The sequence below is a fragment of the Schistocerca gregaria genome, chromosome X (genome assembly GCF_023897955.1).
Source record: "Schistocerca gregaria isolate iqSchGreg1 chromosome X, iqSchGreg1.2, whole genome shotgun sequence".
Lineage (NCBI taxonomy): Eukaryota > Metazoa > Arthropoda > Insecta > Orthoptera > Acrididae > Schistocerca > Schistocerca gregaria.
Window position 1 is genome coordinate 639,964,095 of NC_064931.1, and position 276,651 is coordinate 640,240,745.

At 39.5% G+C, this 276,651-nt stretch overlaps 2 protein-coding genes across 4 annotated transcripts; both read right to left on the reverse strand.

Moving 5' to 3' along the window:
• Positions 1–13,260: 13,260 nt before the first annotated feature.
• On the reverse strand, positions 13,261–14,000 carry LOC126298249 (tigger transposable element-derived protein 6-like). Its single transcript, XM_049989553.1, has 2 exons — positions 13,540–14,000; positions 13,261–13,396 (listed from the first exon to the last, which is right to left on the reverse strand). Exons 1-2 carry the CDS (start codon positions 13,998–14,000, stop codon positions 13,261–13,263), a joined length of 597 nt encoding a protein of 198 aa, XP_049845510.1.
• A 46,443-nt stretch (positions 14,001–60,443) lies between these two features.
• LOC126298228 (lysine-specific demethylase 7B-like) lies at positions 60,444–242,580 on the reverse strand. 3 transcript variants are annotated; one of them, XM_049989533.1, is made up of 17 exons: positions 241,760–242,579; positions 229,498–229,583; positions 217,179–217,296; positions 207,777–207,931; positions 206,839–206,980; positions 190,543–190,729; positions 173,468–173,572; positions 153,234–153,379; positions 141,918–142,119; positions 116,567–116,773; positions 116,041–116,426; positions 104,814–105,043; positions 103,503–103,671; positions 93,860–94,044; positions 69,161–69,375; positions 65,159–65,282; positions 60,444–62,115 (listed from the first exon to the last, which is right to left on the reverse strand). In XM_049989533.1, the coding sequence occupies exons 1-17, from the start codon at positions 241,858–241,860 to the stop codon at positions 62,036–62,038; spliced, it is 2,838 nt and encodes a 945-aa protein (XP_049845490.1). In that variant the 5' UTR covers positions 241,861–242,579; the 3' UTR covers positions 60,444–62,035. The 3 variants fall into 3 exon arrangements, with proteins under 3 accessions (XP_049845490.1, XP_049845492.1, XP_049845491.1); XM_049989535.1 differs by having other exon boundaries at positions 61,768–62,115; positions 103,503–103,653; positions 241,760–242,580; XM_049989534.1 differs by having other exon boundaries at positions 61,768–62,115; positions 69,173–69,375; positions 241,760–242,580.
• Positions 242,581–276,651: the final 34,071 nt, after the last annotated feature.

The following is a 276,651-nucleotide window of genomic DNA, read 5'->3' on the forward strand; positions in this document are numbered from 1 at the left end:
ACAGTAGAAGAACAGTTCAGAGACGATGATTGTATCAGCATGACGAATCACCCTGTCATAAATCAGAATCTGTGAGGTAATTCTTTGTGGTCAACAAATTCCTGACACGAACTGGCCTGACCAAGGGTCACGACCTGAACCGAATGGGATGTCTTTGGTTTGTGTTAGGACGTCGAGTTCGCTCCAGACCCCATCGTCCGACATCATTACCGTCTGTGGTTTCGACTCTTGAGGCAGACTGGGCTGCCATGTCTCCACAGACATTCAGACACCGCGTTTAAAGTGCCATCAGCGGTCCAAGCCGCCATAAAATTAACCTTGAAGCTAGCTGTAAGTTGATAGTCCATGCAGTTGCCGGTAGTTTCACCCTGGAGCAGCTAGCGCACTCATTCATCTGGCTTTTTCCACAATTGCTAGAACACGTATGAGCACTACCGCACTGGCACCTACATGTAAGAGAGTTACTTAACATTAAGCTCCTTCAACGATGTATCGCACGCCTCTGAACAGCAGTGAATGCATTAATGCCAGACAAGCACACAAAATTATAGGATTAGTTTGACAAGCATATTGATATTTTTAGTGCGTTCGGTAGACAGCCCATTGAACATTTATGAAAGGTAAATAAAACTTTGTTCCTAAACGTATTTGTAAAAATTACCTAAGGTAATACGTGCATAAGTGTTAAAGATATACCATCGCTGAAGCTGGTGGTTCGTCTGAAAATAAAACTTCATAGTTCTATACATTAAGTTAAAATTTACCCCTGATTCCTGTCTTCATTCATGCGAAACTATCTTGAAACACTGCACACTCAGTTCGGTTCAAAATGGTTCAAATGGCTTTGAGCACTATGGGACTTAACTTCTAAGGTCATCAGTCCCCTAGAACTTAGAACTACTTAAACCTAACTAACCTAAGGACATTACACACATCCATGCCCGAGGAAGGATTCGAACCTGCGACAGTAGCGATCGCGCGGTTCCAGACTGTAGCGCCTATAACCGCTCGGTCACGTCGGCCGGCCTTAATTCGGTCTTCTATGATTATTTCATTGCTGAAGATTGTAATACAGTAGTAGGGGGCAACCAACGTAAGGTCCCACTGACATCATCCAATATGGCGGCCGTGACGTCAGTTGATGACGTGAGTACGTGACGTCACGTGACGTCAGCTGATGACGCGATTGACGTCATTCGAGATGGCTGCCATGACGTCAACTGATGACGCGAGCACCGTTACCAAAGATGGTGAGAAAGTGCCATGCACCCCCTGGTGGAAGTTTGAATTTTTGGAGGGAAGATGCGTCAGTTCGGCTAATTCTACTATCCTAAACAAAAGGTGGGAAAGAAAGGCCACTTGGGCTACCTCCACTAACCTAAATCACCCAACCGCCACCTCTTCCTAGGAGCTGGGGGGAAAAGGACTCGGCCTGTGCTGGACATAAGTCTTTATTTGCAGTCTTTATTTAAACAATTAGAGGCAGTATCACCATCAAGTGCGTTCGCCATGGGGTCCTGGCACGTCATTCTCTTGAAAAATGGGCAGGAATTTCGAATTTACTCCTGCAGCTGAGAGGTGTTGTGGTGTTTCCCCAACTAGAGGCTGGTCATTACGTCATTCAATTCGAATATAATTTGTTTAAATTTGTATAAATTTGTCGAAATTTATCATCCACCTACAGCATTAGTGTTGTGTTACCGCCACAATAGGCTGAGATATCAGTTGTCGGTGTGGAACGAGCATGATACTGGCAGGGAGTATTTTAATAGCTGTATTACATGCACTCAATCAGCTGAGGAATGGAAAGAGCATTAATGCTTGAACATATGAAGAGGAAGAATACAGTCCTGCAAATAAATGCTTTGCATTAAAGATGCATTTCACAACGCATGGAAACATCTGTCTTTGCTGGAATTGTCTGTCATTTCTAAAACCTACTTATAAGGTCCCACCACACAAGAGACAACAGCCTCGAGTCCACCAGACCAAAGAATTGAGGTAGTTGGCGAATTCACCGCTAGAGAGCACTGCGATAGGTGATGTGATCGTGCAGTTCAGTCCACAGGAGCACGGCATCATGATGACGTCACGTGTTTTTCTCAGCTGCATGTCTGCCCCAGCTTCCCCATCCCCCCGGCAGTCTGGAGGGGAAAACTGGCTGGAAATGGAATCAGCCTGTCCTGGGCTGCTGGAGAGAGGAATGGGTGTACTTTATTTATTTCTTGAACAATTTATTTAGGGGCGGATTTCACTTAGTTTATTTATTACGCTGATGCAAAACACTCACCCTGGCGTGCTTGGGGGTCACAATATACAGTTTACAAACCTAGAAACTACTCGTAAATAATATATTACCCTGATGTGCAGAGGCGCAAACAACATGTAAATTACCGAAATCATCCAGTACACAGTATACAGACGCTCAAACTACTCGTAGATCACCGAAATAACACATGCAAACATGCTCACAACGCTTAAACACCTGGAAGTAATTCAGTGCACAAACACTCAGTGCACGTAAAAACCGCAACTTGTCAGCAAGTCGAACTTTGATTCTACTGGATGGAAAGCCTAAGTGCATCCCCCTAATACATGGAAACTGTCCAGATGCGGGAGAGGAAGGCTAGGTTAGTGTACTTTATTTATTTTGCTCGGGAAACTGTCGCAAATATCCATCCTAATCGGGATAAAAATCTCGCAGTACCACTCGAAACCAGTGACAGAAACATTCAAACTCTACCCTACACCTACAAGCTAGGCGGGGAGGGGGTGGGGGGGGCAGGAAAGGGTGGGGTATAAGATACAATCTTTGTTCTTTTTGGTGGGAAATACGTTCAACTGACTGGATTCAGGTGTTGGACAGAGAGGAGTTTGAAACACAGTATTACCTCCAAGCACATAGCATCTTTCACCGTTTGACGTCAGTGTTCACTGCACACGCCTACTAAAAATCAGGCTACAGCCCAGCTAACCGAAGCCAATACACGCTATCACAGCTGACGGAATAAAATGCGTCACAGTTATAATTACACTTCGAAATTGTTGCGAAAAAAAAACAGTACTCATAGTGAACTGGTCATGTACAAGCACAAACTACCAAAAATTATCCTAGGGGACGGAGCTACTCAGCCGACAGCCTTGCAGCCCATGCCGGCCACCGCCTGCATCGATACGATAGCGCTTCGCCAACACAAAAGCAAGTATAAACTAGGAGATAAAAGGGCGGCTTTCCCCAAATACATCTTGGTCATCTAAAGTATAGTGGCGCAGCCATCCCTATTGGCTAGGAGGCGGCGCTGTCACAGACAAGACAGGTCCCCAACACCTCTCGTTCTGGAGTGGAAAACACTTTTGTTTAACGTCACGCAGGACACTCCATCAGGGACCGGACGAGAGCCATAGTATCGTAGAGAACTCACCTGCCATTCTCCAAGGGATTATTTAACATCATCTCGACTCATATAATAAAGGAACTATTAAAAAAAACATTCGCAACAATAACAAATGTCCTCTTTCCACAAAGATAGACAAAGTCCAGCTTCATTTAGTTTTATGAGCAAAATCGGTATAGTTATTTTTACGTTTGGCTGAGAAACGTATCACGTCTCCGAAGACATTTACGGCAAAACTCGAAAAAGAAAATAGAGGAAATCGATATCTGCACGCGCGAATACCAACATCAGTGATGTAGAAGATTCCAAATCATTCCTATAATTTACAAAGTCAAATAAGGTGTTTCTCATATCTAGAGAACCAGCAAACGTGTTTTCCACCTTCTAGATGCACACACCACAATCTCTCAACCAAGTAAAGATGTGAAATGCAAAGAAATGGTCGAGGCAACAATTTACATGGGAGGGAATAATGGCCCAGCGCAAACACACATCCATACTGAATCTTCTCAAATTTCCACTTGATTTTTAAAGCTGTCCAACACATATTAAGTATTAGTTCGCTATGCGGCCGTCTGGAGAACTACATGGTTAAGTCAACTACATTCGGCCGGCCGCGGTGGTCTAGCGGTTCTAGCTACTCAGTCCGGAACCGCGGGACTGCTACGGTCGCAGGTTCGAATCCTGCCTCGGGCATGGATGTTTGTGATGTCCTTAGGTTAGTTAGATTTAAGTAGTTCTAAGTTCTAGGGGACTGATGACCACAGATGTTAAGTCCCATAGCGCTCAGAGCCATTTGAACCATTTGAACCAACTACATTCCTGCATTGCAACAGCCCTCTTCATTCGGAAGGCCCCTACCGTAAGCAGGAAACGTGAATCATTTCCGCCACAGGCCATACATAGACAGAATCATCCTACGAAATCGGTCACATATATATTTGATCGCTATACTTACAATTAAATGTTACGGTTGCGGTTTCAGTTGAATGACATTCGAGAATGAGCGAAGTATCGGAAACACACCCTGTTGATGGCTCTGGAAATAGAAATACCAGTACCATTCTTATGACTTGACATAAGCTTCCCTTTGCTATCACAGTATTCCGTGTCAAATCCATACCTTCATTACGAATGGACATAGTCATCTTCTTTGCACATGTCGGAACTCAAACACATAATTTATAAACCTGATGCTCATGGCGAATATATCACACATCCCCTACTACTAAGTGTAATACGACGTCAATAACTGATTGCTGGCGATACGAAATAATATTGACCGAAAATCAACGATTGGTTGGCATGTTTCATAAGTTTTTTCTTTCAAGTGGTACCACTGTGTCTTAGAAAGAGAGGCATAATCGTCTTACAAACCGTCAATGTTAAAAAGCGGTCTTGGTTTTACAGGTGCATACAAGAATCCATGTTAAAAGCTATACTGGCTTTATAAATCGAGGTATGACATTGCCTCTCAATGACGTGGCTTTATGTCCAGACAAATACCGTGACATTGAATATAGACGGTGATTGCTGGAGTATATAGTATCAGACCAATAGTGCAGTTACACGCCACCGACGGTGCAACCTCGTAGTAAAATTCCCCAATTTATTTGCAACTCCCTCACTCCGCCGCCGCTAGATATTTCTCCAATATTTGTAACGCATTCTATCTCGATGTCATGCCAGAGGTGATATATTCCTGGAAATGGAAAAAAGAACACATTGACACAGGTGTGTCAGACCCACCATAATTGCTCCGGACACTGCGAGAGGGCTGTACAAGCAATGATCACACGCACGGCACAGCGGACACACCAGGAACCGCGGTGTTGGCCGTCGAATGGCGCTAGCTGCGCAGCATTTGTGCACCGCCGCCGTCAGTGTCAGCCAGTTTGCCGTGGCATACGAAGCTCCATGGCAGTCTTTAACACTGGTAGCATGCCGCGACAGCGTGGACGTGAACCATATGTGCAGTTGACGGACTTTGAGCGAGGGCGTATAGTGGGCATGCGGGAGGCCGGATGGACGTACCGCCGAATTGCTCTACACGTGGGGCGTGAGGTCTCCACAGTACATCGATGTTGTCGCCAGTGGTCGGCGGAAGGTGCACGTGCCCGTCGACCTGGGACCGGACCGCAGCGACGCACGGATGCACGCCAAGACCGTAAGATCCTACGCAGTGCCGTAGGGGACCGCACCGCCACTTCCCAGCGAATTAGGGACACTGTTGCTCCTGGGGTATCGGCGAGGACCATTCGCAACCGTCTCCATGAAGATGGGCTACGGTCCCGCACACCGTTAGGCCGTCTTCCGCTCACGCCCCAACTGACGGCGGCGGTGCACAAATGCTGCGCAGCTAGCGCCATTCGACGGCCAACACCGCGGTTCCTGGTGTGTCCGCTGTGCCGTGCGTGTGATCATTGCTTGTACAGCCCTCTCGCAGTGTCCGGAGCAAGTATGGTGGGTCTGACACACCGGTGTCAATGTGTTCTTTTTTCCATTTCCAGGATTGTATGTTCAAGGATTAATGCTCACTTCCATACGTCAGTTTAATGAGTGCATGTAATACAGCTATTAAAACACCCCCTGCCAGCATCATGCTCGTACCACACCAACAACTGATATGTCAGCCTATTGTGGCGGTAACACAACACTAATGCTGAAGGTAGATAACAAATTTAAACAAATTTCAAAAAATTTAAACAAATTCAATGACATCATGAGCAGCCTCTAGTGGGGGCTATACCGTACTAACTACCTTCAGCTACAGGAGTAATCTCTTAAAGAAAAATTTGAAATTTCGGCCCATTTTCCAAGAGGATGACGTGCCAGGGCCCCATGACGAACACACTTGATGATGGTACTGCCTCTAGTTGTTTAAATAAAGACTGAAAATAAAGACTTATGTCCAGCACAGACCGAGTCCTTTTCCCCCAGCTCCTAGGAAGAGGTGGCGGTCCGGTGATTTAGGTTAGTGGACGTAGCCCAAATGTCCTTTTTTCCCACCATTTTCTTAGGTTAGTAGAGGTAGCCCAATTGATGTATCTTCCCTCTAAAAATTCAAACTTTCCACCAGGGCGAGCATGGCACTTTCGCACCATCTTGGGTAACGGTACTCGCGTCATCAGCTGACGTCATGGCAGCCATCTTGAATGACGATAATGCGTCATCAGTTGACGTCATGTACTCGCGTCATCAGCTGACGCCACGGCCGCCATCTTGGATGACGTCAGTGGGGCCATACATAGGTTGTCGCCCTACTTATGGTTCCTTTAAATCATCGCAACAGCGCCGAAATCGTAGATACTTACATGAATTAGCGTGAAATAAAAAACCAGTTAAAATCGCTGGAATGAGTAATGGCAGCTTAGTTTAAGGGAGTACCTGGACAGTTTTAATATATTATACGAAATAACTTGCAGCCATATAGCGGATTTTTTTCAAAGGTTACTGAAGAAAGGAGGTTTCCAACACCAGCAAATGTAGCAAAATGAAGGAAGACCAGCAGGCGATCGATGCTTCGTATAGGAACTGGCAGTTGACCCTAGAAGTACACGAATCAAAAAAAGTTTAGCATCACCTTGGTTCCGAGAGTTCCGGAAACAGTACAGAAAACTGGAATTGAGGTCAATATAAACATAATTTCCGCCCTTTTTATTGCTCATCAAAACCATACATTGCATATTGTACCACCATACAGCGAGGTAGTGGTCCAGATTTTTGTACACACTGGTACCTCTAATACCCCGTAGCACATCCTCTTGCACTGATGCATGCCTTTATTCGTCGTGGCATACTATCCACAAGTTCATCAAGGTCCAGATTGTCCCACTCCTCAACGGCGATTCGGCGCAGATCCCTGAGACTGGTTGGTGGCTCACGTTGTCCACAAACAGCCGTTTTCAATCTTTACCAGGCATGTCGGACAGGGTTCATGTCTGGAGAACATGCTGGCCTCTGTAGTCGAGCGATGTCGTTATCCTGAAGGGAGTCATTCACAAGATGTGCACGATGAGAGTGCGAATTGTCGTCCATGAAGACAAATGCCTCGCCAATATTCTGCCGATATGGTTGCACTATCGGTCGGATGATGGCATACACGTATTGTACATAAATTAAGGCGCCTTCCATGACCACCAGCGGCGTACGTCGGCTCCACATAATGCCACCTGAAAACAGAAGGGAACCTCCACCTTGTTGCACTCGTTTGACAGTGTGTCTAATGTGTTCAGCCTGACTGGGTTGTCTCCAAACACTTCTCCGACGATTGTCTGGTGTGTTATATTAATAAAAAAAGGAATATGGGAATGGAAAAAAATTAAAGGATGCTACAAGTGCACTTAGGCTATTCTGACTTATTCTCTTACATTTCAATAGTAGATGCAGGCATCCGACTTCAAGGACACCAACACGTGCCAAAAAATGAAGAAAATCCTCCTTACTTGGCTCCACTTCACTTCAATAAAAATATTTAATACTGATATCAAATCTTCTCTTATTCCGGAACATATATGACACAAAACACTCGTAGCCCGTCATACTTCAAGCAGCACATCTTAACAGAACTTCTACATACGAGAGAGTGAAAAAACAAAATCATGTACAAAGGAAAATGAATGATGGTTTATTTTTCATTTGCCTGCGGCTTACCGCGCATTCATAATTAATGTCTTTGTCGACACTTATGGTTGATCACTGTTTCATTCATTTTTTAAAGTAATTTTAACCTTACCATTTCCGGGGGATCTTTCACCATGTACCTACACAATTGTCCCCACAATGTACGTTGACACGGTATGGAGACTTAGTGTTTTTTACACGTACCTATTTACATTTAGATTTGCCGATAGGGGTCGATGCCCTTTATTTGTCGGCTTCTCTTTTATTTAATGGTATGGATATGCCAGCTTATCCTATGTATGTTAAAGTTCTACAAGAAATTGAAAGATTATAAACATAATATTGTAAGTAGGCTGTTTAGGTTTTTTATGTTGGTAAGGCCACATAGCGCTGTGCATGAAAATCACTGACAGTGCTGTGTGCAGTCTGTAGCTGGTTGGCATTGTTGGAATATTCTCTATTGTAGTGTTGGGCAGTTGGATGTGAACAGCGCATAGCGTTGTGCAGTTGGAGGTGAGCCGCCAGCAGTGGTGGATGTGGGGGAGAGAGATGGCAGAGTTTTGAGATGTTAATATGATCAGACGGGCTGGACGTGTGTCCGTCAGAAAAAGGAAATTTGCCAAACTGGATGTCACAAATTATACAAATATACGAGGTGCATTCAAGTTCTAAGGCCTCCGATTTTTTTTTCTAATTAACTACTCACCCAAAATCGATGAAAGTGGCGGTACTTTTCGACGTAATCGCCCTGCAGACGTACACATTTTTCACAACGCTGACGCCATGATTCAATGGCAGCGGCGAAGGCTTCTTTAGGAGTCTGTTTTGACCACTGGAAAATCGCTGAGGCAATAGCAGCACGGGTGGTGAATGTGCGGCCTCGGAGAGTGTCTTTCATTGTTGGAAAAAGCCAAAAGTCACTAGGAGCCAGGTCAGGTGAGTAGGGAGCATGAGGAATCATTTCAAAGTTGTTATCACGAAGAAACTGTTGCGTAACGTTAGCTCGATGTGCGGGTGCGTTGTCTTGGTGAAACAGCACACGTGCAGTCCTTCCTGGACGTTTTTGTTGCAGTGCAGGAAGGAATTTGTTCTTCAAACCATTTTCGTAGGATCACCTGTTACCGTAGTGCCCTTTGGAACGCAATGGGTAAGGATTACGCCCTCGCTGTCCCAGAACATGGACACCATCATTTTTTCAGCACTGGCGGTTACCCGAAACTTTTTAGGTGGTGGTGAATCTGTGTGCTTCCATTGAGCTCACTGGCGCTTTGTTTCTGGATTGAAAAATGGCATCAACGTCTCATCCATTGCCACAACTGACGAAAAGAAAGTCCCATTCATGCTGTCGTTGCGTGTCAACATTGCTTGGCAACATGCCACACGGGCAGCCCTGTGGTCGTCCGTCAGCATTCGTGGCACCCACCTGGATGACACTTTTCGCATTTTCAGGTCGTCATGCAGGATTGTGTGCACAGAACCCACAGAAATGCCAACTCTGGAGGCGATCTGTTCAACAGTCATTCGGCGATCCCCCAAAACAATTCTCTCCACTTTCTCGATCATGTCGTGAGACCGGCTTGTGCGAGCCCGAGGTTGTTTCGGTTTGTTGTCACACGATGTTCTGCCTTCATTAAACTGTCGCACTCACGAACGCACTTTCGACACATCCATAACTCCATCACCACATGTCTCTTTCAACTGTCGATGAATTTCAATTGGTTTCACACCACGCAAATTCAGAAAACGAATGATTGCACGCTGATCAAATAAGGAAAACGTCGCCATTTTAAGTATTTAAACAGTTCTCATTCTCGCCGCTGGCGGTAAAATTCCATCTGCCGTACTGTGCTGCGATCTCTGGGACGTATTGACAATGAACGCGGCCTCACTTTAAGCCAATGAGCATATTTCTATCTCTTTCCAGTCTGAAGGAAAAAAAATCAGAGGCCTTAGAACTTGAATGCACCTCATATTGTGACTTTTGATCACTATTAAGGTAAATACATTGTTCTCTATCAAAATCTTTCATTTGCTAACTATGCCCATCAGTAGTTAGTGCCTTCAGTAGTTAGAATCTTTCATTTAGCTGGCAGTATTGGCGCTCGCTGTATTGCAGTAGTTCGAGTAACGAAGATTTTTGTAAAATAAGTGATTCATGAAAGGTATACGCTATTGTTAGTCAGGGCCATTCTTTTGTAGGGATTAGGGGATTATTGAAGGTCAGATTGCGTTGCGGTATAAATATTGTGTGTCAGTTTAGTGTTGATCAGAATAAGTAAAGAGAGAAACGTCTGAGTACGTTCAGTTTTGCCCAGCTGTTTGAAAATCAAATAACGTAAGAGGTTTACCAGCACAGTAATTCATAATTTTTCTAAGGGGACGTTACAATGTGATAGTTCATTACATATTTGAATTCAGCGCGCTGACAACAATGTTCAGATGCTTCGACCTCTCTGCCGGGTTTCGCACTTGCACACTGTCGGGTTTGGCGGCTATGCACTATTTGTTAACGGTCAACATGCTAGTTACTACCATCGCACGCGCGTGCACTCGTTTTCTTAGTGTCGCTTTCACAGTGAGTGTCACACTTTCACCTGAGTATCACATATTGAAGAACTGCCGTGGCGCTTGTCTTCATTCTGGGTGCAGTGCGTGTGTGCTTATTCTTCAAAATCCGACACTGTGGCAGAAGATCTACATTTTTACGGCCCGGGCGTCATTAGTCCCCTTCGTACTCGCATTTTCGGCGGAGAGATCTTGGCCAACAGCATCCGTCGACGAGGTAAGTACTGGCTCGAACAACTATAGTTCACTTATTACTGAATCAAGTGTCGTGAGCCACGAAACTCAGAAATTATTTCGTTGCACGCGTATGTTAATGTCACCACACTTGACCATCCACTTATTGAAAGACACGTATAGCCGTCCAAAAACATTGTATAAATTGCTTGACTTTAAAGTCCATTCCTTCACATGGAGTTTGGTTTCCAAAGAAAATTCGTATAATTATTGAGTTACAACAATGTACATAACATTTTCGCTTACACCTATGGCTGACATTCCATCCATTGCTTATATTACTAACATAAATTTCTTACTTAGGTAGAGGAGGGAGAAAAGAATTTGAAATAGGACTAAAACATTACGCATTGCTGGCCTAACTACGCTTGGCGCCGCCTCCTATGTTTGGGAGGGAAGAAAGGAAATACTCATCTACTGGTTCAAGGATTTATGAGGAAATTTTACTCGTACAATGATGGACTAGTTGCCAAGGAACTTATATTTCATGGAAATAATGTGTACTAACTAATCATTCACATAGTATCATGTTGTTTCTTCATGCGCTAGAGCTGTTTACTTCAATTCACGTGTAGCTTAGTGTGAAATATGAAGAAGTTTCAACCATCGTACACTTATCTTTCTCGATTACCTGGAAAAGTCATTATTTAAGGTTTTCTGTGGCACGAAAAAAACAATTGGCTTTGTAAAATCACATGCTTAAATGTTTATGTGTACCCTGCAGCGAATAGGTACTGGCAAATGTCACGGAGATATATTGCGTCGATGGATATTTTCATTTTTCATTTGCCTTATGACAATTGTATAAATATCCTTATAACTAAATACCCTTATAGCTCGAAGTGCGACCCGTTTCATTATTTGGTACCTGCTACTCTCGACGTAATTCTCTTCTTCTGCGCCGTGACGATACACCGATCGCTAAAAGAAAAAAAAAAAAAAAACTTAAAACTAACTGTATTACGTACTTCGGTGGCCACTGATACATTTGGTGATTACATCCGTCCGCAGATATTTCCATACAATGGGTCATTAGATCCGTCCGCAGATATTTCCATACTTTCTTTAAATTCATAGACATTCGTTTATTCTGTTACCCATTATGATCATTTTCCCGACAAAGAAAATTAATTTTCATTTCTAATGGTATTTTGTCGTTTCTTCTTAATTCACACGTCTCGTCTATTTTTTCATAATGCTTCCTTTTGCTTGTAAATATGTTGTATATAGCTTAGTATTTAATGAAATCTCTGTATACATATATCAGTAGTTTCCTTACTTCTTAGATAGGAGATGCAATTGCTTAGTATTTCCGTTTATTTTGTATTTAACTTAGGTACATGTACATAACGTATTACCATTTGGTTGCGCCTTCTGCCAGTCTGTCGCGCATGCGAAAAGGTCAGTGCCCCATCTCCTACCACTGACGTCAGCGCGTATTGTTAAGAGCGGACTGCTGAGCCATAAGCTAATTTTGTTTATACAGTAAAACTTCGTTAACACGAATCCGAAGGAACCGAAAAATCAGGAGTTAGAGTTAAAAAAATTCATGTTAAGTGAAAAACACAGATTTTAATAAGTATACACTTACATTAGTACACTAATGTGTAATACACTGCACTATCAATCACGTTATTGTAAACTTACAACACTATAAAGTGATTGTAAAATTACAAGTACTCACAAATTATGTACGTTACTTTCTTGGAAAAAATTCGGTCATGGTTCGCTGACGTTCATGGGAACGATAATATTTTGTAATTTCACAACCAATTGTAATGATAGCGTCCGTAAACCCAGCAGTGACGTCGGATGTTGAAGCGAACCGTCCTAAACAGTCCAAGGCTGTAAACATCTCCTGACGGGTACGTGGAATGGTATCTATATTCTCCTCCCCTTTCACTTGCTTCTGATGGCCCTTCTTGCACCTCGTTCACAGCTTTCGGCACATCCGATTCCACAGAAGCACATACGACAATATCGTCATCTACACTAATGAATTCTTCGAAACTAATCCCAGGGTTCGCAACGTCCTGCAGAACTGTCCATTCATCAGGTGAAGTGGCGTCTTCTAACTCGTGGACATCTTCAGTGTTGCTATGTCTCCAAGCTCTGTTAAAGCACTTCCCTGTATGATGTGGCGATACTGAGTTCCAGGCTGTCCGATGGCTTTTATTGCGTCAAGCAGATTCCAATTTGGGGTTGCACTATTGTTTTCAGCAGCACGAATTGCAGCTCTTACAAGTCGCTTACGATAAGCTCTCTTTATGAGAGAGATTATGCCTTGGTCCAAAGGCTGAAGGCGGCTTGTGGCGTTGGTTGGAAAAAACTGAACCTTTATGTTGGATAGGTTCAGATCATGAACGTTATGGGCAGTACATTTGTCCAATATAAGAAGAATATGTCTATTTTGAGCAACCATTCGACTGTTGAAACGAAGAAGTTACTTGCGAAATGATGTGTCATCGATCCAAGCTTTCTTGTGGTGAGAGTAGATGCAAGGTAAAGTGTCCATATTTATGTTTTTAAAACAACGTCGTTTCTCGGATTTACCGATAACCCAGGGACGAAACTTCTCACTGCCGTCACCATTACAGCACAGTACAACAGTCACACATTGTTTGCTTCGTGCTCCACCGTGACACTTATCACCATTTATTCCCAGGGTGTAATTTGGAAAAATCCAGTTTCATCCAAGTTAAACACATCACACGAGGCATACTTTTCCCTCAACCAGCTGTTCGCACTTTCTTCATCAACTCTATTTGCTTCACCACAAATTTGTACAGATGAAATTGAAAGTCTTTTTTGGAACCGATACAACCAACCAGCTGAACAACGGAAGTCTTCGATGCCCATATCTTTAGCAATATCATTTGCTTTTGACTGAATCACAGAGCCAGTTAAAGATATGTTAGATGCATGCATATGATTGGACCATACTAACAGTAATGTCTCGATGTCTTCATACTCGGCGGTTGTACGAAGTCGTTTAGATTTGTTTCCAGAACCTGATGCGACAGCATTAATAATTTTTTCTCCATTCTTAATAATCGTAGATAAAGTAGATTTAGGTATTCCAAACTGCTCTGCAATTGCTGTTTTCTTGGTACCACGGTCCACTTCATCTAGAATCTTAAGCTTTAACTGTACATTTAGAGCTGTCTGTATCCTCTTTGCCATTTTCGCGTACTACTGTACCAGTCGTAACTATAGTTTTTATTCAGTATTCCAACTCGATACAGCTACGACTAACAGAAAACCTGTCAAATCTGGTACTGAGTACGTTCCTAAATGTTGCTGCACACATTATTGAATATCTTACAATGTACAGCATACGCTGATTGTTGAGGTGATAATCGCGGCTACCGACCTACAATACGTTAAAAACGAATCAACAGTAAGTATAATTAGCTTTGTAGCTACATTCCCTACATTCATTTCGTAAAAAAAAATTATGCTTTAGAATACTCTAAGGTCGGAAGTTTGTGTTACAGTGAAATTTAATTACTCTAGGAACTGAAACAGAGTTCGCAATTCGCCTTAACCGAAATTCGTGTTAACCGATAAAACATATCATAAGAACTAATGTATTCCTGGTGGGAACAACATTTTTTTCGCGTTAAACGCGAGTTCGTCTTATGGGAGTTCGCGCTAACGAGGTTATACTGTACTTTCATTTCGCATGAAGCGGTGTACTACTTTTCATTGCTGATGATTTTATGCTTAGGTGTACAAATCGAAAGACTTACTTATGACTATACACATTACTTTATCTTAAAATATACTCCAGAAGAAACATTACAATTAGAGTTATGTACACTATGTACAGTTATCTTGGGATAGAAAGAAAAAATGCTACCTAGCTTCATTATTCTATAAAAGCTTTTATATATTTTATATCCTTGTCTCTCGCTGTTTTCTCGTAGGATAATCTGTACTTCCCAGGTTATGGCATTATGGAAATTACATGTATATGGTCCTGAATAGAGTAATTGCCACTTATTATTCAGTTTGCCAAATTATTTTCAATTTGGGGTGCGTCCATAAGAGGACTCACTGCCCTTCAAAAAATTGTGTAACTCGTTTCAGTTTCTTATTATAAATTTTCTCTCTGTATGTGGAAGGTTATTGACAACTTGCATGAAAGGAGTTACGTATTAAACCCATCGTGTGTGTTTGTGAGGTCTGTATGTCCTAATAAACCGGTTAAATTCTTTAAAGACTCATTCTACTGGGCTTGCTTCTGGGTGAAAAAAGCTTACTAATACATGTATTATGCCCTGTGAGGTCATAAATTGTTTCCACTTTTGCCCAACGAAATTTGAAGCATTACCAGTTAGTAGTACCTTTCGTTTACCTACTCTTTTCAAATAGTCTCCCTCAGTTCATTTTCTGATATTTCTGGCTGTTGCATTTTTAATGGTATACATCTACATCCATACTCAGCAAGCCACCTGACAGTGTGTGGCGGAGGGTACCTTGAGTACCTCTGTCGTTTCTTCCTTCTATTCCAGTCTCGTATTGTTCGTGGAAAGAAGGATTGTCAGTATGCCTCTGTGTGGGCTCTAATCTCTCTGATTTTGTCCTCATGGTCTCTTCGCGAGATATACCTAGGAGGGAGCAATGTACTGCTTGACTCTTCGGTGAAGGTATGTTCTCGAAACTTCAACAAAAGCCTGTACCGAGCTACTGAGCGTCTCTCCTGCAGAGTCTTCCACTGGAGTTTATCTATCATCTCCGTAGCGCTTTCGCGATTACTAAATGACCCTGTAACGAAGCACGCTGCTCTCCGTTGGATCTTCTCTATCTCTTCTATCACCCCTATGTGATACGGATCCCACACTGCTGAGCAGTATTCAAGCAGCGGGCGAACAAGCGTACTGTAACCTACTTCCTTTGTTTTCGGATTGCATTTTCTTAGGATTCTTCCAGTGAATCTCAGCCTGGCATCTGCTTTACCGACGATCAACTTTATATGATCATCCCATTTTAAATCACTCCTAATGCGTACTCCCAGATAATTTATGGAATTAACTGCTTCCAGTTGCTGACCTGCTATATTGTAGCTAAATGATAAATGCTCTTTCTTTCTATGTATTACACTTGTCTACATTGAGATTCAATTACCATTCCCTGCGCCATGCGTCAATTCCTCTTGCATACATTTTGATATGTTTCGAGAAAATATCGTATAGTGCTACAACATATCTTACGCATCCTTTAATTCTTGCATACGGACCAGCTATGTCCAGGGATACTATATCTAGAATGTTTTTTGTGAGTATTGAGTGTAGCTCAGTATATTTTGACGCATTGGACTGTTTTTATTTTTGACATATTGCACACTTTCTTAATACCTGCAGGACTCGCCTTCTCAAATTGGAAAAATAACAAAGTGTTGCAATTTTTTTCAGTGCACTTTCCTACTCCATAATGTCCCTATATGTGAAGTGTGTGTCTTATAAATTCGTCGATATAATCTTCAGGAATACACAAACACCACTGATCAGATTTTTCATTTTTCCTATGAAAGAAAACGCCCTTGCATTAATAACGTTTTGATTTCTGCATCTTGCTCTGTTAATTCACTAAATTCCTCTAAACCTTGTGGTAACCTAGACAAGGCATCGGCAATAACATTCTGACTTCCTTTAATATAAATGATTTCGAAATTAAATTCTTGTAAATGTAGACACCATCTACATCTACATCTACGTGATTACTCTGCTATTCACAATAAAGTGCCTGGCAGAGGGTTCAATGAACCGCCTTCAAGCTGTCTCTCTACCGCTCCACTCTAGAACGTCATGCAGGAAAAGCGAGCACCTAAACTTTACTGTGCGAGCCCTGATTTCTCTTATTTTATGGTGATGATCATTTCTCCCTATGTAGGTGGGTGCCAACAGAATGTTTTCGCAATCGGAGAAGAAAACTGGTGATTAAAATTTCATGAGAAGATCCCGTCGCTACGAAAAACCCATTTGTTTTAATGATTGCCACTCCAATTCACGTATCATGTCTGTCACACTATCTCCCCTATTTCGCGATAATACGAAACCAGCTGTCCTTCTTTGTACTTTTTCGATGTCATCCGTCAGTTTCGCCTGATGCGGATCCCACACCGCACAGCAATACTCCAGAATAGGGCGGACAAGCGTGGTTTAAGCAGTCTCTTTAGTAGACCTGTTGCACCTTCAAAGTGTTCTGCCAATGAATCGCAGTCTTTGGTTTGCTCTACCCACAATATTTTCTGTGGTCGTTCCAATTTAGGTTATTTGTAATTGTAATCCCTAAGTATTTACTGAATTTACAGCCTTCAGATTTGTGTGACTTATCGAGTAATCGAAATTTAGCTGATTTCTTTTAGTACACATGTGAATAATTTCACATTTTTATTTATTCAGGGTCAATTGCCACTTTTCGCACCATATAGATATCTTATCTAAATCATTTTTCAAGTCGTTTTGATCATCTGATGACTTTACAAGACGGTAAATGACAGCATCATCTGCAAACAATCTAAGACGGCTACTCAGATTGTCTCATATTCGTTAATATAGATCAGGAAAATAGAGGGCCTATAACACTTTCTTGGGGAGCGCCGGATATTACTTTTGTTTCACTCGATGACTTTCTGTCTATTACTACGAACTGTGACCTTTCTGACAGGAAATCCGAATCCAGTCGCACAACTGAGGCGATACTCTGTAGGCACCCAGTTAAGTTAGAAGACGCTTGTGACGAACGGTGGCGAAAGCCTTCTGGAAATCTAAAAATATGGAATCAATTTGACATCCCTTGTCGATAGCACTTATTACTTCATGAGTATAAAGATCTAGTTGTGTTTCACAAGAACTATGTTTTCTGAATGCGTGCTGACTATGTGTCAATAACTCGTTTTCTTCGAGGTACTTCATAATGTTCGAATAAAGTATATGTTCCAAAACCCTACTGCAAATCGGCGTTAGTGATATGGCCTGTAATTCAGTGGATCACTCCTACTTCCCTTTTTGGGTATTGGTGTGACTTGAGCAACTTTTCAGCTTTTAGGTACAGATCTTTCTGTGAGCGAGTGGTTGTATATAATTGCTAAATATGGAGCTATTTTATCAGCAACTCTGAGAGGAACCTGACTGGTATAGAATCTGGACCGGAGGCCTTGCCTTTATTAAGTGATTGAAGCTGGTTTGTTACACCGAGGATATCTACTTCTTTGTTTCTCATCTTGGCAGTTGATCTTGATCGGAATTCAGGAATATTTACTTCGTCTTCTTTGGTGAAGGAGTTTCGGAAAACCGTGTTTAATAACTCTGCTTTGTGGCACTGTCATCAGTAGCTTTACCGTTGTTACCGCACATTGAAGGTATTGATTGCGTCTTGCCACTGGTGTGCTTTAAGCTAATCTACGGTGCAATCGCTTACATGTTAAATGAAACGACAGTGACTGATGGTCACAGCAAACTTTGGTATTCTTACCCCACAAATATATTGAAACTTTTTAAACGCCCATATTACAGGTAAACTTTCCAATTCTGACACAGAGTAAGATCTTTCTACTTCTGATAATGTGCGACTAGCAAACCTGATGACCTTGAGTACTTCTTTACCTTCTTCTCGCATCAATAGCCTGGGGCTTAACTACGACCGGTTGGTATTTTCCGATGGCGTACTGTGACTTAATTCATAACCCGGAGTAATTTCAGTTAGTCGCACTGTGTGGGTACATCGCCAGTTTGTGTCGATGGCTGCTTTGCCGTTATTTTTCCGCCCAAGGGTCGACTGCGGTACAGCGTAAGGCATGGCAATGTTGCCGCGCGTCGGACACTGCTGCGGCTGACTGTTTCTGTTCATGTACGATATAGGGCCTTATGATGGTGGATTGTAATTCGCTCGTGCATTGAAATTACTCCTGCTGTTTTGAAAAATTCTTTTAAATCGTTTGTTTTTTCCGTTCCCGTTACCGTACTCGTTACCTCTGGGTATGTAACTTTGCTGTTGTGTGTACCATCCTTGATGTGTGTTTAGATCATGTTTTACTGACTGATGTACATAACTATGTCGTTGTTGTGCCTGATTTTCTGTTGCTCTATTGGGTGCAGGTCGTTCCTCATAAATTAAGTCGATGGAATGAAGCACTGACAGAAAGTATTCAGTGTCGTGCTCCGTCGTTATGACTAATTTTTCTCTAATGTGCGATGGTAAACGACTTTTCAAAATTTTTTGACACGTCTACTTGTGATATTGGTTTCATCCAGTAGCGAGTCTTGTTCAGGTATTTTTCAAAGTATCCACGTATACTACCATATTTGCTATTAAATGGTGCGGGATTGAAAACCTCGCGTCTGAGTCTTCCTTGCACTGCCTTAGACCAGTATTTGTCGAGGAAATCTGCTGCAACGTTCGGCCACTTCAGTTTCCCTAAAAGAACGTCACCTTGCGTATATCCCACGACAAATTTGATTTTCTGTGCTTCCGTCCAGTTGCGTGGAAATACATGACGAAAAGCACTGAAAGATACTAGTGGATTCATTCTTTAACCTTCGGCAGTGCATTAAGGAAACCGTCGATGTCTCAGCAAACCTTCGTCTGCAAAAATATTTGATAGACACGTGACATTTTCAGTCGTATTTATGTTGTTATTGTAGTTACCTGTAATTCCGGTTGGTAATTCAAAAATGGTTCAAATGGCTCTGAGCACTATGGGACTTAACAGCTGTGGTCATCAGCGCCCTAGAACTTAGAACTACTTAAACCTATCTAACCTAAGGGCATCACACACATCCATGCCCGAGGGAGGATTCGAACCTGCGACCGTAGCAGTCGCACGGTTCCGGACTGCGCGCCTAGAACCGCGAGACCACCGCGGCCGGTGGTTGGTAATTGCTCAGGTATTTGAGTTGTGTGTATGTTTACATTTTGCACTCTACAACTGTCACTGGTACTTGCTGTGGGACTCGTAACAACTTGTGGATACATACCAACGGGTTGTGGTTTGTTGACTGTAGCCTATGTATTATTTACGTGCATATTTCAAGATCCGGTAATATTTTCTTCTAAAAGATTGGGGATCCCTTTTTTCTGTGGATTGTAGTTTAATCTTTACCTTGTTCACTTTTTCATTTTTTTCTGAATAACCATTTCTACTACATCTGTGTATAACTTACAATCTGTTACTAACTTCTCTGCAATGGTAGTAGGCCTACCCTTATCTAACGTACCTGCTTCAGCTTGACTAATGATATCACTCAGATTTTCATTAATATTCTCTCTTTCCTTCTTAGCACGTGCTGAGTCAACTTCTAATGTTACTACCCTTAAAGTAAGCTCTTCTACAGCTAGAGGTACACCTTCATAGTCTTTATTTAATTTGTTAACGACAGTGGTTACCTCTTTTACTGTCGAACACAACTGGTTTTGTGTGGCTTCAATATTTGTGTTTGTGTCTGTGATTATCTTTATCTATTGCTCTACTAGACCATGGTGGTCGTTAAAAGAATCTACTTTCTGCTTAACTCTGTCATGTTACTGTTAACTTCAGAAAGTACTTCATGCTTTACTTGTTTTTTCAAATCATTCAATTTTTCGTCGATTCCACCGCGAAAATTTTGGGCTAAGTCATTGAACTTCTGTGACACCGTGTCTTGCAAATCCTTGAATACTTGTTTTTGTTCTTGCTTCACTGCATTAAGATATTGTGTCACAGTGTTCATATCTTGTTGCATATCACTGAAATTGGTGTTGATACTACATAATTTCGTGTTTATGTTAGATAATAAATGACATAGTGGTGCGTCAGTTGTACTAATATGGTTGCTGTCAGATGTACTTTCCAAGTTAGTGTTTGCGTTGACAAGTCGTGCTTGTAACGTGTTCTCAGAATTGATATATGTTTCATTCATGAGCATTATATCACTCTGGGAGATGCCTGACATTGTCTCATCAATTGTAAACATTGTGTCGTCAAGGTTATTCTGCTGTGGAGCGTCACTATCATTTGTCACACTTGCGACACTCATTTCTTACCTGCTTAAATCTTCTGCAGTAGGCATGCATGGCGCATCAACTTCAGTTGTTCGATTGCGCAATTCTACGCTATCTTGGCTGATTGCGTTTTCGCTATTCTTATCAAAAATGGACATATATTTTTTTGCCATGTTATATGAATATGCGCAAATAAAAATTTCAACAAAATGTTAACATTTCATGCACTAATTATTACACTTTATAATTGTAATGTACGTGGTGTCAAACCCCTTTTTCGTCTATTATGATACGCAAACTATCGTGTGACAATTCTTTATGTTTTACTGACAACGCGTATCACAGTGAAAATTTCCTGTACATTTTCCACCATAAAATTCAAGGAAGAGAAAAATGAGGAAAAGGTTTTTATCTACATCAAAAGAGACGCTACCAAGCGTAACCATGCAAGGAACTTGCGTAGCCGTCCTACCTTTTCTGCGCCGAATAAAACAGCTTACTATGGAAAATTTTACGTAAACTGGGACCAATTCTTATTCCTTTCCAAAATGTTCTCCTCAATTTTTGCCTTTTTGCTTTACATGCTCCCAGTTGTGATTCATGCAAACAGAAAATACAGACAATTAGTTTTTATGACTAATAAAAACGTCATAAAAATTTCTTACTATATCAATAGTTAACAAACCCCGCTTACAACTACTGCCCTGAAGTCGTGGCACTCAGCTCGCCAGTTGTCTTATATTAATAGAAAAAAAGGAATATACATATGTGAATGGAAAAAAGTTTAAAGGATGCTACAAGTGCACTATTAGAAATGTTCTGCTTGTACGAATCTGGGCTATTTGGACTTCCTCTCTTACATTTCAATTGTAGATGCAAGCAGCCGACTTCAAGGACACCAATAGGTTTCAAAAAATGAAGAAAATCTTCCTTAATTGGCTCCGCTTCAGTTCAATAAAAATACTTAATACTGATATCAAGTCTTCCCTTACTCCGGAACATAGATGATAGAAAACACTCGTAGCCTGTCATATTCCAAGCAGCATATCTTAAGAGAACTTCTACATAAGACAGAGTGAAAAAACAAAATCATGTACAAAGAAAATTGAATGATGGTTTCTTTTCCATTTGTCTGCGCCTTACAGCGCATTCATAATTAATGTCTTTGCCAACGCTTATGGTCAAACGCTGTTTCATTCTTTCTTTTAAAAAAAATCAATTTCAACCTTACCACATCCAGGGGTCTTTCGCCATGCTCCTACACACTGGTTGAAGGCATATGCGAAACTCATCGGTGAAGAGAATGTGATACCAATCCTGAGCGGTTCATTCGGCATGTTGTTGGGCCCATCTGTACCGCACTGCATGGTGTCGTGGTTGCAAAGATGGACCTCGTCATGGACGTCGAGAGTGAAGTATGCAGCCTATTGCGCGCAGTTTGAGTCGTAACGCGACGTCCTGTGGTTGCACGAAAAGCATTATTCAACATGGTGGCGTTGCTGTCGGGGTTTCTCCGAACCATAATCCGTAGGTATCGGACATCCAGGCGCTTGGGCGGCCTGAGCGAGGTGTCATGGACATTTCCTGTCTGTCTCTGTATCTCCTCCTTGTCCGAACACGATCGCTTTGGTTCACTCCGAGACGCCTGGACATTTCTCGTGTTGAGAGCCCTTCTTAGCACAAAGTAACAATGCGGACGCAATAGAGCCGCGGTATTAAGTGTCTGGCCATGGTTGAACTACAGACAACACGAGCCGTGTACCTCCCTCCTGGTGTAATAACTGAAACTGATCGCCTGTTGGACCCCCTCGGTCTAATACGCGCTGCTCATGCATAGTTGTTTACATCTTTGGGCGGGTTTAGTGACTTCTCTGAACAGTCAAAGGCACTGTGTATGTGATACAATACCCACAGTCAACGTCTATCTTCAGAAGTTTTGGGAACCGGGGTGATGCAAAACTTTTTTTTATGTATGTATATCGAAGTTGCGTATTGCGCATAAACGGACGGTAGGATCCATTATTGGTCGTTTACACGGTTGGTAAAAAAATGTCGTGTGACTAGGGCTTCCAACCGGGTAGACCGTTCGCTGGGTGCAAGTCTTTCCATTTGAGGCCTCTTCGGTAACTTGCGCGTCGATGGGGATGAAATGATGATGATTGGGACAACACAACACCCAATCCCAGAGCTGAGAAAATCACCAACCCAACCGGGAATCGAACCCGGGCCCTTGGGATAGACATTCTGTGGCGCTGACCACTCAGCTACCCGGGGCTGACTACACGATTGGTGGTCTAACATTGTGAACAGTAACTGCTACGTAATATCTAGAATTAAATGTCCGCGGCTATTAAAAGAGGAACCACCAAGAAAAAACAAGCTATAGTTACAGAAGATGACATACTAAAGAGTAATAGGAAAAATCCCAAAGAAATTATGTCACCCAAGAGAAGTTAGCTTATAAAATCGTCTTTGGACCGACTTCTGAGTGCTAGTAGTCAGCCTGGGACTCCTACGACGCAGTATGGATAGATGATACAGAGAATATTGAAATAAAGGAGGCGTGTTTCGTTTACTAAGCGCGAGAGTCTTACGGAGATGCTTATCAAGGTCCATCGCGGCAAGGTACAAGAACGGAGTTGTACATAACAGAAAGACTCACCCATATTTTGATATCGTACGTTCCAAGAAGAGTCAGGCAATATATGCAGCCCGTCCAAAATATTTCGAGACTGATTTTGTTCCTGAGTATAAACGACGTCAGCACAGTAGGCGTGGTAACACCTTGAACTAACAACCGTACACAACAAATGTGCTTTCGACCAGTCAGCTGTGGACAGGCAGTGTTATGAAGCTAATGTACGGCCGTCGTGATGAAGAAAAAAGTGTCTGCAAAGTTTCTTCCATAACAGACGAACAAAATCAACAACGTCTGGACGTCTACCGCGACTTGACTGAAACGGAAACGTGGAAAGTTCTTTCCTGAGAAAAGTCATCACAGGTGACGAGATTTGGTGTTATCGATACGAATCTACCACAACAGACTAAGTGCAAAAATTCACATGAAGGGTCAACGCTTTGACGACAAATGTGTAACCGCCATGTAAGCCAATGTGACGCACGACTTGAGCAACGTCCAAAAGAAGTCATTTCCTGACAGTTTCACACTGTTGTATGAACGTTCTGTGCGCTGTTCTCATGTAGGAGTGGACTATGTAGAACATCCGAAGCATTAAAGCCACCATCTTAGCTTTTCTGTATTTTTTTTTTTTTATTAATTCGGTCTAGAAACGTTTTGGACTGACGGCGTATACTTTCTGTCACATGCAGTAGGTGGACAAAAATATTGAAACACTGCCAGAAATGCATGCTTGAACATACGTACAAATGCTAGCCAAGCATGCAGGTTGCGCTGTTGTATTTGACCACGAACGGCGCATGTGCAATGTCCTCAATAGATTGTAAATGTCAGTTTTGGTCTCAACAGTGTTGTGTGTGGTTTCGAGTGCAGTATGCCGTATTTCAGTTCATTCGAACGTGGGTAAATTGTTGATACTCGACGTAAGATGCTTCTGTATCCAAGGTAGCCGAACTTTTTGGTGTTTCAACAGGAACCGTATAGAAGAATTATACCATGTACAGGGAAAATAGAGAAACATCATCCGATAAGTCTCAACGCAGAAGAAATGTATATTGAGTGCTCGCGACATATGGTCATCGAAGTGGTTTGTAATGAAAAGTAAAATGACAAAAGCTACAAACGTCACTGTAGAATTTAATGTCACACTCGCTAACCCTGTCACCATTAGCACAACACAGAGGGAGAACCATAAGGAGCGAATTGCAGGGCGAACTGGAATTCCAAAACCACTCATCAGTGATGCAAATGCCCATAACAGGAAAACATGGTGCCGAAGCAATAAAACTTGGAAAACTGGTTAAAATGGCTCTAAGCACTATGGGACGTAACATCTAAGGTCATCAGTCCCCAAGACTTAGAACTAATTAAACCTAACTAACCTCCTTGCATCACATGCCCGAGGTAGGATTCGAAACTGCCACCGTAGCAGTCGAGCGGTTCCGGACTGAAGCGCCTAGAACCGGTCGGCCACAGCAGCCTGCAATAAAACTTGGAAAATGACACAATGGAAGAAACTCATTTGATTGTATGAGTCATGTTTCACACTCTTTCCAACTTCTAACCGAAATGGTTCAAATCGTGCTGAGCACTATGGGACTTAACATCTGAGGTCATCAGTCCCCTAGAGTTTAGAACTACTTAAACCTAAATAACCTAGGGACATAACACACATCCATCCCCGAGGCAGGATTCGAACCTGCGACCGTAGCGGTCCAGCGGTTCCAGACTGAAGCGCATAGAACCGCTCAGTCACACCGGCCGGCAATAAAACTTGGAAAATGACGTAATGGAAGAAATTTATTTGATCGAATGAGTCATGTTTCACACTGTTTCCAACTTCTAACCGAGTGTTCGTCCCAAGGCTGAAACATGGCGGGTGTTCGGTGACGATTGGAGACGCATATTGTGGTATTCCGTGGGCCCCATTGTTGCTCTGCTAGAGTGCGCTGCTGTCAAAGATTTCGCGACCATTTTGGCTGATAAGCTCCAGCCCATAGGATAATGTTTTTCCCCAGCTGTGATGGTGTGTTCCAAGATGACAGGGCCCCTGTTCACACAATTTGCATCGTCCAGAACTGGTTTTGTGAGTGTGAGAATGAGTTTACACATCTGTCCGGCCACCGCAGTCAATAGATCTCAGTATTATTTAGCCTCTGTAGTCTACTTTAGAGAAGGTGTGTGATCGCTATCCACATCCATCGTCGTTACCTTAAGCTGCAGGAAGAATGGTGTAAGATTTCCTTGAAAACCGTGCAAGGCCTGTATTTATCCATTCCGAGACGACTGGAAGTTATTTTGAAGGCCAAAGGGTTTTCTACGCCTTATTAGCCATGATAATGTGTTGTGTTTTTGATGTTCCCATATTTTTGTCCAGCCTCTGTAGATGTACACTACTGGTCATTCTTTGCCAGTAATCATACAGAAAACATGCGTCAACTATCCAGTAAATCTGATTTACATTCAGTCCGGCGTCTCCCTTTCTCTCATATTTATCCACTGGGGTGCTACCCAACACAGTAAGATGATTTATTCTACAACAACATAACACAAACATTTGCTGTTAGCTGCCACTACCACAGAGAACAGTTTCGTATAAATGCCAATTTCATCAATATCACTTGATGAGAGTTATTATCAACATAAATCATTAAATTATTGCAACAACGAAACAATTGACTGGCTCCGACAAGCAGTCCCTCAAACTGCGTGCGTTAAGCATCTCGATTTGCCTATACCCATCGACCACTTAATATGCGTTTGGCGCCTCCACATTTTTTATTTGATATGAACTTCGAGATCTGTGTCTTGGCAACATAACTTTTGTGGGCCTACACAAACACGTGGTGTTCTACATAAAATTAGAATCCTATTACTAGCTTATTCTTTTCCTTTTCTGCTTATTTTATTGAATTTTTCAACCATATATCACGGATGCTCTCAGTTATTTACAACTGCTGTTCTTCATTCCCCAGAAGTCCTGACGATTTTCTCTGATATTTGTTTTCTCACATAGTAGATGCACCAAACGATACCAGAGTTACAGCATTCTCCCTTAATTCTTCTAACACGACATAACAATACGTTTTTATGTTGCAAAATAAATCTTTCCAACACTCATATCTTCTGCTGTTCCAGCGATCCGTTTCTGTGAATAGCTTTCTTCGAAACTGTGACGACATTTGTACATCATCTTCACATGAAACTGTGCCCATCATTTCCGCTGCCATGGTCTAGATGATCTGAGTACCTCTCTTCTAAAACCAACGATTCCCGTGAATTATCAGTATCCCTTACATTTGCTTGCTCGTCTCCTAGTATCAACATTTCTCCTCGGGTTTCTGTATCATTCCCGTATCTCTCTGCAGCACTTCATCTCCTGTTCAATTATACCGATATTACTAATCTTTATGCTCGCACCTTCAACTACTAAGGTAATTACCTCATTAAATAAATATGTGGTCGTTCTCCACTCAACTGCTTTCCTCAATCATATTGGAACCCTATAGAAGCATCATCAAAGCTAATACCTCATTTTTTCGTTGGCTGTTGTCAAACATTATGAAAGTTTGCCTTTCCGATTTTCATCCTTTTATTCTTGGTACTGGAAGCAAAATGAACTCCTCGTATCAAATAATTTTTAGTTCCCTGTGAAAAGCGTCAGTCCATTTCGACTGGTCACTTTTCAGACAGCTTGGCATGTAGATTTGATTTAACTTAATTAAACTTATGCAGATCGTGTAAAAACATTTTTTCGTGTTGGACAAAACTATAACAGTGGTTGTAAGGAGCGATTTCAGTTCCTTTTCTTTACTATAACCTACTGCGTACTGTTATAACTGTTTCTGTGGGCGAACCTTCAAGCTGTGGCTTGCTGCAGTTCGTGGGAGAGGACATTCGGAGTGAAACAAAAGCCAAAGGGAGCCCCGCAGATAACGGACATGGTGTTCCGAGAGTTGGCCAGTGGTCGACACAGGTAAAGGCGTCTGGACCGTACGCATTGTCTGTGTGAAAGTGGAACACCAGACGCAGGCCCAGCGGTACCAGAGTGGCAGAGCCAGTGACTTTTCATCAATATGAGCCAATGTGGCGGCCACATTAAAAATACAACGTCCAGCGAGAGGACTATGCTTTTTATGGCCTGCACCCTGTTAGCGAGAGGTTCCCTGGAAGATTTAGTTTTGCAGCAAACAATTTGAGAAGGAGAGGGTTGCAGTCGGGCCTGTCTGAAGCAAATATTCTGCTGGATAGATCTCTCTGAATCATCATAAAATACATTGAGAGATGTCTGTCGCCAGGGAACGAAGTTACTTTTTTCTCTTAATTCTTTTCCTATGGCTTGAAGAAACTGTACGAGTGGCTAAAGGAGACCAATGATTGGTGGCTGTAGTGTGACTTGAGTCTGACATAGCGTTTGAGTTAATTTTTTTGCGAGAATAGTAGGTCGGAAAGCGAGCTTATTGGATTTGACGTTTTGGCAGTTACTGGTGGAAATTTTTAACATTAAAACAGCTGCGTCAATGGCGGAGAAAATGTAACTTTTTGAGGCTTGGTAGGCGAAAAGAGTTGGACATCTGTCACAAAAGGAGATGGAACTTTGGCTTCTGACGAGGTACAAAATAGATGGCCTCTGCAGCGGACAATGAGGGAGTCCAATGTTCGAGCTCACAGCAGAGCACTTCTAGGTGCGCGTTTGATGCCAGCCAGCCATGCTATCAGCGGTCTGCTCACATTACGTCAACGAATATGGTGAGAGTAGTTTGTAGCACCGGCACGTTAGGACGAACGGAACTTAAGTATTCAACATCATCTTCTGTTTGGCCGGCCGGAGTGGCCGTGCGGTTCTAGACGCTTCAGTCTGGAACCGCTCGACCGCTACAGTCGCAGATTCGAATCCTGCCTCTGGCATGGATGTGTGTGATGTCCTTAGGTTAGTTAGGTTTAAGTAGTTCTAAGTTCTAGGGGACTGATGACCTCAGATATTAAGTCCCATAGTGCTCAGAGCCATTTTCTTCGGTTTGGGCTTTCCATGTTCGACAGTACTGTCACAGTTGCATGGATAACTTCAGTTTGTCTTGAGCCACACAATCACTGTTATGAATGTATAGGCAGTTGGTGATAAATTCATTGGGAAAGGGAAGTGGTGTTTAGCCATCCTTTAACGCAGATCCATGTCAATTTAGAGACAGGTGGTCCTCTTCTCGAGGAAAGCATCCAAGACAACAGTCAACTTTTATGTATCCCCATTATCTCAACAGACATACAGCAGAATGTTGTTAAAAACCATGCAGCAACTGTTAGCTAACGTCACATGGTTGTGATTGGTAGAGAGTACAGAGAAACATAAACAGTCTTGCACATGGTCAAACATGCGATCCATTCGGTAGTTGTATATTGCAGCCCCCAAACTGGTAATACAATGTCGTTTAGCTAAGGACACTTAATGAAAATCTATAAGATGGTTGCCTATAAATTGGGAGTCACACCTGGGCTTGTGATCTGACATACACAAATTTATTACTCCACATTTGGTGGTCATCCACGTTAAACAATCTACTGCAGCTGTCTTCCTGCAGTCCACGAAAAATTAATATTTCCTTGGTCCCTAGTGCACCCACGTTGGCTTTTACTTGTATTCCTCTTGCTGTCACACACTCTTTCCTATGTACAAGAATTTTCCTGCACGAAGCAGACATATAAAAGTACTCCCTCATTCTCCCTCAATTTTCCCGCATTTTGTCGTATTTTCCCTTCGCTTATACGTATTCTTCGTCAATTTTCGTAATTTTATCGACTTTATGTCACTTCTGCTCATGTGATCATGACATCACTTCTGGTTATATATTCTAAATTTTTTTGTAAATATAGTACATCTCTCAACATCTAGCACAACTGTGTTATTTTTCTGTATGTGTATGTGCCTGTAATGGTTTCACGTGGGGGATACCCATGGCAGAGGGTAGATTGCAAGAACCTCCCACTCGTACTGAACCTCCAAAAATGTCTCAGTTCATCCGGTAAGTTCGTAAATGGAGGTATATGGGGCGTACAATATGACTGGCTACGATTTCCCACCCACGTTTTGCAATAATTAAGCCAGTTCGTCCTTGAACTGACTTAGTGAGCCTCCATGTAGGAATTCTTCCTACCTGTTTATGTGGAGATGCTCTTGTAGTGTTATGCCCCCTGTAGAGCTGTAACAGCGCCGTCGGATCGTGAAAGTGCAATACTACTGTCTGTGTGGTACGTAATGAAGCAGGAAGAAGCTTTTATGCAAATAATTTTTACACAGGATGCCATTATGGTTCGTTTATTTAAGAAACATAAAAAATTAAGTTGGTCACACTGGTTATAAGCTAACTATTAACAGTACGGGAGCGTGGTCTGCCACATGACTAGATCAAAAAGCGCCCTACCGGCGACTGCTGACTATGGCGCACAGTCTGTAACTTGAACATACAATCAGAATAGTTTGTATACGAGCTGTTCATTTATGACAAAGCTATTTATTCACATATCAATTTCAACGTTTCCTGGCATTGTAAAATTACTGAAAGATAGTATCCATAACCCGTAGACTCGTCCTAATATCTGAGTGTCAAAAGGCAACTTTTGTTAGCAAATACTTATTAATAACAATTACTTGATTCACGCCAGATTAAATGCTTTTCTGACATTACTAGCGATTTCTGCATCAGCTATAACATAATGGATATGCAGAATGTCCTCCCATCGTCTCTGCTAAGCATATTCTCACATGTTCTTTGTCGCACTATCGACTGCAATGTTTATTACATTACACCAACCCATATGTCTTCCCAGTCCTTTCATCCACAGGGGTTCTGTTGGTGGTTATCACATAGTCCTAGATGCCTGTCCTTTACAACACTTTTTGAAAGAGTCTTGATGGGATACAGCACCTTCGAGAAGTGCTGATTGAAAATACTTGCAGTCTCTTCTAAAATCTGATTGGCTGGAAGATCAAATTGTTAAATAAGTTCCTAGAACTGAGGAGAATCGAAGCACCTTCCCAGTATGTGTGTGTGCGTTTCCGTGTACGCTCGCGCACTTGTGTGTGTGTGTGTGTGTGTGTGTGTGTGTGTGTGTGTGTGTGTGTGTGTGTAGATATTCCATAATTTTTTCGGACGCATATAAATGATAATCACATTGGTTCTCTGAAACGTGTATGTGTTGGGGTGAAAAGGTACTATGGTCGTTTGGTCAGTGTTTCAACATGTGCAAAGAAAATTATGTGGGTGGGACTACTTCCATTCATAGGGGAGATATATATTTGAAGTGGAAAATTGCGATTTCAGTGTGTCAATAGCTGTAAGGGGTATGAAAGATTTTACATAGAAAATCATGTTCAGTCATGAGGAGGATACAGATTTATGAGGGATAGTGATACTTCCTGAGCTGCAATAGTCATGAGGAGGTACTTCAGATACTTCGCTCATTTTCTAATGTCACCAAATTGGTGCTGCAATCGTGATATTTAGTTGTTATTAAACTGATAACTATGTGGCTGGTTTCCTAGGACGACACCGCTCGACGTGCGAGTGGAGGTAGCTGGTGGCCAGAAAAGATGGGGATTTCCAGCTTAAAGTGCTAGCCGTCGCTGAGCCTCCCAAATTGGTCAGGTAGGGTATAGGGATGCAGACATAGTGTGATCGCTGAGACATGCGTCCTTGGTGGCAACCAGTGCTGCACGACCTCTGGCCTGGAGCACGGCATGTCAACACTGGGACATGAGGGTGCATGATGTACGAGTGTTTCAGTGAACTCTGACATTTAACTGTAGCAGCTGCTATTACAGAATGGAATATGATTTAAGTGTGTGATGTTTACTGCTTCTCAATACAGATCAGTGAACTCTACCTTGCAGTAGAAAGGCGGGAGTGGTATTTGTTCTTGTTAGTATCCTATCATGTGGTAGATCCTCCCTCCTCCTCCTCCTCCTCCTCCTCCTCCTCCTCCTTCTCCTCTTCGTTCTTCGTCCTAGTGAGGCTGAGAGAACCAACTTAGGGATTATAAAGTGCTTTAGAAACCAATAGCAAAGTCAAATTTCTGACTGATGATTTATTGTATCCAATTGTGGTACTGTGAGTAGACATATCAGTCCAACCCCATGCCATGTCTCCCGCAAATTGTTTAAGGATATTGCATGGAACTGCACTGAAATTTGAAATTTTCAACTACCTCCAACGTAATGGGCTTTCGGACAAAAGAGCTACCTGCACCAGTATCCACCAACTGGATGCAAGGAAGAAATCCAGAAAGGGGACGAGTAGGTTTTGGAAACCAGACGGTTGCAAGATCGAATCCTGGAACGTCCAATCCAAGTAGGGGTGGGGAAGTTGTTTCTAACAGCGTCCCCTGCTGGTGGTATTGTGAACTATCTCAGTCAGTAGCCGCACAGCAGGGCGAGCACATAGGACAGCCGCTTCAACTGACCTGGTATGGGACATGGATATTTGGGAGCAAAACAGGAAGTCACTCTGGCACCTGATAGTTTGTTCGGGGATTAAGTAGCAGGCAGTCTCTGGCTGCTACTGATGGTGGCCTGCCAATTTCGCAGTTACTGACCGGTGTTTAACATACATGCGGCTGCGACCCCAACATTGCCTGGTAGTCTGCGGGCGGCATGTGCGAAGAAGAAAGTGTGTGCAATCGGAATTTTTTTCACCAGATATGTTTAGCACGATCTGTCATAGTGTAATTATGTGCAGTGAGTGTTTTTTGCCGATTTCATGATGCTATTCCTTGTACTACCGAGAAAAAACCGATCTACTTGGGTATTTAATTACATTTCTTATGTACACTCCTGGAAATTGAAATAAGAACACCGTGAATTCATTGTCCCAGGAAGGGGAAACTTGATTGACACATTCCTGGGGTCAGATACATCACATGATCACACTGACAGAACCACAGGCACATAGACACAAGCAACAGAGCATGCACAATGTCGGCACTAGTACAGTGTATATCCACCTTTCGCAGCAATGCAGGCTGCTATTCTCCCATGGAGACGATCGTAGAGATGCTGGATGTAGTCCTGTGGAACGGCTTGCCATGCCATTTCCACCTGGCGCCTCAGTTGGACCAGCGTTCGTGCTGGACGTGCAGACCGTGTGAGACGACGCTTCATCCAGTCACAAACATGCTCAATGGGGGACAGATCCGGAGATCTTGCAGGCCAGGGTAGTTGACTTCCACCTTCTAGAGCACGTTGGGTGGCACGGGATACATGCGGACGTGCATTGTCCTGTTGGAACAGCAAGTTCCCTTGCCGGTCTAGGAATGGTAGAACGATGGGTTCGATGACGGTTTGGATGTACCGTGCACTATTCAGTGTCCCCTCGACGATCACCAGAGGTGTACGGCCAGTGTAGGAGATCGCTCCCCACACCATGATGCCGGGTGTTGGCCCTGTGTGCCTAGGTCGTATGCAGTCCTGATTGTGGCGCTCACCTGCACGGCGCCAAAGACGCATACGACCATCATTGGCACCAAGGCAGAAGCGACTCTCATCGCTGAAGACGACACGTCTCCATTCATCCCTCCATTCACGCCTGTCGCGACACCACTGGAGGTGGGCTGCACGATGTTGGGGCGTGAGCGGAAGACGGCCTAACGGTGTGCGGGACCGTAGCCCAGCTTCATGGAGACGGTTGCGAATGGTCGTCGCCGATACCCCAGGAGCAACAGTGTCCCTAATTTGCTGGGAAGTGGCGGTGCGGTCCCCTACCGCACTGCGTAGGATCCTACGGTCTTGGCTTGCATCCGTGCGTCGCTGCGGTCCGGTCCCAGGTCGACGGGCACGTGCACCTTCCGCCGACCACTGGCGACAATATCGATGTACTATGGATACCTCACACCCCACGTGTTGAGCAATTCGGCGGTACGTCCACCCGGCCTCCCGCATGCCCACTATACGCCCTCGCTCAAAGTCCGTCAACTGCACATACGGTTTACGTCCACGCTGTCGCGGCATGCTACCAGTGTTAAAGACTGCGATGGAGCTCCGTATGCCACGGCAAACTGGCTGACACTGACGGTGGCGGTGCACAAATGCTGCGCAGCTAGCGCCATTCGACGGCCAACACCGCGGTTCCTGGTGTGTCCACTGTGCCGTGCGTGTGATCATTGCTTGTACAGCCCTCTCGCAGTGTCCGGAGCAAGTATGGTGGGTCTGACACACCGGTGTCAATGTGTTCTTTTTTCCATTTCCAGGAGTGTATTTTACAAGATCTTCATAATCCAGAATTAAGTAAACAGCAGAGAATGATGTGCTTTTCCCACCAAATAAAGAGATCCAACCCCTGGATATTGGTATGCAAATTTAATTTTATAAACAAACAATATGTTATTATGCCCTCTGCATTGTAGTTGAATTTATGATCGTGGGATCCTTCCTCTCCTGCACAGAATGAGTCTTTTTCCACCAATTTCCAGGTGGAGGACGTGAAAGGTGAAGTAGGAGAGGGAAGGGGATGGCTGGGGACTCTCATATGGGAAGGGATTAATTAATTGATCGATTTAGTTAATTAGTCAAATAATTTTGTATGAAAAGTGTGTTTCTATCAGTGAGGGTGAGGGGTTGGAGATTTTCAAGAGGGTTGGTGCAGCTGGAGGGAGAGAGTGGGAGGTGGTTGATTTCTCAGAAGGATAGTTTATCCCCACGGGGCCTTGAATCAACCCGCAGGGTGTCATAAATCAATTAGCACAAAAATAGCGTGACCAGATACAATAGTTTAGAAAGGAGGACAAACAGCTTCAAAAAAGAGGACAAAATAAGAAAAAAGGGAAACATCAAATGGGTCAACTGCAGATGTGGATACCACCTGTCAGTTTTGATATAAATGTTTTCATTCTCAAATTATTAATTAACTCATGTAATCATGTACTTAATTATCTTCTGATTAGAAAAATTAATTGTTACTCTCAATAAATTCGTGTATGAAAGTATATCCCAAAATAGTTAATCTTTAGTTACACTTTCTACACTAATTAAATTAGTCTTTTAATAGGAATGATTTTCAGAGTATCATTATTTTGCACTTTTATGTTGTTGGTAGTCTTTTGTTAACCTTTATTTCTGCTAGAATACTTCATAACAGTCTACTATTTCTTAGTAGCCATGTTTGAATCACAAAATTTTATACTGCTGTTAAGCTACTATTGGCATATTTCCATCCATTAAATTCAACACTATATTTCTCAGGAGAAGTTAAATTGCTATACTATTACTATCAGTGCACTGCCGACCTTTCAATTCCATGAAACACTTGCATCATCAGATGCCTCCATCACACCATTCCTTACACTTACACTTTTCCTCACTATTATGTCAGCACCATGCTCTTCTGTACTTATTTATTTTCGAATGTGTCATAATGATGTCCACCCCAAGTGGTTACAAATTAAACAAACACAAGACCTATACATTTCAGAAGTACATGGAGACAGAAGATTATTGTACTCACACCTTTTACCAGGACATACACAGGCAGCACACAACAGAAACACATAGTGATGATTTTGCTGTCCATGATGTAGTCTTGCATTGCAAAACTCCAGACTTTCTCAATTGGTGTTGAGTTCAACAACTGTCTGCCCATTCTCCCATTTCCACCCTCAAGGTACAGCTCCAGTCCAGTTCCATGTAACAATAAAAAATGCTTTAAATTAGTTTCCTGATAAGTTTAAACAAATTTTAAATAGACATATTTTCATACACTATTACAATATAAACATATAATCTTCCATTTTGATTTGGCTAATCATAAACAACGACACTGTCTACACCCTACAACAACAGTGGTTTATCATTGTTTTTGTTTTCGTCATAGCTGTATCCACTGTTTACTTACATCTAGGGCATTTCCCTTCACATTCTTAAGAGCTTGGTGCTTGCTTGCACTATCTATTACTACTGATCCACTTCGTTAATGACTTATGCCACTACCCAGCATCTCTTGCTGGGCTCTGTAAATCTTACAGCTGGAAGCTTACAAATGCAACTGAGTGTCATTGTTGCTACAGATTGTACTAGTGGAGCTGTATATATGTATTGACTTGTATTTCCTACTAATTTTCATATACAACGTGTTTCAAAAATGACAGGTATATTTGAAACGGCAATAAAAACTAAACGAGCAGCGATAGAAATACACCGTTTGTTGCAATATGCTTGGGACAACAGTACATTTTCAGGCGGACAAACGTTCGAAATTACAGTAATTACAATTTTCAACAACAGATGGCTCTGCAAGTGATGTGAAAGATATAGAAGACAACGCAGTCTGTGGGTGCGCTATTCTGTACGTCGTCTTTCTGCTATAAACGTGTGCTGTTCACAACGTGCAAGTGTACTGTGTACAACATGGTTTATTCCTTAGAACAGAGGATTTTTCTGGTGTTGGAATTCCACCGCATAGAACACAGTGTTGTTGCAACAAGGCGAAGTTTTCAATGGAGGTTTAATGTAACCAAAGGACCGAAAAGCGATACAATAAAGGATCTGTTTGAAAAATTTCAACGGACTGGGAACGTGATGGATGAACGTGCTGGAAAGGTAGGGCGACCGCGTATGGCAACCACAGAGGGCAATGCGCAGCTAGTGCAGCAGGTGATCCAACAGCGGCCTCGGGTTTCCGTTCGCCGTGTTGCAGCTGCGGTCCAAATGACGCCAACGTCCATGTATCGTCTCATGCGCCAGAGTTTACACCTCTATTCATACAAAATTCAAATGCGGCAACCCCTCAGCGCCGCTACCATTGCTGCACAAGAGACATTCACTAACGATATAGTGCACAGGATTGATGACGGCGATATGCATGTGGGCAGCATTTGGTTTACTGACGAAGCTTATTTTTACCTGGACGGCTTCTTAAATAAACAGAACTGGCGCATATGGGGAACTGAAAAGCCCCATGTTGCAGTCCCATCGTCCCTGCATCCTCAAAAATTACTGGTCTGGGCCGCCATTTCTTCCAAAGGAATCATTGGCCCATTTTTCAGATCCGAAACGATTACTGCATCACGCTATCTGGACATTCTTCGTGAATTTGTGGCGGTACAAACTGCCTTAGGCGACACTGCAAACACCTCGTGGATTATGCAAGATGGTGCCCGGCCACATCGCACGGCCGACGTCTTTAATTTCATGAGTGAATATTTCAATGATCGTGTGATTGCTTTGGGCTATCTGAAACATACAGGAGGCGGCGTGGATTGTCCTCCCTATTCGCCAGACATGAACCCCTGTGACTTCTTTCTGGGGGGATACTTGAAAGACCAGGTGTACCGCCAGAATCCAGAAACAATTGAACAGCTCAAGCAGTACATCTCATCTGCATGTGAAGCCATTTCGCCAGACACGTTGTCAAAGGTTTCGGGTAATTTCATTCAGAGACTACGCCATATTATTGCTACGCATGGTGGATATGTGGAAAATATCGTACTATAGAGTTTCCCAGACCACAGCGCCATCTGTTGTTGACAATTGTAACTACTGTAATTTCGAAAGTTTGTCTGCCTGAAAATGTACTGTTGTCCCAAGCATATTGCACAAACGGTGTATTTCTATCGCTGCTCGTTTAGTTTGTATTGCCGTTTCAAATATACCGGTCATTTTTGAAACACCCTGTACAAGCAATATCTGACTTCGTAATATGCAACAGCTAATTGCCTTACTATAGCTAGACCTTTATTCCACGTTCTTTTCATATTTAAAACCAGTGTGTGTCATTCACTATACTTCACATTACGTGGTCCTCTATTTAAACCTACGTTTATGTCTTTTGTAAGATTCCATGTCAGTGTTGTGTCTTATGTCAACAATATGTCTGCTAACTTGTACTTCATACAATAATTGTCAGAAGCGACTTCATCCATAAATGCTACTTAACACTCGGATGTGCAGACTTTGCCTGCCCTCGAACCCCCAGAGGGGTGATTTTGACCCCTACCATTAAAAAAAATACTGAACTATTATTTCGATATTTTAAGGATTTATTATATTTTAGTGTTTACAAGATTTATAGCCATTTTAGATACAGAGTTTTGAATAAAAGGAACAGACACAAATTATATTATCTATTGACATATAAGCAAAATTCACTGAACATGGTAACACCCAAACAAGTGTAAGCAAGTGACAGGCTTTTCTTTGTTCTAAATTCATAAAAGATTAAACTTTTCATGTGTACAAAAATTTCAGCCACTTCATTGTTTTACACAATTGACACATTTGTATTCAGTTTCCTTTGTACATTTTTCACAAACCATCTTCTTACAAACACTGCACTTCGAAATAATTTTATTACATTTGCAGAATTTGAGAACTTGACATTTACGGCAGTTTTGTGGCATTTCGTCTCCATATGCATTTTGATTCTTTTCATACTTATCTGTGGACATACAAGGAAAGCGACTCGTCACATACTCAGAGCGTAGTTCATCTGCAAGCTGCTGAATAAAATGTCTTTTTTTTTACCTTTTCCCAGTAACAGCTCTAAATACTACATATGCATTTATTTCTGCTATGTCACGGATATTGTAGAAAGAGTGCACTGGCCAGGCCATCTTCTTGAGGAAGACTTCACTGAATACTGCCTCGCCATTTTGTCTACTATGTCAACCCCAAATTTTGTTATGTTGTAATAACTCACTGCTTGTGGAGTTTTTTCTCATTTGTATTTATGGAAACGTTTGGATGAAGAGAAGACATTACTAGCACATTTTTTTTCATTCTTCCCTTGATATACTGTCAAAGATATATCATCATGTTTTAAAACTTTTGTGGAATACTGAGGACTCCTCAAGGACGTCAGAGCATGTGGTATTTCTCTTCTTGCTCTATTTACTGTTCCTACAACGGAGGTTGATTTTTCTTTCAGTTTTTCGGCTAGTTTGAGTGAAGTGAAGTACTTGCCTGTAGTGACATTTCTGCCTTTTCCCATAAATGGTTCCATAAGACACGTCACTACATAATCTGACACCCTTTCGTCTTGGGATTGTGCAGTATCCTTACCAAGATAAGTGAACCCTCTGAGTATATACTTACTTTCAACGTGCAGTATTTTTGCCCATACTTGTCAGGCTTTGAAGCCATGAATTGTGTGAATGGGCATCAAGTTTTACTTGGGAAGAGCTGTTCATCTATTGTTACGTCACTTCCAGGTCTGTAACACATTGTACAGTTTTCTGTGAATTTGGTCCAGACAGCAGAAATCAATCCAAACTTATCATTTTGGAATCGTACAGGGTGTGTAGACTTCTCGTTGAACCTCATGAATCTATTTCCACTCATTATTTCCATACAAAATGGTAGGCCCCAGGAATCTGACCATAAGCTGTGAAGGTTTGTACTTCAGCAAGCACTCACACCACGAGCGTAAATAATTACAATAAATGCTTCTAGTCCTTCTGTAGTCACTGATTGAACAGCTGTCATTTCCTAGTACTCTTCGTGCCTCTATTATAGTACATTTCAAGATGTGTTTGATTATACAATTGTCTATGAACAAGTGCCAAGCACTTGATACAAGGTCATCACTGACATTTGTTTTACATGTGGTGTAGGTCCAGGAGATTCTCTCAAAATATTGTGATTTGTAAGACGTCCACCTTGTGAATTAGGCACTGCTTCTAACCAGACTGTTCCATTAGGAACAACTTCTTTATGTCTTTCATCAGACAATGAAGAAGCAGTCACTTGTTCTACACTCCAACGAATAGGATTATCTCCTCTTCTCTTACATAATTCTTCTCGATCTATAGAGCATGAAAAATAGAAGAAATGTAAGAAAGCCACCATAAAATCTAAATTCCGTACAGTAACAATATATGTGCCCACCCAGCAAGCTGCGCAGTCAAACGCGCTGCTTCCTGAGAGGGAAGGCGTGCCGGCCCTCAGCACGAATACACACGGTGGAGTTGTATCGAGGTCCGGTGTGCTGGCTAGCCTGTGGATCTTTTCTAATGGGGTTTTCCATCTGCGTCGGTGAATGTGGGTCGGTTCCCCTTATTCCATCTCAAAACTATGTTGGTGACTGCTGTGCAAACACTGTCTCCACATATGTGTACACCATAATATTACTCTACCACGCAAACATTTGGGGTTACACTCATCTTGTATGAGACGTTCCTGGGGGTGTCTTCTGAGGGCCGAACTGCACAATAGCCCTGGGTTCAGTGTGGGGACTGCTGTGGCCTGTTGTGGAGTTGTGGACCACTGAGGGCTATGATGGGATGAAGCCTCTCCGTTATTTCTAAGTCCCTGGTTCAATACACAATACACAACATTATATGGAGATAAGGATAGGATGATTATAAATTAGCAGCAATAATAATAATATACTTACTAGACTGTAAACTTCCATATTATGTATCTGAAGAATCAGAATCATTAGTATTAGATGATTCATCTTCTCTCAATGTCTGTGGTAAAAACTCTTCCTCTGATTTATCAGAAAAAAGTTCGCCACCATCTGAATCACATTCCATAACTCTTTGTAACTCTGCAATAATCTCTTAATCTCCTAAATAGGCTTTTCTATTCATTTCAATCTTCAGCTCACAATCACAATGACGAACAATGGTGAACCAAGTCCGTCGTTGTCATTTCATATGGCAATAATATAAATGAAAGCAAATTATTGCACTTCAGTGTAAGGTGACAAATGTATGGCATAACTATAAACAAAATTTTAGCATTTTTCTAAAGGGGTCAATATGTCTCCTCTGGGGGTTAAAGGCAAAACTGGAAGAAAGTGATAATCAATTAGGCAAAATGTATTGTTTTTTAATATAATGAAAATGCAGCCAAATAAATAAATGTCGCAAAATTAAATGTCGCTTGAATCATTCTTCAAAACATAGCTAGCACTAAAAAACCCCTCTGGGCGTTCGAGTGTTAATGGAAGACTTACACATCATCTTTTGCCTTTACTCCTTCACTCTTCATGAATGACTGACTGGCCTTCCTGTCGCCTAATAACCATACCTCTCCTTTCTCTCACTATGTAAATAATTGGCTGACTTTTTTGTCGCCTAATCTATAACTCTCTTCATAAAAAATTGGCTAACTTCTATGTCGCCTAATAACCATAACACTCCATTTACGATAAATCTCTTTGACATGACTATTCCTAGCCTATGAGAATACCATAATTAATTACAGCAAAAACCACTTTACCATTTCAGTTCATACTAAAGACTAACGATATGTCTATTTTGACACAATCTGAACATCATCTCAAGACATCATTTAGTTATTTTTATTACTTTTGGCATCAGAATTTCTTCTGCTGTACATTGTCATATTCACTTACCTGGTTTAGCATCGTCCTCTCCTTCTGCAACCTTCAGCCTATTTTTATGCAATATTTCTTATGTGTTATATATAATAGCTCTCATCTTGCTTTCCGATCCTTAAAATATTTTCAAACATAAAGGTTTATTTATCGTTGTTGTAAATATATAGAAACTGTCCACTACCTACTTTGTAATATTTTTGTTATATGCATTAATATGGTACTGATGTCTTGTAACTGTATACTGTGTTCTCTTGCTGGTGTATCTGTAATCCCATACTTCATATATTCTGGCCTGTTCACATATATTTCGTTAAATGTCTGTTTTTCACCTGTGCTACGCGGATGTTTATTCTACTGGGTTACTTTGTTTTTGTCATAATTTGTTTCTTAGCTGTCGCATTGAGAGTAAGAAAATATTCACATCTTAACCATGATAGTGAAGAATGTTGAAGAAGACAGGTATAGTTCTGAATGAGAGAAGTGGAAGAACTAATGCAAAGAAAAGAAAATGAGATATGCTGTCGGTTAACTCGGGAATCGTCAGTTACCTAACAAAACAAAGAATGTTATTTCCCCTAAGGTTTAGTACTCATAACATTTTTTCATGTCATTGATTGACATTTCTCCTAATAACTATTGTGCCAGTATTTCTGTGGTAGAATGAGGCACTTCATTCACGACCTTCTCAAATTCAACCACCTAATTTATGCCCGTGTGGTGCTTCTTAGAAGTGAGCTGATGGCTTTGTCTCCCGTAGATGAATTCAAAATATATTTAACCATTTTGTGCTAGTGGCCTCTGACAGAAGCTATCTGTCACTTCTGTGTTACCAGTAATTTAACTTTGGTACAGGACCTTCTAATACCTTACTCCTATCCAGTTGTTGTTGTATAATGACTTTTTCACCATCAACTCTCCTGTCCACAAATACTTCACATCTCGCTCTGTTTTGTCTTATGTGAGACCAGTATTGATTCAAGAAAGCTTAAACAAATTCTTCATATGTTTTACATGTGTTACTGACCCCAGTTCTCCATATTAGTTCTCCTTCTAATCTCCTGGTCATGAATTTGATTTTTTGTTCTGCTACATTTTCAGGAATGACGCTCTCAAACATTTTCAGGAATGACGCCCTCAAACTGTATAATAAAGGCTACTGTGTGTATAGTTCACTTACTACCGCAAAGTACTTTTTGATAAACAGGTGGAAATCTATTTTGCCCAGAAATGATGGAATTTATGTGCATTAGCATGATTTACTACATCACTTACATGAACGATACCTTTCTTTCTTCTTTACACCGAATTTCAACTTTTTGCTTAACTTCAGTTTCGATTTTGTCTTGCATCTCAAGAAGTACTTTCTGCTGTATTTCTCTTAGTTTACCCTGAATCGCACTTGTGTTGCCTTTAGAAGAGGAAATATTACAACTAAGTACTTCATGGTCATTTTTGATCCTCTGTTAATTAGTCCATTGTATTTTATGTTTATCATTACATGTTTTGATAATTTTGCTTTGCTCTTGCATTACATTACTTGTTTTATTAATTGTTGTTTGTATTACCCCATTTTGATCTTCCAAATCCTTATTTAACTTTTTGATTTCATGGTCAAACTTTTCATATATTTCTGACTTACAAACTTTTAATTTTTAACCCCCATTATTTTGTTTCATATTCTATTTTCTTGCAACATTCCTCACTTTTACCTTCAAGATTTCTAACCTTTTGTTTCAAAGCCTTGAACTTGTTTTTAAGTTGAGCTATTCCTATCTTAACTTCTTTTAACACTACTTATTTTCTTTTCTTGCTACTTTTTGTTCAGGTTAAATTAATTTTAGCATAGACCTTATATGTTGATCATCCTGAGTTGGCAAAGTGTCAGCTGACACTGTACCATGACTTAATGTATGTAACTCATCTGTTAGATTATTAGAAATGTCAATGTCAGAGCCATTTTCTCTGGTATCATCATTCCAATCAATCACTTCGTTTTGACAGGGTACTGCACATCCCTTGTTACCTTATCATTTTTGTCATTAGATCTACATTTGACTGCCTTCATTATTAGTTAACTCTACATTCCCAGTGGAATCATTCATGGGTACTTTAGAATTCTCAATGAGATCATCGATTATTGAATGTACTATTTCGGGTTAATCACCAAAGTTTGAATCTACGTTTTCATTTGAATTATTTTTTACTAAGTTTGACATCTCATTAAACCAATATCTGACTTCACCACCATTTATTTGTATCTGATCCACGGATCGTCACTACTACTGTGAGACTGAACACCTTCTCTGGTTCTAACAGCGTCTCTCACCTCTTTTTCTCCTGACATTATACTAATACTAATGTTCCAATTACAAACCTTAGACTGGAATATGCAAGTGCGACATTTACACTGCTTTTCTTTCTAAACGTACTGTCGCTGATTATCGTGTGGGCCACGCCGCTGGCTGCAGCACTGCTGTCGTGGTGTGCTGAAGATGGCGCTCTGTACTGCTAACCTCACTGCACCTGTTGTCCTTGGCTGTATCGCGTTACTCTGCACGCTGCGCCGTCTCGTACCATGGAGAATCTTGAAGTGATCATTTACAACGTAATATCATGGGCAGTGCACACAACTTTAATTTCAGCACTTCCTATTCCTGGTTTACACCAATAATACTTCTATGACAACAAAAAATTTGATTTTGCGGCATCAGTTCATTCAAGTTCAAAAACAGATCTAACACAGTTCCAAACCTACGTATCACAGTTTTAATGCAGCTCTATAGTAATTTACGGTTACCACGAGTCACAGTCCTTACACAGTTCGCTGGTAGGCTACAGTTCACAGTTCTCGCTAATAAAATCTCGCCTCATAATTCCAAAGCACTTCGACTTCAAAGATAATTATCCCCACCAGGAATACCACATATAGCAAATGGAAGAGAGAGAGAGTGGGAGGGAAGGAGGTATAACGAGAGAGAGATTTACATTTGTATGATAAATCCCTTCCCTCGAAAATTTCATCCTTTCATACCTCCTCACAGATGACATGTCACTGAACTCATTTCGTTTGTAGTAAGATTGCAGTACACGTCAGGTGCCTAGCTGCTTCCACCGCCTTGAGTGGAACGTATATGTTCTGAAAAATGTTCACCAACCTCCAGTCTTCTGTAGTTGTTGACCTCTATACTGAAAAGACCACGTAGCTCGTGAATCCGTTATCTTGAGACATTGTAAAAAAAAAAAAAAAAAAAAAAAAAAAAAAAAAAAAAAAAAATTATGAATTGTTTTTTTTTTTCAAAGGGATACCACTCGCTTTTTATTAATAGAATGTGAAAAACTTTTTGAATCATAAATAATTTCCATTCTTCACACTTTCACAGAGAATAAACAAAATAATGAACTGCGTTTTTGCGTAATTACTATCAAACTGGTTCTCAATTTCATATCCAAAAACCACAGCTTATTAATTAAGTTCTTATCCTATACCGACTGTGGCAGGCAACATGTCAGTCCACCCAGACTGTCGAACCGGCTCTGATCTTACAGCCGAATCACCTCGCCCGCTAACCAAGTTAGGAGCGATCAGAAGATCACCCCGCTTACCAATTGTTTTTTATTCTGCTGGTAATTAATACCTTTGAAATAATGGAATGATTGCCTGCTATGAGAGATGCTTTATATGAAATGCAAGTAAATTCACTGTTTAGTTTTTTTCTAATGTTAATAACAGAAGTTTATCATTTTGGTGCGCTACTTTCGAACACAGCAGCCAATCGCGGAGAAGGACAATAATTTAGGCGGTATTTCCCACGATACACAAACAGAATAAACCATCCGCCATCGGTACCTCACACCACATTACGTTATCTTCCCACTGCTCCCTTCTCAACTTCTCTAAGAAGAGCTTCTTGTGGCCAAACGTGATGGCTTTAAAACCAAAAATATCAATGCTCTCTCTGCAATAACTGGACACCAGTGTGGAGCGCCGAAATGATAGCCATCTGCGCTACGATCAACTCAGGGAAGGAACAAAGCTATCTGTTTAAGACTATGCATGTTCTGATATGATGTCATCCTTTCCGTCACTACGGATACTACATTGCTAACAGCGGCAGGTCAGTAGTTTTAGTTGAAAGTGCTCGTAAAGTATTGTGAAAGCAACATGGCGAATTCTGTAGATGATGTATAATAGAGGACCTTTTGCAGTAGATCTTTGGATGAGAAAGTGAGAGTTAAAGAGGTAGATAGACCCACTCCAAATGTAAATATAATAAGGGGAAGGTGTGGAGCAGGGCTCACCGATTTGGTACAAACTATGTGAGTAGAAACAGGTAGATGCCCCTTTCAACTTTCTAGAATATTCCTACAAAACATTCAGCAGCTCAGACGGCAAAAAAATATTTCTTTATGTAAGACAACCGGTTTAGACAGTCTTTACGGTCATCTTCAGGTCTTAAAAATCTTTTTGTTGTGAAACGTGTTCATTTTACGTTGAATCTCACGCCAGGTTCTCAGTTGGATAAAAATCAGCACATTACAAAAGGCTTGTGAAAAGGGCCATGTCTGTAAAGAGATCTATCACAAATGCTTATGATTTAACAAGCCACGACGGCGCATGCAGTATTCACGAAAAAACAAGCAGACAGAATGCAGTTCCTTATGGTCTTGAAGAAAGAACATAAGAGTGCCAAATAAGGGACTTCACGGCCTGTTCGAGAGGAGTTTAGTTTTTTAGACGCTCCAGAACTTTCTGCAGATCCCTGGATGCCGTCTTCAGTGACGTCTTCCGTAACTAGTTACCGTCGCCACCCACACACCGATCCACAATGTTGTTGTTGTGGTCTTCAGTCCTGAGACTGGTTTGATGCAGCTCTCCATGCTACTCTATCCTGTGCAAGATTCTTCATCTCCCAGTACCGACTGCAGCCTACATCCTTCTGAATCTGCTTAGTGTATTCATCTCTTCGTCTCCCTCTACGATTTTTACCCTCCACGCTGCCCTCCAATACTATATTGGTGATCCCTCGGTGTCTCAGAACATATCCTACCAACCGATCCCTTCTTCTAGTCAAGTTGTGCCACAAGCTCCTCTTCTTCCCAATTCTATTGAAATATCTTCTCATTAGTTATGTGATCTACCCACATAATCTTCAGCATTCTTCTGTAGCACCAGATTTCGAAAGCTTCTATTCTCTTCTTGTCTAAACTATTTATCGTTCACGTTTCACTTCCATACATGGCTACACTCCACACAAATACTTTCAGAAACGACTTCCTGGCATTTAAATCTATACTCGATGTTAACAAATTTTTCTTCTTCAGAAACGCTTTCCTTGCCACTGCCAGTCTACATGTTATATCCTCTCTACTTCGACCATCATCAGTTCTTTTGCTCCCCAAATAACAAAGCTCCTTTACTACTTTAAGTGTCTCATTTCCTAATTTAATTCCCTCAGCATCACCCGACTTAATTCGACTACATTCCATTATCCTCATTTTGCTTTTGTTGATGTTCATCTTATACCCTCCTTTCAAGACACTGTCTATTCCGTTCAACTTCTCTTCCAACTCCTTTGCTGTCTCTGACAGAATAACAATGCCATGGATTTTAATACCTACTCCCAAATTTTCGTTTGTTTCTTTTATTGCTTGCTCAATATACAGATTGAATAACATCAGGGATAGGCTACAACACTGTCTCACTCCCTTCCCAACCACTGCTTCCCTTTCATACCCCTTGACTCTGCCGTCTGCTTTCTGTACAAATTGTAAATAGCCTTTCACTTCCTGTATTTTACCCCTGCCACCTTCAGAATTTGAAAGAGAGTATTTCAGTCAACATTGTCAAACCTTTCTCTAAGTCTACAAATGCTAGAAACGTAGGTTTGCCTTTTCCTAATCTTTCTTCTAAGATAAGTCGTAAGGTCAGTATTGCCTCACGTGTTACAACATTTCTACGGAATCCAAACTGATCATCCCCGAGGCCGGCTTCTATCAGTTTTTCCATTCGTCTGTAAAGAATTCGCATAAGTATTTTGCAGCTGTTACTTATTAAACGGATAGTTTTGTAATTTTCATATGTGCCAACACCTGCTTTCTTTGGGATTGGAATTATTATATTCTTCTTGAAGTCTGAGGGTATTTCACCTGTCTCATACATCTTCCTCGCCAGATGGTAGAGTTTTGTCAGGACTGGCTCTCCCAAGGCTGTCAGTAGTTCTAGTGGAATGTTGTCTACTCCGGGTGCCTTGTTTCGACTCAGGTCTTTCAGTGCTCTGTCAAACTCTTGACTCAGTATCATATCTCCCATTTCATCTTCATCTACATCCTCTTCCATTTCCATAATATTGTCCTCAAGTACATCGCCCTTGCATAGACCCTCTATATACTCCTTCCACCTTTCTGCTTTCCCTTCTTTGCTTAGAACTGGGTTTTCATCAAAGCTCTTGATATTCCTGCAAGTGGTTCTCCTTTCTCCAAAAGTCTCTTTAATTTTCCTGTAGGCAGTACCTATCTTACCCCTAGTGAGATAAGCCTCTACATCTTTACATTTGTCCTCTAGCCATCCCTGCTTTAACCATTTTGCACTTCCTGTCGATATTATTTTTGAGACGTTTGTATTCCTTTTTGCCTGCTTCATTTACTGCATTTTTGTATTTTCTTCTTTCATCAATTAAATTCAATATTTCTTCTGTTACCCAAGGGTTTCTACTAGCCCTCGTCTTTTTACCTATTTGATCCTCTGCTGCCTTCACTATTTCTTTCCCCCATTCCTGTCAATTGTTCCCTTACGTTCTCCCTGAAACTCTGTACAACCTCTGGTTTAGTCAGTTTATCCAGGACCCATCTCCTTAAATTCCCACCTTTTTGCAGTTTCTTCATCAGTTTTAAACTACAGTTCATAACCAATGTGGTCAGAGTTCACATCTGACCCTGGAAATGTCTTACAATTTAAAACCTGGTTCCTAAATCTCTGTCTTACCATTATATAATCTATCTGATACCTTTTAGTATCTCCCGGATTCTGCCATGTATACAACCTTCTTTCATGATTCTTAAACCAAGTGTTAGCTATGATTAAGTTATGCTCTGTGCAAAATTCTGCCAGCCGGCTTCCTCTTTCATTTCTTAGCCCCAATCCATATTCACCTACTATGTTTCCTTCTCTCCCTTTTCCTACACATGACTATTAAATTTTCGTCTCCCTTCACTATCTGAATAATTTCTTTTATCTCATCATACATTTCATCAATTTCTTCATCTGCAGAGCTGGTTGGCATATAAACTTGTACTACTGCACTAGGCATGGGCTTCGTGTCTATCTTGACCACAATAATGCGTTCACTATGCTGTTTGTAGTAGCTTACCCATACTCCTATTTTTTTATTCATTATTAAACCTACTCCTGCATTACCCCTATTTGATTTTGAATTTATAACCCTGTATTCACCTGACCAAAAATCTTGTTCCTACTGCCACCGAACTTCACTAATTCCCAGTATATATAACTTTAACCTATCCATTTCCCTTTATAAATTTTCTAACCCACCTGCCCGATTAAGGGATCTGACATTCCACACTCCTCCTGATAATAACGTCCTCTTGAGTAGTCCCCGCCCGGAGACCCGAATGGGGGACTATTTTACCTCTGGAATATTTTACCCAAGACGACGCCATCATCACTTAATCATACAATAAAGCTGCATGCCCTTGGGAAAAATTACGCCTGTAGTTTCCCCTTGCTTTCAGCTATTCGCAGTACCAGAACAGCACGGCCATTTTGGTTAGTGTCACAAGGCCAGATCAGTCAATCATCCAGACTGTTGCCCCTGCAACTACTGAAAAGCCTGCTGCCCCTCTTCAGGAACCATACATTTGTCTGGCCTCTCAATAGATGCCCCTCCGTTGTGGTTGCACATACAGTACGGCTATCTGTATCATTGAGGCACGCAAGCCTCCCCACCAACGGCAAGGTCCATGGTTCATGGGGGAAGGCACCCTTACCGTCGCTGCCATCGTTGCCCCCGGCCCCCACAACCCACAAAAACCAAGCCCAGTGACATGTTTCAAAGTGTCACAAAGGAAAAAGAGAAAAGTGTTTTAGTGTCTTATTCTCAAAGTGTATCTTGTATTTTCCAAGCATTAATATTATTGTCGGTTTTTCTTTTTTAGTTTGCAAACAAAACGGGAGCCAAACAACGATTATTTTGCCAACAGTACAGCTTAGTGATGTAATCAGTTAGCGTTAACACTTTTAAATATGCTCTCTCTCTCTCTCTCTCTCTCTCTCTCTCTCTCTCTCTCTCTCTCTCTCTCCCGCTTCCCCACCGCTCACTTTTTTTTTTATTGAATGTAAAATTTTCCCTTTGTTGAAATTTTGTGTGTTTCTTTATCTTTCATTTTTGTACTTCTAAATATATGGTGTTTTCATGTATAATGTACTGCATTAAATTGTCAAACTAACGCTGCCGCATCATACCACAATGAAAATATGATACCTCCAACGCTAATGATACTAGTGCTCGTAACATTAATTCGTCGGGCCCTGCTAGACTTAATCATGAGTGTCCATAAATGGGTGGGTTAACGCACCTACGATTTTTTTTCTTTCTATTCACAACAAATTTAATGTACTAAACCATTGATAGAAGTTTTAACGAACTCAGTTTGAGGGACACATATGGAAAGAACAATTGCAAAACACTCACTGATAAAAAATTATCTGGACTCGACGCCTAAGACGATAATCTGTTTTCTGGAATGTAATTATATTGCGCGAATGTAATTATTAGTCTGTAAATAAAAATATACACACGACATAAAAACAAAATAAAATTTAATAGAAACCTAGCACTTCGTTGGCTCTGGTCCGACTTCCACTGCGACCATCGGTTTTTCCATTTTATTTTATTCTTCTTATAAAATTTAAATATATTTAATCAGTTCACTTTATATACGTAAAATAAAAATATTCAACTTAGTTAAAATTACTGCCGTTGTATTTCAAAATGCTGCAGATGGTGATTAAAAAGAAGCGGGAATATGAGGAAATTTAGTATGAAAGGGTATGAAAAAGTGTTGTGTCTGTGGGTGTAACGTTTGCAATGCACTAACATGCTTTTCATGTTTGTTGCTCGCGATCAGTGGTGCGTGGGGTGCAGGGGGAGTGAAAGCTCTAGGACACATTAATGCATTAATAAAAACAGATAATGGAAATCATAAACATATAAAGAAATGCTGGATCTTAGTGCATTAAGTAAAGCTAATATTGCAACGCTATTGAGTCGCGTCCGTCCTGATGACACAGTGAAACACAATGTGTTTATTTTTGTAATACTTTAGCACAATGGTACATTTTTGCACTACCCGCCACAATCTACAGTACCGGTAGTGGGATGCCCTGGTGATCATCATAAACTAAAGGCTTTGCCTTGTCGATTTAGCCACATCCCTCTTTCCATAGTCATCCTCTTCAATTCTTCATACGATTTTATGCCCATATCTTCTTTGATGTTATTGAAAGACATTGCTCTTGGCCTGCCTCTTGGTTTTTTCCCTAAAACTTTTCCTTCAAATACATTCTTTAGGAACTGGTTGTGTCTCATTATGTGCCCTATCATTTTTGATTTTCTTCTTCCTATATAATTTAGCAGCATTCTGTTCTCATTCACTTCTTTTAAGACATGTTCATGACTTTTTCTATCTACCGAACTTGTTTTCGTAATTCTTCTCCATAACCACATGCACTGGTAGAATGTAAAAATTCATTTTGTGCAATGGACAAAGCAAAAGCCGAATCAATACAGGATTTGAAAGTTGTAGAACGTAATGTAAACATCAGTACTTGTTTCAAATTGCCTGGGTGGTGGAATTCCTACTTCAATTATATTAAGAGCATTTTCTCTAGTGGGACAATTGTAGATGCACGTAAAAGTTTTTAAGGGAAAGTTAATTCTCTTGCATTTTCAGAAAACTCGTATGAGCTCTTCCTATAGAATGGGATTTTATAGCCTGATGTTCCACACTGGATAAATCAAAAGATTTTTTACATATGTTGTAGTACACTTGTTAACTGATAGGTTCTTTCCTCCATCAACCAAAAAACTGATGACTGATTTCAAAGCCTAACAACTGTTACTTGAAAACAGTTTTCTTTGAGACATAATATACCTATGGAAAAAAAGTTACAAGGAACAGTAACTTAGCTTCCATCGTCTATGAAAATGGGGCCTAATATGTAGTCTGACATGACACTGGTTAAAGGCTTCTTTCCAGCTATTTCTACATCAATTTGGTGTGACAATAGGAGGCAGTAAACGGAAAGATGAAGATTTAAATATCACATTAAAAAAAAAAAAATCATTCATGCTGGTGGACCAAATAGACATACCATCACTTGACTGTCAAACAGCCTCACATATGGAAGACATGCACACATAGAGATGCAACTGAAAGAGTTGAAAATAAATAAATTGCCCAGTCTGGATGGAACCCCAAGTTGTTTCTACAGAGATTACTCTACAGCATGGGCCCCTTACTTAGCTTCCATCTAGCACAAATCCCTCGCCCATTGCAAAGTTCAAAGTGACTGGAAAAAAGCACAAATGACTCTTGTATATAAGAAAGGTAAAAGAATGTATCTACAAAATAAGAGACCAATATCCTTAACATCAGTTTGCTCCAGAATTCTTGAGCATATTCTAAGTTGGAATGTAATAAATTTCCTTGAGACAGAAAAGTTTCTGTCCACATATCAGCACAGATTTCAAGATCATCGCTCATACGTAACTCAGTTTGCCCTTTTCTTAATCCTTCAGATTTCTGGTTATGGAGATCGAGAAGCCAGTTGTGTTTGCATGGGTTTGAGATTACTCGAGGTGGATGGCTGGGTGATGTGTAAGGATCAGTAGTAAAACCAACGAGCACCTACTGTAGCAGTAATTCAGACAAATGGCTATCATAAGATGCAATTCCATATCTCAGCAAGAGTTTGTTTCTGAACATTTGTTTGTGGGTTTTTGTTTCAGACTTTTGACAACCACCTGTAAGAACATGGTACACTTCTTTAAACACCCTCTAGATGCATAAAGGCAACCTATGAAGGAACATAAGTTAAGAGGCTGCTAGGAGAAAGTCCTGATTGAGGAGGGACACAGGAAAAGTGGGAAGGAGAGAGGGAAAGAGGGGCAGAAGGAGGTATGCATAGGAGCTGACGGCAGGAATAAATGTGGTGAATGGTTGAAATGGGTGCGCTAGGGTGTAGTAGATAAACAACAGTGGGAGCGAGAGGCTTGCACGGGCATTCAAGAGGAACAGAAAGGTTAGTGTTTTAACATACCATAAACAACAAAGTCATTATAAAATCATTGGGAAAATGTCAAGAGAAGGAAATCAGTTATTTCCTTTTTAAAGGAACCATCACAGCATTCTCATTACGCAATTTGGAGAAACTGTGGAAAACCTAAATCTGGAAGGCTGAACAGGGATTTGAACTGCTGCCCTTCTGAATGCAAATCCAGTGTCTAAACCATTGTTCCACTTCTCTCAGAGGGACGGACCAGGGTGAGAAAAGGAGAAGGGGTAGAGGACAGAGACTAGCAGTGTCAGAATTGCAGAAATCAAAGATATGCTGCAGGACAGTTTCTTATCTAAGCAATGCACAAGAGTTGGTGTTGTGGGAGGTGGAATGCCTTCGGGAAGGGTTGTTAAGCTGCTCCTGAAGTCAACCATATTATGTTAAGCAGCACGCTTCAAAACTGGATGGTCTAGCTGGGACTTCATCACAATTTTGGGAGTGTTCATTCACTTGAGTGGATTATTCGTAGTCATGCCCACAAGAGAGACAATACAGTAGAGGCAAAGTTTGAATTTAATGTGTCCACCTCCAGAGCTGAGTGGTCAGTGCGGCTAACTGCCATGCAGATGGTTGGATTCGATGTTTGGGATTTTTCCTTCATGGGAAGCCTGGAATGGGCTGCACTCACAAGGGAATGGTCCAATCCATGTTGAAACATGCCCTGAAATTTTTATACAGGAAGAATACATGAAAAGAAAGACCCAGTCAAAATTTTAGCTGCCAAGAAGCACTGCAGGCATTTTTTTTTTAAATTTTAAAAATTGCCAAATCTTTAGGTTGCCAAGCAGCTGGAGATAAGTACACCACTACCAGAGCTGTAGCGGACTACGCATGTGCAACGTGGCAGCTTCGTATCCTTCGTTGACAGCACATTGGTACACAGGCAAAACGACGTGGCATGATCATAATTTGTAAAATTAATTTCAGTTCTTGTTGATAGTTTCTCTGAAATGATTGCCTGTAGTTACTGTTCACTCAAATTTGCGACTCATTTAACTTCCAAAATAATTACCTTTGAAGTTAACAATGGAGATAAAACTGAATAAATACTCACCATGTTTAATGCTTAATAGTGTTAAACAGTGTGCAAATGTGCTTTTGCTTCATACAATCTAACTGTGAACTGCATAAATCAAATAAAGACTTAAATGAAGTAACAAATACACGCCAAAATATGAGAGAAAAACTATCCAAAAAATTTTGCTATACAGGATACTCACAAAATCCAATCTCCCCCCCCCCCCCCCCCCAATTAATAACCAATGTAAACCCCTAAACTTAAAGAAATAGTATGAACCATGTACAGCTGCTCATGAGAGGCAATGTACCATTACCAATGGAGATGTATGAGACTAGACCCTCCAAATCACAGCTAAGATGAACACTGCTGATTTCAAGACTTCTTTGACCTGTTTGAGCAGATACAAGAAAACATACAGTACAGGAATTTGCAAAATAAAAATGTTTACTTCAAGTAAAAGTGTAAAGGAGATGTCATTAATTCGTAGCTGACATGAAGACAAAGCTTTCTGATATCCCCACACCTGGTATGCCTAATGTTGATTAGTTAGGTCTCTGATTTTGAGGTGGGGGGGGGGGGGGGCAATCACAGTTGGTTGCGCACTTGATTAATCTTATGACACATTCAAATACCATGACAGTTATAGGTATAGTTACATTTATAGGACCTCCAGGCATACTTGGCAAAAACCGTATAACTGACCTATCAAAATGTGGAAAAAAATGGGAAAGAACAATTTTTAACATTTCATTTGAAATGGTTTCTAATTATTTGTAGAAATTAGTTCATTGCTTTTGTTGGACTCTTTGCCTGGACATAACTGTACCTATGTCTATCAGGAGGACAATGGAACAACTGTTGATGTAATTCAGATTCCACCCAGAACAACCAATGTGACTCCCGATAAAGAATTTTTTCGATTGTAGAAGATATTTGAAAGGAAATTGTCAGACAAAATAAGTTTCAATAGCTCCATGCCACTTGAGGTTTCCCAGGTTCAGTTTTCCTAAACTGCAGTCATTTGTGCATCATCAGTTTGCATCGGCACATTTTACAAATTCCTTACAGTATGCCCGGTGTAGCACAAGAAGCAGAGCAATGGCTTGGAATATTTCTTATGCCACCTCAATTCTGTTAAAATAAAACTATTAATTACTGTGGAGTGCCTGAAAGCATTCATTTTTCTTTCATCAGGTGTGCCTGCTGTAAGGAAAATATTACCTTTTTTTTCGTCATTCAAATCACTTTACTTTATTGGGATGACTATGGGTCAAAAACAAGGAACTCATTGTTACCAAAGTATGCATTATTCAAGTAGTATAATAAGAACTGTTCTACAAGAATTGTTATAAAATGATGTATGTGTAAGAAATATTTCATTTCAATGAATGAAAGTCAAGATTGATGGAAGTCATCTGTAATGCAACATCAAACACTGATTTGATTTATTTTCCTGTCCTAGTCACCTTTGTAAGAGTTACATATGCCACAGTCAAGCGTTCGATATGAACTACCTCTTATAAAAAACATTAATGATATGTGACCTTTTTTGTGTGGTTTATGTGCTTCAGTTTCACATGTCACTCCGGATATTTGCATTATGCAGCACTACACACTGGTCAGGCTAATCGCATGTTAAGTCAAGAAGAAGGGCTGTACAAACTGCTGTCATAAGTAGTTTGTCATGTGATAAGAACGAGTAACTTCAACAATTATTAAATAAATACTTGGAGTGCATCATGGCAGCTAAATTTTTGACAGTGCATTTCTTTCATTGGAATTCTTCCTGCATATAAAATTTCGAAGTGGGTTTCAACACATCGGATTGGACCTCTCCCTTACAAGTTTCATGATGCTACTGCACTGAGTAGCAGTGGCTCCAGGCGTCGAAAACTGACAACGCCAGGGGAGCAGTCTGCTAACCCCACACCCCTCCACGCAGCATCCAATGCTGCCAATGGCGGAGCATTACATGGCAATTGTTCAGAACCAGTTGGCTTGCCACGGCCTGTGGATGGAATTTATATCTTTTTGAGTGTACGGTGGCAGTGTAAAACCAACCTGTACTTAGAATAAAGTCAAGAAGGGTGTACACGAAGGGTGTACAAGAAATTACATGAATGCATGGCTTAACATCATGATTTATTATAAATTATTATACAATCTACAAGTGATACAGGTACTGACATAGCATATCAATTTATCGCACTTATTCAAAACACACGATTTACATGATGGCAGCATACAGAACTGCCCCATCTTATAACTATTAACTCACAACAAAACAGAGAAGCAACAATCACAGATGGCAGTGAATATATTTATTATTATAAAGGCATTTCGTTTTATAAATCACAGCAGACAGTAGAGCCAAAATTTACAAATTCCAAAAGGGATAAAACAAATCTGTATATCTCTTCAGTCTTAAGTGCACATGCAGTGGAGTGTTTTATAAAAATTTAAACAAACAATTTCAAAAGTACAACATACCAAAATATATGTTTCATTTACATTTACCGCATGTTTTGCATGTGCTTATAATGTCTGCTGAGCTACTGCTATAATATGAGATATGCCTTTTCACAACAGTAAAATGGGACTTAACACGAATACACTGATTGAGCCCTGTTGACATTATCTGCTACTGCTTTCTGTTTTGCCAATATTTAAAAGTTTCCTCTTTAGACTGGTGGGATTTAAGTTGCTATCACAAAATACTGTTACACTTCATCTTTACTACAGCATATCATTAAATATAAAAATTGCACAACTTTATTTACAGCTCAAAATCCAATAAAATCATTCATATGTGAACAGGCAGAAAGGTTCACGTATTTTTCACAATACAAATTTCAAGCCACTCCACAAACTTTTTGCTGTGCCTGTTCGTACTATAATTGCTTTCCTACACTGTTATTTTAAATGTAAATGTCATTTTAAGAGAAAGGAACTTCTGTGAAATGGGAAATAATTAAGCCCCTCGCAGTCACACTTAACACATTAAGACTGTACACATCTTTCTTCAGTTTATTGCTGGCAATATTTGATGTTCATCCTTGCAAAGGCACATGTTATGGAAGTGACAAAACACATACAAAAGGCAACAATGTTTTAGTGTCAATTGATACTCATAGCAAATGCTATACTAATGTACACATCTATGTTATTGACAGCAATATACTCCAGTGTAACTATCTGTGGGTTTGTAAAATTAATAAAACAGATGTCATTGTTGTTACATATACAGCCAATGACAGAAAGATAACAAACATGGTGAGCATTTTTTTCCTTTCACTTTATGCATTTAAAGAAATTCTAAAACACATTAAGATCTCTACTTACTAATACAGGGATTTGTGCAAATAAGAGAGGATAAGGAGACATCTAACTCATTTATTGTCACAACCCTGCAATTATCACTGGTCAAGATGGGTAATCTTTCCTTTTCCTTTCAACCCCCCTTTTTTTTTACTTAAAAAAAGTAAATGATTAGTTTACGATGTACTTTGCTCTCAAATGAAATATGGAATTGCAATTTTCCCCCATAAGACATAGTTAATATTTACTTTCTGAAACTTAATTGTTGTATCCTGTGCTGCTTGTAATGACGTGTTACTTCAGCCTAGTAGTTTTTGTTCATGAGAGCAAAATTTTCATTTTCTGGCCTGTTTACAAAGTGACAGTGTTCTGTAAAGAGCTAGCAAGGAATGAACAGTTAATGACTAACACAATAATGGACTTACACTTCCGTTGGGTTCTATTGTTTCCACCAACCTGACAATTTCAGTACATGAAGGAAAAGTCTCTAGAACAAAATTCCAACTGAGATACATAAATGTAATATGATCACTTGTGGTTAAGCTGCCAACATCAACACAACTAGACCAAAGATATATGCTGTTTTCCATGTTTTAAACTTATCACTGCCTAGAAACAGGGTTCATTATGACTGCTTACAACATGAAGTCAATCATATCTAAGATTAATGGTATATAGTCAAGCATTTGCCATCCATAACACCACCACTCTTTTTTTCCCTACAGTCCAGAATTCCTGGTACTGATTGAACTGAAAGTGTTGCCTGTTTGTTATTAAACATAAGATAGCTCAACATCTATCTTAGAAGTTGTTCTATTTCTGAGGCAAGTTGTTGATATGATCTTTACTTTTAATTACTTTCCTTCAGAGTTAAAACAGTTGGAACAACCAACTGGAATTTAACACTGAAGCTGTGCAACATTATTCAGGAGTATATAACATATTGCCACCAAAGTGATTTTAGAAAGTCAACTTTTAAAAAAGAATGTTTTCATTTAGAATACTGGTTTTGTTAAGGGGGTTGATGTATATTGAAATGGAAAATACAGATGGCAACCGAAGGAGAATCAGTAAAAGCTACGTGAAGGGATACACTTATGTAAAGTGACACTGTTACAATTATCAGCTGTAGAGTATGTAACTGAAGTAAAGGGAAAATAAAAATACAAAATTGCAACTGAGAAAAAAATCAAACATGGAAGCTTTACATGTAATATCTGTGGCAGCTTGAATGTTTCTGCATTACTAATTGGATAGCAAACTGTATTCATTTGGGTCTACAATTGTTTCTCTAAGAAGAATCACAGGGACACAAAATCATATTTATCAGAAAACTATGGGCAAACTGTAAATTTAATGCATAGGCAGAAAAACCCACCCAGATAGCCTCGTGCATTGTCACTTGCAGGATTTGGGAGGCATGCCAGCCCTGATTCGAATCTGCCCAGTGATTTAATGACGAATTCTGGTGTACCAGCCAGCCTGGATGGGTTTTTTAGGCAGTTTTACACATCACACTAGGTGAATACTGGGTTAGTATCCACATCCTGCCTCAGTTACATGATTTTGAAACATCCTTGCAAAGGTTCTAATGGAGGTGGTTTCCTTTTATTTTCATCTGACTTCATAATAAAATGTGCCAGTTGTACAACTATACTCTGTCTATGACTTCAAGTGCGCATGGAATACATTTTACTATAATAAAATTAAAAGTTATAAAAACAGTGGAGTCCAGAGTTAGACTATAGCCTGCTGCTTATGAAGGGAAAAAAACTCCTTTAAGTCTACTAAATATGATGTATGGACTACCATGCTACGATATCGCACAACAGTGAACAACCTGAAAATCAGGAACTGTACAGTCACTGACACCTATCAACTTCTTACGATCTAAATTCCAGTTATCAAGTTGATTCTAGCTTTTAGGCTCAAACTGGTTACCCTTTGTGTAAGAATGATCATGATTTAGTGACCTCTATCATGAAGCCATGTCTGCATTTATATTTTAAAATTGAGTAAGTGATGTGACATTAAAGAACCATTTCTAAGGTGGCACAAATAAGATGATTAATACATAATGAACAGTTTAAGGAGTTTTAAATAAAAACTGTCACAACAAATGCAGATAATTGTAATAACTACTTTTTTCTGGACATCAGAAAACTGTGATAGCACGAAGACTAATCTTGTAATCACAATTAAGCTATATGTGGTTTGCAACATATTTTAAATACTACTTCTTTGGGCTCCCACCACAACATTTTCTCAGGAAAATGTGGGGCTGTCAACAATAAGAATGATGTAAGTGTTTCTATTGGCTGATTTTTGTAATATAAAACAAATAAATTAATCCAGATTTAACTTCATTTTTATTTTGTTAAGGTGCCAATAATGTATTTATTCAGTCATTGTTGTTCTTTCAAACACTAGGCCAAAAACAACAATACTGATAGGACAGACAGATGGACTCCTAGTGCAATATCTGGCTGCTGATTGATAAACAACATAAATCCTCTACATCAAAAAGCTCAAAATAATTTTAAAAAAATGCTTCACTCTTACAAGCTGCATTCTTTTAAGCTTGTAACATCATATTTTTAAAACTGTGCCTGACATAAATCAAACATAGTCATAGAATATATATATATATAATCACTTCCATACACGATTCATTTTCTTTTCCTGAAAGAAATAATTCCAGTTTGTGTAGCCCAGAGATTCCATTAGCACTGACCCTAAGAAAAACATTTGACATCTAAGCAGTGGTTATATATATATACACACACACACACACACATATTATGTACAAATGGAAACAAAACATTCTACATTTGAGAAGATACATTTAAATTACAGTCTATGTGGCCAAACTTCAATCACCTTCCCCTCCAATGGCAGATTGTGAGAGTGCAAAGTCACGAAACATCTATTAATAAAAGTTATGATAATGTAATCTGCTCAAATATGCTAAATTAATATGATATATTTATAAATTAGTCATGTCTCTCCTGAATAATTTAAGTTCCTTCAGGTTCATTCAGTTTTAGAAGCTATTCTTGGCTTATCAGAAGGGGAAAATTACTTGAAATAGTAAAGATAGAAAGTTGTTGAAAAGATCATTTGAAAATGCGACATAGTACAAATTCTCAAGGCAGTAAAAATAACAAACACATTTTAATTACTGTAACTTTATTTTACTACTAGAGGAAATTTAAAATATTTTTATGCATTTTTCTGTGAAAAGAACTTTAAATATTAGAGAATTTAGAAAATTTAATCTCTGGTGAGCAATGAAGTGAGATCAGTACTTAGGAATTTGCAGCAGTCTTGTATCATTAATTTCTTCGTGTGTGTGTGTGGGGGGGGGGGGGGGAGGGGGGGGGGGTCACAATAAGGCGTTCAGTGACATCTGTGACTAAAATCAGTGATAGCAATCTTGGCTGTATATACATGGAAAAAGCTTTGGTAGTTACACAAACGAGACTGCACTACTAGTGCATTACATTTCATCTAAAGCAATGTCAACAAGGTTACACCTGCATCTTTGTCTCCTATCATTACTACTTCAACCAGTTTGAAACAATGCAATTAAAACAACTCTTAACACAATTTCAATTTTACACTGGAGACAATTCACAACCAATACTGATCAAATGTCAATTATCGTTATAAAATTTCTGAGAAACGTGTCAAAAATAGAAAACTGAAGTTGAACATCACTGCATTAAAACTACATATGGAAATGAAATTTCAAGCTCTGTTTTCAGTTCAGATGCTGTATGATTACACATTACAAGCCCATAATGAAGTAAACATTTGAATTTACATAGTAATGCAACTGTTTAAAGCACAAGAACTTGGAAAAAGAAGTTTTGAGGAAGTAAAAAGAAATAAAAGTGCGATACAAAGCTATGCTCACAGAAAAAAAAAGAAATAAAATGAAATGATATGACACAATATGGTACTGATAGAACCACTCAAGTTACTTGAAATGATTTATTGATCACTCAAAATCTGTTTTAATTAAAACACTACAAGAGTATATAGACTAAAAAAGCAACAGATTGTAACAAACAACCCCAAAGGCATGCAGTACAGCCAAACATACTGCTAAAGTGCACACATACATTACAGCAGGAGAAACATATGTAATTGTGGCACAAGCAGTAACTGTTTATATGGTTTGGTGTCTGAAAAATGAGGAAGACGGAAAAGAGCCACAATAGGGTAATTTGTGAGTGTCTCATGAAGGAAACAAGTATCAAATGACTTTCTCCTACAAGCACTTTAGTCTTTCTTTCCCATGTTTAACTTTTATCAAATAATGTCTTCTAGTCAGAAACACCTTTTTGCTATTATACGCTACATGAAACCACTGTATTAGTATGGAATGCAAGTCATCTGATACATAGCATCTGTAACTACTGCTTTCATCTCAATTTCATATTTTTACATTATCATGCTTTCTGATGACACATGTAGAAGTGATCACTCCTTTGCGACACTCTAATGTCTGGCACAGTCACAGACTCTGGACCATATAAGCAGTTGCTGTCCACAACATAATCAGTTATGCTTACAATCACAGTGCTGTATGTGTGTAACATATCTTTATGTTAGGCACTAATTTTATGGTTAGGAATGTAGTCATGTTTTTTCAAGTACAGAAGGAAGGAAGGGAAAATATTTGGATTTAACAGTCATTAGAGACGGAGCACATGCTCGAAATACATCAAGGATGGGGAAGCAAATTGGCCATTTCCTATCAGGGCAACTGTCGCTTACCAGGAGCAATTTTGGTAATTGAGCAAAACCAAAATCTGGATGGCCAGATGTGGATTTGAACTGTCCAGTGTGCTACACCAAAATCTGGATGGCCAGATGTGGATTTGAACTGTCCAGTGTGCTACCCACTGCACCACCTCACTCAATATATTGTTTAAAAGCTGTTGCTTTTTGATCTGTACATTCTCATACTGCTAATATTGATTATAAATGCATTTTAAGGTATGTACAAAGTCAGTCCATCTGAAAGGTTATTTGTGTTCAAATTGAAGCCACTCAGAAATGGTTTATTAATCATTTCAAGCAACTGGAGGACTAGCATAAAATTTGACAGTTGTCAAGCCATTCCATAGCCATGTGAGAATCATAGACACAAACATATATAAAACAGGACAACAGATGTAGTAACATAGTACACATAATTTTATACAAAGTAAATAAATAAATAAAAAAGTCAGAAAATGATAGGACAGCTTGGAAGAAAAAAAAAAAAAAAAAAAAAAAAAAGACATCGTGGGGGGGGGGGTGAAAGAATGAAAGAAAGTGTACAGTCAGTTAAATTATAATGTATAAATAATAACTATCACTCTCATTCACCACCCAACCAAATATATTTTGGTGTATGGTGAACACTGATTTTTGAAGTCACAGTAATAAACCATAACAAAGTATTTTCTAACTTTCTGCACGCATCCAGTCGCACGAGAGAACAGATGACCATTTGAACCTTGAGTGAGTTTGTAAGCTCCTTGCCACACACACACATGCAATCACTGAAGGAACTTATCATCAAAATTTTAATCTATGTATTTTTAAAATTTTTCCAAGGCGTTGCTTTACTGTTGCCATTCCTTTTTTCGGCTTTCGATCTAAAACAAGAAAGAAAATACATAATGCAACTGGCAGATGTCACTGGATACTACATATTCTGATAAATTAAGGAAATGTTTCTCTATCATAAAAGATTCCAATGTAATCATGGATTAAGTACTTTTGTTTCAATAAAGTGAGAGCAAAGTTCTTTCTTTACTAGTAACAGACAAATAAAATGTTTAAAATACATGAAAGGCAGTTGTTCATATTTCACTGTGGACTGTTTGGATCTGTTCTGAAGTTCAGTCAAGTATAGGCCATTTAAGGATCATTAATTTCAACATATTACTACTTTATGGGCATTAGAAACCTACTCATATACTTTAATGGCCTTTGTTTTGTTTCTATAAAAGAAAGAAAAGAGGATCATGTTTTAATGCCTGCAACACAGTCATTAGAGATGTGTGCAATTTCAGGTAGGGCATCAATGATGGAAGAAACCACAGTGTCCTGGCATTCACCTTAGCTCATTTTGTGAAACAACAGAAAAGCTAAGTCTTCAGGACCAGATTTTCTTGAATGTGAGCCTTAACCACTACCACCCTCTGTTTTGTTTTGCAAAGAAGTGAAGGGATTGACTTTTCTGTAACAATGCTATCGAAGGATTTCATTTACTCACAAATTAAACTGAAAATATATTTATACAATGTTTCTCTTTACACATTATTGTTTTCCTTTCACATTAGAACGCTTAAGAAACTAAATACAATTACCATTTTTGCTTTGTTTTAACCAGAAAAAAGTTTCAAACTACACAATAATGCAGTTGTGCTCAGACAGTCCCTAGTTCTCATGAAAGACAGACATGCAGCATTCAGTAGTGGACAATAAACTGAAACACATTGACATCCACTGTGCTAAAAATGTTGTTGAAATGTACTGGATGTAGAATGTGTCACTCACTAATCATGTGAGAAAATCATAGAGAATTTTTATGGAAATTCATTTCAATATCTCGTCACACACAACTGTATGTGTCATATTTTCATAAAAAATGACAAGTAACTGTTTTGATAAAAATTTTAATCACATATTTTTAAAAACAACCACCTAACTTAACTCAAGGGTTCATTAAAACGCTAATGACCTTGTTGTCGAAGATACAAATCGGCAAAATCTTGTTTGCACACAAAAAACTATGTAGGAAAAAAGAAGTGAAAAACAAAAGAAAGAAAAAACAGATTTTGAAATATTCCACACAGGAAAGTCACCACTAGTATATTACAAAGTATTTCCCCAAGGCCTCATATATATACATACACTCCTGGAAATGGAAAAAAGAACACATTGACACCGGTGTGTCAGACCCACCATACTTGCTCCGGACACTGCGAGAGGGCTGTACAAGCAATGATCACACGCACGGCACAGCGGACACACCAGGAACCGCGGTGTTGGTCGTCGAATGGCGCTAGCTGCGCAGCATTTGTGCACCGCCGCCGTCAGTGTCAGCCAGTTTGCCGTGGCATACGGAGCTCCATCGCAGTCTTTAACACTGGTAGCATGCCGCGACAGCGTGGACTTGAACCGTATGTGCAGTTGACGGACTTTGAGCGAGGGCGTATAGTGGGCATGCGGGAGGCCGGGTGGACGTACCGCCGAATTGCACAACACGTGGGGCGTGAGGTCTCCACAGTACATCGATGTTGTCGCCAGTGGTCGGCGGAAGGTGCACGTGCCCGTCGACCTGGGATCGGACCGCAGCAACGCACGGATGCACGCCAAGACCGTAGGATCCTACACAGTGGATTAGGGACACTGTTGCTCCTGGGGTATCGGCGAGGACCATTCGCAAGCGTCTCCATGAAGCTGGGCTACGGTCCCGCACACCGTTAGGCCGTCTTCCGCTCACGCCCCAACATCGTGCAGCCCGCCTCCAGTGGTGTCGCGACAGGCATGAATGGAGGGACGAATGGAGACGTGTAGTCTTCAGCGATGAGAGTCGCTTCTGCCTTGGTGCCAATAATGGTCGTATGCGTGTTTGGCGCCATGCATGTGAGCGCCACAATCAGGACTGCATACGACCGAGGCACACAGGGCCAACACCCGGCATCATGGTGTGGGGAGCGATCTCCTACACTGGCCGTACACCTCTGCTGATCATCGAGGGGACACTGAACAGTGCACGGTACATCCAAACCGTCATTGAACCCATCGTTCTACCATTCCTAGACCGGCAAGGGAACTTGCTGTTCCAACAGGACAATGCACGTCCGCATGTATCCCGTGCCACCCAACGTGCTCTACAAGGTGTAAGTCAACTACCCTGGCCAGCAAGATCTCCGGATCTGTCCCCCATTGAGCATGTTTGGGACTGGATGAAGCGTCGTCTCACGCGGTCTGCAAGTCCAGCACGAACGCTGGTCCAACTGAGGCGCCAGGTGGAAATGGCATGGCAAGCCGTTCCACAGGACTACATCCAGCATCTCTACGATCGTCTCCATGGGAGAATAGCAGCCTGCATTGCTGCGAAAGGTGGATATACACTGTACTAGTGCCGACATTGTGCATGCTCTGTTGCCTGTGTCTATGTGCCTGTGGTTCTGTCAGTGTGATCATGTGATGTATCTGACCCCAGGAATGTGTCAATAAAGTTTCCCCTTCCTGGGACAATGAATTCACGGTGTTCTTATTTCAATTTCCAGGAGTGTATATTCCACACAGACCAGTTCTTTTGTATGTAAAGTATGTGGAAGAAGACATTATCTACTCCTTACTCCTCTCTCTCTCTCTCTCTCTCTCTCTCTCTCTCTCTCTCTCTCTCTCTAGTTTCTATCTCTGAGTTATGAAGAGTGGGGAAAAAATGCAGTATTGGTGGTGGTAGTGGGGGACAGACGATCAGAGGATGGGATGACAGGGGATGGAGAAACACTGGCTCAGGAATAAACATTGGCGAGGGGGAGGGGGGGGCGGCGGCAGAGGCAGATGTGGTGAAAGACAGTTGTGGTAAGCAGACAGGAAGGCGGGTGTGAAAGTATGACACCAACACAACAGTACAAATGTTATGAATAGTTTCTTAGAAGAAAAAATTACACCTACATTTTTGAATATCACCATTCCTTGCGGATGGGAACATCCCCAATGCTGACACTGTACTCGTTGGCTGCTGAGCTAACGCAGCACTGTACTTCACTTTTTTCTTATTGTATGGTCTCTTCGGAGGCTATGGAGCAGAAATCATCCCTTAAGAATAGTTACAATATTAACAATAAAGGCTTACATGTCTAATGATATTCATTATTTCTATATTTTTATTTTTATTAATTAATTAATTAATTTTTTCTTTTTTTTGCCACACACTCTTCAATTATTTTGAATTAGTGTTTTCTTTACAGAGTAGTAATGTCTGTGATTGTAAAATAGTACCCCATCTGTAGTAAATAATCACTAGTGAAACGAAAATACTACAAAGTTCAGCAGAAAGTATTCTCTGATTTAATACACTATGTGATCAGAAGTATCCAACACCTCTATCTAATGCATAATTGACCACTAGATACCATGAAAAGTGGACCCGCCAGCATAAAAGGAGGCGGACAGTACTGTGTTGTCAGTAGAGAAGCAGTAACAGCAAAATGGATCAGTGAGGAAAGCTCAGTGACTTCGAACATGGACTAGTCATTGAATGCCACCTGAATAACAAACACATGGAGGATATTTCAACCATTCTAAATCTGCCCACCAAGTTGACTTGTTAGTGTTGCGAGTCTGAAATGTAAACATGAAAGAACCATTCGGCATTGTGGAGGATGGTTGATAAAAGTTGCATGCAATCAGCAGAAATAATTACTTGTGAGTTTCAAAGGGCTGCCACCAATTCAACTAGCACAATGACTGTGCACAGGGAGATGAAAAGAATGGGGTACGATGATTGAGCAGCTCCTAATAAGTCACACATTTCTGTAATCAATGCTTAGTGATGCTTCAGGTGGTGTAAAGAGCAATGTCACTGGACAGTGAATGGCTGGAAACAAGGGATTTGGAGCAATGAATCACATTATATCCTGGGGTAACATGATGGAAGGCTTTGGGTTTGGCAGATGCTTGGAGATCGTTATCTACCATCATGTATAGTGCCAACAGTGAAGTACAGAGAAGGTAGTGTTACGGTATGGGGGTATTTCTCGTGGTTAGGGTATGGTCTCCTTATTGCACTTAAGAAAATGCTAAGGATGTGAACACATTTTACAGCACTATGTAATGCCTATATTAGAGTAACAGCTCAGAGGTGATGACTTATCAGTCTGATAATTTGTTGTTGTTGTCTTCAGTCCATAGACTGGTTTGCAAGCTTTCCACACTACTCTATCCTGTGTGAGCTGCTTCATCTCTGAGTAACTACTGAAACTTACATCCTTCGGAATCTGCTTAGTCTATTCATCTCTTTGTCTCCCTCTATGATTTTTACCCTCCTTGCTTCCCTCCAATACTACATTGGTGCTCCCTTAATGCCTCACAATGTGTTCTACCAACCGATACCTTCTTTTAGTCAGGTTGTGCCACAAATTCTGATTCTCCCCAATTCTATTCAGGACCTCCTCATTAGTTATGTGATCTACCCACCTAATCTTCAGGATTCTCCTGTAGCACCACATTTCAAAAGTCTCTATTCTCTTCTCGTCTACACTATTTATTGTCCATGTTTCATTTCCATACATGGCTACACTCCATACAAATACTTTCAGAAAAAACTTCCCGATACTTTAATCTTTACCCAATCTTAACAAATTTTTCTTCTTCAGAAATACTTTCCTTGCCATTGTCAGTCTACATTTTATATCCGCTCTACTTTGGCCATCATCAGTTATTTTGCTCCCCAAATAGCAAAACTCATCTACTACTTTAAGTGTCTCATTTCCTAATTTAATTCCCTCTGCATCACCTGATATAATTCGATTACATTCCATTATCCTTGTTTTGCTTTTGTTGATGTTCATCTTATATCCTCCTTTGAAGACACCGTCCATTCCATTCAATTGCTCTTCCAGGTCCTTTGCTGTCTCTGACAAAATTACAATGTCATCGGCAAACCTCAAAGTTTTTATTTCTTCTCCACAGATTTTAATCCCTACTTAAAATTTCTCTTTTGTTCCCTTTACTGCTTGCTCAATATACAGATTGGGTAACATCAGGGTAGGCCACAACCCTGTCTCACTCCCTTCCCAACCACCGCTTCCCTTTCATGCTCTTGACTCTTGTAATTATCATCTGGTTTCTGTACAAATTGTAAATAGCCTTTCACTCACTGTATTTGACCCTTGACACCTTCAGAATTTGAAAAAGTATTCCAGTCAATGTTGTCAAAAGCTTTATCTAAGTCCACAAATGCTACAAGCATAGGTTCGTCTTTCCTTAATCTATCTTCTAAGGTAAGTCATAGGGTCAGTATAGCCTCGTGTGTTCCAACATTTTTACGGAATCCAAACTGACAATTTACCCTATCATAAAGCACATTTGTGAGGCAATATATTATGAACAACAACATTCTTGAAATGGACTGGACTGTCCAGAATCCTGACCTAGCTCCAACTGTTAGTTAGCTGTTAGTTAACTGTTATAACACTGACTTTTCTCCAGACCACAGAGCTTCCAACATCACTACCTTATCTGGCTTCAGCTCTTGTGGACGAATAGGCTGCCTTTCCTCCCCAGACATTCAGACACCACACTTAAAGTGTCCCCATCATGAGTTCAAGCTGTCATAAAGGTGAAGGGTGGATGTACCTCATATTGATGTCCACTAATAGGTGTCCAGATACTTTTGATCATACGGTGTATATTAATGAACAACTATTAAGAGTTATTACTCTCTAAGTGTTTAAACTATCTTTGCCAAAAGAAACTAGATGTCGTAGACACAGAAAATCTTTGAGTTCATTCATCTCTCAATGACTGAGAATCCAAGCACAAGATGAACAGCAAAATTTCATTACAAGCTCCACTGCAGAAAAATCCTGGAAACAGTTGCAGGACACACTATATCAATGAAAACTGTCCACACCCATCTCTGACATTGGCATCTCTGCATATGTGCCAGTGGTGTGTCCCCCATTAACAGCTCAACACAAAGTATCCAAAGATGTCACATAGTGGAACATTGAATAATGATGGGAATGTGGGTAATACACCAAATGGAGACATTTCAGTGGAAAAATTTCCTTCTCTGATGAGTTGCAATTTATTCCCACTCCTGAGAACCAATGTGTTCACATATGGAGAGCATGAAAAATTTGGAAAGGCTCATTCCAAAAAGGAACATCCCAATATCATAGTGGTGGTATGACAATGCTGACAGGAATCAAAACTGGCTGAATAAATTTCTTTCAACATGTTATTCTAATCCTGTGACATAAAATAGTTATATCACTGGCAATTCTTACAGTCCAATATGATATTCTGTTTCAGAATTGACACTTTTTAAAGACACCAGAAACTGAGTGATCCCCTTATTTCTTCCTTAAATACAGTATTGCTCAGGATCACACATAAGGACCATATCATCTTGGAATTCATCCCTCAAATAGCACACACATGTCCCACTGCACCCATCATGAAGCTCGTCATCTCTGTTGAAATCCTTAACGGACTGAAAAATCATCATTTGCTTGCTCTTGTGATTGTCATTTGGTCTACTCTTTCCATCAGTTTGCTTGTTTTACATTTACATTAACTGAAGCAGAGAAATGTAGACCTTCACCATCAACTAGAAACTGAAAAGAGTTAGTTAGTTTGTGTGCATGTGTGTGTGTGTGTGTGTGTGTGTGTGTGTGTGTGTTTACATACTTTCTGCAAGAGCAGATTTTGTTTCGGTTTTCTTTTTTCCCTTTGACCAACCCCTGTCCATGTATCTGACACTTTTATTTAAGATTTTGCACTGTGGAGAGTTATCAAAAAGTGAATAAGAAGTGGTTGGATCACTAAAAAAATTTCACAGCATGGACCAAGTATAAATAACAAATAAAATAATAATAATAATAGTCTTGTTTTAAACAAAATATTCTAGGGGATGTATAAGTTTCAGAATTATACTTGCAAGCGTACAATTTCACTCACTGGTACAACTGCCCGCTTGGCAGCTGCGGCCTCAAGAACTTTTTCAACACACTGTTTCTTTGTCCCTTCTCTCAAAGGCCTATCTGTCTTTGGAAGCAATGGGCCTAATCTTGCCCTAGGAGACCATGATTCATCCATGTTTCGTTTTCCTCTCGATTTGAAAGTATTATCTTCGTCATCAGACGTGTCAATTGCTGGGTAAACTGCAAAATAAAAAAGTTGTCTTAATACAACGATTGGTCTTGAAAGACAGGAAAAGACTAACATTCAAAATGAACTTATACAAAACAAAATCAAATACAGGAAACTCCAAACCAAGGGGAGCATCATATTAAAATTACTTTTTACAATGATCACAATATACGGGTCAGCTACAAGAAACTGTGTTTACAGCTTAACGTAAAAGTGGTTGAAACAACAAAACTGAATGTAAACAATTTCTATAAAGGACCACTCAACATGACAAAATCCCCACCAATAAATAGTGTACAGACTTACTTAGACATCACATAAAAACTTAACATTCACACTACAGTAATTTCATAAGCATCTAAAATAGAGACCATCTCAATTGTCTACTGGCTATTGTCATTGGCATCAGACATGGTGATCTCCAGTTCGATTCCCACTCATCATCCGAGATATTTCGAGATTGTAAGATTTGGAATTGAATCCACTTTGCTTTAAAAGAAAAAAAAAAGCAATCTATCTTAAACACAAGCTGCGTAACTAGCTTCAAATTCAAATGCTTACATCAGGTTGCATAATACACAGAAATTATAATAATAATTTTTTTCTGAAATGGAGATCACATCCCCATGATACAGCTACTTTTTCATTTCTATATGAAGCACAACTGGTTAATAATATGTACAATCACTTATCTTTTAATTTTCACTTATTGTGCTAGCAAGATCTGGTGCCGAAAGCCACATAGCAGCTCTGGTGGATAGTGGCCGTGGAAGAGATTGGACCTGGCTATGCCTAGCAATGTTGTGAGAGCACCTTCAGTGTCGGTGTTGCCTAGGACTATTCTTTTGCTTTTTAAAGTTCTGACATACCTTTCAGGTTCTCTGTTCCAAGGTAACTGAGAAGGTGGCATGATAATGTGTTCTAAGTCATTCTTCTGGTAAAAGGTTGTGAATATGGATCCAGTGAACTTAGGACCATTGTGAGACACAATGTTTCTTACAGTCTCCACAATAGTGAAGATAATCAGTAGCTCTGTAGCTGTGGGGGAAGTTATTTTATAAGTGTATACCAAGGCTGGTCATGCCATTCACAGTAACAAGCCATGTTGCATCATCAGAGATACGGTCCAGAGAGTTTTCTGCTGTTGCATGTGCAACTATAGGTGATGTTATGGAGAATCCTGTGAGACTGATCTACATGCTGGAGTCATCCTGTAATCACATGCCCTTCCCATTTTTAAACAGTAATCTTGATAGGGGGAATAGTGCTTCAGCATGGGCTTGTTGACTTGTTAATCTACAATCAAGTTTGTAGTTGTAGTTGCAGTTCCTCAGAAAAGTCCCACAACACTGCAGTCTGTGAGACATTTTTCAGGCAGTTAAAACCATGGTCTGAATTAGGCTAAAAGCAGATTATGATCTGCAAATAAGTGGAATTTCTTTTGAAATGTTTTCTTAAATACTTCACAAAAATGATATTTACTTAATATCCAAACGATTTTACATGCATGGTGTTATAAAGATGTCCAAACATTAAATAAATGAATATTTTTGATCCACTATCTTTTGTTTAAGATATGACACGATTTCAAAAAGCATGTCGCAAGATTAGTTGATAGCATTCCCAACTGAATATGAAGTGCTTGTAACTCAGCCAGATACAGATACAAAATATTAATTCTGGTGTATCATAAACAACATTTTATTTAGGTCACTGTCGCAGAACAATGCAGACACACAATGAAACAAGACAGAATGATTGTCACAAGGCAGTTATGTCAGTCAAGCTTGATCGGTAGATGCAAGAAGTTTTTTCAGAACAAAAGTGTCAAAGTGTCGCACTGCAGCAAAGAGAAATTTAATCACAGCGCTACTGGTAGCCAGCACACAAACGTTTTTGACAGCTTAGCCCAATAAGTCAGCTGTTGACTTGTTATTGGGGGTTGTTGACATCTGTTGCTACATCAAGCCCTCGGGGAGAGTGGAATGTCCCCCACGAATCGCACCAGGAACTGTGTGCATGGTCTAGAATGCGTTTGGCACTGTAGTTGATCTTCTGCTTCCAGTGGAGGTTGCTGTACTAGAGATGCAGATTGTGGCTGGTTGCATTGTGCATGCTTTTTGTTGCAATTCTGGCAACAGAAAGGATGGCTTACCCAGTCAATGGAGACAGTACTGGGTTTTCTGTTAACTGAAATGTCTATTTTTTTCTTCACGTCTGCCAATGGCACAATGAGGGCCTGTGTATAGAGGTGTCAGTGCCGGCTTCGTTCTATCCCTGTGTAACATCACATGTGTGCAAATCTGTAATTTGCGGTGCACAAACGTTTATGATGTTCCATGCCTCGATGTTGGATTTGATTTGTGCCCTTCATCGAGACCATGCAGGGATCAATGAATTTGCCAGGAAACTGTAGTACCTCTCCATAAATTAGCTCAGGCATTGAGGATTCCACATCAAATTTGCAAGCATTATGTAGACTGAGCAAGACCAATGGTAAGGCTGTTGTCCAATTTGACTTATGACACATTAATGCAGCTTTTAATGACCAGTGCCAGCATTCAGTCATTCTATTTACTTACCGGGTGACAGCTTGTAACCTGGTTAAAGACAGTGGCTAATGTTTTCTCTGAAATATTGTTTAGTTGTATGGCTTCCAACCAGTTCATAAAGCAGTTGATTGCTTTTAACAGATTTCATTGGCCTTTTGAGGGCGCTAATGGTCCTACAACATCAATTTGTACATGTGCAAATCTTGCAACTGTGTCTGGGAAATATCACACAGATGCAAGAACATGGCAAAATACTTTGTTTTGCTGACATTGAACCCATGCACGAGTCCAGGTTCTAAAAACTTTCTGCACACTGGACCACATAAAATGTTTAACAGTCAGTTTCACTGAAACTTCCTGGCAGATTAAAACTGTGTGCCCGACCGAGACTCGAACTCGGGACCTTTTGCCTTTCGCGGGCAAGTGCTCTACCAACTGAGCTACCGAAGCACGACTCACGTCCGGTACTCACAGCTTTACTTCTGCCAGTATCCGTCTCCTACCTTCCAAACTTTACAGAAGCTCTTCTGCGAAACTTGCAGAACTAGCACTCCTGAAAGAAAGGATATTGCGGAGACATGGCTTAGCCACAGCCTGGGGGATGTTTCCAGAATGAGATTTTCACTCTGCAGCGGAGTGTGCGCTGATATGAAACTTCCTGGCAGATTAAAACTGTGTGCCCGACCGAGACTCGAACTCGGGACCTTTTGCCTTTCGCGGGCAAGTGCTCTACCAACTGAGCTACCGAAGCACGACTCACGTCCGGTACTCACAGCTTTACTTCTGCCAGTATCCGTCTCCAACCTTCCAAACTTTACAGAAGCTCTTCTGCGAAACTTGCAGAACTAGCACTCCTGAAAGAAAGGATATTGCGGAGACATGGCTTAGCCACAGCCTGGGGGATGTTTCCAGAATGAGATTTTCACTCTGCAGCAGAGTGCGCGCTGATATGAAACTTCCTGGCAGATTAAAACTGTGTGCCCGACCGAGACTCGAACTCGGGACCTTTTGCCTTTCGCGGGCAAGTGCTCTACCAACTGTTTATGTAACACCAGAATGACATAAGTTTTTCAGGCTCTTGGAAGCATGTTCATGGACTGAGGAAGATATAAATGAACAAGATATGACATTTGAAACTTTACGGCAGGAACAGCAATCATTTTCAGCCGAAGGTTGGAGGAAGTGTGTTTAAGCAGATCCTATAGCTTCTGGTCCTACTGTTGTGCTTTGGCAAGCTGAGTAAAAACCACGGCATCCATTATAGTGTTTACACAGGATAGGCAGTCAACTACTATGTTGCCAGTTCTTGATATGTGGCATACATCGGGGCAAAAATGAACAATAAATTCCAGTTGTCATGATGAGAATTTATCATTGTTCTGTGTGAAGGCATAGATGAGTGGTTTGCAACCTGTGTGAACTGCAAACTCACTCTCCTCCTACAACATACGAAAGTATTTAATAGATTTGTAAACTGCAAGTTGTTTGTGATAGTATACACACTGTTTTTGTTGTGACAGAGAGAGCTTCTCCTAGTAAAATGTGAGTGGCTGCCACACATCATCTCTTGTGTTGTTGTAATGCTGTGTCAATCGTGGTTTGACTTTTGTCCACCACCAGTGCAAGAGGTGCTTGTAATGTGGGATGTGCAAGGAGTGCTGCACTCACTATACTTTGCTTGGCTATCTCAAAAGCAATGCTCGTAGCATCTGTCTACAGTACTGGAATTTTCCCCTTAACTTTAGGGCCAGACAATGGTGCAGTTAGAGGTTCTTGAACCTCTGGTGAATATGGTACAGGACACTGGCAAATACTGAGGATTCCCAGAAAGAGGCATAATTCTTTTGGTGTTTGCAGCCATGGAATCTTCAATATTGCTTCTATTTTTTCTGAAGTGATAACAATCCTGCTGATGAGATCAGATGGCCTAAAACGGCGATTTCTGGTTGCCCAAAAACATACTTGGCAGTGATTGACACAACCTTGCTGTGGCCGAAAGAACAAGAATTTTGATAAGATACATGAAGCAATATAACAAACCTTGTAGCACTGAATCTATAAACCTCTGCTACGTCTATGCAGAATTTCGTAAACTGAATGTCATAAATTGTCTCTCAAAAATGGCAAACTGTATACTAATAGCCGTCTTCAGTACGTCCTTTTCAGCCACAGGAATTGTGTGTACACCTTAGCACAGTCTAGCACACTAAATACAGTTGCACCACGTAATGTGTAGTTGTAGTGTCTTAATACAGGCACAGGATAGTGATCTGAGATTGTTCTAGTGTTACGGGATGTGGAAATCTCCGCATGGGTGCCATGTGCCACTTTCTATTGGCACCAAGAACAAAGGCAATGACCAGGACTACTGGAGGAGCATATAATTGCCTTCCTTCAACACTGCATTGAAATTTGTTTTGGCAGTAGCGTAAAGATCTGGAGCTAGGTATCTTGGCTTACATGAAGTTGTGGGCCTGCATTGGTGTTAATGTAGTGCACAATGCTGTGACTTAACTTTATCTGAGCACCTGGGGGTCGCGTTATACCCGTGTCCACAGAAAACTTCTGTCCTGTCTTCCTATCAGTTACGAAAAGGTGCAGGGATGGTGACTGTCGATCAGGTACACCTACCTCTGATTGCCGTTGCTGTTTGGGGAAGCTCAGGGTGAATGGCATTTCTGTGCCTCGTCTCTGATCTTTCAATGATACCAACAAATTTCATGCCGCCCGCTACTGAAGAGTTCTTAGAGGGGTGACTTCTGGACCTACTTTGAAATTGTCTTATAGTGTTTCAGTCAGAAAGTAGCTCAATGACTTGTTTGCTCAGAGCTTCAATCTCATACATTGATGTGCTGCTGCATTCCAACACTGTTGAACTGTTTGTGGATGGCACAATCATATCCTGGATTCTATCCAACAGGTCTCCTACAATGTCTGGTGATACCTATGTCTGTGATTGTATAATGGCCTTTACTTGAGCTGGCAGCCAGCTGCTCCATGGTGTGCACAACAGTGCATCTGGTGTGGTATATGCACCAACATTGCTGCGCAGATGTCAGAGGTACCCAGACGCCTTTCTTCCCTGATATCTTCTTGCACAAGTACTTGTCTCTGGTATGATTCTCTGAAGGCATGGTTATTATTTCTTGTACTTCTGCGACATAATGATGGTATAACTGGCTGACAACTAGTGTGAATTATGTGGAGTCTGCTGCTACTCTGTTGCAGAAAAAAAACTTGCCTTGACTTGAACAAGCCATAATACTGGATTTTGTGGCCAAAACGGATGTAGTACTCCACTATACTGTGGTTTACTCGCAATGGCTGTATCACTTTGGGATCACCACTGTCACAGGACTAGTTGATAACCTACCAAACTGAAAATGAATAGCTCATAACTCAGCGAGGTATGTGTACGAAATATTAATTCTGGTGTATCATGAAAATTTGATTTAGAATAAACTATGTCGCTGTTGCACATGCAGAACAATTCAAACATATAAAGAAACGAGACAGAATGATCATTAGAATGTAGATACATTAGTCAAGCTTGGTGGATAAGTATGTGAAGTTTTTTTGAAACAAAGTTGTCATAGTGCATCGCACTGCAGCAAAAGGAAATTTAATCCCAGGGCTCCAGGTTGCCAGCGTGCAAATTCTTAATGATTTAGTGGAATGAATCAGCTGACAACTTGTTATCCAAGCGTGTTGGTGTTTACTGCTACAAGCATCTACTACACTCCTGGAAATTGAAATAAGAACACCGTGAATTCTTTGTCCCAGGAAGGGGAAACTTTATTGACACATTCCTGGGGTCAGACACATCACATGATCACACTGACAGAACCACAGGCACATAGACACAGGCAACAGAGCATGCACAATGTCGGCACTAGTACAGTGTATATCCACCTTTTGCAGCAATGCAGGCTGCTATTCTCCCATGGAGACGATCGTAGAGATGCTGGATGTAGTCCTGCGGAATGGCTTGCCATGACATTTCCACCTGGCGCCTAAGTTGTACCAGCGTTCGTGCTGGACGTGCAGACCGCGTGAGACGACGCTTCATCCAGTCCCAAACATGCTCAATGGGGGACAGATCCGGAGATCTTGCTGGCCAGGGTAGTTGACTTACACCTTCTAGAGCACGTTGGGTGGCACGGGATACATGGGGACATGCATTGTCCTGTTGGAGCAACAAGTTCCCTGGCCGGTCTAGGAATGGTAGAACGATGGGTTCGATGACGGTTTGGATGTACCGTGCACTATTCAGTGTCCCCTCGACGATCACCAGAGGTGTACGGCCAGTGTAGGAGATCGCTCCCCACACCATGATGCCGGGTGTTGGCCCTGTGTGCCTCGGTCGTACGCAGTCCTGATTGTGGCGCTCACCTGCACGGCGCCAAACACGCATATGACCATCATTGGCACCAAGGCAGAAGCGACTCTCATCGCTGAAGACGACACGTCTCCATTCGTCCCTCCATTCACGCCTGTCGCGACACCACTGGAGGCGGGCTGCACGATGTTGGGGCGTGAGCGGAAGACGGCCTAACGGTGTGCGGGACCGTAGCCCAGCTTCATGGAGACGCTTGCGAATGGTCCTCGCCAATACCCCAGGAGCAACAGTGTCCCTAATTTGCTGGGAAGTGGCGGTGCGGTCCCCTACGGCACTGCGTAGGATCCTACGGTCTTGGCGTGCATCCATGCGTCGCTGCGGTCCGGTCACAGGTCGACGGGCACGTGCACCTTCCGCCGACCACTGGTGACAACATCGATGTACTGTGGGGACCTCACACCCCACGTGTTGAGCAATTCGGCGGTACGTCCACCCGGCCTCCTGCATGCCCACTATACGCCCTCGCTCAAAGTTCGTCAACTGCACATACGGTTCACGTCCACGCTGTCGCGGCATGCTACCAGTGTTAAAGACTGCGATGGAACTCCGTATGCCACGGCAAACTGTCTGACACTGACGGCGGCGGTGCACAAATGCTGCGCAGCTAGCACCATTCGACGGCCAACACCGCAGTTCCTGGTGTGTCTGCTGTGCCGTGCGTGTGATCATTGCTTGTACAGCCCTCTCGCAGTGTCCGGAGCAAGTATGGTCGGTCTGACACACTGGTGTCAATGTGTTCTTTTTTCCATTTCCAGGAGTGTAGTTGCTAGGCGTGGAGTTCAGAAGATTATCAAATGTAATATTATTTCATAAAGGAAAAAATAAAATTTCTCATTGTGTAGACTATAGTTGCTAACTCTTGTTTTATTTGGGAATAGTTAGTTTGGGTACTAGTAACTGTTTTTAAGGCTAATGCTATAGGCTTGACTGTAATGTTGGCGTTTTGTCTGGGGCAGCATGGTATCCATGACATTTTGTGAAACATTAGTGATCAGAACTACACTTGCCTTGCATATAAGTGGACAAAGCTGAGGTGAGTATTTAGAGTATGAAATACGCTTTTACTGTCACACTTACCAGTGCAGACTGGTAACAAAGACACAAAAATATGGAATAGGTACCCAGATATGTGAGAGGCTCTAAGCCTCCTTAGGTAATAGAACCCATTGAGTTGTCCTAGATGGCATGTGTTCATTATGCCCCATAAAAGTGTGATATAACTTGTTTTGTTCTCTATATATGAGGGTTGTACCAAAAGTAAGGTTCCCATATTTGTTTACAAATAGAAGATATTGTTTATGGTTATCAATTTATGCATCATTGTAAAGCTTACAATTTTGTCTATTTTTCAACACAGTCTCAATTTTTTTGACACACTTTTGAAGACTGTGCTCCATCTTTTATATTCCTGAGTTGAAGATGTCTCTCACCAACTCGTTGAGGAAGCGTGTGACCTCTGATCGGACTTCATCACCCCTCTTGAAGCGTTTGCCACCTAAGTGTTCCTTTAGCTCAGGAAAGAGGTGATAATTGTTGGGGGCTAAGTCCGGGCCAAAGGGGGGTGGGCCATAACAATCCACCCAAATTTCTTGAGAAGCTCCTGTGTTTGATGAGCAATATGGGGTCGAATGTTGTCATGAAGAAGCACTACTCCCTCCATCAGTCGTCCTCTCTGGCAATTCTGGATTGCTCACCGGAGTTTGGTCAATGTTTCACAATACCCGTCTGCATGAAATCAATGAGGAGTACCCCCTTCCGATCCCAAAACACACTCACCATAACTTTTCCTGCCAACTGTGTTTGTTTGAATTTCTTTGGTGGCGGTGAACTGGAGTGACCCCACTGGTGAGATTGTTGTTTTGTTTTGGGGGTGTAATGAAACATCCACGTTTCATCTCCCATGATGATAGAGTCCAACAACTTCTCCTTGTTGCCTCCCCCCTCACATTGTTGAAGAAACTTGTGAGCACAGTCAAGGCATTGCTCCTTGTGTCCGTCAGTCAGCATCCAGGGGACTCAGCGAGCGCACACCTTGTGATAACCCAAGGTTTCTGTTACAGTTCTTTCAATTAAGCCGTGGAAAGCTTCAGGAATGTGTTCAACAAGTTCATGGACAGTGACCCTCCGATCTGTGAGCAGCTCACTGTTGATCTTCTGGACAATCACATCTGAAACCGGCGGTCTTCCACTCTGTTCTTCATCGTGAACTTCCGCGTGACCCTCAGCAAAAGCCTTGCACTATTTGCCGATGTGCTGAACGGACATGCACTCTTCACCATAAACCTCAGTCAGCTGCCAATGAATCTCCACGGGCGGTAACTTCCTTGTGTGGAGAAACCGGAGTACTGCTTGAACCTCGCACTTGGCGGGAGCGGCAATCAACACTTCCATTTCTGACGGCTGCCAAGCCAACACTGAGTGACATAGCAAATTGCGGACAGGTGGGCTCGAGAGGGGGGAAACCACTGCAAACGGCACTGTTGTCAGATTTAGCCTAGCAACTTCTCTTGAGTCTGTAGCTCATTGGGAACCTTACTTTTGGTACAACCCTTGTACATAAACAATCTTACAGATAGGGTGCACATCAATCTGGGACTGTTTCCTGATGATGCTTAGTGCTTAGGAAAGTGTCATCATGCTGTAAGTGTAGGAGGATACAGGATGATCTAGGCAGAATTTCTATCTGGTGTGATGAATGGCAACTAGCTCTAAATTTAGAAAAAGGAAAAACAGTCCTGCAATGTTCAAATAAAGTATTGGTGGTTTACTTTTTGGGCAGTCATCTATGCATAATATGTTGCAAAGCAATAACAAATGAAGCATGTAAGGTCAATAGAAGGGAAAGCGAGTGGTTGACTTATATTTATCGCGAGAATTTTAGGAAAGTGCAGTTTATCCATAAAAGAAATCATGTACAGAACACTTGTGTAACCCATTCTCAAGTACTGCTGTAGTGTTTGGGTTCCTCGCCAGGTCAGGCTACAGATAAACCTGTAAGAAACGGAGGCATGCTGCTACATTCGTTACCAGAAGGTTCGATCAAATCCCAAGTATTATGGAGATGCTACATGAACTCAAATGGAAATCCCAGAAGGGTAGACAATGTTCTTTTTGTGAAAAACTATTGAGAAAATTTAGAGAACTAGCATTTGCAGCTGACTGCAGAATGACTTGAAATTAGGGTTAATACAGAGGCATAGACAGTCAGTTTTCCCTTGCGCCATTTTTCAAGTGGAATGGGAATGCTAGTAGCGGTGCAAGGTACCCTCTACCACGAACCATATGGTGGCTTGCGGAGTATGTATGTAGATGTAGATGCTTCCTCACAGTACCAGTGACAATAATGCCATCAATGTAATCAACACAATGGTAGCCAGAACATCTGAAAACTACAAGTAATAAAATAAAATTATCACAACAAATCATGGTTATGATCTTGTGATATTTTGATCTTACTATGACAATCTATGGTTTTAAATCCCCAAATCCCACACTATGGCCCATGTATTTGTACAGGGTGTTTCAAAAATGACCGGTATATTTGAAACGGCAATAAAAACTAAACGAGCAGCGATAGAAATACACCGTTTGTTGCAATATGCTTGGGACAACAGTACATTTTCGCTGCAAGTGATGTGTAAGATATAGAAGACAACACAGTCTGTGGGTGCGCTATTCTGTACGTCGTCTTTCTGCTGTAAGCGTGTGCTGTTCACAACGTGCAAGTGTGCTGTGGACAACATGGTTTATTCCTTAGAACAGAGGATTTTTCTGGTGTTGGAATTCCACCGCCTAGAACACAGTGTTGTTGCAACAAGGCGAAGTTTTCAACGGAGCTTTAATGTAACCAAAGGACCAAAAAGCGATACAATAAAGGATCTGTTTGAAAAATTTCAACGGACTGGGAACGTGACGGATGAACGTGCTGGAAAGGTAGGGCGACCGCGTACGGCAACCACAGAGGGCAACGCGCAGCTAGTGCAGCAGGTGATCCAACAGCGGCCTCGGGTTTCCGTTCGCCGTGTTGCAGCTGCGGTCCAAATGACGCCAAAGTCCATGTATCGTCTCATGCGCCAGAGTTTACACCTCTATCCATACAAAATTCAAACGCGGCAACCCCTCAGCGCCGCTACCATTGCTGCACAAGAGACATTCACTAACGATATAGTGCACAGGATTGATGACGGCGATATGCATGTGGGCAGCATTTGGTTTACTGACGAAGCTTATTTTTACCTGGACGGCTTCGTAAATAAACAGAACTGGCGCATATGCGGAACCGAAAAGCCCCATGTTGCAGTCCCATCGTCCCTGCATCCTCAAAAAGTACTGGTCTGGGCCGCCATTTCTTCCAAAGGAATCATTGGCCCATTTTTCAGATCCGAAACGATTACTGCATCACGCTATCTGGACATTCTTCGTGAATTTGTGGCGGTACAAACTGCCTTAGGCGACACTGTGAACACCTCGTGGTTTATGCAAGATGGTGCCCGGCCACATCGCACGGCCGACGTCTTTAATTTCCTGAATGAATATTTCGATGATCGTGTGATTGCTTCGGGCTATCTGAAACATACAGGAGGCGGCGTGGATTGGCTTCCCTATTCGCCAGACATGAACCCCTGTGACTTCTTTCTCTGGGGACACTTGAAAGACCAGGTGTACCGCCAGAATCCAGAAACAATTGAACAGCTCAAGCAGTACATCTCATCTGCATGTGAAGCCATTCCGCCAGACACGTTGTCAAAGGTTTCGGGTAATTTCATTCAGAGACTACGCCATATTATTGCTACGCATGGTGGATATGTGGAAAATATTGTACTATAGTGTTTCCCAGACCGCAGCGCCATCTGTTGTTGACAATTGTAACTACTGTAATTTCGAAAGTTTGTCTGCCTGAAAATGTACTGTTGTCCCAAGCATATTGCAACAAATGGTGTATTTCTATCGCTGCTCGTTTAGTTTGTATTGCCGTTTCAAATATACCGGTCATTTTTGAAACACCCTGTACAAGTGTATGATAATAACAGTATACATCACACTGAAAGTGTGTTTATGTGGAATGTACATGGTATGGTGCATCTGATTTTTAACAAAACTATTTTTGTCTGTTTTTAATTATAATGTGAAATTACCGGATGGAGTCCATAGGAAGGAGCTAAACGAAGATGTTAATCACTTGATGCCAATGTGAAATCAAGTATGAGAGGTGTTGAAGATTAAAGGAATGACAATGAGACAGTTTTAAGCATGACATGTATGCAATATGCAAAGTCAGTTGAACATACCTGTTACCTGTTGCCTTTGTTATCATTATATGAATAGGTATAGAGCACTTTGTTCACATCCACCAAGTACACAACTTTCTCTAAGGAATTCCTCCATACAGCTTGCCACAAAGTTTTATTTTACTTGTGATCTTTTTAATGAAACTAAACAAGATAAACACACCTTCTAGACACACATGTAAAGCTAAATTTAAACATAATGTTATAGCTTAATGCTAATGCCATGTACTGCGCGCAACGAAAACTATCACCAAACTGAGAAAAACAGAGAACATTTACTGTTCTACAATAATAGACTAGCAAAGTCTCTTTGCAATTACCTTCATTGCGTGATTATGATATGGAGAATAAGACTTGACATGATTAGATTAGATTAGATTAGATTAGTACTTGTTCCATAGGTCATGATTACTACACTTCGTAATGATGTGGAACATGTCAGGTTAATAAAAGATGCCTGTACAAGATATTACATTACACAAAATATTGCATGACACTAATGTTCAAGCTAGTTTTTTTCCCCTCCCTTAATTTATATCTAAAAATTCAGCCAATGAGTAGGAGTTGTCATCTAGAAATTCTTTTAATTTATTTTTAGATGTTGGTTGACTATCTGTCAGGCTTTTGATGCTGTTTGGTAGGTGATCAAAGACTTTTGTGGCAGCATAATTTACCCCTTTCTGTGCCAAAGTCAGATTTAACCCTGCATAGTGAAGATCATTCTTTCTCCTGGTGTTATAGCTATGCACACTGCTATTACTTTTGAACTGTGTTGGATTATTAACAACAAATTTCATAAGTGAATATATAAACTGTGAGGATCCCTAGATCCTTAAATAGATGTCTGCGGGATGACTGTGGGTGGGCTCCAGCAATTGTTCTGATTACACGTTTTTGAGCAATGAATACTTTTCTACTCAACGACGAATTACCCCGGAATATGATGCCATACGAAAGCAGTGAATGAAAGTAGGCATAGTAAGCTAATTTACTGAGATTCTTATCACCAAAATTTGCAATAACCCTAATAGCATACATAGCTGAACTTAGACGTTTCAGCAGACTATCAATGTGTTGCTTCCAGTTTAACCTCTCATCAATGGCCACATCTAAAAAATTTGAAAATTCTACCTTAGCTACAGACTTCTGTTCAAAGTCTATATTTATTACTGGAGTTGTGCCATTTACTGTACGGAACTGTATATACTGTGTTTTATCAAAATTTAAAGAGAGTCCGTTTGCTGAGAACCACTTCATAATTTTGTGAAAAACATCATTTACAATTACATCACTTAGTTCTTGGATGTTATTACTATACTTGTATCATCAGCAAAAAGAACTAACTTTGCATTTTCACCAATGTGGAATGGTAAGTCATTAATGTATATCAAGAACAGTAAAGGCCCTAAGACCGAACCCTGTGGGGCCCCGTACTTGATTTAGCCCCCCCCCCCCCTCCCCAGTTTGAGGAATCAGCTGTTGTTTTAACATTACATGAACCACTTATTTCAACTTTCTGCATTCTTCCAGTTAAGTATGAATTAAACCATTTGTGCACTGCCCCCCCCCCCCCCCCCTCAAACCATAATGATTTAGCTTATCTAAAAGAATTCCATGATTTACACAATCAAAGGCCTTTGAGAGATCACAAAAAATACCAATGGGTGATGTCCGGTTATTCAGAGCATTTAATATTTGATCAGTGAAAGCGTATATAGCATTTTCTGTTGAAAAGCCTTTCTGAAAACCAAACTGACATTTTGTTAGTACTTTATTTTTACAAATATGGGAGGCTACTCGTGAATACATTACTTTCTCAAAAATGTTTGATACAGCTGTCAGAAGAGAGATTAGGCGATAGTTGTTGACATCCGACGTATCCCCCTTTTTATGCATTGGTTTTACAATGGCATATTTCAGTCTATCGGGGAAAACACCCTGCTCCAAAGAGCTATTACATGCGTGGCTGAGAATTCTACTTATCTGTGGGAAACAAGCTTTAAGTATCTTGTTGGAAATGCCATCATTTCCGTAAGAGCTTTTACTTTTCAGTGAGTTTATTATTTTACTGATTTCAGAGGGAGAGGTTGGTGAAAATACAGTTGTTTCAAGCTGCACAGGTATGGCCTCTTCTATTAGAAGCCTTGCCTCTTCTAGTGAAGATCTAGATCCTATTTTCTCCACAACATTTAAAAAATGATTATTGAAAATATTTTCAATTTCTGATTGTTTGTTAGTACACTTGTCATTCAGTTTTATGGCACTAAAGTCTTCCTGTGCTCTTGGTTGCCCTGTTTCCCTTTCAATAATATTCCAAATTGCTTTAACTTTATTATCAGAGTTACTGATCTCAGACATGATACACATGCTTCTGGACTTTTTAATAACTTTTCTTAGTACCGCACAATAGTTTTTATAATATTGAACAATTTCAGGGTCAGTACTCCCTCCTGCTGTTAGATACAGTTCTCTTTTTTACGGTTGCAAGATATTCTTGTTCGTGTAGTTAGCCAAGGTTTTTTATATGTTTTCTTTGAATTATGTTTAACTATTTTCTTGGGAAAACAATTTTCAAATACCCTTAAAAATGTATCGTGAAATAAGTTATATTTCAAGTTTGCATCGGGTTCCATATACACATCATACTAGTCTAGCTGCTTTAGGCTTTCCCTAAAGTCTGCAATATTTATATTGTTAATTGAACACACTGCTTTGAAATTATGATTTGATATACTGCATGGAGCTATGTCATGTACTGTAACTAGCTGTGCACCATGATCTGAAAGACCATTCTCAACAGGATACGCATTTATGTCCTTAAACTTATCTTGGTCTATAAAAAAGTTATCTATCAATGTCCTGCTGTTCTTTGTTATCCGAGTAGGAAAATCAATGACGGAGCTAAAATTGAAAGAACTGAGTAATACTACCAGGTCATTCGTTCTATTACACTCTTTCAGGGAATCAACATTGAAATCTCCACAAATGATAATTTGCTTCCCCCTATATGACAGATAGCATAACAAAGCATCCAAGTTTTCTAGAAATAACTGGAAATTCCCTGAGGGGGACCTATACACTGTTACAATTATGAAAGTGCCATCATTTAGTTTTAGTTCAGTGGCACATGCTTCCATATGCTGCTCTACACAAATTTTTTTAGTTTCTAAATTTTTTACACTGTGGAAGCTTTTGACATATATGGCAACTCCTCCTCTCATCATATTATCTCTACTTATATGTGCAGCTAAATTGTACCCATTGATGCTAACCTTTTGCATATCAGTGACAATGTGATGCTCAGATAGGCATAGTACATCTATTACATTCTCAGTTTCTATATCTTCTAAACAAAGCAGAAGCTCATCAATTTTATTCTTCAATACCCCAATATTTTGATGAAATATACTAACATTATTTTTCACTTTACTTTTGTGAGTATCTTGAACTTTTTTAACATCTTTAGTACTTGCCTGGCTGAGTTTCCCACTGGACACTGATCTTACACTAAAAAAAGAGTTTCCACCATGAGATGTAGTTCCTCCCCCCTTTAAGTTTCCTGCTATCAGCCCAGCCAGTTTACCCTTCCCCTTCTTGTTGAGGTGTAGGCCATGTCTAGTATAGTCCCACCTACAGAGTGAATCAACAGGAACGACACCAGTGTGTGAACCTGCACCAGATCTTAGTAACCGTTCCAACCCCAAATTAACTCTCCTGACAGAAGAGCTCAAATAAGGCTGGTCGTGGCGCTCCAGAACCGACACAAACCCAACACTGATATGACTCGATGCTGATGCAATATTTGCCAGGTCACACTCTATGCTGTACCCCGGATCTCTGTCAATACTGTTGCCTGGCCCACCCACAATAACCACAGTATCTTCCTTAGTAAAGCCTCTACATAGTGAACCTAATCCTCTGTAACCTGCCCCAGTCCAGCACTAGGTTTGAAAAAACTTGTGACCTCGTATTCTGACCCTAATTCATCCTGCAGAAGTTGGCCCACACCCCTAGCATGCGAACTACCTAGCAACAAGTCTTTCTTTCTCTTTGCATACTTCCCTACCTTCTTATTCAATTTGCTGCTGAAAGCTTGTTGAGCCTTGTCTACATCTACTTCTGTGAGAGGCTCATCAGTTTCTGACTGAGGCAACCGGTCAAACCTATTTTGCACATTAATAACAAAGCTGTCAGAAGAATTTCTTGGCCTGTTCCTTATGCCTGTTGCCACTTCCCACTACTGTTTACCCTTCTCCCCCTCTTAACCTGCCCAGTTCTCACCTAGCCTCATCTAACTCAGCCTGAAGTGCAGCAATTTTCCTCTCCTGTTCCACAATCTTTCTATCTCTACTGCATAGCCTACAGAACCACTGATGAGTCTCGCTCATTTTCCCAACTCCCACGACACTACAATCGCCCCAATGAAAAAAGTTACTACATCCATCACACCAGACCCCGAAGCTAACAATTCTACGGCACGTCAGGCACATTACACTCATCATACAAATCGAATTTAGTGACAGAAAGACAATTAAATTAAGTTACCGGAATACAATGAAAATACGTGTACGAAAAATTAGGCCTACTCGCGAAAATGTAAACAATGGTTCAGAAGTTTATTACTGGAAATTACTTAAGAGATGACGATACTCTACAGATATAAAGGGGCAGCAAACATATTTAGCACACTTAACTATCAGTAAATGCACTTAAAATTGTGGTATGAAGTTCAATCTGATAGGTCAAAAGTTCGGCCTGGCCGCGATATGTAAACAAAACGAACTTTACGTGACTACTGTGAAAATACGCGAGTAAGACAAAAACTTTTAATGGTACCCTTGAAGAGCACTATAATTAACACAATAAATTAGTTTAAAGTTTAAAGTGTTAGAAACAGTTTATTACTACTAAAATTACTTATCTTGTTTGGGAGCTGTGACTGAAACGTCCATATAGGAGGCGCAGGGCTACCAATAAATTAAACATTTATTTCCCTGCACTTTTAATTATCATGGAAAGAGTGAAGGAAGACCTTACACTTATAGCAAGTACCCTTGTGAGATACTCGCACTAGTCTGCAGATGAATACTAAATGAATCTGCAAACAAAGGGATTCAATGCTGCCACTGATTTTCTATATCTGGTGAAGAGTTAGGCTTCTGAACTAACCTACAACTAGAACAATGGAATGTATGTTGAAACCAAGAAGCTTTTTAGGCTTAAATTTTTTTAAGCTATTAGCTATTTAGTGTCTTATCTCAGTCTCTCTATCAAAACTTGGCATTTCTGGTTACAGATAAGATTGACATCAGAATACCTCTGAGTGAACATGAAATTCCAAACACTGTAGGAGGTTGGACACAATTTGTTTCCCTTGATTCTTTTCTATGGCACAGCAAGTACTTGTTAATGGGTCTTGGGATGAATTAATCTGGCACGCATCTAACATTCTGGTTCATCCCATAAATGTCCAGTGGGGTTCGTGTAAGGCCTCTGAGCAGGACAGGCCAGTAATTACACCTGATTTTCTTTCGACTATGGTTAAGCTTGCTTTGAAGGCAGCAGCATTACTACAGCTATACAGAAATGGCCAGCTTTGAAGTTGTGCCGCAGTGAGAGAAGCATAGTATTGTCTAATAGGTTTTCAATAACACAGGTGTTTGTTTTGTCACCAACAAATGTGTGTGTGTGTGTGTGTGTGTGTGTGTGTGTGTGTGTGTGTGTGTGTGTGTGTGTGTGTCATATGTCTTGTTTGCTGGTAAAGTTACGGCCAGCTGCACCAATCAATTTCCATTATTGTTTCCTATTGAGATCATCCATTTTTCTAATTTGTGTTTGTAATATCAATTGTGAATTCAAGCCAAGAGTATTTCATCTTTTGTGAAAGCAATTTCAATGTAACTGCAACATTGTGATGGTAATTAAATATGATTAGTGAGCTCTAGCTTAATATTTGAAAGCAATATGTCCTAGAACAAATAATTTTGCCCTGTGCAACTAAAGTCAGGTTAATTCAAATTTGTTTCATCAGCATAGTGAGACACTGTTTAATTTCCTTGAGTTCAGTAATGGTGGTTTTTCTTTTTTTGGGAGGGTGAAAGGTGGCTCACTCATTATTATCAGAGAAATGCGAATGATGGCTATGTTACAGGTACGATTTATTTGTATGAGTAAGAATTTTCTTTCATGTTAGAAAGCAATCACCATTTGTTCTTTACAGGAGAAAAAAGGATCTTTCCTGTGTGCTGCATGCAGTCTTTTCTCAGTTGGTTCGGCGCAAACTGAATTGCATTCTGTTTTAGAAAACTTACTAAACAAATAAAGTTTCAATGCAAAGACCTACAGTATGATGAAGAAGCACTTATGTCTTGTTCTTTTGATCCTGAACAGTCATACTGTTCTGCGGTGGTTGATGAAACTGTGCAGATTGTGTCTGAACTGTTTTACATTCACAGTGTTTTTAATGTGACCAGGTTCAAATTATTTCCATGCATACATACGAAGTGTTGTTACACTGGGAAAAAACGGAGTGGCCAACAACACATCACACAATTCATCTAATAGTACATACATACATACTCAAGCCATCGCATATTGCATGCTCAATATCTGTTGTATTTTAAATATAAATTCTGGTTCTTAACAGCTGCCATAGCAAGAACTGTAGAGCATGCAACAGAAGCAGAATATTATTTTGTAATGAACCATCAACCCCCCCCCTGCCCCCCCCCCCCCCAGATTGATAACCATTCACCTGAATTTTATCAGGTATCAGCTTCAGTAGATACAGCACCTGTAATGTGAAACTAAGGAACTAATTGCTGGTTCCTCAGAGGCTGTATCCAGCCATTTCCTGGATTCACTGGTGCATTCACTATACAGTAGAAATTTGTGTCACTCACTTCTTTATTACTATCTAATACTCTAACCCTTTCACTACTGTGGGTGTGTAAACACATCCTGAGCCCTCATACCCTCACTGCTGTGGACGAGTTACTTCCATGTGTAGCTAAATGCAACGTATGTGCCTCATTGCGTGTTATCATTTGCAAAAAAACTCATTTAGCTGTCTTGAACTGTTCATGACATATGATGATACTTATGACAATGATTTATGATGCACAAGGACAGGAATGGGCGTCTCACGCACAACCATCTATTGGATAACAAACCCAATAACTTGAGAACGAAATGCGATGTCTTTCAGCTCTCAATTATAAATAATATTTCACTATCTTATCTACATTTCATTCTGTAGCGGCACCACCGTTTAGGATAGGGAGAGTTAGTTTTGTGCAATATTCTGAGCACAAGTTACAGCCAGGTGCGAGCTGGACTGCAGTAAGTTATGCATACCAACAGTTGCGAAGTAGAATACATGCCATAGGGCTGTCAAAATGCTGAAAGAGTATATTGATAATTTTTACTTATGGACCGTCTGACAGCAACTGATTAAAACACAATTTTAGTGCCATACGCGTTTCGCCTTTATTTTCTGCAAGGCATCATCAGTGGCCTGGAATATGTACATATATTAGCTATTTAATTTACATTTTTGTCACTGTGCCTATAGGTTATAAACAGTTTTGGTGGTTGGTATTTCCTATTAAGTAGTAATGTTTTGAACTGTACTTACAGGTTGTGTGGACAATTTCTTACATATTACGCTCCTGTTGCATTTTTGGCATTGTTCTTCTTCTTATGAATGCCAATTTGCGGTTTTTTCCCACATTACACAGCACTATGAACTGAACGCTTGTTTCAATGCAATGTTTTGGTTTCTGTTGCCGAGTATGAAATGTTTTTGCCAAAGATCAAATGTTATTGCCTAACTTTCGAGTGTAGTTATTAAAGTATCTGTGATCTGTTCATGTATGCATTCGCGCGTGTGTGTGTCCAGATGGTGTGGGGAAGAGTTTTTTTTTTGTTTTATGTTATCATTTCCTTTATTAAGTGTAATAGGGAACATGTACTGATGTGTGTTTGTTCATTTATCACGTTTGTTCTGCTATGGCTTTCTGGATGTGGAAGTTTTCTTGCATTTGTATAAGATGTTTGTCATGTTTGCTTATTCTCATTATTTTCATTTCTTGTTCCATGTTTGTAGGATGATGGTTATGGTGTTTTAAATGCTCTGCAAATGTAGAATGGTTTGTTTCATACTTCCAACATCTGATATGTTCTTTTTATCTTGTTTCAAAATTCCTGCATGTCATGCCTATGTATACTGCATCACAACTTTGACATTCAAGTTTATATATTCCTGATTGTTGGAATTTGTCCCTCTTGGTAGCTGGCTGACTTAGGTGTGGTTGGAGGGCTTGCCCAGGCTTATATGCTATTTTGAAGCCTTGTCTCTCTAGGATGTTTGCAACTCTGTGTGTTAGTTTATGTGTGTATGTCATGGTGTACCATCTGGATCTTTTCTGTGTCGGATTGTCATTGTGTGTGTTTGTTGAGTGTGTTTGTAAGTTTTCAGCTTGTGAGTTCTTTCGTATTCTGGAAATGTTGTGTTTGTTTTGTATTTGTGTTTTTATTTTTTGATTGAGCCTGTGTACCACATGCGTGTCGTACCCATTGTTCCTAGCTATTTGTATGAGTGTACCCATTTCTTGTTCACAGCTTCTCCTTCTGAGTGGGATTCTGTTTAATATATGTAACATGTGTCTTAGTGCTGCATGTTTCTGGCTGTGGGGGTGGATGGATGTGGAATGTATTATTGTGTCTGTGGCTGTTGGTTTTCTAAAGATGTTAAATGTATGTTTGCCATTTTCTTTTTTATTGTAATGTCAAGAAAATTTATTTGATTTTCTTTTTCTTTTTCAAGTGTGAATTTTATGTTCTGATGAGCTTTGTTTATTTCCGAATGGAGTTCATCTATTTTTTCACTTGGCTCATCTACCAGACAAATAATGTCATCCACGTATCTGTACCAATATATGATTTTGAAACTTTCATTAGTGGTTATCTTTTCAAATATCTGATTTTCTAGGTGACTAATGAAAATGTTTGCTAGTGTTCCTGATATTGGGGATCCCATGGGCAGTCCATCACTTTGTAGATAATATTCTTTCTCAAACTGAAAGTAGTTTTGTTCAGTTGTCAGTCTGAGCATATCTGTTATTTCTTTTATTGTGTCTGTGGTGAGGTTGCTGTGGGATGAGAGATTTTGTTCTATGATTTCTATTGTTTCTCTGATAGAGATGGAGGTATACATATTTCCTATGTCGAATGAAATCAGTGATGCTGTGTGTGGTACCTGTATGTTCTGTATGATTTCCATTAGGTTTCCTGTGTTTATCACTGTTCTGTTGTTTTCTACTTTATAGTGTTTTGTAACTAACTTTTGGAGGTGTTTGGCTATGTGGTATGTTGGGGCCTTCTTGAAGTTAACAGCTCTCATTGGCATTCCGTCTTTATGTACTTTCGGTTGACTGCAGAGTGATGGTGATTGTGGGTTTTTCTGTGTTATGTAGTATTTCTGTTTGTCTGTGAGTGTGTGTTCAATGTTTTTCAGTGTTCGTTTAACTTTTACCTGGAATTTTGTAGTTGGATCTGACTTCAGATTTTAAATGGTATTGGTGTTTGTGTATTCCTTGGTTTTTGTGATGTAGTGCTCTTTATCCATGAGTACTGTTACATTTCCCTTGTCTGCTCTTGTTATTAATATGTTATTGTTTGTTAACTTTTGTTTTAACCTTTTCATAGTGGCTGCTTCTGTTTGGTTGTTCTTATTGTGTGTCCGCTGTGTTTGTTTTATTATGCCTTTTATTTCTTCTTTTACTAGTTCTCTTGTCAGTCCTATGTTTATTTCACAATTATTTTATTGTTCTTCACGTGTAAGGATGTGTTCAGTTTCTACTATGAGATTTTCTAGGTATTGATTGTTCACTTTGCCATTGGTACAGTGTTTCAAACCTTTTTCCAAGAGCATTTTTTCATTTTAATGTGGTTCTGTCTCTGTTAGGTTAACTAAACGTGGATGGAATGTGTGTTGGTTTTCATGTGGTTTCACATTTAAAATGCAAATGTATTTTTGTGTCTTTTTTACTGTTAGTTTCATTATCTTCTGTTTATGTTTGTTTTGTAAATGTTTCATTGCTGTGTATGTGTTGTGTTTAATTTTTTCTACTAGTGCCATGAAAACTGTGGCGTTTCCTACGTTTTTTGCCAATTCTAGATGAGTCTCATAGAGCATCATGTTTAGGTGTTTTTTTCCGATTAGACCAGCTTAATTTCATGTAGTAACCAATATCGTTCTGCAAATGATTTCAACTTTTGTGCCACTGTAGAACTGTTTTTAACCTTTACATTGATGTAACTTGGAATTAAATCATTCTTTTTGCATGTTTTGTTGAATTTCATGTGCTGTATCATCTTATGGAGTCTCAGATGTATTTTCTTGAACCTGTTGTACACATTGACAGGGAATGCTTGACATAGCTGTATTAACATCTTCAATTTTAGTAGTCCTGTCTTCCGCAGTTGCATGTAATATCACGGTATATTGATAATTTTTACTTATGGACCGTCTGACAACAACTGAATAAAACACAATTTTAGTGCCATACACGTTTCGCCTTTATTTTCTGCAATGCATCATCCGTGGCCTGGAATATGGACATATGTTAGCTATTTAATTCACATTTTTGTCACTGTGCATATAGGTTATAAACAGCTTTGGTGGTTGGTATTTCCTATTAAGTAGTAATGTTTTGAACTGTACTTATAGGTTGCGTGGACAATTTCTAACATATTATGCTCCTGTTTCATTTTTGGTGTTGTTGTTCTTCTTATGAATGCCAATTTGCGGTTTTTTCCCCACATTCCATAGCACTATGAACTGAACGCTTGTTTCAATGCAATGTTTTGGTTTCTGTTGCCGAGTGTGAAATGTTTTTGCCGAAGATCAAATGTTATTGCCAAACTGTGTGTGTGTGTGTGTGTGTGTGTGTGTGTGTGTGTGTGTGTGTCCAGATGGTAAAAATTAGCAATACACACAACTGAGGAAGACAGGAGTACAAAATTTGAAGATGCTGAAAGAGTATACATAGCAGTTTTGCATATCGCAAATCACAGGCACAAGGGGTCCACTGGCCAACCTAGCGTGTCACGAGTACGTGACTTGAAGTGGCGCATATGGCAAAACAGAGGCACACAGCCACATATAAATAGGTGTGGGTTGCTAATGAGATTGATTCAAGTGTGTCAGCTCTCCTGGACGGCGGGGTGTGTCACACTACCAGCTACACGCAGCAGCAGATGGGGCGCCAGCGTTCCAGTCCATGGCGGGTCACTGGTTCGACCCTCTGAGGCCAATGCAGGGTCCGTAGCCAGCCAGCGGTGGGCCACTCCACGGCTCGCTACTGTGGGCAGTCGTCCTGGCTTCCCACACATGCCGGCGGTATCCCGAAGTGAGGGCCACAGATTCGGACACTGGACTGCAGGCGCTTGTTGTCGCCACAATTTCAGCCGCACTGGTGAGGAGCACGCTGCTGGCCACCTGTGGCTCACACCGAGCGGCACTGAGTTGGCAGGGACACAGGCCGCTGAGTCAAATGCCAGCATCCTGACAGCGACGCAACTCCACTGGCATACAAGGCCGACGCACAGTGCATGCATGGGTAGCTGAGGCAGCCATTCCATGCCAAGCCATTTCACAGACAGCGAAGTGGTGTCTTCAGCATTGTGGGACCCGGTGACGCAGACGAAGGGGAACACGGCACTGTAGTTGGAAATAATAAATCACTTGCCTTCTACCTCTCCCCGCTACATTTGGGCATCCTGATACATTCGGTGGCAGAAGTTGCTACTACAATTCAGTGCAATGTACGAGATAAAAATCAACCGGATGCAAAGTTTATGCAATATGTTCGAAGCTCTGCAGACTCTTCAAAATTTCGTGCAGTAAGTATAACGAATAACAAAAAGAAATTCAGTTCTTTATCAACCGAAGATGTGCAAAAATCAAATATTTTTCATCCAATAGTTTTCGAAAAATCAGCTGATAAGTATTTCATGTTGGCCAGAACACTATCAGCATAGGCACCAACATTTGGCGAGCAGTACCGCCATAAAGAAAAACACCCTTAGTACAGAATGCAGCAAAAGGGTCAAGCCTTATCTTTTGTATACTGTACAAGTGTGTGTTAAATGGCTGGCTTTTAAAGGAGCTGTGTACAGCAAACAAAACACAGAAAGTATTAAATAATGTTAATGCTATTAAGCTTCTATCCAATGCAACATTTCAACTTACTGTAATCTTCATCTTGGTGGACTTTCCCCATTGCTTCCAAGCCTTCTTCATCCAACTGTGAATTTTTCCCCTGTAACCTAGGTGCAAGATCTGCTTTAGAGCTGCCAGCTTCATTTAAAAAGGATCCACTAATACTCAGCATGCCTGCAATCGCCTCTCTTGTTGAGGGAGATGCTCTACCAGAGCTGAAATACAAGTTGATTTTGAGCAATGCGGAGTTATTAAAGGAGCATTATTCTGACAGCCTATTGAGATAAGTGAAAGCAAAATTAATGAGATGGAGATAAAAAAACTTACTACACAAACTAATTTTATGTTCAAGATATTTCAAAAAGACTCGTCCAATTTCACATTATCTTCTATGTGAATGACAATGTATTAATTTAGTACATGGCAGAACATATGGAATTATTACTCAGATAGAATGGAATTAAGGAAAAATATATAAAACAGAATGGAAATATCTTACATATATGGTACAACAGTTTATAACATTAAATTTAATTTCTCAACTCAGTCAACAGAACCTGTGGTCAGGGTCAGACAGTTAGTCATTTGCATTGCCTGGGTACCATGTTAAAGTACACTCCTGCACAATGTGTTGAATGGACTGGGGTGTCCAATGCAGCTGCAAGACGAGCCAGGCACTTTTTTTCCCACTTGAAAGGAAAGTCCTTTTATAGTCCATTTTGTACTCCTGCTGGTGTTTGCTGGATCCATATTTGCTTACACTTCTGGCACATCTTAAATCCTTCTTCACGGACTTCTGCTAGTTGCCTGGATTTTAGCCTGTCAGATGTAGCACTTGGGACATAGGTATGATTGGGAAGCTCAGTGTTGTCCAAGTACATCCTTATAATCACTTATAAAAGCTTCCTGTCTTCCGAGTTAAAGTGGAGCGATATGGATTAGAAATTGGGAGATAATTGGTGAAGGTTTTTAGAGAGCCTGTTATCATACATAAAGTTGTATTGAGTTTGGTATCAAGTTTGCTTATATGGCTGCTGTTTAGTCACACAGCAACACAGTATTCTGCTATGCTATACACTAATCCCAAACCCACAGTGGGACGGTGCTACAGCTGTTATCCCGAAGTGGTAATACAGGCTTTGATGGGTATTGTTTCTGGTACGAACTCTGGATGTAATATTTTTAGTATTTGATGGTGACATGGATTCACTGGCCAGCACAAATATCAACAGGGAGAACATATCAGACACACACTGACTGCATACTACAGCTACCGCTTGTGCCTGTGCAAGTCACTGCAACTATAGTGTCTAAGTGTCCTAAAAAAGTTTTTTGTATCAAATCACATCCAGATTGCATCCCACAGATCAATGGCATCACTGCCCTTTGTGTGCCATCATTTTTTTGCATGCTACAAACTGGGGGCACATCATGAATGTTTGCCTCGGCCGGCAATCATCAACTACATTGTCCGTCACATGCTGCATGCTACCTTGGAAGTGGCCATAACAGCAGCAGCAGACAGGATGCAGCACCACATGTTACAACAGGAAATCAATGGAGCACCAGCACATTGCCAGTTGGATCTGTATCTTATTAATGAGGACACATACTGACACACTGGCTCCCTGCAATCGAGATCTCCTGAGTACAAAGTAGCGATTTACAATGGCCAGTTAGTCTCATGGCAGGGTCACATCATAGCCCCAGCCAAGTATAAAAATGTAGCTCAGCAACTAACCTTGTTAGTAGTCAACTCTTTGACAACATCAAAATTTTTGGTTTAGACACTTTTTGGTTTCCAGATTCAAAACCAGATAAATCTAGATTCAACTAGAAACAGCATGTAGTGTTCAGAGAATTATTGAAAAGAATGCTTACTGTACACAACAGGACAATTCACATGCTCTTATGATTGTTTAAATGGTCACCTCTAAGATTTACATTAGACCACTGGAGGAATCACCATTCCAGGTGGCAAAAAAAAAAAAAAAAGAGAAGACGTGTTGACAGAGACAAAGTGTCACATTTGCTTGTCATGATCTTCCTCATGGTGCTTCTGCAGTTGGAGTGGACTCATGAGGATGTCCAGGGAAAGATTTGTGTTCATTTTATATGCTGACAACCATAGTTGAACAAAGTGACACAATAACTGTATGCTGGACATATCTTATTAAATTTTTTGGAAATTCAGAAGCTGTGACAGAGGCAACTGAGTGGGTTCTGGCTCCATCACTAAAACACAATTGCCTAGTAGGGACCTTACAATCCTGTTTTCTTCTCACCAGACTTCTCTTTCTTTACACAAGTTAAGAAACCATCCACAGTCAACATTTTGAAACACTGGAATATTTGTGATTAACATATAAAACCTCCCTCAGGAAGCGTACCATGGATGCTTCACTAAGTAGTTTGAAAAAATGTAGCAATATAGGCTGTACTTTAAACAGAGTAGTCCAAAGGAACTGAGAGGATAGTTTCCAGAAAAAGAGTAATGGTCTTTCTCGTAACGTTCAAAGTGATCAAATGTTTAGGACCGGTGGTAGGAACATTATACTGAGTGCACTATCCGAAAATTACCTTGAGCAATTAAACAGAGAACTGACTCATGGAGATAGCATCTTGGACCTACTGATAACAAACAGACCCAAACTTTGACTCTGTAAGTGCAGAACAGGGAATCACTGATCACAAGGCCATTGCAGCATCCCTGAATACGGGAGTAAATAGGAATATAAAAAAAGGGAGGAAGGTTTATCTGTTAAGCAAGAGTAATAGAAGGCAGATTTCAGACTACCTAACAGATCAAAACGAAAATTTCTGTTCCGACACTGACAATGTTGAGTGTTTATGGAAAAAGTACAAGGCAATCGTAAAATGCATTTTAGACAGGTACGTGCCGAGTAAAACTGTACGGGACGGGGAAAAACCCACCGTGGTTCAACAACAAAGTTAGGAAACTACTGCGAAAACAAAAAGAGCTTCACTGCAAATTTAAACGCAGCCAAAACCTGTCAGTCAAACAGAAACTAAACAATGTCAAAGTTAGCGTAAGGAGGGCTATGCGTGAAGCGTTCAGTGAATTTGAAAGTAAAATTCTATGTACCGACTTGACAGAAAATCCTTGGAAGTTCTGGTCTTACGTTAAATCAGTAAGTGGACTGAAACATCAGTAAGTGGAACGAAACAGCATATCCAGACACTCTGGGATGATAATGGCATTGAAACAGAGGATGGCATGGGTAAAGCTGAAATACTAAACACCTTTTTCCAAAGCTGTTTCACAGAGGAAGACCGCACTGCAGTTCCTTCTTTAAATCCTTGCACAAACGAAAAAATGGCTGACATCTAAATAAGTGTCCAAGGAATAGGAAAGCAACTGAAATCACTCAACAGAGGAAAGTACACTGGACCTGACGGGATGCCAATTCGATCCTACAGAGAGTACATGAAAGAACTTGCCCCCCTTCTAACAGCCGTGTACCACAAGTCTCTAGAGGAACAGACAGTTCCAAATGATTGGAAAACAGCACACGTAGTTCCAGTTTTCAAGAAGGGTCGTCGAGCAGATGCGCAAAACTATAGGCCTATATCTCTGACATTGATCTGTTGAACAATTTTAGAACATGTTTTTTGCTCGAGTATCGTGTCATTCCTGGAAGCCCAGAATCTACTCTGTAGGAATCAACATGGATCCCGGATACAGCAATCGTGTGAGACCCAACTCGCTTTATTTGTTCATGAGACTCAGAAAATATTACATACAGGCTCCCAGATAGATGCCATTTTCCTTGACTTCCGGAAGGTGTTCGATACAGTTCGATACAGTTCCGCACTGTTGCCTGATAAACAAAGTAAGAGCCTACAGAATATCAGACCAGCTGTCTGGCTGGATTGAAGAGTTTTTAGCAAACAGAACACAGCATGTTGTTCTCAATGGAGAGACTTCTACAGACGTTGACATAACCTCTGGCATGCCACAGTGGAGTGTTATGCGACCATTGCTTTTCACAATATATATAAATGACCTAGTAGATAGTGTCGGAAGCTCCATGCGGCTTTTCGCAGATGATGCTGTAGTTTACAGAGAAGTTGCAGAATTAGAAAATTGCAGCGAAATGCAGGAAGATCTGCAGCGGATAGGCACTTGGTGCAGGGAGTGGCAACTGACCCTTAACATAGACAAATGTAATGTATTGTGAATACACAGAAAGAAGGATCCTTTATTGATAATTATATGATAGCAGAACGAACACTGTTCTGTAAAATGTGTGGGAGTATGCGTACGGAACGATTTGAAGTGGAATGATCATATAAAATTAATTGTTGGTAAGGTGGATGCCAGGTTGAGATTCAATGGGAGAGTCCTTAGAAAATGTAGTCCATCAACAAAGTAGGTGGCTTACAAAACACTCATTCGACCTATACTGGAGTATTGCTCAACGGTGTGGAATCTGTACCAGGTCGGGTTGATGGAGAGTTAGAGAAGATCCAAAGAAGAGCGGTGCATTTCGTCACAGGGTTATCTGTTAAGCGTGATAGCGTTACAGAGATGTTTAGCAAACTCAAGTGTCAGGCTCAGCAAGAGGGCGCTCTGCATCACGGTGTAGCTTGTTGTCCAGGTTTTGAAAGGGTGCATTTCTGGATGAGGTATCTAATATATTGCTTCCCCCTACTTATACCTCCTGAGGAGATCACGAATGTAAAATTAGAGAGATTTGAGCACACACGGAGGCTTTCTGGCAGTCATTCTTCCCGTAAACCATACGCGACTGGAACAGGAAAGGGAGGTAATGACAATGGCACATAAAGTGCCCTCTGCCACACACTGTTGGATGGCTTGCGGAGTGTAAATGTAGATGTAGAATATTTATTTCATGTAGTAATCCTTTATTCATTACACACATACACACACATGGAAAAAAACATAGATTTTACTTTTACTTTACTTCTGTATGATTATTATTCAGGAAAAAAATTGCAATTTATATATTATGTAGTGCATGGTATTAGTGTACCTGAGTAGCTTAAATCAATTATGCTGGCCAACTTTTACATGACAATAGTCTCAAACCATCTCCTAAAACAACAACAAACAAATTGTAAAAGAGAAATTTCAAACTAGCTTTTAAAACGTAATGACCAACAATTTGAGAAAGAATGTTTCAATCACTCAGCAGGACTATATATGGAGTTATTCCAAAAATGGTTGGCTCTCAGTAGCCAGGTGTTAAAGCATTCTAGCACAGGCAAACTTCCAGAGATGGGTGCAATCGGTGCTATTACTTATGTTGATGACTGTATGAGCTTGTCAATACGTTAAACCTTAAGACCAGCATTCTAAACAATTGTAGCAAATTACATCAAAAATAAAAACTTTAGAGCTACAACAAACAATTAAAAGTCCAGACTGGAATATTAACAACATTATGAAAAAGATGTTCTGTTCCCCATAAGGATGACACATTGGGTTGTAGACAGACAACAAAAACATTGTCACACACTATGCTTTTGGCCACAGCCTTTTTAAGAAAGGAAAAGACACACATATTCACACAAATAAGCATGTTTCATGTACACATATCTACTATCTCAAACCGCTCGAGCCAGACTGCAACTGTGTCGTGTCAAGCAAAAGCACCAACCTAGAGTGGAGCTGGAAAGGGGACAGGATAGCAGAGTATGGGTGGGAGGAGAGGAGTCAATGGTAGCTGGTAGAGCTTGCAGGTTCTAGGTGGTAGGACAAGGCTGCCAGGGGCATTGTAGGAGGCTGGTGTGTGTGTGTGTGGGGGGGGGGGGGGGGGGGGCTAAGAAGGGGAAAAGACCAGCTTGTGTATTGGCAAAGAACAACACACACTGATGGCAAGGGGACGGCAATGAGGTGAGAGGATGAAAATTAGGGTGAGAGGGCGTGAGCTGGGAGAAGGTGATAGGACATGGGGGGCAGAAACAATAGGGTGTAGGGTGTGGGGATGGCGGGTTATCATAGGTTTAGGCTAGGATGGTTTTTGAAGTGGAGGAATTGTTGTAAGGATTACTCCCTTCTGGGATGGCCAGTGGGTGTGGCACAGGGGCGGACTATGATGATGTGGAGGTTGGGTGGATGATGGAACACCACTTTGTGAGGGGTGGGAAGGATCTTCGGTAGGATGTCCCTCAGTGCAGGGCATGATGACATATAATCAAAGCCCTGATGAAGGATGTGGTTCAGTTGCTTCAGTCCAGGGTGGTGTTGCATGGCATAGGGAGCACTCCTTTGTAGCCTATTCTTGGGATGGTAGGATGGTTAGGAGTGTGCGGGGGTACGGTATGGTAAATCTGTGGACAGGAGAGAAGGTGTTGAGACTGTCAACGAATGAGGGTAGTGCCTCGGCCCTGAGCCCAGATCATGAAGATATCATCAATTGACCTGAACGTGAACCAGAGAAGTGGTTTGAGGATTTGGAAGGCTGGGAAGGTTTCCCCTAGATGGTTCATAACCAGGTTGGCATAGGAGGGTGTCTACCGCTGAACAGCAGATTTGTTTGTATATCTTCGCTTCAAAGGAGAAGTAGTTGCGTGTTAGTGTAAAGTTCGTAAAGTTTATGAGAATCGAGGTAGTGGGTTGGAGTCTGAAGGACGCTGGGAGAGGTGGTGTTCAGTAGCGGCAACAATATGGGCATGAGGGCTGTTGGTGTATAGGGAAGTGGCATCAGCAGTGACGAGTAGGACTCCTGGAGGTAAAGGAGTGGGGATGATGGAGAATTGGTGAAGGAAGTGATGGTATCATTCACTTGGAAACCATCTCTGCACCCTCCACAAGATACTGTTACTGTGCAATTCCTACTACATACATCACATCTCTGAAATTGAATTTCTTGCACTTCAGCATCTGGAAGAGCATTCGAGACACCACCTCCATAAGTTATCCAGCCTGCTGATATTCTACTGCCTCATTGGGCCACCACTATGCAACTCCTATCCTACCCACAGTGTTTGTATTCAACAACTCCTTATAGCACTCAAACCCTGCCTAGATGACCTTTTCAGCTTGCCATATCCCCCAAAACTCCCTTCAATACTCCACAAAATCGAGAACTGAAACAATCCCAGAATACTGCTGTTAAAAGTTTCCACCAAAATCCTCAGCTCTGCAGAAGTTTCATTCTTATCTAATGGTCTCAGCTTCAAACCCTAACCCAAATTTAAACATGTTGGACTTTTCAAAGACCTACTCTCCTCTTCCTGATCCCTGCAACGGAAACACTTCTTTTCCACCAATTTCTCCAACCAATGCCAACATAATCCCAAAATTGAACAATGTGCTTCCCAGTTCATACCACCATCCAACTGTAATCCTCACATCCTCCCCACTCTCAACCAACCACTCCCTGGTCACCTTACAGGAATTCCTTACCTCCAGCTTGGCCTCACCATCCTTCCCCAGGTCCCTTCCTAAGAAACCAATGTTTCAGCAGAAGAAAACGCAACCATACAAAGCCTCAAAACAGATCCTGACCTAATCATCCTGCATGCAGACAAATAGTTCACTACTGTTGTCATGACTACTGGAAGGCCCCTGCCATTTGTCTGTCTCCTCCACCTATAAACTCTGCCAGAGTTACCTCTGAATGCTCCATCCACACCTCTGTCCACATTACACCCACCAGCCAGCAACTGTTGCCATCCCTTCCACACCAAAAAATCCCTCCCATACAGCCTGGCCACCTGGGAAGGGTGTATCTGCAGTGACAAGAACTCCCTTGCAAAGCATGCTGATGGTCTCACAAACGCTTTCACAAACTGGCACTATCCTGCAGACCTTTTCTGCAAACAGATTTCCCGTGACACATCCCCACACAATCCCAGTCCTCCCACCATTCACAGGAATCAGCTACAAAGGAGTGCCCCCTAATACCATCCCATTGCCACAGGGAGATCCATGTGCAAGACCTGCCTAATCCATCGAACCAGCACTTCCTGTTCCAGGAATTTCACAGGCTTATCCCACTACTTCAGAGGCTAGACCACCTGTGAAAGCATCCATGTCATATACCAGTTCTGCTACCATCACTGTATGGCTTTTTGCACCATTGTCGGGTGTTCAGCTGGGTGCAGTCATTTTTGTACCACGATGTTTCAACTATGTACCTTGCCATCACCTTCATGTGATACCTGTAGATCGAGTATCTTTGCTACATCCCAGCTCCTTTATACTCTTTATTGCTCTCACCCCTTCCTCCACTGCTGGTTGTACACTGTGATGGGTAGAGTGGTGTGGGGGATGGCATTGCTCGATGCTGAGTGCGAACTCTGGTCCCTCAGTACTCCTGTGGCCTGCATCGAGTACAGTAGTCACTCTCTGCCAATGCTGTGATTTTACTTGGCCGAGTGCTGGGTTCCAAGCTTTGTTGAGAGTAAACCCAGTATATTTGTTGATCAGCTATTGAAATACGAGAGGCTGATAGGCTGATCAACAGAGACACTGAATTCACTCTCAGTGAAGCTTGGGACCCAGTACCTAGCCAACTAAAATCACAGTGTTGGCCAAGAGCAACTTCCGCACCCGATGCAGGCCACAGGAATACTGAGGGACCAGAATTCACACCCTCATGCCACACCACTTCATCCATCGTGGCATGCAACTGGCAGTGGAAGAAGGGGTGGGGAGCCATAAGAGTATAAAGGAGGTGGGATGTAGCAAAGATGTTCATTCTACAGGTATCACCAGAAGACGATGGCAAGTTATGCTGCTGAAATATCATATTACAAAAATGACTGCACTTGCCTGGACTACAGACAACAGTACAAACAGTTGAGTTCAGGGAAAGCCGAAGATCACATTGCACAGCTTTTTAAATTGTTGTGACAACCAACCAGATGTTCACCAAGATGAATGACACCAATGCCAAACTGTGGTCAAAATCTCAGTACACCAACTTGTGGCACAACATGCAGCTGAATATAGCATGTTTCACAACCTGGACCATCTGGATCCTCCCCTCCACCTCCAACTTTTCTGAACTGTAGATGTGGGAGTTCTCAGGCCCTGAAATCATACTAGCATTAACCTACTTCAACCACCCATCCCCCCCACCTTCCCCCTAACAGCTTCTGCTCCCCCCCCCCCCCGCCCCCCCCCCCCCCCCGTCCTATCACCTCCTCCCAATTCAATTCCTCTCACCCTCATTGTTCACCATTCTCTGGCAACTCACCCACTTGTCTTTCCCCCTTTCTCTGGTCTCCTCTTTTTCTGCTCCCTGACACCCCCCCCCCCCCCCCCCGCTCCAAAGCCTCATGGCATTGAGCCTGGTAGCCTTGTTCTGTCACCTACTCCCTGAACGCTCCACCAGGTAGTGCCGACTCCTCTCCCAATGTTTGCACCATGCTATCCCTCCACATTCCCTACCCCACACTGCATTGCCACTTCTGCTCAATGCAACACAGTTGCATTCTGTTCAAAGCAGTCAAAGACAATGGTCATGTGTGCATGAGGTGTGTGCACTTGTGTGAATGTGTGTGCGTTTTCCTTTCTGAAGAAGACGTTGGCTGAAAGCTCAGTGTGTGATAGTATTTTCATTGAGCCTATTGGCAACTCAACATGTCGTCTTTATGGTGAGTAGCAATCTATCCTTTTCACAAATGATAAAACTAGTAATCAGTACGAAGCAGGAGAAGAAGAATGTCAACTTACTCAATATCAACAGATCTTGCATTGCGCTCTTGTGGTTCATCTGCATAACCAGATGCTTTGAGTAACTCTTCAATTCCGTTTTTCGGGGTCTCAAATGAGTCTTCATCTGTAGTCGAGGATGGTGTCACAGCATCTTCTGGTTGTCCTCCCTCTGCATTTTTGTACATATCTGTTTTTAAGTAACAATGATAAATTCAGGACACAAATTACCAAAATTTCAAGACACACACACTATATATATTAGTCTGACATTACAAGTTCACTCTGTCCAGTTTTAACATCACATGTATACGCACAGCCAATAATTTGTTAATATACTGCCATGACAGTAATATAGTCTGAACACGATTGCTGTAACTATCAAAATCAGTATGTGGGACATTCAAACAATTTTGCCAGTGATCAAACATTTCTAACACACGTAGAAAATCACAGTAGACTTCTCCAATATTGCACAATTCACTACCAATGACAATACGGCAGTGCAATACGCTACAATTCACAAAAACAGAACTTTGGAAAAGTCATGGCCTTCATGAACCCTTTACAGTTACTGTCCTTTGGTGGAAATAATATTCTGCCAGCAATAAAGTAAAACAATATAACACTACATAACAATTAAAAATGGTACTGATAATTCTATCAACAGTGAAGTAACAGTTTAATAACAAGGAAGTTATGTGGCTTCTTGTGACGCAAAAATGTAAACAATGCTCCTCAATGACCACATGCACCGTAAGTTGGGCGTCCAGCGAAAAGTTGAAAGTCCAGCGAAAAGTTGAAAGTCCAGCGAAAAGAAAAGTTGAAAGTCCAGCGAAAAGAAAAGTTGAAAGTCCAGCGAAAAGAAAAGTTGAAAGTCCAGCGAAAAGAAAAGTGGAAAGTCCAGCGAAAAGAAAAGTTGAAAGTCCAGCGAAAAGAAAAGTTGAAAGTCCAGCGAAAAGAAAAGTTGAAAGTCCAGCGAAAAGAAAAGTTGAAAGTCCAGCGAAAAGAAAAGTTGAAAGTCCAGCGAAAAGAAAAGTTGAAAGTCCAGCGAAAAGAAAAGTTGAAAGTCCAGCGAAAAGTTGAAAGTCCAGCGAAAAGTTGAAAGTCCAGCGAAAAGTTGAAAGTCCAGCGAAAGCACTGTCAGTCTTACCATTACCACCATTTTGATCACACAGGTTTAATTTTTAATTTAAAGTTTTAATAGGCTTTATTTATCCCTTGGATTTGATTTCTAACAACTGTGTGTGTGTGTGTGTGTGTGTGTGTGTGTGTGTGTGTGTGTGTGTGTGTGTGCGCACAAAACTGTAATCTTACAAAATAGTTACTTACTTGAAAGCCTCATCCGTAAAGGTGAATCATTAGATATAACTACAATCCTTTTATTTGGCAAACTGCGCTCTCTTATTATTAATCTGTCTGAATCCGAGTCAGACTCTGTATCATTTTCACTTGGAAGGTATGAAATATCACTGCTTGCAGGTGCCATAATTTCCTCTTCATCACTATCATCATGGAAATCATACACTGAAGATCCTCCTATAGCATCTATATTATCTTCCCTGCAACAATAAAGATTAACATTAGTGTTACCAGAGTACTGAAGAATTTGACGCTTTGGATATTTTGCCACTTACTGAGAAATCACAGCAATTGCACTTTTTGTACTGATTTTATAGTTTTGTATCTTCCATACACTTTATAGAGTGAACAGAAAACTCAATAACATACAAGTCAGTATTTGATATCATCAGGCAGCATAAAAACATATACTAAGATATGATGGCTTGCAGATGATAATGAACACTGTCAGAGATGTTGAAGTGAGCCACTTAACAATAAACATTGTGGCACTTTCAAAAATAAAGAGTGCTTCTATGAAATATAATAGATGTTATTTTGCCAATGGATACAAGTAGACAGTAATATCTTCTTTGGGATGAATCACAATTAAAGTATTTACCTAAGAAAAAATCTCTATAATATGTAATCAAACCACCCACCAACTTTTTCTGTGGCCACATATATTTGTGATATAATATACCATAGTCTATTTAGCTGAAATTTCGGAGCAATAAAAAGACTACATTCAGCTGTATGCCCACAATTTTCGTTGGTTACATTGAATGATAGGTTACAACTAGACAGCTTTTTTAAATGAAAAAATTCAATGACAATACAAAACATGTAGTAATTACTTGGCTAAAAATGCAGCACATTTACTATGACTGAAAACGAAGACTTGACTTCAAAAGACACTACCAACATTGTCATTTGAGATAACAATAGCTGTAGTATCACAATGGGGTAGCTTCAATGGTGATAGGTACTTTTTTTGGACAGCTGTAAAGTGAAAAAAATTTCCACAAGTACTGCAGTCTGGAGCACTCCAAGTGTGTGCTCTTTCCGTGTGGCATTTACTCAGCTGTTGAGTAAGAGAGAGAGAGAGAGAGAGAGAGAGAGAGAGAGAGAGAGAGAGAGAGAGAGGGAGGGTTAAGTACACTTCGCACAGCTTAGCAGTAGTTGCTACAAATAAAAGTTTCAAATTTCAGAATATCTCAGCAGTCAGCACCAAATATTCGGTGAGGACGAAGATGTGGAGAACAAATGGAAAAAATTCAAAGGCATTGTTCAATGTGTCCTAGACAAGTATGTCCCGAGTAAGGTTTTAAGGGATGGGAAATATCCACCATGGTTTAATAGAATTGTTACAAAAGTGCTACATAAACAAAGAGCACTTCATCTCAGATTCAAGACAAGTAAAAACCTAGCTGACAAGCAAAAGCTGAACGAAGTGAAAATGAGCATAAGGAGAGCAATGAGAGAAGTGTTAAATGATTTTGAAAGTAAGATGTTGTCAACCTATGTGAGTAAAATCCCTAAAGAGATTTTGGTCATAAGTATAATCAATAAGTGGGCCTAAATTCAATCTCTCAGTGACCACACAGGCACCAAAACAGAAGATAACAGAGAGAAGGCTGAAATACTGAATTCGGTCTTCCAAAGTTGTTTCACTGTGGAAGATCATTACACTGCCCTCCTTCCAATCATCGTACAAACATCTAAATATCAGATATTGAGATAACCGATCACAGAATTGAAAAGCAGCTACAATCACTTAGTAGTGGAAAGGCGTGAGGACCAGATGAGATACCTATAAGATTCTATAAAGATTATGTGAAAGAACTGGCTCCCCCTCTAGCAGTAATTTATCGTAGATCACTTGAGCAACAAAAGGTGCCTAACGGCTGGAAAAAGGCACAGGTCATTCCTGTTTCTAAGAAAGGCTATAAGACATATCCACACAATTATAGACCTCTCACATTGATATAAATCTGTTGTAGAATTACGGAACATATCCTCTATAAAAATCAACATGGATTCCGCAAACAGAGATCCTGCGAAACTCAGCTCGCTCTGTTCCTCCACGAGATCCATAGTGCTGTGGACAACCACGCTTAGGATGATGCTGTGTTCTTTATTTCAGTAAGGAATGTGACACCATTCCGTATTGCCATTTAATGGGGGAGGGGAGGGAAGACTTGCAATTGGATTTGACTTCCTTGCAGACAGAACTCAACACGTCCCTCGTAACAGAACAAAATCAACAGGTGTAAAGGTAATATCCAGCGTACCACAGGGAAGTGTGATAGGACCATTGCTATTTACAATAAATATAAATATAAATTATCTCATAGAAAGCATCGGATGCTCTTTAAGGTTATTTGCAGATGACACAGTTGTGTCTATCAAAGTAGCAACGCCAGAAGATATTAAGACTTTGTAGAATGACCTGCAGAGAATTGATGAATGGTGCATGCTCTGGCAGCTGACCCTGAAAATAAATAAATGTAACATATTCCACACACATAGGTACTTTGTTGGACAGCTATGAAGTGAAAAAAGTTTCCACAAGTACTGCAGTCTGGAGCACTCCAAGTGTCTGCTCTTTCCGTGTGGTGTTTACTCAGCTGCTGTGAGAGAGAGAGAGAGAGAGAGAGAGAGAGAGAGAGAGAGTTAAATACACTCCGCACAGCTTAGCAGAAGTTGCTACAAATAAAAATTTCAAATTTCAGAATATCTCAGCAGTCAGCTGCACTATTGATGGCAAATAGCTGGAGACAGCATCTGCCGTAAAATATCTAGGTGTAACTATTGACAGTGACCTGAAGTGGAATGACCATATAAAACACACTGGGAAAAGCAGACACCAGACTCAGATTCAATGGAATAATATTAAGGGAATGTAGCTCATCCAAAAGGTAGGATTGATAGAGGAGACAGAGAAGATGCAACAAAGAGTGGCAAGTTTCCTCATGGGATCTTTTAGTAGGGGAGGGTGCGTTACGGAAATGCTAAACAAACTCCACTGGCAAATGTTACAAGAGATGCATTGTACATAACAGGGAGATTTACTATTAAATTTTTGGACAGCACTTTTCATGAGAATTCAGACAACATATTACTCCCCCCCATACATCTGACATATTGACCACGAGGAGAAAATTTGAGAAATTAGAGCCGACACAGAGGCTTACCAATAATCATTCTTCCCACTCACTATTCGCAAGTGGAGCAGGGCTGGAGGGATCAGATAGTGGTACCGAAAGTACTGTCCGCCACACACCATTAGGTGGTTTGCGAAGCATGATGTAGATGTAACTTAACCTTCCTTACTTAATGACACAACTGCTTGCATGGCTTGCACAGCCACAAGAATAGCACGCAGATGTGCACGGGCTACGAAGTTTTGATATGTGTGTGTGTGTGTGTGTGTGTGTGGGTGGCTTCGCCACAGGAATGAAGTGCACTACTGCAGCCAACAGAGTCAAATGCCTCCACCAGATATATAAAGATCACACAAAGGTGTCTGTTAGGTTTGCAACCCTTTTCCTCTACACCATGCCCTGTACATATTTTTGATGTGCCTGTGTCTGGAGAATCTACACTTTGTTTAAGATAACATCTCATTTGACAGCATGCAGTTGCACAGTGTTCAAACTATCATGTTTTCAACAGGCAAAGATTTACGAGTTTCAGAGATCCAGTAGAATATCCTCTGTCCCACATACTTTTATCATGAGATCATTAAGGTGACTGGCTAGTAACTTACAATCTTTCCCCGAGGCTTCTGCAGATTGCCAGCTGCACCAAGTTGCTTTCTGTGACTTAATCTGGATAATGATTGACTGAACTTTGGCTACTTTGGATGTAAAACAAAATCTTTATTTAGCAGTGCCTGGATGATGGAATTACTTATGTTTAGAGGCACCTGTTTATGGTGAAAACTTTTGCCCTATTTCGTCATTTTTAAAAAGTTGTTTTGGTATATTTTTCGCTAGTTTTTTTTTCCATTTTGTCAATAATTTTGTTAAATTTTATTTCCACAGCAGTAAAAGGTACAGGAAATACATTTATGGCACATTTGCAGTGAAAAATCTTTTATTTTACATAAATTGAAAAAGCATAAAAATTATAAATCATGTAAGTTTGGAAAACATTTATCCTGTCCTAGTCTATGTACACCACACACAAGTCAGTCCAAGAAAGACAAGGATACAATGACTTCCATATTACTGGGAGCCAGAGCTGTTCTCCAGTCAGACATTATGCTGCAGTATCTAGAAAATGATCTCTCACTATCAACATTACTGACTGGGATCCACAAAGCCTCCACTACAGCTTTACACAAACCTGGTATGTATTTGTTCATCCATTCTCTCAGCTTCGAATGATCAACTTTTTCCATCGGAATGTTAGCCTCAATGAAAGCTCGAGTACCGAGCGAGGTGGCACAGTGGTTAGCACACCGAACTCGCATTCTGGAGGACGACGGTTCAATCCCGCGTCCGGCCATTCTGATTTAGGTTTTCCGTGATTTCCCTAAATCACTCCAGGCAAATGCCGGGATGGTTCCTTTGAAAGGGCACGGCCGACTTCCTTTCCCGTCCTTCCATAATCCAATGAAACCGATGACCTAACTGTTTGGTCTCTTCCCCCAAGATCCCCCCCCCCCCCCCCCCCCCAAAGCTCGAGTAGTTGATAAAATGAATTCTTCTTTATCATTTTTCACTTGTTTTGCCCCTGCAGTGACTTCCGTCAGTGTAGCTTGTCTTTTTATACCAGTAGTTGTTAGCGCCTTATCCTTGTTGTTCTAATGGGAAGAACTGTTATTAATGTGTTTCACGCACATGTCCTTCCTTTACCACTCAATACGCACATTGCAGTATTTGCACATAAGTATCTTCCTAGCCGGCCATTGTGGCCGTGCGGTTCTAGGCACTTCAATCCGGAACTGCGCGACTGCTACGGTCGCAGGTTCGAATCCTGCCTCGGGCATGGATGTGTGTGATGTCCTTAGGTTAGTTAGGTTTAAGTAGTTCTAGGGGACTGATGACCTCAGATGTTAAGTCCCATAGTGCCAGTATCTTCCTACTTTTGTCGAAAACATAAAATCCTTCTGACGAAAATTCCTTTTCTCGGTCGAAAACTGTCACTACCATATTCATCATCTGTAGCACGAAAACAAAACACAAAATACCACACACAATGCACCGGCGATCCACAACAATTTCCAACACGTAATACTGAATACACTGCCAGAACATTGTAGAGTGTCTTTGGAATACTAGATATATTATATGTATCGAAATGGTGTACAATCGATATCCAGATTGTATTACCATAACTGCAGAAATTCATTTGGAGTTAAGTTCAAATGACGAGATTTTGCAAAGTTTCGTCAATTATTTCGCGATTTGGCTTAAAAGTAAATAGTTTTGCGTTTTCAGCAAAATCTGTAAAATTTTGTGAAAATTTCAAGATTTCGTGCTTTGCGAAAAACAGGTACCTCTACTTATTTTCCATCAACTTCTGCATCAGCATTTAGTAATTCCAAACAGCACTCTTTCAAGCAATAATGACAGTCACCGCCTCTAAGACAAGTCTTGCCCTTGCATATTATGGGAATTATCTCATGAGTGGATAGTCCTTTTATCGCCTCTACAGTCAAGAAGAGTGAGTGTGTGGTGTTAGTATTCAAATACAGCTGCAGTTTCCTAGGTTTGTATTTCTACAAGCAATTTTTTGAGAATGTGTCGTTTTATCCACATCCATTTAAGTTCCTGGAAAGCTTTCTTTTATGAAGAAAACTTGATTTATTTTCTATGCTGTTAACGTGTTCTTCCTCTGATCTATATCGAGCTAAACATATTTCTCTTCTTGTCTAATTAGTTACGATGCTAAGCAAAATCAAAAACTGGAAAATTCAGGATGGAATAATGACAATATTCGGAACGAATGAATGAACGAAGGAAAGCGTGCGCGCGCACGCGCACGCACACGCACACGCACACACACACACGCACACACGGAGCATGTGCAAATGCAACTCTTGCACACATGACCACAGTCTCTGCTGCTGAGGCCGTGTGTGTGTGTGTGTGTGTGTGTGTGTGTGTGTGTGTGTGTGTGTGTGTGTGAGTGGGGGGGGGGGGGGGGGGTGGTCTATGTCTGATGAAAGGCCTTTTGGCCGAAAGCTTGCTTGTTCACAGTCTTTTTGTTGTACCTATCTGCAACTCAGCACCTCTGCTATATTGTGAGTACCACTGTATTGCGAGTACTACTATCCTTTCCATTATATTGTCAATTCTGATATTTATATGTCATAATCGACATGACCAACTGCGAACCTGGTACACGGCTAAGTGGAGGATCTGAATCAGAGGCTCTGACAGTTCTGTGACTGTGTAGGCTGCAGATTCATCAACTTGTGTAATAGGGTGGTTGGGTTTCAGGTTCCGTTGAATTGGTCAGGAGTCCAGTACACTCAGAAGGGTAGCAGGGATTGTGTGACATGGACTGGGGGTTTTTCAGGTTAGAGGGCCTCTGGCAAACACACAACGGGCTTGTCACAGCGTGTGCAGGCCCAACACAGGAAGAATGTAAATACAGGAACCATAGGTATAACAGTGGTAAATTATTGTAGCTGTGCTGGGAAAGTACCAGACCTTGAAGTGCCAATACAAAGGACTGATTGTCAAAGTGTTGTAGGCACTGAAAGCTGTCTAAAAGCCGGAGATAAGTTCAGCCAAAATTTTCACGAAGAAACTAACAGTGTTCTGAAAGGATAAGCTAGATAGTTCTTACGAGTTAGTATGGGCAGAGGTCATTCTTGGCAATCAGAATAAAATAATAATTGGATCCTTTTACCGACCTCTCAATTTAGATGATACAATTGCTGAAAGGTTCAAAGAAAACTTGAGTTTGATTTCAAACACGTATCCGACAGACATAAGTCTAGTTGTCGGTGACTTTAATTTACCCTCCATCTGTTGGCAAAAATACATGTTTCATTCCAGAGGCAGGCATTAAACATAATCGGAAATTGTGCTAAATGCATTCTCAGAAAATTATTTCTAGCTCTTACTTTACCTCGTAGCGACAAATAATCCTGAGCTAATAAAAAGTATCAAAATGGATACAGGGAATAGTGAACATAGGGTTGTCATAGCGACACTGAATACTGTAGCCCCCAAATCCTCCAAAAATAAATGAAAAATATACCTATCCAAAAAAGCAGATAAAAATTCACTTGACGATGGCTTCCTGAGAGACAATACCCACTCCTTCCAAATTAACAATTTAAGTGTAGGCCAGATGTGGCTTGAATTCAAAGAAATATTATCAGCAGCAATTGAGAGATTTATACCAAATAAATTAACAAATGACTGAGCTGATTGTCCTTGGTACACAAAACGGGTCAGAACACTGTTGCAGAAGCAACGTAAAAAACATTCAAAATTTAAACGGGCGCAAAATCTCCAAGATTGGCGATATTTTACAGAAGTTTGAAATTTCGAGTGGACTTCAATGTGAAATTTTTGTAATAGTTTCCGCAACGAAACTAAGTCTCAAAACCTGGCAGAAAATTAAAAGGAGATTCTGGTTGTTTGTGAAGTATGCTAGTGGCAAGACACAATCAATGTCTTCTGTGCATGATAGCAATGGAGATACTACCAGAGACAGTGCTGCCAAAGCAGGGTTACTAAATACAGACTTCCGAAGTGCCTTCACCAAAGAAGATGAAGTAAATATTCCAGAATCTGAATCAAGAACAGCTGCCAACATGAGTAATGGAAAAGCAGATATCCTCGAAGTAGTGAAGCAACTTAAATCACTTAATAAAAGCAATTCCTCCAGTCCAGACTGTACACCAATTAGGTTTTTTTTCTGAGTGTGTTGAAACAATAGCTCTATACTTAACAATCATCTACAACTGTTCGCTCGATGCAAGATCCATACCCAAAGACTAGAAAGACACCAATATTCAATAAAGGTAGTAGGAGTAATCCACTAAATTACAGGTCCATATCATTAATGTCAATATACAACAAGATTTTCGAACATATATTGTGTTCGAACATTATGAGTTACCTCAAAGAAAACTGTCTATTGAATGCAGTCTAACACGGATTTACAAAACATTGTTCTTGTGAGAAACAACTAGCTCTTTACTCGCACGAAATGCTGAATGATAATGACATGGGATTTCAAATTGATTACGTATTTCTGGATTTCCAGAAGGCTTTTGACACTGTACCACACAAGCGGCTTCTTGTGAAATTGCATGCTTATGGAATATCGTCTCAGTTATGTGACTGGATTCACGATTTCCTGTCAGAGAGATCATAGTTCACAGTAATTGACAGAAAGTCGTCGACTAAACCTGAAGTGAATTCTGGCATTCCCCAAGGTAGTGTTACAGGCCATTTCCTGTTAGTTATCTCTATAAACAATTTAGGAGAGACTCTGAGCAGCCATCTGATGTTGTTTGCAGATGACGTTGTCGTTTATCAACTAGTAAAGTCATCAGAAAATAAAGGCAAATTGCAAAACTATTTAGAAAAGATATCTGTAAGGTGTGAAAATTGGCAATTGACCCTAAATAATTAAAAGTGTGAGGTCATCCACATGAGTGCTAAAAGGAATCCGTTAAACGATAAATCAATCAAATCTGAAGGCCGTAAATTCAACTAAATACCTAGGAATTACAATTATGAACAACTTAAATTGGAAAGAACACAAGACAAAGCTGTCCATTTGTTGATACACATTGCACCAAGAGAAAACATCACAGGTTTTACAAGTTGCATAACTGCACAGTTACATAAGTAATAAACAGAAATAGAAAGTGTCATACAGCTTCAAAGTTCTTTAGAGTAAAATCATCCTACACTGAAGAGCCAAAGAAACTGGTGCACCTGCTTAATATCATGTAGCAGCCCAACGAGCATGCAAAAGTGCCACAACATAACATGGCATGGATGGTTACGTTAGGTTAGTGTTGTTTAATGTCCCGTCAACAACGAGGTCATTAGAGACACAGCGCAAGCTTGGTTTAGGGAAGGATGGGGAAGGAAATCGGCTGTGCCCTTTCAAAGGAACCATCCCGGCATTTGCCTGAAACGATTTACGGAAATCACAGGCATGGCATGGACTCTACTAATGTCTGAAGTAGTGATGGAGGGAACTGACACCATGAATCCTGCATGGTTGTCCATAAATCTGTAAGAGTACAAGGGGGTGGAGATCTCTTCTGAACAGCATGTTGCAAGGCATCCAAGATATGCTTAATACTGTTCATGTCTGGTGAGTCTGATAGCCACCGGAAGTGTTTAAACTCGGAAGAGTGTTCCTGGAGCCACTCAGTAGCAATTCTGGATGTGTAAGGTGTCACATTGTCTCGCTGGAATTGCCCTAGTCCATCGGAATACACAATGGATATGAATGGATGCAGGTGATCAAACTGAATGCATACATACGTGACACCTGCCGGAGTCATATCTAGATCTATCAGCGATCCCATATCACTCCAACTGCACATGCCCCACACCATTACAGAGCCTCCACCAGCTTAAGCAGTCCGCTGCTGACAAGCAGGGTCCATGGATTCATGAGGTTGTCTCCAGATCTGTACACATCCATCTGCTCCATACAATTTCAAAACAAGACTCGTCCAACCACGCAACGTTTCCAGTCATCTACAGACCAATGTTGGTGTTGACTGGCCCAGGCGAGGCGTAAATATTTGTGTGGTGCAGTCATCGAAGGTACACGAGTGGGCCTTTGGCTCTGAATGCCCATATCAATGATGTTTCATTGAATGGTTCGCACGCTGACACTTGTTGATGGCCCCCCACTGAATCCTGCAGCAATTTGCAGAGGGGTTGCACTTCTGACACACTGAATGATTCTATTTAGTCACTGCTGGTCCCATTCTTGAAAGATCTTTTTCCAGCCGCAGCGATGTCTGGGATTCAATGTTTTACCAGATTTCTGACATTCACGGTACACTCTTGAAATGGTCGTATGGGAAAATCCCCACTTCATTGCTACCTTGTAGATGCTGTGTACCATCGCTTGTGCACGCTCTATAAGACCATGTTCAAACTCACTTAAATCTTGATAACCTGGCATTGCAGCGGCAGTAACAGATCTAACAACTGTGTTAGACACTAGTTGTCCTACATAGGCACTGCAGATGTCAGCGCCATATTCTTCCTGTTTACCTATCTGTGTATTTTAATATGCATGCCTATACCAATTTCTTTGGTGCTTCAGTGTATAAAGGGATAAAGAATAGCAGCCTATAGCCTTACGGAATTATTTTCTCAAAATAAAAATAACTTGATATCAACAAACAAGTGAATCTTTAATTATATCAGTGCCAATATCATCCCATCTATAGGTACATACCACTGCAGATTTCCTTACTTGGTTCTCACCTAGCATCAAACAATTGGCAATGATGATTATAAAAATCATGGATACATCACAAGTGCATATACTGCAGATCATTTAACTACTCTTGACTAATGCCAGCACTTGGGTAAACGTATACATTTAGTTATTACACCATTAGTAATGTTATGACTTCAAGCATCTGATGAATGTACATGAAAATCCATACCACTTCTGTCCCTGAAATAAAGGCACATGAAATTTTGAATAATCTTTACGACTTTCCCTAAAATTCTTTGTTGCTGTTGTTGTTGATCAAATGTGTGAATCATGTGTCAAAGTCACAAATATGTTTTTTTTAAATTTTGGAATAATTAGATTAGATTTACCCCTTGACAGATACGATAGGTGGCGTGTTGCACTATTAACAATAGTTCAATCCAGAATAAGCACTTGAAGTTCTCTCTCCACCATCTAATGAAGATAGAGAGGTTATAAGAAAATCAGACAATGGAACTATTTGATGTATAAAATGCCTCCCAGTTTTACTGAAAAAAATTAATCAAGATGATACAAAAGTAATTATATGAGCCATTGGCATAAATTGTGAGAGAAATCATTACCACTTACTTTTAGAAAAACTATTGCTACTTACTTGTACAGCAGAAGGAGTAAAGGTGCAGACGAAGAAAGATCAAAAGAAAAGGAAAAAGCTTGAACTGAAAAGTATGTTTGAAAAATGTGCTAGATAGACAAAAACAACATCAATTTTTATGTTAAACAAGGCAACAGAACTAATATTTAAGAATATACTTACTCAGAATGATTCTGCAGAGCATCATTAACCAGACTGTCAGCAGATGAGACAATGTTTTCGCCAACAATTTGACTTCTTGCTATTTTTAATTTCAGTTCCCCTTCAGTCTTTGACTGGTGAGGTTCATCATCTAAGAACCTCCCATTGTATGTTGTATCAACATTATCATTTAATGTTGGATTCAGAGTTGAATTTATTTCATCAGAAGCATTAATTGAGTCAACCATATGAAAATTTTCTAATTTATTTATACTATATGGATACATTGCTGGTTTTGGCAGTGTTAATTTCAATGGTGGCCGTTGCATACCAACAGGTTTCTTATTTTGAAACGGCAATTTTGGTACTGTCCGAATTGTCAGTCTTACATGGTCCTTAGGTTCAATCTGAAATGTCACATATAGACAAACCATTAATGTAAAACAAAAATTGAAAGCAAAATATTTTAAAATTAATCTTTAATGTATGCTTGTGTGTGTGTGTGTGTGTGTGTGTGTGTGTGTGTGTGTGTGTGTGAGTCACTTACACACTCATCCAAATTTGGGCAGTATGAAAAATCCACAAAGTCATCATTAATAGGTTTCTTTTTTTTCCTCTTTGATTCTCTTTCTGGCTTTGGAGGATTCAAAGAAATCAAATATCTCTCAGCTAGCCTGATTTCTTTGTTAAGTTCTTTAAATAATTTTGAGACATCAATGCCATTTGGTATCTTTTCCCTCATTTTATGTGTCACCTGCAACAAATAATTATACTCATTCCTCAAGGGAACAAGAAGTAAAATTCATCATCTTCCCTGCCATGCATATACTTTTTGAAACATTTTATTGTAATGAAAAAACAACAAATTTATTTTCATTTATAATGTGAAGATTCAAATGCAATTACTTCTTTTTATATATACATAATGGAGGACCCCAAAACATTTCAATGGCTTCACACATCCATTACAATATAATTCCTGTAGTACACATTACCAAAGGTTGTTTTCATTGTAAATAGACTTTTGTTTATGAAAAATTCTGGTAAATTACATATCATGCTGCCAATACACTTTACACGTATGTGCGTTATCTTTTCTGGAACTTAGGAATATAACAAAAATATAGCAGACTGTCACACCAAAAAAAGTTTGGAGCTTTTCATAAAGTCTAATAAGCCAAATGCACCAGAAAGAATTAGCTTTTGTTGTTATAGTGCACCTATTTAAAGCAACAAAATGTGAAAAAGACATCACATGCAATCTGAAGACTAAATACTTCACTGATTCACCATCATAGTAGGTAGTATGGAATCTGAAGTTCGTGCAGAGAGCTCTTCTCTATCTGCAGTTCACACATGCACTGCACCCAATGCATCATATTTTCTCAGTTCCACAATGCTGCTTACCTATTCCACCTCTACTGTTTACCAACCAATAAAAACTCAAAAATAAATCTCTCAAGAAAGACAATTGTGAAGACAGTGATAATTTCTTTGCCCATACTCTTACATCACATCAATGCCTTACACTGTATGTTCCAGTGCCAAAGAAATTATAATCACTATTAAGAAGTAGGCAGCAAGAATCTCAAGAGCATAAGCCTATGCCACAAACAGTTCACATAGCAGACTGTAATTCAAATGTAAGTGTGCATCAAAAATGACAATACAGCAAACATAAAGTGGCATGTGCTCATATTTTACTTACAAAACAAAGTTTTTATTTATCTGCTGAATGTTACAGTAACTATGTGAAAGTTTTAACATCTATCCAGTGTGTATTTCTTTACATGTCACTATTTTTTCGACAAAGTGGTCACTTTCACCCTTAACAGTACTTCTTTCAAAAGAACAGACTTCAACCATTTTCAATATCTTCTTATTTTTCAAAGAAAGATTAAGAATAAGAGTCAGTAGAGAGGACTGCAAAACAAACAAGTAAATTTCTCTCCAAGATATTTTTCTGCTACAAGTACTAACTGACTTAAAAGACACAAATTTGCAATTCTCAATATACCACAGACAGGAACAATAACATTGCACACAGTGGTCTAAGAATTCAAAAAAATGAAAACATGATTCACACTTCTGAGACACATCACAAAAATATCTTAATTATCAGGATATCACAACAAAGACATTGTTCAATGCTTTCAAATCAACCTCCACTGCTGCTCTGAGAGTGTCATTGCAGTATTTGGATTCAAAATGCACAAAATGCATACGGAACCTCTCTGGAACATAAATAGCAATGATAGCAAGACATTTATTAAGAACTCAATTACAGACATCCACTTTTCAGGATGCGGCACTCCTTTTCAACTCCGATGATGGCAGTGGTGAAACACTGAAAAATGGACTCCATTGGACACCAAAAGTATTAGGAAGTCATTCACGTCTATGAATGCTCAATTATGTCCACAACTCACACAGAACACTTAAAATTTAAAAACTCTTTTTTTCTCAAAGGTCTTTTAAATTGTCTACATTGATACATATGTAGAAATTAAAATATGATGGCTAGACTAGTTTCAGTTGTCAACACAACTATCCTCAGATCACACTGGTATGAGACAAGTTGAACAAAACCTGGATGCATCAGTAATAACCATTTCATGCAATAACTTGCACTTGTATAAGAAGCAAGTTCAATGAAAAATTTTGGCTTTAATAGCACAACAAAAATCTGACTGGTTCTACACCATAGATAATAAAATTTTAGACAAACATAACTGATATAAAGGTCATCATTACACCATATAACTTGATAGCAAAATAAAATGTTTGTGTAGGACTAACTTCACTATTACCATTCACAGCCACAACATAACAATGGTGTTAAAAAGTTTTCTTCCGTTCAATGCTTCATCAACCATTGCATCTGCTGTTACAGCAGGATGAAATCGATAAAGGAATTGGTATCCTTAAACAAAATGCACTGGTCGATGGATATACAATACTCAGTGTTACTAATTGTTACAATAAAATAAATAAAAACAGAAAATTATACACAATAATAATAATAATAATAATAATAATAATAATAATAATAATAATGAGGAATAATGAAGAAGAAGGAGATGAAGAATGTCCGTAACACTCCAATAGCAATCATAAAACAAACTAAATTTGCAGCTATGGCACGCGGCGTGCACCATTGAGGTTTCACAAAAAAATTGAGCAATGTTTTCGTAAGACTGATGTTAGGATTGATTTTCTGACTACTTCACCTAGGACACACTTATGTACTGAATAGGCCCAAAACATAATAAGTTTAATGTGTCAGGAGTTTACAATACAAGATCAACTGTAAGGATTGTGACCACTACTATATCAGCTAGATGGGTTGCTCCTCTGATGTACACATTAGAGAACATACCTATTCCCAAAATAGAACAGCTTTTGGTATGTACATCACTATGGAGAGAAACATGGTGCACGAATTCAACAGTTTGGAGGTGCTGTGTAATGCACCTAAAGGAAGCAATCTGGGATTTTCAAAGAACTGGAGCTCCACAATTGTCAGAGGGGGCTCAACTGAGTATTAAAGAAGCTGAACAAGTTTAATCAGAATTATTTCTTCACTATTTTTGATGAACTGCTATAGAATTTTAGCAAGTAATACTAATGATAAACTGCAATACTTCCAGCACGACGACATTGTGCTTTTACTGTTGCCTTTCTAACTGCATCAGCACATATGACTAAGTCAGATCACCTTCACGTCACTAGAGATAGTGCCCCATCTGCATAAGCCATTTTCTCACTATAGCTGTTAATTTGATTTGTTAATATGATACGTTGGCAACATTATGAGATTTAAATCTTTTGTTATGTTGTGGCAACAGGCCATACTGCTGTTTCATGTTCTGCTCGTAATTTTCTTGTAATTAATACCGATTTGATTTTCTAGCCTGATTTTTGTTTATTTAGATTTCTTTGTCAAGTATTTTTAATTATTACAGTGTTTTTTTTTTAAAAACTATGTAACCTTTTATTATTTTTACATGTCAATCTATGAAAGTGTATAAACTTGCGCATCAGCTTTTCGTCAAATTTTGCTTCAGCCTGTGTGAGTCCATGCAGCAGCAGCAGCATTATGGCTATTAATGGGTAATAAAGTTAGTCCTACTGGAAACGCAAACATTTTATTTTGCTACTGACGAGTTATGTGGTGTAACAATAAATTTTTTATGGTTTAAGTTTGTCTACAATTTTACCGTATAAAACGGTATCTCGTTTTCACTGAACTTTCCTCTTATACAAGTGCAAGTTATGGTTATTATTGGTACATCCAGTTTTTGTTCAACTCGTCTTATACAAAAATTATCTGAGGCTGGATGCATTCACAACTGAAACTAGTCTAGGCATCATATTTTAATTTCTATGTACGTGCGAGGTCTACACAATTAAAAAATTATTTAAAATTTTAAGAAGTTACGTAAGATCACTACTTCTTCCCAGAAAATGTCAGACATTACTCACACAGAATGGTCAGTGATAAATTCGAAGGCTTGAGGTTTGAGGTTAGGTGATTCAAAATAACAAAGGGAAAGAGGGGAAGGAACACAAGCACGCCCTTGCCTGTGGAGAGCTGCTCAAAACACTCCAACACAATATGGAGCAATGGGGTGGCGCATAGTCTTGCCAAATGTATATGTCATCTCCAATTTGCTGCAGGTGCATAAGCAGATACACATTACTGGACAGCTGTTTCCCGTATTGTTCAACAGTGAGATACAATGATAGACATATCAGGGATTTCACCCCATGTAAGTGTATCTCACCTTCACCACTTGCATGTCAGCATGCACAAAGAACAACCTCAGGTAGTTTCTTAGGTACTTGCAGGCTGCCATTTGTCTTTCTGATGAGCACAGCAACTCATATGTCCAAACATCCTTTTTCTATATTGAAAAGTGTATACTGATGATGTTCCTGCTTCCATGTTAATCACTGTGCCTTGCGATGTACACTGAGCAAGCACACGAGCGTGGTGGCTTCTGTGCCCACAGAAAATAGATGGTTCTCCAGGGTATGACTGCTCTCTCAAAATGATGACTGACCGGCTGCAATGTGATCTGTCTTGTCACTGTTACAATCCACAACAGTAAATGGTTACTGCTCTTATCCATTTGTTGCTGCCCACTTCAGTTGACTGTGGTGGTTGTGGTGTTTTCCCTGAAATGCGGTACTTGTGGTACATACACGACACGATGTCTCACGAAAACCCCAGAGTCTAAACAACTTCAAAGATGGAGTATCCTAAGTAAAAAGCCCTTATGATCTTGTCCTGTCTATATTAATATAATATAATTTGATGTGCCTGAAGTAAACCTATGTCAAGCTACTCAATTGTTGTGCAATGCAGAATTATATAATGCTATATCATTAGACATGTTATGCAAATGCCTGCCACAATGTACGCAATATGGTTTGATAGTTGATATGTAGACATGAGGTGAATATAATAATTAGATATATCATTCCGCAATAGAACCCAAGTGCTCAAAGTCAAGACAACTGATAATGGCACCTACTTGAGATGGTGAAAGTTTGTACTGTGGGCTTCAAATCAGTGTCACACAAGTAGTGTGCAACTGATAAATGTTCTCTAACTGAAAGCTACCATCACTGTTTTAGAAAAGGAGCAACACAAACAGATAAATTCAGTAAATGAGAAGTCTGGCACCACTAAAATTACACACATGTCCCTCCAGAGGTCTGATGTCACAATGTAAACATAGTTCACACACTGGATTTTTCTCATTTTGAGAGAGCTGAAGAGCAATCTGCTTAATTGTTAAAAAACATTCAATAGCCAAGATCGCATAAAATATATTTTTTTGAAGTTAAGACAAACAGTTTAAACAGACTATGCTGTCATAACTAACGAGGAGGTACTGAATAGAATTGGGGAGAAGAGGAGTTTGTGGCAGAACTTGACTAGAAGAAGGGATTGGTTGGTAGGACATGTTCTGAGGCATCAAGGGATCACCAATTTAGTATTGGAGGGCAGCATGGAGGGTAAAAATCGTAGAGGGAGACCAAGAGATGAATACACTAAGCAGATTCAGAAGGATGTAGGTTGCAGTAGATACTGGGAGATGAAGAAGCTCGCACAGGATAGAGTAGCATGGAGAGCTGTATCAAACTAGTCTCAGGACTGAAGACCACAACAACGACAATAACAACATGCTGTCATCTTCAGATCTTAAAATCTTTTTGTTGTAAAACATGTTCATTTTACATTGACATCACACGTAAGATGTCAAGTGGATAAAAACAGCACAATATGAAAGGTTTGTCATGCCTAAAATGTTTAAAAAACATGAAGCACCTTGTGCAACGTGCTATGTACATACACATATTGTTCACAGTTGTTTGTTGCATCACACAGTACCCAAAATCACAACTATTTACATATGCTGGACATATTCTGAAGTACAAATCCACTTTAAATTACAGTTTTACCTGTTGCTTAAGGTGCTTACATTTTTTAAATATTTTAACAATGACAAACCTATTATAATATGCTATTTTTATCCACCTGACATCTTGTGTGTGATGTCAGTGTAAAATGAACATGTTTTACAACAACAAAATTTTAAGACCTGAAGATGACGGCATAGTCTGTTGAAACCAGTTGCCTTACACACACACACACACACACACGCACAGATATATATATATATATATATATATATATATATATATATATATGCCTCACCTTCAACCCCACTCTGCTGGAAATATCACTTTGCCACGAAGAAAAATAATCCTAATGATCCAACTCCCCAAGACACTATCCAAATTGAACACTGCCTGGAACAGTTCCGTCCTCCATCACAGCGGGACCCACCTCCTCTTCCTCAAAATCACCCTCTCCAAACCTTCCAGGAATTTGTCACTTTCAGCCTTGCCTCTCAATCTTTCTTGAAAAACCTTAATCCTACTTCCAACATGACCACAGCCAAAGCCCAGGCTATCCGTGATCTGAAAGCTGACCGATCCATCATCATTCTTCCAGCTGACAAGGGTTCCACGACCGTGCTACTTGATCGTCGGGAGATCCGTCGGGAGTACGTGGCTGAGGGACTGCGTCAGCTTTCAGACAACTCTACATACAAAGTTTGCCAAGGTAATCCCATTCCTGATGTCCAGCGGAGCTTCAAGGAATCCTCAGAACCTTAGGCCCCCTACAAAACCTTTCACCTGACTCCATCAAACTCCTGACCCCACCGACACCTCGCACTCCTACCTTAAAATTCACAAACCCAAACATCTCGGCCGCCCCACTGTAGCTGGTTACCAAGCCCCCACAGAACGTATCTCTGTCTACGTAGATCAACACCTTCATCCCATAACATGCAGTCTCCCATCCTTCATCAAAGACACCAACCACTTTCTCGAACGCCTGAAATACTTGCCCAGTATGTTACCCCCGGAAACCATCCTCTTAACCATTGATGCCACTTCCCTATACACAAATATCCTGCACGTCCAGGGCCTCGCTGGAATGGAGCACTTCGTTTCATGCCGATCACCTGCCACCCTACCTAAAACCTCTTTCCTAATCACCTTAGCCAGCTTCATCCTGACCCACAACTTCTTCACTTTTGAAGGCCAGACATACCAACAATTAAAGGGAAAAGCCATGGGTACCAGGATGGCCCCCTCGTATGCCAACCTATTTATGGGTTGCTTAGAGGAAGCCTTCCTGGTTACCCAGGCCTGCCAATCCAAAGTTTGGTACAGATTTATTGATGACATCTTCATGATCTGGACTCACAGTGAAGAACAACTCCAGAATTTCCTCTCCAACCTCAACTCCTTTGGTTCCATCAGATTCGCCTGGTCCTACTCCAATTCCCATGCCACTTTCCTTGACGTTGACCTCCATCTGTCCAATGGCCAGCTTCACACATCCGTCCACATCAAACCCACCAACAAGCAACAGTACCTTCATTATGACAGCTGCCACCCATTCCACATCAAACGGTCCCTTCCTTACAGCCTAGGCCTTTGTGGCAAACAAATCTGCTCCAGTCCTGAATCCCTGAACCATTACACCAACAACCTGAAAACAGCTTTTGCATCCCGCAACTACCCTCCCGACCTGGTACAGAAGCAAATAACCAGAGCCACTTCCTCATCCCCTCAAACCCAGAATCTCTCACAGAAGAACCCCAAAAGTGCCCCACTTGTGACTGGATACTTCCCGGGACTGGATCAGACTCTGAATGTGGCTCTCCTGCAGGGATACAACTTCCTAAAATCCTGCCCCGAAATGAGATCCATCCTTCATGAAATCCTCCCCACTCCACCAAGAGTGTCTTTCCGCCGCCCACCTAGCCTTCGTAACCTCTTGGTTCATCCCTATGAAAACCCCAAACCACCTTCCCTACCCTCTGGCTCCTACCCTTGTAACCCCCTCCGGTGTAAAACCTGTCCTATGCACCCTCCCACCACCACCTACTCCAGTCCTGTAACCCGGAAGGTGTACACGATCAAAGGCAGAGCCACGTGTGAAAGCACCCAAGTGATTTACCAACTGACCTGCCTACACTGTGACGCTTTCTATGTGGGAATGACCAGCAACAAACTGTCCATTCGCATGAATGGACACAGGCAGACAGTGTTTGTTGGTAATGAGGATCACCCTGTGGCTAAACATGCCTTGGTGCACGGCCAGCACACCTTGGCACAGTGTTACACCGTCCGGGTTATCTGGATACTTCCCACCAACACCAACCTATCCGAACTCCGGTGATGGGAACTTGCCCTTCAATATATCCTCTCTTCTCGTTATCCACCACGCCTCAATCTCCACTAATTTCAAGTTGCCGCCACTCATACCTCACCTGTCATTCAACATCATCTTTGCCTCTGCACTTCCGCCTCAACTGACATCTCTGCCCAAACTCTTTGCCTTTAAATATGTCTGCTTGTGTCTGTATATGTATGGATGGATATATATGTGTGTGTGTGTGTGTGTGTGTGTGTGTGTGTGTGTGTGTGTGTGTGTGTGTGTGTGCGCGCGTGTGTGGGCGCGCGCGTGTGGGCGCGCGCGTGTGGGCGCGCGCGCGCGCGAGTATATAACTATCCTTTTTTCCCCCCGAGGTAAGTCTTTCCGCTCCCGGGATTGGAATGACTCCTTACCCTCTCCCTTAAAACCCACATCCTTTCATCTTTCCTTTTCCTTCCCTATTCCCGACGAAGCAACCGCCGGTTGCGAAAGCTCAAAATTTTGTGTATGTGTTTGTGTGTTATTTTATCGTGCCTGTCTACCGGCGCTTTCCTGCTTGGTAAGTCTTGGAATCCGTGTTTTTAATATATATATATATATATATATATATATATATATATATATATATATAATAGAAAGAAACTTCCACATGGGAAAAATATATTAAAAACAAAGATTCCAAGACTTACCAAGCGGGAAAGCGCCGGTAGACAGGCACAATACAATAACACACAAACACACACACAAAATTTCGAGCTTTCGCAACCGCGGGTTGCTTCGTCAGGAAAGAAGGAAGGAGAAGGAAAGATGAAAGGATGTGGGTTTTAAGGGAGAGGGTAAGGAGTCATTCCAATCCCGGGAGCGGAAAGACTTATCTTAGGGGGGGAAAAAAGGATAGGTATATACTCGCGCGCACACGCACGCACGCACGCACGCACGCACACACACACACACACACACACACACACACACACACAGTATATGTATGGATGGATATGTGTGTGTACGATTGACACTTTTATTTTACCGATAGCACGCGTGCGCGGAGAGAGAGAGAGAGAGAGAGAGAGAGAGAGAGAGAGAGAGAGAGAGAGAGAAAATTAATTTTAAAATATTTTGCTTTCAATTATTGTTTTACATTAATGTTTGACTCTTTGTAACATTTCAGACCGAACCTATGGCACATGTAAGACTGATAATTCATACAGTATCAAAATCACCATTTTAAACAACATTCAACTGAATATTGTGCCACTGGTGCATTGTTTTTCTTTGCTAACAAAGATCTCAATTATTTTTAGCATGGTAATTCTTACACACTGCACAAGAACAGCCACTTAATATAAAAACACACTATTACCACACCCTTCCTTGATAACAAATAGATATACTTTCGATTTCCCATGCATACTACCTATTAAATAACTGGCTGCTCCTGTAAGCTCTCTGCTGCAAAAAGATTTTACATAAAAATGTGGGTATATAGCCAAATAAGGTTGGCAAGATGTTTATAAATCATTGATTACTTGGTCTCCACGTGTCTGAAAATTTCTGCACAAGTAAAACAAAAGAAGTGAAACGTGTGAAAATGATTAAATCAGAAAAATTACCCAGAGTGCATCCAATTGTTTTCAACACAAACAAAATAAGCTCATCCCATCATTTCTTTGGGGAATTTGCACTACTGTGTGTTAGTGGAACTCAAATTTATATGTAAAAGGGAATACTTTGAGTGACATCAGTTTTGAGTGGTTAGAAACAGGACTCCTCTTTGTTGTTTCATATGTTCAACATACACAATTTTTATGTAAGTACAATAATGTACAACATGCAGTTTCTCTGTCTCCCACACATGCTTGGTGGTATAATATGGTCTCTATGAAGTAGTTCACGAACACTACTGGAAACTGAATCCAAGACCTGTGCAGAGGACTTGAGGAGTCCTTGCTGGTGGCTGGTAGGCTACAATTTATCTCCTTAATCCACCTCCTGAGGTATGTTCTGTTGGATTAAGATCTGGAGACATTGCAGGCCAGTCTATGCAATAAATTGACAAGAAATTCATCCAAAAGAGCAGTATCATCATTATTATCCACGAATTATCATATATGAAAATGAAGTGTGGCTGAATCACACCTCTGACTAGTCATACAAGTGGTTGCAGTATTTTATCAACCTATTGATGTTATGATCTTCAGTCCAGAGACTAGTTTCATGCAGCTCTCCATGCTACTCTATTCTGTGCAAGCTGCTTCATCTCCAAGTAACAACCACAAACTACATCCTTCTGAATCGGCTTAGTGTATTCATCAGTTGGTCCATCTCTATGATTCTTACCCTCCCTGCTGCCCTCCAGTACTAAATTGGTGATCCATTGATGGCTCAGAACATGTCCTTCCAACTGATCCCTTCTTCTAGTCAAGTTGTGCCACTAATTCCTCTTTTCCCCAATTCTATTCAATAACTCCTCATTAGTTATATGATCTACCCCTCTGATCTTCAGCATTCTTCTGTAGCACCACATTTTGAAAGCTTCTACTCTCTTCTTGTCTCAACTGTTTATTGTCCATGTCTCTCCCTTCCATACATGGCTACACTTCATACAAATACTTTCAGAAAAGATTTCATGACACTTAAATCTATACTTAATGTTAACAAATTTCTCTTCTTCAGAAACGCTTTCCTTGCCATTTCGTCTACATTTTATATCCTCTCTAATTCGTCCATCATCAGTTATTTTGCTCCCCAAATAGCAAAACTCACCTACTACTTAAAGTGTTTCATTTCCTAATCTAATTCCCTGAGCAAAACCCGATTTAATTCGACTACATTCCATTATCCTTGTTGTGCTTTTGTTGATGTTCATCTTATATCCTCCTTTCAAGACACCGTCCATTCTATTCAACTGCTGTTCCAGGTCCTATGCTGTCTCTTACAGAATTACAATGTCATCCGTAAATCTCAAAGTTTTTATTTCTTCTCCATGGATTTTAATACCTACTCCAAATTTTTCTTTTGTTTTCTTTACTGCTTGCTCAATATACAGACTGAATAACACCAGGGATAGACCACAACCCTGTCTCACTCCCGTCTCAACCACTGCTTCCCTTTCATCTGGAATACAAACAAACTGTAAATAGCCTTTCGCTCCCAGTATTTGACTCCTGCAACCTTCAGAATTTGAAACAGAGAATTCCCGTCAACATTGTCAAAAACTTTCTGTAAGTCTACAAATGCTAGAAACATGTGTTTGCCTTTCCTTAATCTGTCTTCTAAGATAAGTTGTAGGGTCAGTATTGCATCATGCATTACAACATTTCTATGGAATCCAAACCGATCTTCCCAGAGGTCAGCTTCTATCAGTTTTTCCATTAATCTGTAAAGAATTTGTGTTAGTATTTTGCAGCCGTGACTTATTAAACTGATAGTTCGGTAATTTTCACAACTGTCTACACTTGCTTTCTTTGGCATTGAAATTATTATATTGTTCTTGAAGTCTTAGGATATTTTGCCTGCCTCGTACATCTTGCTCACCAGATGGTACAGTTTTGTCAGGGCTGGCTCTCCCAAGGCTATGAGTAGTTCCAATGGAATGTTGTCTACTCCCGGGGCCTTGTTTTGACTTGCTCTGTCAAATTCTTCATGCAGTATCATATCTCCCATTTCATCTTCATCTACGTCCTCTTCCATTTCCATAATATCGCCCTCAAGTATATTGCCCTTTTATAGACCTATATACTCCTTGCACCTTTCTGCTTTCCCTTCTTTGCTTAGAACTGCTTTCCCATCTGAGCTCTTGATATTTTTCTTTAATTTTCCTGTAGGCAGTATCTATCTTACCCCTAGTGGTGTATGCCTCTACATCTTTACATTTGTCCTCTAGCCATCCCTGATTAGCCGTTACGCACTTCCAGTCAATCTCATTTTTGAGACGTTTGTATTCCTTTTTGCCTGCTTCATTTACTGTATTTTTGTATTTTCTCCTTTCATCAATTAAATTCAATATCTCTTCTGTTAGCCAAGGACTTCTACTACCCCTCGTCTTTTCACCTACTTGATCCTCTGTGGCCTTCAATTTTTCATCTCTCAAAGGTACCCATTTTTCTTCTACTATATTTCTTTCCCCCATTCTTGTTGATCGTTCCCTAATGCTCTCTCTGAAATACCCTACAACCGCTGGTTCTTTCAGTTTATCCAAGTCCCATCTTCTTAAATTCCTACCTTTTCCAGTTTCTTCAGTCTAATAACCAATAAATTGTGCTCTAAGTCCATATCTGCCCCTGGAAATATCTTACAATTTAAAACCTGGTTCCTGAATCTCTGTCTTATCATTATGTAATCTATCTGAAACCTTCCAGTGTCTCTAGGCCTCTTCCATGTATACAGCCTTCTTTCATGATTCTTAAACCAAGTGCTAGCTATGATTGCATTATGCTCTGCGCAAAATTCTACCAGGCAGCTTCCCTTTTCATACCTTACACCTACTACTTTTCCTTCTCTTCCTTTTCCTACTATCGAATTACTGTCCCCCATGAGTATTAAATTTTCGTTTCCCTTCACTATCTGAATAGTTTCTTTTCTCTCATCATACATTTCTTCAATCTCTTCGTCATTTGGGGAGCTAGTTGACATACAAACTTGTACTACTGCGGTAGGTGTGGGCTTTGTGTCTATCTTGGCTACAATAATGCATGCACTATGCTGTTTGTAGTAGCTTATCCACACTCCTATTTTTTTTTTTTTTTTTTAAATTCATTATTAAACATACTCCTGCATTACCCCCATTTGATTTTGTATGTTTTACTCTGTATTCACCTGACCATAAGTCTTGTTCCTGCTGCCACCGAACTTCACTAATTCCCACTATATCTAACTTTAACCTATCCATTTCCCTTTTTAAATTTTCTAACCTACTTGCCCGATTAAGGGATCTGACATTCCACACTCCGATCCATAGAACGCCAGTTTTGTTTCTCCTGATAACAATGTCTTCCTAGTAGGCCCCACCTGGAGATCTGAATGGGGGACCATTTTACCTCCGGAATATTTTATCCAGGAGGACGCAATCATTATTTAACAATACTGTAAAGCTGGATGCCCTCGGGAAAAATTATGGCTGTAGTTTCCTCTCCTTTCAGCCGTTAGCAGTACCAACACAGCAAAGCCGTTTTAACGTTACACGGCCAATCAGTCAATCATCCAGACTGTTGCCCCTGCAACTACTGAAAAGGCTGCTGCTCCTGTTCAGGAACCACACGTTTGTCTGGCCTCTCAACATATACCCCTCCGTTGTGGTTGCACATACAGTACGGCTATCTGTATCACTGAGGCATGCAAGCCTCCCCACCAATGGCAAGGTCCATGGTTCATGGGGAGGGGAGGGGAGGGGGGGGGGGGCTGTTATCAACCCATGAGTATTTAAAAAATCCCTTATCGTCAATGAATATGTGTATCTCTAGCCATCTATCCGACACAATGTCTACACACAATATCCATGCTGTTGAGTTGATGCCACGTGGCCACCAAATCTTAATTGTCAAATTCAAGGTTTTTTCCAGGTTTTCACATAACTTATTTTTACTCAATGGAGTTAGCAAACATACGATGCAGCAAAGAACCACTTACATATTTTTAAAATATGGTGTGTATCAAAAAGAATCATCCGATTTGGCGCATCTATATTTATGAAACTAATACACATATACACTGAATTTTGTTTTTTGATAAATGGGAAACTCAAAGTTCTTTTTTTTTTCATAACTTTTCATAGGTGTTCAATATGACCCCCCCCCCCCCCACCTCCTCGAGATACACGGCTTATGGCAATGCGGTATTCGAACTGTTCTCACACTGCAGTGAGCATGTCTTGAGTTACAGCTTCCACAGCTGCTGTTATGCAATGTCTCAGTTCATTGTTGTTGGTAATGGAGGGACATAAACAGGGTCTTTTATAAACCTGCACAAGAAATATAGTCAGGTCCAGTGACCTTTGAGTCCAATAATGTAAGGCTGAATTATTTGGTCCAGTGTGACCAATCCATCGTTTAGTTTGTCTCCTTCATGGAGAGCTTGTAGTAGTTGAATTTTGAATGGTTTCACACGAAAACGTTGGTGCAACACGTGTGAGACAGACATCAGGGGCACGTTGAGCTGCATGGCGAACGGAGTTCTACAGACTTCTTGTGATACTATAGCAGATATATTCGACATCTGTGTCAGACACTCGGGGGGGGGGGGGTGGGGGGGGGGGGGGGGGGCAGCTCGACAATTTGCCTTTACACAAACAACCTGTTCTTGGAATTGTTCATGCCATCATCTAATGCTCTTTGCTGTAAGAGAATCCACACCATATGTAGTACAAAAGCCACACTGAACAGTTACTACTGACCCACACTGCGTAAAACGTGGAACACAAAACACTTTGTCATCCCGACATCACTTTTACTGGAAGTGAAGTGGGCACATACTGTTACTAGCTAGAGGGAACCATGTAAAACTCGAAAGTTTGCTCTTTCCAACAGTACCTATCTCAAGTAACATAATAGTTATGATTTTTTTTAATCGAATGATTCTTTTTGATACACCTGTATATGTCATCCAAATTGAACCATGACAAGTTAAGATAAACACCACGTACACTGTAATAGACTAAGTCAAGTTTGAGCAGTTGGAGGATACTGCATGTCATAATGAGACACGGTTTGCATTTAAATTGTATTTGTTTATCCAATGCGGTCTGTTCATTTAAACTAGACTCCTTATGAGCAATCGATGGTTTAAACAGTCAGTGTGTGACAGAGGTGACAAAGGGCAGACACATTAAAATACACAGTCAATGACTGTACAACACTGCAGTTCATATCAAAAGAAAACGTGAAGTTTCATTTAGAACCTTTCTTGTTTAAGTTTTTTATAGCAATAGCAACCTAAAATGGGTTTGTTAACCCAAAGAATGTCCTTGCATGATTATGTAACCAAGACTTCACAACAAATCATATTTTACGTGTATGGCATTTTTCAATCTGTCTATACAGCTACACTATGTAACAGAAGTGACAGAATAGTGTATGGGATAGTTTTGAGTAAATGTGGCAAGCCATCAACAACTACATGAGATATAAGTTTGAATGTTTGTCAAGTCTACTGAGATAAGCATTCAAGTGATGTGTGATGGGCACAACATAATGCTGCATATCCTCACCTCTCTGCGTAGCTACCATACATGTTTGACTTTGACTGGCCCTACTCTAGTGCCCCCCCCCCCCCCCCCCCCCCACACACACACACACACACACACAGACAGACAGACAGACAGAGAGAGAGAGAGAGAGAGAGAGAGAGAGAGAGAGAGAGGATATTTATTTCCAAAATAAAATTTTGAAACCCACTGTATTTTGCATGATTGACTGTACTTTCAAGAACTGAATAGTCATTTTTCTGTTTCAGTTTTCCATTTATATTTATCCCAATGATGGATTTCAATTTCCACATCATTAAAACATCAGTATAGCCAAACAAAACTCTAGTAACAGATCAATGAATGTTAATGCCTCTATGTGTGTAATTAAATAAGCCTAATGGAAAATGTTATGAAGGTACAGTTCTGGAACTTGGAGGAGATGAAATGCGACATGGGAAATAATTTCAGGAACAATGCATGTGTAGCATTGATACTCACAGCATCATCCGGCAGTAACATATTAGTTATATGCTTAATAGTGCATTTTAAATGAAAACATCATTTTGTTCTAATTGAGATCCTTCATTTTTTTATTCTTGCAGTTCTAAGAAAGATACCAAAATATACACAGATAATCCTCAAACCGGATAACTGCAAGTTTGCTATACTGGTGTAACTTGATTTATATTATGATAATGATGTATTATGTAGCAATGAATTAAAATTTGTACCATCACCAGTATAAATTGTAATTCATTGCTTCAGCCTACATCATTAACATATGTCTCAGGAACATCAATGATTCATCTATATTATTTTCCTTTTTTCAACAATATTTTACAAAATCACGGAAGACAGGTATACACCATTTACAGGTCTATTTGTGAAATAAATTAAACCTACCTATATTTCATGAACATTCACAAATTCTGCTTTTGGTACTTTAAGTAACATTTCACCAAACAAATAACTTGGAACATTCATAAAGTAGTATAGTTCATATTGCATTATGAACAACATGATCAAAAACCACAGCTGCTAACTTTCAGAAGATGGTGTTAGTAATCACGTGGCAAATATGGAGGCAGGTCCAGGGGGCCTTGGCCAGAAAATTTTACAAATTGGAAGGCTGATTTAGGGCTTTAAATTCTACATTTCAGACAGTTTCTGAACCACAATAAAGATTTTCTAGGAATAAAAAATGTAAATGGAAAAATTGTAAATAGGGCAAGAAATAAGTAAATGGGGCAAGAAATATGTAAATGGGGCAAGGAATATGTAAATGGGGAAAAAATGTAAGTGGGGGAAAAAACCAAGCATATTTTTAGTAAGTCATCATCTAGTGCAAATTCTTCTTTGATGTGGTGACATCAATCAGTTGATGAAAAGACTTCTGACATATTCACAAAATTGAAGTACGATTTTTCGAACCTGGTACAATAAATGTAGCTTCTAGTGTCTAAATCAATGACAGTATCTTCACCCCCTTCCTAATAAACTTCAGTCCCAGCAGGCAAGCAGAAGCAGATGCTACAGAAGGTTTGATAAATCTCGCAACAAAATTTGTAAATAAGATATTTACTATGCTGTGAAGTATCTGAATTACTGGCTCTTTTTTTCTGTAGGAATGCATTTGGTTATGTAAACAATAATAGTATTCCGCAAAAAAAAAAAAACACACAGAAGAAGAAAGTTAGATTTAGTTTGGTAACTGGGCTATTTAGAGTTGGTGTACTTTACTTAACCCTTTGAGTGCTGCACCTGTGCGTGTGGCTGTTCGTGTCAAGCCAGCCCTTGGGGCCACCTAATATGTGTACCTGGGCTGGCTGCCACTTCCGCACACTACTGTGTGTGCCTGCACTCTCCGCTTGGCCGTCCTCGCCCTGGCCTGAGTATTTCTGGAACCACAGCAATCGTGACAGTCTGGCAATCAGTGTGATCGCTGACGTTACGAAAAACACAGGATATATGGATACTTATTCCATAGCTTTGAATCTGGAGATGAATTGCTTGACAGACCTAATGTACACAAACTGCTTACGCTGATAACATGTAACTCCTCATCAAAGGCTTTCTTTCATTTGCAATTAGTTCTTGAGAATCTTCATAAGGTCTCAGTATACATCTGTGTTTAATTTGGCATACTGATAATTAATTATCAGATTTTTGTATGCAACTTATGTTGTAAACGCTGTAGAATCTGTAATGAGCAAATGTTGATGTTCTTCTGCACTAGTGAAATAATTTGCCCGCAAACAACCTTCGAGGGAAGCATCTGGATGCCGAGACACACTTTTGAAGCTAATCACTTATTTTGAGAGCATTAACCCAATAAATTATTGCCAAGGAAACTTCAAAATCAAAAATTCAACATTTCTGAATTCTTTTTATATGGGATGCAATTGTTATTGTACAGTGGAAACAAACAATGATTTATAACTTTTGTTTAAGAGTTAGATAAGGAAATACTCAAGTTTCTAAACTACCTAATTAAACGTCACCTTTAAATCCTAATGACCTTTTGTGCTTCAGAAAAAGGTGTGCAACTGACCAACGAGTGCCAATATGTCTTTTCCAAGTGTAGGCCTAGAATTTTTTCACAAATCCAGTGTCCTGGAAAAATAGGACAGCAATCCATTACTGAATATTACTACAAAATTGTAGCCTGAGTTGTGGTAAACGATATTTATTTAAGAGGTAACTAGTTTCAGGCAAAGCCCATTTTCAAACAACCATGTCAAAAAGGAATGTGACAAGTACATTACAGCTGCTAATAAAACCACAGAACATCGATACCTATCCATCTTCTATGGTTTTATTAACAGCTAAATCTTTTACCGCAACCCAGGCTACAATTATGTAGTAATAATAATGCTAGAATTTTTTGTTTAATTAATGATATTTGCACTGAGATTAAGGTTTACCTTCTACCAAGAAGTTATGGAAGAATCCATAAATTTGAACTAAGTTATTATTTTTGCACCTTCTGTACGAACATTTGAAGCATCCAGTCTGTTTTTGTCAGCACAGGCTGGATGGTTCCACATGTTCATACATAAGGTGTTTGTCAGCAAAGTAATTTATCTGGAGAGGCTCTTAAAGCTCAGATAATTTGGTGATTTTTTGTTTTGCACAGTTATATTTCCCATCCTTATTTCTCATCCGAGCTTTGGACTGGCAATGACGAAGTTAAAAAAAATTAATTTTTGTAATTTTTTTTATTTTTAAGTAATTTTTTTCAGAAGTAAGGGCTCCATTTCATCTTCCATCTGTAGCAACTTGGCTAAAAGTTCTTCTTTGTGTGGTATGTTTCAAAACATTGGTCAATGCACAAAGGTAAATTGCGTGTTTTGCATTCATATTTTGTTTCTCGATGCACATTCTGTTTTGAGCAGACTGCAAATCTATGCTATAGTCCGCGTTTCTTGGACCGGTCACTTGGAATGACATGTAGAAAGTGCCTACCAGTAAAGCGAAGAAGATTCTCATCATCAGAGTGTCTTCCTTTCCTATCTCTCTTCCGTTCTGTAGCAAATTTTTCCACACGTTCTTGTACCAGAGATAAATGAAAATCTGCTAATGATATTTTGCTCCCTGTCACTGATCTGTGAAAAGTGTAACCATTCAAAACACAAAGGTCCACAACATGGTGGTGGTGGTGGTGGTGGTGGTGGTGGTGGTTGGGGGGGGGGATAGTGTTGCAGGTAGTCAGCATGAACACTTCTCTCTTGTCACACCACTTGATAGCAAGCATTGTGTCAGTTGACATAAACTCAACTTCTCCTCGTTTCAGTTTCTTTTGTAGCTTCAGAAAGTTGCACCTGTTCCTACGTACAGTACCGCATGCTGCTGTTCTCTGGTTGTGAAGCCAGAGGAACAAAGGCTGGACTTGTATACCAATTGTCGACATGCAGGGTATGTCCACATTCAAGGTATGGCTTCATTAGTGTTGTCACATCATCACCAGATTTCCCCATATTATGAACTTCAACTTCTGTTGTTGTGCCTGTGTATACAATGAAATCCAAGATGTATCCAGTTTTACAGTCGCACAACATGAATGTTTTGATTCAAAATCTACTTCGTTTCAAAGGAATGTATTGTTTAAAAGATAAGCAACCTTTGAAAAATAATAGGCTTTCATTGACACAGAGTTTTCTGCATGGATTAAATGCACTGCAGAATGCCACATGAACTGTATCAATTATTTTCCTAATTTTAAACAAACCGTCATCTCTACGATTGGCCGAGATGTCACTAAAGTGCAACATTCTCAAAAGTAACATAAAACGGTCACGGGATGTAACTTCGCCAAAACTTGAAGTACTCAGAAGTACATCTCTGGAGCAATATTTCTTTGTTCTCAACTTTTTAACACGAGCCATGAGAAGCCAAATACCAGTGAAGCTATACATTTCCTCAAAACCTGTGTCTTTCCAGGTGGATAGTCGAGAATGAACTAATTCCGATGTATTTGCCTTTGTGAAAGTGAAAATTTGGTTCATTTCAAGTGCCATAAATTGCAACAGATCTTCTGACAGAAATAGCATGAAAAAGGATAGAACATTTGAATCAGGCACTACTTGGCAATTATGTCCTGAAGATGAGTCATCAAATGCATGAAGTGCTGGACTGAAATCATGATTTTTCCAGTCAAATTTCTCATTCTCACTATGGCGTGGCCTCTTACGGATCAATTCAACTTCACTTTCAGAATCTGAAGAACTACTGTCTTGGTTAGCTTTACTAGGTGAAGCATGTGGAGGTGTATTACTACGAGATTCTTCAGATGAATCTTCGTCACTACATTCAATGAAGATGCCACACTCACTGTCACTGTCACTCCTTGTCAGTATCTCCACTACCTCTTCGTCAGTGCAACAAGAACGATGTGCCATTTGTCTGTGGAATTCAAAAGTGACAGAACTCTAAAAATCCTGATGAAATGATAGATAGCTGAACGACACCACACAAGCAGAATGCAGAAGATCACATGAACCAGTTAGCACAAATGTAGAACAGCAACTGCGAAATCCGTAGCAGAGCGTTTCCCAGATAGCAAGGACAGCAGCACAGAACAATAAATAGGGTACATCCATCCCAGGGAGTGCACAGAACAAAAGAACTTGTGACGGGCCACCATGCAGCCCGAAGCAGCTATTGACGTCCGCAGACCTACAGGCAGTGGAACCAGATGCGGTATAAGCCGTCATTAGGACTCAAGTACTGGCCACGCCGCGCGGTGAATGCCGTCTGCAGGGCCCACGGGAAAGCCCACTTCTGCGGCAAACAATGTCTGCAGTCCCCACGGCAAGATGGAGGGCTGCGGCAAACAACGTCTGCAGTACTCAAAGGGTTAAGTGAGAGTTATTATAGTTTTTAAGTTACTCATTGAAAAATTTTTGCCAGAGGTTTCCACTTTTCAATTATTCCTTATATAGTTTGGAGCTAAGGAAGCCATCTTGTATGAACATACTTCACTATTTTGTATGGTTTAGTGCCATATATATTTTAGCACACTTTAACATTAGTGTCTTTCTTAACTTTTTTGCACACAGTAGTGAAAATGCATTACAAATTATTCAGTACGAAAATATTCCAGGATTTTCACACCTGTTTGTGAAGATAAATGAAGTCAGTGGCAGGAATTAGTTTGTATCTTATGCATGGTTGAACTTTCTTCAAGAAAGCAACTCCTACTCCTACATATTTATCCCTCTATTGTATCTGCATTGTCACATACGGATAATGTGCAATTTTTCCAGGTTATTCCTTTTCTCAGCAGCTATTCACTTAAGACATTAAAGATGTCATCTGCTTAGAAAAACTGCAACAGCTTACAGCAGTGGACAAGGAAAAAAATTTTTTTCTGGTTTCCCCAGTTGAAAATACACTTTTTCCGTGTTAAATGGCAGTATACGTTTCTCGGCACTGTAAAATTTGCCAATCCTTAGAATGTTTATGGTTTTCTACACAAATGTAGAATTTGCCGGTACTTTAGAAAATGAAACCCAGGGGGAAAAAAAAGAACACATTTTGTAAAGATCTTTGATGTGCAGCAACATGTACGCTGCAATTCTTCGTTTTACGGAGGTTTAAATTCGAATTCCACCAAACACTGCATGTTACTTTCTGAAGCAATGAAATCGAGATTGTGACGCACTTTTGTAAGCCAGTCATAGCTCATGTCACGTGATCTCGGCAGCTGACGACAGCACAGGATATGTAGTGCAGTCAACCAATAGCAAGATCACTCTTAAATAGCGCGAACACACAGAAAGAAAAGTTAATGGTTTAAATTAATATACACAGTTTTGCTAGAAGAAAAACAAAGCTTTCACAAATAACATTGGTCTCTAAGATTAATAAGCTGCAAGAGAAGCTAAACTTCCACATATAATGCTGATCATTTTGCGCGTGTTATACTTAGATCCATCACACAAATGTGCCAGTAAAATTTTTAATAATGACGTAAATGTCTGATTTTCTGGGTTCTAAATTCTTCTAGATGGTCATTCTCAAAGACTTGATTTTTAAATGAGAGTCAAACGCTCTGTGATTTAAGAAATTCATCATACATTCTCGCACATAGTTCATCTTGTGTAATAGGAAATTTACTTTGCACAGGTGCGATGACGCAGGAAGCCCGAATGTTCGTACGTGTAAAACATTAAAAGATCTTGCATTATGTCATAAAAGAAACAAGACACCAAAGAATACTTCAGGAGCATCGGAATTTCGTGAACTATACTAAAATGCATAATTCGGCTTAAAGTGCACAACCATATGTCCGGATTCGGATGTAAATTTTCTTCAGTACCAGTACTGTATTATCTCATGTTTGGTCCTTTATTATGGCATAATGCCATACGAGCTAGAAGATGGAAAACACGCACTTGAAATGCAGCGAACAGTTGAAACTAGCCAACAGTGTGAAATTAAACACTTCGTTTCAAATAAATTGACTGCCTCAGCGTAAAATATTAATAAAAGCCAAATCTCTTTAGCAAACCGACAAAAATAACTTCATTGTTCTGTAAGGTGATTAATGCTTGACTGTCAGAAAGGTGGAAATATAACCTGAAACTAACATCATATTTTAGCCTTCCGTAATTATGCGAACGTTGTTTTAATTCATTTGGTAGCTCTCGGCCACAGAAATCCATTTTGTTTTCATTTAATGTGAAAGCAACAAATGAAAAGGAAACAGCAAAATCACTAAACGTAAACACAGGTCATGTGGAGGCTACCCACCTACCCACTACAACTCAGACTGCTCTGTGCATCAGCCCTGGATCTACGATATTTCCGAACTGGAGCAATTTAGATAGTGGCGCCCAGCCACAGATCTGTAGCTAGAAGTGGGAGAAGGTACTACTCATAGGCGACTCGAATGCGCATGCACAAGAGCTTGCCTGCAACTGCTCAAATGAATCAAATGCAAACAGCTGTCATGTCACGTTCATCAGAGGCAATTTGTTGTTAGGAAGCACTGCATATTCTTCCTAAAGCCTTTGACACACTTTGGTTGGCAAACGCTTGTATGAGCATTGTGTTTTGTTGTTGTATATGGTGCATTTCCTTTGCGACTTAAGTTTTATTTTATTTATTTTTTCCTCTAGTTCATGTTTTTTTGCTGCAGCATTATTCTGCAGAAGCGGGATACACTAATATCCTTCGTTAGAGTATTGGTTCTTAGCAGTCAAAATCACAAAAATTTAACTGGTAACTAAAACAAGGAAAAGTTCCCGGAATTCTAAAAAATTCCAGGATTTTTCCTGGTTTTCTCCTGGATGAAAAAATTCCCAGTTTTTCCCGGATCTCCTGGGCGTCACGGGTCGTATACACCCTGTTACAGGGAAAAGCCTTGAACCTTATGACATCACTTGGTTCAAAAACAGTTTTATTTCTATTCTATAAGCTGTCATGGGCAGAACAAAAAATGTTCGTTGCCACTCAACATAACCTATCTTAGTAAACTGTGGTAACGAAATTATTCATAGACAGGTTTACTCAGTACTCAGGAAGGAAATCATTATGTACATTTGACAAGTAGTAGCATATGATCAGTGAAATGTAAACAGTATGTTTCCTATTTTGTTTTTAAACATTAAATTATAAAGCGTGTATTTCCATAATTTTTAGTAACTTCCCATAACTCTGTAATTAAGGTAACAAATCCATAAGAATTACAGGCAATCTATAATAACTGGCAGCCATGAAAAATCAACAAAAATATTTACAAGAAACCTACTTTCTCAAATGTTCAGTTCATAATTGTAGCTGCAACAGCCAACATTTTTGTTTTCTTATATTCTAACTTGTTAATTTCACACTGCATTATTTTTCCGGAAACTTCTGGTTATTGTTGTTTGACAATTTCACTTAGTCATTTCTTTTTATCGTTTTTATACAAGGAACTTGCATTATACATAGACAGAATTAAACTTCTGTCAATTTCAAAATTGTCAACACCATCTACATCACTGATCATAGCATAAATAGGTCTTTGAGCATCAAGACTTTTTTTGTCTTCAATCGTCATATGATCAATAGACATGTGTCTGAAGTGGTGTAAGCAGGACACATGCTGTCTGGCATACAGGTTCATTGCCTACGCCCTGAACAGTTTATCACAAAGCTACAACTCTTAGGGCAACAGTACAGCTTACTACGGACTTTTTCGGTCACTTATGACCACATATTGACACAGTTGTGGAGTGGTTAGTTTCAGTCAACCTAACACTGGCCACTAACATCATCAACATTATGTTAAACCAAAATCTTCCGTCCTTCTTACTAACAATCGAAGTTTTCCATGACTCTGAATTACACTAAAGCTACGAAGTGACACCGAGTGGCATTTTCAAAACTGCTGAGACTGTGACTTGTGTCTAGTCTAAAGTAACAAAATGATCCTACTCAGCAAAACATTGTCAAAATAGTGGCTTCTAGAAATGAAAGGAAGTAATATTAGTGTAGAAAATCACACTGGCAATGAAATGATTAGGAGTTTATTAATCAGTCAATGTTTTTCACAATATCACTTCACTGAGATTAGGAAAGTATGGCTAGGGTAAGTGGCAGGTTAGGTCTGGGAATTGCTCCGCAGTTGATCCAACACCATTTTCTGTCACTTATTGCTTCTTCCATCTTTGGCAATGAAGTAGGAAATGTCAAGTTACACCATGGTTCAGAGTCCATGTCAAATTGTAGGTGTCTCTCTCCGACTCAACAATTCAGTTCTAAAGTCAAAGGAAGGTACTGGTATATGATCACCAAGAGGAGTACTGCAGTATTCAAAACGACCTCTAGCTGGGTAAACTTCTACAGATATGTTATCTAACAGTTTTTTGATTTCCCACACAATTCTGGCAGAAAAATCAATAGCAGAACCCAGGTTATAAGTGATGTGCTCAAATTAAAGTTCCGCCATTTCCAACTTTTACTAAAAACTATTTCTATGCTGTAATGGTCTCTGTTTTGAAACTATATGCAGACCTTTGAACAACTTTCACATGCCCACAATTACTCATAATTTTTCTGTATGAAAATCAAAGGTTAAATGCAAACTAAGACAACTGCACTGGCCTGTAAGATTCAAACACAGAAATTTCCGTCAGCCAATAAGCTCTTGCCATGTAGACCATGGACATGACTTTCCACCAGCTAATGCTCACACACTTAGTTTGAGTCACCATAATTTGCTACTTTACGTTCACAAATTTTTTATGCATACAAAAATATCAAGGTATTTTACAAAACTCCAGTTACTCCAGCAGAGGGAAGAAGGAAACAGAGAGATGACATTACCAACATTATTGTGTCAGCTACCCACAACATGTAAAATTCTGTTGTAAGCTAGCCTTCTTTGTGCTGCAATATTAATTGCCAGCAGTGCATTTCGCCATTTGTCTTCATTTACTAAACAATACATTTTGTATAAAAAAAAACTATAAACATACTTACATCTCTTTCTTGATACCAGCGCTTTAACCGAAGTAAAAGTGCTTTAATCCCCACTGCAAGATAATCAGGAAGTTTCTTCCCTTGCTTGTTTAGTTCTTTCATTTCCATAAGAATGCTACCAGCAGCATACCAGTTTATAGTCTCAAATGCAGGGTAACAAAATTTGTTTGGAGTCTGTGCTCTTCGCTCCATCTCATATATTCTGTAACATGAAAATTCCAAAAATATTTTACACTGCAGTGCACAAAAAGGGGGGAGGGGGGGTTGAAAGAACAATTACTTTCAGTGAAGCTACAAACTATTGTCTGTTTAAAATTACTTTATAGTTCATATCTGTCATCTGGTGCTGCAGTGTTGCCACACTGGCTACTACTTGGTTAAAGGCAACACCCAAACATGGCAGATCAACTCATAGGTGCTGAAATGCAAGTTCTTGTAATGAGGAGCGATGTTGGCAGCTGCTGCCATCAGATAAGGCAGAATGTGAGATGCTTTGTCTACAAATGATTTTAAATGACCAACAGCTGAACTGTTGCAGACAATATGTTTTGTAGCCCCGAATTTACACTCATGTCCTAACTTAACTACAACCTCTTGATGTGCAAAGTATCCAAGAAACCGGTGACCAGCAACCTGCAGCACCACTATTCATCATGCTCACTTTGTTGACACTGATTAAAGCTGAGCTCTATGAACAAATGCAAAACAAGAAAAATTCAGTTTCAACCCTAAAAATGAAATCTAACAACTCGCTGTTGCTACATGAGCTGACATGATACTGACTGATAAGCAGTCCTGGTTAGAACACATTTACAGGTTATAGGGGACACAGACAGATTCCAAATGAAAAACAAATGATAGGAAGAAAAATAAGAGCAAATAAAAAAGGCAATAAAATGATGACGGTGATGCAAAGATAGACTAAAAATAAGACTACACTGAAACCAATTAATAGAAAATAATAATCACAACTATTTGATAAAGATTTAAAAATACGTATTAGCACCCAATGGGATTTGAACTCGCGAGCTCCACGATTTGAAGCCGCAACTGTATCCCTGTGCTACCGAAGACCTTTTGATGGTGTTGTTGTATATATTTATCTCTAGAAACGGTTGCACTGATCATTTGCCATCTTCCAAAAGTTGGATTTCATGCCATGCTGTACGAAGTTCACCTACTGTAAGCCAATCTTTGTGATGATAATAACTGAATATGTGAAGCTCAATTGCATCTTGTGTGAAAGAATCCAGTAGTCTGACTAGCAGTGTGTATAAATTGTGCATTATTTCATTGCCACTGATGCTGAATGCTCTGATTGGAGGAACACACCTCCAGCATGTGAAGTGTCAACTAGCAAGTAATTTTAAGCACAGAGCTGTAATGTAAAAAATGAATGAGCAGTCACAAATATAAACCTCAAATTTTTATACGTTTTTCCATTTTCATGAAGCGCACATTGTAAACATCATCATGTAAGCAAAATGCTCACAAATTTGAATATAAATTTTTAACAGTACAAAAGGTAAAATCTCAGTAATCTCAAATGACCTACAAAACAAGAAAATACTACACTCAGGCTTTAATAAATAAAAGATGTTTAACTAGTATCCTATGACTGAACTGGAACTGAATAATGTTAATAGAGGTGCACTTCAAGAAATTGTGATACACAAGAAGTAAGAACAGAACAAATCTGGAATGAAGCAGAGGATTCCATCTGTAAATTATCAACTTTTAACAGTAGTAAACCAGCTGACATTGTTTATTACTGGTAAATTAATGGAACTTAACTTGCAAAGAGCACATTTTCATCAAAGCTGTTGTTCTAATTAAAATATCAAATCACTATCAAATACTTTTTTCTTTTATTTGTGTGCAGGTCTTATACAGAGTGTATAAAAACATGTCAGAAATTATAGGGCTTCATTCTTCACTTTAAAACCTTATAAAAAGTTCACGTGAACCTGGGTCCCAAAATCCTTCATTAGGGAGATATGAAAGGAATTCCCTATAGTAACCCCTGGTCGGATAATTTAGCAATAGTGTGCATTTTTACTTACTTTCTTGTTTACAGTTGGTAAAAGCATTTGTTTTGTTTTGTTTGATTGTTGTCTGGTCTGTTTCAGAATAACTTACATCACAACATCACATAACTATGTATTCAGTGTCTTAAATGATGGATATGCACAATATGTAAGGCCTATCAGATGGGAATGCAGATGTAGCATGTCAATTTTATACTCTATATTAACCTGGCAGGCAGTTACCTTGTGCAAGAATATTTTATACGACTCCATCAGAGTTTGCAAGAGAAAGGATCATTTGAAAAGAGGGTTGCAGATGATGGGACACCATGAGATGTACAAATGCCCAAGCTGGAAGAAAAGGTGCTTTGTACTGTGAATGAAAGCCCATCAACTGGAACAAGGAGAAATGCAAAAAGGGAGGGCATTAATTACTTGATGATCTGGATCATTCTGTATGAATATCTTCTTTGTCCATTTCATCTTTAATAGGTGCAAGGATTAAATGAGGCAAACTTTCAGCCAAGAATAACATACAGTCCGCACATGTTACAACAGTGTGCTGTGTTTCTGTGGTTCTTAGCATGTATGTTACTCACTGATGAGGTTGGTTTCTTACACAATGGAATCTTCCACTGTCATAAGAATCATGTTTGGTCTTAAGAAAGCCCTCATGAAGTCCAACAAGACAGACATCAACAGCAGTTCAGCCTCTATATGTGTGGTGGAATCCTTCATGTTCATCTCAATGGTCCCAATTTCTTTCCAAAATGTCTTATTGGACAGCCGTATCTGCAGTTTCTCAGACATTAGTTGCTTAGTTTACTTTATTATGCACTTCTAGATGCCAACAAACTCAGTTTATGCACAGTAGTACTCCAGGGAGGCTACCCTGTGCAGCAGACAATCTGAAGTATCTAAAAAGTTAAGAACGATGTCACATGAAATAGGAGAGCATTGTAACTGCAAAAAGAATTGCACTGATTTGCTAACTGATGCAGAGAAGTCTACATTAATATCTAATTTCAATTTGCTGAAGGACTGGAATGAGCAAAGTTGTCACCTGACAGGACTGATTTCTGTTGACAATGTAAAACACTGAAGGCCTTGCAGATATGAGATAGTAGCTACTTTGCGTGATTATACATTTCATTTTAAAATCAGAATAATGAGAGACAATTCTGTGACAGAAATGTCTGTTTGTCAAAAATCATTCATATCACTGCATGGTATTTCAAAGAAAAGCTTAGAGACTATCAGGAATTCCTTAAAAAAATGAAGGCATGGCACCAGTTGATAAACGAGGGACACACAGAGACCAAGTTCATAAACTTTCAACAGAAACAGAGAAAAACATCTGGGCTCACATCAAGTCCTTCAAAGAACGGTTCAGTTATTACAGCATAAATACAACACAGAAACTGTATTTGCCTGAAGAACTCACAATCAAGATGATGTTCAAGATGTTTCAAGAGACATATTCTACTTGTTCCGTATCATAATGAAACTTATCGTAAAATATTTAATACAAAATGTCATATCTCATTCGGTTTACCTCAAAGTGATACATACAATACTTGTGATAAGTTTTCTGTAACTTTCAAAGCTCTAGAGGCACAACTCACACGTGAAACAGATGGAAAGTAAAGATCAGATGTTCAAAGTAATATTAAGAGAGAGAAGATTGAATACGAACAGCACCACCATAAAGCTGATGCATTCCATCAGCATAAAAGACAATCTTGAAAGAGAAGCAGAAAGTTTACAAATACAGAATCGATACGTATAGATTTCCAACGAAATCTTCCATGTCCAAACATCAGCATAAACATTGTCTAATATAAGTGATAGCTTTCTCTATATCTGTTTAACATACATCAATTCCCAGACAGTAATGAGTGTTTTATGTTTATCCTGAAACTATAGGGAAGAAAGATTCAAATTAAATAGTTTCTTTTCTATATCGTAATGTTATTTCATTTCTGGATCCTAATGTTAAAAATTTGGAAATCTGTGACTAGCGTGGTGGTCAAAACAAAAAGTACACCCTAACAGGTTCATCCATTATCTCATCCATCACGAAAAGCAATTTCAATCAATTTGTGTGACATTCCCAGTAAGCGGACATTCATACCTGGAAAGTGACAAGGACATGGACCTCATCAGACGAAAAACAAAAGCTGAGCTCCCAAAGGACTGGACAGACATGAATAAAGATGTGCATGTGAAACCCACTCCTTTTCAGGTTGTTGAAGTTGATGGCTCAATGACACGTGACTGCACCGATTTCTTGCAACCAACATACAGACCAAAATGTCCATTCCCTTTGCAAATTATTAAGGAGATGAAGACGGAACATCACCATCCAAGGATTATCACACATCATAACACTTACAATGGATCTTGGATCACATCAGCTGATACTGCTCCTGCTGGGCGAATGGTAGATGAACCCGAACTTGCAGAAAGAGTGTTTTTGTTCCCTTCACCCTGTTACACAGGTAGGGTGGTAAAGACTTTAGTCACAATAATTAAATGAAACTAGATCATATCAGCGTGTGAAATAGCAGGTCCTGCTTTATTATAACAAACCTATTGAGATACCATGCTAATAAGAGATTAGATTAACCCGATTAGTCATGAACATCCTGTACAATAATGACTAGACTCAAAGGTGAATAGATCTTTCTCAAGGGAGTTGCTGGGAAGTTTTATAGTGAAGTATCATACCAATATCACATTACATTCTGACTTTTACAATCTAAGTAGTGCATAATACAAAGAAATTTAAAAAAGACATTCAGATAAAGACATACAAGGGTCCTATTTTTAAAAAGATTTTTTTTTTCCACTTTTAAGGAATCCTAAAGAAAAGGTCATTGAATATACTGTATAAATTACAAAAGCATTATTCAATAACCAATGAAACTGCAACGTTTTAAAGTTTAAAATTCCTCAGCTGAAAAATCTATACAATGGACTTAACCCCTTCTTTCCATGTTGTCTTCAAATCCTTTCATACCTCCTCAATGAAGGATTAATGTACCCATAATCATATGAACTTTTTGTAACGTTTTGATGTCAAGACTAAGTCCCTACAGTTTCTAACACTTGTTTTTATACACCCTGTTTCTGCAGATTGTTTCCATCTTCCTCGTCATAAGCTACTCAAACTTTGTATTCATGATCCGTTAAGCACAATATGTAAAAATTAAATAGCAGTCATCGGACAATAAGTAAACATACACAAAAATGATATAGAAGCAGCTCAGGCTCATACAGTAATTGGGGTACAGCACCAACTACTAATTATTCATAATTTAAAACAAACTGTAAAAATAATAATTCATTCTCTCTCTCTCTCTCTCTCTCTCTCTCTCTCTCTCTCTCTCTCTCTCTCACCCCCCCCCCCCCCCCAAACAAATAAACAAGTACTTTAACTCAGAACTACAAAAAGCATTGATCATCAAGCAGTTTTTAAAACCCTATTAAACTTCACTGGATTTCACCTACCAACAAAGGAGCATTTACTTGGTACTTTTATGAACTCCTGATGGCTCTAGTAACTCATATAAATCGAGCAAAACATATAGAACCCGATACTTCAACAAGGCTGTGGCAAAATCTTGTCGTCTTCCTGATGTAATGTGTATTACACTATGTTTCAGGACTGCAGCCACACGATGTCAACTTCCTGTTACAATATTTTAAATGAAAACCAGGCAGCTATTTTCAGATGAGTTTTACAATTGGAGATTGCATATGCATGTCACTAAGTTAATACCAAAAATTGGCACAGTGACGCATGAGCATACATCTCTGCTGCATGACCCTTCTCTTTCAAATTTAGCGCTCTAAATCTTAATCTACAGCTGCAATCCCCAAGCCTCCTTATGACATGTGGAGGAGGATACTTTGCGTGCCCCTATCAGTGCGCAGGGTCGTTGATTAGCATCTACATGAACTGGAATCTCTCTCTTTTTTTTACATTTATGGTCTTTCCATGATATATACACACAAGGAAGCAATGTATGGGTAGACTCTTCTAGAAAACTGCACATCAGACATTTTAGCAGTAAATAACAGCATGACAAGTAATGCCTCTCTTTGTACTGTCTGCCACTAAAGTTGAACGAGCATCTCTGTGACACTTTCATGCTTACCAAACAAACCTGTGATGAAACATGCTACTCTTCTTTGGATCTTCTCTATTTCGTCTACCAATCCTTTCTAGTATGGGCCCAAGACTGACGGCAATGTTCAGTACTGGTCGAATGAAGGTTTTGTTAGCTGCATCTTTTATTGATGGACTACATTTTCTGAGGATTTTTATGGTGAATCACTGTTTGGCATCTGCCTTATGTTTTATGTGGCCATTTGACTTTAAATCACTCCAAACGCATACTCTCAGATATTTAATAGGTGCAACTGCTCACAGGGACTGTTTAGCCATGGTGTAATCATACTATGATGGGTCTTTCCTCCTATTGAAGCGAAATACACTCCCTTGAGGTATGCATTAAGTTACTTTTACATCTAAAGATTTCGCTCAGTTAAGAATGGCATGCTGTGTTCTATTTGCTAGGAACTCTCAATCCACTCACAAAGCTGGTCTAATATTTCCACTCTAGTATTTTGCTCATTACGTGACAGTGTGGAACAGTACTGCATGTATCCCAGAAGGCAATATTCTGAGGCTCACAGGATCAGGTGTAAGGTTGCTATTGCATGCACACTGTCTGCTGAACTGCAGATCCATGAAGTTAAAATTCAGTAGTGAAACTGATAAAATTGTTGTGTGAAGTGTCTTTAGGCATAAAAAAGTTGACTTTGTGAAGAAAATAAAGAAATGAACATGTCTCTTGCCTTTGCCTGCTCAAAGCAATCATCACAGATAATGAAATCTTCTGTCAAATGTCTTTTCCACAAACTCCTTAATAATTAAATCCAAAAAAGATTTCTTCATGGCCAAATTCTTTTGTGGCAAAGGAATCCATGGAATGACCTGTGGACATACAATGATCAGCTATCGCTGCCTTACCACAAGGCGAGTGTGGTGATAATGTTTCATGCACATTGTGCTTGTAGTCTGACCACTGTAGACCATGCCATGTTGACATGACATTTGACAGACTCCAGGCTTCTGCAAAAATTGATCTTCCTTTACCAAACAGAGAAGCACACAGGTTTATGTAATTGGGCAGAAGATAACTTTAATATAATCTTCACTTGTAAAACTCGCATCAAGATGACTGCCTGATTTTCAGCCAAAATGTACCATCCCTCAAAGTTCCAAGAGTGATCTTATTCGTGGTGTGTAAGTGACGACAACACAGTAATTACAGTGGCAGCTTGCACTAACAACTGTAAACAGTATGTGTGTATTAAATCAGTCAGTTGTGAGCAGGTAGTGGTAAGTAGTGACCGTGCAGCTATAGTGTGCCAATGATGATGTCACAACTCACAATGGAGCAACATCTCTAAATCAAGTATTCAAAACATTCTCCAGAATGTATTGAAGAAGAGAACAATGTGTGCAATGTTTGTCTCCCACACCTTAACTTCTGAACAAAAACAATGACACAGACACCTATCATGCCTTGACTGAAATATTGAATCGAAAAACAAGAACAATTTTTTACCGAGAGAGCGAGAGAGAGATGGGTGAGAAGACTTGGTTTTACCAATAAAAACCTACCACAAAATTATGAAGTGTAAGAATTCACATGATGTAACCAACAAATAGGACTTTTTAGACAGTTTCACATGGTTGTATGAATGTTCTGTGAATTTTATTTAAGTGAGGGGAGACTATGTGGAAAATGTGAAGCCTTGAAACTACTATCTTAACGTTCCTCTACTTTATTAACCCAATATTGAAACTTAGAGAACTGATGGGTAGCTTGGCAAGAATTCACTATCAGCCAGCTCTTGCAATTTTTCTATTGCAACATAAAAATGTTTATAACCTGTGGTAGTAATAATTAACATCTCATAAAACTAAAGAAAAAATACACAATTATTTATCTCACATATACTAAGATGGCACATTACAATGAAATTAATAACAACCATTACTGTCAATTAGATTACATGTAGAGACAGCAGAATGTTGCCACTCATTTATGACACAAAAATTAACCACTGCAAATCATGGCCCAAGTTAAAGTTCCGTATATGACTGATGCCAATAAATAACAATAAATCATTATTTCAATCTATGTTGAGAACAACTGAAGATGAAATGCTATTTGAAATATTATGCAAAAATAATCCTGTCAGTACTGCAGACCTATTCCAAGACGTCATTGAAAATTTCCCCACATATGCTCTTTATCAATCCCCTTGGCAAACTAGAAATTCACAGACAACAACTTCTACCATTAGTCAACACACGAGACAGTTCTGACTTCTGAAACAAATAATAGTATATTATTATCTTCATTATTAACTGAATTCAGTAGTCTATCAGGACACAGAAGTATCAACAGCTTATTACTTAGCACAAGCAACAGCAATAATAGGAATGCAAACCTTGTCATATCATTTCATCTGGATTTCATTCTGACCATTTGCAGTTTAATTACAGAAAAATGGAATCAGAAGATAACTAACAGATTATGCTGATTGTCTGTGGAAATTGGAATCAACTACTAAGGTAGTCCCCCAATCAAGAAAAGTGTGTTGTACCTCACAGCTAATGAGATGATGCTGTTGTGAACTCACAGACGATGTTGTTGTAAACTCACTCTCACTCCTTTTACCGCATTTACTCAAATCTATGCCACACTTTTTTTCCGGTTTTTGTGATCCAAAAAAACCACCTGTGGCTTAGAATCGAGTGCAAAGTAAGCGGAAGTTCTGAAAAATGTTGGTAGGTGCCGACACAACTAACTTCTGCCATCGAATACATGTAGCGCTACGCAGGCATGCTTTGCAAGCACAAAGATAAATTCTGGCGCCAAAACCTCAGCGTCAGTAAATAAATTTTTTTTAAAAAAAAGGTGGAAGACGAGCTTTTTTTTTTTTCCACCTCGAGTTTCGACCACTGCATTTTCATATGTTATCCAAAGAGGTAAATACAAATTCCATATTGTTTATCTTCGAATGTAGCAGCATTTCAATGTACTACAAAAATCCGACTGGCAAGACTGTTTGGGATGTTTGTCAATATGGCCAACTCTACGTTCTGAATTCTTTGCTACCTGGTTGCTAATAGGAACATTATGAATTGTGAATCACATGCAGTATTCTCTTCACCATAAGAATAATATGAATATAAACATTTTGCCATGTATTCTTTCGCGTTTGCTGCTATCTCATTTATATCCTGTCTGCCTTATAAACTACGAAACTAGAGTGAGACAACAGCAAACATGGAAGAATATACATATCATGTCATGTTTATATTCGTATTATTCTTATGCCTAATAGTGATACAGTCAGAAATGAAGCACGGTAGTTGACTAGATTTTAAATCTAAAATGACTCTAATTTTTGTGCAGAATGTAATGTACTAAAGAGGCGCCTGCAAGGAATTTTCAAACGGAGAAAAATTTTCGTTATACTCTCGCTCAGATCATCATCTATCATACGCAGTCTGTTATTTGGTTCTTGTTGATCATTATCAAAGAAAGCAGCAGCGTAAATAACAACAAATAGCAGTCTCTTGCCATTGTTTCACTAATGAGACGATTCCTCTCCGGTGGTAGCGTGCACAAAAGCAAGCCATGCCGCGAGCGGCAACAGGCCGTAAACACTCATTATCAGAGTGCAACAAACAATGCATGACACAGTATAGTAATGCATTTTCAGCTTAGAGTGACGTAAACACCTATAACAAAGAGAACGGCACTTATCAGATCAAAGAAAAATAAACAATCCATTCAAACCAGACGAAGCACGTGAAAAAGGAAGGGTACCCGTATAAATACAGACGGAGCCCCTGACGCATAGCAATGGCTACCTGGTAAAGCTTAACTGCTAAGCTTACGATTCAAACAAAACTACTGTAGATGTATCGTCATTCATTCGACCTAATTGTGTCTCATATTACAATAGACCAACTTTGTTTCGATTTGGAGGTGCGGCCTAAAACTTTCCTCTCCCCTTGAATTTTGAGTCTCAAATTTCAGGTACGGCTTAGATTCGGGAATTTTTCCCCCCCCCCCTTGATATCAAGTCTCATTTTTCAGGTGCAGCTTAGATTCAAGTGCGCCTCAGATTCGAGTAAATACGGTACTTGGTATGACAGACAGTTCATAGCGTAAAAAAATAGCAATTGTAGCTAACACATGGAACCACCTTTCTAGAGTAATAATAAAAATAATAATAATAATAATAATTTTACTGGTTCAGTGTTACATCTCACATGTGAATAATTCTGAATATTTCACCAAGTCGACATGAGAATATCTATTGAACTTAGCTTGGCAATTCAGCATGACACCAAGAAATACATAGACTTTGATTAGAGTTCCCCCAAAATATTGCCAAATCTCAATTACACTAATAGCAGGAAGCACAGCCAATTTGTCTCTTCAGTGGAAAGCCTTCCATTCAAGTGCAGCCTGAGCTGAGCAACCTTTCAAGATAAGACAAAATCAGACACCATTTGAAAGAGAACCACAATACTGAAAGGATTTTGAAACACATTTAATTGCCATTTTTGGAACTACATTGGAACTCTACACCACTATTAAGAGGCTTTCATATACCAACATGAGCTAGCATCAGATTTTTATGCAAAGCATCACAGTTTGCATCTAACTTAAGCCCTGAATTATGAAGCCGTCTGAACTATTTGGACATTTATATGAGAATTATTGAAGTGTAACAGACTGATACCTTAACAGTGGCTTCATCTTTGGCTAAAAATAAGAACCCAGAATCCTTTGCAAACAAAGGAAAATCATTCTTGTTAAGGTCATTAATATTACACATTACCTCCAGAGATTTTAACAGCTGTGGAGAAGAAAATAATTGTAATGATTATAAGATGTTTGATTTCTGTGATAATCTAAAAATTATAAGTCACAGAACATCCCCAAATGAAAAGATAACAAAAGAGTAATGAAATTACAGATACATATCATTAACTGATGAAATTAGATGTCTTTTTTTAAACTGTACTGTCAAAGAATACATTTATCTTCTCAGATATACAAGTTTGAGTTTTTGCTAGGATCAGGCCACTGAATTATTATTCACTTGTTGATAAATGAACAAGACAAGATTTTCTTTCATTCAGTTATGTTATTAAATAAAATATTACAATAAAAGAACTTACTGGAGCTGCATTGGTATATTTAGGCTATGCAAGAAGTTCCCTCCATACACCAACGATGTCTCGGGCGTTAAAACAGCATGGATCCAACCAGTTGGAATCAACATTGTTTCACCTTCATTCAAAACGCACCTATAGCACATGTCAACCTAAACAGAAAAATGATGATTATATTAAATTACCAAAAGCTCACATATACACTGAGTTGTGATGGTAGTGCAAGAAACTGAATATTAAATACTCATTATCAGCTGAAATACATGGAATATTTTGCACAATAACGAAAATGCATGTAGAAAATAATTACAATTCAATGTTAACTGGACCAATTCTAAGGAGAAAAAGCATCTGATAGTAGAAAATAAAAATTAATGTATGGACAATGTACTGATTTATTTTCTTATCAATATTATACCTCAGATCTCTTGTCGCAAAGGTAAATCAGTGAGATTACTGGACAGCTTTTGATGCTGTTTCCACATTATCTCTCAGACACAAGAAACAGTATTCTCCTCCTTTTACTCTTTAGAATTACAGTCATTCTCTACATTACTTTTGGTACATGATACAGCAATTGTTTTTGTAACCTTTTTATTTACAGAGTAATTGCCTTTAGTCAGCTGGACAACTTCATCTTACCCATGGTGCTAGACTGTCACTGAAATGAGCCACTTTTTAGTAATGATCCCACTTTCTCCAGTAAGTCTTTATGTCATTTTACTTGATGTATTTTTAATTAGATCTCTGAGTCAGTGACAAGGTCATAAACATGTGTCATTAAGTATTTCTAAAATAAAGCTCTAGACTGAATGCAGCAAAGAAAATAATATATTAAACATACAGTACACGGATATCTTAGCAATGGGCACAATGCTGGCTATGACCTATTAGTATTAAGCATCCCAACCTGCATCTGCCACTAATTATTTGAGAAAACCAAGGAAACCCACATCAGGATGGTTGGATTGGTTAACTAGTCTGAGAATCCTCTTCACAAAGCCAGTTTCTCTTACTTTGGAATACATTTTAGTTATTACTAACTAAACACAATCAAGCAGATCCAAATTAATCATTTATTACAATCTTTTATCACAACTAAGTGGGCCTGAAGAATGCTTGCAACAAAAAGACTTTTTCAAAAGAAAAGTTTTCCACTTATTGGGTATCATATGCTTTTTTTACCTACACCTAAATGATGTGCTTATAATATAATGAACATTTTCTGTCTTCCAGTCCTGAATGGGTGCTGTGGATTCTCTTAAACATGTTCTCATTTAATCCACAAATCTCTTACGCCAGTACCTATAGCATGATGAAATTTCCCGTCAGATCCAAACTGTGTGCTGGATGAAACCTGGTACCTTGGCTCTAGCATGCAGTGCCCTGACTGACTAAGCTATCAAGACCGGACTCCATACCTGCCCTCACACTCCAGTTCTGTGAAATTGGGGAACTAGGCATGAGGTACTGGCATAACTTTTGGAAGAAAGTAAGTTCACGGAAATGAGTTAGGAACAAACTGTGCGGTGGTTTACAAAATGAATATTTCACTCTGTAATGGATTGTGTGTTTTGAAATGTCCTGACTAATTATAACTGCCCGCACAGTCATGTCAGTGAAAGAATCCCAGCTGTTTAAACTGAGACCAACATGAACTTCAAGCCTTGCTGGATTACTTTTGAGCTAAAAATAGTCTTCATGCCTTAACTCAGTTTCCCCAAAATATTACTTCACGTGACGGCAAAGAACGCATGTAGGCAAAGTAAACAAACTTGATTTCATCTGTAGATTTTTACTGGGCTGCATTTTATCGGTACGGATAACTGCTACATTCAGTTCTGCAGGTCATGAATATGTACCTTTCATGAGAGCTTATCCATGAGACTCATCTGCAAAAATCTGGCATCTTCTGTTTCATGGATAGTGCCACCATGGGAGAAGCAGCAGAGTCTCAAGGATAAGCTCTCATGAAAGGTACATTATTCATGACCAGCAGAACTGAATATAGCAGTTATGTCTACCAGTAAAATGCAGCCCACAGTCAGCATCTACAGACACAATCAAGTTTGTTTACTTTCCTACATTCATTCTTTGGTGTCACATGAAGTAATATTTTGGGGAAACTGAGTTAAGGTATGAAGACTATTTTTAGCTCAAACCAGAATATATGAAGCTGTTATAACAAGTGGGATGCAATTAGGAAGCTGTGGATATCTTTCCTTTGCAAAATTTAGTTTGCTTTTCTAACAATATTTTACTGTTTTGCTAAATCTCCAAATCATTATTTTTGAAAATACCTTATATGTAGTGTTGCCATGTACAGTAGTGAAATGGCTCAATAATTTTGATTATTTTTCTTTAAAAAAAGGTTAATGTGAATGAATAGTCCTGACTCCTCTGGTACTTTCTTTTGGGTCCAACTTTCATATAGCAGTTCCAAAAAATCAACTTTGTATTTCAAGAGATGCATATTTAACTCACTGTGTATTTATTCCTTCATTTCTTGGCAATTTTTTGTTGTCCATCTGATTCACTGTTTATTGTGGCTCTTTAATCTCCATCTCCTATTTGTTGTTCACTTTCTTCTAATAGGTCCAGTGTACTGTCAATTTCTTCTTTATCTATGCATCTGTACCATAAACTGGTCCTTCACCTATACTTGTTACATCTGTTTCTGCATTTTCTTTCTTTATTTTGTTCAAATGTTTATTTATGTTTACTCTTGTCCCCAAATGTAAGTTGTCTTCCATTAAAGTTATTAACCTATCCAAGCTTTCTTGCTTGCCTTTCCCTTTTAGCTTTAACTTCTTTTCACAATGTTTTAAATTCTTCTTTGTTGTTTTCATTTGCAATTTATAAACGTTTTCTGTAATGTCTGGTTCTTGCCTTTGATAAAGTTAGTTATTTGTTCATCCCCAAATCTTCAGTTTTCTTTAATTTCCTTTGTATGTAACATCCAAGGGATTCAAAATCTTATCTGGAAGTCCTTCCATATCCTCTCCTTCTTTGTGGTTTATACATGTTCTCTCAGTCAATATGATACTTATCAAAGGGCGCCCTGCACTATTAACAACCAATCTCACTGTGTCCTATTTCCTGAAAGACTTGAGACATTTTTCCCTATAAGAGTTTGTTTGGTTTTACTATAATGGACTGATAAATGACAGATCACTATACTCCTGAAAGGGGTAGCACAGTCAAAGGTAGGTGTAAAAAGACGCTTGAAAACTGTGAAGTTAGAAGTAGGAAGCATGGCCATTTATGAGTCTAATATCAAGCACGGAAAGAATGAAAATGAAACAAAAACCAGCAGCCAAGATACTGTAGTCCACAGAAAAAGACAGTGAAAGTTGTGTGCCTGCATCTCGTGGTCGTGCGGTAGCGTTCTCGCTTCTCACGCCCAGGTTCGATTCCCGGCAGGGTCAGGGATTTTCTCTGCCTCGTGATGGCTGGGTGTTGTGTGATGTCCTTAGGTTAGTTAGGTTTAAGTAGTTCTAAGTTCTAGGGGACTGATGACCATAGATGTTAAGTCCCATAGTGCTCAGAGCCATTTTTTGAAAGTTGTGTGTGTGGTGAAGTTGACACCTAGATGATAACTACACTACTGGCCATTCAAATTGCTACACCAAGAAGAAATCCAGATGATAAACGGGTATTCATTGGACAAATATATTAGACTAGAACTAACATGTGATTACATTTTCACGCAATTTGGGTGCATAGACCTTGAGAAATCAGTACCCAGAACAACCACCTCTGGCCATAATAACGGCCATGATACACCTGGGCATTGAGTCAAACAAGAGCTTGGATGGTGTGTACAGGTACAGCTGCCCGCGCAGCTTCAACATGATACCACAGTTCATCACGAGTAGTGACTGGCGTATTGTGACGAGCCAGTTGCTCGGCCACCATTGACCAGAAGTTTTCAATTGGTGAGAGATCTGGAGAATGTGCTGGTCAGGGCGGCAGTTGAACATTTTCTGTATCCAGAAAGGCCCGTACAGGACCTGCAACATGCAGTCATGCATTAGCCTGCTGAAATGTAGGGTTTTGCAGGGATCGAATGAAGAGTAGAGTCACGGGTCATAACACATCTGAAATGTAATGTCCACTGTTCATAGTGCCGTCAATGCGAACAAGAGGTGACCGAGACGTGTAACCAATGGCACCCCATACCATCACGCCGGGTGATACGCCAGTATGGCGATGACGAATACACTTCTCCAACATGCATTCACGGCGATGTCGCCAAACACGGATACGACCATCATCATGCTGTAAACAGAACCTGGATTCATCTGGAAAAATGACGTTTTGCCATTCATGCACGCAGGTTCGTCATTGAGTACACCATCGCAGGCGCTCCTGTCTGTGATGCAGCGTGAAGGGTAACCGTAGCCACGACCTCCAAGCTCATAGTCCATGCTGCTGCAAATGTCATCGAACTGTTCGTGCAGATGGTTGTTGTCCTGCAAACGTCCCCATCTGTTGACTCAGGGATCGAGACGTGGCTGCACGATCCGTTACAGCCATGCGAATAAGATGCCTGTCGTCTCGACTGCTAGTGATACAAGGCCATTGGGATCCAGCATGGCATTCCGTATTACCCTCCTGAACCCACCAATTCCATATTCTGCTAACAGTCATTGGATCTCGACCAATGAGAGCAGCAATGTCACCATACGATAAACCGCAATCACAATAGGATACAATCAGACCTTTATCAAAGTCGGAAACATGATGGTACACATTTCTCCTCCTTACACGAGGCATATCACAACAATGTTTCACCAGGCAACGCCGGTCAACTGCTGTTTGTGTATGAGAAATCGGTTGGAAACTTTACTTAAGTCAGCATGTTGTAGGTGCCGCCACCAGCGCCAACCTTGTGTGAATGCTCTGAAAAGCTAATCATTTGCATATCACAGCATCTTCTTCTTGTCAGTTAAATTTTGAGTCTGTAGCACGTCATCTTCGTGGTGTAGCAATTTTAATGGCCAGAAGTGTATTATGTTGCAAAGCTTTCTGTGTAACGTAACTGTTTTCAGTAACATTCACTTGCTATTTGACAGTGATATTGACAGTTTATTTCTCCTTGCTACTGCTCACTTTCCCATGACCTCATTCCTTCCCTTTAGCCAGATGAAAGAAACTCTAGTTCCGAAAATTAGTGTCTTATGAGTATTTGCGTAAGTCTGTGGTGCCGCTTGGTAAGTAAAATTATTTCCTGCCCTTTTTGGCAAAACACATTTATGGACTATTCTTCCAACTGAGATTTCTATGGTTCTGAACACACACAACATCTGTGTGACACGGTAACAGTCAAGAACACTGCTCACTCCTTTTTTTGCAATGGGCATGTATTACAACCCACAATGTTCAATCTAATGGTGGTACACACATATCCCCACAAGGCAATACCAGGAGAGAAAAACAATTGATGAAACTCTTATCAGTTATAAAAAAAAATGGTAGACAATAAAAAGGACTGGAACACAGAGCCATACAGTTAATGTGACAAGTAACAACAATACTTCATCAGTGTATGAAGCAACACGTTTATTTCACTGTGACTACTAAATGTTTCTGTCACACAATTGTTTATGTAAACAGAAAAGGAAATATTTGCATGAAGTGGCAATACAAGTATGCCAAATGTTATGTGACGGTCACAATGTAGTAGCTTGTGTTTGTGATTTTAAGGAGTTTGTGAAGGATAGTTCAGGCAGAATGTAAATAATTTAGGATTACATGAGTGCGCCCACACACACACACACACACACACACACACACACACACATACACACACACAAACTGTGCAGCTATATTGTGTCTGTTGAACAACACTGAAACTGCAGTTTGGCAGCCAGACTAGGGTGAGTGTTTGCGTCACATGGAATGGGTACAGAGGGGGAAAATGGGTCAGGAAGCAGAAGCAGGAGGCACAAAGGGGGGGGGGGGGGGGGGGGGAGAAGGCGGAATAGTAGCTGACAATTCAGAGGGAAGCAACAAAAGTGTGTAGAGTGTAGGGTAAGAAATGTGGGGGAGAGAGGCAACAGGTGGCTGGGATAGGAACACGACACACAGACAGCAGAGCTGGTGAGTTTGTGTAGCGCACAAGGACAATGACTTGGAAGAGTGGATTAAACGGGGGTGCCAGCACAGAGGAATGGCAGACTGCTGAGTAAAGGATGTGAGAACAGCAGATTAGCAGAGATCGAGACCAGGATGATTACGGGAATGAAACACGTGTTGCAACAATAACTCCTATCTACGTAGTTCAGAGAAGGTGGTGCTGAGGGTAAGCATTTAGATGGCAAGGTTTGTGAAGCAGCCATTGAACTTGATCATGTTCCGCCACTTCTTGGTCACAGTTGGGTGGTGACTGATGGACAGCTGATTGGTGGTCAGGCCATGTAAAATGCTGAGCAGAAATTGCAGCAGAGCTGTCCTCTGATGGAACAGGATAAGTTTATGACAAGACTAGAGTAGGATGTACTGGGTGGGTGAAATGGGCAGGTCTTCATAGGGGTTGGGCTCCTGTGGCAAGGGGTTGGGAGTGAAATTGGCATGGTGATGGACCAGGATGTTGTGTAGGTTGGGTAAGCAGTGGAACATCACTTTAAGAGGATAGGAAAGGTTATGGGTACACCCAGCTGTTACTGAACACTACTACTCCTATGTCCTTCTGACTCCAAACCCACTACCTCATTTCTAATACATTCAAGCAATTATATCCTCACACACAACCACTTTCCTTTGAAGGGATGGCATATAAACAAACCTGTGGTAAACCCATGGCCACTAACATGGTGCCATAAAATGCCAACCTGTTTAAGGGTCATCTAGAGGATACCTACCTAACCTCCCTCCCAAAACACCAAACCCATTATCTGGATCATTTGATTGATATCTTCATTATCTGGATTCAGGGCCAAGACATCATATTCTCATTCCTCCACAGACTCACCACCTTTCCTCCCATCTGCTTTACCTGGTACTACTACTTAGCCCAACATGCCACCTTCCTGTACACTGACCTCCACCTCCCTGATAGCTCCATTCATACATCTGTCCACATCAACTCAAGTAACATCAACAATAGCAGCATTTTGACACTAGTCATCCCTTCCACACCAAAAAATAACTTGACTACCCGTGGATGGCATATCTGCAGTGATTAGAATTCTCTTGCCCAGTATGCTGGAGGTCTCACAAAGGCAGTCACAGACAGATACATATGGCACACTAACAGAGGAAGCAGCTACTCTGGTAGCAGAGTACTTGTTGAGCTCACATGGTAGTTTTCAGGCTAAGCGATAGTTTGAAGTCCTATGACACAGCTGAAAAACAGAGTGCAATCACATCATGTACAAAGCAGTAAAAACACTTTAGATCTCATGATTTTAGCATCTGTAACAAAGAATCTGAATTTACTGCCCTCCAAGAAAATTGTAACACTCAAATTATACTTGGAACTGAGAGCTGGGTGACACCAGAAGTGTATCATGGTCGAAGCTGACTCACAATGAAGTTTTCTGGACATGAATAACTAGCCTAAGTGAATTCAAATTAATCATCAGATGATTTAACTGACATCTCAATTCTGATATAATTATTGTAGAATCATTCAAAGAAAGTCTATACCAAGTAGTGCAGAAGAACCCTGATTATAAAATGTTAGTTGGAGTCAATTTTAACCTACCAAATATAGACTGCGATGCCTATGGATTCTTTGCAGGAGGCATAGACAGTCTTGCAAAATGGTTCTCAACACTTTCTCCAAGAACTTTTTAGATTAACTATTTTGACAACCCGCGGACAATGGAACTATTTTAAGTCTTGCAGCCACAAAAAGACCTAATGTTACAGACAGTGACAATCCACAGGGTGAACAGTAACAAAACTGACAAACTGCAGGAACAGATTCCTGACTGGAAATGGAGGAAAAAGGTTAACATGAACATGGGTTTGGAACTGCATCATTGCCATGGTAGATGGAGATGGCACTGACGAATGACAGTTCCTCTGATCATGTAACATGTGTTCCTTGGGTGTTGCAGGCTGTCCAGTTGACATAATGAACTATAAGTAGCAGAACCGTCCAGTATTCATGATGGAAACAAGCCAAGATGGTTGTGTATGGCCGAGCAGATGAAAATGGTCGAAAGGCAGCACAGCTATACTAAAGGAAAAACAACAGTATATAAGCTTCCATAAAAGTCTTTATTTCTCTTCTCTAGTCTTTGCAGTCCTTGCACAAGGTGTGCGATGGTGACAATAGAATTGTCCTGCACTCTCTTACAAATGAAAGTTCTCCAAACTTTTTCAATAGATCTATGCGAAAAGAATGTCTTCTTCCCTTCATAAAGTTCTGTTTGGGCTCACAGAGCATTTTCTTAATACTCACATGTGGATCAAACCTAATGGTAACAAATCCAGCAGCATGCATCTGAATTGCTTTGATGCCTTCCTTTAATGTGACATTTTGAGGATCGCAAACACTAGGGCACTATTCAAGAAAGCATCTCCTTTGTAGCTGAGCTACACTTCCTTAGAATTATCCCAATAAACTGAAATTTTTAGCATTTGCCTGCTCTAAAACCAACCTCACGTGTTCGTTGCATGTCACATCACATTCCAGTGTTACATCTAGATATTTGATTAATGTGACTGTGCCAAGCAACACACCACTAATACTGTATTTAAACATCACAGGAGTTTATTTTATTTTTTTTCCCTACTCATCTGCATCAGCTTAAATTTTTGCACATTTGGAGCAAGCTGTCATTAACCAAAACACACAAAAATTGTGTCAAAGTCATCCTGTGTCCTACAGTCACTCAACATTGACACTTTCCCTTACCCTACAGCATTATCAGCAAACGGTCATAGACTGCTGCACACCTTATGCAACAGATCATTTGGGTGTCATTCAGAACAAGAGCAGCGGTCCTGTCGCACTTTTTTGGGGCACTCCTGATGACCTCTTTGTTTTTGTTGCACATTTGCCATCCAGCACAACAATTTATTGGGTTCTGTTAGATAAAGTATCTTCAAGCCACTCACATATGCGAGAACCCTTTTCTGTATGCCCAAATGTTTGTTTACAGTATGCAATGCAGCACTGTGTCAGATGCGTTCCAGATATCTAGGAATACGGAATCTGCTTGTTGCCCTTCATTCATGGTTCACAGGATGTCAGGATGTTGTGTGAGAAAGGGGCTAGCAGAGTTCCGCAGCAACTATGCTTTCTTGCGTGAGTGTGCTTTCTAAATCCTTTCTGATATTTGGACAGAAGCTTTTCTCTCTCAGGGAAATTTATTATATTGGAACTTAGGATATACTAAAGAATTCTGCAGCAAACTGTTGTAAATGGTACTGATCTTTAATTCTGTGGATTTGTTTTCTGACCCTTCTTACCTTCCCTTTTTTCCTGTAACTTCAGACTTCACACTGAGGAAGAGAATCACGCGAAATCAAGCTAAGTAAGAGGCCAATGACAAAGAGTACTCACTATAGAAATGAGTTGGAACTCCATCTGGATCTGGCAGCTTATTTGTTTTCAACTCTTTCCATTGCTTGTCAGTGTCAGGGATGTCTATTTCTACGTCCTTATTACGGCAGTTTATCTGATGCTCTAACAATTGTACGATACCAGCCACATCACACATTTCCAATCTTTATGGGTGTTTGTGTGACCATGGGTCTTTTCAGACAGCTGAACATGGAGGGAGGTGGTGGACTGTGCATACCCCAGATTTGGAGGATCTGGTTCTACACGATTTTGAGATGAAACCTAGTACAAGTTCTTCACAACTGGCGCACCAACATGGTGCAAGTCAAAGTACGATTATGTGTCCTGCACGACAGCCGTCACTATCCCTATCACCTACAATACCACGAAGGCCACTTTGAACATCTGTTGTGACGTGGATGCAATGCAGCTCTATACTGCCTTCCAGGACGATGGTGCATGCACACCGTCCATTTCCAGGCACATGTTAATAGGAATTATTTTTCCTCCATTTCTAATCAGGAATCTGACCCTATAGTTTGTCAGTTTTATTAACATTCACCTTGTGGGCACAAGGATTAGTGATCACTATGTCATCATGACCATTAATGGTTATTAAAATTGAGGATAGAAGAGTTTTTATGATGGAAACAGCAGATAAGCAGTTGTTAGCATTCTACTTTAACAAGGAATGGACATCAATCAGCTCAAATATGATGGACATAGGGAAATGATGGTGGCAGAGGTAAAATACAGGTAGCGAAAGGCTATTTACAATTTGTACAGAAAGCAGATGGCAGTTATATGAGTTGAGGGGCATGAAAGGGAAGCAGTGGTTGGAAAGGGAGTGAGAGAGGGTTGTAGCCTATCCCCGATGTTATTCAATCTGCATATTGAGCAAGCAGTAAAGGAAACAAAAAAAAAATCCGGAGTAGGAATTAAAATCCATGGAGAAGACATAAAAACTTAGAGGTTCGCCGATGACATTGTAATTCTGTTGGAGACGGCAAACGACCTGGAAGAGCAGCTGAACGGAATGGATAGTGTCTTGAATGGAGGATATAAGATGAACATCAACAAAAGCACAAGGACAATGGACTGTAGTCGATTAAATCAGGTGATGCTGCGGAAATTAGATTAGGGAATGAGACACTTAAAGCACTAAATGAGTTTTGCTACTTGGGGAGCAAAATAACTAATGATGGTCGAAGTAGAGAGGATATAAAATGTAGACTGGCAATGGCAAGGAAAGCATTTCTGAAGAAGAGAAATTTGTTAACATCGAATATAGATTTAAGTGTCAGGAAGTCTTTTCTGAAAGTATTTGTATGGAGTGTAGCCACATATGGAAGTAAAATGTGGAAGATGAATAGTTTAGAGAAGAAGAGAATAGAAGCTTTCGAAATGTGGTGCTACAGAAGAATGCTAAAGATTAGATGGGTAGATCACATACCTATGAGAAGGTATTGAATAGAATTGGAGAGAAGAGAAATTTGCAGCGCGTCTTGACTAGAAGAAGGGATTGGTTGTTAGGACATATTCTGAGGCATAAAGGGAGCATCAGTTTAGTATTGGAGGGCAGCGTGGAGGGTAAAAATCGTAGAGGGAGACCAAGAGATAAATACACTAAACACATTCAGAAGGATGTAGGTTGCAATAAGTACTGGGAGATGAAGAAGCTTGCACAGGATAGAGTAGCATGGAGAGCTGCATCAAACCAGTCTCTGGACTGAAGACAACAACAACAACAGGGAAATGATAAAGCAAATTCAAAACTGATAGTAATTATGCTCTTTAGAAGTATATGCCAATTAAGTGGATTAATGACTGAAAAGACCCACTGTGTTTTAATGACAAAATCTCAAAAAAAAAAAGGTGAGAAAACAATTCAAAAAATAACACAGCAATTTCAACAGGCAAAATTTAACAGAAATTAGTATGTCTACAAAAAGATTAATGCGCGAAGCACAAAACAACTTCCACCATCATTTATTAGTGAAAGATCTTGCCAAGAATCCTGGTCCTACACCAAACAGTTATATAGGTCAAAGGCTTCTATTCAGTCTGGTATGGCAACAGAATACAGCAAACGGAAGGCGAAGTTTTAAATTTCATGTTTAAAAAATCATTCACGCATGAGGATCATACAAATGTAGAATTGTTAAAGCATCAGCTAAACTCACATATTAAAGATGTAGAAATAAACATTTTTGATACTGAAAAGCAATGGAAAGAGTTGAAAACAAATAAGCTGACAGATCCAGATGGAGTTCCAATTCAGTTCTATAGTAATTACCCTTTGCCATAGCATCTACATCTACATGACTACTCTGCAATTCACATTTAAGTGCTTGGCAGAGGGTTCATCGAACCACAATCATACTATCTCTCTACCATTCCACTCCCGAACAGCGAGCGGGAATAACGAACACCTAAACCTTTCTGTTCGAGCTCTGATTTCTCTTATTTTATTTTGATGATCATTCCTACCTATGTAGGTTGGACTCAACAAAATATTTTCACATTCGGAAGAGAAAGTTGGTGACTGAAATTTCGTAAAAAGGTCTCGCCGCGACGAAAAACGTCTATGCTGTAATGACTTCCATCCCAACTCGTGTATCATATCTGCCACACTCTCTCCCCTATAACGCGATAATACAAAACGAGCTGCCCTTTTTTGCACCCTTTCGATGTCCTCCGTCAATCCCACCTGGTAAGGATCCCACACCGCGCAGCAATATTCTAACAGAGGACGAACAAGTGTAGTGTAAGCTGTCTCTTTAGTGGACTTGTTGCATCTTCTAAGTGTCCTGCCAATGAAACGCAACCTTTCGCTCGCCTTCACGACAATATTATCTATGTGGTCCTTCCAACTGAAGTTGTTCGTAATTTTAACACCCAGGTACTTAGTTGAATTGACAGCCTTGAGAATTGTACTATTTATCGAGTAATCGAATTCCAACGGATTTCTTTTGGAACTCATGTGGATCATCTCACACTTTTCGTTATTTAGCGTCAACTGCCACCTGACACACCCTACAGCAATCTTTTCTAAATCGCTTTGCAACTGATACTGGTCTTCGGATGACCTTACTAGACGGTAAATTACAGCATCATCTGCGAACAATCGAAGAGAACTGCTCAGATTGTCACCCAGGTCATTTATATAGATCAGGAACAGCAGAGGTCCCAGGACGCTTCCCTGGGGAACACCTGATATCACTTCAGTTTTACTCGATGATTTGCCGTCTATTTCTATGAACTGCGACCTTCATGACAGGAAATCACGAATCCAGTCGCACAACTGAGACGATACCCCATAGCTCCGCAGCTTGATTAGAAGTCGCTTGTGAGGAAGGGTGTCAAAAGCTTTCCGGAAATCTAGAAATACGGAATCAACTTGAGATCCCCTGTCAATAGCGGCCATTACTTCATGCGAATAAAGAGCTAGCTGCGTTGCACAAGAGCGATGTTTTCTGAAGCCATGCTGATTACGTGTCAATAGATCGTTCCCTTCGAGGTGATTCATAATGTTTGAATACAGTATATGCTCCAAAACCCTACTGCAAAACCGATGTCAATGATATAGGTCTGTAGTTAAATGGATTACTCCTACTACCCTTCTTGAACACTGGTGCGACCTGTGCAATTTTCCAATCTGTAGGTACAGATCTATCGGTGAGCGAGCGGTTGTATATAAGTGCTAAGTAGGGAGCTATAGTATCAGCGTAATCTGAAAGGAACCTAATCGGTATACAATCTCGACCTGAAGACTTGCCCGTATCAAGCAATTTGAGTTGCTTCGCAACCCCTAAGGTATCTACTTCTAAGAAACTCATGCTAGCAGCTGTTCGTGTTTCAAATTCTGGAATATTCCATTCGTCTTCCCTGGTGAAGGAATTTCGGAAAACTGCGTTCAATAACTCCGCTTTAGCGGCATAGTCGTCGGTAACAGTACCATCGGCACTGCGCAGCGAAGGTATTGACTGCGTCTTGCCGCTTGTGTACTTTACATACGACCAGAATTTCTTCGGATTTTCTACCAAATTTCGAGACAATGTTTCGTTGTGGAACCTATTATAGGCATCTCGCATCGAAGTCCGTGCCAAATTTCGCGCGTCTGTAAATTTTAGCCCGTCTTCGGGATTTCGCGTTCTTCTGAACTTCGCATGCTTTTTCCGTTGCCTCTGCAACAGCGTTCGGACCTTTTTTGTGTACCACGGGGGATCCGTTCCATCTCTTACCAATTTATGAGGTATGAATATCTCAATTGCTGTTGCTACTATATCTTTGAATTTGAGACACATCTCGTCTACATTCGCATAGTTAGTTCGGTAGGAATGTAAGATGTCTTTTAGGAATGCTTCTAGTGGCACTTTATCCGCTTTTTTAAATAAAATTATTTTGCGTTTGTTTCTGATGGATTTGGAAGAAATGGTATTGAGCCTAGCTACAACGACCTTGTGATCACTAATCCCTGTATCAGTCATGATGCTCTCTATCAGCTCTGGATTGTTTGTGGCTAAAAGGTCAAGTGTGTTTTCGAAACCATTTACAATTCGCGTGGGTTCGTGGACTAACTGCTCGAAATAATTTACAGAGAAAGCATTTAGGACAATCTCGGAAGACGTTTTCTGCCTACAACCGGTTTTGAACAAGTATTTTTGCCAACATACCGAGGGTAGGTTGAAGTCCCCACCAACTATAACCGTTTGAGTGGGGTATTTATTTGTTACGAGACTCAAACTTTCTCTGAACTGTTCCGCAACTGTATCATCGGAGTCTGGGGTTCAGTAGAAGGAGCCAATTATTAACTTAATTCAGCTGTTAAGTATAACCTCCACCCATATCAATTCGCACAGAGTATCTACTTCGACTTCACTACAAGATAAACCACTACTGACAGACACAAACACTCCACCACCAATTCTGCCTAATCTATCTTTCCTGAACACCGTCTGAGACTTAGTAAAAATTTCTGCAGAACTTATTTCAGGCTTTAGCCAGCTTTCTGTACCTATAACGATATCAGCTTCTGTGCTTTCTATTACCGCTTGAAGCTCAGGGACTTTTCCAGCGCAACTACAACAATTTACAACTATAATTCCGACTGTTCCTTGATCGAAGCACGTGAATTGCCATGCACCCTTTGACATTGCAGCCCACCCCGTACTTTCCCGAGGCCTTCTAACCTAAAAAACCGCCCAGTCCACGCCACACAGCCTCCGCTACCCGTGTAGCCGCCAGCTGAGTGTAGTGAACTCCTGACCTATTCAGCGGAACCCGAAACCCCACCACCCTATGGCGCAAGTCAAGGAATCTGCAGCCAACACGGTCGCAAAACCGTCTGAGCCTCTGATTCAGACCCTCCACCCGGCTCTGCACCAAAGGTCTGCAGTCAGTTCTGTCAACGATGCTGCAGATTGTGAGCTCTGCCTTCATCTCGTAAGCAAGACCGGCAGCCTTCACCAAATCAGATAGCCGCTGGAATCCAGAGAGAATTTCCTCAGATCCAAAGCGACACACGTCATTAGTGCCGACATGTGCCACCACCTGCAGCTGGCTGCACCCTGTGCTCTTCATGGCATCCGGAAGGACCCTTTCCACATCAGGAATGACTCCTTCCGGAATGCACATGGAGTGCACACTGGATTTCTTCCCCTCCTTAGCCGCCGTATCCCTAAGGGGCCCCACTACGCGCCTAACATTGGAGCTCCCAACTACCAGTAAGTCCACCCTCTGCGATTGCCCGGACCTTGAAGGCTGAGAATGATCCTCTGAAACAGGGCAGGCAGCTGCATCTGGCTCAGCCAGAGACAGTGCCTGAAACCAGTTTGTCAGACGCACCGGGGAGGCTTTCTGATCAGCCTCCGGGGACGCCTTTCGCTGCCTGCCACGCCTTGGAACGACCTCCCAATCAACCACAGGCAAGGGCTCAGCCCCACTGCGGGCAGCAACCGGGGCAACCACAGCGGCAGACCAATATGGGGACGGACGGGACGAGGTTGACATCCCCGTGACACCCAAGTCCGGCTCCCCACAGTGGTGCCCATTGGCAACAGCCTCAAGCTGCACGACCGAAGTCAGCGACGATTGCAGCTGTGAGCGAAGGGATGCCAAGTCAGCCCTCATCCGAACACAGCAATCGCAGTCCCTGTCCATTCTAATCGATGTTGAACAACAGTTACTGAAACACGAGTCCGTGCCTAGATAACACAAGCAAAACACGCAAAGAATGTATCAACTAACTTGTACAAATGCCTAACGACTGCGCTAAAATCTGCTGAATTTACGATTACAGTAACTAAAACTGTAAATTGCACCTCCTATACGAAACTCACACGCAATTTAAATAAGAATCTACCAAGTAAACACTAAAGCGCAATGCTACAACTGTCAAATACTATAATACGCCCGAAATATATGAATTAAACAATGCAAGTACCCAAAAACACGCAAAGAAATTAATTAAACTATCTAACAAATAAGTAAGTTAGGGTTATATGACTTGCTGCTGCAGCTGCTTATCCAACGGCGGCAGGGAGCACAATGGCTGTGACCAACTGACACTGGCTGTTCAAAACAAAAACAGAAGACAGACGGCTACGCGAATTTACACTATTCAGGTAGTAAGGCGCGACGCTACAACCCTCAAATACTATAATACGCCCGAAATATATGAATTAAACAATGCAAGTACCCAAAAACACGCAAAGAAATTAATTAAACTATCTAACAAATAAAAAAGCTAGGGTTATACGACTTGCTGCTGCAGCTGCTTATCCAACGGCGGCAGGGAGCACAATTGGTCCTTTACTTAGCTAGATTTAGCAAGAATCTCTTGCCCAGTGCTAAGCGAAAGGAAAAAAGTGAAGAAAAGAAGCGTCAGAAAACTAATTCACAGAATTATAGATCAGTATCATTTACCAACAGTTCGCTGCGCAATTCTTGAGTATGTCCTAAGTTCCAATATAATATATTTCCCTGAGAGAGAAAAGCTTCTGTCCAAATATCAGAAAGGATTTAGAAAGCACACTCATGCAAGAAAGCATAGTTGCTGTGGAACTCTGCTAGCCCCTTTCTCGCACATCTTGTGAATCATGAATGAAGGGTAACAAGCAGATCCGTATTCCTAGATATCTGGAATGCATCCGACACATTGCTCCATTGCATACTGTTAACAAACATCTGAGCACACAGAACAGGTTCTCACATATGTGAGTGGCATAAGACATTTTATCTAACAGAACCCAAAAAATTGTTGTGCTGGATGGCAAATGTGCAGCAAAAACAAAGAGATCATCAGGAATGCCCCCAAAAAATGTGACAGAACCGCTGCTCTTGTTCCTGATGACACCCAAATGAATTGTCGCATAAGGTGTGCAGCAGTCTATGACCGTTTGCTGAAAATGCTGTAGGATAAGGGAAAGTGTCAATGTTGAGTGACTGTAGGACACAGGATGACTTTGACACAATTTTTGTGTGTTTTGATTAATGACAGATTGCTCTAGATGGGCAAAAATTTAAGCTGATGCAGATGAGTAGGGAAAAAAAATCCTGTGATGTTTAAATACAGTATTAGTGGTGTGTTGCTTGGCACATTCACATTAATCAAACATAAAGGTGTAACATTGGAATGTGACATGACATGCAACGAACACGTGAGGTTGGTTGTAGGGAAGGCAAATTCTAAAAATTTCAGTTCATTGGGATAATTCTGAGGAAGTGTAGCTCATCTACAAAGGAGATCCTTTCTTGCGTACTGTCCTAATGTTTGCGATCCTCACAAGGTCACATTAAAGGAAGGCATCAAAGCAATTCAGATGCATGGTGCTGGATTTGTTACCGAAAGGTTTGATCCACACGTGAGTATTATGAAAATGCCCTGTGAGCCCAAACAGAAATATCTGAAGGGAAGAAGACATTCTTTTTGCATAGCTCTGTGAAAAAAGCTTGTAGAACTCTCATTTGTAAGAGACTGCAGGCAATTCTATTGCCAATATCGCACATCTTGTGCATGGTCTGCAAAGACTAGCAAAGAGAAATAAAGGCTTGTATGGAAGCATATATACTGTCTTTTTTCCTTTGCTCCATTTGTGAGTGAAACAGGAACGGGAATTACTAGCAGTGGTACATGGTACCCTTCCCAATGCATCATATGATGGCTTGCTATAGTACGTACAGGGGTGGACATAAATAGGGAAACACCAAAAACACAACATGTTACCATGGCTAATACTGAGTAGAAAACCTGTTGGCACTTAAATCAGCTCCCAGTTATCTCACAATGGATAAATACAGGTTCTGTGTTGTTTTCAAGGGGGTATTACACCACTATTCTCCCAATTTCAGGTAATGACAATGGAGGTAGATAGCAAACACACATCACTCTCTTTGAAGTCGACCACAAAGGCTTAATAATACTGAGATCAGGTGACTGTGGTGGGAAGTGGAGCTGCAACAATTTATCTTAAAGCTCACAAAACCTGTCCTGGACAATGAAAGCTGTGTAAACAGGAGCCCTGATTTCACTTCTCAGCATCACCATTGTGGAACAAACACTGTACCACAGGGTGGACCAGAAAAGACAAAATAGTCACCTAATCCCTGATAGTAAGGTGGCCATGCCAAGTAACCATGGACTATCATGATATGGCTGCTCAAATCATCACTGAAGCCCTGCCATGTTTCACTCTTGGGATGTAAACCCACTCAGAAGTTCAAATCTATGAAACAAGACTCATCCGACCAAATGACTTTCTTCCATTGCCCTGCTTCAGCACCATGTTTTCGTGTTATGAACATTTGCATCACTGAGTGGTTCTGGAATTCCCTGCTTACAGAATTTCTTTTGTGTTTTTTTTTGGCGCTGACAGGGTTAGCGAGTGTGACATTCCGTTCTGCAGTGTCTGCTGCTGTCATCCTCATTTTTCATCACAGTCCACTTCAATGACCATCTGGCACAATCACTCAACACACTCCAAGTTGTGACTTAGATGATGATGTTTTTTGCTTCCATGTACACAGTATGAACCTTCAATACTGCGCCTTTTGGAACACCAACAATTTGCGGATCTTAGTTACGGAAACACTCAAAACCAACAATTTGCCGACATTCTAATTCAGTTAGCTCCAACACAATGCACTCAAAACTACATAGAACATTGACCTCACCACAAGCAACACTTGCAATACATTGACTACACTGCACAGGTGTTGTTCGTGGTCAAATACAACAACACAACCTGCAGACTTGGCTAAAATCTGCATTTACTTTCGAGCACGCATTTCTCATGCTGCTTCCGTATTTTTGTCCAACCCCTGTAAATGTCGATGTAGATATACTGGGGAAAAAAAGGAAAGGACAAATGTTTTATGAAATGATTTGTCAAAAAGTAAGAAATAAAACAGATTACAGAAATATTTGATCCACCTTTGCATCATGCTCGAAATCATGTACAGCATATAAGGTGCTTATTGGTAATTTAAATTGCATTATTTAACTCATAATCTTACAATTTTTCAAGAATACTAGAGTATATTTGCTGTAGTACACATCATTCAAGGGGGTGTCAAAGTTCCTCTAACCCCTTTTATTTTTCGCTTGTAGACAAATCATTTTAAAAACATTTCACTTTTTTTCCAATTTCTTTCTAAATTTCATGTTTCGTTCTGAAAGCATTAAATATAATTTATTTTTATATTGATCAAAGTTCTATTATTTTTAATTATCCAGATTACTTTCAAGCACTTAAATATCTTCTTTGCAAAATCAGACCTCATGATGGTCAAATTGGTATCCCATTTGTCCATTTTCCACTCTTGACTTAGCAATGAAAATTCTATTGTTTGATTTCTAGGGAGTCTTGCTTCTGCTCCACTCAATCATTTGATGAAAAAATCATTAAGTAAGATTGTTGGCAGCATAATTCAATGTCTGGTACACATACATGCAGAGCATTTCCTCTTTCTGCATCTTATGTATTATTTACTCACACTTGTATACATAGGAAGCTGCTTCAATGAAGACTGTCAACTTTCTTTTTGCCTATCAATGTCAAGTAGCAGCAGTTTCACATAAACTGACAACTTTATTGTCGACGAATCAAGTCTCAGCAGAATTTTAGGTATTCCAGAGACACTTTCATTTCAACACGCAGCCTTACATTTTAACACATTCATGATTCAGTACAGAAACATCAGTTACTAAACTGCTATTATGGTTATTGCCTTTACAGTCAATCAAGAGCAGTGCTTTATCTGGTCTCAAGCTCTGTTCTGGCACCATCGTCATGACAGCATAATTTAATAAATGCACAAGTAGTAAGAAGGCTAAAAGCTTCAAAGATGCCGTCACCTGGACTGAGGGAGATTATATGTAAGTTATCTTAGAAGTTCAGCAGAACTTTCTGTTAATTTTTATGATCCGTCCTTACATTTAAGACTATCTTATCTGTCCATCTCTTTATGATTTTATGTTTGAAATCCAGATTTTCAACATAAGGCAGTGTGATAGACCTTCTAAATTTGGTAAGGAGATGCAATGGACATTTTTTTAAAAACATGCATATTTTTTAAACTTTTTCTTCCATGTACTGATGACAAAATATGCACATATGGAAAAGAATGTTGTCACTGTTACAGTGTCTAACAGTGAAAGAGCAATACATACTGCATAAATATCCGAAATAGGGTACTTGTTGACATTTAGACTTACCTGGTCTCCAAAGAACATTTCGCTATGGGTGGCAGATAATGTCCATCTTTGGTACAGTGACAGGTTAGCAGGGGTTGGCTTTATCAGATAAAAAATCTTCTGACCCTGGGGATAAAAATAGAAATATGAAACACTATTTCTCCACAATAATGCATTAGCAAGTTTCAATCACACGATCATTACTGGTCACTCTTGTTTACAAACATTACTGTAGCAGCCATTGCATGTATTTTGAACATAATTTTATTGCTTACACTCACGACAGGCTCTTTGATTGGGAATTCGCATTAAAACCAATTATTGATTTCAGAGGCAAGACACTTTTGTGTCTGACAGAGTATCAGCACTAAATGGAAGTATGTAGATAGCAATTATTTATTTTGATTTAATGAAATTGTATGGGACATGCCACATTTTGGCATACATAATATTATTACAGTATTAGATGAAAAGCTCACCAATGGTTCTCTTCATACCTAGAAATGAATCAGTAAATGTTGTTCTCCAGCATCAATAAACAGGCGATGAATTTAAATCTGACTGAAAAGGGTCACTGATCTGCTCTTGGGTATTTGTCCTGATACACATTAACAATGGAGCACTAAACTTAACAGACAATTTCTTGTTTTCTCTGTATCTGTAGATTACAAATATGTTATTGTGAAATATTCCGAGTGTAAAGTAAATAATGTAATGAACAAGATTTTGGATACACACTGCTTCTATCTTTCGGTGAGTCATCGCCTTTATTCATAAATAGGCCTAATTCGTTATGGAAAACACTGTCGCTTAAAAAAGAAGAAGAAGAAGAAGAAAGAAACACACTGTATATAATTTTCTACACACAAATCATGCAAAACTGTCTTCCAGCATTTAATCAGTGAAAACAAACATTTTAAATTCCTGAGAGTGAAGATGGATTGCAAGCACACTTACTACACAGTGGAAACACTGTGGCACTATTAAAACACACTTCTGTTACTGAACCTGAAACATGATAGCTTATTTTCATTCCATTATTTCCAATGCTAATATATTCCAGAATAAATCTTTGCCATAATATGGAATACTATTAGCCCAGAAAAGGGCACGTGTTCAATTTTGCTGTCAGTCTGTGAAATTGACGTTTCAAGAGTCTGAAAATTCTAACACAGACTCCCAATGAAAATATATCATTTGTAGTTAATAACATGGATTCACTCAAAATTAATATCAGTGACCATAAGAAGAAAACCAACTGGCAATTAGATGGCATTTCCTTCAACTATTGAAGGAAGGAAGGAAGGAACATTAGGATTTGATATTTCGTTCATACCAGACCTAGAGCTTAGAGTTAAGTCCCTGGTGACTAGGCAGTAGGCTTCTACAAAGTTGAAATTAAGTGAGGTGAACCAGTAATTAGACACTGAACTTATATTTTGGAAGATCTGAATTCCATTCCACAGCTGGCCACCACAGTTCTACGTTGTATGTGTTGTTCTAACTTACTTTTGAAAAATAATGTGAAGGTTTCTACATTATGACCATAATTTGCTGCTCCAACAAAAGTACCACTCTGTCTCTCAAACAGCATACACCAAGATGTTCAGAACAGATGATAAGAGTTTACATATTTAAAAATAGAAGTTGACACAGGGAGTGAAGCAAATTAAATAGACACTAAAGTAACAGGAGTTTTATCACTGTTATTTATGTTTACCCACCAAAAAAAATCGAAATCTCTAAAGCATTGGTTATGCAGAACACTTCTACAAGTCACACAATAACATAATAGTTTGGCATTAGCAAGAAGCTTATGCTGGATTTCAAATTTCATAGTTACTGACCATAAACAATACAAATGTATTATTCCTCACGAGTTAAGAGTTCATTTTAAGAGAGACAGACTACCATTTACCATTATAACTGGAAAGAGATAAGCGGCCACAGTACAGAAATTTTTCATCATCAGTGACTGAAAAGGTGCGTCTCTCTTCCTGCCTCTAATAGTTTACACTGCCAGGTGTTCATGATGCTTGGAATAAACATTTACTAATGACAATTTCTATAAATGCATTGAGAGAGAAAAGGTAACTATTCCAGTGTTTGTGAATCATGTAAACTATAACTTTTGGAAAAAAAAAAAAGGTCACGGGATGGAAAAAAGAAGAGACTGGGATTTAATAGCCTATCAGTGACATGGTGATTCACAAGTCTAGTTCGAACTAGGTTGGAGCAGGAATCCAGCCATGACCTTTTCAGAAGAACCATTCCAGCACTTGCCTCAATCGATTTTGGATTATAACTGAAAACCTAAACCTGGATGGCTGAATGTGAATTTAAACTTCTATTAAAAATAACACGTTTCTTCAGGGAACAAGCCCTCCCAATTTTTTTCAAGGAACAAGAACAATGAAATGGTATTCAGATCCCTTCCAGATCACACATGGCCACTCATTTATGTGGCTTAGCACATATAAAACCATTTTGTTTCCACTATGGGAAAATATCCTAGTTGCAAATTGTGTTGTTGACAAGTACCAGCAGTAGCTGCACACAAGTTTTCTTTAAATACTAACAATTTTTGCTTTGTTCTATTTACATTGAAATATATCATCTACAACTTAAAGATCAGATAGCACAAAAACTTTCTTTTAGTCTATGATGTTGCAGGCACTGAGAAAAGTTCCTTCTCATAAACAACTTTATAATAAAGCATAACATGAAACCCCCATTCCAACACATAGGCTTAATTTTTGTGAAATTTGGTGCCAAACACTAATTTGGCTATGTCACACAAGGAACAGGTCACCACAGCTCCTCTTACCCAGATTTCACCCCTTCTTTTGATGCTACTGTGATGGAGGTCAGAATCGCGACATCCAGTGTTGAAATCAAGAGGTTTTCTTGTAGATGCCCACGGAAAATGTTTCACAGATACCACCACTCATAATTGAAATGAAAAGACCTCAGCTCAGAAGGTGGTACAAAGGATGACAATGAAATCATCCCTTTCCATTTCATGGTTAAAAATGCAGGTCACAATGTAATGAGCAACAGGAAGACATTCTTGACAACCTTTGCCTATGCTAACATCCTCAAACATTACAGTTCTCCAGGAGGGCATTGTGGGGGCTGCATACTCTTTGGACATGATCCCAATCCTTTGAAATGGAGTACAGCTACAATTTTTTGCTCTTGTCTAATGGTTGGAGCCACTAGGGACCATTCAAAACCATTTGACGAAATTTTAACACGATCCAAAGCAGTGAAGGGTCCTTAACCTTTTTCAGTGCTTCTGTTCCCATGACATGATCACACCGGTGTGCGTCATTGACACATGAGAATAAAACTGAAAAGGGTCCCTCTAAAACCCCCCAGTTACGCAAAACCCTACGCACCCACATTTATGGAAACTTTTAAAATGAGAAAACCTGTGAAATACTCCCAGGCAACTGATCTCAGAAGTGAGTCAAGTTGTTGCCTAACTGCAGGTGCCTTGGGCTATTTCGTAGGTTTTCTCTGTAAAGGCACATTTTAAAAATGATCAATAAATGTGAGCTAGTGCCACCACAAGATTCACTGAACTGTAACGTCTTCAAGGGACCCTTGGCCATTTTATTCACACATGTGTCAATGCTGCACTCCTTCATGATTAAGACCACAGAGAAAGCGTAAGGCACCTTCGCTGCTTTTAATGATGTTCAAATTTTGCTGAATGGTTTTGAACAGTCTGTAGTGGTTCCAACGTGTCACCAGATCAAAAATTATTGTCATACTGCATTCCAAAAGGGTGATATCATGTTCAATGAGGTAGCAGCCCTGTGATACCCATAGAGAAAGGTTGAATCATTCAAGAGGTGTCAACAGTGTCAAAAGTTGTCAAGAACATTGTCATTTCACTCATGACACTGAGAATTGTTATTTTTGACTGTGAAATATGTGGGAATTAAAGTCTCAAGGAAAAGGTGGTTTCATTGATGCCCACTGTGCCACACTGAAACATTTAAGTTTCGATCCAAGTGAAAGCGTGTCCGAAATGTTTTCCTTGGACACTCACTTATAAGAAAACAACAAGATTTAAACACTGGGCATCACAGTTGCAACCTCCATCGTAGAGGCGTCAAAAGAAGGGGGAGAAATGTGGGTAAGAGGGACTGTGACAATCTTTGTACCATGTGATACGTCCATGGTGGCATTGGGCAGAAATGTGAAATTTGTTGCCAATGTGACATCATTAACCCACTTTACATGCCACATGAATTTTTGAGCTGTGGCCTTTTTTCTGCATATGTAGACATCTTGCTGTTCGAAGCATTGTCGAGTCTCAGGGTTTAGAACTCTTTGCTCTAGGCATAAGCTACAAATGAGCAACAATGGTGTAGTTAGATAACATTATTTCATTATTTCCACCACAAACCTATTGGCTGCCAGCCTGCTGTCATTTCCAAGGTCAATGGTGCTCAATTCCCTCATTTTAAGAAGGTAATTTGGTGCAAAGTTGTAGGAGGCAAATGTCCAGTTTGTTAAAATAGCCTTAAAGTCATAGATAATGAATGTGCCATAGGGTATGCACAAGTAGCAAAATTTTTATTTGCATTGTTCAACAAGACTTTTGCAAATACGTAAGATTCAAATTGTTAGTGAAGGAGTATAATGAATAATAATACTGCTTCAACTACCAAATATGTGTGTGCATTCCTTTGTAGTTTGCACATGAAGTCTGTACTTGATTCAGCCACTAAGGGCTACCTGGTCTGCTAATACGACAGCAGCTGACTTGCGCAGCCTGCCGGCTGCACCCCCTGTTAGAACTAATTACTACATAGGCTGGAGAGCAAGGCTCCGCCAGCCACTTGTGTGTTATCTGTTGTATGTACATTATCTCTCACGTTTTTATGCTTTTTTGTGTAATAAAGTTACAGTGTTCTTGGGTTACTACAAATACTGTATTCACACGTGGATCGATGACTCAGTGGTCAAGTGCCAAACTATAGAGCCAAAGATCTAGGGTTCAATCCCAAGATTTTTATCTTCACTTAACACTTCTTTCATCTCTGGCAATATTTGTCAAGGTGAACTGCAAAGAAGTATGGAGTCCACATTAAACAGTATGTCTCGCTGTAAGTGGCTGTTAATTTAGTTCAATGTTCTGATGAAGGCAATAACATGTCTCTCCAATAGGACCACACCTAGTAAAGCACGTAGGTGTTCAAATCAACCTTTGGGTTGATAACATCTTTACCTTAGTGTATTTTTATGTTTGTTACAGTATGCTTGTCATGACACAAGTGCACCTCGATAGTAGCTATCTTTGGACATGTTGGCTACTTTGGTAATCATACGTCCATGATAGAGAATAATTATCGTGTGAGAACAATTACCATGTCCATAAATAGCAGTAGACAGGCATTGTGACTCAAAAATGAAGAGAGACAGTTACAAGTAAATATACTGAAAGTAAAGGAAACCACATTGGGGAATTTTTAGGTTTTGGAGTTATAAATGAACCTCAATAAAATTATTAAGAACAAACAAGTCAACAACAGACCTGGTGCATAAAATAATATTTACATTTTGCGTAATTAACCAGCAGGTAATTTCTGCAGGACAGCGTCTACAATTCAACAGCTTCCCATTTAATATTTCCAATCATCAAATATAGAAAAGATTCACATACTGGCAGAGACACAACAATGGCGCATGCAATATCTATATCTGTATTCTGAAAGCCACTGTACTGCATGTGGCAGAGGGTACAGGGGGAACCAGAATCATCCACCTGATCCATTTCTTGTTCCATTTGCGGTGGTGCGTGGGAAGAAAAATTGACGATACCCCCTGCATCAACTCAAATGTCTCTAATTTCAAACTCATTAGTCACTATACAAGACACACAATGCACGAAGTAATATGTTTCTGCATTAACAGTTAAATACAGACTCCGAATTATAAGGTTAAGGCCACCTATGATGCACTGCACGTTACTTGTAGTTACTTCCATTTAAGTCTGTGCTGACTTATCAAACTGGTGACCAAGCATGTAGCAATTTCTTTTTATCTTCTCTCATCTTTGGAGCCTGACCAACAAACAATCCAACTTGGTAAGGGTGCCACACCAGCAAAAAATACCAAAGAGTTTATTCATTAAGGCAATCTCCTTATGATAAATCTCAACATGTTATCTGCATTTCCAATGGTAACACCCCCCCCCCCCCCCCCCCCCCGCACAACAGATGCGCCTTCATACTTGACAGTTTTGACTGAGTTCAGCGACTGGTTGACAACTGTGTTGTAAAAAAAATTATCAGTTATTTATGTCTATTTGTTCTCTTTCCAGTCCATTTATTTACGTAGAGGGTCAACTGCTAGACTTTTGACCAAGTACTAATCATCACAAAGTCTAGTTCCATTTCACAAATTGTGACACCTCTATGTATAGAACTTCGTTTATCAGAATAGTCACACAAGGGTAAAATACTGGCTGTCACATTACTTTTTTATGTATAGAAGGCAGGCATTCCGAAAGTTAAGAAACACTGTAACAACTTTATCCCTGCTGACAACAATCTTCTGCACCTCAAGAATGAAGAAATGAAGCGAAGTTTTACATGATGGGTCTTTACTTAACCTATGCCAATTCCTACAGAGGCCTCCAAAAATGCATCCTATTTAAGCACAAAATATATTGCACAGTTCTTCAACAATGTGACATTAATAAGACTGACTTAAATATGTGCATCTGTCCAGTGACACACTATAAGTACTAGAATTATATTGGCGTGCAAAACGCAAGTATGAAAGTAACTTTTGCATGATGTGTCACCGAGAAGTAGCATAGCTCAATTAAACTTGGACCACACACGGAAAGAACTGCTACAGTATAGTACAGAAAGTAACAAAGAAATACATAAGATGAATAAAAGTGCCACCTTTATTCAAAGAAAATAATTACATTGAAGTCACCGCAATTTAAGATGGTTCACAGGACATTACAAAAGGCAGGACTAGGTTGTTAATAGGCTGCGAGACCACCACACATGGCAACGCATGCTCTGCAATGAGCTCCCATGTTGGCCACATGGGTGGTAACCTTTTGATAGGGCATTCCATTCCTCCACCAGCATTTTCGACAACTGCTATATGATCATTAGGGCATGAGAATGTGTTACAATATGTCTCCCCAATGCGTCCCACACATGCTTTGTGGGATTTAAGTCAGGGGACCAGGCAGGCTAGTCCATTTGCTGAATATCCTCTCTGACCAAGAGCTCCTCTACTGCACAGTTTGATGCAGTTGTGCACTGTCATCCATAAAAATGAAGTCAGGGCTTAATGCACCCCTGAAAAAACTCACAAGGGAACGAGTACAGAGTCACGGTAATGTTTACCAGTCAGTACATGAAATTCAAAGATTTGGAGGTCATTACACCTACGCAACATTATGCCTCCCTACACCGTATCAGTGGGATCACTAAAATGAGCATGATCAACAATATTCCTGGGTGCATTGCATGTTCCCACCTTTTGCCTTACGAGGGTGCGTAATTCACCCTGGAACAATGTTGAAAAATAATCATTTTTTGTGATCCTTGTTTCATGGTGCAGAGAGGTGTGGTGTTGCATAGGTGTACTGACCATCAAATCTCTGGACATGATTCATTTGCCATTATGTCCAGGGGACCATCATAAATCCTGGTGACTTCAATACAGTTATTGTCTTTGAATAAAAGTGTCATTTCTGTTCACGTCACTGCGTATTTCTTTCAGTTACCTTCTGTACTGTACTGCACTTGGCAAAATCAAAACCATGGAAATACCAGGATGGAATAATGTCAGTATTATGAAAAGGATATATTATTACTCAGCATATAGAGGAGATGCTGAGTTGCACACATGTACAACAACAAGACTGCTACACATATAAGCTTTTGGCCAAGAGGTCTTCTTCTCAAGCAGACACATACATTCATGCAAGCACAGCTCCTACACACATGACCACCATCTCTGGCCACTGGGGCCAGATTGTGAGCAACAATCAATGGGTGGTGGGGGCAAGGAGGAAGCAGGGTGGTGGGGTGAGGGTGGGGGTGGTGGGGGGGAGGAGAAGGGATAACAGGATAGATGTAGGGGAGGGTGTAGTTCTGCTTGTGGAGTATGCAGCAACTTGACAGGGCCACAGTAGGGATACTAGGTGCAGTCAAGACGGGTGAGGGGGAGGGGAGCAGAAAAGGAGAGAAGTAGAGAAGGGTAAAAAAAGACTACTGGGTGCACTGGCAGAACAGAAGGCTGCATAGTGCTGGAATGGAAGCAGGGAAGGGGATAGGAGGAAAAGTGGTGGTTAGTGTTTAACGTCCCGTCGACAACGAGGTCATTAGAGACGGAGCGCAAGCTCAGGTTAGGGAAGGATTGGGAACGAAATCGGCCGTGCCCTTTCAAAGGAACCATCCCGGCATTTGCCTGAAGCGATTTAGGGAAATCACGGAAAACCTAAATCAGGATGGCCGGAGACGGGATTGAACCATCGTCCTCCCGAATGCGAGTCCAGTGTGCTAACCACTGCGCCACATCGCTCGGTGGATAGGAGGAAAAGGCTTGCCAAGTTGATGCCAGGGGTGTTAGGGGAACATACAATGTATTTCAGGGAGAGTTCCCAGTTGCACAGTTCAGAATAGCTGGTGTTGGTAGGATCCAGATGGTGCAGGCTGTGAAGCAGTCACTGAAGTGAAGCAAGCTGTGTTGGGCAGCATTGCAGTAACAGGGTGGTCCAATGGTCTCGTGGCCACAGTTCGTCCATGACCACTCATGTGAACAGACAGCTTGTTAGCTGTCATGCCCAGCAAAGTCATTGCAGCTTAATTTGTAAATCACGTGACTACTTTCACAGGTAGCCCTGCCTTTGATAGGATAGGTGATGACTGACTGAACTGGAGTAGGTGGTGGTAGGAGGATGTAAGGGACTGGTTTTCCATCTAGGTCTACTACAGGGATACAAGTCATGAGGAACGGGGTTGGGATGGAGGGGAGCAAGGTGGGAGGAAGCAGGCATGCAAAGATCTGGGAGCATGGTAGTAAGGCGGTGCCTCATAACTCATATTCCTGCAATATGACCTAGATGTGCAATAGACCCAGATGCAAGTCCTGTCCCACACATCTACCCAAGATCACCACCACCAACACCACCACCACCACCACCACCAACACCACCTACTTCAACGTGGTCACAGTCACTCCCACCCCGTCCAAGGCAGGGCTTCCTGTAAAAGCAGTCATGTGGTCTACAAACTGAGTTCCAACCACACTGCTGCTTTCTACATGGGCATGACAACTAACAAGCTGTCAGTCCACAGGAACAGCCATTGACAAACTGTGGTCAAGAGACAGCTTTACCACCCAGTTGTCCAACACAACATGCTTCATTTAAATGACTGGTTCACAGTCTGCACCATCTGGATCCTTCTTGCCAACATCAGTAATTCTGAATTATGCAGATTTGAACTCTCCATGCAATATAACTTATGTCCCCATAACTCACTCCCCTGGCGTCAACCTTCGCTAGTCCCTGTTCTCCATCCACCTGTGCCCTTCACTGGTCCCACTGCAGCACAATGCAGCTTTCTGCTCCACCAATGCACACACTCATCTTTTCCCTCTCCTTTATTTTTCTCCTTTCCCACTCCCTACTGTGCTCCTCGTCTCCCTCAAAATTCACAACTGCACCTAGCATCCCAAACCTTACATACTCCCACAAGCAGAACCACATCTCCCCTATCCTACCCCTACCCCTGCTATCCCTTTCCCTCCCTGTCCCTGCCTCCTCCTTACTCCCCACCACTTTGCAAATTGCTTCTCCTATCAGGCACAGTTGCTCACAGTCTGGCCTCAGTGACCTGACACAGTAGTCATGAATGTGAATTGTGGTTAATTGACTGTGTGTTTTCTACTTCAGGAGACGTCCTTTTGGCTGAAAACTTAACTGTATAGCAGTCTTCTTCTTGTGCCTGTCTACTACTCAACATCTCCTGTATTTGGTAGGTAACAACACTCCTTTTTGTAATATTATGCTACTTGGCAGTGGCACGATAAGAAAGTTACTTTCATTCTCAATTTTAGCACACCAGTGTCCTTGCATCTTTTTCTGGTCACATATGATGCTCCACTGTTCCACTGAGCTATGATTGACTGTCAGAAGAAGTGCGGACAGTTATCACTCAGTCAACATAGAACCTATTGCTGTCAGTTGTTTACAGCATGTTTCAGCAAGCTCTACTGTGTAGAATATATATCTTTTGTATTCTGCCAGTGTTACTTTCGGTTATGCTATTATGCTATTAGTCTGCAGGGAAAATGAATTAACTTTAGTTGAAATAAGAGAATCAAAAAGTGGTACATTTCAATGTTCTAATGTGACTTAATGGTGCAACTTGTTTCACAATGTATTATTTTGAGAAACCCAAAGACAAACGAAGGTGATTTAAACATTCGGGTAGTAAATGGTTACAGTATTTTTATTCTGGAAGCTAATGTAGACTTTGATATCAATTAATGAATTATAAACTCATAAAAAGTTCTATTAAGTATCACAACGGACAGTGCTATCTCCCTATATGTACCAGAATATTGGGTTTTTCTAATCTCAAACTCGCTAATGTAATAGTTTTGAGGTGTTTTGTAGCGAAATAGTATATGAAAACAGTTCAAAAGGCTAGCAGTCAATACATCCGGCAAACTGCAATAGTGAACAGAAACTGGAAGGTGATACAAAAATAAAACCAGCAGATTTCACTTATTTCAATATATTATGTAATATGGAATCATTTTTGAGCACCTTATCAAGCCAAGCTACAGTTTTTGGAGTCAATTAGGTTGATATGGTACTCTAAAACAATATGCTCGAAACTCAACTTAGCACAAAACAACTTGTAGAATTCACAACTAGGTTGACATGGCTGAATGCAGCCTGTTCCAATCTTCCCATTATGGAAACATTCCTAGCAGTACCAGAAACTGAACCTGGGTCATCTGTACGGCAGTCAGATGTGCTAACTTCAGAGCTATGGAGGATGACTTTAAATATTTAAATACTAATGACAAATACATTTATAAGAGTACTCAAGTAAGTAGGAACTCAACAGCAAACAAAATCAAATGAATGCAGATACAGTGTGGCACAAGGTAACAGGAAAATTTGAAGTAACTATAATGAAAGTAAAGAGCATTAATTAGGAAGTTTTAATTTTGGAAGCTAATAATAAATTAAATGTCATTAAGTATCACAACAACAACAAAAAATAGTCTTAAATACAATAGCCATTCAAACACACACATTTCTGGAAGTGAGTGCAGAGTTTTTGCAAAGCACCTTTGGACACTGTAACGGGGATTGTAGATTTCTTCTCGAATGCCGGTTTTTAACTTGGCAATTGTCATTTGATTAGTGGTGTGCACTTTCCTTTTAAGGCAAACCCACAACGGGAGCAGGAAGGGGTGGGGGTGGAGGGAGTGACGGTACCGACAAATCTAGTTATCTTGAGGGCCAACAAGTGTTGCCAAACATTTAAATTATATCATTATGAATATTAGGAACATTAAATGCTGTTCTGGTACAAAAGCTAAAGCACATTGACATTCTGTTCAGATGCTCCTCTCTCAGCCTCAAAGACACAAGGTCCCATCACACCTCACGTTGTGACAGCAAATGGAAAGCTTTATGTTAAATGGTCATTCACACAATATTGAAAATTATATTTGTTTATAATGCTGCTGATCTGGAAACTAGCCTCACCTGACTTGAAAAGATTGAGATTGTCATTAATCTTTTTCATACTTTTTCTACAGAATTATTGTGTACCATGTGGTTTGCTGATTCACTTCCTGTACAACTTGAATTTTGTAAGGTCGAAACTTCAAATAACTGTGTAGAATTTGATTGACAGCTGTTCATTTCAGGTTTACTGTTGCCTTGTATTTCTTACCGCCTGCTGTAGAAATCTTCAGAGTGTCTGTGTTTTTTGCAGTTCATTGAGTGTGTTGACCTAACACAGGATTCTTTCTTATAGGTGAACCTGTCTCTTCCGAATTCTCATCCCATGTCTTCATGGTATGGAAAAATAGAATGTTATAATTATATCCTAAATTGTAATGACATTGGAATTCCCATTCTTGTAAAGTGTGTTCATGGCAAATGCACATTATCAACTAACTGTTTCGCAATTATTAAATAGTGCAAGCAGTTGCACACAGAGAGACCATGCACACATTTCTACCAGCTCCTAAGGGCTGCTTCCACTACTACCAAAATTTCTAGTATTGTTGTGACTATTAATGGACAGTGCAAATTCATGGAAAAAGTTCACAGACCCTGAAAGTAAGGTGAAAGATGAGTAGTTTACAATTACACAGCATCACATGAAGAGTCACTACAGTAGCCTACAGCACATGTGAACTGAATCCATTGCCAACGACGATCAATTCTCTTCACAGCTGAGAAATTTTTCCCAGGGAGTGTTTCAGCATTTGTACTGACCTGATTTAAACAGTAACAAGTTAACACTCTTCACTTAAAGAAACAATAGACCAATACTAAACCACAGGTTTACTTTTTTTCAGATGGTACATTCTTTAGTGTGATGTCTTTGATTATCATGTTAGAAAATTCACAAAATAATTATGCCAAAAACTGTCAAACAAATGTGCTAGGATCTTACTAGTAATTTTATATCAGAGGACATCATAAATAAAAATTCTAACACTGAAAGTAAATATGTCAACATGTCATTTTTTAGTAATTGTCTTCATTTTATGTTTTCAGCCATTCCATTAATAGTTTATCTACAACGGTGGTGGAAAAAGAAATTTATCTGCAAAGCTTTGTATGGTATGTGAGGACAATATCCTGGCATTTTAATAGTATCCCTACTCCTACACAGTTTTCACAAGGATCCCATTCAGAAACATTCATAATTATATTTTCCTTAAGGAAACCACATTTAAAATTCATTTCTGATGAGAATCCTCTGTCTAGAACTAAATACTGGGTTCCTCTGATATGGAATTGTTAACTGCTTCATAACTGATCAGGCACTGATTAACACGCTGACTTTCATGAGGCATTCGACAGCCACAGAAGAGCATTACGCCTTATGCTGTGTCTGCCGGCGGATAAAGCACAGCCCACCTGACATTGTGGCCTGGCCCAGCCTACTGGTGAGACAGCCATCACTACACATCCAGCAGTCATTGTTTTAAGAACATATGTTGGTGATTAAAACTACAAGGTGCAACTGTCAAAAAAATCTTCCAAACCTTATAGAAACCTTTTGAGGTCACATACTATCCAATTAGAGGTTTCATAAAAAAAAAAGCAAATCTCAAGACTGTGGTACTGCCAATGTCAGTTCATTTTATTTTGCAAATTTAATACTTTAAATTTACAAATTTTTATGCACTAGAGAACATCTGTAATTTACTTGGAGTATTAAATTTTACAACTTGTAAAGAACAAAAAGAAGAAGAAGAAAAACTGTTTCAGATTTAATTTTTACACTATGTTTGCAACTTCTTGTATGAGGTTATAATAATACAAAAAAAAATCAGACACTACAGCACAGTTAACAAACTAGCACCTCTGTATGCTACCAAAATTCTCATAAAACATAAAAGGTGATATGGAAACATCCTGAAAGATGAATGTAAAATTACAAGGAAGTTTCTTGTCCCAAGCAGGGCAAAAGATGCCTACAGACAAAAACCCTGGAAAACAACAGAAAATTATTCAACCCTATGGCACACATATGAAAAGTAAAATTTTATACACACATCCAAAAATGTCAAGTACCAAGACCTATCCACAAAACTTTAACATACATGGAAAATAGAAAACAATAACCTAAATTCAACAAGGAAATGAAAAAAATCTAGCAAGAGCACAAATAAATCCCTCTGACGGTTTGAACAGAAACTCTTACAGGCAAAATACTTACAGATGGGAAGTGCAGTCAGAGAACAGTAGTATGAAGGAAACAGGGAGGAAATGGACTGAAGAAAGAAAGAAAGAAAGAAAAGTCATGGAGGAAAAAAAAATGGCAGCTGCATGGAAAGTCAGAAAATTAAGTCATAAAGCTTTACAAGAACCAATAGAGTCCAATCTCACCTAACGCTTCCAACATAATAATAATAATAATAATAATAATAATAATAATCCTGTGTCTCTCTTGAATACTAAATTGTTAAACTTTTGGGATGATTTATCAGCTCAGTGTCAGGTCACACCCAAGTATGAAGACATTCTTAATTCTTCTTACAAGTCACAATGGTACTGAAAATAAACTGACATCATCTTTATTGTAGCTCAGCCTAATACTCAAAACACTGACAAAGGATTCAGTAAAAAGGTGAAGGCATGCACCACCACAGTAAACAACAAAAACTCCATTCCATCACCACCAGTGGTGTATCATGTAATCTGCCCAATGGCCATGCCTCGGCTTAAGTTATCGGCCATCAAACTCGCTGTTTACTCATGAGACTTTAGTGGTTTTTGTGTCGAGAGGTTTGCTAGCAGAAACAAATGTAATTCATATGTTGATAACTCAGTGTTTATTTGTATTTTTTTGGTTCTAATAAACCCCATGTCATTCCAAGCATGTGTGTCAATTTTTACCTCTCTATCTACATTATTCCGTGATTTATTAAGTTTTCAAATTTATACTGACTTTTTGATCAACCGGTATATAACGCAACGTGAAACTTCGAATGATAAATGAAGCAAGCAAACGAATGGAAGTTTTAACATTCTTTCCATGTACACCATAGATGTGTGCGATACAGATTTAACATGGATGATATAACATTACTTTGTTGTTGCGACATGATTTAAATGGGTATCAGTCTATAATACAAGCAGAGCCATAGAAAAGCATGAGATTACACATTGAGTGATTATTACACAAATTTTTCCTTCTGGTGATTATTGACATTTCAAATTTTTACATTATTATATCCTTCTGGGTGGAGCAAGCAAAGGAAGATACTTCAGGAAGATGATCCCTTCTAATCTTAACTCTTATAACAGTATCACAAATCGAGTCTGCCTTGGTGCGAAACACCTTGTTTTATTTGTTTACTTGTTTATTTCCCCAAACTAGCTTCGGCAACAAATATCACCATCAGCAGTGGGTTTTTTAAAATCTAAAACATGCAGGAAATAGCATAGTTATACAAACACTGTAACAAATTATTACATTTTTACTGTTTGTTTTTTGAAATATCATTTTCTATGGATACTTTCATACTACCTTATTTATTTCATGTTATGGCATGTTTTTGAGAATTATTGTCGCTGTTTGCGGCACATTTTCTGTGCTTTTTTCCTGTTGGCATTTTTTTCTCTCAGCAAACATCATGTCATCTGCAACTGTGTGAGGGGCTGTTAGTAAAAAAATACTAAAAGGTGAACTTACTATGTCAGCAATGTACACTTGGGGTTGCAGTAGTGTTGTGAAATCTAGTTTTGGTGTGTACTGGGCTGTTATATAATTATTCGTGTACTCCCATTTGTTAGATGGCATGTAGGTAATCTATACACAGAAAAACAAACCTTTCACACTTTGTTTATAATCAAGAACATTACACCATCTCGCTGTTCGCGCCCGTCGCAAGAGGCGTATCGCATGTTGTGAGAAGACTATGAAAACTGTAGCGGGAATTATGATGACCTCTGTTCCTTATTTGTGTGTGTGTGTGTGTGTGTGTGTGTGTGTGTGTGTGTGTGTGTGTGTGTGTGTGTGTGTGTGTGTGTGTGTGTGATGGGGAAGTGGTTCTTTTTCGTGTGTGTGCTTTCTGTTCTGTGTACTTGGTCAGTTTTATCAGAGTGGTAAGGAATGTGTTGTAAAGTGTTGTGTTTTCATTTATTACATTTTTCCCTTCCACTATAGACTTTTGTAGGTAGTAATTTTCTTCTATTGTTAGTAGTTGGTCTAGACTGTTGCTGTTTTTCAGAATGTGTAGTTAGTTTTTGACATTAGGGGGGTTATGGTTTGTGTTCATTAGATGTTCTGCAAAAGTTGAACGTGTGCTGTCACTCTTTAGAGCCCTCATGTGCTCTGTTACACACTAACATATAATAACAAAATATCACATAGAATTGGAAACATCTTGAAAAAAGCAAGGGATTTCAATAACATTCAGAACAAATAATACAGTTCAAAAAATGCTAAGACCCATCAGAAAAACCTCAGAAAAATTCAGCAATGCTGGAATATATCAACTCACATGCAACTCTTTGTCAGGCTCAATACATAGGGCAAACAAGCAGAAACTTCTGAACGAGGTACACTTCTGCATCACACACAGAGAATAAATAAGGAACAGAAATCATCATACTTCCCGCGACAGTTTTCATAGCCTTCTCGCGACATGCAATACACCTCTTGCGACGCGCGCGAACAGCAAGATGGCGTAATATTCTTGATCATAAATAATGTGCAAAAGTTTTGTTTTACAGTGTATAGAATCAGCTACATGCCGTCCAATGAACATGAGTACACGAATAACTAAGTAACAGCCCAGTACACACCAAAACTGGATTCCACAACACTACCGCAACCTCAAGTGTATATTGCTGACATACTATGTTCACCTTTTAGTATTTGTATACTAACAGCTGCTGACGCAGTTGCAGATGACACAACGTTTGCTGAAAAAAAAAATAGTAACGGAAAATATGCCTCAAACAGTGTCAATAATTCTCAAAAACATGCCACAACATACAATATATAAGGTAGTATGAAAGTATCCACAGAAAACAATATTAAAAGTAAAAATTTAATAATGTGTTACTGTGTTTGTATAACTATGCTATTTTCTGCAAGTTTTAAATTTTGAAAAACCCATTGCTAATGGTAATATTTGTCACCGAAACTAGTTTGGGGAAATAAATGAGTAAACAAATAACAAGGTGTTTTACGCCAAGGTGGACTCAATTTCTGATATTATTGTTTTTCAGTGCAAACACAGACCAAATAGGAGAATTTCAAGATAAATTTATTGACTCTAACTCTTACTTCATTACGAGGAAACAAAAGTTCAAGTCTTACCTTGTATACATGATACCATACAGAAGTCCCACCAAAATCTATATGAAAATCTGTGTACGAGTCTCTCATTCCAATTAAACAATACTTTTGTACTGCAGGCTTGTCACACTCTGATCTCTCTGGCCATGCAGAGTTCACCCAATCCAATTCCCTTGCAACAGTGGGGGCTTCTACAAGTTCTGACAAACTGAAAAATAGAAAATGTCCACGTTCAGAAGCAATATAACCATTGAATTTAAACACAAATTTTACACACTGAAAGCGGGGGTCAGAAAGCTACCTTCAGGCAACAGCTTGAATGAATCCAAACTAGCAATACGCATAAAATAGCGTACCAGCAACTGTGCTTAAGGCTGCAGAGAGAGTACATATAGGCCCAATGCCTTCTCACATACCCACAGAAGTCAGTATTGGGGGCAGCCAAAAATGGACAGTACCTCTCTTTGGTGTCAAATGGATAATTTTAGCACACAAGTAAGTTAAAATTGTAGAGAATTATCAGTTAAAGGAAAGTTGTTTCACATTCTGACATTTTGGCTAATATGGGACAAGATGCAAAACAACACACACACACACACACACACACACACACACACACACACACACACACACACACACACACACACACACACACACACACACACACGAGAGAGAGAGAGAGAGAGAGAGAGAGAGAGGACTTTAACCTCCGCCGGGACCAGCCGCACAGTCCATGACTGCAGTGCCTTAGACCAGTAACTGGTATCTTCACACGAGAGCATTGTGAAAGATGTGGTTTAATGTTCATAAACACAAGACATAATCTGCTGCATGCTGGCCTAGAGGCAAATGCGCATTTGCATTCGTTTCCACAATGCAGAAAACCACTAAATCCACCAAGTGCACTAGCAATATGAATTCTGATACTAGTACACAGAGTGGCAAAATTTAGTTTTTTACACGAGTTCCTCTTCAGTGTGCGCCACTGTGAACATTGCACACATGTTACACTCAACCTTGCTGACTACAATCTATAATGTCCACATAAAAGCTGTGACTCTTCAAGCGTTCCTGGCAGATATGTTGTAAATAATCTTCATGGGTTTGACACTGGATGATGTGCAAATTCCACAATACTTCCTCAGAGCAACTGTCCAACACCTTCAGGTACCTAGTCGTCAGCAAGGTTGAACCACCTGAAAATGTTGGAAATATTGTGGAATTTGCACACCATCATCCGGCAGCAAACCCGTGAAGACTATTTACAATATTAAAGCTTTTCAGCCTGGCTCAGGGATGATGTTGATATGTTGATATTGGTGAAAAATTGTCTTTTTATACTGAAACACCTGCAATAATTAGGGGGAAAAAATAATAAAACCACCCTGTTTCATTTTCTGCCAATTTGGCACTATGTTTCACCAATCTTGGTATTAGTTTCTCACCACTTATTCTTGAAGTACAGTTATGTTCATTATTTTTGTTTCATTTCATTGTTTTTCAGTGGTCAGTTGGGGAAAAAAAAAAAAATTCCATCATCACCTACTGACATCGCACATCAAATTTTTTTTTCCACCATTGAAAAAGAAATTATTTATGATATACCCATTAAATGTAATTAGTTTAATAAAAAATAACTTTGCAACCATACAGTGTTGAAAGTTTTTCAAAAGAAAACAATGTCATAATTTCAGAATCCTCTTCCAGGACACTACACTGTCGATCTGTCATCACTTCAATATTGCGTGAAAACAGCTGCCCAGAGTCTAAATTTCTATGTGGAAGACAGACTGCCTTCAACACAACACCAGACATTTGCCAATGTGCACATATCGTGCTGGTATGGAAATTTGCTTTCCCAATAAATTATGCAGGGATTTATGTAGCGTCACAATACCTTACACTACAGACCTGCCATGGTGGAAACAAGAACCTAGAGGTGTGAACAATTACACGGATATGTGGCCTTTAAGAGTTGGTAGCCTAATTTGAAAGTACAACCTAGTGCGTTTCAGCATTTCCTTCACCTCCACCTGAAGTATTCGCCCCTTCATATTTCTCAAAACCTTGCTAACTTAATCAATGAAAATTTATTTTCCCATAATAATCAAGTACTCTTCACTTTTATCTTGCAATAAAGGTAATTGGTTTATTTGGCAAACTCAGATTTCAAATTATACCAATAAGACACAGTCTGTGTAGCACTGTCATGCAGTGAATAATTTAAACTGGATATTTTGGCGGTATCCAAGTATAAATATTAACTCACCAAATTCAGCACTTTAGCTACACGAACATATAAACCAACATCTCACTCGCTCAGTTTGCTTCTGTCAGCAGATTGTAGCATAGGACACACGACACCATGCAAACATGTTTCTGATGATAAAACAGAACACTGAGGAAGATTATTTTAATGTTTGTTCAATATTATTTTGACTATGTGAGATCAAAGTTTGTGCGACAACACAATCTGTCGCACAAATCGGGGCCTAGGTTAGGTTGAAAGGTGAACAGGTGCCATGTTTGTGTTTGCACAATTTAAGTGATGTATTTGGCATTTTCCATATTTTTAAGTGCATACTATGAAAATATGTAGTTTAATTGATGCACCAAATTAAAGATACATCAAAAAGCATAATTTTTTTGGTACAACAGATTGTGCAAAAGTGTTGTTAAATGTCATATCAGTGACTCAAACCATTACTGGACTGATGTTCACGGGAAAGGGGTATTTTTGTTTGATGTCACATCTAAAGCTATAGTTCTTTTCATTTGTAAACAACTGTCATTTTAAGACTGAACATAATTCTCAAAGTTCAATAACTATCAAGTAACAAAATTAGTAAATTGTTACCATCACATTTACAACATCTCTACATGTTAACAAGGATAATGCCAAATTTTGTGACATTTCATTAAAAAAACTGGCAGTTTTATATTATGTCACTGAAAAATCACAGATGTAGGGTTTTTTTCCATTTACATAAAATTTCCAGTCAGTAGTAGTAATGTGTAGATAACGTCATGCGATGGCATCCCATATTAGCAACTACACGTGAAAATCTAAAGAAACTGCACAATATGGTATTGGACAATACGTGTGTATATATATATATATATATATATATATATATATATATATATATATATATATATATATATATATATATATATATAAAGTAGATGGTACCCACAATGTTTGCGCCAGCTTTTGTGACAATTTGGCACTGTGTACAATATGTGGGTCAACACTTCAAACAACAAACACACTAGTGATCAAAGTAGTCAATGGAAACATGAGTTAAAAAAGGGGGAGGGGGGGGGGGGGTTACGTTGTGGCTAGCCTGGATTGAACAACAAAACCAACATCTTTAAACAGGTCAATGCACCTGCCAATGGAGGTCCTTTGGCCATGGGAAAACGTAAGGATACGAAACATAAACTGTGGGAAGATCTCTGTATTTACCAGATTTGGAATCCTCTGAACCCTCAGAGTTCCACCTATTCTCACATTTAAGTAAGTTTGTTTTACTATAACTTATGAAGTACGAATGTCAATCTATATTTTTAGGGTGTTCATGTAGCTAAACTGTTTACAGAAAAAGTAAATAATAACCTTGTAACTTCGGCTACTGCTCCTATAACACACGTATCACTTCATCTTACTCCTAGCCAGACCATCAGATAACAGCAGAGCAGGGTTGATCACACGACCAGATCTTGATATTTAAAGATTTTTAAGCTTTAATCACATAAAAATAACAGATATATTGTGAGAATATTGACCATACATTGAATTTAAATCTTGTAATGAATCAGAATAACAACAATTCGAACCATATTTTCAACATAGGAAAATATGCCTATTGTATTCTCTCTGTTTCCTAGCATTTACCCTGTAATAAAGCATCCACTGTTTTCCGTTATTGGGCAAATTTACTTCATTTAAACTTTATGGTTAGATGCCCTCCTGTTTCCACAGTCTTTAGTTAACCTAAGGCCTGAATTACACTGTCAAAGTGTATAAAAGCTAAGAACATACAGTAATTTTTATAGAGGTATGATAGAACACACTAGGAATGATTTTATTAAACATCTTTTGTAAAACATATTTACAAAAAGATCTTTTACAATGTAATACAGGCCAGAGGCAGGAAAGCTGTATTCAACATAAGTTTGTGAATCATAAAAACTCTGTTCTGTGTGTTGTCATATTTTAACAGTGTTACAATACACTGTCCCTGCATCCACTTCATATTACATATTACTCAATGGGAATGCATATTTGCTTAATGAAACAGCATAATTAGCAAATGTCATTAAAACATATATTAATGTGAGAAATTCAAGTCTACCAATGGAAAGACCGTACAAAAATTAAATTCATGTATCACTACTACTGTGACAAAAAGTTTAGGGCACTTTTTATTTATGCAAGATTCACACAATTTTTCCCCACGTTCATAAATCAGTTAAGATACTGATAACATCCTAGCACATTTGACATCATAGTGAAAGTGTATCAAATTTGTTATGCCACTACAGCGAACATCAAGAATTAAAAAAAAAAAAGAAGTGCTGTTTGCATGTCCTTGTCTACTGGTGTAACAGGTACTGGTGGAGGAAGAAACTGAGTATACATGGCAAGCACAGAATCGCCATGATCTTTGCTCTCTGGTAGTCACAGTTAGCTTGTCCTGTTTAATCATGCTCTATGAGACAAAGTGGGTTTTTGTTTTGGAGCCAAACAGCTGCACATGCATTCACTCATGAACCTTACCCAATTCTGCTAAAAGTTATAAATATTTTAAGCATTTTAATGTTGGATTTTATGGTGCTCATAGGTTTTAGTGAACATTATATTAGCGTGTGTGTGTGTGTGTGTGTGTGTGTGTGTGTGTGTGTGTGTGAATGTGGTTTTTTTTTTTTTTTTTTTTTTTTTTTTTTACAGAACTACTGCTTGTCCTACAAAGTCTGTCACTAAAGTGATGAAAATGCTTGCTAATGAGTATAATGAAACACACTGCCTAACAAAGAAGATGAAGCACACAGGCTGGAAGGAGGAAATGAAATTTCAGAGTTTGGGAGGGTATGTAATGTTACTTCAGTGATTACAAAATCAAGTCAAATTTACAAAGAACTTTGAAGTATGAGCTTATCAGTATGATACTGCAACACCTTCCCCAGTATGTCTACACTTGTTTGGTTGGGAAGTGTGTAACAAAGCTGTTGTATCTTCTCCTGAGCCAGCAAATGTTGTAACTGGTCTTTTGTGTACTAGAAAATGGCACTAGGATAGAGTTGACATCAGAGCTGATCCCACACACATTCTACTGAGGACAGATCTGGGAACCCTGATGGCCATTATAGAACCTTAATATCATGCCATTATAGAACCTTAATATCATGCAGACAGTGCACAGATACATGTGTCGTGTATGGAAAAGAATTTTCCTGTTGAAAAATGGCACCAGGTACCATTGCATGAGAGGTAATGTACAAGGATACAGGGTGTCAGTGACGTATCATTTGTACAGCAGGAGTTCCCTCAACCATTACCACCATGACCTGAAGTTAAACCCAACAACTCCCAACACCCGAACACCAGGTGCGTCAGATATGCCTGTCCAACACATAAGAACAGGACCTCTCTCCCCAGTTCACCACCGTACTCGCCATGTGTCTGGCGCACAATGCAGCGCTCCTCCCTTGTGGTGGTCAGATGTGGATGACTAGAATCATGGCAAGTATGCCTGTTTTCATGTACTCATGCAGTCAACACTGGGCTACTGTTGCCTCTGAATGCCCCACAAATCTGGATATTGCACAATTCGATCCCACACAGTGGCCCCTTCCAAACTTCTTCAGGTGCTGATAACACTGTCTCTCACAAGTCTGTGGCATTTTGTATCCTCCACATTGATCACTCAATATCTGATGCTGTTCCCACCCCTTATATATGCTCCCAGTTCTGGTAACAACACTAAACATGAAAAACACAAATGCCATTATACCTGTCACAGATAATTACTCCTCTAATCATTTACATACCTGTTGATAGTGTGACTGTGTGCTAAGTTAGACTGACATCTGATCACGTCTTTTATTGGGCAGCGAGTATTACGGTCTCACTTGCTAGGAGAAGCTTATTTTCATCCTATCATTTTATTGATTTTACTTTGGAAGTCTGCTGCACTACCTTAACTTTTAGAACTCCTTAAATATTTTATTTGTAGCTCGCGATTTTGCATGGGTGTGCAATCACTTCTATGGCTTCAACACAACAGGATTTTTTTTCCCCCCCACTTGCCATCCCCAGTGTTCCAGACAAATATTTTTCCCATCTATAAAAACTCACTTCCTGATTTGTGTTGTGTTATTGCCGGAATGTTGCGCAATATGGGCACAAATAGAAGGGGTAGCATTACAAATGAGGTACAGCTCCTACTTCAAGAAAACCCACTTGCTGTATATTTTGCACGACGATGTGTGGTGGTGGTGGTGGTAATGGTGGTCACCAAAACATCTTCAAAGAATTACAGGTACTATTCAGTTCCTGGTCTGCCCGCCTGCCTGAAATGTCACCTATGCAACATGTCTGATACAGGGTTTGCCACCAACTAGTATACCAAGATCGTCCAGTTACAAATTTTTTCATTTTGTAGATTCTCATACAAACACCATGGGGTGAGATGTCACAAGAACATGAAGATCACACACTTAGTTTCAGTATCTCAGCATTTAGGGATAGCATGTATAAGTTTACAGTAAATTAAATTGTCTAATAAGGGAATGGTCCAAACCACCATGTTGAAACCTGTCCTGAAATTTTTTATATACTAAGAATATACCAAAAGAAACACAATGTGAAAAATTTAGAAGGCAAGACATGCCACAAATATATTTTTTTTAAATGTTGAAATTTGCCAAATTCATATCTTGCCAGATGGCTGGAGAAATTTATACCCCTGCTGTAGCTGTAGCAGACTGCACATGTGCAATATGGCGGGCACATGTCCTTTGTTGATAGCATGTCTGTTTACAAACATTATGTGGTTAAGTTCCTTGATACTAGGGTGCTCTACTTTGCAGATTTAAACCGGTAGACATGTAAAAGTTCGAACAATTCATGCCGTATCTCCCGCCACTGCTAAACTCTACTCTGTGTGGCGGCTGAGAGGAGTAACTAGGTTCGCATGAATAAAGATATCACAGCCATTTCCAAACTGTCCCTACAGCGCGTGCACAGTTTTGTGATTGTTGTAATTGTCATCACAGCTCTGTCGTACCATATTTAGTGTGTTTCGTCTTTTGGCCGCTTGTAGTGCTAGTTCGCACCTTCACTCAGTTTGTGTTGCTCAAATGTTTTTGGTGTGTGTTTCTACATAACTGAGAAAGCAAAGTACTGGATAGCCTCAAAAATATGACTACAGTTTAAGAGATGCAGAACAACATATATGCAAACACCACACAAAATACTTATGTACATATTTGCACTTGATATTGAGAAAAAAATTCTCGAAATGCACTGTGCTAAGCATGAAAAAGTATCTAACTGACGCAGAGTTTTATTACTTAAATAATGAACGATAGCTGCAGGCCTTCCAAAAACATCAATAATGATATAAGAAACTGATTCAAATGTTTCTGCTTCCCACTTGTCAGCTCCCATTATATCAGCAGTTTTTATTAGATAATAACCAAGTCCCTGACAAGAGTATTTTTTGATGTCTTATGTGCACATACATAAAGTGTGTAAATACAGTAACTTTTTTCAGCTTAAAACATTATTTCCCAAACTTTACATTTTCCGACATTTTACAAATTTTTAAGTCCCTTGAAAAGTATGAAAACGGGGTTTCACCATGTAACTCGCAACACTGCTATCATACTTTATACAGTCAACTTCAGTTCCAGTTCACAGTTTCTCTGAAAACTGTTCACAGTTACTATTTGCTCAAATTTTCAACTCGTTTGATATCCATAACAATTAGCAGCTGCCTTTGCGATACTGCTAAGTGTTAATGGAGATAAAACTGAATTTTCCTTGTGATCTCTTCATATATTCCTGCTAAGAGCATCTGTCTTTGTGCAGCTTACAGACTTTCACAGTAGTGTGGAATCTACCTTTGTGAAGATGAAATATGAAGAATGTGGTAGGCAACTGAAATCACCCATTTTCCTGAATACCTATATACGTGCATTTATTTGCTAATTTCTTGGACACTCAGTCAAATGATGTCGACATTTTGTTAAAAACTGTGGAAACAGTAGAGGAAATTACTGATGATTTTGTATACTGTGGTTTGAAGGATGAAAAATGAGCTAATTAAAGTCCTGAAGAGAGACATCACCCACCAATCCCAAAGAAAACCTGTACAGTACTAACTTTCAGTGACAAAGGAAAGGTTGTAAATTATTTGGTTACATGAAGGTGGGTATAATGATCACAGTCAAGCAGTGTGCAAAGCCAGTTTCATTTTTGTAAAATCTGGATCTTTATTGTATAAATGGAATTAAGATTTATACCAAGTACAAAATATGCGCAAAAGTGTAACAAAAAATTTTTCCGAACGATTTAGAACTGCTTGTGAGAGTCAATTCATTGTTGCTGGGATAGATCAAAACTGGGTTCTCTGAATTGCAAGTTGGATGAACATCACTGATTTCAAAGCTTCTTTGACCCACTTAAGTAGCTTCAAGAATTTATACAAAAAGAGTGTCACAAATTTATTAAGTTTACTTGAAGAAAACCTATAGAGAAGGCGTCATTAACACGTAATACTATTAGGGAATTTGAAGATGGCGTGAAAATGAAGCTTCTTGCTGTGTACAAAAGCAGTCAATCAGGTTTTATGCAAGAACGGCATGAAAATCGCACTTTATTATTTAGAGGAAGAAGAAGAAGAAAGAAAGAAAGAATTCAGAGTTGCTGGTGCAGTTGCTGAATGCTTTGACACATGCTATCATTCTCTCCCATTTTTCTAGATTTTACTACATTGATTACAGCATTTTTGCCACTAAATAGTCTTTTTTTTAATTTTTTAACTTCTTACCAGCTGCAAAAAATAATTCACTGCTTTTGTTGTGCTCTTGTCCCAGACATGATGACAAAAAACACTTAATATTGTTGCAGAAGAAGCTGAGTAGCACCATGGTGTAGTGGCTCTGATACGAAACGGTTGCAAGAAGGGTCGCGAGTTCAAAACTTACCTGGACTGTACAATTTTAATTTCTATATACGGTTCAAATACATTCTAGAAGCAGCCATAAATTTGAAGAATTATTGTACTGGAATGTTCTGTAGCTGTATACATACTGTATGTGTTCTGGCCGGGGGCAGTTCACTCTGGGCTCTTGTATGCGCAAGTGCTGAATAAACCTTCATTAAGTGAAGTTAGTTTTCATTATTCCATCTAATTAGACCTTCTGCTACGTGACATTATTCTGGTGGAGGCACTGGGTATTAGAACTTGTGATAGCGCACATTACAGTCCACACAGTGGCTCCCATCAGGCCACGACAGAGCCGCCGATTACGTGGTGAGAAACCCGAGTTTGAGCCATATTCAACAGATCACTATCTACCAAAGACAGAAGAAGAGGATGTTGCAATGACAGCAACTGTGTGCCACCACATGAGACATCCTTCCAGGTTCTCTGGTGATGATGGCCAAGATCCAAACAATTGGCTGAAAGTATATGAGCGTATAGCCAAATTTAACAAATGGGATGACACTGTGTGTTTGACTAGCATATTTTTCTACTTGGAGGGCACTGCCAGGCAATGGTATGAGAACAACGAGAAGAAATTCACAAGCTGGGATGTATTCCAGGCAGAACTTGGCAATTATTTTGGGGATACACACCGACAGAACTGAAAGGCTGAAGATTGTACTGGGCACTGTGCCCTGCACTAACTACAGCATCCTACAGTCAAGACGTCTTTAAGGTGTGTGAAATAGTGGCTCCTAGAATGAAGGAGGAAAACAAGGTTGCACATCTCATGAAGGGTGTTGCTGAGGACATTTATCAAGACCTACTCCTGAAGGAGGTTTCAACAGCAGACGACTTCATGAAATGGTGCCAGTATATCGAGACAATGGATCAAAAAAAAAGAATTACACACAAGAAGTTTGAATGGCCTTCAAACATCATACTGACATCTGTGATGGAGGAAGTAACTGATTTTACAAGTGTTCTTAGTCAGATAGTGAGAGAGGAAGTTCAGAAAGCACTTGAATTGCACAACTAGCAAAAAACCAAAACACTTCAAGAGGTCATAAGGGAGGAAGTGGTACAGACATTGAACCCAATCTCTCGTCCTTCATTTCCCTTTAAAACAGTGAAACAGTCGAGACCCAGGAGAAGTTACATTCCTACAATGTCGCATGAGGAACCTGTTTGGGCACCAAAAAAGACTGACGTCTGGAGAACCCAGGATAAGCAACCAGTACATTTCCACTCCGGATGACTGGGACATGTGGTGTGCTATTGTCAAGAAAGGTGGCGGATATTTGACGACATCCACGCCAGAAGACAGCAGATTGATCTTAGCCGATGCCACCTCTGGGACGAAGAAGATGAACAAGAAGACATGGGTGGAAGATGACGTAGGTCACCATCGCCGCAAGCTAGCCGCTGGAGAGGACGCTCCCCAGCACGTTGATCGAGGTATCCATCGCCGTTTAGAAGCTCCAGCCAATCACCTAGCTACCGCAACCTGGAAAACTAAAGGGTGCGACCTTCCTTGGAGGTAAAGCCGCCGAAGAGAAAAATCCTACACCATCAATCACTACAAAAATGATAGTAAACTATGTCAATATTCTCATGGATGGCCGACCAGCCCAAGCTCTTGTTGACTGTGGAGCATCATATTCAGTCATTTCGGAGAAGTAACGTCACCAGTTGCAGAAAACCATATTCATTGACAACAAAACATCTCTGCTCAAGGTGGCTAATGGGAAATATGTAAAACCTACATGAAGATTTACCATTTGTGTAGATATAAGTGGCCATACACAGCCCTTAGAATTCATCATCTTACAAGAGTGTAGTCATGATGTCATTCTTGGATGGGACTTTTTGAAAGCTTCTCAGGCTATAATAGATTGTGGTCATTCCAAGATTATGCTAGATGAGATGGGATGAGATGAGATATTGTGGACAGGAAGATGCACATCCGAGTGTGTGGAGACTACGTGTACTGGATGAAGTTGTTATTCCTGCAGTCAGTGCTAGTAAGGTAACTGTCATGTATCATGCAATGCATCAACCCATGTATCTTGTAGTGGAATGTAAGAGAAGCATACCACTGAAGAATAACTTGGTCATCCCAACCTCTGTCATCTCGTTTAATAACGGATTCAGTGAATAGTTAACCGTCGCCGAGAACTGCAGATCCTTCCAAGACACACGTGTGTAGCAAATGCTGAGCCATTAATTGAAGAACAGCTGAGAGTCATAGAAACCTCCCATGCCGAGTCTGTGGGCGAAATCAGCACTACCACTACGAGACAAGATCTGCTAGCTTGACTATCACCAGATATCACTAAGGAGCAACAGAAGAAGCTACTTGTCATTCTTCAAGAGTTCTCCGAATGCTTCAATCCGCAGGTGAAGAGCGGATCAGACAAATCAATGGTAAAGCACCGGATTAGCATTGGAGACCATCAACCAATAAGCCAGATAGCATACCGTGTGTCAGCAATGGAACGCTGAATAATTCGTGACGAAGTAGAGAAAATGATGAAGAATGACATCATTTAGCCTTTGCAGTGGCCATGGTCGTCACCAGTGGACCTTGTCAGGAAGAAGGATGGCAGTTGGCACCTTTGTGTTGATTGCAGAAAGCTTAATAAGGTAACTGGAAAGGACATTTAGCCCCTTGCACGAATTGACAATACACTAGATTGTCTGAAGGGGGCCAAGTTTTTCTCAACCGTGGACAAGTACTCGGGATACTGGCAAATCGAAGTAGATGAGGCTGATCATGAGAAAACTGCATTCATCACCCCTGAGGGCCTGTATAAGTTTAGGGTAATGCTGTTTGGTTTGTGTAATGCACCAGTGACTTTTGAACGGATGATGGATAATCTTCTAAGTCACCTGAAGTGGATGATGTGTCTTTGTTATTTAGATGATGACATAGTATTCTCAGTGACATTTGATGAACATATAAAAAGACTGCGGCCATTCTTAAGTGTCTCCAACAAGGTGGACTGAAAATTAATCCAAGAAAGTGTCTCTTTGGGGCAAAAGAAATGAAAATACTTTGACACCTTGTGCCAAATGAAGGTGAGCGGCCAGACCCAGAAAAGGTGAGATCTGTAATGGCATTTCCTAGTCCTAAAAGTATTAGAGATATGAGAAGCTTCCTCGGATTATGTTCTTAGTACCGTCATTTTATCAAAGACTTTTGTTCAAAGCCAGGTCACTCCAAGAGTTGTTAAAAGCTGATGCTAAATTTACCTGGGGTGGTGCTCAATAAGATTCTTTCTACGTGCTGCGAAAACCTCTGATGACTGACCCTGTACTTGGTCTGTATGATGAGAGAGCACCTACAGAACTACACACAAATGCCAGTGGGTATGGGATCGGTGCTGTTCTGGTGCAAATTTCAGATGGAAAAGAGAAGGTGCCTATGCTTCTAGGACACTTACAAAAGCCGAGAGAAACTACTCAACTACAGAAAGAGAATGTCTTGCTGCGATGTGGGCCAAATGCTAATTTCGACAGTACTTCTATGGAGGACCATTCACAGTTGTTACAGACCATCATTCACTTTGTTGGTTGACAGGTCTTCAGGATCCAACAGGGCGACTCGCAAGGTGCACAATATGTCTTCAAGAGTATGACATTACCATAGTGTACAAAAGTGGAAGAAAACACAAAGATGCTGACTGTCTCTCAAGAAACCCTGTGCAAGACCATCAAGACTTTGACGAAGGTAGTGACTGTGTTGCTACACTCCAGGATCTCTCTGCTGAGCAGAAGAAGGATGCCAAGATATCTCAAATTATGCTTGCCTTAAATCAGTAGGAGGATTTGAAAGGACAATTTAAGGTAGTTAATGGATTACTTTGCAAGAAAAACTTTATCCGTTTGGAAAAGAAGTGGCTACCAGTGATTCCTTAAAATATGCACTTAGATGTTCTACATAAATTCCATGACACACCTGAGGCCGGACATTTAGAGTTTATTATGACCTATGACAGAATCCGCAAGAGATTTTTCTGGCGAGGTGTATTTAGGAGTGTCCATCACTGTGTGTCGCACTGTTGAGAGTGCCAGAGGAGAAACGCAGTTCCTCAAAAACCACTTGGCCGACTCAAACCAATTCCACCAGCCAAAACGCCTTTCCAGCATGTTGGGATTGGCCTCCACGGACGATTTTCAACATCTGCTAGTGGCAATAGACGGATTATTGTTTGCACTGATTATCTGACATGCTATGCTATTACGAAAGCCGTGAAAACAGCCAAAGCATCCGAGGTAGCCAAATTCATTGTGGAAGACATCATATTAAAACACGGTGCCCCAAGGTTGTTAATCATGGATTGAGGGGGAGTTTTTCCAATTGAATCTTGTGACAGAGATAAACTGTCAGTGCTACATTACTAATCACATGACGACTGCCTACCATCCGCAAACTAACGGGCTTACTGGATGCCTTAATAAAACCTTGGCCAACATGCTGTCAATGTTTGTCAATGTTGAGCAGAGCAATTGGGATGAGGTGCTGCCTTTCATGACATTTGCCTACGACACCGCCAAACAAGACACCACAGGATTTACGCCATTTTCCTGGTGCATGGACGTGAGGCGACTACGACGATGGACATGGTGTTTCTGTTACATCCTGATGACATGGACGAGCACTCCATCAGCCAGGTGTTAACCTGAGCTGAGGAAGCTTGGCAGTTAGCTAGACTCCGCAAGCTGCATGCTCAACAAAATCATCGCCAAAGGTATGACGCGAGCCACCACCCTGTTGTCTACCAGCCTGGTGACTTCACCTGGATCTTCACTCCTGTTCAGAAGGTTGGAGACTCAGAGAAGCTCCTCAAGCACTACTTTGGACCTTGTACAGTTGTAAGACAGTTGTCTGATGTTACTTATGAAGATGAAGACTTCGACACCTACACAAGATGGTGAAAGATCAGATGGTCCACGTCCTTCAAATGAAGCCCTATAAGCATCCTGCAACCCAGGGTAAATTTGAAGCTCGAGTGTTAGGCAGCAAGCGGAAAGGTGATGAAGAGCGTAGTGACAAAAGAAGTCCTACGAATATCACTGCCAGGGCGAGAATTAGTCATCGGGAGTCGAAGTATGCAGGACCTGTAACTCATTCCTGCACTAGGAGGATGTTACACCGAGACACTTATTTTGAGGTGAGAGCGATGTCTTAGAAGAAGCCGAGTAACACCATGGTGTAGTGGTTATGATACTAAACTGTTGCATGGATGCTCGTGAGCTCAAAACTCACCTAGACTGTACAATTTTAGTTTCTATATTCGGTTTGAGTACATTCTAGAAGTGTCCACAAATGTCAAGAATCCTTGTACTGGAATGTTCTATAGCTGTATATATACTGTATGTGTTCTGGCCGGAGGCACTTCGTTCCGCGTTCTTGTATGTGCAAGTGCTGAATAAACATTCGTTAAGTGAAGTTAGTGTTTATCATTCACCTAATTACACCTGTTGCTATATGACAATGTAATTGAGATTCCACCTGGAACTTAGTGTTATTCAGTGTCTTGGCAAAGAAATTTTTTGATGGTGTAATGTCTTTTTCCACAATTTATCAGTGGAACACTGTTGTTAAACTTTACTCATTTGTGCATTGTTCGGTTGTATTAGCATGTTTTATGTATTTGGTTAGGTACACCTGTTACAGCACATTATGTGGAACAAGGCTGTGACCATTTCTTACTCCATCCCACTTCTGTTTACATAAAACTAGCAATTACTGTAAAGTGCCTGAATGCACTGATTTTTCTTTTGTCGGTATGCCTGGTATACTGAATAGCTTAAGTGTTCACCATCCAACAGACACTTCCTATTTTTGTGACAACTACATGGAATAAACAATGAACTATTTCATTTTTAGTAAAATAGACATGATTAAAAAATCATCGTAACAACAGTGCTATGAGAATTTTTATACAATATTTAATGTCAACAAATTAATGTCCCAATTGATGGAAGTTACCTGTAATACATCATCATCCACTGCCTCCATTTTCTTACCTCACTTGTATAATAATTACATCTGCAACAGTTTAGCTGGCAATATGCACTACAAGTTATTCAAACAATTAACAACTGGAGACTTTTTGGTACAGTTTAAGTGCTTAGAAAGTGTGCGTGTGTGCGTGCACTTTCAGCTCAGTAATATGTGACTATCTGCTAATTTGCCGATTTACACCTAGACAGGAAATGCTGCGCGAACTGCTGCTATAAGCAGTTCTCTTCTCATGACAATTTTCAGGGTAGGTTTTGACCCGTCAGACTGGACCATTCCTCCGTAAGTCAAAATTCATATAACCATCTAAAATCCTAATAATTAGTGTATTATTGTCATTTAAACAATAGTATACATTTAATTTTAATCATGTGTTATTTTTCATGATCCAATTTTCACCGATGTTAGTGTTTCATAATCACAGAACATAAATCTGAGACAATGTGACACCCAGCGATTATATGGAAGTTTTATTTTATCAGCAGCTGTAAGTTATGGCTACAGTAAGAAGAGAAGCAATTCAGACTCTCTGATTCTGTAAGATAAATTTATTGAAAAGGAACACAGAAGAAAACAAAATGCAGTGTCATGTTGTGCAGTATTTTTTAAAATTGTTTGTTTATTTATCACTGTGTTCCATTTCTGTACCTTTGTGTCACTCTTGACACAGAGTTCTTAGTGTGTTATTGCCTCTTTTTCTACCTTTGGTAGACTTATAGATATTATGCTCTTTCTTTCTTCCCCTTGCAGATTTTAAGGAAGCTGAAAATAATGTAATTTGGCATTTACTTTTAGTTTAAAATAATTCTCATTTATTGTTCAATCTCAGTTGCACATTTTGAATTATTGCCATGTTTTGAACAAACTGGATCATATTCAGATCTACGTAGTTGTGTCAGCAACCCATCTTGTCTAGTCAAAACCTCTTTTCAGATTACTGTATCTCTCTAGACAAATATGTCAGCTACAGTATTTTTAGTCTGCTGTAGCTTAAATCCTTGTGGCTACAAATCAGGAATATAATTCTGAAGTTGAGAAAATAAAATATTAACTCTGCGGTCTACTTACCGTGTATCGGATATTTCCAAACTGATTAAATTGAAAGGATTTTTGCTAAATGGAGAACAAAAGTAGTCAATAAATGTTTTGAAAGGCATTGTGAGGGTCGTCTGTCTGATAACATCAATCACATCAACTTTTCGCTCTGAGTCTGCAACAAAATATAAGTTTACATGATATTTTGTTCATAGAATATGACAGAGAGTAAAACTGTGCAAATTTCAGGAAATAAAAATAAACTTAAGACATTTGAGCACCAAAAGAAACAAATATGCTCCAAGAAACAAGATGCTGGATAAATATATTTCAGCTAATAATACGAAAAAATGATATTTGGTGGAAAGCAGGAAGTATTTTTTTACTAATAAAAAGTGAAAATAAAATGCTAAGTTAATTTATGGAAAACCAAGGGAACACACACACACACACACACACACACACACACACACACACACACACACACACACACAAATGGAAAATGAAGTACTCCCATTTATCACGTATAATTTTAACTGTACTTTGAACCAAATGGACTCCCAAACCATTTATGCTTGATTAAATCCAATAACTTTTTTCAGTCTAAACATATTGCCATGAATAGCCTACAGAAATATTATTTACATTGATTGATTTCATGGCAAGTCACATGATGGGGCCATAAAATAATAGACTTCAAACACATTTATGATTATTGATGAGTTCCACTAAGAATTGATAAAATATGACAGCGACATGAAATGTATGCTTTGTCATCACATAAACCAGCAAGAAGTGCTTCTTACCCAAGACTTGAACAATATTTTCTTCACTCCAAGCCAAGCCATTTCATTACAAAATTTTGCACAAAATGATGTGGCTTGTAAATTTTGACAGTTATAGTCACAAGTGTAACAGTAAAATTTTCAGTGTCAGTTCAACATAGGGCAGTAAATTAATTTCATTATTACCTATGTAACTAGCAACTTCCCATATTGATTTCTCTGGTATCTTCATTCCAAGTCCTTTCTTGTCTTTTATAATTATAGGTCTGTCAAAACCATGCTCCTTTAGATAAGGCACTGAGAGCTCTTCTCCTTTCATTGTGACAATTATACCCTCACAGCTGAAATAACAGAACAGTTTCTGCACGATTAAAAAATCAAATAAAATGTTGAAATTGTGTTATAAATGGAGGGTGAAACGATTACCCAAGTGTGCAGTTTGTCATGCATTAGAAAAAGGAAGCGAATAACCAGCAGAATACAATAATTACTTCTAGCCGTACACCACTGTGTGTACATACACAGAAAAAGTAGCAATGACACCAAAAAATTATCTTGAGCTACATCATAACATTACTTATGTCGAGGAAGGATGGTGGGAGGAACCACGATGCCGGAAGCTGTCCACTCTATTGAACTTAGAAGCATTCTTGGAAATTTGTTTCTCGGACCTTTCTTCTATAAATGTTGGTTTCTTTGGCCAGCACACATACATTATTAAAATCTATGTCTGAGCCACAGTTCTCATAATGCCGATTTTACACTTTGTTTTCGCTGCATGTGCTGTTCATGTTCCTTAACGCATTCTTTAACAGTTCTCCCCATTTCGCCTATATACACTTTGATACAGCCACATATCACTTGATAGATGTCTGCATGATGGAGGCAATCAAGTGGATCCCATTTTTTGTCAGAAAAAGTTTTTAATTTTGTTTTGATTAAAGGAAGATGTACGTATATCATTTCTCTTTAAAATTCTGCTCATGCAGTCAGTGACCACAGAAACGAATGGTAACCTAACCAATGTGAGAAGGCAGTTCCTCCTCATTTTTATTAGCATGATTAATATTCCACCTAAAATCCCTGTCAGCTGAATAACTATAATAGACATTTGTCTTCATTGTCCTCTTTAAAAAATCCAACTCCGATTTCAGGTTGTGGTCATCGCTAATAGAGAAGGCAGGAGAAGACAGTGTTGAGCACTGCTTGCTTCTGGGCTGGGTGAGAAGTGGCATCTAAATACCTGTGTGTGGGTTGGTTTTCTATATACACTGTGACCTAGTGTATTATCGTATCTTCGTATATCAACACGTCTAGGAATGGGAGACCAACCTCACTCTCAAACTACAAGGTAAATTAGAGTTTGGGGAGAATTCCATTTAAGAAATTGTGGAACACATGAAGATCTTCTTCGCCATATAACAAATGTATCATCCACATAGCAGAGCCAACAAGAAGGCCTCAAAGGAGTGCTACTTAATGTCTGTTGCTCAAAATGTTCCGTAAATATGGCAGCTGCAACTGGTGATACGGGTAAACCCATAGCAAAGTCATCAGCCTGTTCATAGAATTCACCATTTTAATTAAAATAGCTTGAACAAAGACATAACTTAATTAAGTCACAAACATCTGGAGCAACTTTCTCCCTTATGATCGCCACAGTATCAGATACAGGAACATTAGTAAGTAACGATGTCACACTGAAGTTAGCAACAATGTCACCTCCACATATCTTCACTGTGTGTATAATTTCTAAAAGATATTTTGAATCTTTGATAAAAGTATTTCTTTTAACAACTAGAAGTCTCAGTTTACCAGATAAATGATGTGCTAGAAAATAGGTTGGCGAGTTAATCCCATTGACGATAGGCTTCAGGGGAACCAATTGTTTATGTGACTTGGGTAGTCCATACATCCTGGGTGAGACTGGTGTTCTAGGTGTTAGATTCTTTGTAACAGAGCTGTGATTATTTTAGAAGAAAATATGACACGACCTAACAACCCAGCAGATTTTTACTCTCACACATTGTTCATCCACATCTTCCCTATGTTCTCCTTCTCACTTTCTTATGCCTAAATTTTATTACCCATCACTAGCTTGCTTGTGCTGGACTTTTTGGTGCCCTGAGGCATAATCTGTGGCCGCTTCGACTGTAGTGCACTTTATCCATATATCCATCTAATTGCCTGACTTCAATTTAAAATTATTTATCACATTACCTCATTTTACCCTCTCATTTATCCACCCCTCTGCTGTTTCTGCAAAATATTGTTATTGTGCAACCCAAATTACTTACATTTTATAATGTAAACCCTGCTCTCCAAAAACTGGAAGTTCGTTCCAGAGACCACCTCTAAAAGTTCCCTCATTTGCCCAACAACTTATTATCACCTGACAATACCTACCCTAATTCCTGTGAATCTACACATTAACCCTCACTGTATTTGGACCCTGCCTTGGAGACATTTCCCATCTTCCATATCCCCAAAATACCCTCCCACCACACCACAAAACCGTGAACTTAAAAAAACCCAAAACACTGTTGTCAACCTATCTACCTTAACACCTTCAGTCATACTGGACTCATCAATGACTTACTCTCTTTCTCCCAAGCCCAACAGTTGAAATGCCTTTTGCAAAAATACCTCTGAAATTTATGCAATTCAACCCTGGTGATCTTTACTTCTTTCATTACATACGTACTACATTTAATGCAATTGTGAACGGATTTCTATCAATCTTTAGCAGCTGATTTTTCAAGAAAACAAAGCATGGCATCAATAAGACACCAAAGAAGCCACGAATTGCAAAAGGAAAGAACAGTTAGTAAATTATATGAAAATATCAGCAAACTCAGAAGACTGAACTCATGTTACATAAAATACTGTGCTGCTTTAAGGAAAGTGATTAAAAATAAATAAAAAAGCTATTATTAATGTCTGCAAAAATCCAGACGACAAAATCTATATGAGCAGCAATCAAAAAAAAGAAACAGTCAGTAATAGAAAGCAAGGAATTTTTATAAAAGAGAACAGCCAAATGATAAAGTGATCATGGCCAGGTAGCTCGTATATTTAATAACAACTCTCTGGAATAGTTCAGAAGATTAGCAATGGCAGTTCTAATGAATAAAGCAACAGACTAATTGTAAGAAGTATTGCCACATGTGTGCATACATATAAGCATGCATGCAGACGGACAGACAGACAAAGAAATTTACATTGTAATCATTGTCTGCAAAGCAAAATCTCCCACAGGGTTGATAATATTTCAAGCCCAAAATGTATTTCATCCATGATGGATGCAGCTGAGCTCCAGGACTGTTCCTTTATAGGATTTAATAATAACCATTACCAGTCACAACAGGTGATTTTATTTAACACATTATCAGCTTTGGGCTTGTACCCATCTTCAGACAGTTTACACTCAAGTACATGTTTCCATACTTTGCGTTGGAGATCACTGCTTAAATCAAAAACAAATAATGTGATGAGGACTAAACAGACACACATTAAACATCTGGAATTGGCTACACAATGTGTGTTTTAAAATATTACAGCACTTACATATAGGTGACACACCCACATTGTTTTCACATTGCCTCTATTATATTTTTACAAAAGATATATTTTTTTTTTTAAAACAAATTAACCGTATATTAGTCATCATGATAATTGCTGGTGCTTCCATATTATGGTCATAATGAAGTGACGCTTCAGTTGTTAGGAAATTCAGAAGCACATGCGCTCACAACACCCAGTGTGTTTACATTGGAAAACAAAGGTTATGGTGAAAGAGCTTATGTCAGAGAAGTACAGAGATATTAAACATAAGATACGTGACAGACATTAAAAATTAGGAATGTGAAATTGTTACATGATTGTGGAACCATGCTGTCATTTATCATATATAGAATGGTTGCTGGCAAATTACATAAAGTTATCTAGACACTTGTCTTTTTTTAAAAATAAAAAAAAAACATGATAGTTTTGAGGAGGATACAATTTAAGGCCAATTCACACTGGTTGTCACATCACATCACATCCCCTCAATACGTTCTGCAAAGCATTTCGAATGGCGGCACCCACAACGGCTGTCCTGTCTTGTCACGTCACCATCGAGATTTCTCAGAAAGTAAGTTTTGACGGTTGACGTAATCCATCCGTTGTTGAACATGTGACACCCAAGCGCATTTCCTCCTGATACACAGCCACATGCACATCCCCATACTTTGTTTCATCATGGTTTTTGTGGTTGATATCAGTTGTTTGTTATAAATTGTTTTGTTTCATTATTTTTTCTTTGAAATTTATAATAAATGACAAAAGATTAATCAAAGCACTAGGTACCAGTTTGTAATGTATGACACGGAAATGGAAATGAAGTCCCATGCTTCTTGACAGAATGTAGGAAAACGATGCAAGAGACCCACACCGCTGTACTAGGCAAGGTCCTAATGGATGTGGTTTGCCGTTGCCTTCCTCCAACCACAATGGGGATGAATGATGAGGCAGGTGAAAATCCCTGACCCTGGGACCCTGTGCTCAGGAAGTGAGAATGCTACCGCAAGACCATGAGCTGTGGACTGTATGACATGAGCGTACTAAATTACTTGCGCTCTACTACATTTACAAAGTGGATTTTTATACATACTGGTACTGTATTTAATATTTTACAATGAAATGGAATGTAACATGGCTGCAACTGTGGGTAAAGTCACATTGGTCAGTAGGTGGAGTTTATTTTAATGTTGTCTGGCATTTGTAGTGTTTCATAAAGAAATGGACTGAAACCTTCAGACACTGCAAGTTCTCTCTCTCTCTCTCTCTCTCTCTCTCTCTCTCTCTCTCTCTCTCTCTCTCTGTCTGTCTGTCTGTCTGTCTATGTGTGTGTGTGTGATACATTGTTAAATAGCTCTCTGGATAGTGTGTGAAACAATTTTGCAAGCATCAGTGGCCAATATTTATGTGGTTTCACTAGCTAACCCCAATATAAATAAGGCACTCACACTATTAAAGGGTAAATACAAAATGTGAAGAAAACCTATAAATCTTGAAATGAAAGGTACTGACAGAGATATGACCATTGCACAAATATTTTCACTGGACTAACAACTAAGCTTAACCTTAAACAAACCAATTTTTCCATGAGATGTGACAGCAGCTCTTAACACAGTGCTCCGTTTAGTAATTCTGGGTGCAATTTGACACAAGAAATGAAAAAAAAGTTGATGCTTCAATTTTCTAAAATATAAAGTACAGATTCCTCTTCCTCAATCTCCTTCTATAGTGTGTGAAATTTCCCTTTTTGTACCACGTAATGGCACTTTTTTGACCCACACTCTTTTTTTGTGTTACTGGGCACTTCTGTCTATCATCTCAAATATATGAGCTATCCCTGCAAGCTGCAAACCATTTGAGTTCAACAACTGTCATTTTCGTACAAATGTGCACTCCAGCATCCATGTATGTAATGTACTACATTGTGTATGCACACTTTCATGTAAAAACGAAGACCACAATTCCCACAGCAGAGGGGGAGATGGAGGGGGAGGGGGAGGGGGAGGGGGAGGGGGAGAGAGAGAGAGAGAGAGAGAGAGAGAGAGAGAGAGAGAGAGAGAGAGAGAGAGAGAGAGAGAGAAGTGGGGGCGAGGGGCTGGTTTCACATATAGTATGAAAAAAAATAATGATTAGGTTAATAAAAAAGCCAATATATTAAAATGGTCAGCGCATTGTCACAAATTTCACTGAGAAAGTGGCTTACATTTGATCCATGGCACATGCAATTAACTGACTCATTGGGAATTGTACCTGTGATTTCATCATCCAAAACTAGCGACTTAACTACTAGGCCAAGGAAGTCTCCTTGTATCATCACAGCCTGTGTCTGTTTATTTGCCTTTCTAAAAGTTATATTGATTACATGAAGTCCACAAATTTCCACTTGTAATGAAATGACAAATTTCTGTCTTCAAGACATGGTGAAGTCTACATCAATGCAGCTCTGCCACTTTGAAGTTATTAGAGCGTATGATGTATGACTGAAACATCCATAGTAGCTTACTCACCATTTTAATGAAACAGCAATTTTATTAAATAATGTCTAAACGACAAGAACTTCAAATTGGATAGTACCAGTCTCAGCATTACTACCTAAGTACAACAGCAACCAAAGTGTGACCCTGTCTTCCAAATATGTGTAAAAAGGCCAAAAACTTAAAGTGTCAGTGTGTATATGCGGAAAAGCAAAAACTCCCGAGATTTCCCAGTTAAATTGCACTTTTTCCCATGGGAAAATAGGCTTCTCCTAAGGTGAAAAATACACTTTTTCCATGATAAGTAAATAGCAACATCACTGTTAAGTATTGTTAACACACAAAAAGGAAAAGTTAATGGTTTAAATTAATGTACATAGTGTAGCTACAGGAAAAGTTTAGATTTCACATATAATATTGGTCTTTCTTTTGTGTTACACTTTAAGATCCATCACATAAATGTGCCAGTAAAATCTTAAATAATGCCATTAATGCCTGGTCTTCTGGGCTCGAAATTCTTCTAAGTTGCTAGTCCACAATTTGTTAAGTCTTAAATGAGAGTCAAACACACTGATTTAAGAAATTCATTGCACATTCGCACATGTAAATAATTCATCTTGTGTAAAAGGAAATTTACTTTGAAACTAACGCTTTTCAAAGTACCATTCACAATATTTTCCTGCAACCTGTTAGAAATAGCTTCGTTTCAGCAGTTGCCAAAGAGAGCCAAAGAACAGACATTACTGCAAGTGGGCAGCTACAATGACTAGGAGACCCGCATGTTCATACACATATGGTATTAACAGATATTACACGATGTCATAAAAGAAATAGGATACTCCCAGATCATTGGACTTTCGTAAACAGTACTAAAATGCATAATTCAGCTTAAAGGGCACATTCATATGTCCAGATTCACAAAGAAGTAGGTCACAACCTGATATTAAGCTTTTCAGTGCTGTTTTCAGGATGCAAATTTTCTTGGAGTACCAGTATTGCATTATCTCCATGTTTGGATCTTTATTATGGTGTATTGCCGTACATGCCAGAAGATTAAAATGTGCACTTGAAAATCAGTGAACAGTTTAGGTTAAACTAGCCAATAGTGTAGAACAAAACACTTTGTTTCTAATAAATTGATGGCCTCTGTAGAAAACACAAAATGATTGACTGCCAAAAGTGTGGAAATAAAATAAAATCGGAAAACTAATAACATACGTGGGCCTTCCGTAATTATGTGACTGTATTTTAATTTACTTAATAGCTCCCAAGCACAGAAATCCATTTGTTTTCATTTGATGCAAGAAGTGCAAACAAAGAGGAAACAGCAAAATAACTAAACAAAACATGGCTTACGTGAAGACTAACTCCCACTACAACCCAGACTACTATGTGCATACGCGAATCTGGCAACTTGGGTGCACCAGAAAAATATTTCCAAGTAGCATCTGGCAGTTTATTGTTATTGTTAGCCATTCTTCAATGAGCCGGAAGCGGGAGAAGTTACTGCCATTCGCAACTCAACTACGCATGCGCGTGAACCTGAGAGCATCTGCTCACATGAACTTTACATAAACAGTTGACACCACACTCATCAGCAGCAGTTTATTGTAATTAAGTATTCCATAATCTTCATCCAAAAGTCTTTGACACATTTTGCTGTTTATCAGCTCTTACCAGTCAAAAGTATGAAACTCTACCGGAAATATTCCCAGAATTCAACAAAATTCCAAGGTTTTTCCCAGATTTCTTGGTTGCCTCAGAGCGTAGACACCCTGAGTGTGCTCTTTGAGTAAATATGGAAAAATTGATATGGGATGCCAGCCTATAGTGGAGATCGGGCTTGCGTACAATGTTACAGGAAATTTTAAGACAGATGTTTGTTGCTCAAGTTTCTGTCACTATTTCAAATTCACTCACAGCAAGGTGTCAGATTTCCAGGTGTTTCCTCAGATTCAATAGGTACTCCTCCCTCATCATTTTTCAAATGCTGTTTTCAATTTTGTCTTTGTAATGTTTATGTGGAGCAAGCTAAAAGAAACAGCTCATTGTTTCAGGCTACATCCAGTGTGAACGGAATTTTTCCTTCCTCAATGAAATCATAACTTTATACTCCCAATCAAGAGTGCAGCCTCAAATTAAGTGAATTAGCCTTGAACTAAATTAGCACCAGACATATGTGAAGCAACTTTATCTGCATACGAGCTATAACATTTTGTTTGTAATTTGAATCAGAATTACATCACCCATAAACACACAAATACTGGGCATCAGGTGGTTTCTGATGAGTACTCTTGAGTTTAGGTTGACTGCACCAACATATTATAAACACAAAATTTGGTATAAAACAATATCATAGTATCAAATATCCATGATAAGCAGTCACATTTTACTGTACAGGTTAATACACTATTTTTGTTATCAAATACTTCAACATCAAATTCACTTTTCTCGCATATTCTACATTATTGTGTGGTTCTGCATTGCAACGAGTATTCTACTGATATGTGAAGTTTCCCATTAGCAGGAACACCACAAAGGTGAACATTGAACCACAACAATAAGAATGGTATACCTGATAACCTTCAAATTTTTTAGTGCTCAGAACTAATGCAGTAACTGTGATGACAGAATGAAGTTTTTATACACAGACACACACACACAGGATGTTTAATTTATCTGAAGACATTGAAATATCTCTAAAACTACACAATCCAGCCAATTTATAGTTAAAATGTGTAAACCCCCATTTTTTTTATACTGTATGTTCAGATTCTACAGAAAAAAGTCTTAAGTTTTGTCTGAAACATTTTTCTGTTTTGCAACATATGGTACAGTATACAGAAAAATCAAAATGGGTAGAAAATCTTATGTTTCACAATGCTATGCAATGACACTTTAAACCCCCCCCCCCCCCCCCCCAAATATACACACTGCAAGGGTATGACAGGCAATCATTTCACAACTTTTAACTGGAAACCCTATTGTCAATGTTGTATTCTTCTGACAAAATGAAAAGGGGATTGCTCAATGCACCACTTGGGCCACGTAGCAAACTCTGACTAGCATAACAGTCAGTGCCGTCCCATTAAAAGGTATAATTGCCTGTTCTACACGCACACCAAGGAGGTGGGGGGTTAATTCAAAGGTACTGGATAGCATTTTGAAACATATGATTTTCTATACAGCATCATCTGTCACATGAGGGGGGCGGGGGGTAGGGAGCGGTTGTTTCAGACAAAACTTGCTTTTTTTTCCCTCCCTAACATCCAAATAAAAAATTGGGGTGCCGATTCAAGATTTAAAAGTTACTCCCAACTTCCCACACACAGGGTGCGATGGAAGTAACAAACAAATTTTAATCATTACATTTTTGGATCCACTGTGTTGTTTTCAAAATTTTTCAATGACTTCAGATAAATTGAACACCCTTCATACAATTAATATCAGTAAATTATTGTAAACAATCATAACAGTACCACTGGGAATTATATTTGCACACATAATGAAGCACAATACCATACTGTTTCATGAAGAACTGCAGCCAACCCACCTGGGAAAATGTCTCAGTTTTAATTCCTCAATGAAAACAGTTGTCCCACTCTGTACTGGTCTTGAATCGGCATTCTGTTCAGTTGGATCATGTCGATGCCAGTTTGTCTGCTCTTTAACTATAATCACAGAATTAAATTTTATCAGTATTCTACAATTCAATTCATAGAGCACTTGACAATATGCAGTCAAAATGTGTTATCCACAAGATTGCTCCATTTATTTATATTACAGCAGGACACTTGTTTTATAGGGCAAAAGAAACCGTAATAAAAATACATGGAGCAATAGTTTAACAAACTAGTTTGTAGAACATTCTTAACCACCTTTCTTTTGTGTAAAATACATTTTTATAGGTATCTTGAGGCATGTATAACAATGAAGCTGTTAACTGAAATTTCGGAATAATTTAGCCAATGAGATGTGCATCATAGTTGACACTGATGTTAATTTTATGTATGGCTTAGTGGTTGAGTGAATAAGTATCAGACTACAAGTCCAAAGTTTTGGTGTTTGATATCTGATCAGTCATTGTGCCACACTGGACTTCAGTCATTCAGATTCAGACGCACTGACTGAATCTATTGTCCTGATGTCCAGGGTAACCTCCCCGTTTCCAATAGGTAATTAAGGATGCAAGTGCCTATCAATGTCATCCCACTTTTCTTTCAAATTGATTCTGGATCTTCAATCACTATGTCAACTGGGAGACATATTGGGTTCCCCATGACTAGTCTTGTTCTATGCAGTTGAAAAGTTATAGTGATAACACCACTGCGGTAGAAAGTCAACTCGCCACTCTAGTTCACTACAAAGCAGTGTACCTGTCAGCCTGCATCCTTGTAGTCAGTGCAACAGGGCACCAACATTTTGAGTTTGGATCCGTTCAGTGCTGTTAGTTTAGAAGTCCACCATTCAATGAACTGCATCTAGCCATTTGTCCCAAGTTCCTACATGTGAGACCTTTTTTCAAAATATGCTTTGGTTTTCTCACATCTATCAACTTGCATCACTGACTTCGAAGCACACATCTCTTTACTGCCTTCGGTGATGCCCCGATTTTTTAAGGCCTGGAATGTGCCTTTTGCTATGTGCATGCTTCGTCTGTAACTGCAGCGCCTACAGGAAGAAAGAATTTTGATGCTCATTAAAAGCACTCCGTATGTCAAGCCTATTGCGACCGTTGAAAAATCAAATGGATCGCTGAGGATTTTAAGTCAACTACTGATTCACAGTCCATCATCAACACATACCATATTCCTAAAGTGCAGGAGATCATGGCACGCCTTGCTGGGCGAAAAGTTTTTCCAAAAATTGACCTATGGGACACTTACTTGCACCTCGCCTTGGACAAAGCCTCCAAAAGCACCCTGGTAATCAACACACAATTTGATCTTTTTTTTTTTTTGTATAACAGCCCGCCCTTTGGCATCGGCAGTGGACCATCCATACTACAACACTGCATGGAACACCTAACACGAGACGTTCCACCGACGGCAAATTATTTGGACATTATCACTGTCACTGGAAAAAATGCAGAGGATCTAGGAACCAATTTAGACTCTTTGTTCAGCAGGCTCCAATGGGCTAGTTTGGAATGCTATGAGGAAAGACGTTACTCTGTGCCCTAAGTGGAATATCTGGGATATGTATTCGGCCCATCTCAGAGATACAACCCAGTCTACACTATACCGAGGCCATACAAAACCTACCATCTCCCAAAGAAGACAAACAACTGTAATCCACATTAAAATACAGAACATTCATTCCTCATGTGGCAGCTATCTCCAAACCACTACATCAGCTCCTTCACAAGAATGTTAAGTGGCAATTATCCTTCACTTGTGACAAGGCTTTTTGGAATCTCAAACAAGCTTTACTCTAACATGCATCAATACGTACATCCCTCCCAAGTGCCTGACAGTAGAGGCAAATATATCAGACTACAGCTTGGGAGCCATTCTTTCTTACAAAATCGACAGAATTGAACACCCTATTGCATTTGTTTCTGAGCCATTAAGGCAGGCACATCACAATTCCAGTCAAATTGAAAAGGAAAGGTTAGCTTTCATTTCTGCATTGAAGAAGTTTCACGATTATGTGTACAGACAGCTATTTAGCCTGTTAACAGATCATAAGCCTCTGATACCATGCAGATCACAAAACTCCGTAATATAAATTTGTTCAGACCTACTGGTACCACCAACACGAGTTGTCCACTCTCAAGGGCATCTTCTTGCTCCAAGGAGCTAATGGCGACACCACAGTAGTCCTGCAAGCACTCCAACTTTGCATCTTGACATTATTACATGACTGTCATTGCAGTATGGCCCTCAGCAAACAGTTAGCCCACCTACATCTCTTCTGGGAGGTCATCGACAAAGATATAGAACACATGGTCGCAGCATGCATAACATGTCAAAGCAAGCAGGCAACACAAGCCCATTGACATTTTCCTTACCCTAATGCAACATCCCATGGGCTCGCATTCATCTAGATTTCTCAAGGCTCTGTTTGGGTTACTCTTGGTTGATCATGACAGATGGCAGCAACACCTCTCCATGCATATGTTTCGTGGATGTGCTCATCGTTATTAACAAAAACCATCCATACCTTATCTCAAATCTTTTCCTCAGCTGACAGCAGCAGAATTCTGCAGTTTTTGTGCAGAGAATGGCCCAGACTTGGATAAGTATGACACTGTTCCATCCTGCTTCCAATGAACTCACAGAGAAATTGGTCTATACTTCAACTGGCGAAATTGTCTCTCTCTCTCTCTCTCTCTCTCTCTCTCTCTCACACACACACACACACACACACACACACACACACACACACACACACACACACAGCGCTGCAGGACTCTCAGCCAGGACACCAGCCTTCCAGCAGGCCAGGCACGCACTATCAATGGACATTAACAGCAGCCCCCCTGGGTTCTCCACTTTCCAAGGACACCAACAGTAGAACCATCACCTTCTGGGGTGGAGAGAGGTGTCACTATCTCTCTTCTGAAGGGGTGAGGGACACTACGTCAGGGCTCATAGCCCTCCAGCATAAAAGCAGTAACTACAGCACAAGTAGTCTATGCCAAAAGTCACAGGGCCACAATGGTGAACACTCCTTAGTGCAGTAATGAGCACATGCCTCACCAGTAAGTAGCAGAAGCATCAGTCAGAGGGCACAGTCAGTGCAAACCTACTCACTTCCGCAGGATCACATGCTCAGAAGTAGGTCTCACTGCATCCTGCCGCCTGTACAGCGTTAAAGCCAGCATGCAGCTTAAGATGAGCTCTCTGGCTTTATATTGACCACTGCTGCAGTTTCTCAATCAGAAAATCTAGTGGATCATCCCATTACCTTTTGTCCAACACCATTCTACCAGCTTGGAAGCTTCAACTCCAACAGTGAACAGAGCTCTCAGCAGTTAACTTCAAACTATGCTGAAATTTGGCCTCTACATTGCAGACCTCTGGAACTCTGATATTTTGGTATGACATGTTGTCTGTGTAATTAAAGACAATTTGTGCCTCGTGAACCAGAACACCAGTAATTGTGACTGTTTTCCATGGCTAACATTCCATTGGACTCATTCAATGAGAGAGACTTAATTGTGAACTATTTCTTGTGTTATTTAATTGAACTTCAAAGGAGGACGATTGAAGATTTATGTTTGTGTCAACATACATTCTCCTCATTGTCTAACTGGACTTCAGCTTCTATGTGTCAAGCCCGATGCAGGCCACTTAACAAGCCACCAGACTGAGTTCACTTCCAAACCTGTCAAAAATGTATGTATCTTGTTTTAATGGGTGTATTGAATTTTAAATTTTAAAGCTCCAAGGTTATCTAATGCTTCCCCACACCCTTAGAAATATTGTTCGAGTCATAAAAATGAGCAGACACATCTATCTGAGTTATAATGACCGGACTGCCGTGTGACGACACGGTTACCTTCAGGTCCACTTAAATTGCAATAATCTGCCATGAAAGCAGATTCTTTCTCAATAACCAAATATGATAAAAATGGCTTTGTCAGCTGACATTAGCTGGAATGGTCTTATTCAAGAACTCTTCACTTAAAAACAGCTTAAGGGTAACATCATTTCTATGTGCAGTTACAAATCCCTTAAAAAATTCTGTCTCCATCAGGAGTCCTTGGTTAAGAATCACAATGGATTTGGTCATAGCCCATTGATGTGTAACATACTGCTGACAATAGTGAATGCACCACCCACACCGAACAGAGACAGTTGCAATCTTCATTATTGATCTAACTAAGGTCCCAGCCACTCCTACACATGATGACTTCATGAAAACAAAGCTGGGACCTGGATGGTTGTGGCAGTAACACAAGTGAAATTCTCTACCATGATCTGTGTCAAGTCTCGTTTGCTAATCTGGAGATTATCAACCCTACTTGCAGCACCTTATACTACGGTCTGTGCTTTATTATGTATCATTCAACTGAAGGTTTAATGAAATGGTATGTGGAGTTAAAAAAAATCTGCCCAAATCTCTTCTTAGTCTCCTTAATTGTATAGAAGTATTTTGTCCTAGCTATATGAAGGGTTGCAAGATTCTCACAATGGAAAAGAGAATGGAAAAAAGCCAATAACTACATTAAACTCGGTAGACTAAAAGAAGCAACTAACTGTTTGGCCTTTGCAAATAATCTTATGATAACAGATGGAACCTTAGAGAATGCAAAGAAAAGACTAAAACTTAACTGCCAAAGCATTCTCAACAAACTGCCAGAGTTTGAAGATCTCCTAAAAAGCAGCTCACATAATGTGCATTAGTACATGAAGCTGGTTAAAACCTGAGGTTAACATCAGTGAAATTTCGGGGAAATTTACCAAGATAGAAATTGAAGCTGCATGCAAGATCATCTGAGAAATACTGAGTATCAGACAAGGGCATAAAATTATAATTAGATCCTTTTATCGACCACCAGGCTCAACTCCTGACGAAATCGAAAACATCCATACACTAGTACATATGTTCCCAATCATACTGTAATATCAGGGAAGTTTAACCATCCAACAACTAATCGGGACAGTTACAGTTTTGCTATAGCTCACATTACGCTGGAGGCAGCCCTATTTTCAGCCATTCTGTGCATCTCCCACCATTAACTGCTAGTAGCCAATAAGATTCATCCCCTTTCCGAGTGGTTAGCCGCGAGTTACAAACGGGACTGTGAGAATCTCTCTCCCATGTGCTCCACTGTTGTCGTATTTTGCGACAATGCAGTTTCATTTACAGAGCAACTGAATTATTCATTTAGATGCCAATGTTACTTTCTCACAACAGTATAGCTGTGAATATGTATCTGTAAAGATTTTCGTGTAGTTTCCAAATGAAAATGTCATGTCATGGCATGGCAGTAAACGTGAAGTTCCTTTAATTAAATTGTGTGTCTGGAGTATTGTCTTATCCATGTGATTGGTTTCGTGATTTTCTATCAGAGAGATCACTATATGTAGTAATCGACAGAAAATAATCGAGTAAAACAGAAATGACAGAAGTGATACCTGGTGTTTGCAAGGAAGTGTTATGGGCACTCCTCTGTTCCTTGTCTAATAAACGATTTAGGAGACAAACTGAGCAGCCATCTTAGACTGTTTGTAGATGATGCTGTGATTTACCATTTTCTAGAGTATTTACCATCTTATAAAGTCACCAGAAATTAAAACAGATTAGAAAATGACTTGGACAATGTATCTGTATGGTGAGAAAATTGACAATTGACTCTAAATAATGAATAGTCTGAAGTCATCTGCATGATTACTAAAAGGAATCTGCTCAATTCGGTTTACAGGATCAAACACGATTCTAAAGGCTGTAAATTCAACTAAACACTTAGGGATTACAATTACAAATGACAAAATGCAACTCTCACATGGATAACACTGTGTGGAAAGCAAACCAAAGACTGATTTTAGAAAATGCAACCGGTCCTTTGAAGAAGCTACTTGCACTATCCTTTCCCGCCTACTTCTGGAGTATTGCTGTCAAGTGTAGGATGTACAGAAGATAGAATTGATCGAAAAAGTTTAAAATAGAACAGCTTGTTTTATATTTTCGCGAAATAGGGGAGAGACTGCCATGGATATGATACACAGTATGGGATGGCAATCATCAAAACAATGTTGGTTTTCATTGTAGCAAGGTTTTCTCATGAAATTCAAGCCACCAACTTTCTCCTCAGAGTGTGAAAATACCTTGTTAGCGCCCACCTACATAAGGACGAATTAGAGTTCGCAAGGAAAGATACAAGTGTTCCTGTTTCCTGTGCACTGTTCAAGAGGGGAATAGTAGACACATAGCTTGAAGGTGGTTCCATGAACGCTCTTTGAGGCACTTAACTGTGAATTGCAGAGTAATCATGTAGATGTAAATGCCTCACAAGCAATCAAGGAGGTTTACGTCCATCATTTACAACACCTTCAAATTTGAATGTGAAACTGATACTCCTGTTTCTGACATTTTCAAGACTCAAGAAAGAACTGCAGAAGCACGTGTTAGCACGAGAACTGCACAGATGATAGTAAACAAAAGTGTTGGAACTGTAGAAAACTCAGGAAATTTTGTTTTTGTGTTGCCTGAAAATAATAGAAATTGCAAGATACCAGTAACACAAATAGATTGTTTTGACAATGATGTTTTAAAGTGCTCTGTGTTTGAAATGTATACAAGAAGGGAATACCCAACATTACAAGAACTTGCTGCAATTGTGCCTGAGCAAATTGGCTTCAAAGGTAGCGTTTTGTCAATGTAAAGAATTTTAAAATACATTGGTTTTAAACATGTTAAGACAAGAGTATTTAATTGAAAGAAGTGACACAGAAGCAACACAAAGCCCGCCCATTACAAAGATTCACAATACAAGAGGAGTAGGCAGTTCTACAGTGTATTACGTTGATGAAACATGGGTGTATCAGAATCATTCCATCAATACCTGCTGGAAAATGAGTGATGGTACTGATGGTTTCAAAGTTGCCTTAGGAAAAGGTTATCGGGATACTCATTTTGCATGCTCTCTCTTCTTCTGATTTGGTTCCTGAGAGTAAACTTCTATTTAGATGTCAGAAAAACAATAGTGACTACCCTTTGGAAATGAACGCTGTCACTTTCAAGAAGAGATTTACTGAAAAATTCTTGTCATACCTAGCTTTGAAGTGTTATCATTCAGTTGTTACAGAGAAATGACCAAGTACGAGTACCAGAAACAGGATATTGTGCTCTGGCCAAAAAATAAAAATATTTCAGACAATATAAGCCAGACCTGTGCTGAACTCTTGCAGCTTGTTAATTTATATAAGTCACGTGACAGAATGTACAAATTTGACTTTCTTGCATGTGAATGTGGTCACACAGTTTTGCATTTACCCACATTATTACTGTCAGTATAATCCGACAGAATTATGAGCACAGGTTACAAGCTATGTGGGGCGGGGGGGACAAAACACTCAAGATAACAGACACTGAGTGGCTTGTGCTTGAAGCAATAGACAGCATCCCCCTTCAGAGTCAGCACAATGTGTGTGTGTGTGTGTGTGTGTGTGTGTGTGTGTGTGTGTGTGTGTGTGTGTGTGTGTGTCACGCTGAAAAGTAAGATTTTCACAGGGAGGTGAAAATGGATAAAAGCCTTGAATGTATCATCCTAAATTTACAATCAGATGGTATTATGGTGTAGAGTTTAAAACAAAATATTGATCTTTTCTTGTTTTAAAGAATCACGGTTTTTGTCAACATATCAATTGGATACACTGTACATGAGAACTTCCTGGCTTTTATAGATTAGGAATATGTAGGCTGTGAATTATTCAGACTATATTGGTCAACACATTACCCAAGGAGAAGTTAAGCTTTTTCCAGCCTGTTTTATTACTTGAGAGACTGTGGCTGGATAAATTTGTCACAAACTCCAGTATTTCGACACGTAAACCCCTGTCATTTTCATGGCACAAATTGGAAAAAATGCCTTAAAATGAAAGAAAGGGTTGCCTGTCAATATACCGGTGGTTTTCAATGTTATGGGTCAGCATTCCACCTAGTTATATAAAGAAGATGGTTAATTGTTAGTGTGTGCAATGCATCAGAAATGCATTCACCCACTGTAATGTCGAACAAGTTAGTTTAAACTCATAATGCCTGTTGTCATCAAAAAAATGTAACAACACACTGACAATTTTTACGATAGTCTTTCGTACTAGTGTTTCTTTTCTTATACATAGGGATTTACACTGAATAGCAGTAAAATACACCCTCATACGCACATCACATACATTTAAAAAATTATATGGAGTAGAAGCTGTTGTCAAATAAATATAATGATTTTGGTTTGAGTCTGAAGTTTACTTTGTTACGTACTACATTTTTGCCCCATAACACAGTCCAAATCACAATAAATGTCAATTATTGCAACTATTTTCAATAATCTAGTTGCTAGACAATCTTCATTTTGAGAAAAATTGTTCTTGACGGCTTCACAAACCTGTATCAGCTGTTCTCGCCTTCCGCCATCACACACACAATTTCTGTGGAGAAGTGGACACAACCTCAAGACCTAATAGTAAAATTTCTCTCATGTAGATGAATGATCAAAATCAGTTTTAAAATGTATTATTCCATCACAGATTTCAACATAAAATATGAAATACCAAAGGTGAATGAACACGACTGTTGTCCGCAGCAACACAGTTCGGCAACACGAAATTCGTTTGCCGGCTCTCTGCCGCCATGCATGTGCAAACCTCATCCCCCTCTATGACTCCCTATCGTTCTGCCTCTATGAGCGGAAGTGTCTTCTTCCGTGAAGCAGTCTACAGTGGTAAGCATTACAAGACATCCTATGATACATTACAAGATGCCTTCTCTGAAAACTATCTAGAAGAGACAGTTCAAAATCTAACTCATGGCAACAAAGAGACCTGACCTCTGATGAAGTCAGAGTCAAAGCTGGTATCAGTGACCAAGAGAGAGCTGTGGAAACAATGATTACCAAAGTATAAAGGCCAACTAAAACAAGTGGAAAGATTCAGTAAACTACATGAAGAAGAAGTAGTAGTATCATATCTAATGAGGAACTTTAAACTTTTAGCTTGGAACGGGAGCATGTAGAGAAAATATTGCTCGAGTGTAAAGGATAGTTGACCATGTACTGGATAAATATGTACCCAGCAGAACATTGGTTCACCATGGGGGAGGAGGTGGGTGGAAGGGGTGGGGGGGCCACATCTCCATAGTAAACAATCACTGTAAAGAAACTTCTAAGGAAACAAACCACTGCATAACAGGTGCAAGACAAAGCCCAGAGCAACAGATGCTGAATGAAATGTGTTTGGTTGTCAAGAGAGCAATGCATGAAGTGTTCAACGAGTACAGTACCATAAAAATTGTTGGAAGATCTTTCACAAAATCTAAAGAAATTCTAGTCACATAGTAGTAGTAGAGGGGTTTTGGGCACACGACAGCAAGGTCTTCAGCGCCCATTCAGTAACTTTCTAGTCACATGTACAGGCTATTGGTGGCAACAGAGTTAGTGTGCAGTGACTCACAAACAAAGATAGGAATGAAATTGAGGATAGAAAAGCAAAAGCAGAGACACTGAGTCCCATTTTCAAATGTTCCATTATAAACCCAGGTATATTCCTGCAATTTAACTCTTGTATCACTATAAAAATGAGTGAGATGGATATCAGTGACAGTGATGTTGAGAAACAGCTGAAATCACTAAAACTGAACAAATCTCTAGAGCCCGAGAGCCCAACAGAATCCCTATAAGATTCTATACTGAATTTATGGCTAAGTTAGCCCCTCTTAACTACATTCTCCCATCGATTCCCTGGGGTGAGGAGGAGGGGGCATACCATCGAAAATCCTTGACATCCATTTCTAGAAAAGTCTTAGAACATGTTCAGAGTTCTAACATAATGAGGTATCTTGAGCAGTATGACCTCTTTCATGTCACCCATCATGGATTCTGAGAACATCAATTACGTAAAACCCAATTCGCACTTTTCTCACATGATATAATGAAAGACATAGTTCCAGGCTGGCAGATAGATGCAGTGTCTCTCCATTTCCAAAAGGTGTTTGACTCAGCACCACATCTATACTTCTTATCAAAAGTATGATTGTATGGGGGTATCAAGCAAAATTTGTGATTGGAGGGAGGATGCAGAAAGTTATCCTGGATAGATAGGAACTGACAGGTGTAGAAGTAACTTTGGGTGTGATTAGTGAAGTGTGCTGGGACCCTTGTTGTTCCTATTGTATATTAAACCTTGTGGGCAATATTAATAGCAAACATAGACTTTCCAAGACGATGCAGATACGAATAATTAAATACTGTCCGAAAGATGATGCACAAATATTCTGTCATATCTTGGCAAGATTTCAAAGTGGTCCAAGAATTGCTTTTCTCTTTGTTGTATCTTCCTGAAAACCTTTGAATTTCTTGACTTCTAGTCTGAAATTCTCGCTTTTGAGTAAGGTTTCTCACTCAATCTGCATTCCTTCCGAGTCCTTTTTGTCTTGCCTCCTCATCCACTTTCACTGTCTGTTTTCATGTCTTGGAAGAAAATGTGATTCTTCTTTGTTAATCTGTCTTCCTTCATTCTCTTTAGATGTATAGAGTGTAACACCTCTTTTGCAGATGCCATATATTGTTGTAGTGCAGGATGTGTATATTTCCTTGTGTGACCACGAAACAAAATTGCAATCTTTGTTACTGATTGAGCCTAATATTTTTCACAAGATGCTTCTTCCTACCTTTTCCAAATCTTCTAACGCCGTTTTACATCCAGATAAAAATAGTGTTTGTGGCAAATGGAAGACATCTGGTTTTGCAATTGTACTATAATCCATTAACTTAACATATTCAGAAAAAATATGTTTTTATTGTACAGATTTCTTTCATTTATGCTCTTTTCATTTTTCCAGTTTTGTTTTTAATTGCTTCTTTTTCATTTTTTACATTTATTTTTGACCCAGATATTTAAAGTTGTCTGTTGTCTTGGCCTTGTCACAATCTGTTTTTAAAATTCTCATTGACCATGCCTTCTGTCTTTTCAAATGATATTCATAGACCAGCTTTTCAGTTGTCTTCTTCTACATCTACATTTTTACTCTCCAAACCACTGTGAAACATGTGGCAGAGGATCTCTGTGGGAGCAGTATGTAGGAGGCTGCAATTTATTCCTACGTTCATTGTGTAAAATTGTTTAATGAATGGCTGTTGCAGTTCCTTTTAAATGAACCCATATTAGAAACAAACTTAAGGGGGTTAGTACATGTGGCCTACATGAGGGACAGTGTTAGAATTCTGCTATGCAGGAAGTTTGCAGACGGACACCATAGGCCCCTCTGACCACCATTTTCTCTGATAAGAACATTCCTGATGAATGCACAAATTTGTACCAAATTATGATAACCACACAATATGACTGAATCTATGGAAGCATATGAACAGTCTTCCATGTCTCAATGTAACACTATTCTTATGGTGGAGACAGCAGTATCCAATTTCTGCAGAAAATTATGAACTAGATTATCATCCATTTTTACTCTTAGAAATCTAAAATTTTCAACTTCACTAGCTGTTTTAATAACCTATTTTTATGTGAGTTCTGTGTCAGAAACTACATGCACTGTGTTCTGTTTCAGATAAGTGACCACCTTTCCTCTGTAAACCCCAACCTGGTGTTATCTGCTACCCTATCAGTTAAATCAGTTATATTGCAACCCACATCATTTCAAATAACACTTCTGTCATCTGAAAAATACATAAATACTATTCAGTGAAACACTGTAATTGGCACAATGACCACTTCCCACAGCTACAAAGAACGTCTGTCAGAATGCTTTTAAAGTTTGACCTGAAGTGATACTACATCCACCCACTATACCACCAATCTTAAGTGAAATAAAGCCCTCCTTCACAGTTGTATCCAGATACACGATGTTTATAGTGTGAATTGACGTACTCACACTCTCAATCAGTAAGAAGACATCACTGTGTCTCAGGAGAAGTCTTCAGTACCCTCTCAGATCTCATTAACTCACCTTGGAGTTGTATCAAGATGACATGGAGACAAAAAAAGGAATGTGAAGTGAACTTAAGTTGTGCATTTCCAAATTCAACTCCTGTTTCAAGTCACAACCTACACTATCGTAAGTTTGTTCCCTAACAAGACTGCTGACAGCCTCCTCTAGTGCCCCAGTCTAATGTTAATGTTGAGTTAATAATACGAGACATGACATTTGATACCAATAGAAAAGAAAATATGTATAAAAAATATGATACTTACACACTGAAGGCCCAGCTATGTGGATACACTTAGGACAATGAAACTTGTCCACATATGGAACGAGATATTCTTGCAGGTCAACACAACTGTAAAGTAAATAATGCATTAGTTACAGTTTTTTTCCATCTGAGTTAAGACTGAAACAATTAAAATGAATGGCCTTGATACAGCATTGTCACAATTCTGGTATTGTAGATGGCATAATAGCATTTGCTTAGCAGTCAATCAGATAGACAATCAAAGGGCAGAGTTAACATTTTTTTTAAAATTGGTAATAGCAGAAATCACAAGTTTTTATTGTCTTGATAGTCCACATTTTCTATCATTTTATCAATGCTAGCCAGTTATTATAACGTAATCAGTAACTACTCCCAATTACGAGTGAGATTCGAGGAATCTGTGTTGGAGGAATTGTTATTCTTTGGATTTTAAAACATCAAATAATATTTTATTTAAGATCAGAGGAAAGTAGTGACACTGCACAGAACACAGTTCTGCAATGGGAATTCATGATTTAAAATGAGTGTGAAGAATTCATGAATTCAGCACCACATCATTGACTTTTAAAGGAAACACACATCATGCAACATGTATGCGACTATCGAAAATTTCCTGATGGCGGAATGCATTAGGTTATCTTAGATGGGAGCCCTCTGCAGACAAGTAATATCTGGTGTGGCTGAGGGGAGTGTAATAGGACTATACTGATGTTGTTGGACATGTTATACATTCATGACTTTTAGGTCAGTATCAGTTGCAAGATAGATACTGCCTACAGGAAAATTAAAGAGACCTTTGGAGAGAAGAGAACCACGTGTATGAATATCAAGAGCTCAGATGGCAGCCCAGTTCTAAGCAAAGAAGGGAAGGCAGAAAGGTGGAAGGAGTATATAGAAGGTTTATACAAGGGCGTTGTACTTGAGGACAATATTATGGAAATAGAAGAGGATGTAGATGAAGACGAAATGGGAGATACGATACTGCGTGAAGAGTTTGACAGAGCACTGAAAGACCTGAGTCGAAACAAGGCCCCCGGAGTAGACAACATTCCATTAGAACTACTGACGGCCTTGGGAGAGCCAGTCATGACAAAACTCTACCAGCTGGTGAGCAAGATGTATGAGACAGGCGAAATACCCTCAGACTTCAAGAAGAATATAATAATTCCAATCCCAAAGAAAGCAGGTGCTGACAGATGTGAAAATTACCGAACTATCAGTTTAATAAGCCACGGCTGCAAAATACTAACGCGAATTCTTTACAGACGAATGGAAAAACTGGTAGATGCAGACCTCGGGGAGGATCAGTTTGGATTCCGTAGAAATGTTGGAACACGCGAGGCAATACTGACCTTACGACTTATCTTAGAAGAAAGATTAAGAAAAGGCAAACCTACGTTTCTAGCATTTGTAGACTTAGAGAAAGCTTTTGACAATGTTGACTGGAATACTCTTTTTCAAATTCTAAAGGTGACAGGGGTAAAATACAGGGAGCGAAAGGCTATTTATAATTTGTACAGAAACCAGATGGCAGTAATAAGAGTCGAGGGGCATGAAAGGGAAGCAGTGGTTGGGAAAGGAGTGAGACAGGGTTGTAGCCTCTCCCCGATGTTATTCAATCTGTATATTGAGCAAGCAGTAAAGGAAACAAAAGAAAAATTTGGAGTAGGTATTAAAATTCATGGAGACGAAGTAAAAACTTTGAGTTTCGCCGATGACATTGTAATTCTGTCAGAGACGGCAAAGGACTTGGAAGAGCAGTTGAACGGAATGGACAGTGTCTTGAAAGGAGGATATAACATGAACATTAACAAAAGCAAAACGAGGATAATGGAATGTAGTCAAATTAAATCGGGTGATGCTGAGGGAATTAGATTAGGAAATGAGACACTTAAAGTAGTAAAGGAGTTTTGCTATTTAGGAAGTAAAATAACTGATGATGGTCGAAGTAGAGAGGATATAAAATGTAGACTGGCAATGACAAGGAAAGCGTTTCTGAAGAAGAGAAATTTGTTAACATCGAATATAGATTTATGTATCAGGAAGTCGTTTCTGAAAGTATTTGTTTGGAGTGTAGCCATGTATGGAAGTGAAACATGAACGATAACTAGTTTGGACAAGAAGAGAATAGAAGCTTTCGAAATGTGGTGCTACAGAAGAATACTGAAGATAAGGTGGATAGATCACGTAACTAATGAGGAGGTATTGAATAGGATTGGGGAGAAGAGAAGTTTGTGGCACAACTTGACTAGAAGAAGGGATCGGTTGGTAGGACATGTTTTGAGGCATCAAGGGATCACAAATTTAGCATTGGAGGGCAGCGTGGAGGGTAAAAATCGTAGAGGGAGACCGAGAGATGAGTACACTAAGCAGATTCAGAAGGATGTAGGTTGCAGTAGGTACTGGGAGATGAAGCAGCTTGCACAGGATAGAGTAGCATGGAGAGCTGCATCAAACCAGTCTCAGGACTAAAGACAACAACAACAATCAGTTGCAAATCAGGCTTTTCACAAATTATCACTTCTACAGCGGGGAAATCCTATCCAGTAATTCTATCCAGTGCATTAATATCCATGTAGACACTGACAAAATATCAGACTGGTACAAAGAGTGGCAACAAGCTCTTAATCTAGAGAAATTCAAAGTTGCATGTCACAAAACAGAAGTATGGTAATCTTTGAGTCCAGTTGTGACTGATAAATCCCGCAGGCAGTCATGTTATAAATATAATAATTCAGAGTAAAACATTTGATGAGATATGAAGTAGAATGACCACTTAGGCCCACTTATAAAGCAAATGGCAGGCTTCAAATTATTGGCAGAATACTGTAAAACTGAAGTTTGTAGCAAACCATTTTTATGGGCCATACTCTAATATTGCTCGTGTACATGGGACCCATGTCAGGTCACGCTGAATGGTTGATTTTTTATACATAAAGAAGCCCAAAAATGAAAGGATGGACTCTCAATGGAATCTAGTTGCAATTAAACAGCGACTGTGTATTAAATGCTGGAGAAACTTAAAGATCTCCTTGCCAAACATTTTGAATTATTCACTTCTAATACAATACAAAGTGAATAAGGAAGCAAGTAGGATTATGTGAATGATTATGTAATTAGAAACTGAGTACAAACTAGGATAGGGCAACAATGAGTAACAAGATCAGCTATGCCTTTTTCAGAGGAATAATCCTCATATTTGCCTTAATGTCAGCAAAACGTGAGAAATCTGGTCAGAGGCACATTCCTCCCAAATTTAAGTCCAGTGTGCTACTACCTGTGCCATCCTACTTTGTGTACAAAGTCAAAATTGTAATTTTCACATATATGCTTCCGATAACTTGTAGTTGCAGGTATGTATGACTCCGCATGCTGCAGGCCTTTTGAAGTACTTAAAATTTAATTTATGCCACATGACAAAACAAGCAACCATTTTTCCTCATTAATGATACAAGAAGACAAGGAATATTTACAGAAAATTTGTGCAAAAATTTAGGAGACATGAATAGATATTTACAGAATAAGCTCAAGTTACCCTGTGAAATAAGATAGGAACAACCACTTCATGAAGTAAAGGCTCCATGAAAATGGACTGTTGAAAGTTAAGAGGTCTTAATGTTGACAGCCACAGATGCATGTGATTAAACTCTCTACAGCATCTTCTTCATTCTACTATTAAACCACTTTCACAGAATGTGCATCAATAAAGCTCCTCCTTTATCAGTTTCTCATCAGAAATGTTAACTCCATTATAGATATACTCATACAATAAAGACACTGGATTTAAAAAAAAAAAAAAAAAAAAAATAGAACACCTCTACTTTCCTTTCAACACTAGATGTACCTCACACTCTTGATTTACATTAAAGTCGCTCATAAAATGTTTGTGCATTGAGGAACAAACAAATATGTAACATCCCCCTGTAAAACTATTAAATTATATAAAACTGGTGAATTTTTATCTCTTTCATTAGAAAACCACCATGAAATTCTTAAATGCTTTCATTTGCGTATATAGTTAATCCTTGTGTAAAGGCAAAATACCTGCTTTAAAATAAAAGTCCTTGTCACTAATGTGTAATTGTGCATAACATGCTAATGTTTTCAATTTTTTATATATAATAACTATGCTGTCCACAGGATCCAGTTTCTGCACCAAAATATTATTCTGGCATCTGAAGTGGAGATACCTTGCCAACCTCTAAAATAATTATTGGCCAGAGCATCTGCTTACACATCGTAAACAAACTGTGCATACTGCAATCATTTATGCAGAAGATGTGGACAAATCCTTGCTGGTTGATATCTTCAAAGAAATGGGGATATCCCATATTTATTTTTGGTCAAAAGGAAGCCATGCTTTGGGAGGCAGTTAACTAGGAATGACTTGTTCTGTATGACAAAGAGTCCACAGTAACAACACTTTTGCACCTATTAGACATTTGTTTTGAAACTTCCATGTTTTATGGGTCTACCTCAGCTGACAGATATTGTACAATAAAATCAAATCAGTAAGAAATATTGTCAAAAGAGACAGGGAAAGAAGCATAGGAGATGACATGTTCTGTAAAGAGAACACATCGTAAAAAACTCTTCATGTGCAGCACAAATTTTTAATAACTACTTTTTAAAAATAGGTGACAAAATTGGTGAAACTAGTTCAAAAGACAAGGCCAAAGATTACACTAAACAAGCTATACAGAGTACATTTAGTGAAATAGAAATTAATCTCACAATCCCATTTGAAACAAAGAGAATCATAATGACTAAAAAATGAAAATGCGCATGGGGTGAATAACATCTCTAAGAAGTTGTGGCTCTATATTGTGTAATGCTCTTAATCACATTATGCATCATTAATTCAGGGTATATCCCCAAACAGATTGAAATATGCCATGGTTAGGCCTTTCTAAAAAAAGGTGGCTCCACAGATGTGAGGAACTACTGCTGGCTGGTGTCACTTCTATAATTTTCTAAACTTTTTGAAAAGGTAACACACTCCAGTGTTGTTACCATCCTCTACAGTAATGGCATACCTGGCAAATCACAGTCTGGATTTCAAAAGGTCCACTCTACCGAGTCAGCTACTTATATATTTAATGAGCACATAATAAAATCTTTAAATGGCAAAATATCACTATTTGGGGTATTCTGTGACAAAAACCAAAGGCACTTGATTGTGCCAATCATAACATTCTCCTAGAGAAGTGGATTTTTTATGGATATGTGGTTCCAAATATGTCTGGGTTAGTTCTTATTTAAAAAACGAAGTGCCGACAGTTACCCAAGGCTGGGGAGAAATTCTTGCTTTATGTTAATGCTCTATCATTTCATTTGAATCGGGAGGCAGAATTAGTACTGTTTTCAGATGATACAAGTTTTGTTGTGAAGTCAAGCAAAGAAGTATCAATGGAGAAAAAGTCAGCAATGATCTGTGAAAATTACTAATTTGTTTTGCACAAATAGCCTATGTTTAAAATTAAAACAGAACAAAACTGGTCGATCTGTATTTTTAGAAAATATCCCATGACTAATAAGCTCATATACTTACAAGGTGGTGGCGGGAATCAAGATAGGAAATTATATATTTCTTACAATAAAAACTTTAAACTGAAAATACCATAAACTAGGCCTGCTGAAAGGTGCAGTTCTGCTACTTTTACCACAACAATAATCACCTATTTTGGGCGCACAGAAATGAGAGCGATAAGATATATTGCACATTTTCAATCACTGATGTCTTGCGGGATAATAAAATGGGTAACACTTCACTTAGGCAAAAGTATTTATTGTGAATATTTATTTTTTCATCTCACAATGTAAACATTTTAACATTAATGTAAGGTTTCTGTGAAAAGACAGCTACATCTACACAACAAGGCAAGTGACAAACTAGATCCTGCTCAAATAATCAGTTTGTCTTTCTTGAAACCGACTGACTGGAAGCATCTCTGAGGTACAGAACGATGTAACTTTTTTTTTTTTCAGTGACTCTAGCTTCACACTAATAATTTTCTTGCCTCTTAGTTTGTTGAGAGTCTGAGCAGGTACATTTAAATGATGAGCAGGGAGATAAAATAATCTGTTGGTGAATAATGCCACCAGACATGACCACTTTTATTTCAAAGCCATAACCAATTTCGGGCATTCATATGCTCATTTCCAGTTACATAAAATGTTCTCCATCAGCAGCATGTTGTCAGTTCCAGCAATTTGCTGATGAGAACAATTCTATAACAGGAAATGTTAGCCATCTCAAAATGGGAATGTATGCCGAAAAACAGCTATGCCTCTAAAATAAAAGCATTTGAAGAGTAATTGTGACTGGCTGCATTATTCACCAGCCATCATTCATAAACGGCCACAGTGTTCACAAGTTCCAGCATATATTCCTATGTAAAAAGATGGTAATATCTTAGATATACCAGGGAGATAACTGTTAGTAACTGCAGTTTTAAACAATGGCCAACCTGGTCCCCTTCAAAGTACAACATGTGTTTCTAATAATTATTTTCTGCAATTTTACTATGCACAATGTGTTACTCGAATTTTTCTTAAAAACAATACCACAACTGATTGGAAGTAGCCATGGAACACATTTTTCCTAGTGTTTATGTCAGTGACACTAGCTAATATTTGGGTTGCAATTGCAAAGCTACATAATTTGTTTACTAGATACTCAGCATGTTTAATCCTGTCTGAATTCTTATCTAGGTTTAATTCAAGGAATTAAACAGAAACCACTTGTTCTAGAAATATATTTTTGTGATTAAAAAATTTCTTTGGATTTTGCCTGTTTTGTTCTGAACTGGATTATATGGGTCTTTGGACTGTTCAGTATTAATCCATTGAGCTGAAACTATGTTTCTAAATGATTTATTGCAGTTTTAATCTTTTCAATGAGTAAAGACCATCTAAATATTAACTTTTATCACAGAACCCCTGGTATGTTTCTATAGAAAGAATTGATGCAACATACTATAGATGGATTATCTGCAACAAAAAGGATAATTATTCCAAATAATGTTTATTTGTTCCAAAAAGTTGCTTCAAAACAAACCCAAAAGCTCTTAAGGTAAGTTAAGTTTAAAACAACATAAACAGCATATGTTGCAGTATTACTTTTTGTTGATACATAAATTGAGTCTCCTGTTTTACACACACACATGCAGCTGCAAATGGTGAGAGTACAAAGACAGCCTTTTGCAGCAACCTAGGCTACGCATCTTGTAAACTGTGCCACAATTCCAGTAATGGCATCGATTTAATTTTTTTTTTTCCAACGATGAATCAAATGTCAGTTCAATATAACTTTCATATTCTCCTGCTGACCTAATTGGAGGTTGTGTGTTGTCAATAACTGAGTATTCACTTCACAATTCATTTGGGTATCCATGTGCTGTTCCCTTGGAAAATACCAATAAAAGCTTCATTCAAACCTTCAACACGCGGAATGACTTCTCCAATTAATGCCTGTCACACTTCAGACACTTCCTCTTCATTTATTGTTGGTAGCCAACCAACACATTTGTAAACCGTTTGTCCAAAGTGTTATCTTTTTCTTAAAAGCAAGATAAGTTGTTGTGAACATTAAATACATTTACTTGGTTGCCTCGAAGAGTTAAATTAAGTTCATTCATCTTTGTAGAATTGCCACTTAAATGAGTAATTTGAAGCATAACATACTGGTTTATTACACTGATGGAATCGGGACATATTTTTACTCAGTCTTCAATTAACATGGGTGCATCATATGCAGTTAAAATCAAATGGGCATTTACACTGGTGGATAAAACATTAATGTAGAACAGGGACAAGTCCTAGTCTGGCACATGATTTTGATCTGTCAGGCAATGTCAAATCAATGAACACTTCTTTCAAAGTGCAAGTTGATTCTGGAAGAACAAAATAGGTCATAGGATAGGGCCTTGAGGTATACAACTTTCACTGTTTTCTAGGTGGAAGAACAATTTGAAGCATTTGAAAATATAGTCACACTGTTTTCTACTGCATAAGTAAGATGTGAGCCACTGTAGAACATTACCCCTGATCCCATACCTATCAAGTTTGTAAATGGCCTGAGGGAAAAAAAAAAAAAATAAATAAATAACGGGTCAAATGTTATGTGAAATAATTTGTTTAATAGCAAGAAAAACTAGATTAGAGAAAAATTTGACACACCTTCCACTGAATGCTCAAAAATCATCATGTACAGATTGAGAATTTGAAGTTCAATGCTCAACTTAGAATATCAGAATTTTTGAGAGTACTAGAAGATATTTATCTGGCGGAACTTTAAATTCTCAATTAGCACCTCACTTGTTGTACATGATTTCAAGTATCATACAAATGGCACATCACATATTTCCTTAATCTATTTTATTTCTTATGAATCATTTCACAAAACATTTCATAGGATTTCTAAATCTTTCATTTTAAATTTTTTTCATATTACCTTGATTATTTTCAAACAATCTCTCTCTCTCTCTCTCTCTCTCTTTTTTTACAAAACTATATACCATGATGGTCAATTTGATACCCCATTTGTCCATTTCCCACTCTTCATCTGGCTATGAAAATTAAGACAAAAATTCATTTTGTAATTTCCAGGGACTCTCGCATGTATGTAAACGGTTGGAACTGTATAAATAAATCATGGCGAATTCAGTGTAGTTATTGCATTGAATAAAGCTGCCACATCTGTTCATCTCATTGTACAATTCTTTCAGTTTCACTAAGCTTTGTTACTTTCCACAGACATTTTAACCCCTCTAACCTGAATACATGCACCATGTCAAATCTATTTTAGTGTTTCCTGATGCAAGATGGTCCACAATTGTTGTAACTGGTCCTTGGTATCCTAGATACTGGCACTGAGACGGAGCTACCATTAGAGCTGTTCCCAGTGTCAGAGCCACCCCACATGAAAGTTACTTTCATTTTTAAATTTTGGAAACCAGTGGGCTTGAGAAAGCTGCTGACAGCCATATTTTAAATTGTATTCAAGAGTGTGATTATTTTTAAGTGGGATCACACTGCTAAGTTCTTTGAAAAGTTGAATATACTTTGTAAGCACTGGTACATCATCATATACCCTCTCAACCGATGAAGTTTCATTTTGTTTCCTCCACTCCTTCTGGTTGATACACGTTTTTGTCGAACAATATAGATAAACAGTCCATGATTTATGAGTCAAATGCTTTTGTTAGATCACAGAAAAGCCCTATAACTTTATTCAAATTCTCTATGGCTCTTTTAACTGTCATTGAGATTTAAAACTTATTTTTATTTATTTATATTTCCTCACATGGAGTGATCTCCAGCTTTTTGTGCACAACAGGAACCTCCAGCAACGATGTCAATCTTCCCACATACTTAATTCATTTCCATAGAGTTATTAATATGCTATACTACTTTGTCTCTCTCGTCCTTAAGTTTTTCAGAGCAGCGTACTTTCCATATGGCTGGAAGAAGAGTGATGGGCTGATCATTTCCAAATATCCTCTCAAGCTCTTTTTTCCTTGTACAGTGGTCTTAATTCTGTAGACTCCAGTACCTCCAGGAAACTGGTCAAAAGATAAGTTAATTATTACAGATAGTGGGTGTCCTATTATTTTAGACACAAATTTAAGGACTTAAGGGTATACCATTCTGACTTGCAGAGTTTTGTCTTCCAATTACAAGACAGTTTCTACATGTACTGCCAAAACTGTTTTAAATTTTGTGAGGCATTCAGACCTCTGACCAAGCCCGAAGGGACATTATTTGTTCTTATAATCTGCAACACTGACATCTGATTTCACCATACTAATGAAGAATGTCTTTGACACACACTGAACTTTGAGCTACATTTACAATTATTTCATGTACATGATCACCCTTACAAATTTTATAACTAAAGACTTTGAAACCTAATTCAGATTTCACACACAACCACACTGCTTTTGAATTATTCTCATGTCTTACATTTAGCCTACTATTTGTTATTTGCTTTGCTGCCTTAATATCTTTCTTAAAGATAATTTTGTACTGTCTAATGCAGTGAACAAAGCCAGTCTTTTTTACTACATCTTTCTTCTTTACATAGCTTTCTTTTCTTGGCACAAGAGATTTTTATACCTTTAGTGATCTATTTTAATTCTCTTGCCACTTTAGTAAGTTTTGTGAAATTGTGTGTGGGTTTCTCGTTCATCTGGTAGAGCTCCGTTTATGCAGCTGGGAATATTACCTACAGCAGATTTACTTACTTATGAAATTTGTATTAACATTCCATCCAAGTCTAAGAGTAACAAACGTATTTCCACATACACTAACTTGAATTTCCCTTTAATGACTGACAATTTACCTGAGGAAATAAAACATCAGGCACACACTAGGAGTTTTTTTTTTTTTTCCTTCCAAATGGCGATTAAAGATCAGAGAGAGAGAAGGGAATGAATGCAAGTTATAGTATATACAGCTACAATTCAGACAATTAACTATTCAAACAAAACAATGAATCCTAATGTGAACACAGGATCGTTCCAATACAAGGCTGTGACCATGGAATAGCTATCAAACTTAGAAACAAAAAGTCTGACAAAACCAATACCTTTTCAATATACATTATTTAATTTGTAGGTGGAATCACAATCAGCACTACATTTGCACAGAATAAACCTGTGTACCGTATGACGAACTCGTAGTTAAGAGCTCCGCATTAGCAAATAAACAAGGAGTTGTGTGGCTCATTACTAAAGTAAAATGGTTTATCCATTTGTAGGTCTACTCTCCCACTGTTATAGGCCACACAAACACACACTCACATCCTGGTAGACCAAACTTTCCAGGAGGGAAATAACAACAAAAATAATAACACTGTTAATGAGCCAAGTCATTTAATATTCACATGTTACACCTGCTATTACCATACACCATTACTTGAATAAATCCACAACTAACCTATTTCTCTCAAATCATAACACAATCTCTTTGCCACTGGAATGTGCAGTATCACAAGGACAATTAGAAACAAGCAGTACAACACAGGAAAAAATAACTAAACAGTTTAAATCACTTTTATCCATAGGAATTTAGCAGTCTACCTGACACTACTTAAGGTATTCTGACAGGCATGCCTGAATAATTACAGAAAAGGTATAAGGAAATTTATTACTTCAGAACACTTCCAAAAATACAGCAATGTAAACACATTTACGATTTTCATATGGTATGTATTCTATTGCAAGAGATGTCAGCAAAACTATGACCAGAATTTATAGAGATAATTTATTTGCTTTCAACAATAATGTATGCTACAGAACATGCAAAAGAAATGTTAGCATATTTAGGCATATGTACTACTACACTGCTAACTGTAAGTGAAAATAAAAAGAAAAGGTTGCTATTGTATAATGACAGTTCTGTTCTGAGGTACAATCTATCTACGGTTTCTGAATCACTAACATAGTTACAGTAACATATGAATACCACATCTGCAGGATTTGGGAGGTAAGTACCTCAGCATACATAACAATCCAAATCAGCTAAACTTGTGGCTGGATATCTATAAAACTATATATACATATATACAGTATCAGAACTCTATTCACTTATTACATTATCAAATCATCAATATTACGAGCCCAGAAAACGAATACTGTCACCTTAAGGAAAAAAAAATTTCAGCATAGTTTTTATACAACTTTCCAAATGGTGGTGAATAATGAAATATTTTAAATAGTTGTTCAGAGCTCGTCAATAATTTGTAAACAATGTCATTGACGTGGGTGTATCTCAAAATGCCGCGAATCGACACTAACTTGTACAGCTGCTTAGTGGTTATAAAAATTAAAGCGATGCTATAACTTAGGTAACGTAACACCAGTGTAAGGCAATTAATGCCGAAAAGGCGCCAGTTCATGAGGAACTTTTGTTATTTTCCTAGCGGTAATGAAGACTTCAAATTCACATATAACGGGGAAGAGATTGTCTTGTGAAAATAATCGAGTATTTCGCAAAGGCCTTACACTGGAAATGTATGCAGCAGATGTGAAAATTTATATAAACAAATACACTGAAAAGAATACTTAAACATGGAATAGATTCATAACCAAGTGCATTATGAAATCCTGACAAAACTAACAAATTAAATGAAATCCACGAATTTTTATGGCTTCGGTGATTTAGCGAGGCAAAGCAGAAACCGTATGTTTCACCTAGTCGACAGACATTCCAACAATAAAAATACAAAAATGTGCTACAGCAAAAAACTAACACATTACCTTTGATGATACCACTCTTTGCAGCCATCACACTGGATCATATCTCTTGTAGCATCGTAAGTTTGACCACATAAACAATACCTTCTCTCGTCAGACTCCATTCTTTAAATCCCTTGTTACAAACACAACATCCCATACGTCCACAGATTACTTATAAAACATGACACAGCAAAGATATTACAATCTGAAGCACAGTTGTCACTTGTGTGTTCAAACCAGGAACCAAACCTCATGTTTATTTCCGTCTTTGTGTACACACTACTCACTTGGCCAGTGAAGGTCAACAAATGATAGCCAATGGGGTCGGCCTGTCATCTTCATCATACCAAGGTATTAGGCCAAGGGATTCGATCGTGTGGAATCGCAGTTCGATATGATAAGAAGAGGATTTGACAGTCGTCGCATATGAAGCATTTATTTTGCTGCGAGAAGCTGATCATCTACAAAAGAAAAAACGACGCTGGTAGACGACCTCTCTTTTAGAAAGTAGTAAGCATCCCAAAAACTTTTAAAGGATTATTTAATGGAAAAAGAATTTTATAGAGTAGAGGAGTATGTGTATCAATAAATGAAAAGTGATACTATTACTGTTATAGAGGTACTGTCACTAATTGAACATATTATGATACTTGAATAACACGAGAACATGAATACTGAGAGAAAGATGTAAATATGAGTATAAAGTAGTATGCAAATAACTTTCAGGAACTGAAAAGTTGGCGAAAAATGTATGCAACATTATTATAAGTATTGCCACTTTTATGTATTAAATTGTAATAAATAGGTTAAATATTATAAGAAAATAGGTTTAAGGTGACTTGTCCTATATTACAAGTAGACACTTTGTACAAAATGTAATCAAATGGGACCAAATAAAAATCAATCAGTCAGTGAGTGTGGTGGGACAAATCAGTCTGACCTTTAAATGAATTAGAATATGGACTGTTTCATTTTTTTTTACAATGAAATTTCCAGATCCCTTAAACACTCCCATTCACGGCAGAACTTCGTTAGCTTTAATGCTGTCACTGCATTCCATTCCATACTCCAGTATTTTTAAATACACTACATACACATCAAAACCATTTGCACGACCCAGCCCTGTATAGATGTGGCCCTACAGCTCAGGTCCAGTTCAGTTGGTATTAGAAGTGGAATCTACAATTAATGAAACCGCCATCCGTGGATAGAGAACACGACTCAACTACTGCATGGTTGTAGCTTCATAAAGATAGGGGTGAGGTGAGTAAAGTTTTTCGTTTACTGTATTTTTTCTGGCTCCAAGTTTTATGGAGAGTCAGTGGGTTTTTGGCAATATGTATTATCAATTGCCAGGAGTGTGACTCATTGCCTAGTGGTATGTAAGGCGTTAACCATGTGTAGCAATTCAGGAGGTGAAGATGAGTGCTGTCAAGGAGTATTAATTGTTTTCAATGTGTGAAATAGCAATTATGAACAGCTACTCAGGCAGAGGAATTAAGTCCCAGTAAGAAGTATTATTGTAGTGTTACAGTTAAGAGTCCTTCTCATTATCTCATTTTGTTCTGCTGTTTTTTAATTATTTTGTTTATTTATTTTTGTTTTGCATGTATTTAATAGAGTTTCAAGACGCCAGAGCAAAAGTTTGTATCATTTCGAACAGTTAATGGTGTTTAGAAAAGAATATGGCTCTGTACAAAAACGTAAAGTGGTGAGAAATGTTGGGAAGTGGTACATTTAAGTGTCCTTGTCATTTGTGTTTGCATAGCGGATAAAGGGTAATCATGTCATGGACAGTACCACTGGGAGCCCTTTCTGTACCCCAGGGGGCTACAACAGAGCAAGTATTGGAAATTTTAAAAAGTGGATAAGATATGAGTGGACAATGTAAAGATGTCCAAAAGACTGGAAGCACTCCAGTCGAAGGAGAAGGAAATAGCTTTCCACAAGGCTGCAGAGTATGGAGTAGGATTTGCAGAGCAGATCAGAGGGAAAAAAAGAAGAGGTGAGGAGGGGAAAATGAAAAGAAAGGAGCGAAAGGCCTGTGTTTAGTTTACCCTTTACCACAATACATCCAAATAACGCTGCTGTGGTTAAGCGTGTTGAACCTGTGTGTATGTGGCCAGTATTTAATGCCTGCTGGAGCAATTGCTTGAATGGGAAAATTATAAGATAATTAATTAAGTGGGTTATGACATGGTAGAGAGTTTTCTCAATGTATAGGGTACTAATAGGGTACTAAAATCCTTACCATTAGGGTCGTAAGACAGAAGTACCTGCTTCAATATCATGTGGAGTTGTATAGTCTGAAGAAGCTGTAGTGCCAGACAATGTAAGTGTGTCCTGTATGGGAGTGAATAAGTGCGTAGATAGCAACATGGATGATTTAACTGGAGTAGTATCAACACTATTGGGTGATAGTGGCTGTTGTTTACAGGTTGTGGAGCTTGGGTCAGATGTGCAGGGAAGTACGTATACCACTGACTGTTGGAAAATTGTGGTAAGTTCCTATGGGACCAAACTGCTGAGTCATCGGTCCCTAGTCTTACACACTACTTAATCTAACTTAAACTAACTTACGCTAAGGACAACACACATAACCATACTCAAGGGAGGACTCGAACCCTCAACGGGGGCAGCTGTGTGAACCATGCATAACGCCTCAGATCGCGCAGCAACACTGACTGTTGTGTCGTACTGAATGGAATCACAGAAGATGACGTTGTTGTAGATATTATGGGGAATCGTCATAAAGCTGTTAACATCGATAGTTGTGTGGCAAACGCTGTGGAGGAAATGGTACAGGCTCTTATATTACCTCAGAGGCAGGATGAGAATAGAAAAAGCCATCAAGGCTGAGTATATGCCTTGGGAATGAATGTCTGACGTTCAGAATGTTACAGCAGCACAAGCATTCACTCAAGAGCCTTGTAAAGCAAGAAGCTTATCGTCAGTGCCATCTGGTTACAATACAACTACAGTCTGATGTTCATGATGTGTGTTCAAATGGTTCAAATGGCTCTGAGCACTATGCGACTTAACATCTGTGGTCATCAGTCGCCTAGAACTTAGAACTAATTAAACCTAACTAACCTAAGGACATCACACACATCGATGCCCGAGGCAGGATTCGAACGTGCGACCATAGCAGTCGCGCGGTTCCGGACTGAGCGCCTAGAACCGCGAGACCACCATGGCCGGCCATGATGTGTGTAATCTGGGTGAAAGCTAAGAGGAAAACCTAAGAGTAAACTTCCTGTCTGAACATCAGGCCAAAATTGACTTTTGGCAGCACGCAGTGGGACCTGAAAGGAAAAAATTCCTCCTAGTGCAAACTGTTGCCAGTAGCGTACTGTTGCACTGTTCATATTTGTTGATTAAACTGTGAACAAACCCGCAAAGGCTTAATTCGTATGATATAGTGAAACTTGACACAGGAAGTAGCTTTGGAAGAGGAAGGAAACCAAGCATTTAGAAAGAAATTCTGTCTTTGATGAGCACTACAGTGACAGAAAAAAGTGGAACTACCTGCTGACTTGTTGTGAGTTGTAGTACCACATGTGAATCATTTATGAGAACAGATTGGGAACACGTTTTCTAAGGTAGTATAAGGAAACTGTTGACACAAGGACAGAGTTCACAAGAAAACAATGAGTTAAAAAAATCACCAAATAGACGATAGAGCAGCCAAGCACGAGAGATTAATAGAACCAGACCATGTACCGTTAAAGGTGATTTGTTAAGGACAAGTTATTAAGATGAGAAGAGTTCTTCCGTACTGTTCTTAGTTTGTCAGTAAAACCTGAAAACACAATTGTTGTGTGCTAGAACCTTATAATGGAAGTGGAGTTAAGAAATGTGTTTTCTTGTATTTAAGATGTTGTAAAACCCTAGTTCACAAGGCTTGAGGGCCTCGAGTGATCCTTGAGAGATGCTGTCAGATGTAAGCGTCACACAGAGGGTTGCCATGGTAGCATCACTGAGCAAGGGTGACAATAGCAGTTGCGAATTGTGTTGTGTGATTTTATAGGCAATTATTTGACTGTAAAAGAGTGTAATTGGGAAATTTAGCTTACCCATTGTGAGGGAATAGTTCGGAGCACTGTGAAGCCAGAGGACTAACATCTCTAGAGTAAACTCACTGTCTCTGAACCTTGTGGTTCAAGCCTCCCAGTACTTAAGAAGAAAAAAATGTACAAACTGTACATTGTCGTCCATGTATGCTGAGTTCTGTTGCAGATCGGTATAGGGTGGAGACCTGATGGCTGGGTCTTCCAGAGGAAGAATGTAATGGGCCACCACTATTTTTTTGGCATTAACACAGAAACTAGCACTTCAGATGCAGCAGTTGAAGGTAACCTGAAGGTACCAAGGTGTCACCATGCCGAGTACACCAATGGGGCTGTATACACATAATAATGCAGACCAGACCAATCCCTGTAATACGGCAATACAGTGGTAAGATAGGATGAACCAAGCTATTTACACATTGCCAGGCCACAGATTTTCTGTCCGAAACATGACTGGAAACATCACTTTGGCACAACAAGTGGACCACAAGCCAGTATAAATAATCATTAACTTCAGCAGAAGAGTTAGGAGTTGACAGTACCTATGGGGATGAGATGGCTACACCAGGCGACTGAGAAAAATGGGACGACATATAGCTGCCATAACCTTGGGCCTCAGTTACTACACCATTTGCTAGTGCCAGGCCCTCGTTCTTGGACTTGGGGCTTCTTCATCATTGCCAGCAGTCTTCAGCATCACTGGCTCCAACCATGAGGAGCCATGTCATGCTAACTACGACACACACAGCTGCAGTCTGGTGACTGTCAGCTCGCCGCCGCCATGCACCATACTCCCCGCATGCTGCAAGGGGCTGTGGCTGCTGCCTTTGCTGAGACACTATGAGTGTAGTCACATGTTGATAAAAAATTTTGGCTTTTGATGCTAACTGTCGAAGCTGCTAATGACCTGCTCCCTTGCCAAGACCCACCACCACAACCCAATCCCATGCAAAAGTGGTCCTACACCTTGGGTCCAGTTCACTTCCCTGGATTTGGATATTGATGAAGACTGGGCTGCCATTTCCCCACATAAATTCAAACACTGTATGGAGAGTGTTGGCAGCAGCGCTCAGGCTATCATAAGGGCAAAGGGTGGACACACCCCATATGAATGTCCACTAATATGCATCCAGATGCCATTGATTAAACAGTGTACATGTTCATAATTCACAGCATGTGTCGTTTTAGAGCGAAAGCAATAATTTTTGTAGTTATCAGAAATATGTGTCCTTTTAAGTACACTGTAATTTGTTTATTACAGTTTCCCATAATTGATCCACTTTCTTCAAATTACCATCAGTGGTTTTTAAGGTTCTAAATTGTCATTTTTGGTAGTGTTTTCCTCATATTAAATGTTGTTTCTTGGTGCATTGTTTCACTAAAAAACTGTAGACCTTGTGTGAAGTCTTAGAGGGGAAATGGTATTTTGTGCTATGTTGAAATACACTACCAGGAAAAGGTGAAGTATCCAGAGGGGGAGGACGAAACAAAATGAAACTTCACAGGTTGAAAGGGTATGCACTGCTATTTCAGTGATTGCAAAATCGATTCAAATTAACAAAATATTTGGGAGTCTGAGTACATTTATCAGTGTGACTTTGCTTCCCCAGTGGCCTGGATCCAAGCACTGATGATGTTTGTAAGGATATTATAAAGCCACTGCAGTCTCTCCTGATGCAAGATGGCTCACAACTATTGTAACTGGCCCTTGATATTCTGGATACTGGTACTGGGACAGATAACTTTCCAGCTGGTCCCACACATGTTCTATCATAGACAGATCCGGGGATCTTTATGGCTACAGGAGAACATTAACATCATACAGAAAGTTCATAGAGGGACATACCACGTAGAGAGAATCATTGTCTTATTGAAAAATGACACCACAGTATTGTCCCATGAGAGGTAGCACATGAAAATCTGGACGTTTTTGACGTATTTTGCCATCAATCACTACCGGCCACGACCTGAAAACAAACTCTATGGTTCCCCACACCAAGAGTAACACTGCTCTACCTCTCCAAACATTGGAAGAGTGAGTCCGCTCCCCAGGTTGTCACCATGCTTTCTGACGATGGTGATCTGCGGTAGTGCAGAAATGTGACTCATTACGGAACACAGTTTGAAGCCACTCATTGACAGGCAATTCTTTCCAGTCGCAGCAACACTCCAGATGCAGCCATTTGCGTTGTAGTGTTAATGGGAAGCTATGTATGGAATGGTAATTTCCTAGTCTGTCTGCTGCTAGTCTCTGATCAAGGGTGCAGTATGAGAGAATGTTGCAAGGAGTTCACTAATTGTTCTCGGGTGGCAGACTCATATGTGAAGGGGTTATCATATGTTTGGTGCTAAATATGGTGATTGACTCTTGTGGTGGTTGGATGGAGACAATTGGAAAATTGACAATGAGTATGCCTGTCCTCACATTTACATTCTATTCAACATTGAGCCATTGCCACAACAAATTCCCCATCAATTTAGATACTGAGTGATTCGACCAGCCAACCAAATGGAGACCCATGAGGGTGGTCATTTCAAAATTTCAGGGGTTGATAATTCTGTCTCATACAAGTACATGGCATCTCAATCTCCTTCACAGTGATCACACAACATATTATGCTGTTCACGCTCTTTATATAACCTACCTTGGTAACAACACAAATACTTTCTGGTGACTTTTCTACACTCCCTAGTGTACTATACTGTTTTGCAAAGAAGTTACGTAATAATGCAAAAAGCTATTGCTGCACTGCTCATTAATTTCTCATTCTCAGTGATTGCACTCACTACACACAGTATACTCACATTGTTTCATAATGTAACACTACACACACTGTCAGCTGATCTCAGTAACATAGTGACAATGTTCTGGCAGTTTCCTATATGCCAGCCTGAAAAACTGAGTCATTATCCCTCTGTATTGAATGAGATGTTGTGCTTAGAAAGAGGATAAGGAGTTAGTAATATATATTGTATAGCTCTGGTAGTAAGTTAAACAGAAAATAAAAAAAGAAGGAAAAAACATAGTGTAAAAGTGTGATGTGAAATGGTAGATGTTTTATTATTGCTATTATTATTTGAGTTACATTTTTACCAAACCAATACTCTGTTTCGTTTAAGTAATTCTTCACTGAATAGAATGTATTGATTGAAAGGTGGTTTTTAACTGCATTTTTAAATCAGTTTGTTTTAGAAATCAGTTTAATCTCTGTGGCCAGTTTACTGTATAGTTTTATTCCTTGGTAGAAAATGCTGTTTTGAATTTATGATTATTCTTTCTTCATAAATGTAAGTTCTGGTCAGAGCTGTTCATGCAGTAAATATCAATGTTCTTTTTATGTGTGCAATTGATTGGTAAATATACCCACATGGTGTAGTTAAAATTCCCTGTGATTGGAACAGACATGTACAAGGAGGTCAACCATTATTTTGGTTATAATTCTAAAGGCGTTTTTCTGTAGTTTGAAAACTGTATTCATATTTAGTGCATTTGTTCTCCAGAAAAGAATTCTATAGGTAAGAACGGGGTGTACATATGAATAGTATGTAACTAAAGGACACTAGCTGTTATATACTGATCACAGGAGTCTAAGGACATAACATGCTGATGACATTCTGTTTGGAAGTATCTCTGTGTTTTCACATCACTTGAGCTGAAAATCAATATTCATCCCTAAAAATCTTGTGTTTGTTATGTAGTCTACAAATGTGTTATCTACATTGTCAATTTCCCTCTTCAAATTGAAAATCATAGCATTAGTCTTCTTTGTGTTCAATGTAACTTTATTCTATATTGGCCAATTGTGAACTTGAGGGTGTCATATCCTTTTTCTGTAAAGATCTCTTTCTTTCTTAGTGAGTGCAATGTTGTTGTCCTTGGCAAAACTAATTTTTCTCTATGACTAGCACTACTGCGAAAGTCATTGATGTATATTAGGAACAGTATTGGTCCTAATATGGTACCCTGAGGAACTCCTTTATTTACACATTTTGGTTCTGATAAATGTTTCTGTAACAATTTTGAGTTATCTGAGTATGTGTTATCTCTACACGTTGTATCGTGCCTGCAAGTATAACTGGGAAGGTCATTAGTTACATCTCTTATTCCTAACTATTGTACTTTATTAATAGAATCTTATGGTCAACAGTATCAAAATCCATAGAAAGATACACAAAATATACCTGTGACACACCCAGTTTTGTCAAGGGTCCTAGTACTAGTACCACTTTTTTGAATTCTACTATGGCTGATTCCATACTTCTACCATTTTGGAAAACAAACTGTGATTCATATAGAAGGTTGTATTTATTCAAGTCATTCTCTTTCATAAAGGAGTCTGCTATTTATGAGAATGATGAAAGCAAGGAAATGTACCAGTAGTTTACCATGTCTTCTACTAGGTAGCGAGGATAATTCATTACCTTATCTCTGTCTCTTACCTGTGTATTATTATGCCTTTGTTTGCCTTTCTGTTTTCTGTTTAATGACATCCCAAACTGCTTTACTTTTATTCTCTGCATTGTATATTATTTTTTCAGTAAATAACATTGTTGCTGCAATCAGCAGCTTCCTGGAGAAACGTTTTGTACCTATGACATAAATTTCAGGCCTGCAGCACACCGTGACTCTTTTTCATAGGACTGAGTTGCTTAAGGGTTTGGTTGGACTTACTAATACCCACAAAAATCCATTTGTTTTTGTGACACTGGTACTGATTAAGATACATTTGGAATTGTCTTTTCAGAATTCAGTTTAAATAATGTTGAAGAATTTCGCGATTGGATTGGTTTCTCTACACACTTCATCGAAGTCTTGTTCTGAAAAATCTTGTCTTTCCATTTCTGCGCTACATGGCCCTTTTTTTTAGAAATCCTCACATAAAAAACGTAAGTCCTCCATAACTTGACTCAACCTGTATTTTGTTTGAAAATGCTGGTGGCCTGGTACATTTCCCCTAAACTGATGGCTGCTAACCTGCAGCAGCCCTTTCTTCTTCATAACATTCTGTATGTTCCTGGGCTTCCTACTTTTGGCTGAAGTGTGCTGCACCTTTTGAGGCCCTTGTCCTACTGTAAGTTCTTCTTCTCTTAACTCTGACAGTGGTAGATAACTGTATAAACTGTTGATAATAAAGCTGTTATATTGTGTTATCATTCTCCCTGCCTCCCCATCCATTTTTATTTCCCAATCACCCTCTTCTTTGTCTCCCTTGACCACGATGAATTCCTTCACTGGTTCTTCCAACTAGGCCTCAAAGGCACAGACTTTCCCTTCCTGCTCCTCAGTCAAAATGTTCCTGTTGCATACTCTGCAATTCCAAGAGAGAGACTCTTCTTTTTTCCCCTGTTATCCCACGAACCCCCCTCTCCACCCCACCCCCCACCAGTCATCCAAGGAGACAATACTTTCTACAAGACTGGCAACAAATCGCCTTACTGATTAGCCAATAACAACTACCACATTTCTCACTCATGGTCTGTATCAACAGAGAAGTAAGGCTTAACTTGAAAGTTCACATGAAGTTCATCAAGGTCACATGTTTGACTACATATAAGCAAAAAGGACACCATAACAGCTTTGTGCTGTTACTGCTGTTTTTGTGTTGATTTAGAGATAATGAATTAGCATAATAAGCTGGGGTGACTTTGACCCTTCGTGGGTAACTTTGGCCCACTGGTTAAAAAAGTCTTAAATTTTTTCCCACTAAAACTACATCACTAACGTGGTGTAAACAAGACAGTATCAATTCACAATCTCCGAAGAACACTCTGGGAGGTTGTGAGTGCAATGAAATAATATTGTGTTGGCAGCACTGGACTCAATGTCGATCATAAGCATTGTAACAGCTTTTACAGCCCAATAACTTCCTCTGCATGGAGGATTCTCATCACTTGAGCTAAAAATACAGTGAGTTAATTTTGCATTATCAGCATAAGATAATGACGTAAGAAACTGTCATTTGTGTGAAATACAATTTAGACAGTATGTCTTACACTTGCAAAAAAATTATGCACATTTTTGTAAAATATGGGGTTACTTTAAGTCTGGGCCAAACTAAGCCCAAAATGAAGATGGTGTCAGAATATGATGGTAGCTCTGAAAGTTTCTCTGACGTGCAAGATGAAGTTCAGCACCACAAAATGTTGAAAGATAAATTAGAAGTTGGCCAAAACACTAGAGTTTTATGTGACAAAGAAGAATATTCTGTAATTGGGACTGAGATGACTGATAAAAATGTAAATGTTGTGTGACTATGGCCTTCCGTCAGGTAGACCATTCGCTGGGTGCAAGTCTTTCGATTTGATGACACTTCGGCGACTTGCACGTCGATGGGGATGAAATGATGGTGATTAGGACAACACAACACCCAGTCCCTGAGTGGAGAAAATCTCCAACCCAGCTGGGAATCGAACTTGGGCCCTTAGGATTGACATTCTGTCACACTGACCACTCAGCTACTGGGAGAGGACAGATGTCTAATGAGAGTGCTAAAGTGAATGACAAAGTCGTTCTGCAAATGTCTGGAACAAACTGATAAACTATTTTATCCTTGGGAGGATTTGATAATAATTATAAGACCAACACGACTAACAAAACATAGCTATTTTCAAGTCCCAGAGCTTTAGTAATTTGTGTAATAAAGCTCATATCCCTACTGTGAAATATTCTCAGCACATGATATATTTTCTTCGCAGAAGTTACCATAGTGTTACACGTGTCTTGAAAATGAATTAGACAGTTGGTGAAGTGTACTACATTTGTACATTTACTGTATCACTTTATGAATAAAGTTCAATATTCCCTATTCTTGCCTCCAAAATTTAGTGTTTTATGTGCCCTCGTGTTCCTGAATGTCTACTCTAGAGACAATCATTGTGTTTCTTTGTTCCAACATTATACAATAAGGTGACAAAAGGTATGGGATAGCAATATGCAGATATCCAAATGTTGGTAGTATTGAGTACACAGGGTATAAAAGGGCAGTTTATTGGCAGAACTGTCATTTGTAATCAGGTAATTTATGTGAAAAGGTTTGTGACGCGATTGTGGGTACAAAACAGGAATTCATAGAATTTGAACATGGAATGGTAGTTTCCATAGACTCGTCAGTGCTAACAGACAACCAACACTGCATAAAATAACCGCAGAAATCAATGTGGGACGAACGATGAATTTATCCATTAGGACAGTGCGGTGAAGTATGATGTTAATGGGCTATGGCAGCAGGTGACCAACAGGAGTGGCTTTGCTAACAGCACGATATCACCTGCAGCGTCTCTCCTGGGCTTGTGACCATATCCTAGACAACTGGACAACTGTGGCCTAGTCAGATGAGTCCTGATTTCAGTTGGTAAGAGATGATGGTAGGATTCAAGTGTGGCACAGACCCCATGAAGCCATGGACACAAGTTATCGACAAGGCACTGTGCAATCTGGTGGTGCCTCCATGATGGTGTGGGTGTGTTTACATGGAATGGACCGGGTCCTCTGGTCTAACTGGTTGACTGGAAATGGTGATGTTTGGCTACCATTTGCAGCCATTCATGGACTTTATGTTGTCAAACAGCAATAGGATTTTTAAAAATGACAATATCCCATGTCATTAGCCTACAGTTGTTCAGAATTGGTTTGAAGAAACTCTGGACACTTCAAGTGAATGATTTAGCCAACCAGATCACCTGACATGAATCCCATCAAAAATTTATGAGACATAATCTAGATGCCTGTTCATGCACAAAATCTTTCACCAGCAACACATTCACAATTATGGATGGCTGTACAGACAGCAAGGATCAGTGTTTCTGCAGGGGACTTCCAGTGACTCGCTGAGTCCATACCACATAGAGTTGCTGCATTATGTGGGGCAAAAGGAGATCTGACACAATATTGGGTATCCAATGACTTGTCACCTCATTGTGTTAAGGATTTCTCGTTTTTCATGAACAAATGACTGGGTGGGTCAAAGTAACCCCAAGGGCAGGTAACATGGGTCCGATTTTTTTAATGGTACCACAGTAAAGGATGTGATGTATTTTGTTGAACATCTTTTTAATTGATGGTACAAGCCTGTGACAATACTAGAAAAATGTATTTTATAATTTTATTCTGTCACTATCCACTGTTTTCTTGCCATACATAAAAAGGCAGGTAACATTTGGGCCAAAGTAGACCTGGTTTACAGTAATAGTATTGTTCTGAAAGTATTTGCATTACAAAGATTGTATGGTTAGGTTTTTAAAAGTTTATAACTCGGAAAATTTAGGCCCATATCACATCTATCCAAATAATAACTAGTACAAAATGTGTTCCGAAATACAATTTAGAAACGCGTAATTACTCGTTTATGGTGAGAGTAGACACTACTGAGGCTAGCAACTGCCTTGTTTTAAATATATTTGTATTGTTAAGCAAATTGAGGAAGATCTATGATTGGCTGATGTCTCAACCCTACCACTCAGCTCGCACAGTAATTATAAACAAAGTATACTGAAGTAGCTATCCAGACTATCACATTTAGTGTTCCTCTTTTCATTGGTACCACAGTGAGAGAAATGAATTGAGATATATGAAAAACACAAATTTAAAAAAAAATCTGGTCATACTAGTCATTGTATCTCGAGAACAGTGAAAATTAAGTTAAGATGCTTATGACAATCTGCACAAAGTGTTGCAGCAGTCTAAGTTCGAAATCAAAATACAGACAAAGAAGCACCAACGAAGGAGCGAATGATGGACCATCAGGCAAATAGGCGAAAAAAGGATAGAAAACATATAAGATAAATCTTATAACAAAATTACTGAATTGCAGTAATAAGCACTACACTTAAATTATTACAAATTATATTGCTTCCTGGTTTATTTTTTTACCTAACGAAACTATTGAATTTCTAATACCAAATAAACAAGAAAGATACAGACAATACAGTTAAATGTAAATCAGTCGTAAACAGTGTAATCATATTCAGTACAAAGACTTATGCCACGATCACTTGCAGAAATATTCTTAATAGTGAAGAAGAAGAAAGAACGGACAACTTCCTTCTTGAAACATCTAAAGCAATTTATTGTTACACATGTAAAATGTTATCTCATTCAAAGTTTAAATCGACTGAAGGGCTGCAAAACTGGAGAAATGATGGAATAATCTTGTCTAAGCATGTTGCAGGACAGGTTGTCCAGTTTGTGTACAGAAATAAGTTATTTTAATGCTGAAATAAGATTGACAGCTTTGACTATAGTATTATTCATTGTATATATGTTTTAGTTGTACATTTTGTATAAGTGAAGAGAGTGCATTTTCTACAAGAAAAATACGAAGAATATTTCACGCAGGCTTTGCAGAGCAGGTGGTCTGGAAGCACACTCATGATATAAATACATTAAACCTAATGGTAAAAATGGACTTAATCGTCTTGAGGATATTAGTACTAAAACTGCTGTCAATGACCATGAGGCAGTTGCAGTGACAAGTACAAAGCACAAAGAGCAACTGAAAAAAGTAGAAAGACTTACATATTCAGCAAAGGACACAGTAGTGTAATATCTCAACGAAAAACTTGAAACATCCAGTTCTGGGTATGAACATGTAGGAGAACTGTGGCTCAAGATTAGAAGAATTATTGACCAAGCACTGGATATGTATACACCTTGTTGAAAAGTTCAAGATTGCAAGGACAGTCCATAGCATACTCTGTGTCAAGGAAATTCTAAAGAAACACACGTCGACTGTAAATATTTGAAAAAGATGTCCGTCATTCTCACATCTCGCTGCTAAGCATTCAATTTTCTGTATTTACTTATTTTTGTGATGTGAGCACTATGTGGTGGGAGCAATGATGATAAACTGATTGAAGCAACTTGCCGTCGTTGCTGTGATATTCTAGAAATAGTAATGATGATACTGTTGGCAGTTACGTAATAGTAAATACTTATATCTTAAATAAGGGTGACCGGTGGTCACAGCGATATATATATATATATATATATATATATATATATATATATATATATATATATATATATATATATATATATATATACATACATTATATTGTTGTTGTTGTCTTCAGTCCTGAGACTGGTTTGATGCAGCTCTCCATACAGTAAAGATATTTCAGCACTTGTGAGGGAATGTCATGGAGTAGGGATGTCACGATGTTCGCATGCCGACACTCTCTGCTGCAAGGCAGCAGGAGTATTAACACTGATGACGATGAATATGAAAAAAAAAACAAATAAGCTTAATGCATGTTTTCCTTGCAGGCAGGGCAATGTCGTTGCAGCAGTAGCCATATGACATGATCATAATGCTGTTCATCCAAATCTTCTCTCTGAGCACCAATGGGTGTAGGCATGTCAGTGTCAGTATGATATCGAATAGGGAGTTCTACCCAGTGGTAATATTTGAAAACACTTAGTGAAATCAAAGTAATATTATCCATGGACGAATGGCATTGATTGTATGATGTGTCAATGCATATTTCAGCCTTGTTCCATGAAAATGTTTACTCTCTGTCAATAATATTGAATGAACATACAGTCTTTGTTGGGGACTTACCTGGTACAGTTAAAGTATTGAACAACAAAAAGTGCATACATCTATAGGAGCAGACTTTCAAAAGTTTAATGAATTCCAGCTATGCAATACAGCATGAGTTAGAGTGCTGACAAAGGTGGCAGTCATATGTCTACGAGACATTGTAGAGTAACCTACTGAAGTTAGCTTGTCAAACTCTCCGCCCATCAGTAAAAACCATGGATCAACTGTACAATGCATGCTGTGCATCGGTGAAGGTGTTAGCGTATGATTGACCCAGATGTGGGCACATAACTATGATATTATTTAAGTTTGGTTATACACCCAGCTATATGTAAGTGTTTATAAAAAACCCTGAGTCCAATGTAAACGAACATTTACCACCATGACTGAGTGGGCAAAGCAGCGTCATCACAAGGGTCTTGTAGCAAGCGTCTGGTCCAGCAATGATGATGCTGTAAACCAGAAGAACAACACAAATGGATCATTACTTCCTGATAAAACACATGATTTGATTATTTGCCTTCAGACTGTGGGAAAACTAATCTTGTTCTAACAGTGTTACCGCACCTTCAGGGAGTTCTCTTCCAGCATGTATATATATTTTTCGAAAACCCTCTTTCAGCCAAATTATCAGCTATTACAGGAGATTTTGTACAGCACTGAGAGAGTAACATACCAAACATTCAGTGAAAGCAGTGATATTCCACCGCCTGAAAAACTGAATCCAAACAACATATTCATATTTGAGGACATCCCAGTGGAAAATCAGGATGAAATCAGCAGATTTTTCCGCTTTGGTGGCCATATGCAAGTCAATATATTGTATTTGAGACAGACGTACTCAAGGATCCCAAGCAGTTGGTTCAGGGTTATGATATCCTTATTATCTCTTTCAAACCGGACAACCAGAATTTAAAGTGAAATTACCAAGCAGGTTTAGTGACCGACATGTCATTCAATGAATTCGTTTCCATATGCGAGGACTGCTGGAATAAATCGCAATATAGCTTTCTGGTTATAGATAAAACTAGGAAACTGAATTAGGGCCAATATACATGGAACTTTGATGATATTCGGCATAAAAGGTAGTGTATGAAAATGGAATTGTGTTAGTGTACTGTCGACTATGGAGGAATTTGCACTACATCACACACTAGTTCAAAGGGTGCTACGTTGAGAGATAAATCAAGGCAATCAGAGCTAAATTAATGGAACTGGAACACTTTATCGAGGTGGGGGCTATACATGTTGCGGAACTGAATGCTGGAATGCAGCAATGACCAGTATATGTCAATGAGAAAATTGAAGAGGTCAATATACAACTAACACATGTGATGGGATGTATTAAGATGATAGCCGAGCCACTTGACTAGCACCATTGCCAGTAGTCTCAAAGTATATATAAGTTGTACGCTATCTCAAAAACGGCTTAATATACAGCAGCATGTTATTGAAAAAGCGTAAAGTTACTGTGGCTGAGATGGCTATTCGACGAAATTTGCGACTGTTAAAGGTAGGGCAGGTGCAAATATCAGCACCTCTTGGTAATATTTAAACAGTAACTGTCAGTCTGATAGTATATGAATAGGGGCAGAAAAGATGAAGAAGAAGAAGGAGAAGGTGAAGGAGTATATGCTATTACTGACCTCATTAACAGTTAACGGTAATACCAAGTTGACAGAACGAAATTATATACGTTAGGTAAGTACCCAATGTGTTTAACTGAGAATATAATATGAGCTGAGGATAAGGAATTTCAAAGAATGCTCAGTTTATTAGAGTCAATATACTTAAAAACTTCGAATGTCAAAAAGTATACCCCAAAAGGGATTAAAGTGTATGATCAAATATTATGCACGACTAACACACATAGGACCTTGAAAGAACGATTGATAGCCTCAAAGAGTGACAGATACCAGAATATAATTAAACCAGTCTTAAAAGCTGCACATATCACATGTAAAGTGGTTGAAGTTCAGCAAAAAAGACTAAACAATCTACTTCTGGAGTATACATATTATGATGACCCAAATAAAATCATAGATCGATTACCTATACTTACACCTCAGTTGATTAAGGAAATACGGGTCACATGAACAAAATAATATGGATCACATCTGAGCTGCAAGAAAGATGCATCATTGAGGGTTGTTCATGAGTTTCACAGATCTACACACAGAAAATTTCTGTGCAGATATGTGATAGTACATGGATTGAATCATTTATAGCAGACTGATCTAGTAGACATATGAGACTACCCATGATCTAATAATGGTTTAAAGAATGTTCCAATGGTCATAGATACATATTACAAATTCAGTTGGGGTCTGCCTGCGAGGGTAAAGATGGGGAACTGTGTTCCAGAGGTTTTTGAACAATTGCTGACTCGAATGCACTGGTTTCCCAAGAACGTTCAGACCGACCATAGAGTTAAGTAGTACAATAAGCATTTCAAATCAGTAATTGAACGATATGGGATAAATGCATGGGTCACTGCATTTCGGAAGTCGTTAAGGGAGTCAGTATTCTGTGATTCACAATGTCAAGAGTGTGCCAAGAACACTAAATTTCAGCCATTACCTTTCACCACAGAAGATGCAATGGCCAACGGCCTTCATTCAACAACCAAGGGCAGCAGTGTTTGTGTAAATTCGTCAGTGCTAACAGACAACCAACAGTGCAAGAAATAACCGTAGAAATCAATGTGGGACACATGATGAACATATCTGTAAGGACAGTGCGGTGAAATTTGGCGTTAATGGGCTATGGGAGAAGACAACTGACTCGAGTGCCTTTGCTAACAATAGGACATCATCTGCAGCACCTCTCCTGGGCTCGTGATCATATTAGTTGGACCCTAGATGACTGGAAGTCCATGGTCTGGCCAGATAAGTTCCGGTTTCAGTTGATAAGAGATTATGGTAGGATTCGATTGTGATGGAGACTCTTTGAAATCATGGACCTAAGTTGTGCACAAGACACTGTGCAAGCTGGTGGTGGCTCCATAATGTTGTGAACTGTGATTACATGGAATGGACTGAGTCGTCTGGTCCAACTGACTGTATCGTAAACTACTCACAGCTAACAGGAACTGTACAACGTGTAGTATAAATGTAGAGGTATTACACATCGTGTCGAGCATTATACGATACCTCAAAGAGCAAGGATTGTCGCACACACACACACACACACACACACACACACACACACACACACACGGGTTTTACAACGAGTGTGGACGATTTGTGTTTCAAAATGTTGCGTTCGCTGTATTCTGATGCTGGACAAGTACTAATGAGGTATTACACAATCGTTGCTTCACCCAAACCGTTTCTGGGTGCAGTGTGCTAAAACTGGAAAAACGGGGTCGTGGTTGACACGAATTTACCACGTAAATAGCTGGCATGGTGAAGGCGTGGTGTATGATGATATGGTATCATTGCCCCAAACATATGGTCACAGAGACAGCATAGCTTATAGCAAAGGTCATGATAAGATTTCCTGGTTTCAAGAAACTGGTAATACGCATCCATCCAGAATCCAGAAATAGAAGGATGTCCTACCCTCAGGTAGTTGAAGAAGAGATATGGACAATGTGGGTTTATGAATGCTTCAGAAAATATACAACTTTTATTCAATTGACTTACCAACAAATAACTTATTTCTTTTTAAGAAAACTTTGTATTTATTTATTCACTTCCTATTTTCTGCATCCCCACTTAGAGACTTCAGGTGAGTATTTAACTTACACTCTCTAATGAGCAGAAGAATAACACGAAGCACCGGGAGTCCTTGCGAGCAGATACGTTGTTAAGCAGGAGATGTCGTGCCAGAAGGCACTGGCAAGCAGTGGCAGGAAAGGGCAGGGGCTGTGCCGTTTACACATGCGTAGCACCATGCCAGTGTTGGATTATAAATACAATAAATGTGAGCGTAGTATCAGTCAGTAGTGTTGGATTTCACGTGTGTATGTGTGTGAACTACAGCTAATTCCCGTTCTCACGAAAAGTGCGAATGTAGTGGTACAAGTAGGCGAGTGCTCCACCTTCAGTGAAAAGTACGAATGTCAGTACTATGCTAGATGCATATGAACAGAGAAGCCTGCCTCTCTCGGTACACGTATACCCACACCTAGATGCACGAGCCACTTGTATAAAAATAATCAGCACTGAATGGCTCCTTCCCATTTCAGTCTCATCAGCCATGCAGCATTCTGCACAAACTAATTACGAAAGTGCTAGTAAATGAGCGTGTTTGACAGGCTTGAAAATTTGGTTGCAAGCATAACGTCACCAAATTTCTATGATGAGACAATGACATTTTTGACGAATAATTTACATGAAGGTGAGTGTAAGAATTTGTTTCCATATGATTATAATTTATTTTTCTCATTTGCATGGGTACTTATGTGTCCTATTGTTTTTGCTACAGAAGAACAGACCGGTTTTCACCTATCATAATAGGCGCCTATGATGCCTTTTTCCATCCAGAGCTCGTAGGTTTCCGAACTAGTTGTGGATCAGCTACCACAAGAAACGACAACTTTTTTTTCTAGTCAGAGCTCATGGGGAATGGCGGCAGACGGTGAGAGGCAGCTACATGAGAAACAGTATTACTGCTTCTTCTGTCAATAATAATAATAATAAATTTTTATGCTTCCATACAGTGTTGTTTCTATATGCACTTGATGCTGATATTGCAATGGAAATGGAAAGCTTGCTAAATCCAGAAACGTTAGAATATACCTCACCTAATTTTATGAGTATTAATAAGGGTGATGAGTGGCTGAAAGCACTTATCATTGGGGAACCTTAATGTAGGTATCATAAATTAATTATTATTGGTTGATGTGCAGATTTATTGCTTGCATTTGTGTGTCATACTACTCAATTTCTTTTTCTTCTTCTGTTGCTGATGGAGTTTTGCAACATTGCAGAACTGGGCTCACAGCATCGCTACTGGACACATCATTGATGCAACCATCGACACCTGCGTCACCCTGGCCTAGCAGTAGCAAGGGGGTGTCTTGAATGTCTGCATCACCTTGTCTGGAGCTATCTGGCTACTGTCGCCATCCTAGCAACATCTGGATCACCTCATCCTAGAAGCAGTGCCACCAATGTTTGCACCAGTTCTTCTGGGGCCATTGGGTTACTGTCACTAGCCTAGCGATAAAAGGGTGGTGCCATCGAAGTCATCACTGTCACCCTGTCTCCTGTGTAGCAGTAGCAGCTCCACAGCACATCTTGTTCACCCACACCAGGTAAGTCACACAGCCACCTTAGACTACTCAGTGGTCGCTGGTACTTTCAGGGATAGAATCTTACAACGTCACATTGGTAATATCAATGCTCGATTTCGGGATCTAGCTACCTTCCTTCGAGCCTGTGAAGTTACGTTGCAAAGGGAGCTCCTTGAAATCATTAACACCCAGTGGAATCCCACCATGAGATGCAAGGCAGTTCTCTCCTGCAAGCTGTCGCACTCCAGTAAATAAGTCAGCAATGATTCTGCAGAGACAAGCATCATCAGACTTTTGGGAAAGGAAGGAGTGATGTCATAGAACACGCAAATTCCAGAGTGGTATGGAAATTTTACCGAGAGCATCATATTGAAGCGGTTTAGAAGTATGAAGGGAATAGGCTCTCGTGAGTTGCTCAGCTGTGTTCTCTACCTGGATATGTACTCATATATTTATTATCCAGTTAATTGGGGGGGGGGGGTCCAGATTCATCCCTTTTCCAAATGACATTATCTCAAAAATGACGTCCAGAATCTAAATGAGAGGGACGAATATTTCTTCACATGGTCGCTTCTGGCTTGAGATAGAAATTACCGAAAAGATGCATGTCATACATACAAGACAACTAACATCTGCAGGCATTGTAGCTTCGAAGGCATCTCATTTCGCATCAAAATCGCAGACCTGCCAAAATTCTAGAGGGAGAGCCCTACTTACTCTGTTCACGAATATGGCCTGGATGTAGACGAGGAAAGAAGAAAGCTAGGAGGTATGAAGCATAATGCAGTTAAACCCCTCTACTTTTCCAAAGTAGCCAGTAGAGTCCTGAACACGTAGAATTATTGCTATTCTTTAAAGAGGAGAAGCAACACTACTTTTGGATCAAAATCATGCCCCACCTACCTTCCGCCCTAGAATGGGGCAAGGCACTTTTGCCACAGATGTCTCAACGCTTTCACTAAGAATAACTATTTAGAAACACATCTGGTTGATTCCTCTACCCAGGAACCAGCTCATGTGGAAATGCCCACTGAGGATAAAAAGTCCTTAAAGTATAAGAAGGCCTACCACCAGAAACGATGGCTATTTGTTGTATATGCTGAACTTGAGTTCTTAAGAGTTCTTGTAGTGTGTTGTGAAGGTCATTCCAGTGCTTCTCACGCCAGTTTCGCAGATCGACACATACTGCAGTCTGTCACGTTTTATGCTCATATGATACCGATAGCAATAAGTTTGGCTCATATGTCGGAGATAATCCTGCGAGAGGGTTGCTCTCTGAGCTCGAAAAACTTGTGTGGTATGTTGATGGCCTTTATAGTAGAAACATCCCAATGACCAACTCGCAGGAGAATGACGCCTTATACAAGCAGGCAGTTAAATGTCATATTTGTGACCTGCTTTTGGATAGGAAAGTGGAAACACCACAGAGAGATCACTGTCATCTAACGGGGAAGTTCTGCAGTGCAATTCACAACATATGCAAACTGAAGTAGAAACTGCCTTGACACATACCTATCTTCTTCCATAATTTTGAGTGGGTGTGATGTTCCCTTTCTTGTGCTTTTGAGTTGTAGAATGATAAGGTCAGTATCATACCTGACAAGGCAGAAAAATCCATTTCATACTGCAAGCGAATGACGCCAAGAATATCTCTCTACTTCTGGGATTTTCTATGATTTATGCAGGCACCTCTTCAGAAACTTGCTGAGATGACGCTTCGAGAGGATAATGCTTATCACTCTAGCTGCATATTCTAAAGATGTAAGGCATAAGCTTGTAACGAATAAGGGGGTTTTTCCGTATGAATACTTGGACCCAATAGAGAAACTCCACAAAACCATAATGTCTGGTATAACCGCATTCACCAGCAAACTCACAGGCACTACAATAACAGATGAAGAGTATATACATGAGGACAATATTTGAGAGGAAATTAACATATCAGATTTAGAGGTTAATGTTAAATTATACATGGAGACAGATGAGAGCATGCTTGCATATGTTTTTAAGAAATTCTGGAGTGTATACCTAGCCACATAAACACTGGATCCTGCCATCTGTTATACCATACAAAGGCTTTAATGGGTCACAATGTTAAAAAAGACATATATCAACCTTGGACTGGTGACTGATGGTGATAAATTGTTTTTTCCGAACATGAGATTCACATGAACTTTGTCAGTATGTCCACGGTATAACCTGTGAAGGAAGAGTACAGGTCATCTGAAGATTTGAGTTACATACTTTAGTTGGACGAGAACAGTCTCTATGGACAGACCATGCAACAATCTCTGCTGTTTGGAGGGTTCCAATTGCTGTCCAGAGATGAAGCCAATGAATTAAAGGATAAAATTGTCAATGTGGCTGGTGATGCTGGTAGGGGATATGTCATGGTAGCAGACCTGGAACATCCCGCCGATTTGCGAAATGTACAGTATCTTCCCACTGTATCCTGAGCACCAAGTCCTGCGAAATGGTTCTGTCGCCAAGAAACCTCCAGCAATGTCTCAGATTGTGCATGTGACTTCTTAGAATCACCCACAGCATCTGCTTTGACCAGCATCCCTGGTGGAAGGCATATATTGATTACACTGGACTGAGAACTCCCGTAACATATGATTTTGAAATTGATTTTTATAAACTAGTTAGATATAGTGGGAATTAGTAAAGTTCGGTGGCAGGAGGAACAAGACTTTTGGTCAGGCGAATACAGGGTGATAAATACAAAGTCAAATAGGGGTACTGCAGGAGTAGGTTTAATATTGAATAAAAAAAAAGGAATGCGGTTAAGCTACTACAAACAGCATAGTGAACGCATTATTGTGGCCAAGATAGACATGAAGCCCACGCCTACTACAGTAGTACAAGTTTATGTGCCAACTAGCTCTGCAGTTGACGAAGAAATTGAAGAAATGTATAACGAAATAAAAGAAATTATTCAGATTGTGAAGGGAGACGAAAATTTAATAGTCAGGGGTGACTGGAATTCGGTAGTAGGAAAAGGGAGAGAAGGAAAAGTAGTAGGTGAATATGGATTGGGGCTAAGAAATGACAGAGGAAGACGTCTGGTAGAATTTTGCACAGAGCACAACTTAATCATAGGTAACACTTGGTTCAAGAATCATAAAAGAAGATTCTATACATGGAAGAAGCCTGGCAGATTTCAGATAGCTTATATAATGGTAAAACAGAGATTTAGGAACCAGGTTTTAAATTGTAAGACATTTCCAGTGGCAGATGTGGACTCTGACCTCAATCTATTGGTTATGAACTGTAGATTAAAACTGAAGAAACTGCAAAAAGGTGGAAATTTAAAGAGATGGGGCCTGGATAAACTGACTAAACCAGAGGTTGTACAGCGTTTCAGGTAGAGCGTAAGGGAACAAATGGCAGGAAAGGGGGAAAGAAATACAGTAGAAGAAGAATGGGTTGCTCTGAGGGATGGAGTAGTGAAGGTAGCAGACGATCAAGTAGGTAAAAAGACGAGGGCTAGTAGAAATTCTTGGGTAACAGAAGATATGTTGAATTTAATTGATGAAAGGAGAAAATATAAAAATGCAGTAAATGAAGCAGGAAAAAAGGAATACAAACGTCTCAAAAATGAGATCGACTGGAAGTGCAAAATGGCTAAGCATGGATGGGAGGAGGACAAATGTAAGGATGTAGAGGTTTATCTCACTAGGGTAAGATAGATACTGCCTACAGGAAAATTAGAGAGACCTTTGGAGAAAAGAGAACCATCTGTATGAATATTAAGAGCTCAGATGGAAACCCAGTTCTAAGCAAAGAAGGGAAAGCAGAAAGGTGGAAGGAGTATATAGAGGGTCTATACAAGGAGGATGTTCTTGAGGACAATATTATGGAAATGGAATAGGATGTAGATGAAGATGAAATGGGAGATATGATACTGAGTGAAGAGTTTGACAGAGCACTGAAAGACCTGAGTCGAAACAAGGCCCTATGAGTAGACATCATTCCATTAGAACTACTGACGGCCTTGGGAGAGCCAGTCCTGACATAGCTCTACCATCTGGTGAGGAAGATGTATGAGACAGGCGAAATTCCCTCAGACTTCAAGAAGAATATAATAATTCCAATCCCTAAAGAAAGCAGGTGTTGACAGATGTGAAAATTACTGAACTGTCAGTTTAATGAGTCACGGCTGCAAAATACTAACGCGAATTCTTTACAGACGAATGGAAAAACTAGTAGAAGCCGACCTAGGGGAAGATCAGTTTGGATTCCGTAGAAATACTGGAACACGTGAGGCAATGCTGACCCTACGACTTATCTTAGAAGCTAGATTAAGGAAAGGCAAAACTACGTTTCTAGCTTTTGTAGACTTAGAGAAAGCTTTTGACAATGTTGATTGGAATACTCTCTTTCAAATTCTGAAAGTGGCAGGGGTAAAATATAAGGAGCGAAAGGCTATTTACAATTTGTATAGAAACCAAATGGCAGTTATATGAGTTGAGGGGCATGAAACGGAAGCAGTGGGTGGGATGGGAGTGGGACAGGGATGTAGCCTATCCCCGATGTTATTCAATCTGTATATTGAGCAAGCAGTGATGGAAACAACAGAAAAATTCGGAGTAGGTATTAAAATCCACGGAGAAGAAATAAAAACTTTGAGGTTTGCCGATGACATTGTAATTCTGTCAGAGACAGCAAAGGACTTGGAAGAGCAGTTGAACGGAATGGACAGTGTCTTGAAAGGAGGACGTAAGATGAACATCTACAAAAACAAAACGAGAATAATGGAATGTAGTCGAATTAAGTTGGGTGATGCTGAGGGAATTAGATTAGGTAATGAGACACTTAAAGTAGTAAAGGAGTTTTGCTATTTGGGGAGCAAAATAACTGATGATGGTCGAAGTAGAAAGGATATAAAATGTAGACTGGCAATGGGAAGGAAAGCGTTTCTGAAGGAGAGAAATTCATTAACATCGAGTATAGATTTAAGTGTCAGGAAGTCGTTTCTGAAAGTATTTGTATGGGGTGTAGCAATGTATGGAAGTGAAACATGGACAATGTACTGGGAGATGAAGAAGCTTGCACAGGATATAGTAAAATGGAGAGCTGCATCGAACCAGTCTCAGAACTGAAGACCACAACAACAACAATATATATTCTTGATGGTAGAATATTATTCTCGTGCTGTAAATATCATACAGCTGATTAGTAGCTGTAACATTAATAATATCATTCTGCATTCATGCAATCTCTCTTTATGAAAGAAATTGATTGTTTCTGTTAATAAATCATGAGTTAGTTTGCTATATCTGTGCTATTATTAACGGAGTCTTCCACTACTCCAGTTACTGCAGGGGGGAAGCAAATAAGAACTTTTTATAGAACTTTTTTTATTTACACACACACACACACACACACACACACACACACTCATTCAGCTTTACCAAAGTACCCAAATAATTGTTTTTTATATACTTTGAATTTCAGCCTGAATAATGTTCAAGCCTATAGGTGTAATCAAATTTATGGGCATTTCTTCAGTAAATTCAGCCTCCACTCTTTTATAGTTACAGGGTTAATACTTACACACTCTGGTACAAGTAGAATACAGTCACTGATGCATCGCTCCACTTGATCAGCATTTACACTGCTATTGTGCAAATACTCAATACATTCAAAATACACCCTGCTCACATATGGATGCAAAAGACACAATCTGTCTAAGGCAACTGATAATGCACGATATGAGTCTTTCAGTTTAACAACACTTGGATGCCTTAGATACATTTTCCTGTCCATGATGTTCATCTAGCATTGTCCCACCATACATATCTGCTATAGACATATTACAACCAAACATGTGAATGACAGTAGAGATGTGAGATGCATCATACTCGTGTGTCATCTTCACATCTACATTCCATACAGATCCCTACCCATTGAACATTTGTTTGTAATAGTGTTGTTGCATGCACATCATCATTTGCTGTACACCATGAAGCACCACTGCCAGCAACAGCTGCATTGATCTAGAATGAAAAGAAGACTATCCATATATATTATGTCAATCCATTTATTATTATTATTGTGCGTGTGTGCTCTTCTCATGCTACTGTTGTTAAAGACATACTGCAGCAGCTGCAGCCCACATCGTTAAATTATGCCATTGCACAAGGCAAGCAGCTGTAATGATGAATGAGGACGCTCAGATATTCACACTCACAGCCCACAGGATGTATTTCTGCACTTTCGACCTAGTATCATCTGAGTGTGCCATTGCACAATCACAGCAGCCAAGTCCCATAAAAGTATCATTATTCACTTACACATACAATGTGATTACCAGTGGTTCTAAGCATGTAAATGTAGATTTGACACCTCAGAATAACTTTGAAGTAAGTATAGGGGTAGAAAATGGAAAACATGCCGGTGTCAAAGTTCAGTATTCATGGAATGAGTGGGACTATCCTTGACCTTGGCTCATGGTTCTCGGTATTGGAGATACGGAGGTGCTGATGCTGCTGTCAACGAAATATGACATGTGCAACAGGCTCAGCTGTAATATGTGACCGCAGCAAAGAAAGTACAGATGCTGATGTCAGATAATTTTCTATGACTATCTCCTTGGTACCCTACTAATGATGAGACAAAACAAATTATTCGAATAGTTAAGGCAGATAACAATTTAATTGTGATGGAGGAATGGAGTTCGATGGTGGAAAAGGGAAGAGAAGGGAAAGTAGTATGGACTGGAGTAAAGGAATGAAAGAGGACTCCACCTGGTAGAATTTTTTGCAGTACACAGTTTAATCATCGCCAGTCTTCGGTTTAAGAATTATGAAAGAAGTTTATATGGACAGTGTCATGCATCTCTAGATCAAGCGATAAAATGTCTTGAATGAGATAATGGAGCCTAAAGTTTCCATTTATTATTGGATTTACCCAGTTATTGTGCTGAAGGAGGGTTATTAATGTTTCACTTGGTAATGGAACCTCAATGCAATTGAATTCTAAACAACACGAATAAATAACAAAAATGGTCGTTAGCTAAGATAGTTTTATTTACCACTTGTGAACTATTGTTAGTCATCAACAGACTAAAAGACCTGAAACTACATTGGTCTCATTATGCATAACTGAGTAGCACTTTAGGCCTATTATAACAATAAAGTAAAGTAAACGGCATGCCTTTCATTGTGTGAAACAACTTGATCATATCACTTTATGGGAAAGAAGGTTTGAATAAACAGGAAACTATGTCTTGTAAGGTAAATATTGTTGAAAAACATGCTGAAGCTAACAAAACTTTAGTTATTGTTACATGAACATATCTTCTATTGATTGTTAAGAAACACAAAGAATTGTAAATAGAAAAATAACATTAAAGATTTATATTTGGGGGATTTTTAATGTATTCCATTACCTTCTGTACATGGGTATCATCAGTTTTATTTTTTCCACCACTTCCTTCTTGATAATCACGAATACCTTCTGGGTGTTTCTTATTTTGCATAGCGTTCTTCACATTACAACTTGATATCGTTAACATCTGTGAAAAGAACATCTTACGTGCAACCACACCACATAGTTCATATAACATACTAATCTTCCTTTTGTTAATTTTTCCACACTTTTCCGTTTTGTTTCAAATTAAGAAGCCACTGAGCAAATCAATGCACGCTGGGCATCATGAGATTCAGCACTATAAAATTGGTGAAATTCTTTCTTAGCATTGTCCTTTCCTACTTTTCTACCAAATATTTGCCGGGGCACAGACAATATCGGAACTCCTTAGCTTCTTCAAAGACATTTCTTTGAGTAATTAGGTCCTTGTTTTAGATGCAACATTTTTCTGTGCTCTCCCTGTCTTGGTTTTCGTACTTATGTATCCATCCCCTTTTTAGCCTCCCTTTCAGTAACTGATTTCTATCTGATTCAGGAATGTTATTTTGTACATCGTTAGTACACACATTCTTCTGTGAGATCTCTTCATTTACGTTTGTTTGCCTTTCATCACTGCCAACGTGGTTACTGCCAGATTTGTAGTTCTCACCTTCATTGCAAATCACCGCCACGTCAATGGTTTCCTGCCCCTCTACTACACTTAAGATTAAATCATTGTTACTGTTATTTTAATTCAGAGAAGAGTCTTTGGTTGGAATATCTGCGAGTGAAGATGTACGTTCTCCCTAAAGAACGGAATGCCTAAGGTTTTTGACGTTTTATGTAGATATTTTTAGAGCACTTTTCAGGTTACCCTCCAAAAGAAAGTTACGTTTTCTTACCTTTAAAGCTCCACATCCTTGTCTCACTTTCAATAATATGCTGTGTCCTGTTTCCAAAGTACCCATAATTGCACCTGTTGATCATAACATTCATGGTGTTACAAGAAACAACCCAGTGTCAGGTCTGTACACACCACACAGCTCACAGACCCACACAGCTGATGCTGTGAACCAGCAGTGTTGTCACATGTTCCGTTCACCATCGCTAGACCAGAGACCGGTAAGTGGCGCTTGGTCTACTGTTTCAAACTACAATTTGGAATGTAGCTTGTGAATTTCTGACGCAAAACTGAAAATCAAACATAGGTGCAGCGGTACTTAGTAGTTTCCATTATTTTGTGGCAACCTTTGCTACGACGACAATGGAGACTTTTTCCAAAATATGTTGTATTTTTTCCCAACAGAATGTGCTCACATCAGAAAGTTTAAAGGGACCGCGCTTGGTCTACTGATGCAAAACACGATCCATGTAAGCTCACCAGAAAAAAATTAGTCGCCGCCGTGCGTATGCACATACGAATCGTTAAGCGTTTACAAAAGAGGCAGCGATCAAGTCACGTGCTTAAGCATGTGCGTTCTGCCTCTCCATGAGCATAAGGCAGTAGCAGTCACTGAGACATCTGTTTCTAGCTGTCATTGGACACAAGTTTGCCCCTTGTAGTCTCGCGGTAGCGTCCTCGCTTCCCGAGCACTGGGTCCCGGGTTCGATTTCCGGCGGAGCTAGGGATTTTCACCTGCCCCAAGATTATTGGATATTGTTGTGTAGTCTTCATCATCGTCATTCATCCCTATTACGATCGGAGGAAGGTAACGGCAAACCATCTCCATTAGGACCTTTTCCAGTACAGCGGTGCGGGTCTCCCGCATCGTTAAAATGGTTTAAATGGCTCTGAGCACTATGGGACTTAACATGTGAGGTCATCAGTCCCCTAGAACTTACAACTACATAAACCTAACTAACCTAATGACATCACACACATCCATGCCCGAGGCAGGATTCGAACCTGCGACCCCAGCGGTCGCACGGTTCCAGAGTGCAGTTTTTAGAACCGCTTGGCCATGCCGGCTGGCCCCGCCTCGTTCCCCTACACTCTATCAAGAAGCATGGGCCTTCATTTCCATTGGACAAAAACATGGGTAAATCCAAGGACATGAGAGAATGGCAAAAAGGGGCAATCAAATTAAGCCTTACCCAAGACTGTATGTTGTAGAAGTTGCTAGATTTATTGTGTTTTGCTGTGTACTGTTCACCTTGTCTGCAACTATTGGTGTAACACACCATGAAAAACATCACAATTGTGCTCTGAAAAAGATCCTGGCTGAGAAGGTTCAAATGGTTCAAATGGCTCTGAGCACTATGGGACTCAACTGCTGTGGTCATCAGTCCCCTAGAACTTAGAACTACTTAAACTTAACTAACCTAAGGACATCACACACATCCATGCCCGAGGCAGGATTCGAACCTGCGACCGTAGCTGGCTGAGAAGGACTGGAGACGCTTTTCATGGCTTGTGTATCAAAATCGCTTCCAAACCCGATCAGAAATGCTGCAGGCAGTGAACCTGCTAGCGAGAGAACATTGCAATGGGAGCTGCATGCAATGTACATTTGAAGTGCATAAAAATGACAACAGCAAAGTTCATCGAGCTGAAAGAATATGTGGCTGGTTTTCTGAGTACTCCTCCACCCTGTTACATTCCGATTGTCCTACAAAATCACCTGACTTGTGCACCAGAAAAAATATATGGAATATGATGGAACAGCTGGTAAAATGCTGACATCAGCAACTCCGCAGTTTTGTAAAATTGCGCGATTAAATCGTCGGTGAGTGGCTTAACCTGTATGCGACGTACCTACACAACCTTGTGGACTCACTAACCGAATCCAGGCGGTTATCAAGTCCAGCGGCGGAAATGATGGTTTTAATGATTTCTCTATGGGTGACTAGTTACTGTCTCGTGAGCTGATGTGGAAGAGACATGTAGATACTGGAAGGTTTCAAATTGATTATATAATGGTAAGACTGAGAATTTAGAATCAGATTTTAAACTCTAAGAATTTTCCAGGGCAGACGTGCTGCATGCCGCCTGTTTGGGGACTTCAACTGCTAGACTGCAGGCTGGCTATGGGTGGAATTCACTCCTCCACGCTGCTGCTACTAACAGGTCACACACATGACCTACAGAAGATGTGGACTTACTGAACCTTCCTCTGATGAAGAGCCATACTGACTGACAGCAAGCTGCCATCTTCTACTTGCTGTGTGGGCATCTGAGTGCCACCTTCCAGGCTGTAAGTATATCGTCTTCCAGGCCATGTGTTGTGTGTGCTGAGGGAGAACTGGGCTTCTGCCTTCGCAACAACTGCCATATGGAGGACGCTGTGCATACAGATATGGTGTACATATATCTTCAGGATCACTGAGGCCACCACATCTACAGAGGCAGGTCTGTGGGCCACCCCACTGGTTTCCGCTGCTGCACCCCGTGCTGCTTTGCTGCCAGGCAGTGTGTCTGACCTGCCACAAAGCTGCATGAGCTGATGGAGTGCTGTGTCTAGCATTTCTCACTGGTGCTGGAGTGAGAAGACTGACCCATATCCTGAGCATCAGATAAACCAGTATTCATTTTAGCAATCACGTCAATACGAGGAACACTCACAGCCCTCAGAGCTCAGCCTCTGACTCTTTCAAAATTAAGTCCTCACCTGTCGAACATTGATGCTCACTGGCATCCTGACCTGAGGGGTAACAATTACAGTACAGCAGAAGACGAACTGATAGCTTTGAGATATAAAATAGTGAAGACAGCAGAGAATCAAATTGGAAAAAAAAACAAGGAATAGTAGAAATTCTTACATATCACAGGAGATACTGAATTTAAGTAATGAAAGAGAAAACATAAAAGTGCAGAAAATGAAGCAGGTGAAAGGGAATAAAAACGACTTAAATGAGACTGTCAATAAGTGCAAAATGACTAAGCAAGAAAGACTATATGAGAAATCCAAGGGTGTAGAAGCATGTATAACTAGTGGAAAGACAGACAATTAAAGAGAATTTTGGAAAAAAGAACAGCAGCTTTTTGAATGTCAAGAACTCAGATGGGAAACCAATACTAAGCAGAGAAAGGAAAGATGAAAGGTGAGAGGAGCCTATACATAGAAGGAATTGTACTGAACGAAATAACACTAGTTGGCACAGCGATGCATTCTTATATTTACTCCTGGATGACACAGAGAGGATACTATAACTGATACAAAATATTAGATGACTTTATTAATACTAGAACAAGATGAAGTACTTAACTTGGTAATAATCCATTGGCCCAGAAATGTCTCACACATTTGTTACTGTCATGAAACACTAATGTGTCAGTTGATACAGTACAAGACAATAGTTTCTTCTCTCAAAGCACAAGCATGTATAGTAGACACATTTTGCCGGTTCTGGTGCATTAACTCAATATTAAAATAAATTCTGTATTTTATATATATAAAACAAGTAATTTTAAAACTTTTTTAAAAATTCAGTATATTTAATTAAGTAAACCGATTTTAAAATGTTAATTAAATACCTTATATTTTACAATAGCATAAGTAAAAACAATAAACAATTGATTTCTAACTTCATTATTTAATTTATTTAGTGACTGTAGTGTAATAACATGTATTAGTTAACAAAAGTACATTATTTTAAAAAATCAAATTGTGATATTAAGTAAATTAATTAAAATGCATTAGTTAACAAAAGAAAATTGTATTAAAATTTACAGTTTTTATTTTTTCTATCTTTCTTAAAAGGTTTCAGAAATGTATATAAGCTTGAAGTTAATATTTTTATAATTTTTTAAATTTTTCATTCATTTATATAGAAGCAAATGTTAATAATTAAAAAATTTCAGTAAGTAATCTATGTTGTGCATTATATATAACATTGTTTTTACCATATATAATTACATAAGCAGTTGTATCATTTGGAATTTTCTCATTAAAAGTTGCACAAAATTTCATATTAGATTTTTGGTAGTTATAACATTTTTTCTATGTGTCATATTTATTACATAAATTGAATAATTAGTTATAAAAGTAAATGGATTAATATAAATATCTAATTTTAGTAAAGTAAATCTTTCAAAATCTAAAAATGCATCATATGCTTATAGAAAACTATTTGGTGGAATAATATTCCAGATTTCTTGAGGAAACCTTCACATTTACTATTTTTAAATGTATATTATGTAATTAAACATGATGAAATAATAATGAATCAACTACTTGATTATTTTCACGATTTGTCTGAAATACAACAAAAACAAAATATAACATATCAAATTCTGTAGAGTTATAGAAATTTGTTATATCTAGTTCAAAACTATTTTTACTAGATACACCAGCAATTTATTCTGTTTGAAATACATAAAAAGAAATAGGAATTTAGGATTTTTTAAATCTTTTCATGTTGTTCAAGTTCAAAATTTGGTTTATATTTAACAACTGGAACACGAATTTCCATAGATTCTATAACTATTTTACCTCCTTTTGGAAGAGTTTCTTTTATTTCAACACCAGCACATTTTTATCAACCCAATGTAAAATGGCATCTCCATAAGTCGAACTACATATAAAAACTATGTTTAAGTTTTGTTCAAACATAATTTATTTTTTATGTTATTAACAAATGATAAAGTACTTAAATGACAAAGTACTTATTTTCTTTAACTATTTATTTTTCCTGTATTAAGAATATATCCTTCTAAACTTCTTTTGTCAGTAACAGATGAAGTTAAATGTAGAAAAACTGATGATTAAATAAAAGGATGTTGAATTCTAGATAATATATTATTTCCTTTTGTTATTGTCATAAAGTAAAACAATTTAGTTATATAATTATCAAATAATTATTTATTTGATTTTCCATATAAGTTGGATAATCTGTACCATCATATCCAATAATAATAAAAGTCAAGTATAATTATGCATGATTTGGATGTAGCCAACCATCACCAATATTCGTTCCAATTTCTGAAACTTTGTTAGGAACATTTAAAATATTTTTAGATTTTTCATTAACAGGATATGAACATAGCTGATAACGTTCAATTAGATTCATGATTGTTTTAGCAATTATTTATTTATTAAGGAAATAATTTATTTATATATTTTTAAAATAAATGTAGCAGCCACACCATTAAAGTCAATTAAATTTTCATTTTCATCAGTTACAGTGACTTCTAAATCATGAATAGTATTAAATATAGGAACACTAATAGGATAATTCGGTTTGTAAATTTTTTGTCCAAAAAATGTTTCATTATGCTCAAATGAAACATTAATATTAGTTACTTTACGAAAGTGATCGTTATATTACATACACTCCTGGAAATTGAAATAAGAACACCGTGAATTCATTGTCCCAGGAAGGGGAAACCTTATTGACACATTCCTGGGGTCAGATACATCACATGATCACACTGACAGAACCACAGGCACATAGACACAGGCAACAGAGCATGCACAATGTCGGCACTAGTACAGTGTATATCCACCTTTCGCAGCAATGCAGGCTGCTATTCTCCCATGGAGACGATCGTAGAGATGCTGGATGTAGTCCTGTGGAACGGCTTGCCATGCCATTTCCACCTGGAGCCTCAGTTGGACCAGCGTTCGTGCTGGACGTGCAGACCGCGTGAAACGACGCTTCATCCAGTCCCAAACATTCTCAATGGGGGACAGATCCGGAGATCTTGCTGGCCAGGGTAGTTGACTTACACCTTCTAGAGCATGTTGGGTGGCACGGGATACATTCGGACGTGCATTGTCCTGTTGGAACAGCAAGTTCCCTTGCCGGTCTAGGAATGGTAGAACGATGGGTTCGATGACGGTTTGGATGTACCGTGCACTATTCAGTGTCCCCTCGACGATCACCAGAGGTGTACGGCCAGTGTAGGAGATCGCTCCCCCCACCATGATGCCGGGTGTTGGCCCTGTGTGCCTCAGTCGTATGCAGTCCTGATTGTGGCGCTCACCTGCACGGCGCCAAACACGCATACGACCATCATTGGCACCAAGGCAGAAGCGACTCTCATCGCTGAAGACGACACGTCTCCATTCGTCCCTCCATTCACGCCTGTCGCGACACCACTGGAGGCGGGCTGCACGATGTTGGGGCGTGAGCGGAAGACGGCCTAACGGTGTGCGGGACCGTAGCCCAGCTTCATGGAGATGGGTTGCGAATGGTCCTCGCCGATACCCCAGGAGCAACAGTGTCCCTAATTTGCTGGGAAGTGGCGGTGCGGTCCCCTACGGCACTGCGTAGGATCCTACGGTCTTGGCGTGCATCCGTGCGTCGCTGCAGTCCGGTCCCAGGTCGATGGGCACGTGCACCTTCCGCCGACCACTGGCGACAACATCGATGTACTGTAGAGACCTCACGCCCCATGTCTTGAGAAATTCGGCGGTACGTCCACCCGTCCTCCCGCATGCCCACTATATGCCCTCGCTCAAAGTCCGTCAACTGCACATACGGTGCACGTCTACGCTGTCGCGGCATGCTACCAGTGTTAAAGACTGTGATGGAGCTCCGTATGCCACGGCAAACTGGCTGACACTGACGGCGGCGGTGTACAAATGCTGCGCAGCTAGCGCCATTCGACGGCCAACACCGCGGTTCCTGGTGTGTCCGCTGTGCCGTGCGTGTGATCATTGCTTGTACAGCCCTCTCGCAGTGTCCGGAGCAAGTATGGTGGGTCTGACACACCGGTGTCAATGTGTTCTTTTTTCCATTTCCAGGAGTGTAGCTTTACTG

What these genes read in the sequence shown, in the direction of transcription:
- LOC126298228 (XM_049989533.1), bottom strand. Translation starts at nt 241,860, where the DNA reads ATGGAGTCTGACGAGAGAAGGTATTGTTTATGTGGTCAAACTTACGAT. An exon ending in GCTCTGCAGAATCATTCTGA is followed by an intron (nt 105,044 to 116,040) that starts GTAAGTATATTC and finishes TTATTGTTGCAG; the next exon opens with GGAAGATAATATAGATGCTA. An exon ending in CCACCAAGATGAAGATTACA is followed by an intron (nt 69,376 to 93,859) that starts GTAAGTTGAAAT and finishes TTTATTTTGCAG; the next exon opens with TTTACCCAGCAATTGACACG.
- LOC126298249 (XM_049989553.1), bottom strand. Translation starts at nt 14,000, where the DNA reads ATGGCAAAGAGGATACAGACAGCTCTAAATGTACAGTTAAAGCTTAAG. An exon ending in AACAGCTGGTTGAGGGAAAA is followed by an intron (nt 13,397 to 13,539) that starts GTATGCCTCGTG and finishes TGGTGACGGCAG; the next exon opens with TGAGAAGTTTCGTCCCTGGG.